The 283,512-nt window shown below is 50.7% G+C and overlaps 8 protein-coding genes across 19 annotated transcripts; 4 read left to right on the forward strand and 4 right to left on the reverse strand.

The window, feature by feature from the left end:
* Positions 1-17,745: 17,745 nt before the first annotated feature.
* Positions 17,746-18,528, reverse strand: LRRC3 (leucine rich repeat containing 3). Its single transcript, XM_073358811.1, has one exon. The coding sequence runs from the start codon at positions 18,526-18,528 to the stop codon at positions 17,746-17,748; it is 783 nt and encodes a 260-aa protein (XP_073214912.1).
* An 11,073-nt stretch (positions 18,529-29,601) lies between these two features.
* TRPM2 (transient receptor potential cation channel subfamily M member 2) lies at positions 29,602-87,311 on the reverse strand. Of its 7 annotated transcripts, none has more exons than XM_073360328.1 (34): positions 87,261-87,311; positions 78,367-78,616; positions 77,384-77,469; positions 74,456-74,624; positions 73,505-73,685; positions 68,092-68,258; positions 66,538-66,718; positions 65,680-65,741; positions 65,053-65,253; positions 64,194-64,296; positions 62,101-62,222; positions 57,675-58,025; positions 56,405-56,542; positions 54,911-55,040; positions 53,819-53,964; positions 52,966-53,078; positions 51,613-51,826; positions 47,169-47,287; positions 46,673-46,805; positions 46,326-46,497; positions 44,525-44,705; positions 43,453-43,634; positions 43,037-43,169; positions 40,155-40,242; positions 39,436-39,523; positions 38,422-38,495; positions 37,690-37,766; positions 37,349-37,450; positions 35,579-35,665; positions 34,736-34,841; positions 33,934-34,035; positions 33,102-33,218; positions 32,829-32,868; positions 29,602-31,376 (listed from the first exon to the last, which is right to left on the reverse strand). In XM_073360328.1, exons 2-34 carry the CDS (start codon positions 78,529-78,531, stop codon positions 31,126-31,128), a joined length of 4,581 nt encoding a protein of 1,526 aa, XP_073216429.1. In that variant the 5' UTR covers positions 78,532-78,616; positions 87,261-87,311; the 3' UTR covers positions 29,602-31,125. The 7 variants fall into 7 exon arrangements, 5 of the variants coding, with proteins under 5 accessions (XP_073216429.1, XP_073216428.1, XP_073216432.1 ...); XM_073360327.1 differs by having other exon boundaries at positions 38,344-38,495; XM_073360329.1 differs by lacking the exon at positions 32,829-32,868 and having other exon boundaries at positions 31,187-31,376; positions 38,344-38,495.
* Positions 87,312-102,051: 14,740 nt separating this feature from the next.
* On the forward strand, positions 102,052-112,721 carry CFAP410 (cilia and flagella associated protein 410). 3 transcript variants are annotated; one of them, XM_073360334.1, is made up of 7 exons: positions 102,052-102,276; positions 104,610-104,628; positions 105,635-105,681; positions 108,775-109,004; positions 109,868-110,039; positions 110,543-110,636; positions 111,485-112,721. In XM_073360334.1, the coding sequence occupies exons 1-7, from the start codon at positions 102,113-102,115 to the stop codon at positions 111,611-111,613; spliced, it is 855 nt and encodes a 284-aa protein (XP_073216435.1). In that variant the 5' UTR covers positions 102,052-102,112; the 3' UTR covers positions 111,614-112,721. The 3 variants fall into 3 exon arrangements, with proteins under 3 accessions (XP_073216435.1, XP_073216436.1, XP_073216437.1); XM_073360335.1 differs by having other exon boundaries at positions 110,609-110,636; XM_073360336.1 differs by lacking the exon at positions 102,052-102,276 and adding an exon at positions 103,250-103,297.
* Positions 112,722-121,313: 8,592 nt separating this feature from the next.
* On the reverse strand, positions 121,314-157,299 carry PFKL (phosphofructokinase, liver type). Its single transcript, XM_073360333.1, has 22 exons — positions 157,138-157,299; positions 148,426-148,499; positions 145,884-145,961; positions 141,576-141,765; positions 140,520-140,685; positions 140,238-140,282; positions 139,646-139,754; positions 138,125-138,220; positions 137,931-138,023; positions 136,916-137,041; positions 136,339-136,403; positions 133,653-133,716; positions 133,163-133,309; positions 132,760-132,830; positions 131,607-131,694; positions 128,499-128,651; positions 126,566-126,730; positions 125,450-125,511; positions 123,896-124,007; positions 123,350-123,449; positions 122,735-122,840; positions 121,314-122,220 (listed from the first exon to the last, which is right to left on the reverse strand). The coding sequence occupies exons 1-22, from the start codon at positions 157,229-157,231 to the stop codon at positions 122,073-122,075; spliced, it is 2,352 nt and encodes a 783-aa protein (XP_073216434.1). The 5' UTR covers positions 157,232-157,299; the 3' UTR covers positions 121,314-122,072.
* Positions 157,300-181,561: 24,262 nt separating this feature from the next.
* Positions 181,562-187,670, forward strand: PROCR (protein C receptor). Its single transcript, XM_073360337.1, has 4 exons — positions 181,562-181,784; positions 182,465-182,704; positions 184,607-184,888; positions 185,175-187,670. The coding sequence occupies exons 1-4, from the start codon at positions 181,730-181,732 to the stop codon at positions 185,285-185,287; spliced, it is 690 nt and encodes a 229-aa protein (XP_073216438.1). The 5' UTR covers positions 181,562-181,729; the 3' UTR covers positions 185,288-187,670.
* An 11,764-nt stretch (positions 187,671-199,434) lies between these two features.
* DNAJB11 (DnaJ heat shock protein family (Hsp40) member B11) lies at positions 199,435-219,234 on the reverse strand. The gene is made up of 10 exons (XM_073360338.1): positions 218,947-219,234; positions 217,854-218,010; positions 212,319-212,416; positions 210,835-210,967; positions 208,964-209,106; positions 208,309-208,391; positions 206,363-206,420; positions 204,679-204,790; positions 204,122-204,281; positions 199,435-199,810 (listed from the first exon to the last, which is right to left on the reverse strand). Exons 1-10 carry the CDS (start codon positions 219,012-219,014, stop codon positions 199,746-199,748), a joined length of 1,077 nt encoding a protein of 358 aa, XP_073216439.1. The 5' UTR covers positions 219,015-219,234; the 3' UTR covers positions 199,435-199,745.
* A 289-nt stretch (positions 219,235-219,523) lies between these two features.
* TBCCD1 (TBCC domain containing 1) lies at positions 219,524-239,671 on the forward strand. Of its 4 annotated transcripts, none has more exons than XM_073360339.1 (8): positions 219,524-219,908; positions 220,577-220,966; positions 223,250-223,405; positions 225,162-225,528; positions 226,758-226,944; positions 227,102-227,599; positions 231,171-231,331; positions 239,122-239,671. In XM_073360339.1, the coding sequence occupies exons 2-7, from the start codon at positions 220,631-220,633 to the stop codon at positions 231,298-231,300; spliced, it is 1,674 nt and encodes a 557-aa protein (XP_073216440.1). In that variant the 5' UTR covers positions 219,524-219,908; positions 220,577-220,630; the 3' UTR covers positions 231,301-231,331; positions 239,122-239,671. The 4 variants fall into 4 exon arrangements, 3 of the variants coding, with proteins under 3 accessions (XP_073216440.1, XP_073216441.1, XP_073216442.1); XM_073360340.1 differs by lacking the exon at positions 219,524-219,908 and adding an exon at positions 219,942-220,027; XR_012160836.1 differs by lacking the exon at positions 219,524-219,908 and having other exon boundaries at positions 239,122-239,364; positions 239,599-239,671.
* An 87-nt stretch (positions 239,672-239,758) lies between these two features.
* On the forward strand, positions 239,759-251,020 carry CRYGS (crystallin gamma S). The gene is made up of 3 exons (XM_073360342.1): positions 239,759-243,217; positions 246,047-246,289; positions 250,661-251,020. Exons 1-3 carry the CDS (start codon positions 243,197-243,199, stop codon positions 250,931-250,933), a joined length of 537 nt encoding a protein of 178 aa, XP_073216443.1. The 5' UTR covers positions 239,759-243,196; the 3' UTR covers positions 250,934-251,020.
* The last annotated feature ends 32,492 nt before the right edge of the window (positions 251,021-283,512 follow it).

Raw genomic sequence — 283,512 nt, forward strand, 5'->3', positions numbered from 1 at the left:
ACCTTCCTCTCCTTCAAGTGCTTCAAAATGGATTCCTTGAGGTCCTGCTCCATGATTTTGCCAGGGACTGAAGTGAGGCTGACAGGTCTGTAGTTCCCCGGGTTCTCTTTCTTACCTTTTTAAAATATGGGCACTATATTTACCTTTTACCAATCGTCTGGGACCTCCCGGACTTAACCAACCAGAGGTCTACCAATCCATAGGCTCAGAGACAGAGCCCCCTTTGAACGCTGAGCATGCACGGAGTTATCGCCATTATTAATCACAGCCCCAGCCTGCCCACCCTGGCTCCCCGCGTGCACCAACCAGCAGCTCTGGGAGGCTGAGCACTGGGAAAGGGGACATGCGGGTGGCAGGGGCATGTGAGGGGAGCATGGGGAGACAATTGGGGTGTGAGCTAGAGGGGAAAGAAGCTGCACTCCAATGAGCCACCCCCGGGCATTGGCACTAGGTGCTCTGAAACAGCCGGCCCGTTTCCTCCAGGGGGGCTGCATGGAACCACTTGGGGATGATTTGGGAAGAAGCCCTGTATGAACATAAGATCAATGTACTCCCCCACATTGGAGAGTGCTTCTGGGGGAGCCCCAGCATGCTCCGGGGGGATTCCCCTAGAGAGATGGGAGCACCAACTACAGAGATTCTGATGAAGGAGTCCTGACGAGGGGACAAATACTGCAGAAAAGATGGGGCAAGATTAAATAAGAAGGGCCCCCCCAGACCGCTAGTGCACGGGCAGAAGGGGCTGTGCTGGCCCCAGGGCCCCTAGTGCATGAGCAGAAGGGGCTGAGCCAGCTCCTGGGTCTCCAGTGCACAGGCAGAAGGCAACAGACAAAGACTGAGGAAAAACCCATTTGTGCTTCACAGCCAAACCCAGCCTTCCCCTTAGCTGCCCGCTTTGGAATCTAAACTGGAGCATGTATTTCACACTGTTGGGGCACAGTGGGGAGGTGAACGTGGCTTTCAGCTCAGAGACCCTGCCCTGGCCTCGCTCACATCACAAGTACAAACACTTCTCCTGGGGCCCCAGCCAGCACCCAGCACCCCCAGACTGCAGGGCTATTTCAGCTGGCTGAGGCTGGGGGGCTCTTGGCAGGGTTACGTCTGGGCAGCCAGCGCAGCAGCTGCCTGCACGTGGCCCGACAGTCTCACAACTCCTCGTCCTGCCTGCAGCACTCGGCCTTTAGCACGCAGCCGATCATGACTGTGGGAAATGGCACTGAGCGAATGAACTTTGACTAGACCAGCTCTCGGCTCCAGACCTCTCCTGTCGCAGCTGCCTGGCCCGCTCCAGAACAGCTGTAATACCCATCCCACCCAGAGTGCGGAGTGTGTAAAACAAGTGATAGGACCACTGCTGCTGGTTGCTCTGCTAGAGCCGGGAAACCATGCCCATCTTCGCTAGGGCCCCACTGCCAAATGTCTACATTGCCTTCACGCGCTGCCACGTGATTCCACGTCCACTAAAACAGGTCCCACCCCAATCCCTTTCCATTTCCCCTTCATACGCCCCCAACCCAGCCAGCGGCTGGTTTCCCCCTCTCCTGCCTAGACCTGGGCTACGCTTAGAAATAAGCCACAGCACTCAGGGCAGTGAAACGTGGTGTGCGGTAGTTACGGTGACCTAGCCGCTGGTGTAGACACAGCTCAGTTGACGGAAGGATTCTTCCATTGACCTAGTTACCGCGTCCCGGAGAGGTGGAGTAACTGCATGGCTGGGGATAGGACAAGTCTAGGGTGCTATAACAGCACAGCTGCAGCACCATAGCTGTGCTGAGAGGCTCTAGTGTAGACATGGCCTTAGACTATAATCCTACCCTGTCCTCTTCCCAGGGGTCGGACAGCCACTGACAGAGCTGGGATATCTCCCCAGTCTGCGCCTTTGAATTCTTCTCTGCCTGGAAACTCCAGTCTCCTAAGGGTTACCACGTGAGGAGAGGGATTGCTCCGGTTCAGTTCCTGAGCTGTGTCCCTCCCTCAACTATGTCCGTATCGCCTGGGAAAGGGAGGAGAGCAGAGATGGCCAGGGTGGAGTCCAGGACATTGGGAGAGGCTGGCTGCCACAGGCTGTGTCACCGAGTGGCTGAGTCAGGCTTTCCTAAGCAGTAATGTCTGGTTTAGAGCAGTGTTTTCCAGCCAGCTGAAGAGGAGAACATTTCGAATGCTCCAGCTGAGAAAGGCCTGTCCTAAAAAACGTGCTGTTCACTGTGCCCATCGCCCGCTGCTCTCCACAGCACACTCCCCATGCGTCCTTCCCCCACCTCCAATTACCATCCGAGAACAACTCGTGCAGCCATTTCAACTGGCGCCAAAGCTCAGTGCCCTGGTTATATTTCATCTTCCCTTCCCAACCCTGATAAATGGGCAGACTGTATTTTACAATCCTGCCACGGGGACGAGACAATTAAATTAGCAGATGCAAATCGAATCCAAGGGAACGGTTTGGGTTCGGCTCACCAGAAAAGCCTGACATTTTTGCCTTGCTCAGACAGTAAAAAAAAGCTCAGACATGTTTTTCCTTAGTTTTCCATTGGTTATTTTCCCACCTCCTGGGTCGTAGCACCGCATGGGGCTATTTCATTGCTACATGTAAACTACGACTGTGATAAATGGCTATGTCTGCAACTAGCAATTTGTCTGACTCCAGGTTTTAGATGTCTATTGCAATTAGACGCTGTGGGTCCTGAAGATGGGTTGCCCAGAATGTGCACTAGCTAAATTGTTATCGAGGCAGGGGTATAACAAGGTGGGAGGTGGGGTAGAGGGCTGAGGTCCCCTCCTTGGCCCCTGACCAGAGCTGGAAATTTGGCCAGCCACTCGGGGCAGCTGGACCAAAATTGAGTGGCATGGCAACCCCCCTCATATCTGATTCCCACACCCCTCTTTGCAGTCCTGGCACCTGTGGCCTTGCCCAGGGCCTGGGGAGAAGAGGGGCAGGGGGCCTCAGGACCCCCCAGCCCCGGGAGCGGTAGGTCCAGCTTTTGGTGCTTCCTGGGGAAGCAGAGGTGCGGAAGGTGCCTGGCTCCCAGAACTGCCTGGCTGCTGTTGGGGGTGGCACTCTTCAGGCAGACCGCCTCCCTTGCACTCAGGTCTGGGCATGGCACAGGTCTGGATGCAGGGTGGAGCTCAGAGCTGGGTGTGGGGCAGCAGGAGGGGAGTGGTTTTGGCTCTGAGGGCAGGGGGAGAGTCCCGGTCAGGGTGCGAGGACAGCAGGGGGTGAGGCAAGGGTCTGGGGGAGAGAGTGGGGCAAGAGCTGGGCCATGGCAGGGGAGGGAGAGTCCTGGGCCCGCTCTGCAGGAGCCTTCTGGTCGCACCCCTGTCCAGAATCTATATGGGATGATGTGGGATAGACTCATAGAATATCAGGGTTGGAAGGGACCTCAGGAGGTCATCTAGTCCAACCTCCTGCTCAAAGCAGGACCCATCCCCAATTTTTGCCCCAGATCCCTAAATGGCCCCCTCAAGGATTGAACTCACAACCCTGGGTTTAGCAGGCCAATGCTCAAACCACTGAGCTATCCTTCCCCAGAACCTCAAGCCCTCCCCTGAACTGCAGCTGTCCCTCATGAATGCCCTCCAGCCCCAGGAGCTGACGGTCGAGCTGTCCCCAGGGTGGCAAATGCAGCGAGATGGACAGGTGGGTGATCTGCCCCAGGGGAGCGGCACAGCTCAGATTAGAGCACAGCCCTCCAGGCTCCATCCTGTGCCCTCAGCACTAGGCCAGACTGCCTCTCCCCAGGGTGGTTTTGGCATGTAGCTGCGACCAGCTGTTCCTGCCATCTCAGTGCCACCTGGGAGGATTTGGCCTAGAGCGTAGCACGCAGGGGGGGCCATGTCCACGTAGACCGAGAGCCAGCACAGTTACGTTGCTAGGGCTGAATGTATAAGAGCGAGAACCCCTCCTGCTGCAGGCAGGCCCAGGGTAAAGAAATGTGGGACCCTGTGTGCTATGAAAATTGGGGGCCCCACAGGGAATGTCTAGGCAGAATGTCATTGGGATGCCTGTGCCAGCCCCCTACCAGCCAGCGTAGACCTTTGGATGATTAGTGGGTATGGTCGAAGTGGAGCAGGGCGGGGTGGGGGAGAGGGCAAGCACCAAGGCACAGCACCACTCAGGTTTGGCCCGGCCACCCCTCTCTCACACTTCTGCATGCCCCTTCAGCCCATATATCCCCACAACTTCCCTCAGCCCCATTTGCCCTGACAGCCCCCCAACACAACCCTGCAGCCCCACTCCTCAGTCCCCCAGCCCCCAACAACCTCTTCCATTGCTCCCACAGCCCCCCACCTGCTCCAACATCCCAATTCTCCCCACAGCCCCCAGAACTCACCCCATCACCCTTCTCACACCTCAACCCCACACTCCACAGCCCCCCAAGGTCCCCCACCCCACCACTCCACCAGCCCTCTTGCACCCTCAACCCCACTCCACAGCTCCCCCAAATCCCCACTCCACAGCCCCCCAACATCCCTCACCCTATCCCTCCACAGCCTCCCAACATCCCCCACTCTCCCCCACCACTCCATCACCCCCTCACACCTCCAACCCCACCACTCCACAGCTCCCCAATGTCCCCCACCCCATTACTCCTCCAACCGCTCATGCTACAGCCCCCCAGTATCCCCCATTCACCCCCCCCACTCCTGGCCACTCACCACCGCCCCTGCCCCGCCTTAGCTCTCTGCTTCTGTCCCAGACTGGGGCTGCTCCTCCCAGTCCTGGCCCCCCAGCAGCTCCACTAGCGCCCACAGCCTGTCCCACACGCCCACGGCTCTGCACCCACAGAGCCCCGCACCACTCATGGGCGTCTGGGTCAAATCGGAGAGAGTGAGGCACTGGGGTAGCAGCACCACTCAGGTTACTGTTTTTCCCCAGCAGTCCGGGGACCTCAGATCGGAGCCCTGAGCACGGGCAGTGAGTGCCCCTTGATTAATCCAGGCCTGGGACCAGGCCAGAAACCAGCCCCGCGCTGCCTGAGTTCAGCAAGACGCTTGTTCACTGCTTAGGTTAGTCCCCAGCTGCCTGTTAAAGTGGTTCTTGTGCCTTCCTCAAACGTAACTGGTGCTGGCCACCAGCACAGATGGGACACTGGTCTAGGGGGCCCTCAGCCTAAGCTGATTTGCAAGTCTTATGTGCCTGGCTCTGGCGTGTTCTGCCCTGTGAGTGTGATGGGACAATGCTATTAAGTCCTAGCCAGTGGCCAGGTGGGCAAACCCTCCTCCATGCTGGTGAGGAGCAGACCGGAGAGCGCTCTGGATTGGGGGGCTGGGTTCCACGTGTGTCAAACCAGACTAGCCAGACACACACACACCCATCCCCTGATGCACTCTGACTGTGGTCCTCCCCAGCAAAGCCCCCGGTGCGCAGGGCCCTAGCCAGGGGTGGGCAAGCAAGGCGCTTACCCTGGGTGCCTGCCAACTTGCAGGGGGCACTCAACTGGTCCACGTTTTTCCTCGGCTCTCTCTGATTGGCTGGCTGTTTGAGCTCTGCTGATGATTGGCTGGCGGAGGTTTTCTTTTTTCCTGTTTTGCTTGGCCGGCGGGGTCATATGGTATGGGTGTATGGAGCTCAGTGCAGTTCAGGGTACCCTCCAATGAGCTGCCACATGTTCCCGCCCAGGCATCAACTGGGCATATTCTGCACCGTGCCCAGCAGGTGGCAATGCAGGTGCAGGGAACATGCTGGGCCCACGTACGATCAAGCTCTCAGAAGACAAGTGGCACCAGCTAGGGTGAGAGACGAGCAGAAATGTCAGGGACTTCAAGTACAAGAGGCCAGAGATGAGCTGTGGGAGCTGCCTGGGCACTGGGGAAAGAGTTGCTTTAAGAGGCAGGCTGCCTACATGGTTCACTCAGCTGGCAGATGGAGGCCTCTGCTAACAGAGCATGTGCAAGGCTGCCTCCAGCCCGCAGCCAAAGGGAGTTATTGGGCTAGCACCTCCCCTGGGGCTGTGAATGGCAAGTGTGAATGGCACAGAATGGTGCCTGGTGCGCTCATTACCATCCTCACTCCTGAGCGGAAACAAGCCAATGACCAGTGGGTGGCCAAGGCTTGGCTGCCAGGACTGAGTGTGGTGAAGTTCCTGGTCCTGTTCTGAGCAGAAACCTGGCGTGTTTGGTACGGACCAGTGAGCAGCCTGGAGCCCCTGGCTGCAGCATGCGTCTCTAAAACAGCTGCTCTACTAATGAGGAGACAGGTTTGGCTGCATCCCAGGTGCCCGCCGCTCTGTGACAGAGCCCGTGTGAGTATCACAGCCCGGCTGCTCGAGGGACGTGCCCCAGTGGCCGCCGGCGCCGACTGCCTCAATGCAAGCTTCTTACACAGACCCTGGGGATGGCTGCTTGGACGAAGGAGACTGAGCAGCTGTGGAGCACCGTGGATATTACAAACCAGTGTAACTATTTCAGTGCCACGCAGAGCGGCTGTGCGTCCAGGAGCCCGTGGTGCTTGTGGACCCCAGCCAGCTAGGCAGGCCAAAGGGGCCCGGACCCGAGGTGTGCAGGGGCGGCGAGTTATATTTCCACGTGGTGCCTTGGCACCAGCAATATTCAGAGCTCAGGGGCCCAGCTCCACCAATATTTGGGGCCGGGTGTCCCCCCGACATCCCCCAGCCCCCTCTTGCTGCCCCCACCCCCACGCCTCCCCGGCCCCAGAGCAGAGCATGCCTGGCTGCCTCTTCCGAGTAGCTCCATGCTGCCTCCCTAGTGCCCCCCATCTCCACTGCCAGGGCAAACTGACTGAGCCTGCCCTTCCACCTCAGAGCCTTCCCTTTCCCGGCAGGACCCGCCAACAGCACAGGGGCCCCCCCCCACCTGCAGTCACCACTCCTGCCCCATGCTGGCTACAGTGAGGGGCAGCAGGAGGGGAGGAGGCGCACGTAGCACCCCCCGGCACCCACCGTGGGAGAGGTGAGGGAGATTCCTGGACCTTAGAGGGGCCCACGGAGCACATGCAGTGACAGCGGCGGGGGTGAGTGGGCTGCTCGGGGGGCAGGAAAGGGGGGCTCCTCCCCCAGAGCTCGCTGCTGCTGGTAGGGAAAGGGCTGGGGGGAGTTCTCCTCTCTGGCCCCTGTCCCGGAGCAGCCTGCCTGCACCCCAAACTCCTTATCCCCAGCCCTGCCCCACCCCAGAGCCCACACCCCCCAGCCAGAGCTTTCACCCCCCCCCACACCCTCTACCCTAGCTCTTAGCTCCTCCAACACCCCAAACTCCTTATCCCCAGTCCCAGCCAGAGCCCCCACCCCTCTGCCCCAGCCCTGAGCCCACACGCCCCAGCCAGAGCTTTCACCCCCCCACACACCCTCTACCCTAGCTCTTAGCCCCTCCAACACCCCAAACACCTTATTCCCAGTCCCAGCCAGAGCCCTCACCCCCCACCCCCCAGCCCTGAGCCCACACCCCCCACCCCCAGCCCTGAGCCCCCTCCACACCACAGCCCCCTCACCTCCAGACCCAGGAGAGGCCGGGAACTCTCAGCGCCTGTCACTCAGCCGTGGGAACGCGGCTGGTTTTAATGTGGGAACAATCTTCAGGCCGAGCGGGGATTCCCGGTTGCCGAAGACGAAAGCCATGCCATAGTGGCGCAGGGTGACCCAGCACTGTCCCGCCACGCCTTCACCCCACCCAGTTCCTGCCAGCCCAACTGGTGCCTAAGCCCTGCCATTATCTCTTCGGCAAGGCTGCCCCAGTCTGCCCGTGGGGCCTGGGGCTACTCACCTGTCCCTTTGGCATCAGTTCCCCAGCCGCACAGTGGGGAGCAACAATCCATCTATCCTTTGGCTCTCTTGTTTAGGTCGATCGGCAGCTGTCTGGAGCAGAGACTGTCCTGCACCTGGTGCAATAGGGCCCTGAGTGCAGATTACGGCCCCAGGAGGCAGGGCGACTGGTCTACTATTTAGCTGAGCGTCCAACTATGCTTCATTCATGTGAGGTGGAAAGTGGTGGAATCTCTTGCTCACAATTTTTGTTAGACGCATCAGCAGCACTTGTTCCATTTTATTAGTCAGGGCTCGTAGCTGCCAGGGCTCACATGCGTGCCCAAAGCGGGAGAGGTGCATGAGTTACGAGCTGCATGGGGGCTCCTCAATTTGGAGGAAATAAGCAAGGCTCTTGGTTTGCCTGACCCTGCAACCCAGAACATGTGGGATCAGCAGGTAGGTCTGGGTACAGCAGTCTGGTGAGCGTCCACCAGTCTGGTGAGCGTCCACCAGTCTGGTGAGCGTCCACCAGTCTGGTGAGCGTCCACCAGGGAGAGCTGATACAGGGTGGTAACAGGCCCCGTGAGCACCCTGTTTCAGAGGCACCCCCCGCCCCCTTGAGCAGCAGTGGGTTGAGATGCTGAGGCCAGAGGTTCAATCCCTGCAGGTGGCCCCCCAGGGCTGTCCTTATGAGTAGTGGCCTGGACAGGGAGTTGAACTGCTGTGGGTCTCCGATGCTCAGGACAAGCTGCCTTGAGTGTATAACATGGCATGAATTTCTGGCCCACTCTAGGGGTGTGGCTGCATAGAGAGGTTTCTGAGTAAACTAACTGACCTTTGGCTCAGGCAGTCTAGGCTTAGACCTGGAGGTCCCACGGTCCTTCCGAACACAGGATGCGTGCCAGGGGGTGTCATTGCACAGTTCTGCCAGTTTCACCCTTCAGTCGGATGCTGTGGTGACATAAGGGTTCCTGGCACCTCTGTAGTGGGTGGGAGCCCAGAGATAGCTGCTCCACCCTTGCTGTCTCAACTGCGGGGCCAGGCTTAGCTCATTGCTCAGAATTGGCAACTCTCCAGTGGAACAGTTCTCAGCACATCCCAGGGAATGACCCTCAAATGGCTCTGACCCCCCTTCACAGTACCCTGATCTGTCTCTCCCAAGCAGAGTCTGAGAGAAGCCTAGGGAAGCCGGCCATCTTTTGTCTCCATCCTGTGCTGTATTTCCTGCAGCTGCTGGGTGATCTGTGAGAGGGCTCTCACTGAACACTGCTCAGCAAAACAGCTTAGTGTCCCCATCACCACGCCCACATAGGACACCATCCCTTCCCCCATGGGGGAACTGGTTCTTCCTTTCCAGGCCTAGGAGTACTCGCACACCCAGAGTCCTCTGCTGGACTGAGGGTTATGTACATACTTGACACACACAGCATGGTCTAGATCCTAGGGCAGAGGTGGGCAAACTACGGCCCACGAGACCGTCCTACCAGGCCCCTGAGCTCCCGGCAGGGGATGCTAGCCCACGGCCCCCTCCCCTGCAGCCAGTGCTCTGGTCCACTGCTCCTGCCGGGCAGTGCAGCGGAGTGGCTGCGAGCTCCTGCTGCTCTGAGCAGCATGGTAAGGGAGCGGGGGGAGGGGTTGGATAAGGGACAGGGGATCCTGGGGGGCAGTCAGGGGACAGGGAGCAGAGGTTCTGGGGGGGGGGTGGTCAGGGGACTGGGAACAGGGGGCAGTTGGATAGGGCATGGGAGTCCCAGGGGACCTGTCAGGGGGCAGGGGTGTGGATAGGGGTCGGGGCAGTCAGGGGACAGGGAGCGGGGGGGGGGGGGGGTTGGATGGGGGTAGGGTCCCATGAGGGGGACATTAGGGACAGGGGGGTCCCAGGAGGGGGTGATCAGGGGACAAGGAGTGGGGGGGCAGTTGGATGGGTCTTAGGGGGATGGGAAGTGGGAGGGGGCAGATAGGGGGTGGGGGCCAGGCTGTTTGCAGAGGCACAGGCTTCCCTATCTGGCCCTCCATATAGTTTCGCAACCCCGATGTGGCCCTTGCGTCAAAAAGTTTGCCCACCCCTGTCCTAGGGCATATGGCACTGACCTGGTAGTCAGGGTACCGGGGAAGTCTACAGCTGCAGCTGCTGATCTGCTGTGTGGACCTTGGGCCAAGCACGTCCTGCCTCTCTGCAGGGACCATCTCTCACTAGGTATCCATGCCACCCTTAGTACAATGGGAACTGGATCTTAGCCAAGGCACGGATGTAATGAAAAGTATAATGAACCTAGGCACTGCTGTAAGGAAAACAACTCCTCCAGCAAGCCTATTTCGCACAACTTCTGAATGAAGCTGGAGTCTTACAAAACTTCCAGCCCCCGGGAAGGTACTGCCGCAGTGATAACCGTCTGTGCGGGGGACCTTTTGGAAATCCATGAAAACACCAGTTCCCTCGCTGTTAGAAATACAAAACATTTCCACCTCACTGGCAGAAACAATGTATCTTCGCCTCTGTTTCGTACGGGGCTGCAGCTCTTGACGCTGTCTTACCGGGACAGAGTTTGCTTACTTCATGCAATTTGTTGGAGAACAAATTACCTTAGCAAAGCCATAGCTGGTGTGTAAAGTGGGTTCAGCGGCAGGAGTTCACTGATTCCTCCATTTAATTTCCTGCTCTTGGTGGAAACAGACAATTTGATCTTCTCTCCATTACTACGCGCCAAGAACAACAGCCCTAAATCGGCCCCAAGTAGACGGAAAGGCAAGATAAGGAAACCAGACAACTGCTGGGTAACGGCCTGTGCTGTGAGATAGGGAAATACGGTTTGACTCGCAGAGAAAACTGTGCCCGATCCAGGATGTATTGGTTATTCCCCGTGGTAAGCTGGGCACTAAAATCTCGGCTGGAGGGATGGACAGAAGACTGCAGAAGCTGCAATGTAATGGAACTATAGTTAATAAACTGATTAATCAACTACATTTGCGTCCTGCTCAGTACTCGTGCTGCTGTTAGTCTAACATATTCCGCTCCTTCTCCCCTGACCTTGCTATCTTGAAAATTCCCTCTAGAGCGCCGTGCCCCCCCCACATAGCCTGGGTTAATGGCCTTCTGAAGGCAGGATCCTGCTAGCCTCTCAACAAGCCTTTGAATCTTGCAGTGAAATGAGAAGGGGGTTTGTGCTGATGAATCCCTCAATGCGTATGAGATGCTCACACACTTCAGAGAGGGGCCATAGCAGGACCTACGCAGCTAGATAGTATAAGAGGTGAGCCAAGATGATCACTGGCCCAAACCAGAAGAAGAAGGAGGGGCTAAAGCATTGCCTAGCAACACCGAGCTGCCAGAGAAATAGTCCGATTGAGGGGTTAGTGGCTTGCTGACATGTGGGGAGAGCGGGGGGGCGGGGTTGGTGGTTGGCCTGCTTTGTGTATTCCCAGCCAGGGGTGCTGCACTGAGCCACGGCTTGCTGGGATCGGGGAGAGGCAAGGGAATGTGTCTGGAGCTATAAAGCAATGCCCAGAACTGGCTGGGCCAGCAGTAGACCTGTCCAGTGCCCTAGCCCCTAGCTCTGGGTGTCTCAAATGTCTCCTCTTGGTGACCCCATATTCAAGGCCCTGACCCCTTTATACCTACTGTACAGTAAGAATAAGGAAAGCAGCTGTGACTGGGTGTTAATAGTCAAACTCCCAGTCTCCTTGTGCAATCAGTCCCAGTCTCACCAGACTTCTTGTCCCAAGCTACTCTTCTCCCTGCCCCTGATCTGGCTTTTGTCCTTTCTGCATTCGAATCAGATGGCTTCCTCCACATTGCCTGGGGGGCGGGGGGTTCACTGAGAGGCTCCCTGCCCTCAGTTCCTATGCCTGGCCCCATCCTGCCGCAGCTGGAAGCAGCAATTACAGGAAAAGGCCTATCGGCCCTGTAGCTGTGGGCTGAAGCATGCTCAGTCACTCTGTGAGGCTGGTGCACACAGTGTGTGGTCAGTACTTGGAAATGCTCTAGCAGTTCCAAGAAAAGATCACCTGATTGCTTTTAATATGGGCAAAACAACACATTTTTTCCCCAAAGCTCCTTCTTGGGAATGGCTGAACTGTTTTGGCTGAAATTTTCCAAATTTCCTTGGCAAGGAAGATTTCAGGCCTCACAGCTGAAGTTTGGAAAAGTTTTTGTAACCCTTCTGCCCGTCAGAGTTGGCAGCAACAAGGGCCGGGTTCAGTATCTAGGGGTTCCATTCCAATAACACAATGCAAAACCGGCTCGAGCCTCCACCCAGTGACCTGGGACAAATATATACCACCCACACTGGGCGCCTCCAAGAGGCAATACTTCCCCTCTCGCAAGAACAGAGTCTGAGTGTAGCAAAAATCCTTTCAATAACAGAGAAAAACAATGTGGCATTATGTTGGGAAAACACCACCAACAGGATTCATAACACAACCCATGAGCAAAAAACCCACCCCAAGCAAATTGGGGTGTGTCCTTTCCCTTTGGTTCTTGAGTCCAGCAACTCCAAATCACCCAAAGTCCCAAAAGTCCCACGACCCAAAAGTCTCCATCCCTGGTCAGGGCAGCCCCAGAGTTTGAAAGTTTATCTGCAGAGTTTTACCTCCCAACCTGGGTGGAGGTGTGTGTGTGTGGGGGGGTTAAGGGGCACCTTACCTGGTCTAAAGCTGATTGCCCCACCTCTCCATGGGGCTGCGCTCTGCCAGCAGCCCCCATGAGCTGCTCCAGACATCTGACAAACTGCTCTGCTCCACCAGCCGCCCTGCTCACCATCCTGCAAACTGCTCTGCCATATATCTTCAGGCTCCCCCACTACTTAACACAACACCCAGTGATTTCACTTAGAAAGTTTAGCTCTTTCGTGATTTCAGCTTGTAGTAGGGGAGCCTCAGTACTGATGCACCATTAGCCCAAAGTGAATTCAGCTCAGCAGCCTATAACTAGACTCCTAATAGAATCAAAATTAGTTTTGATATTCCACAGTGAAGAGATAAGGAAATGCAATTAGCATGTAAGACCCTCACCAGGGGGCCCATACTACCAAGTATTAATGCCTACCCCCAGCCTGGCTCCCTTCACTGGGTTTTGGAACCCATGACCCTTGCCTAGCGAGTGCTGCTTAGTTGATGGTGAGTACCTCCATCCTAACAAAAGGTTGAGTACAGTGTCCTTGATTCACATAATCAGGATAATAACAGTTTATTCCTGCTCCAATAACAGTGAAACTGGGGCTCCTACTGCAGCCAAAGTGACCATTTAGGCAGGGTGGGTGTGCCTATGCAAATGAGATCAGCCCCTGAAGTTCTTTTCCACAACTCACCATGACTCGCCACCAGATGTCAGGGTAGAGCTCACCCTGACTCTGCTTACATCATAAAGAAGTGAAAACAGGGTCTTGTAATGGGAAGTATCAGGCAACCTTAAAAATTGGCAGTGCTGCTTCCACTTCCACAGAACCTTCTTTTTTCATGCTTCAGTACTGGCCTGTCCCATAATCAGTATCCAGCCAGCTGCTCAGCACAAAGCATTTAATAGCCATCTGATTTTTAGCTCCAGATCCAAAGCCCACTGAGGTGAATGGAAAGACGCCAATGAGTTTTGGATCAGCCCCATAAGGAGATCTGAGATTACAAAGTCTTAATCACAGTAGCAAAATAAAGTCTGAACAACATGCTGCTCTGCTCAGCTGCTGATGATTTGGTGCTAGCTTTTTCTGGTAGTGCTATTCACACACAATGGAGGCACGGAAGTGCTCTCAGTGCAACTAAACGCCAGCTGGGGAATGAATGAAGCCTAGGGCGCGAGGCAGCAGTCATTAGCTATGTGTGTTTCTTTACTCATTTAGACAGTAAGCTCACTGAAGCTGGGAGTGTCTCTTCTATGTGTTTGTACAGTGCCTGGCACGATGGGGTCTTGACCCAGGCTGGGGCCACTAGGGTCTCCTACAGTAATAATATTTACAAATAAGTAAGGGGGTCTTAGGTGTGCATACAAACTAGTGAAGTTCTAATGCTTTGCGTGGCTAATCCCCATTATTAAAGGACTTTATTTTACCTTCCATTTTTCTTTGCATTCTTTTCTTTCTAACTTTTTTCTTATTCTCGCTTCCTCTTGCTTTTATTCCTTTCTCTTGCATCACCAGCTCTTCTTTCCTCTCTCTCAACCGGGCGTGTTGGCTGGCAAGGCCAGCTCTATCTTTACGCGCCTTTCCTGGTCACCCTTGTTGAAACAAGAGACTCTCTCACCGCGTGGCTTCATAAAATTTAACAAACACCATCGTCATTTATATTTGAAACCACGGCACCTGAACGCCAGCTGCCTGATGCCGAAAGCTCTCTGTGCATGCTAACCTGGTGCTAAATATTGCTACAAGCAGCCGTTGCCTAGATTACAAATGCACACCATTCTACAGAAAAACTCCTTCATGAGCACTTCGTGGTTCCCTTTCCCAGGGATCATTTCCAGGACGAGCATGTGTCTTAGACTGAAGAAATTGCACTCTTTTGCCTCTGCTGCATTGAGCCAACTACAGCCCAGTGTCTGGAACACTTTAAAAGACACGGCACAGCAAACGTCAGGCTTTTTTGCTTTTACTCTGCTCTTGGCCACTGTGCCCCTGTCCCTTCCAGGTCCCACACGGCCCATCCTCATTCCTACACAGGACGTGACACGACAAGACCCGAGCAGCTTGGCAATTCTGTGTGACTTTATTGAGAAAGGGAAGGTTAGAAAAGCAGCAGCATTTTGGTGCCAACCTGAGGTGCCGTATGCAGAGCAGAGGAGGCACTTGGGTGGGAAAGTGGGAGAACAGCCCCTTTTCCGCCTGGTCCGCTCGCTAACCAAAGCCATCCGCCGCTGTAGTGGAGCATGAACACCGTCAGAACAGCCACCTTTCCCTCAGCAAAGGCAATGGAAGAGGATCAGGGTCACGCCCTATTTCTGCAGCATGCACGCCCATTGTTAGTTCCTTCCATCGTTACTTCACTGGGGACATAACTGAGAAGCTAGTAAAGCTGTAGGCAGGCGTGAGGGCCGGCTACTCCCTTTGTAGCCCAACCATCTCTCATTATCCACAGTGCCCATGGGGAGAGTCCTTCTCTCAGACCTCTTCAGGGACAGTGTCCATGGGAGGGTATGAGCCGGCCTCCTGCACTGGCTCCCCACACACAGCACTGCTGGGGGCAGAAGAAAACTGCACGTGTGGAAAAAGGAACATGCACACCCAGAGTGAAACCAAACAACAACGATACAGGTCCCCTATGGTACTTTACATCCAGAAAGCCTGTACAGACAGTAACTAGCTAACCCCCCACCCCAAGACAGACAGTAACTAGCTAACCCCCTAGACAGATGGACAGAAACTAGCTAACACGCCCAGAAAGACATTAACTAGCTAACCACCACCCCCAGATAGACAGACAGACAGTAACTAGCTAACACTCCCAGACAGACAGAAACTAGCTAACCCACCCAGAGAGACAGAAACTAGCTAACACTCCCAGAAAGACATTAACTAGCTAACCACCACCCCCAGACAGACAGACAAACAGTAACTAGCTATCACTCCCAAACAGACAGACAGAAACTAGCTAACCCACCCAGACAGACAGAAACTAGCTAAACTGCCCAGACAGACAGCTGGTCAGTAACTTGCTATCCCCGCAGACAGACAGACAGTAACTAGCTAACACTCCCAGACAGACAGAAACTAGCTAACCCACCCAGAGAGACAGAAACTAGCTAACACTCCCAGAAAGACACTAACTAGCTAACCACCACCCCCAGACAGACAGACAGACAGTAACTAGCTAACACTCCCAGACAGACAGACAGAAACTAGCTAACCCACCCAGACAGACAGAAACTAGCTTACACTCCCAGACAGACAGAAACTAGCTAACCCCCATCCCCCAGACAGACAGACAGTAACTAGCTAACACTCCCAGATAGACATTAACTAGCTAACTGCCCCCCCAACACACAGACAGACAGAAAGAAACTAGCTAACCCACCCAGACAGAAACTAGCTAACACTCCCAGACAGACAGAAATTAGCTAACCCCCCACCCCCAGACAGACAGACAGTAACTAGCTAACCCACCCCGACAGACAGACAGTAACTAGCTACCCTCCCCCAAGACAGGCAGGCAGTAACTAGCTAAACTGCCCAGACAGAGAGCTGGTCAGTAACTTGCTATCCCAGCAGACAGACAGTCAGTAACTAGCTAACCCGCCCAGCCAGTACCTAGCTAATCGCCCAGCAGTGCTGGCTCATCCCCTCCCATGACCAGTGCCCCAAGAGGGGGCTCTAGGAGAAGGACTCTCACAAGGCTCCTGTCATGGAGCTCCTCCCATTGCCCGTTGGGGCGGGGCTTTCTCCTTTACAGGCCCCGCCCTCAGACTCAGCAGATTCCCAGGGCCTGCCGGTGTTGCTGTGCCGTTGCATGGAGTCTGGCCCCATTCCTGGTAGCATCCCCTGGCTGCAGCGGCCCCGGGGCAGGAGGTGGGGCGCAGTGCTGAGAGCTGCTGCAGGAGGCAGGCAGGGCTCTGCCCCCATCCCCTTAGGAGCCGGAGGAGTCTTGTGGTAGGGAAGGGGCTGCCTCCCCCTGCACACACACACACCCCCCCTGCAGGAGGAGCAGATGCAGGGCTGGGGAAAGGGCCAATGGGGGATCAGCACTGATGTGGGGGCTGAGGTCGTATAGTTAATTATTGCCTGGGGGCGGGGGGTGCAGATGTGGGCTGTGGGGGCAGGACTCAGAATTAATGAGTTAGAATGTTGGGGTTTGGGGAGAAGCTGGAAGTGCTGCCCCACGGAGCAGCAGTGAGAGCCTCTGCAGGGGACAGAGTCCCCGACTCTGTCTGCTGGGGAGAGCTGGCAGCATGGCAACTATCACACACACACGGGGAAGAGCTGGCAGCACTGATTGTCACAATTTTTTTTTTCAAAAATCCAAAACTAGCCCAAACCCATCCTTGCACTCTTTAAACCAAAACCCTCCTGATTTGGGGGCCGATCTCATGATTGGTGGGGTCTGACACATGACTGGGGTGGGCGGTACTGGGGAGGGCCTGGGCAAACAGCTCATTTTTCTCCTCTCATCAGGGAACGTTGCCCAGGACCCAGAAGGGGGCAGGAGAGGGTGAGTCGACCCCATTGAACGGCGACCCAGGTAGGAGGCCCCAGGGCTGAGCGTGAGTCTCTCTGGCATGACAGAAGCTGACGGTGACCCACTAATCTCCCACTTCTGGGGCGTTCTCCCCGGCTGAAGGTACCAACACGCGCTGGTTTGGCTTGTGTGCCCATCTAGCTACCTGGCTGTGGATGCTCCCCGCGCAGGGACCCAGAGCAGGGCCTTCCACACAGAGCTGCCAGCATGCTCGTGTGCAGAGCCCAACCAGTACATAGCATGAGCAGGCAGATCCCTGGCCTGCCCCCGAAGCCGTTCTCGCCCATGTGGGGCGAGGAGGGGCCGGTGCTGTAATGGTGGCTGACCCCTCTATCAGTGCGGAGGGCTCCCCCTAGCAGGGAACTTGGGGTGGGGCCGGGGAAATGCAGCTTGGGGCAGTTATTGGTTTCTTAGGCTCCAGGATCACACGGCTGTGTCAGTTGCAGGCACAGGCCCTGTGTGTTGGTCTCATGCTGATGGTGGTGAGCAGATCCTGACTGCTTAGCGGCACAACTTAGGATCCCCGCACTCCCTCCAGATGCTGGAGACCGTTGATATCTGGCTGCACATTCTGCTGTCCGGAACACCACGCTCTGGAGTGACAGAGGCAGGCAGGACTATGGGGTTCTGCTCTCTAACCTTCTGTAGAGGCCAGGACGTATCCTGTGGTGTCTTAGTTAGCAATGAGTAACCTGCCATGGCAAGGGATGTGACGTAAACAGGGGCACTGCTGTTCCCCTACAAGCTTGTGGCCACAGTTCGGTTAATAACAAAATACGTTTTCATGTTTCTATCAAGTGTCACATAAAACCCTCATAGAAAACCTTGTGCAAGCAGGTCAGAAGCAGATTGCTTCCCCCGAGGCATTTCTTGACACAGTGCTCTGTGCTTGGCATTACAGGACTGTGCTGATGGTCTCTTTAGGGACCTGGGTGCTAGGCAGTGATTTAAGGTACTCCAGGTGCTTCCTAGCATCTTCCTGGTTGTGTCGAACATAATACACCACGTAGGTGATGACCATGGTGAACCAGCCGAACATGGTGATGAACATAGCAACATCCGTGGTCTTTTGATGGATGTTACAGAAATTGACGCCAGAGTCCAGGACCTGGATCAAAGGTTTCCCGACATATTCTTCCCTCACAGAGGTTTGGCAGGTGATCTCGTTCACCGACTCGGGATCTAGCTTCACTTCCCAGAGCACCTCCTGCAAAGCGCACTCGCAGTGCCACGGGTTATTGGACAAGCGGATCTTAGCATTCAATTTGACCAAGGCTTCCTTGGGAATACTCTGAATAAGGTTATTGGAAAGATCCAGCGTCCGCAGCCCATCTGCCACCCCTCTGAAAGCTGCCATGTCTATCTTCTCAATGGCATTTCTGGAGAGATCCAGCTCTTCCAAGTGGTTCAGGTGTTTGAACGCGTTGTTGGGGATCTGGGTGATTTTATTTGCATCGAGCTTCACAAACACAGCATCTTGGGGAATGTCCTTTGGGATTGCGTCCAAATGCTTTGAGCTGCACAGCACAGCCATGGCTCCCGAGTGATCTGTGCACTGGCAGGGCTGGGGGCAGGAGGTCCACACAGGAGGGAAGCACAGGAGGAGGCAGAAGAAGACGCGTGCAGAGGACAGCTGTGCCAGTGAGGATGCCGGGTGTGCCAGGAACATTCTGATCATCGTCTCAACGGGGCACACTTCTGCATGGCTGCTTGGGAAATGTTAGTCTTTGCCAGCTAACCTCTCCAGGTGTGCAAAGGGACTAGCTGGAGGCATTCACATACTCTCTTTTCTTGTCTTTCAAAGTGGGCTCTTTTGTTTCTGACAGCAAAAAGAGGGAGGGGAAATTGACATTATTTTTCTTGACACTATGAAACACTTAGATCTCTCGGTGTCTGATCTACATTAGCAAAGCAAGCGCTGGGTTAATCTGCTAAACCTGTGCCCCATCCCTAACAAGGTCATCTACCATCATCTCAGATAGGCTCCATTCAGATGAAAGTTATTTCTCTGCATTTTTCAGATTTTTAAATGAAAGGGTCAGTTATTGAGGGCCATGGTGTGACACGGATACACCCTGGCACAGGGAAGTAATTCCCAACTCCATGCACAGCTGTGGAGACTTCCCAGCCCTGGGGACCAGGTGCACAGGTGCAAGGGTGTTGCCGTTGAGTAGTGAATGGGATGGGCGGAGCCCCAACACAGAGTTGATATTGCACAAGGTTCTTATAATCTGTTGCTGGGACAGTCTTGCCAACCTCAAGTGTTAAAAAAACACCTGAACCAGACCATCCAAATTTGTAAGATTGGCTTACAAATTATGAGATTGTAACAAATAATCAAAGCAGGGTTGTTTTATTGTCCTCTAGTGTGTAAACCTTTAGAGGTCACTATTTCAAGCTTTTCTTTGCAACCAAGACAATTAGGAAGTTATTTTAAAACAAAAGAACACTGAGATTATGATGGGATAACATGACTCCAGGAGCTGGAGCTTTAAGAAAAAACACTAAATATCACATAGAATGGAGAGAGATGGCAACACTGAAATTAACACACACACACACATGTACATTTACATGCCTGTTCTCCAAACAAATGGTGATTTCATCAGTATGGGAGCTTGGGGGTGGGAGGTACACTAATTTGAAAACAAAATAAAGCCTAATATTAGGAAAGATGAGGACAAACTGGAGAGAGTCCTGAGGAGAGCAACAAAAATGATAAATGGTTTAGAAAACCTGCCCTGTGTGGAAAGACAAAAAAACAGGGCATGGTTAGTCTTGAGAAAAGGAGACTGGTGGGGGGACCTGAGAACCATCTTCAAATCTGTGAAGGGCTGTTACAGAGAGGACGGTGATCATGGGTGTCAGGTATAAGAGGCCAGGGGAGGCTGAGCCTCCCCCAAAAGGGCCAGTGATGCAGGGGGGAGAAATGCGGCAGACGTGGCACGGGTCACCCCTCCAGCGGCGCACCGGCCCGCTGCCACCTTTGGGCACCAGAAGCAAAGCCCCATAGAATTGGGGAGCACCGCCCACGCTCTGCTCCATCTCTTCCCCCGATTCCCGGCTCTCACTCTGCCTCTTACCAACTCCGTTTGGCCTTTTCCCCTGAGGCCCCGCCCCCTTCCTGTCCCTGCTCCTCCTCCTTCCCTGAGGACCCCCCACCCTCTGCTCACCTAAGGCAGAAAAAAGTGATGGGGGCATGGCCCCATAGCCCCCTTGGTGGCCCGCCCTTCAGTGAAAGGGGTGGAGAGGAGCAAGCAGCTGGTGAGGGGAGTCTCGGGGGAAGAATCAGAGGGGAGCAAGGGGCCGGAGGGGGGGTCTCGGGGGAAGAGGCAGAGAGGAGTGAGCAGCGGGCGGGCAGAGCCTCGCAGTAGGGGGCGGTAAGAGCCAGTGCGAGGGCAGGGCCTCGGGGGAGAGAATGGTTTCAGAGTAACAGCCGTGTTAGTCTGTATTCGCAAAAAGAAAAGGAGTCTCCTAGTCTCTAAGGTGCCACAAGTACTCCTTTTCTTTTTGGGGGAGAGAATGACTGGGCACGGGGCCTCGGTGGCAGGGCCACGGTCCAGGTGCAGGTGGGTCCCCCCCAACTTCTAGGGAGCTTCTGGCACATGTGTGTGAGCCGCCCGAAAGAGAAGACTCACGTGCCACCTATGACTGTGATCAATGGTTCTCCGTGTCCATTGAGGGTCGAACAGGAAGTACTGGGTTTAACTGCAGCAAGGGAGGTTTCGGTTAGAGATTAGGAAATGTTGTCTAACTCTCAGGGGAGTTAACTCCGGAACAGGCTTCCAAACAAAGGCTGTGGAATCCCCATCACTGGAGGTTGCTAAGAACAGGTTGGACAAACACCCGCCAGGGCTGGTCTAAGTTTACGTGGTCCTGCCTCAGCGCAGGGGCTTTAAGTGAGTTGGATTAATACAGTAATTAGAAGGGTTACCTGCCCCAGGCTATGGGCACCCCTGCCACAAATGACAAGAACAAACAACAGCTTCCCCCCAGATCTAGCAGAGCTCAACCCCAGCCACTCTCCAGTCTGCCCTGGCCAGCCAGATCTAACCCCACACTTTCTGCAGCAGCCCCCACACATAATGCAGCGTGTGCAGACCTGCGGAGGAGCTTGTTCCAGCACTGTAAGACCCTCATGGAATTCCTCTGTTGAACCCAGATCTGGCCATCCCGGCATGGCAAGAGAGGCAGGGTCTCCACTCAGAAGGTCCCAAAGCATTGAGGTCCCAGTTCAGCCAAGCACTTAAGCATGTGCTTAAATACTCTCCTAAATAGGGATGGATTAAGCACATGCTTGAAGTTAAAGCATTATGCTGAATCAAGGTCTTCCAGCTTTATAGGTCAAAGCCAACTCCTTCAATTCAATCCAGAAGCCATATCTATGAATGGGGTTGCACAGGTGTAAGATCGGTGCAGAATTTAGCCTGATAAATCCATATTAAACTGGCTTTCAAAAGCTGAAGCTAGGCACTGAGCTGAAAGTTTGATTATCCAGAGGGGTCGTGTCCATGCCAGGCGACAGAGAACAATGAGTACGCCCAGCTTCATTTCACTGGGAAGCACAATTTTACTACCAGCCTGTCTGCATCTTCCTCGGCTGCCTGGCAAGGTTTGGCAAGAGGGTTCTTTCGTTACAGCGAATGCCAGTGTGGTACAGCTTCCAATCGGACCCATCTACAATATGCTCAGTCACCTAGGCTGGGCAGGGGTACTTTGTAGCTAATAACTAGCGAAAGGACATATTTCCTAAGAGCCCGCTCTCCTCTCCCTGAATACAATCCTGCTGCTTCCGTAGGGTGGGAGATCACTAGGAACCTGACCTGCTAATGGCACTTCTCGTTTGCTAAATCCGCAATGAAAAGGCACCTTACCTGAGTTGAGGTAAAACCATTTGGCTGCCGTTCAGGTTTTGTCATTCTCCTCCTTCAGCTGCCAAGCATGTAGCCAGTGCTGTCCCTCCAGCCCGGTATGCCTGAGTCTGGGTGAGATCCAGCAGGGCTAGCAGAGTTTAAACCCCGTCCACCACTTGTTGCTGTCTGTTCAGTCCTCATGTCTCCATCTCTGTGGTGCTTTCCTTTGCCTCGGCATACACACAAGCCACACACCATGCAGATGGGCTGTAATTGGACAGCATCTGCCTGTCACTGACATCCTCGCTGCGCATCCTTGGATTTTTTAAAGGGACAGCCTAGTAATAACTCAACCACATAAACAACCTCAATCTCTTCCCCACACGTCCCTGTGTCATGCTGGCAGGTGTGTACATCGCAGTAGGTTCTGGGCATGATTACCAGGCAATAGATGGGAAGAGGTAGAGTCGTAGCTCTCTCACGAGTGCTTTCAAATTCCCTCCAAATTTCTGTCTTCAGTGCAGTGTCTTCTTCTATTGACAGGAGGGTTTTAAACTGCTCCCAAGAGACTGGATCTTACCTGCCACTGGCATTGGCTGTGGCTCCCCTTGTCCCAGGGATGGGCCACCCCTTCCTGCTGGAGTCTCAGTGGCTGGCTGCTTTGGGTTCTGTCCCTGAGGGGTGAGAGGGCGAGTCTGGCACTGAAATGAATCCAGCAGCCTCACAGAAGGGCGTACGGTGTACGGTGAGAGTTGGGGCAGGGTTGGGGTGGGCTGGCCCTGGCTGGCACTCAGGAGATCTGGGGTCTAGTCTCAGCTCCACCGTCACCTGCGGGGGTGAGTCATGGACTCTCTTTGGGTGGAACACCCTTCCCTACCTCTCCTTGTCCCCCACAAAGGGAGAGCTCCCCAAGTGCCATGCTGGCTGGGCGAGGTTAGCTCTCTCCTCCACAGGACATTGGCACTGCTTGCATCTGACCCTGGGCGCCCCCTCTAATGTGCCCTGCAGATTGAGCCCTCAGCTTGCCTAGAGTGCTTCCCTGGGGAAACCTATGCTGTGACTGCTCCTGTCCTGTGGCTGCATACAGGGTGTCTCCCCATTCCCCTGCTCCTGAGCGACCAGTTCCAGGCTCTGTGGGGCAGGGGCTGTCTCTCAGGGGCTCTGATCTTGGGTGGAGCCTCAAGGTGCTTCCCTACTGGATAATCACATTGTTTTCTGGGCCTCCTATCAGCCCTGACCCACTAGCAGCCACTCAGGGAGCAGGGGCCAGGGTGACATCTTTGCCCCAAATAGTCCAGCAGATTGCACGAGGGAAACCATTCTGTCGACAGCAGGGTGATCCATGCTGCCTCTGCCCTGCCTCTTCCTGCCCAGGCTGGCCACGTTGCACCTGTGCCAGCGGAGCAGCCTTCGCCAAGGGAAGCATGGCCCAGGAAGGGTTGTGGTCACACTGGGGCCGGCCCTGGAGCTGTCACCCAGCTACTCAGGAGCCATGGCGAAGCGGATGGGCTCTGCCCTGGTACTGACAGGCTCCCGGCTGGCCATTGCACGGCACTGCCTCATTAACCCAGCACATGCCAAAGCCCTTGTGCTCTCCCTGCTGAGGCCACGCTCACTTGGGGCAAACTCAGCCCCCCCAGCACGAGCCCTGCCAGAAGAGCATGCAGTGGAGGAGGCCAGGTCTCAGGGATGCACAGCCAAATTGTCCCCTGCAAGCAGGGGCCCCGGCCTGCCAGCAGCTCCGTGGCTTTCGCATAGGACCCGTCATGCTCATCAGTTTAAAGCTGCACCATCGACTCCCTCTGAGGGGATGTGGAGAGTCAAACCCATCGGGTTTGCGCTGGTCCCCGTCACAACTGCTCGGAGGCTCCTGGCACTGAAATCTTGGCAAGTGTTTGGGACCAGCGCAGGGACTGGCCAACTGCTGTCCCCATGGCATTGTACGATCTCTCCAGGGCACGTTCGGGGGATTAATAACTGCATTGCTGATGTGCCCAGCGAGCCGTGTGACTGCACCCCCCCCCACAAACCCATGTGCCTTCAAGGACACCCCCAGCCATTCAGCTTCCCTGTGGGGACAGTACAGGCTTAGCATCTGTGATCCTACCTGCCCCAGTCCCAATGCCATGGCCCTGTCTCAGGAGCTTCAGGCTGGCAGGGTGGCTGGGTTATGGGCAGATACAGAGAATACAGTTACTTCACTGGGAGCTGCTGACACTCATGGGAACATTAACAGCTTCGACATAGGAATGCGCTAGCCCTGGGATGGCCAGAGGGCTAATTCCAGTTATTAATTTAGGACTAAACACTCCCCTCAACCTGCAGAACCCCCAAAGATCAAGGGTGGAATGTGGCAGTTACGTAGCAACTAAACATCTAGTTATTATCCCTTAGTTGTTCAGTACCTTCACATCACATTCAGGGGGAGATATGCTCGTAAGGTTTACAGCACTATTTCTGCCTCTGTTCTCTCTCCCTTCCCTGTCTGTTCCTCTCTCTTCCTCCATCTGCTGTTCCTCCCCTCCAGCAACACCCCCTCAGATACAGTGATGAAGTAGTTAATGACAGGGGAAATGTCATCACTGGGCTGTAGGGATCTCACTCCAATTAGATGACTAGCAGGTTGGACAGTTCACAGCTCAGAGCTGTTGTTTTAGGCTCTCTGCAGACTCAGGCAGACAGCACTGCAGTGGTTTATACTCGATCCATGTTCAGATGTTTTTCTTTACAAGTGCCAGTGCTAGAAACGGACTTGTTTGTTTCACACAAAAGCTGAGATTCTTGGGATCCATTCAAATGCCTCAGCTGGGCTGGCTCTGGGACACCTCTGCTATAGGCTCAGACCCACATTTCTGTCTTTTTAGCCTAAGCTGGACATTATTTCCCAGTCAACACCCCACATGCAGGCAGAGGAGTCCAAAGGTCAAGCAGAGGATGGTGGCACCACTTCTAGGGGGAATGCTGTACAGACAGTGTACCTCCCCACATGGCCTGCAGGCCGTCAGCCCAGACACAGAGAAGGAGACGGGCCAGCAGAGGAGCAAGGCCTATGTTTCAGAGCATGAATTCATGCCAGGGAGGCTGGGGGTGAGTTCCCTCTCATTTATAATGATGTAAATCAGGAGTAGCTCCATGGAGAGCCATGGAATTACACCTGTGCAAAACCTGTGTATGTGCAAGCAGAATCAGTCCCCTCTGTACACATGGCAGATAACGGGCCAGATCCTGAACTGGCAGAAATGACCACTGGCTATGCCAATTTCTACCAGCTGAGGATCTAGCCTAAAGCATATTGCATGGGTAAAGCCATCCCTTGAGCTCTCAGTGGCCTGGTGGCTACTAAGGACTAATTTCCCCTCCCGGACACAGGTATTTATCACAAATGTATCAATGGCATGAGAGGACACTTACTGAATTAATTCTCTATGTCCTTGTTAAGTGTGCTGGTATCTCCTCAAATGCCATGAAATCCCAGCCCGATGTGGAAAGGCCCCGCTCCAGGCAGAAGGGAAGAAATAAGATCAAATGGCATTTGTAGGGAAAGCCATTCCAGAAAGGTAGCAAGCTAAATACTAAAAATGGGAAATGCAGCAGTCTGGCAATGCTAATCTTGTCTAAATAAGGACTCAGATCTGCTGCAAACTTGCCCAACCATCTCTGTACTGGAGTAAGCTATGGCCTAGGAATTTGTACACAAATTGTTTGGGTATTGGGGAACTTCTGTTTATGACTAAATTAGGCTTATAGTGGAAAATCAGCTCCTAGCATAACAACTATACAGAGACAATGTGACTGGCCCTAATGCAAGTAATGCCATTAATGCTAGCCTAGTCACTGCCATGCAGACGCGGAAGCGAAGCAAAGCTGTTTATTTTGGAAGCTGCAGCCCTTCATCTCCAATCCCATTAGAATCCAGCACTCTCACATTGTATTTTTATTCGGTGTGGCTGTCTAAATCAATGAATTCCAACATTTTGAGTGGCGAATTACACACAGTAGCTCCATGCACAGAGGGAGTTAAGTTCAGTAGTGACCATTTACTAAAAGGACATCATATGCAATTGATCTTAATTGTTAGATTTATTGAGTTAAGAGAAGCATTAAATAAAACATCATTCTGTCCCCTTATGCAAACGCTGAAGCCTACTTTGGTGCATCATTGCAGGCGAGATGCTGTTGTTCTGCATACACTGCTCAGTATATCGTTGTGGAAGGAATAGTTTGATTGAGCAAAGACTGACTAAATGACAGCAAAAAATCCCATCAAGACCAGCTACGGTCATCAAGGTCTAGCTGCACAAAGGGCCTTAGGCGCTGGGCCACTGATTGTTACAGCACTCATCGGGGATGGGGAGGGCCCTTGTGTCATGTTTCCCCTATGCCAGAGGAGGAGGAGGGTTCTGAACAGCGATCTGTCACCTCACAGGTGCAGGGCTGTGGGGTTCCCTCAGCCTCTCTGGTTAAAGCTGTCCTACGGCGGAGATGTAAGGAAAGAGAGCATGAGAATGACTGTACAGCCTGCTGGTTAGAGCACTTATCCAGGAGCTGGGACTCCCAGGCGCCAGTCCCCCTGCTCCAGTGACACTAATTATTTATCCACAATTCAACAGCTTCAACTGGAGAGACTGAGGGAAGAAGGCCACTGCAGAATAGCCCGGTGGTTAGAGCACTCCACTAGATCCCTGTTCACATCCCTTCTTTTCATTGGGTGGAGGGTGGACACGTATGGTGGTCTCCCAGATGAGTCTCCAAATCACTGGACTAAAACATAGGAGGGAGCTCCTCCTCCCCGTCCTCCTCCCTCAGCTGTTTTGTGTGAGCTCACATGTGGAGCCCGATCCAGTAAGCATGCTCAGGGCGCACCTAACGGATTCAGCCCCACATGCAACTTAGATGCCTAAATCCCTTTGTGAACCGAGGCCAAAGTGCTACACTCCGGACCTCTTCCTGATCCACTGCTAGCTAATGGGCTGAGAGGGCTTGACAGATGTTCTTGCTAAGCAGGTTTATATGCAAACGCTTTCACAGCCTGTTTTGAACTAGTTTTGATCTGGAGATCCTGGTCGGCTAGCCTGGGAGTTACATGTGACTGGCTGGCGAAAGGATGTGACCACATCATTCATTTCTAGCGATGAATTGTGGCAGGGTGGGAAATCAAAGATCAGTGTCCAGCGACTTCATAAGGAATGGGAATCTCGAAGTGGATGTTTGGGGGCTGCACAGGAATCCAAAGGAAGAATAATGGGACTGCAGTCTATCTCCCATGGTGCTACTGCCCTCAAAATGCCTGGTCCATACGTGTGCCTATTTACGACACAGACACTTTAACAGCAGCTATTTCAAATTCAAACCCAAATATGCACCCTCACCCACCTTGTCTCCATAACCTGGCTTTCCCGAGTCAACCCCCCCTTGTCCTCTAGAACCACTCGCCAGCCACGTTTGACTGCTCCGGCACTGCGGGGGGATGTCAACGGCTGGGGGCACAATTTAGGCCCTGACTGCTGGATGCTTTCTGCCCTGGCTGCTGGCATGCTAGCATCTAAGGAAGGCGACTAGAGCTGGTTCAAGGAATAAACTCAGATACAATGCAGTTCCAAGCATGTTCAGGGCCAAATATGAGGATGCTGGGCTTTAACAGGGGTGCCAGGGACCCCAACCTAAGGAACAGAGCAAGAAATAATAGCAGTAGCTGCTCAACCTAGATTGGGGTTAATTCCTTTATAACGTGCTGCCCCATAACCCCACTTGGGAGTCAACATTTTGTGTCAAAACCAGTGAGATGACAACAAGACCGAGTAGCTCGCACAGACAGGTTTCAGAATAGCAGCCGTGTTAGTCTGTATTCGCAAAAAGAAAAGGAGTACTTGTGGCACCTTAGAGACTAACCAATTTATTTGAGCATAAGCTTTCGTGAGCTACAGCTCACTTTATTGGATGCATTCAGTGGAAAATACAGTGAGGAGATTTATAGACACACAGAACATGAAAAAATGGGTGTTTATCATGCACACTGTAAGGAGAGTGATCACTTAAGATGAGCTATTACCAGCAGAGGGGGGAGGGAGAAAACCTTTTGTAGTGATAATCAAGGTGAGCCATTTCCAGCAGTTAACAAGAACATCTGAGGAACAGTGCGGGGGGGAGGGGGGGAATAAACAAGGGGAAATAGTTTTACTTTGTGTAATGTCTCAACCACTCCCAGTCTCTATTCAAGCCTAAGTTAACTATATCCAATTTGCAAATTAATTCCAATTCAGCAGTCTCTCGTTGGAGTCTGTTTTTGAAGTCTTTTTGTTGAAGAATTCCCACTTTTAGGTCAGAAATCGAGTGACCAGAGAGATTGAAGTGTTCTCCGACTGGTTTATGAATGTTATAAATCTTGACATCTGATTTGTAGGCGTTTGTCTCTGTCTGAGGGGCTGGAGCAAATGCGGTTGTATTGTAGAGCTTGGCTGTAGACAATGGATCGTGTGGTGTGGTCTGGGTGAAAGCTGGAGGCATGTAGGTAGGAATAGCGGTCAGTAGGTTTCCGGTATAGGGTGGTGGTTATGTGACCATCACTTATTAGCACCGTAGTGTCCAGGAAGTGGATCTCTTATGTGAACTGGCCCAGGCTGAGGTTGATAGTGGGATGGAAATTGTTGAAATCATGGTGGAATTCCTCAAGGGCTTCTTTTCCATGGGTCCAGATGATGAAGATGTCTATATGCGCTATATTTATGACATCTTCATCATCTAGACCCATGGAAAAGAAGCCCTTGAGGAATTCTACCATGATCTACAAGATCTCTATCAAGCATTCTTAGAACTACAATACCCACCTGCTGAAGTGAAGAAACAGATTGACAGAGCCAGAAGAGTTCCCAGAAGTCACCTACTACAGGACAGGCCCAACAAAGAAAATAACAGAACGCCACTAGCCATCACCTTCAGCCCCCAACTAAAACCTCTCCAACGCATCATCAAGGATCTACAACCTATCCTGAAGGACGACCCATCGCTCTCCCAAATCTTGGGAGACAGGCCAGTCCTTGCCTACAGACAGCCCCCCAACCTGAAGCGAATACTCACCAGCAACCACACACCACACAACAGAACCACTAACCCAGGAACCTAGCCTTGCAACAAAGCCCATTGCCAACTGTGTCCACATATCTATTCAGGGGACACCATCATAGGGCCTAATCACATCAGCCACACTATCAGAGGCTCGTTCACCTGCACATCTACCAATGTGATATATGCCATCATGTGCCAGCAATGTCCCTCTGCCATGTACACTGGTCAAACTGGACAGTCTCCACGTAAAAGAATAAATGGACACAAATCAGATGTCAAGATTTATAACATCCATAAACCAGTCGGAGAACACTTCAACCTCTCTGGTCACTCGATTTCTGACCTAAAAGTGGCAATTCTTCAACAAAAAGACTTCAGAAACAGACTCCAACGAGAGACTGCTGAATTGGAATTAATTTGCAAATTGGATACAATTAACTTAGGCTTGAATAGAGATTGGAAGTGGTTGAGTCATTACACAAAGTAAAACTATTTCCCCTTGTTTATTCCCCCCTCCCCCCCAGTTCCTCAGACGTTCTTGTTAACTGCTGGAAATGGCCCACCTTGATTATCACTACAAAAGGTTTTCTCTCCCCCCCCCCCACCCCACTCTCCTGCTGGTAATAGCTCATCTTAAGTGATCACTCTCCTTACAGTGTGCATGATAAACACCCATTTTTTCATGTTCTGTGTGTCTATAAATCTCCTCACTGTATTTTCCACTGAATGCATCCGATGAAGTGAGCTGTAGCTCACGAAAGCTTATGCTCAAATAAATTGGTTAGTCTCTAAGGTGCCACAAGTCCTCCTTTTCTTTTTACACACAATAGAGACACTTCCAGGCCAAGAGATCCCAAAGCACTTTACAAATAAGTCTGTAGAGGAGCCACAACATTCAGCATCCTCCGGGTCCAAGGTGAGTGATGTGAGTGTGATCAGGTGCAAGGGAGAGGTCTGATATCCAGGACGGTGCCTCTGACAGAGGTAGAGAAGTGACATGAGCTCTGTGAAACCCTGGGCTCCGGAGTGTCTTCCAAGCACGTGCCTTCCAGGATGTCTGAGCTCAGGGCTACGAGTGAGACATAGCAACTGGCTGATGGGGGGGAAGGGAGACACCTGCTTTGTATTCCGTGAAGCAGTACCAGTGCCAGCCTAGACAAAGATCCCTGCTGTTCTCCAAGCCCCAGGAGAGCATGACCATGGCTGACATACACAGGAGCAGCCAAGGTTCAGAGTAGGCATCAAGAAAAAAACAGAGGGTACCTGGAATGAAAGGGAGGGGGCAGTGGGAAGACCCCATATGGACTGGCCTAGGAGGGAGGTGCTGGCCTAAATCCATGCTCAGGTGCCCCTAGGAGTGGGGCGAGTGTGGTGGATGGAGCAATGTCCCTTAGAAAGAGGATGTACGGTAGCCCAGGTGCGTCAGCAGCAGAGTGAGGGCAGGCCGTGGGATCTGCTGCCCGTCCCCATTAGTGTTAGCATACACCATGACAGTAGGGACTGGGGGCCCCAGCAAGGACGAGGCACTCATTGTGCCAGGCGCTGTACATAACACAGGGAGAGACAGCCCCTGCTGTGCAGAGCCTACAATCTCCACAGGTGAGCCAGAGGAGCCATGGTACAGACAGGGAACTGAGGCCTAAAGAAACTCGGGCCCAGAGTTACAAAGGGACTTAGGCGATGTGACGTTGGGCGTTGCGGAGCCTACCAAATCACAGGCTCACACTGGGATCCATAAAGCTGCGTTCAGTGCCTAGGGTCCCTATAAAATGCATGGGGAGAGACTTGCACCTGAGAATGTGCCCACAAAGCCAGCATGCTAGGTGGGACTGCCTAAGCCAGCCAAGGGGAGGTGCTGATACACAAGAGCGGGACTCCTCTGCCCATGGGACTTAGAACTTTTGTGAGTCCCTCCCCAAGTGACGGGCCCAAGCTCCCCCAGGGAGTCTGTGGCAGAGCTAGGAACTGAACGCAGGTGTCCTGGCCCGGTACTAGGTGGAACCACACATCAGAAGCCTTTCACCTCTAGAGATATGGGTGGGAAAACTGGCCCATGAGTTAAGTCTCTTTCCAGGTCCCACATGTGCACATCCCAAACCCACTGCTAACTTAGCCAAAGCGTCAGGCTCCGCCCAGGAGAAAGCCAAGACCACAACAACAGGGGAAGTTGCCAGCTAAATTTGTAGTGCATTGGCAGAGCTGTGTGGGGCAACTCCTGCAAGGACGACAGCCTGGCACAAGCTGCTGCCATCTGTGTCTCACGAGAGTGCTGCATTCACTCGCAAGTAATGATACAAGAGAGTGAGAAGGAGAGTCATGCAGCATGGCATGTTACCCACAGTCCCACTGATCCTGGAGGGTTAAGCCAAGCTACACACCCAAAGCCCCAGTCTAGAGCAACAGGAGACAAGGGGACCAGGCAGGCAGATCTCCATGACACTTCTCCCAGCTTCGGAAAAATCCATCCCAGGTGGCGGCCGTAACATCAGTAATAGGCCCCCAAAAGAGCAGTCACCTTCTGCAGCAGTTCCTTGTGGTTTGTGTACAGTGGAATTCTCTTGTCCACCAGCTGCCACCGGACGCACGCCTCTGGGTCGCTGCCCTGGAGAAACTGGGAGAGGAAATCAAAGACGTTACACGCAGGCTCACATTGCCACAGAATGCATATTTCCAGCTGCACTCGGCACGTGGCTGGCACAGCAAAGCCTGAGACGGGATGGCTCAGGTGTGGACGAGCTGTTTTTCCCAAGCCTTGATTACCCAGGACTAGCATAAGCACGGACCATTGGTGTTTTAACAAGGGAACGCCAACAGTGTTGGATAAAAGCCAGTTCCTGGGGCTATGTCCTCGCCACCAATGAGATGCCGTTCCTTCCCCCAGGACACAGCAATGGCCCGGCTGCCCTCCCTCAATGCTGAACGAAGGCGAGAGTCAGGCAGGTAATAGATTTTGAATGAAGGAAGTCATCTAACTTTCCTGGGATCTGGTCTCATGGTGCCTGCTGCTGCATGTACGGTCCTTACACAACAAACTTAACAGCATGCCCTGCTCCACCACTGCGCTTCTCCCTGGTCTAGGGTTGCCAACTGTCTAATGGCACAAACCCAAACACCCTAGCCCCGCCCCTTTCCCAAGGCCCCACGCCTGCCCCACCCCTTCTCCGAGGCCCCTTTCCCCCGCTCACTCCAGCCCCCCTGCCTCCATCGCTCGCTCTCCCCCACCCTCACTTGCTTTCACCAGGCTGGAGCAGGGGGATGGGGTGCAGGCTCTGGGCTAGGGGGTGGGGCTGAGGGGTTCAGAGTATGGGAGGGGGCTCCAAGCTGAGCCTGGGGCAGGGGGCTGATATGCAGGAGAGGGTTTGGGGTGCGGGCTCTGGGATGGAGTTTGGGTGCGGGAGGGGGCTCAGGGCTGGGGCAGAGGATTGGGGTGCGTCAGGAGGTTCGGGGTGTGGGCTTTGGGAGGGAGTTTGGGTGTGGAAGGGGACTGAGGCAGAGGGTTGTGGTGCGGTAGGGGTTCAGGGTGCAGGCTCCGGCTGGGCAGTGCTTACCTCGGAAGTGGCGGCATGTCTGGCAACGGCTCCTGTGCTCACAGGTGGCCAGGCGGCTCTGCATGCTGTCCCTGCCTGCAAGCACCACCCCTGCAGCTCCTATTGGCTGCAGTTCCCCATTCCTGGCCAATGGGAGCTGCAGAGTTGATGCTTAGGACAGGGGCAGCACGCAGAGACCCCCCCCTTGCTGCGCCTCCTCCTAGGAGCTGCTGCCAGACATGTCGCTGCTTCTGGGAGTGGTGCAGAGCCAGGGCAGGTAGGGAGCCTGCCTTAGTCCCTCTGAGCCACTGGAATTTTTGCAGCCTAAAATCTCCTGGATTGACTTCAGTAGTCTCCAGGAGATTGAGCCTGATTCCAGGAAACTCCCGGCCAAATCGGGAGGGTTAGCAACCCTACCGTGGTCTCTCCTCCCTCCCGCCTATTGTTCTCCTCTTGCAGACCCTTTTACTCCTTCTCCCCCATGCCTGGCTCCATTTCTCCACCACTCCCATTGCTATCCAGGAGCCCTCTCTCACCTGCTCCTTCTCTGCATTGTCCAGGCTGGGTCCCTCCCACCTGCAGGCAGAGAAGCAGGATGGAATGGGACCACAAGACTTGTGGGCACACCACCACCGCGCTGCTGAGATCTGGGCCATTCCCCGAGCTCTGCGGCTTGATCCCACACCCACCCAAGTTGGCATGAGGCTCTTCATTGACTTCAGTGAACGTCTGCTCAGCCCTGTCCTGGGGGCGAGGCCTTTCTGTGCAGAAGCTAGTGCTTTGTGAGACAGAAGGCAAAAGGCATTTACCGAGTTCAGCTGCTTCATCTGCACGTCGTTCTTATCTTCAAAGTGCACGTTGATGGCCACTGTCTCGATCCAGGCATTGTCCATGTTCCTGGGGTCATCGACGTAGCCTTTGTATACCTGAGGGACAGAGGAGGCAGCTGGGAAGGGTTCCCCTTGGGTTTCAGTGTGCTAGCAGAAGGTCAGCTGTGACCTGGCTCAGGAGTGCTGGAACGGGGGGGCCATGCCCCCCCCACTTTTTACCTGCCGTAAGGGCGAGCGAGAAGGGGAGGGCGTGGAGAGGAGTGAGTGGGAGGCGGGCTGTTGGGGGGAAGAGAAGGCATGGGGGTGGGGCCTCAGGGAAGGGGTGGTGCGAGGGTGGGGCCTCTAGGAGTAGGGGTGGTGCAGGGGCGGGGCTTCTGGGAGAAGGGGCAGCAGGGGGACAGGGACAGGGTTTGGGTACTGGTTGCCCCGCCCACTTGTAAGGAACTGTGACAGAGTGTGGGCTGTGGGAAAGTCCTGCTTTCACATACAGCATCCCTCTCATGGGACGGTCCTGCAGCCAGAGGTGTCCCAAGGGAACTCTGGCACATTGCCTGGGAGCTCTGCTTAACCACAGCAAGTCCCATGCAGTGGTTGTTGTGCCCTGCAGGACAATCCTGGCCTGTTCTACCATTCCTCCGTCCTCACTTCCGCAGACCACACCAGGGTCATGTACACAGATCTGCAGCCCAGACTCATTCTGGGGGCCACTCTGTCCTGCATGGAAGGAATTGGCATGTTATCATCATGGGAATGGGTGTCTGATTCTTGTCCTGCTTCCTCAGCATGGTGCCATGCGGCGTGCCCAGCATACCTCTGCACCTTGGTTCAGCAGGTTCTGGAACTGTGGCCAGAACTCCCTCCTCAGGACCCTCTTCAGCTTCAATGGCAGCGATTCCCCTGGCTCCAGTGACCCCTGCACAGAACCAGACCATCACAACAGGGCACTGTCTGAACAGACAGCTGGGACTCCTCCCTGACTACAACAAAGAGAGCAGGCCCAATGCTTGCTACTAAGGAAGCAGGAGTTCCCAAACCATGCACTGCCCCAGATGGGGGGACAAGCATGGAGCATCCCACTGTCTGCTCTGGGCAAGGAGTGAAGGGATGCCCATGGCAGAAACTCCTCAGGTGTGCATGGAAATATGGTTTTGCACATAACTTAATTCACCTCTGGAACTTACTGCCACATGGTGATTCTGAGGCCAGGCTTTGAGCAGACACTCCTGAGTCAGAACTGACTGTTAAACTAGCAAGGAGGAAAATGATACGGACTATTAATCACCTGCTGGGCCAGGGGACAATGAAATGCCACTTGTAGTACTGTATTGCGTTATAAGGTGCATCCTGCACTGGACAGGCTACAGCCAGATGGACAACTGGGCTGTTCTGGCAGAATTATGAGACCTCTGGGCATGGGGGATAAGATGCCCTGAATCCCAGCTGGGGGCAGATTGTATCTCCCTCCTGCAGAGACCCACAGGGCCTATGTTTTATGTTTTGGTAACATGGGTGTAGCTTGTGATGCCAATAACGTCTCTCTGCACTGACTGATCTGCCTACGTTTTCTGAGCCTTTCAAAGCTAGGTCAGGTCGATGGGCTCCTTAGCACTTACCCCTGGCAGAGCCCAGTGATCTGACACAGGAGACTTGACAACTAAGACCTCCAGCATTTTCTTTAGGCTCTTTCTATAAATGGATCCATCCATATTCCTTCTCCAGCTACAAAAGAGAAATGTGTCATGCTGCCCGGGGAGCTGGCTCCTCCCGTCCCTCCCTGTGGCGTGGCAGTGAAGATCAGTTTCAGTGCTCAGGGAGGGCGGTGATGGACTTTGCTGGAGACCCCGAGCTCTCACGAACATCATCAAAGAGATTACACGCTGTTAGCTTTTACATCTGTTAGAAAACAAGCCAGTTTCCCAAGATCCCCCAGCCCTGTTTGCAGGATAACAAGAGGAAAGCATGGCTCCTGAGATAAGAGGTTAAGCGTGGTTGTGGAGCCAGACAGACACCAGGGACATTTGAAGTCTAATCCTTTCTCTGCTCCCAATTCATCACGTGGCCTTGGGCTAGTCATTTACCTACTGGGGGGATCTAATACTTACCTATATGAGTGCAGTGAGCATCAGTTAGCTAATGACTGTAAAGTGCTTTGAAAGAGTTAAGTGGTGTTTACTGTAAGTGCTAAGCAATAACAGAAGATTATCAAAGATCCAATTGCTACACAATAGCACCATGGTCTATGAAATAAGAACAGGCTGTTCTTTATTTAAAACAAAGAACGGGAATCGTTTTAGCAATACATTTCCTTCTGTACGACAGAGGCCTCTGCCCCGTGTGTTACAGATGTAATGTTCCTAGCTCAGCCAGTCGAGGGTGCTGCTCTAGTCAAGGAACTGCCACATGCCAGTAGAACGGTGTCCAGACGTGCAAGCCAAGATCTTACTTGCTGTACTCACCGCGTCACTATGGGATGCAGTGCATGGTTCGGTCCAAAGCAGCGTAGGCTTCCTCGGCCTCGTAACCCCGTCCTGCCCATAGGATTCCTAGCACAGAAAGAGCCAGAGAGGCGTTGGTATCCCTTCGCCAGGATTACTGGCTTGTTCAATCACGCCGTCGCTCATGGAACTCAACAGCCAATGCCATGGGGTGACGCTGTGTTTGTTCAAACAACAAAGGCACTGGAAATGTTTCAGCACAGCACTGGAGGAATACACATTTCCACTCCCATTTTCGCTTTTTAGAGCTTTGGAAAATTCCAATCATCAAAGGATAATTGCTCAACCCAATTTCAGGAAATGAACGTAAACAAACATTCCAGATGTCTTCACCAGGATGGGAGACGTTATGGTGGCTTCTAGTTACGAGTGCACAGTGGGGTTACCCAGAGCAGTGGGGGGTGCATTGGAAGGTGGGAATGCTTCCACCAGGGTAGAAAGGGCCATGTCTCTTGGTTCTTGTTCACCATCCGGGAGCCATCAGCCATTGCCATTTTGCTATGTCATGAGGCTTCTAGGTGACAATTGCATGGAGCTTTGGTTGGTTTAGGATCAAGGGCACTATTTTCCACAGTGCCAGAGGCACCATCAGACACACAGCCTGGTCCCCGTCCATGGAGAGAAGTTTGCAGAGTGAAGTTGGGTAGAAATGTTTGCCCCTGTAGAACTTGCTTTGACACGTTAGGGTTTCTTTCCCTTTCCCCACCCTCCAAGTGAACAGCTTGCCTCTTCCCTTGAAACTGCTGGGCAGATTGGAAAGGAGTGGGGGAGTCAGGCAGGGCAGCTGCAACATTTCAGGCTGTTTCAGGAAACCCAAGACCTGGTGAGTGGAGCTGGGCACCTCCTGAGCTTCCTTGTGTTTTCCAAGCACTGCTCAGGTTCACATAACATGGAGCAGGTAGCAGCCCCTCTTGCTGCTAATCTGAGGGAGATGCGGATGGAGATTAGGGACCTGATTCCGCCTCCCACCTGTGGGTGTATGTCAGGAACAACTCCCCTGGATTTAGGAGTGATCCCAGACAGTGCGAGTGGAGAACTAACCACTCTGATCACAAGTGAGCAACCCACTGCTGCACCAGGCCTCCTTCTGCGTTAAGATCAGACATGGGCGGCAGGTATAATACGCCAGCTCTCCCCAAACCTAGGCCGTGGCCCCGCCCACGCTCCGCTCAGAAGCCCCGCCCTCGCTTCCCCTCCCCCCGAAGCCGGCAGGGCCTCAGCTTGGGCAGCAGTCTGGAGCCAGGGCTCAGCCAGCCGGCGGCTTGGGCCAGCTGGCAGACTGGGCCAGCTGGTGGCCAGGGAAAACTTAGGCTGGCCAGTGGCCAGGGTGGCTCGGGCTGGCTGGCGGCCCAGGGGTTGGGCTGGTGCTCGGGCCAGCCGCAGCCTGGGGGTCTGAGTGGTTCGGCTGGGGCTCCTCTGGCCGTGAGGGGGAGGGGAGCTCAGGGCTCCTGTGGGTGAGGGGGCGGGGCCTTGGGCAGAAGGGGCAGGGCTGGGGGCTAGGCTCCCCAAAGGGGGTGTCCACACACTGCCCATGAGATCTGAGTCACTGCACTGCACTGTGAGACCGCAGGGAGCACATCGGGCTTGTGACTGGCCTGACGTTGGGCTGCCCTCTTCCTTCCCGCCCCTGGGAGACATGGTACCACTGAGCCGGAGCCAAAGCGCCAAGGCAACAGAGCCAGTTTGCTTGGGCAGTGTTTGTGTGAGAAACCCCCCGCCCGGCTCACTCACAGCGGCAGCCTGTTCTGGATGGTATACGTGCCGTGGAAGCTCTGCCGGTTGATCAGTCCATCCATCGCATTGTAGTTTATCTTCGAAAGAGCCTCCAGGGAGCTGGAAGACAGAACAGAGCCCCTGTCCTCTTCAGCATGCACAGTGCTGGCCAGCAGCCACAAACACCGGCGGAGCCAGCCGGCTGGAGAGAGCCAGGGCTGGGCAGAGGGCAGGAGAGCGCTGCTGGCAGATAGCCAGCCAGTGGAGGAGATGGATACACAAAAGCCGGGGGCTGGAAGAGAGGTCGGGGGTTGACAGAATATGAGAGAGAGAGAGAGACTACCTGATCCCACACTCACTCTCTGAGAGGATCGCACGCAGCAATCTCCTTCCTGTCTGCCACGTAGAAGGGAGGGTCATAGATCTGGAACTCCACCTGCAGAGCACACAAACCACTTCACACGCATCCCTCCGGCCCAGAGGCACAGCCCTTCCGCCAGCGGCTCCAGGACGGCATAGCCCCCTCCAGAGAGCTGGTGGACCCCAAGGTGGCCCAGAGGAACTACCCTCCGAGGGATACACTTCCCACTGACCTGCAATGAGTACCCAACTCTCTGCTGGAAACGGGACTCAGGTCAGCACAGGCACAACAAGGGGAGGCCCAGCATCCTCAGTGGGAAGTGCCCAAGGTGCAGCGTTTAATTCCGCAGGTAGGTCCGTACTCCCCTCGGCCTGCTGCACTGAGCTGCTGAGCTCCCTCCCCTCCCCAGGCCACGTGGCTCCAGGTCGAACCATGGCTGGAGGCCCCCACGCTTGACATCTTGGGCCTAGGGTCACTGAGTGAGGCAGCGTCAGAGCCGGGGGGCAGGGGTTCCTGGCTCCTGGCTCAGTGCTCTGCCCACTGGCCCTGCCTGCCTCCATCAACATGCCCCAAGCATCACAGGCTACGGCCCCTCTGCTCCGGGCAGATCTCCCAGCCACAGGCCCTGCTCTCTACAGTGGCGCTCTCCTACCTCCCAGGGCACCTTCTCGTCCGGCACTGGGAAACGGACTGTGGAGGAGCTGGGATAGAGGAGGTTGCGGGCGCTCACATGGTACAGAGCCGTCGTCTCCTTGGGCTTCTCCTCCAAGCCATATTCCTTCAGCTCTGGGGCTTTGCTGGGGACTGGGAGACAAACACAAAAGAGCTGAGACCCCCATGGAGCAGAGGAACGTGACCTCTGAGAAGGGTTAGGGTGAAAGCAATGGAGTTCCTGCTGCCTGCAGCCAGGGTTAGCTGGGTTTCCCCATAAGAACGGCTTTCCTTCACCACTCTCTGGGCCTGACCCAAAGCCCACTGGGATCACTGGACAGTCTCCTGCTGGGTCCAGTAGGCTTCAGGCCCTGTGCCCCTGGCCGCCCCCAAGTGGCGGGCATTGTCTGCACAGGACACTGACTATTGAAGATTTCGGCCTAGAACTTGCTATTTGTTGCATTGCCCCCATAGAAGTGAGTCTGCCTCCCCTCTCTTCCCCAGCACAGTTACACATATGCCCCTGCCACCTTCCCGTCCCACAGCCCTGCTCTCCCTGCATGGACCCCGAGGGCCCGGAGAAGGAATCCAGCATGGGAGAGAGCTGTGGGGCAAGTGGAGGTGGGAAGCTGCTGGGGAAGGGGTGGGAAGGACGATCTCCAATACAGTGGGGCTGGAGGCAGGGAGGGGAATTAGTAGGAGCCTGCTGCGCTGTGTAGCATCCAGCCGCCACGGCACAACCCACACGGGGTATGTGGAAGCTGGCAGCGAGCCTCCCAGCCTGGGCACAATGCCCCCTGCCTGCCATGGGAACAGGCGCAACCCCTCCTCCCTTCCCCCAGCTCAGGGCATCCACGACTCTCTGTGCTCCTTCTGCAGTGGGGCAGGGCCTGCTACCCAGCTCACCTAGGAGCCCCTTGCCCTGTCCTGCTCTCAGGCCTGGCAGCTGCAGTGGCGCCAATCAGGCCTGCGCTGGAGCCAGCGGAGTGACGCTGGTGGGAACCCTGGAGAAGCGAGAGGAGAAATGGGTCCTAGAAGACAAAGGCTGGTCTTTCCTCTCACATGCTGTCAGTCAGAGACTGGCTGGACTTACCCACGGTGGGTGCGTCCTCCTCTGAACCAAATCCATTCCCACGCAGGGCCCGCACGATCCAGGCCAGGGTCTTGGCGGTCTGGGACATCTATCCAGAGCAGAGCAGACCGTCAGGGAAAGCCACCTCCCAGAGCTCCCACCCAGGGCCCAGCTCGGACATGGGCGGGGGAGGTGGGGAGAGAGGGGCGGGTGTGGATGCCCCATTTCCAGGCTCAGGGATGTGGTTGGGTTTCGGTTTAGTTCAATTTTACTGTGATTGTGAGAGCCAGAAGGGGCGTGGCCCCGCTTTGTCAGGACAGTGGTTGGAGCGCCCCTCGCAGGAGACGGTCTCAGGGGGCGTAACCCTCCGTGTAATTCCTCTGACCTTGGGACTGAAATCAGTGCCCAGTTCTGCTGGGCTTCCTCTGCTGAAGGGACTCAAATGGAAGAGGAGCAGAGGCCCAGCGGTGGGATGGGACTATATTGCCCCTCAAATAGCGCAAGTTTTCCCAGAGTAGCTTGGATGAGATGTCTTGGCTGCCTGATCCTGAGTACAACCCACTCCCCAGCCTCTGACCCACTCCCTGGGCCTCCCTCCCCCATGACCTCCCGATCCTGAACATGGCTGGCTGCCCAGGCCCCAGCCCAGTCCCCCCTCCCAATCCCAAATGTCACCCACTCCACGCAAGGCCATCTGTGACAACATCTGTCCTCTCCACGCGCCTCGAGCTCTGTCTCACCTGATCTTCCAGACCAGTCAGCCTCTGCTCCACCAGTCCGGTCCTCTTCACCTGATCCAAATCCAGCAACTCCGCCAACACAGCCACCCTGCGAGCGGGTGAGAGGAGACAGGGGCCTTGGGGAACGAGGCGCTGAGCAGGCGTCCCACGCAGCGACATACAGCCAGCGAGACACTGCTCCGGGGTCAGGGCAGCCTGCGTGCCTTCACACAGCGCTGCCCACAGACCTCCTGCCCCTCACGCAGCCTGCCAGCTCAAAGTGCCGAATTCCCGCCTTTGCATTCCCAGCGCCCCTCACTGTTCATCGTCCCTGGTGGATGCTGGTCAGACCCAGCCCTGAGAGGAGGCAGGATGGAACTGCCCCTGGGCAGCTCTGCGGAGGGTTGTGCCTCAGTGTCCCCCGCTCCCTGGAGCACAGCTGAGTGTGCACGTGGCACATCCCTTGGCAAGGCAGAGAGGCCCGCTCCTCAGCGGCCATGCTGGGGGCTGCTCCTCCCTGCCCATGTGCACAGGCTGGTGCAGAGTGCATGGAGGTGGGCCAGCTCCTTGCCCTCTCTGCGTTGGCAGCAGGGCCAGTCTGGCCCATACTAAGTGAGAGGTTCAGCACACGTGAATGACACACCACTAGCCATGCATAACTGCTGCTCAGGCCCTGCTCGCTCGCTGCTGCATCTGGCTAGAGCTGTAGCCTTTGGTTTGCCCCTGAGTCCCATTTCTGCAGATCACATAGACAGTGGAGGCCACAGTGTCCTGCAAGCTCACCCCGAGGTGCGATGTGGCCTGGGCAAGGGCTGGCACACACCTACCTGCCTTCTACTTGGCTCTGCCCAATGCCACCAGGCAACTTTCGTGTGCACTAAATCTCCTCACAAGCTGCATTGCGTGTCTCACCCACAACCACCATCTCCCCTGCCAGTGGCTCTGCCACAGCAGACAGCAGGCTTAGCATGGCCCTACAGCCATAGGCGCTGACTCTGTGGGCGCTCCAGGGCTGGAACACCCACAGGGAAAAATTGGTGGGTGCTCTGCACCCACCGGCAGCCAAGCTCCCTGCCCCGGCCCCCCACTCCAGCTCACCTCACCTCACCTCTGCCTCCTCCCCGAGCACGCCGCTTCCCCACTTCTCCCAGCTCTTGCTGCCACAAAACAGCTGTTTCGCGACATAATGAGCTCTGGGAGGGAGCGGGGAGAAGCAGGAACGCGGCGCGCTCAGGGGAGGAGGCGGGGAAAAGGCAGGGCCGGGGCGGGGATTTGGGGAATGAGTTCAATAGGGGCAGGGAGGGGGCAAAGTTGGGGCAGGGACTTTTGGGAAGGGGTTGGAATGGGGACGGGGCAGGGGTGGAGTTGGGGAGGGGCCAGGGGCTGGGTGGGGTCAAGCACCCACCGGCACCAGGAGAAGTTGGCGCCTATGCCTATAGCCCTGCAGAGAATGGGCCACATCCTGCTCTCATTGACACCTGTGCCAGCCCAGGACTGTCCAGGAGCCATTATGCCAGAAGTAACTGATAGAGTGAACAGGGCTCTTCATGGAGCCTCCAGGTCCAAGCTGCTCCTTGACACTCCAAACGTACCCTCTGGACATGCAAGGGCTCCAAATCACTCCCACACATATGCCCTATATCTCCGCTGGCTGCGGGATAGGGGCTTCCATTGGCCTCGGCGGGCCCCCTGTCGCTGGGGCCAGAGAACTAACTAACAGTGATTCTTTCCTTGTCTCCAGTGCACTTGAGCCCTAATAATCCGACTGCTCTTCTCCACTGACCTATCCCTCCGCTCCGGACTTCACTTGAGCCCATCGGGTCGACAGAAGGAGTCACTGCAGAGGGATGCTCGCTTTCCCAAACCACTGAGTGCACTGCCCCTGCAGCATCCCCAGCCAGTGCCAGCCAGGGTCCCAGGGAGAGAAGCCAAGTGCATTGCAATGCACCCTCGGCAGGGCTCAATGGCCATTCCAGTGGCTCTTTCCGGGTAGATACACCAAGTGCTTGGCTTACATTGGGCTGAGTTTGCACTATAAGCCCCAAAACCACTAGTCATCGATCCCTTGGTCTAGTGCTTGGAGCACTGCAGAGCCACCCACGCAGCCCCCAAGGGAAGAGAGAAGCATGTCTCACTCTGCAGTGGCCCCCCGACTGAGGAGACAGGTTCTGGAGGGAGCTCCAGCAGCCTGTTAGCGTGCTGGGGGCAATGGGAATGGGAGCGAAACAGCTGGGTTATAAGGAAAGAGGCTGCGAAAGGGAAACAAAGTATTGCTGATCTATCGTCCCAGCAGTGCGATGAGTCCCCGCACAGATTCTGTCACACCTGAGCCGGAAGCACTGGATGGGAATGCCCCAGGGCTATCACAGCTCCATGCGCTGGGGGCAGGGTGTGATGGGTTGGTAATAATGCACGAATACTCTGTGTCAACCTGGTTGTTGGCATGTTACCGTGAAAACTGCTTGAGTTTAGTTTAATGGGGGCTGTCAGGAGAAACAAGCAGAAAAGGATAAGCCACTTCTTCACAAACACTTAAGGGCTGTTAAGGGACAACGCCAGGACGGGGAAGGCCCAGGAACACTGGAGAGCCAAAGAACTATAGTGGGGTCTAAAAAGGGGGCCTCTCTCTCAAGAGAGGGGAGTAGCTGTTTGGGGGCGCCAGACTGAGACAGCCCCTGCTGGGTCGTGTGAAGAAGCCAGGCCTGCCTGGGATGCCGGGGCTTTAAGTAGGAGAGATATGCATGTAGACGTGGTTGTTTTTCTCACCGGCTTCAGGGGGACTAGGAAGGGGGCCCTGGGGATAGCCGCCCAAGGCTCCCCACTCAGAGCTCCCTTCGTGACGGCAGAGAGCACTGACACCCACGGGTCTTTCCTAGGGGAACGTGGGCGAGATGGGCCGGTACCTCTGCACGACGTCTCGGATATTTTGCTCCATGTTCTGCTTCTCCTGGCTCTGCTGGTGCTGCAGGTAGTTCTCCTTCAGGTACGTCTCCCAGGAAAGAAGGGCCACTTCCTCGTTCTTCTCCAGCTTTTCTTCTGCAGGAGAAACCGAAGAGCTGAGCACCAGAGGAGAACCCCCAGGTCCCTCAGACCCAGGCCCTACTCCAGGCCACTCAGACCCCAGTGGTACTATGTCTCCTCCAGATCCCAGTAGGGCCTGGAGAACGTCATCACTTCCCCATGGCCCTTTGAGCCATGGCATTGCAATGCTGCAAACCCCTGTGGCCCGCGATGCACCGTCGCCCTGGCCCAGCCTAGCAGAAGCGAGGCCCCACCGTGTCACGCCCGGCCTGGCCTGGCCTGGGAAGGAGCTCCTTACTGAGCTGTTTGTGCCGCTTCGCTGGCTGCCGGAGCAGGACCCTCTTGATGAAGAGCTGCAGGTGGTTGAAGAGGATGAAGGGCGGGGGAGCAGCAGGCCGGCCATGATATTCCTCAATCAGGTCGTGCCGCTGGAACTTCCAGATCTGGTCGGTGTGCTCCTGCACTTGCTGGAACGTGTAGCTGGGAGGAGGGCCCAGGGGGCGAGGGGTTAGCTACGCTCATACCAGCTAGTGCCAGGCAGGGGCTCTGCAAGCCGGCACTGGGCACCGCCCCAGGCACAGCGCTTTGCCCTTCTCGCTGGCTTCCAGCCTTGATTTTCCTTTCATTCCTGGCCTCCCTTCCTGCTGCTCTGCAGAGCACAGGGGTTGGCCCCAGCACAGAGGGGTGGACGGGCTCCCAAAGGAGGGGCAGGTGGACCCTTGCCTGGGGGCCTGCCAATGTGTCTGCACCACAGCACCCAACCAGTTCACCAGCACCAGGTTCCTCAGGCTTTTGGCTGGTACCTCAGGCTTGCATCTAGAGCAGGTCACCTGACATCTGAGCCAGTGTGCCTGGGAGCTAGCCTGCGTGCTGGCCAGTGCAGCTGGGACCCCACATTCACCTCTCAAGCTGGTCAGGGCACCCACGACCCCCAATCCACACACCCCCAGGCAGGTCAGGTCACCTGGCGCCCCCAATCCACCCCCAGACAGGTCAGGGCACCTGGGAATCCCCAATCCACCTCCCCAGGAACGCCAGTGCAGCTGGGACCGTCCATCCACCCCCCAGGCAGGTCAGGGCACTTGGGGCCCCAATCCACCCCCCTCCACATAGACAAGTGCCTTGAGCCGTGTGTCTGAGCAGTTCCTGGGACCCACCCGGGCTAGCGCCTGCAATGCCTCGCTGCTGAAGCCCCTATATTGCTTGCCCCCGAGCAGTGGTATGCCTGGCATGCTGTCCCCCTCACACCCACTTATTCCAGCACTGAGCAACCCCCACCCATTTACTATAGCATTAATTCACCCTTTCTTCGCCCGATGGCCCCCCAGAGGTGCAGTGAGCAGGGGGTGGCGGTGCTGGGTCGGACTCACTTGAACATGGCGATGAGCAGGTTGAGGAGGAGGATGTTTGTGAAGAGCAGATACAGGCAGAGCAAGATGACTGTCAGCCATTCGGGGAAGACAGGCCGCTTATCCTTATTGCTCTCGGGGCACTTGGGCTTGTAAGGGTCTGTTCCATTCGGGCTGCACTGATCCAGATTGAAGTTCACCCCTGCGAGAGAAGAGACCAGAGTTTCACATTGGCAGGCTCTGTCATTGTCCCAGCTGTGTGTTACATTGCTGCTGTTCTGGGCAGCTCTGCATGGACCCAGCAGCCCATCTTAAACAGACTGGCTTAATAGCAGCCATCTTAATAGCAAACACTAGTTTGTTCCTGCCCGTCCAGGCCAGGGAGTTCCGTAGGGAACTCAAACTCAGTCCCTGCATGGCGCAGCTGCACCCAGCTGCCTCTAGGACGCTGGAGCAAGAGACGCTTGTAACTGACTGGTTGTTTCTTAGCAGCTACTCATGGGTAGGAAAGCGGCTGGAGCTTTTTTCTCTGCTCCGCTCCCAAGGTTGCCAGGTGCAGTCACTCACCAGTGATGAGTTACCCACTAGACTTGGGAGAACAGCGCTGAGCTGACCCGGCAATGAGCGGAATTCAGGCCTCTCTCAGAATGGTGAGTCATTCACACCGATTCCCGATTCCGGAGACTGTCCTTTGCATGTGCATGTACGTTTGGAATCATAGTTCCCATCCTCAGACTGGCTCCCACTGCTTTATTCTAGCTGTCATTTACAGCATGCGATTGGCCACATTGTGTTGTTTCTGCTGCCTGACTGGGTCAGAGTAACTCTTTAAGAGGAGAGACATGACTAATAGCAAACCCGGCACTTCCCCTGCAAATGTGCAACCCCTTCAGGAGTCGCAAATATTTCCATGGAAACCAGTGATGGTCATGTGACTGCATGACTAATGAATGGCACCACCACACCCATGCCAGCAGAGCTGTGGGTGGAGACACTATTTGGGATGCATTTGTGAAGGACGTGGAGAATGCTGGGAGAGAGACAGTCAGGCAAGGGTCCCTGCTGCTGTTGGTCCTGATCCTTAAAGATGCTGAGCACCCTCAATGCTCTGACAGCAACAAGAGCTGAGAGAGCTCAGCATCTCACAGGATCAGGCTCTTAGGGTCACTTTAGTTTTAGTTTCTCCTGTCTCTGGTGACCCCTCATGCCACCCTCTTCGACACAAGCACTGAGCCCAAGTCTCCACTCCATGACATCAGTTTGATGGGTGTAATGATCCACTGGCTTCAGTGGGTCTAGACCAATTGATACCAGCTCGCGATCTGGCCCATTGACTTTGAGGGAGTTGCCTCTGCATCAAGCAGGTGTCCCGGAAGGGATGCGCTGGCCCGTTGTGTTTATTTCTACAAAATTCCTTCCTCAGAGTGGTGTGAAAGTAGGGAAGGGGCTCATGTCCTTCTGTGACGCTGGTCTGAACTAGGGTGTGCATGGTAAAGGACACAGCAAACCAGCTCTGGGCACAGCCCCAGATTCACTCCTCTCTGCCCTTCTCGCTCTCTCTGTCTTTCATGTTTTATTTCAATTTCATTCTTTCACTCTGAGCCTCATTTCCTGCTGTTCTGGATCAAAATCTCAGAGCCGAGCTGCTACTGGACTCCTGCTGGGAAGCCGCGGAGCTGCGTGGAGCCCCTGCGCACTGGCAGGACGAGACTAGCTGTTTCAGCCATACGAGAACAGCACAGGGGTGTCTCTGCACTGTAACAAAGGCTTTGGAAATCTCATGGCCCAGCCAGGAGCCTGCGAGAAACCCTAGGTTCCGTACCATCGATGTAGGAAGGGATCTGCCCAAAAATGGTCAGGTAGGAATGGTAGACGACGCCCCGGAAGATCCAGTCCACACGCTCCTCGTTATGGATCAGGATAGCTTGCTTGGCTACGCCAAAGGACACAACCCAGACAGCCAAGAGGAAGAGGAAGAAGAAGACGTCCTTCATCTGCAAAGTCATGAGACAACGCAGGAGTGAAAAGGTTCCTCTCCACAGATCAGGTGCAGAGAATTACACCCTCTCCCAGAACGAAGGCATGCACAGCTCCGATACCCGGATCACATGTAGGCCCCACTCTGCTCCTACTGACATCATGCCATCTGCAGGGGGGAGTAGCTCTTACCATTCTCTTCACTATGATGATCTTGGGCCCCAGAGTTTTACTGACTGTGAAAATATGCATCAGCCGCAAGCAGAAAATAATAAAAGCCAGAGACAATATGATCCGTCCTGGATATAAAGTGGATGGGATCCATCTGACACAGACAGGGGAAAGGAAGACATATCAGTGCATTGGCTTAACCAATGTTACTGCCTTTTTATAACAGAAAAATTCACAGCCTGCTTTCCTGGGGAACAAATAAGTCTACCCCGAGAGTCCCACTTGAGAGAGAGATACAGCTCAAAACCTATCCGACAGAGTGACACAGCACCTGGGGACAGCGCGGAGCTGGGCAAAATGATCCCTGTTTCCATGAAAAGTTTCATCCCAATTTTGAATGTAGATGTTACATTGAAAAAATTCCAACCACCTCTTTTGCAAATTCCCCTCCCTGGTTTTCCAGCAGCTCCAGCAAAGAAGCAGTTTTATACCGTCCTACAGAATCCCACGTACTCACCGGCAGGTCAGCCCTGTTATAAAGATCAAGATGGCGCAAACATCCAGTTTATTCCAGAAATCACTGAAGTACAAGGAAGCCATTTTCAGTAACCCAAAGCCATCGGGGTCATAGAACAGCTGTTAGGAAAAGAAGTGGTTTCGGTATGTCAATAAACAGAACATAGGCTGCTTCTATGCACTTGAGACAGCAATTGTGGCGCTGGGTCCCCAACAGGAATCTGAGCTGGATTTCAAGGGGGTGGGAGGAAATGGGGGAGTGGGCTTCAATTGATAATGAATTTCCCTGCCATGGTGATTTTGGCACCAGGAGAATACTCAACAATCCCTGAGACTGGGCCCTCTGGTGTTCTTCAGACATCATTCTACCCCGGTGACCAAACTTCATTTAAAGTTACTGAGGTGCTTGGTGTTGGCAGCACTTAGCTGTTTTATGTTCCGGCCTAAACCTCTGAAGAAGGTGGCAGGTTCTGTTCTTAGATGTCCTGTAAAATATTTGCGAGTGCATTTGAGAGGCTGACCTAGAACTCTTCTTTTGTATAATGGAGTGAGGCTGGGAATCTGACTGCGGTTATTTCCAAAGGGACCGGTAGGATCATAGAATCATAGAATATCAGGGTTGGAAGGGACCCCAGAAGGTCATCTAGTCCAACCCCCTGCTCAAAGCAGGACCAATTCCCAGTTAAATCATCCCAGCCAGGGCTTTGTCAAGCCTGACCTTAAAAACCTCTAAGGAAGGAGATTCTACCACCTCCCTAGGTAACGCATTCCAGTGTTTCACCACCCTCTTAGTGAAAAAGTTTTTCCTAATATCCAATCTAAACCTCCCCCACTGCAACTTGAGACCATTACTCCTCGTTCTGTCATCTGCTGCCATTGAGAACAGTCTAGAGCCATCCTCTTTGGAACCCCCTTTCAGGTAGTTGAAAGCAGCTATCAAATCCCCCCTCATTCTTCTCTTCTGCAGGCTAAACAATCCCAGCTCCCTCAGCCTCTCCTCATAACTCATGTGTTCCAGTCCCCTAATCATTTTTGTTGCCCTTCGCTGGACTCTCTCCAATTTATCCACATCCTTCTTGAAGTGTGGGGCCCAAAACTGGACACAGTACTCCAGATGAGGCCTCACCAATGTTGAATAGAGGGGAACGATCACATCCCTCGATCTGCTCGCTATGCCCCTACTTATACATCCCAAAATGCCATTGGCCTTCTTGGCAACAAGGGCACACTGCTGACTCATATCCAGCTTCTCATCCACTGTCACCCCTAGGTCCTTTTCCACAGAACTGCTGCCTAGCCATTCGGTCCCTAGTCTGTAGCTGTGCATTGGGTTCTTCCCTCCTAAGTGCAGGACCCTGCACTTATCCTTATTGAACCTCATCAGATTTCTTTTGGCCCAATCCTCCAATTTGTCTAGGTCCTTCTGTATCCTATCCCTCCCCTCCAGCGTATCTACCACTCCTCCCAGTTTAGTATCATCCGCAAATTTGCTGAGAGTGCAATCCACACCATCCTTGCATACACCCCCATGGCTGATTCATTCTTACTGTTTTCCTTTTGGCCAAACCCTGAGATCATTTCTCAGTGATCTGAGGAACGAAAGGGCAATGAATCTCCAGTATCACATCTTGGAGCACTTTGGAGCTCTGCTAACCCACTTTCTAACATGGCTTGACTGCTTAGCTGTGAGAAGTGGGCCAGATTCTCAGCTGGCTCATAGCTCCACTCAAGTCACATAGACCACCTCTCTAGAAGTCAGGGGCACTTGTGCTATCGACACCAGCTAAAGACCTAGCATTTTCTGTGATTCCATCTCAGTGAGTTATGAATCCTTGCTGGTGACGATGGCTCTTTGTCGTCCCACGGGGTTACAGAACAGATCTTGGGTTCACCTTAGCTCTGGGACAAACACACAAGGACAGCTCTTCCCACAGAAACAATCCCTGTCTTCCCATCTTCTCATCTATGCTACAGTTATGGGACAGTTTCTGCGGGAAGATGCAATATTCCATCCACACATGTGCTGAGAAGATCCCCTCCAGGCTCCTGATCAGGTCTCTTGGAACCACCCCAATATATCCATGCTTGGTTTTACAGGGGACTCAAAGCACAGTGGGACAGGCTGTTGGGAGATACCCCTGGGTCCATAAAGCTGCCAGTTCCTTATTTCAGTACTGAGCCTTAGTGCCTTCATTTAAGAAGGTCTCAGTATCTTGGGCACTTCTCCTCCTTCCCCTGACTCAGCCCAAAAGTATCTACAAGAGCAGTTCAAACAAAACCTTGGGAATGCCACCAACTTTCTCTGTGGGTACTGGGGTCTCCTGAACTATCCCTCCAGTTCAATCAGCCCAGAATATCAGTGACTCTCTCTGTAATCGCTACAAATCGCCAAAGGACCCCTGTTAGTCCCTCACGCTATGTCATGGATTTGGAAGGGTAAATAGGGTCGACAGGTGGAGGCAGACTACGAAACGCCGGAGATACCAAAATTTTCTCCCCCAACTTGGATTAGGCCTATGCCCTCAATGCTTTCTAGTAAGCATGGGAGAAAATATTTGGTGCTAAAGAGCTCTTTAATCTTGGGGAAAAGGCAGAACAAGAACCAATGGCTGGAAGCAGAAGCCAGACTGATTCATATTGGAACTAAGGCCCATGTTTTGAACAGGGAGGGTGAACCCATGCCACCTTCAGCCAGCTTACCTGGGTATGTGATCCCAGCCCGCCAGCACAGGCCTGTGGCCACTGCTAGGGCTGCAGTGCCAACCCTGGAAACTCTCCCCAGCCCCTTGAGGAGGGGCAGCTTTTTCTGGTTTAGGGCTGCTGTTACTCTTATCGGGGGAGGGGGACTAGGGGGCCATGGCCCCATCACTTTACACTGGCCAAAAGGGTGAGGGATGGGGGTGAGGGGGTGGAGAGGTATCGGGGGAAGAGGCAGCGCAGGAGCGGGATCTTGGGGCAAGGTGTGATGTGAGGACGGGGGAGAAGGGGCAGGGCCTCAGGGGGAAGGGGCGGGTGCAGGAGGCAGGGCCACGGTTCGGGTGCTGGTGACCCCGCCACTTTTAGGGAGCTTCTGATGCTCTTGCCTCTCATTATATGGTGCTTTCAGGCCCTTCATCTTTTCCCATCGCAGCTTGCTAGCCCAAGACATCTAAGCACCGGACCGTACTGCTGATATTTCTGCTCTGCCACCTTCTTCAGAGGTTTCAGCCGGGACATAAAACAGCCAAGTGTTGCCAACACCGAGCACCTCTGTAACTTTAAATGAAGATTAGTCGCCAGGGCAGAATGATGTCTGAAGAACACCAGAGGGCCAAGCGGGAACAAACTACCATGGGAAGTGGTGGATTCGCTGTCTCGGATTGACTAAAGCACATCTTCCCGAAAGGCGTGCAGACCCAAGTGACTGAGCTTGACACTGGTGTGGCTGGGTGAAATTCTCTGGTATATGACGTACAGTAGGCCAGACTACAGGGCCAGCCTTAGGGGTGGGCCACCCGGGTGACTGCCCAGGGGCGCCATGGTGCAGAGGGCGCCGTGCGGGAGTGCAGAGATGTGCGCTGCCAGTGTAGTGTCAGAAACTGCTCCTGGCTGGCAGGGGAACACGGCTCAGGGGAGGTGCCCAGATGTCTCCCTGCTTCCTCCCATCAGAGGAACGTGGGGGGGGACAGCAGTGACACACATGCTGCTCGCCCTCCCCATGTTCCAGGGGGCTGCAAGGCGGGGAGCGAGGAGCAACGGCAGGGCTCCCTGCATCCAAGTCACTTTCCCCACCCAGGCTGTGCTGTGAGGCATCAGGAGCTGCTGCTCTCCTGCCCTCCCTTTACACAGCCCAGGTGGGGAACAACCCCTGACGTCACTCCCCACTCACAGCCCCCGAGGGGTGCGTGGAGAAGCAGCGTTCAAGGGGGGAGCGAGCATCAATGCCAGCCGCTCTGTGCATCCAGGTCACTTTCCCCATGTGGGCGCAGGGGTTGGGGCGCAGGGGACTGGGGAGTCTGGAGAGCACGTGGAGGCCAGGGGCAATGGCGGGGGGGCACCCACAGGAGCCAGAGGGGATGGAGGGCACTGCATCCACAGGGGTCAGAGGTGCCAAAATACAAGTTCACCCAGGGTGACAATTTCCCTAAGGCCGGCCCTGCCAGACTAGATGGTCCGAAGGGCCCATCTGGCGTGAACCCTGTGAGCGTGGCATGTGAGAGCGCGCGAGTGAGTGTGTGGCCAACTGACAGGTGTGACAGCACCATTTGGCTGGCATAGGTGATGGGACTGTTGTGGGAGCACACACAGCAGTGAAAAAACAGGAACAGCTGCTGCCTGCTGCCCTTCCGAGAGACCCTTGGGTGGGCAGCCCTCGCTGACTGGGAGAGAGGCCCAGCAGAGCCTGGATTGCAGCATCACCACCATATCCCCTGCCCCCCCACGCCTTTGCTGAGCCCACCCCGTACCTGGCGGGTCTCCTCGCACACCAGGGAAAAGAGCCAAAAATAGATGATGTACTCCCGCCAAGACGGCGTCGCCTGGAAGTCGATCATCAGGATGTAGGCGAAGAGCCAGAGGAAGCTGAAGTAGGAGAGGATGTTCAGGTGGAAGATGACGACGGGGGCCGTGAAGAAGGCGTGGGTGCGTGTCAGGCAGCTCATGGGCTGCAGCCTCTTCTCCCTGCATGGGGGAAGGAAGCAGGAAGGAACAGCTGACTCAGCTGTTAGAGGGGAGCTGGACGCAGCTGAGTAGGACCAACCGGGAGAGGCCTTGCTCTGAGCAGTTATAGTGCAGCTAGGGAACCCTGGGACTCTCCCCAGCCCCTCGGGGACGGGAAGGTTTGCCTGGCCCAGGACTGCTATTACTTTCATTATACTGTGCTTTAAGACCCCTCATATTCTCCCATCGCAGCTTGCTAGGCCAAGCAATGCCATGCCCAGGAAGATGTTGGGGCAGCTGCTGCGAGGAAAGAGCCCAGCTCTGACAGAGTGTCCTGGCTGCCCCCAAGGCTCACCAGTGCCCACAGGCCTGTGCTGGCCGGCTGGGATCACGTTCCCGGGTAAGCTGGCTGAAGCTGACAGCAGGACAGGATTGCTCCTGCTAGCTGGCACAACAGCGCTCGGTGAGCTCCAAGGGCTGGGCCATTTCTCCCACAGAGTAGATCAGCCAGGCTGCCGGGGCACGAGCAGTGCAGTGTGGGATGGCAGCGGGCATGGGTGGTGGGTATCGCAGGCCACAGGAGGCTGAGCCTCCCCAAAAAGCCAGGTGTGGCCCTGCCCTCGCTCCACCCTGAGACCCCCTCCTGCTTCCCGCTCTTCCCCCTGGCCTGGGCTGGGGCTAGGGTGGGCCGGCCTGTGGCCCAGGACTCAAGGCAGCTGGGGCCAGTGCTCGGGCTGCCTGGCACTGGGGCAGCCTGCCTGGCATGCTGGGGCTGTGGGTGCTGAGCCAGCCTGCCCGGAACTCTGGGGCTGGGGGTGCTCAGGCAGCCTTGAGCTGCAGCGGGGGGAGGGGGGGCAGTGGCCATGGTGGGGGGCTCTCGCAGGGGAAGGGTGTGGTGGAGGGCGGGACCGCAGGCAGAAGGGGCAGGGCCAGGGCTAGCCTCCCTGAATGGGCAGTTCACGCGCCACCCATGGCAGTGGAAGAACTATTTACACCAGTGGCCAGCCCGAGGATGCCGCAGTGGCACAGGGGAGAGGCAAAGGAGGGAGGCAAGCACTCTGCAGTCAGGGAATGCGAGTCCTACAGTCCGACTCACAGCAGCACACGGCACCTAGGGCCAGGGCCACGTGCCAGCTCCATCCTGGGAGCCCTGGTGGTACCTGAAGGTGATGAAGCTGGTGTAGATGAGGGGGAAGAACACCATGCACAGGATCACCCTCCAGAGCCCGTTGTCCACGCACAGCTTCCCCCACCAGACTTTGGTCAGAAAGGCCTGGGTGCGGCAGAGGAAGGAAATCAAGCTCATATGGAGCCCAGAGCGCCCCCCTTCACCCCTAGCTCCAGCCTTGCTGATCCCAAACAGAAATGTTGCCATGTCCCGTCCCACCCCTGGCCAGATCCACACCCCTCACATAGAGGGCTCAGTGAACAACCCAGGGCCTGCCCACAGCTGTGCCAGATGGAAGCTGGCAGAGGTTGGTTTGCTGAGTAGTTCACTAGTCTGGATGGTGCACAGGGACCCCGTGTGGCCGAGGATCAGTGAGTGGCCACCAAAGAGCAGAGGAAATGGACTGCGGGCAATGAAACAATGTGGGCAGCCAGTGAGTGCCGGGGCGGGGCATTCAGGGCAATCCGAGAGCGTGTGCGAGCTCCTGTGGGGAAGCACTGGTGTGCAGGGAGCCCATATGCCACAGCACGTCCCCTCTCTCTTCGAGAACAGGTTCATGGGCTCTGCCCTTTCCAGGCAGCATGGCACAGGATCGATGCAGACAATGGGTGCAGGCACTCTCAGAGCAACAGGGTGCCATGGGAACAGGACATCTGGTGGAGCCTGAGCTGCCAGACATGCTCCCCTGGCCAAGCTCAGGCAGCGGGAGACAGTGCTGGGGGAGCCAACACAAAGCCCTGGCAGTGGCGTGCCCTCCTTTGAGCCCCACACCTAGGAAGTAGGATACTGGGCCCTAGCATGGGACAGGGAAGAGGTGGGTGCCTCCTCCCAGCCTGGAAACACACCTGGATGCCTCCGTGGGACACAAAATTCATGTTCTTGGCTTCCAGCGCCAGCTGTAAGCAGGTGGCTTTGCCCCAGGCTTCCGAGACTCGGATAAGGAGCTTCTGGGCTCTCTCCTCGTCCTTGCGGTAACACTCTGTGAACACGCCTAGCAGGGCAGAGAGCAGAGCCACACGTGGGCAATGGGCCAAAGAGAGGCTAGTGCCCAGCGTGGATCGAGCCCTGCGCCGCGGAGGAGACAGGCCGTTCCTGGGGATGGGGCCAGAGGCAGCGCCATTCAGCCCGGCCCCAGAGCTTCCTGTCCTTTTCAGGGCCCTGCGTTGGCCCAAGCTTCAGATGCAGGCTTTGTGCACCTGCTAGGCTGGAGATCCATCTCTGGAGTTAGTCTACTCTGTCATGGCATGTCCAGCTGTGCTCTGACCAGATTCCTGCTGACCTCTGAGCCCAGCACTCTTCACAGGCCCAGCCATTATGTTGCATTGTGGCCTCCGCTCCAGCCTCTCCTACCCAGCACCAGACACATTTCCCAGCCCCCAAGCAACAACTTTCCAAACAAATGGCCCGAGCCCCATATGTGTGTACCAAACACCCTGGTCCAGGTACAGCACCCACCATGTCCCTAAGGCCAGCCAGCCAAGCATGGCTTTGTCTCGCAGACGCCCAGGAAATAACTATCCACCTCTGTGTACCGACGCTCCTAGCCAGGGGGTATCTGGCACCAGTACACGGCACTGGAATAGTCAAGGCCCACCAGATCCCACCTTGCCCTGCCTGGCATCTGGACTGTGGAGCGACATTTGTCGTCGGAAATCACCAGCCATTGTCCCCAGCCAGAGGGAGGGGCGGTGCCTGACGCCAGTCGGAACCAGGGAGGGACCAGGAACGGACTCAGGAAAAAGAGCAGTGGCTCCAGACAGAAGGAGGGGCCGATAGTGCGACGTTGTTGTTGCTGGTGAGTTGTTGGGAGCAGAGATTGACCCTGGGATCTCTGGATCTAGATACATGAGCTGCAGCTGCCTGAGCTAAAGGACCCCCCACTAGCGGGGAACAGATCACCGCATGGAGCAGGCATGGCATATGGTAACAACGCTCACCAATGGCTCGGTGCTCATACTCCTCTGCCAGGGTCAGCATTTCCTCCATGCTGTCCGTGTCGTCCTCCTCCTTGGACAGCTCCTTCAGGATCTTGCTGCAGGCCAGAGCCCCCGCAATGCAGTCCTGGCTCTGAGAAAGCAGGGGACAGATTAGCAAGAACAGGGAACTCCCATCCTGGAAGCCAGTAGAGCCCCATGTGTCTGCTGGAGGGAGAGGAGTGGGCAGTCCCAGGCTGAGCGCCACAGAGAAAGGCCAGCATTACAAAGCAGGGCTGGAAGTGATGGCAAATGGGGCTCCTGGCTAGACAGGTAATTCCAGCCCCTGCCCAGGCTGCAGTGTACCCCCCACACTGGGGCCAGGTGCTGCCATGCCCTAGAGCTGCCCAGGTCTTTGGACCATTGCTGGGGAATGCTGCAGTGGTTTGTCGTTTAAAGGGATGCTCTTTCCTGGCCAGAGCTTCTTCAGCACAGGAAACCCTCCACACACCCCTTGCCCTGTCCGAGAGCATCCCAGAACCTCCTCCCTTCCTGCCCAGGGAACTGGGAGCACCCTGAGCTGGCCCAGGACATGGCACAACCACCCACGCTGCCTGCTGGGAAGGGATCTCTCCCTAAGGCCTACAGCTCGCTGTTCCCGATGGCCTTGGCCAGTTCTACATGCAGCTGCTGCACTAGTAACACAACCCAGGCTGGGAGAGGGGGGCGCTGTCCCCTTCTAGTGGCTGCTCCGGGTACGAGACTTGCCCTTGCTACAGCTCTCAGGTAAGGGCCTCCACTGCTGTGGGTTCTCGAGCTAAGCTATCTTGTGCTTGGCCTAGCTCAAGAGAGCCTGGGCACAGTGCCGAGCAGCAGGCACGGCCGCATGCTGCCATTACTCCCTGCACTGGCGCTGGGCCCACTGGAGAGACATCTGGGCACATATCCTATGGGTCCTAGCACCCCAACTCACTGTGCGGCTCTGTGCTCGCTTTCATGGGGCATCGTGGGACAACCTGGCTGTCCCTCCTGTGGACTGTGGGTGGAAAAGGTCTAGGCCCAGGACATTAATTTCCTGGCCAGACCCAAGCTGATGAGCTGTAACCACCCAGCGCCGGAAGATACGGGTCCCCCTCGTCCTAACGGGGACCGACAGCTACTTGGTTTGATGGAGGCAACGTGATCCTGGCATGCCTCTGCCAAAGCTGCAGATGGTGGTGGGTTCAGAGACAGCCTTTTGCCCTTGCTCTTACAAGAAGGAGGCATGAGCCCAGCTGATTCTGCCCTCCCCTACAGACCCCGGCCCTTCTGCACTAGGTCACAAGCATGGGGTGGTGACGACAGTGTGGGATGAGTAGCAATGGGCCCCAAACTTGCACAGGAGGGAAGCGGTGTTGCTGGAGCTGGGAGTCCAAGGGGTGATGTGGCAGACACAGGTGGTCAGCACTGAAGGACCTGGGTTCAACTCTATTGTTGTTAACAGTGACCTCGGGGAGTTGTTGGGAAGGGACCTCGTACCTGGGCCCAGATGATTTCAGCCAGCTCCTTGCGACTCTGGACAATAGCCCAAATGAGGAGGTCCCTGACCGGGTCCATGGTGAAGGTGACCCGGCCAGCTGAGCGCTTGTAGAGGGAGCGGAGACTCACGCCCTGCACCTGGGGAGGACGGCAGAGTTAGACCAAGACTTTGCAAAGAACTGACGCTCGCTCAGGAGCACCCCACTGGAACAGCAAACCAGAGCCCTGGTAAGGGGGCAGTAAGGCTGCAGGCCATGGAGAAAGGAGAGACCTGGTGACAGGGACCAGTGATCTGGTGTCACTGCAGGGGCAGCTAGCTAACTTGCTCTCTCAGTTTGTGGCAGCTGCTCTGTGCAACTCCCAGCTCACACCGTGAGGCCCTGCACTAATACATGTAGAAGCAGGGGAGCCAGGCATCCGGGGAAACGACGTGAGGAAATCTGCTGGCAAGTTTCCTCCGTAGCTACCAGGGTCTCCCCTCCCCAGCCCGTACTTGTCCTGTAAACACCTGGGGTTTCCCAAGTGCGTGGAGCCAGGAACACCTGACTTAGAGGGTCTCCCCTGCCCTGCCCCTTGTTGGGACGGGGACAGCAGTGCCATGTGGGTGGGACATGCTACTGCTACAGAAGGGTGTGTCATGATTAACCCGCTGTGCAAGGAGGAAAGCCATGGGAATCAGGCCCCAGGAAAGGGCCTGTCAATGATCTGCCTACAACGGCCATGTTTGGCTTTCAGGTGATTCCGGTGGGGACTCAGAGGAACCCACTTGAGCTGAGGAGGGGTTGGACTTTTACAGGAATTTAAACCTGCGTATACCTGGAGAGGAACAACCAAACAAATACAAGGGCTTGTCTAGAGCAGGGCAGTTTACACCAGTGGAGCTACACCAATGTACCTATCCCAGGGCCAGCTCCTGTGGGCCATACATGGCCCCGGGTCCAGGTAGGCATAGTTATACCATGCCAACCTGATAATGGATCGGAGAGCTGTGCCATCACGAGCCCTCCTTTGCACCAGTGTGGCATTAGGGGTCAGCCCTGGTTGGAGGCACATTGATACACTCCCACCAGTGCAGATCTCCCTGAGCCTTCAGTTGGATGTCCCACAGCTGGGGTTTCTCAGATGCTGGCCAGTGCAGGGATTGCTCAGGTGCCCGGTTTGAAACCTGGCCGCAGTTCTGGCCTCGCCAGCTGGTGTCCTCTCCCAGCAGGTATACCCGCCTCAGCTCCCCCTCCCCTCGCTCCCTGCCCCAGCGCAGGGAGACTCGTACGTTGAGCTTGATATGTGGGACGGCGATGGAGAGCCGGTGCCGCTCAGCATGCTTGGGCTTCGGGTACAGCGGCTGCGTGGAGTTGCCCAGCAGCTCCCTCAGCACCTGGGACACGTGGTGCAGTTGGATCTTTGGCACCTTGGAGAAGGCCGAGCGCTCCTTTTCCTCCACCAGCACCTTCTGCAGCTTGCTGTGGAAGAGGCTGGAGGGCGCCATGTTCTCGTAGAGGTAGATCAGGGTGTCCCAGGTGACGAACTCCTTCAGGTGCACGCCCTGCTCCAGGAACAGCTTCACGAAGTCTGGCTTGTTGGCGATCAGGGCGGCGGCCATCACGGGGTGCAGATCTGCAGGCTGGCAGGCCAGAGACAGCGCTGTCATTGAGTGACGCCGCTCTGCCGATTAGTCCCAGGGGAAGGGCAGGGTGCCAAAGCCGGCAGCGGGCATGGGGCACCACAGCAAGCCTGGGCAGGGGTCGCTGGAGCAGAGGAAGCAGCCAGCAGGGGAGGCAGCAAGACAGGGGAGGGCATGGACAGGCCGACACAAGCCATGCACAGCTCACGTCTCCACTGCCCGCAGTAAAGCAAAGTAGTTTTGCCCCCTTGGGCAGAGCTCTGCTCCTCCTCTGCCCTGGGTCACTGGCCACCTGCTCCTCTCCCCTCCTCTCAGAGGAGCCGTGGCTCTGCGGCTGCTCTGCCCCACTCGGACAGCAGCTAGGCAGCGCTCTCATCCCCTTCCCTGCCCAGAATCCAGTGGTGTGGGGCTGACCAGCTCCCTCCGGTCTTCCTCCCCTCCCCCTAGGAGAGGAGTACTTTCTTTCTGCCCGTCTTTCCCGACCTGGGGCCCTGGCAGGATCAGCTGCCTGTGTGACCCAGCCCTGATCCCATCTGTACTGGGTATTACACCTGGCCAGGTATTTCCCCTCCTCGGGACCAGATCCTTTCAGCCTTACTCACGCCAAGTAATACCCCTCCCATGTGCAAACCCACCAAATTCAATGGGACTCCTCAGGTCAGTACGTGCTGTGAGGTAGCGTGCACAGGGGTTGCAGGCTGTGGTGCTTTTGGTAGAGCATGGCATCCTCTAGCTATAGGGGCTCTGTAGTGGCCATCCACCCTGGCAGGACATTAGACCTACAAGTGGCCATGCTTCTGTGGTCAGAAGGTTTGGCACTCTGGAACTCTGCTTTCCTGGCTTTTGGTTCTTCAGTGGCTGAGATGGGAGTCCCTGTAATTCTCTGATGCGTCTTGTCATGCAACTTTGGATGTTTCCATGGAGAAACTCATGCCACCCTCACGTTTTGTTTTCAGGTATGTGTGTGTGTGTCCTCTGTTTAACCACTGCTTGTCTCCAGACCACGTGGAGTGGTACGTACACCTACAGCTGGTCAGGAATTTCTGTTTGATGGGTTTCTCATCAGGAAATGCCAAAGCATCAAAATCAAATTTTTTTGCAGGAACGTATGGGTTTCGACGGAACTTGCGTAAGGGAGGTTCCTCACAGCTAGGATGGAATTTCTGGTTCAACCCAGAAAACCTGGTGAGTAGGGCACTCATCTGGGATGTAGGAGATCCAAATTTAAGTCCCTTCTCTGCCTTATTCAGAGCAGGGACTTGAATCTGGATCTCCAATATCCCATGTCTTAACTATTCTGGGCACTTGGTCGCTCTCTGTCTCATGTTTTTTCATGAAAAATGTCAAAAGGTCTTGGGTTTGTTCCAATGCGGAATGAAAACAGATTTCAAAACCTCAACATTTTTGCAGAACGGAATTCTGAATTCCTGGCCAGCCCTGCTCCCATCTCTTGGGTCCCACCGGGCAGCTGAAGCCTTCCGACAAAATATTTGCCAACACGTCAACTTCTGTAAACTACTTCAAAGTTCCAGTGGAGTCAGATAAATTAAAGGGAAGATGCAATTTTTCCCACCCTTAGCTTCTGTGCAATCAGATTGAAAAACAGGTGCGTGAGAGTGGAGCTGGCTTTGCTTTTCCGGCCCCACTTCTCTCCACATGAATGTTGTGACACTGCTGAGTACGTCAGCGGGAAAATGCACAGCTCAGGGAGCGGAGCCATGCATCCAGCAGGCTTGTGATGCACATAATAACTGAGTGCGCAAAAGGACGGCAGCATCTGCAACAGATTTCTTGGCAGTGGAGTGGTAACTTATTTCTAAAAGACAGCTATTCAGACTCTAGAATACATTCCCTGCCCAGTCAGCATTTAAAGGCCGGTCAAATTTTTGGCCTGAGCAGGTTGCTATTAGATCTATGGATAGGGCCCTTCGTTTTCTTTTTCCTGGGAATTTATCAGTGTTTATTACTACAACAACAAAAACAGGTGAAAATCGGTGGAAAAAACTATTGATACTTTTTCTGGGTAAATACTGGGGTTTATTTTGGTGGGCGGAAGGACGGGGAGAAAAATAATCCATAGATTAATGCTTTGACGAATGGAATTCAATGTGGTTTGCTGCAGAACTAAAACAGAACTCAAAACACAATGCCACCTCTGAGTTTAAGAAAACAATATATCTCTAATTAAGGCTACGGTTTTGTCCCGGAGGTCGTGGAATTCATGGAATCCATGACTTCCACAGACCTCCGTGACTTCAGCCCTGGCGGCTGGGAGCTGCAGGGTACTGCCGCTTCCCACAGCGGCAGGAAGCTGTGAGGTACCCCCACTGCCTGAGGCGGCAGGGCCCCCAAGCTCTCAGCCATGGACAGAGGGGGTACCCTGCAGCTCCCAACTGCCACTGCAGGCAGGGGGGTACCCTGCAGCTCCCAGCCATCGCCATGAGGCAAAGGGACCCCCGCAGCACCCCGTCACCGCCACAGGGCAGGAGGACCCCGGCTGCTCCCTGGCCGCCATGGCAGGGCAGGGGGATTCCCACAGCTCCCTGGGGAGGGGGCAGGAGGACGCTGCAGCTTCCCTCCACCGCTGGTGGCAGGGGGACCCTGGAGCTCTGAGCCCCCACCAGTGGTGGAGGGGCAAGGGGGAGAGCTCCCAGCCACCCCACAGCTGCCCAGACCCTTTCCATTTTATCATGGAAATTTTTAGTAAAAGTCAGAGACAGGTCACGGGCTTCTGTGAATTTTTCTTAGCCTTACCTATAATCCCCAAATAAAACTTTTCATTTGGGTAAACAGTTTACTATTGTAGACTTAGAACTATTAGCCTATAAAGACTTACATTTAATAATTGGGCCAAACCATTTGCAGCGCATACACTCAACTTCATCCTTTTCTCCTGTTTTTGTTTTTTTAAAACGTTCGAATCCTTCCTTGTGTTCCGAAACGTAGTCTGATACAGATTTTCATTTTCTTCCCGTTGTTGTGTATCAGATCTTTAAACCGTTGTCTACTAACAGCTTGACATGTGTTTGTGGTGGGCGTGTGTTTCATCCGTACGTTCAGATGCGCGCACGCGTACTTCAGAGCTTGTGTGCGTGACTGTTTATTGTGTGTATCTTGTAGACCAACACATAGACTTACTTCAATGGGCAGCTTTGCATATACACACAGAATAATGTATTCTTGTAATACATATATCTCATGCAATGTACTGGTATTTTCCTAATAAAACAAGTTATTTTTTATATATTTGAATGATACAAAAGTAGGGTGCAAATTGGAAAAAACAAATAATACTTTTTGTAAAACCCAGGATTTTTTTCTGTAAAAATCGGTTTAAACTGAAAACGAAGGGGCTTATCTATGGAAAAACAGGGCATTACCAAGTACTGAATCCTGGGTTCCCCATCTGTAGTTCAGACTCACATCTACAAGGTTTAAACAGAGTAGCTGCTTCTGACAACATAAGAAGGCCTTAAAGCAGGTAGAAATTGACCCCCTGAGAATGCTCCCTATGCAGGGGGCTCCTTGGCCAGCATACAAGGCCCTGTAGTAGCCCTGCTCTGGAGGTGTGGCTGGCACGTATTGCAGTAGGGCTAGTCTCTGCGCTTCAGAGCAGTCAGGAGATAGGAAAAGCAGAGCGTACATTAGAGCAGGCAGCCCTGCACCAGCATCCTGACCGGCCTTGGCTCCAGAACAGGAGGGAGGCAAAGGTGACATAAAGCCCCCCTTAGATCCCACCCCTCCATCCCTGCACCAGGGCAGAGACCTTGGGGGCTTTTTGCCTTCTGCAGCCTGGGGTATAGGTCACTTGCTGGTTTGAACTAGTGTAAATGTGGGAGTCTCTGTAACTTGAAGCCTTTAAATCAAGATTTAAGGACGTCAGTAACTCAGCCAGAGGTTTCGGGCCTACTATAGGAGTGGGAGGGAGAGATCGTGTGGCCTGCGATGTGCAGGAGGTCACACTAGATGGTCATGATGATCCCTTCTGGCCTTAAAGTCTAGGAGAGTACCTGAAAATCAGACCCTCCGCTCCCCACTTGCTGCTGAAGGACAGGCACGGCCAAGTGCGTCTCACCTTCCATTCATGGTCATCTGTGAAGATTTCACTGCGAGCAATGTCCACCCTGTTCCAGGCCACTGCCAGCTTCAGCTGGTGGTCCCAGTTCTCGTGGCCAAAGTGATCGCGGTTTCGGGAGGCTGCAGCCAAAGGCACATACAACAGAGTGAACTCCAAGGCTGGGCCGGGATGGCCACATCATTCTTACCACCCCCAGAAAAGCAATATCCAGAGCCAGGCCCCTTGATGGAGAACCAGCCAACTGAGCAGAGCAGCCTGCCCATAGCACACCCCAGTGAGCACAATGGGCCAGGGGCAAGGGAGGCCAATGAACCCTGGGAGAAAGACACCAGAAGACATCCCATATTGGCCCTTCCATTACCACAGCTCCTGGGCTCCTGCCCTCTTGGTCTGTTGTGAGCCATTCGCCAAGCCGCTACGTCTCTTTGCCTGCCCCACACATCCTATGGGTGTGGGATTTCTGGATGGGAATCCAGTGCACGTGCAGAGCAGAAACAGCACAGTTGCTTTGTTCTGAGCGGCGGGGACTGGTAGAGCACTATGGCCTGTGACAATGTGCCAGGAGCTCTCTCCTTATCCCTGCCCTGAAGAGCTACCAGCTTAAGAAACAGTAGAGACCAACTGGAAGAGCATTATGGGAACTGGCCTGAGAAGGAGCTGCTTGGATCCCCACAGACACTGGAGCAGGATGTCCCCCTGCCAGTGAAGTAACCAACGATGATGAGCCAAAAGGGAAAGGGCAAGGACATTGGTTGACTCTGCCCTCATGTGGGATACACAGGGGGGACTCTTCTGACCAGCAGAAGAGCATGAAAGAGTGTCGATTGTCTCGTGATAGATCAGTGGTTGTTTTAACAGTGATCCCTCCAAAAGCAGGGTCACACGTTCCCCTGGGTCTGAGTGAGCAAAAGGCAGAGAGCGAGGGCTGGATGATCTGTGCATGGCACTAGATAACTACCAGGCAAATGTCTTCCATTCAGACAGTGCCAAAGCATCTCAAAGCACCTCACAGCCTTCCTCTGGTGAAATGGTGAAACAGCGCCTCATATGGGGCAAGACGCAGCAGCACCCCACAGGGACAGATGCTCTTTGGTCATGCTCAGTGAAAACACTTGGGAAATTAATTGACAACATCCCTGCTCCATCCTGTAGTAGGAAGAGAGCCTGAGACACAATCTCTTGTATTAGAGGCCTGGTATGAGGCCTGGGCTATAGTAGCAGTCAAAACTTTGCTGATATAAAGCAAAAATTAGACTGTGAGCTAGAAGCCGGCCCTGCTCACAGAATTTGGCAAGAACAAGGCTGATATTACAAAAACACACATTCCTAAGAGGTGCTAGGCACAGAGCACTCACTCAGACACATTCCAGAAGGGTGGTACCAGAACATCCCAATATTAAGGATGGTACAAAAACGTTCCCCAAGGAAAACAGGAACACACTGTCCCCTTTTAAAAGATACGGTCAGGATGATAGCACGTAATAGAGATGTTTTTATTGAAGCAACATGTAAAAGGTGATGGGTAATAACTAGCCACATTAGGGGGCAGTACTAACTTGTTTGTATTAGGATATAAAGATGTATTTTAGAGGGAATGTTTTTGTTTAGCCCAGGGAGGAATGGAAAGTCCCGCTGTTCACTGAGCTGGTCCATTGTTACAGGCATACATGTATTAGTGGTCCAGTAGAGTCTGCGGGATACTAGTACTGTGCTTGTTGATAATAAACTTGGCCTGGTGCCTTCGTACCTTAATGGATTTTGTGGTCATTGGGCGGTTGGCTCGAGTTCTGCTGTGCCAGCTTTCTGCGCAGAGCTGGGACTGCACGCAGGGAGAACACACACGCAGCCAACATCTGTCCACACATCCCTTTCCTCTGCATATACCTCACTCTCCCCCACACAGCCCAGAGACACTGCACCAGGGAGTGACAACCGGTGCACTCAGTACCGCGGCCACTAAGGAGCAGCTCAAGCACTGGTGAGCCCATGGCCAGCTCTGGTGTGAACTGGCAGCATCCTGACGCCTGGTGGCAGGCACATGCCCACCAGTCTCCAGAGCAGAGCCAGGTAACACCTTCCCCGCCCCTCACCTTTGAGCAGTGCCTGAAGAATGGCCACGTCCACATCTTGCTGGCCATCTTTGCCCTCCCGGAAGATGGTCAGGAGCTGCCTGCTCCGCACTATGTCTTGGATCTGCAAGGAATGGCAGAGGATCAGATGTCCTGCAGCAGCAGCATCCCTTGCCGTGCCACCCAGCTCACGTGAGGTTAATGCTCTTCCTGAAGATCCTGGCTGGACCACCCAGTTCAGTTAATACCCTGCTCCTGCCTTGCGATCTGTGGCCCCTTATGGCCCATTTGACGTTAAATCCCCATCTGCCCTGGACACCTGTTACCCCTCCCAGCCCATTGGAGGTTAATTCTATGACTTCTGTCCCAGCCACCAAACTGCAGACCGAGTCCCTGTCCTTGGAATGCACAGATAGCCCGCTGCTTGCTAGAAGACTGCAGGTTAAATCGTGGCCCCATTGGAGTTGATGGCAAAACTTCCCCTGGCTGCAGTGGGACCAGGATTTCACCCCGTGTGTTCTTGTCCCCAGAAACGCTCCTGCCCTCTCTAGGCACACTCACCTTTCATCCTCTGGACAATTTGCACAGTGCACATAGTCACTTTGCTCACACAGATGTCCGCTTGCACACACAAATGATGGGGTTTGTAGGTGCATCCAGGGTGAGCGGTGAGTACAGGACACAGGCTCCCTCCCTCCCAACAGTGGGGTGCATAGCTAAGGTCTGGAACACTTCCCCAGCATCACACATGGGGTCCCATTCCTCAGTGGCTTGTGTGGTAACTGCAGATCCCAGGAGGGGTGACGCATTGCCCTCCCCTGTTATCCGAGTGCTCGGGGGGATGTCAGCCAGAGTAGCAGATGGGGTGTGAGCATCTCACCTTTTTGGTCCACTCCACGATCTTGCCCTCAGTGAAGAGCTCATAGGTGTCCCGGAAGAGGATGCTCAGTTCCTTCTGAATCAGGGAGATGGTTATCTCTGGGAGAGGCCGATTGGCCACCTGTGCAATGACATCAGCTACACGCCCGGACCCCTCCACTATCACGCATGGGGTGCCATTGGTGATCGCATTGTAGATTGTCTGCAACACAGAGATGCAGAGCTAGAAGGGCTGACCCAAATCCACTTGAATCAAGGGGAGCCTTCTCGTTAACTCCAGTGAGCTTTGCATCAGGCCCGAGGCACCCACAGCTTACACACAGTCCCCCATTGGTGGTGTCTCTGCATCTGTCACCACTGATGGGCTTCGCCCCGCCCCCCCCCCCCCCCCGCAGTCCTCCTCCACTCAGGCTAAGTGAAGGCTCCCTAACACATGGCTCTCTCAGCTTGTCTCTGCACTGGGGATTTCCAGGGGGAGCCATCCCCACAGTGTTTGCTCCTTTGTTATTTGGAAGTCATTGGGTGCAGTCATGGTTTTAGCTTTTCCAGGCCCAGCAGTTCTGACTTCCTGTCTGACCTGTCTGGGAGGAGGAAGCTGCGTTTGTCCCCTTCTCTCCCGTGTACTTACATTGAGCGTCCCAGGTCCCCCCTCTAGCACTACGCAGACAATTGGGATCTTGATGGCGACTCCTGCAAGGAAGCAGGGACTCAAGTCAGCTCCATTTGGACGCAGACCTCTCACAGATCAGCCGCCCTGCTAAGACAGGCCAGCATGGATCTCCCTCAAATAGCTACAAGTAAAAGACAAGCCACAGGTATTTCCAACCCATGCCAGCTTGCAGAGCTGCTCCCAGAGATCAGCTAGCAGGAGGCACTGGCCAGAAGGGCAGGGATGGTTTGTAGTCACTTCACCAGCAGAAATACTGCCTCGACTTGCGCCACTGACCATGGGTGGCATGTGATCTGCCGGCTGCAGGAGGCTAGAACCCAGCACCGCCCCTTCCTTCCAGCCCAGAGCCCCCCACCGCAACCACCAGCCCCCACCCCAGGCTAGCGCCCCCAGCCCTGGGAGGGTGGATGGCACGGCTCCAGCCTCCCCAGCCCCAGAGAATTGCATAGGGGGATCCGCAGAGCAGGAAGCTGGAGGTGGGGTGGGCCTGGGGGCAGAGCATGGGAGGGGCCATGCCTGGCTGTTTGAGGAGGCACATCCTCCCCCAGCCTATGATATTCACCTCCCATGCCACTGACAAAGCCTGGCAGGAAAGACGTTATCCACTAACAGAGCTCCTTCTCCAAAGCCTCTGCTCCCTGGACTCTCTGACACCACCCGCCAACAGTGAATGCACTGATGCTAACACGTGACCTCCTCCTTGCCAGACGCCAGAGAGATCTAGGGGCTTGCCCATGCCCTGGTGCCAATGTCTGTCGGATCTCACGTCTTTCACTCCCTCCGCTCCGGAGCAGGGCTGACCTGTGCTGCCATTACCTTCTTTCACCTTAGTCTGCTCGGAAATGAACTTCTCCAGTCTGGTCCTCAGGGAGATCTCCACACCGTATCTGCCATGGGTCCCGTCATCCACCAGGATGAAGTGGGAGTGGTTGCTGTCCAGGCAGGAGAGGTTCCCCTGGCTCTCCTCATCCAGCACGTATTCAGCCGGGAAGCCGCCCTGCAAACGGCCAGAGGAAAGAGAGACAGACCAAAAGGGGTATTTCGCTGGGCCCTTCTCGCTTGGAGAGCTCTATTAGCAGAGCAGGAGGGGGTCCCCTGGCTGAACCCCGTAGGAACGGCCCCAGGGAAGCAGACAAGAGCGCAGGGTGGTGGCCAGCAGGTGTGGTGAAAACAGCAGGTGTGTGAGAGGGAGTCTGCACAGGGGGGTGGGAGAGGAGAGACGGGGACAGTCCTGACTTGGATCAATGAATGATGGACAAGATGGCCCAGTGTAGTGACAGAGGCAAAGCCAGAAAGCAGAAGAGGGCGGGATCAGGACTGGGCAGCAATCTTTGACAAATAGCCATCCCGGCCCCTCCCAAGCGGTTTCTCACAGTGACTGTTACTTAATCCTCTCAGCTCAGCAGCTTGTGCAGTGCTCCCTGCACCACCTGCCTGGGGCCCCCTCTTTCCGGGCCCCTCCTGATGCTTTACGGAATCGAGAGGGGAGAATCTTCCGCTCAGAAATACACAAAGGAGGGATTTGAAATTGCTACCAGCTCAGTTAGCTCAGTGATTCGAAGGTGGACACTGCACAGCATAGAGGCCAAGAGTCTGAAACAGGGGTAGGGGTGCCTGGAGTTAGGCTCCCAAGTTCCAAAATAAATGATCTGATTGTCCAAAGCGTCAAGTTCTCAGCAGCTCTCAGTGAAATCAATGGGAGTTGTGGATGCTCAGCCCTTCTGAAAGGCAGACTACTTATTTAGGCACCTAATAACGTCACACTGGCTCATTAGACTCGAATCTGTCTGCCTTAAGTATTCCTGAGGGGCCTATCACTGTAACTACAGACTCAAGCTGGAGTTCTGCAGATATGGCAGGCATTCTCCAGTATATTTCCCTGAAACAAAAGCAAATGTGTCACAGATTTGGTTAACTTCTGAGAGGTTGGGAGTGGGGGGGGGGGGTAGGGAATCTACATTATTTTAGAACCAAAAGTGCCCTAAAATGTGTTTGCAAGGGGGAGGACATATTTTCCTCACCCTTGTCATAATATGGCCCCTTCTGTCTTTCTCGGCTGTCTATTTTTCTCTTATCGCTGCTGAGATTGTGTGAAAATATCTAACATGAAACGGGCAAGGTCAGGAGTTCCATTTGCATGCTTGGTATTTTAAATACATGGTATTAACAAGCAATCATGAATTCCTTCTCCTTTTTCCTTTCTGATGCAAGGTTTTCAAAGAGGTTGGGGGATAAGTGTTGGCCTTTATGTTTCTAATCCGCTGAGAGTGTGTGAGATTCAGGACATGTCTACAAACACAAAGCCCCCCACCCTCACCCCGCAGCAATCAAACACACAGCCCCCATACCCCACAGAGGCTGGACACTCACCATGGGGCAGATGAGGCTGCCTCGGTTGTACACGGTCCCCCAGGTGGCTATGCCGATGGTAACAATTTTGCCCTCTTTGCAGCTGCTGCTCATGCTGAAGTCTCTCACAGCTTCTCCCACCTGCTTCATCACACCGGCGTGGGACCCACCCGTTATGATCCAGGCACCTGGCAGACAGAGCAGGGGTTGGCAAGGTGAATGCGCCACGTACAGTGGCTGATATCCTAGCCTATCAGAGACCTACAGAAGTCCCCCTTCCACCCAGGTTTTGGAGACTCTGAGGCCTGTGGAGTACCCATCCTGCATTCTGCCCCATCAGTACCTTGGGGTGTCAAAGCCCTCCGTGCACTGAGCCCACCCTCTTTGACACACAGGTCTGGGACCTCGCTGGGCTTCATGCCTCCTTGCCCTGCACTTTGTGCAGGCCCTAGGTGAGGAGAATGCCACTATTGCAAGTGGACCGTGCTTTGTGCAGGGGCAGACAGATTGTCTTGTGGGTCAGGACTGGGATGTAGAAGATCTGGATTTGGTTCCCTGCTCTCCCGCAGACTTCCTCTCTGACCTTGTGGACCTGTGTGTTTCTATAAGGTGGGGATAATCATAGAATCATAGAACATCAGGGTTGGAAGGGACCTCAGGAGGTCACCTAGTCCAACCCCCTGCTCAAAGCAGGACCAATCCCCAACTAATAACCCTTCTTCTTCCTCTGTTGGGCTGTTCAGACTGAACTCTTCAGGGCAGGGGACTGTCTCTCACCATGGCCTTAATGGCCAGGTCTTCACTGCCAAAAAGGTGTGTTTTACAGTGGGATAACTATCAGGCATTAACCACCTCTTTGTAAAATCCTAGTGAAGACAAGGCTCTGTAGCTTTTGCTGGAGGTAGGTGAAGTTAACCACAGGTGTGGGGTATAGGGCAGACCTGTCTTAGCTAAAAACTACCTGCGCCTTGTCTACACTAGGATTTTGCAGCGAGAGCGCTAATTTGCACTCATTCTTTTGCTGTAAACACACACCTGTTTTGGCAGTGAAGACACAGTCGAAGATTTAAAAGCATGAGGCTAACGTGATAACAAACACCTTTTAAAGGTCTAGTCTAGGCAAGGCATTCTGCCTTTAGCACATGGTAAAGGTCCCGGTTAAAGCTTAAAAGGCACACACTTGTCTGGAGACCTTTTAAAAAAACCCATCAACATTATTAATGCATATGAAATCTCATCCTTCCAATTTTACAAATAGCCACATATATCACCTCCTGATGCCACCCTATTTAATCTGCAAAGAATCAAAAGGGTTTCAGAATAGTAACAAACCAATACTTGTTTAGAAGGTCTACTCTATAGCCGCAGCACGTGTTCACCAAAAGTTTTTCCAACCTCCAGCCATTTTCCCTCTTCTTCTATTGCTTTTCCTTGGAGAGAAAGTGGCAATTTTCTGCAGTATTTTTATGAAGCCTATTTGTGCCTCAGTTTCCCCTATAATTTGCATGGCTACCCAGATGAGGTGAGAGGAGGACTGTTTGCTCTTAGGGCAGGCTGGGAGACATAGGTATGAATGTTGCCCAGCTGTCTGAGCCTGGATGGGTCACAAAAAAGGACTGACCAAGGCCAACCCCATATCAATGGAGGAGCCAAGAAGACAAAGGCAAAGTCAATTGCTAGGACATTGACAGCAACCCAGAGGGAGATGGATTTCCGCCCACTCTCAGCAGGGAAGCTGAGCACAATCCCCCAGCTTGAGAACAAAGGACTGGGGAGGTGTGTGGTGCAGGATAAGTGATGGCTGCTGGAAGGAGTCAGGGCTCTGACCTGGGAAGCGACCAAGGAGGTCAGACTAAGACCCCAGACAGAGCCTAAACATGGGGGTTCACTACAGCTTGGCTGGGCTCTGGGCTAACCAGCAGGGTCTCTGGGCTAATTTTCATTTCTCTGTGCTAATCTAAGGACTTCCTATACTGTGTCAAGTTAACACAGGAGAGGCTGACGGACCTGGGGTTATTTAGTCTGCAGAAGAGAAGAGTGAGAGGGGATTTGACAGCAGCCTTCAATTACCTGAAGGGGGGTTCCAAAGAGGATGGAGCTCGGCTGTTCTCAGTGGTGGCAAATGACAGAACAAGAAGCAATGGTCTCAAGTTGCAGTGGGGGAGGTCTAGGTTGGATATTAGGAAAAACTATTTCACTAGGAGGGTGGTGAAGCACTGGAATGGGTTACCTAGGGAGGTGGTGGAACCTCCATCCTTAGAGGTTTTTAAGGCCTGGCTTGAAAAAGCCCTGGCTGGGATGATTTAGTTGGTGTTGGTCCTGCTTTGAGCAGGGGATTGGACTAGATGACCACCTGAGGTCTCTTCCAACCCTAATCTTCTATGATTCTATGACTAATAACCCCAACTGTTTTGACAGTGCTGTGGGAGTGTCACTGTGTATGCTGGGGTGCATTAATCTCTGAAGAGGGGACAAGTCTCTACCAAGAGTCTAGCTCAGTTGGACTCTCTGAGCAGATCTCATGGTGTGAAGTAGGAGTGCTGGAGCCCCAGAGGTTCAGTCAAGGAGGCAGTGAGGTAGCATGGCTTACCCTGGAGGAAGAGTGAGACCCTGTGGGGGTCTGGCACATTGAAGGGGCGCCTCCTGGAGACTGTTCCAAAACTGGGGGTGTAACACCAATCCTGTGGGTCCATGACAATCAAACCAGCTGATCAATAGGGAATCATTTGCCCTGCCCCACGTCTGCTTATTCTCCTGTATTTGTCAGCTTTAGAAGGCTTGTTTGTGTTTGGTCAATCTCCTCCCATTGTCTGTCTAGTTATTCAAATGCCTAAGGTGGTGACCATACATTGCATAATCTGCTTGATCCTAACAGCTTTTTTTCCTCTGCAATGATTTCCAGTTCTTAGCCCGGTTTTCATAATGTGTTAGTTACCACGTCAGCTAATTTGCTCTAACATTACATCTTAAATCCTAGTCTAGACAAGGCCTGTGTGTGTGTACAGCACCAAGTAGAACGGAGCCCTGAGGGTGGTTGAGGTCTCTAGAATCTTCCCTAATACAGACAATAATAACTGCACCAGGGGCAAGGCAGTGAGGAATCAGTCCCAGTGCCTAAGAGTCATGTGAGACCTGAAGAGTTCCCAAGGGCCAATGGGTTTGTCTGGATTGTCTTCTTTCTGCTTGTCCAAGATGGGCCCGAAACACCAAGTTTGGATCCTGATCTGAATTTTTTCAAAGTCTGAGGAATTCTGGCATGAGGTCTGGATTCATTCCCATCTAGAGGTGGGTGAAATTTTTTGGCCAAAACTCTGTGTCGCCAAAAAAAGCACATTTGGGTCGACAGAAACATTTTATGAATTCACCAAATTGTTTCCATTGGGAAAAAAAAAACAAAAAAACAAAACTCTGGAAACATCTAATTGTTTTGTAACAACATTTTCCAACCAGAACGTTTCAATTTTTTGATTCAAGACAAAATGTCATTTAGAAATTTCCTGCAGCTTCATTAATTTTTTTTTTTTTTTAGTTCAAAATTGAAACATTTTGTTTTGGGTCAAACTCAACATTGCATCCAACTGAAAACAATTTTGGTTTTTTTTACTACTTTTTGATTCCCTGAAAATTTTGCTTTGGGTCAACCTGAAACTATTTTTAATTTTTTTTCCCTGGAACTGCAAACAACCTGAAAAAATATCACTAGTTCTCCCAGCTCTACTCCCACCTCATTCAAATGTTCAGAATGCGGATTCTTTGCTCCATATTTACTCTGGCTGTTCCTTTCCCAGCAGTAGCTCTTTGAAATAAGAACTGACGAATTGGCTACTTTCTCTGTAGTTCATTGAAATGGCTGTATGGATAGCCTCTGCTGAAGCTTTTATTTGTCACTTCTTGCAGCAGAATCCCAACACAGATCCCGTGGTCTCCTGCACCAGTCGACATTTGGGCTGGCCTTTCCCCACCATGTGGGAGAACACCAGGCTCACAGAGTATGAGCTACCCCAAGCAAGGACCATGCCCAGATCCCAGCACAGTGTTATTTCCCATGAGGACCCCTTGGTAATATCAGTAAGGGCAGAATTTGGCTCAGGATATTTCTGTTCATGATTCAGAGAAGGCTAAGAGGTGATTTGATCAGAGTCTATAAGTACCTAGCAAGAAGACTTCTGATGGCACAGGGGTCTATAAACTAGACTCTAATCTAAACCAAGATCCAATGGCTGAAGCTGAAGCTAGATAAATTCAGACTAGAAACAAAGTGCCCATTTTTAACAGTGAGAGCTTACTGAGCAAGACAGTAGATTCTTCACCCCTTGAAGTCAGTACATCAGGACTGGATGTCTTCGTAAATGATGCACTGTTGCTCAAAGAGGCAGAACGGGCTCCATACAGGAGTCATGCTGGCCTGCATTAGAGGATCGTAATGGCCCCTTCTGGTCTTAGCATTGGACTCTATCACTCACTAGGTGATTCCTGGGATTGCATTAATTTTCTGTCTGAGGCATCTCTGCTGGTGTGCAACTGACACTGTATTCTCAGAGATGCCGAGCCAGGCAGCATGCTAATGAGAGGCTTGCGGTGCCAGCATTACTGAAAGAGGACAGCGAGTGACTGGCGGCTGCTCAGCAATGGAAGCGTTTACGAGGAAAGGCTGGTGCAAGGGTCCTGGTGAGATACGGGGCAATGCTGGGGCTGGAACGCAGGAAGGGGTTAGTGCCCTGTGGAATGTATATGAGAGACCAGTGTGCGGGTGGTGGGTAGGAGAGGCTGGTAGAAGTGAGAAATATTCACAGGGCTGCAGTGAGCTGAGATGACAGTGCAAGAGGTTTCTCGGTCTGAAAGCAACATTTCAGATCTGTGGGCCACACCCAGAGATAGGCACTCTGGGCCCCTGTACCCCACCCCAATCACTATGAGACCATACAGCAGATCCTGCAGGAAAGCTAAAGGCTTTTCCCCTGGAGCACATGGTATAAGCAGAGGGCAGGCAGGTGTGAGTCAGGCGGAGGAAAACGCTGGCCCCAAGGGATCAGGAGTCCAAGGACTCATGGAAGGTCACTTACCAAAGCTGCTCACTGACTCTGCAGAGCTCTGGTAACTGTCTGAACTTGCCTGTCTCCAGAGCCCCTGCAGAGGCTGATCTATCGGACTGCTGTCTGGAGAGCTGTGGGCCAACGTCACTGCCCGTCATTCCAGCACTGATGAACTCGTAGGCCAGGGATGCTGTTCCACAAGGATTTGACACCTTCTATTCTATTCCCATTCTGACACCACCCTCACCACCGTATTAGCTGAGCTCCTTCCCTAGCACATTATCCCCCATTGGGAACCCCCTAGCGCTTTCCCCCAGGGACGCAAACAGGGCTCTCCTCTAGCGCAGCCCCAGGAATGCTCTGCCCGCCCTCAGGGACTATGTACCACCAGCAGGTGTTACCTGTTGTCTGGGCCACCTTGACCAGCCCCCGTCGGAAGATGTTCTTCAGCCTCGGCATCATGTTGAAATTCTTAGCTCCCCCGGTCACAGAGATGAGCAGGTTGGGCAAGTCGAGGCCCCAGTGCTGAGTCATCAGCTGGTAGATGATGCATGGAGGGGTGTCCGCCGAGACGCGCACATACTGAGGGTGGGGGGGGGGGGGTGTGCAAAACACAGGGAAGGGACGGAGTAAAACCCACTGCACCTACCCAGAGAGCAAAGCCAGCCAGGAACTCATCCTAGCCAACACAGCAAGAATCAAACTCCTTTCCTCTAGGCAATCAAGTCCAGGCAGCTCCCTTCTCTCCCCACCTCAGTTCCTCACCTTCCTGTAAAGGACCAGGGCTGCGTGGAGAGGAACATCTCCCTCCACTGCCCCATGCATCACCTCAGGGCCAGTCCAGGCTGGCAGCTGGATCTGTCACTGCACAGCACCCCCGAGGTGACAGATTCCCCCCTCTAAGGAGAGGCTGAGATGACAGAGTGACGGATGCTGCTGCTGTTCTAGTGCCAGGCCCTGGGGAGTGTGAGGTTGACTCAGAGCTGGATGCTGTACCTGTTCCCTCCCACCTCCATGGGATTCAGACCCCAAGGAGTCTAAGGCAGGAGGAGTGGAGGAGGTCGCACACTGAATCTTGGCCCACCAAATGGCTTAAGAGGAGACCTTAGATTTACTTGTCCTGGCCCTGGGCCTCCTTCCCTCTCCCCAGACCTGCTCCGGCGGTTGGCAGGGTGAAGGAGGTGACCCCACCTGCCCCCTCCCTTTCTCTGCTGGGACCAGGGCTGCCTTTGGAGCCTCTCCTCATCTACCATCAAAAGCAGGCAAATAGGCCCATTCTATCAGCTGCAAGTGCCGAGCAGCAGGGTTTCAGTATGGGATCCCTGTCCCCTAGACACTAGGGACTGACCCACCTTTCCCACCTTTGGTCCCAGACCTACAAAGCTGATATCACCAAATGCGTCCGTCGGCATTTCTTGGATGTGCCTCTTGGGGTCCCATTCTTTCCCCAGGAAAACAGATGGCTTTGTAGCCTCTTCCAGGTGCTGTTCCCTGGGGTAACCACACTCACACATGACCCTCCTGCAAGAAAACAGCATCAGCAACTCCCTGAACTCAAAAGGGGAGTCTCTGGCAGTTACAGGCGGATGAGTGGATATTAGGAAAAACTTTTTCACTAGGAGGGTGGTGAAACACTGGAATGCGTTACCTAGGGAGGTGGTGGAATCTCCTTCCTTAGAAGTTTTTAAGGTCAGGCTTGACAAAGCCCTGGCTGGGATGATTTAGTTGGGCATTGGTCCTGCTTTGAGCAGGGGGTTGGACTAGATGACGTCCTGAGGGTCCCTTCCAACCCTGATATTCTATGATTCTATGAGTCTGTTGAGTCTATGAGTATGAGACTGGAAGCAGTGGCAATGGCTTACTTTGAAAATTCCCGACACCAGCCCCTAGGGAGCTTATATCTCCTGCCCAGCTTGCCCATCAGCTATTGGCTATGGAGGAGAAATCACTGTGAGGAAGAGATCACTGTGCATGGTAGAACGCAGCAAAAATCAGCATTTCCATTCTGCAGGACATTCCGATATCTGGACATTGTTTTCACCCCAAATTAAGCCAAAATAAATTTTAAAAATTGTGGAACAAAAAGTTCTGGAAAATATTGATTCAGAAATGGAAAATCATTTTGTTCTGAGTCAGTTCAATGTTAAGTTACACATCCCAGTAGTGCCTTGCATTGTCTCTTGGGAGGTGTAGTTCTGGGTGCTTCATGTCCTAATGCCCCCAATGGCAGGTCTCCATGGCAAGACTACATCTCCTGTGATGCACTATAGTCAGCTCCCATGATGCACCACACAGGTCAGTCTGAAGGGACACCACATGCTGCACCATGGGACATGTAGTCCAGCCCTGGAGCTCAGCCCATGGGGGAGAATCACCTGGAACTACAACTCCCATGAGGCAATGCACCACCAAAGGGAAAAACAATCCAATGGTGAATGGACCCAAAATGAAATAGTTCATGAAATATTTTTCCATTGGAATATTCAAAAATTTAGGCAAAATAGAAAATTTTAACTTTGCAGAAACTGCATTTTCCATCAACAAGTCGTTTTGATTGAAAATTCCCAACCAGCTGTAGGGCAGAGTGCTTTGCACCACTGACCTGTTAAGTGTGGTAGAAGCTCACTAATCTGCACCAGTGTCCAGGAGACCTGATGCACACTGCTCAGTGCTGTGAACTAGTCAGTAGGTGAACAAGCAATCAGGAGCCACATCAAGGCACCTGCATTGCAGAAGGAACCCAGTTCTCTTAGTCTGGCAAGCGTGTTTCCTATTATTATAGATGACAGTACTTCATAACAATGTAACAAGCCAAGACTTGTAGTTAAGCATTGGACCGATTCCCTGTGTGAGCTCAGGCCTCAACTCTGTGGATCTCAGCTCTCCAACTGCTAAAAGAGGATAACGGTTCTTCCGGCATCTGTCTATTGGTTTGTCAGCTCTTTGGGGAAGGGGCTGTCTCCTACTGTGTGCACTGCCTAGCACAATGGACCCTTGATCTCAGTGGGGACTCTAAATGCTGCAATAGTAATACATTACTGTAATATATTTTCCTGAAGTAAATGCAACCTCACTACAGTCATCAGCAACGTGCAGTGACAACACTGGAGATTTTATGAGGATTACCCATGTTTGCAACTTTGCCTGGGAGAGTAGTTCCCCAGATTTTGATCCTGACATTACATTAGAGCTGATCAACAATTTTGTTGGATTTTTGACTAAAATAATGTTTTTGTGAAAGCATCTGCCTTCTGCAAAAAAATTCAGTTTTCTGTTCAAAAACAGAACACACAAAAAACTGAAATGTTTTGGCCAAAACCCCAAATATTTCCATCTGGAAATACTGCTGCAGAGCCTCATGGAAATTGTAGTTCAGTTTCTTTATATCTCCATTCACTTCTATGGGCAGGGCTCCCCAGCTGGACTACCCCTCCCATGATGCACCGTCACCAGGGACTCTCATGCTGCACCACCTTCCCTCTCCAAGAGAGGAGACTGTGATGCATCAGGGGAAATATCCAAGCAGACAGCTCAGCCTATAAATAATAATTCCTATAATGCTTAGCTGTTTATACAGTGCTTGCCATCAGAAGATCTCAAAGCACTTTTCAAAGGGTGGTAACTGTCATAAGTATACATTATTATGTAAGTATACATTGTCAGTATAAAGAAAAGGAGCGAGGGTGGCCACTCATGCATTCCCAGAAAATGTGGTACTTCTGGGAATGGCATGGACCCACCCCCACTGGCATGACCCTGCACTCATAGTAAGTGTAAGGTCACACCACTTGGAGGACACCATTTGGAAGAGCATGCCACTCCACCCCCACCAGTGTGACCTTGCACCCAGCTGAATGGCCTGCCTGATGGGAGCATGTGGCACCAGAACTACAACTCCCATGAGGTATCATGGCTGCATTTGCAAATCAAAATATATCCATTTTCAAATTTCCACCAAAAAAATCCAAATTTTCTGTAGAAAATTTAAACAAAAACTACATTTTTTTGGTTTTGTTTCCATCAAAGTTTTCCACAGGAATAAGAACAACATTTTTCAACCAGCTGTGCTTAGCATTGTGGAATCAGCTGAAGAAACACAACATTTCTTCTCCAGGAAATCTTTTCCTGTATTCTCTTTCTGCGGCTCCCAGACCATTACTGCACTCCTCTCCTCGTAGCAGAAATGGGCTTAACACTGGATGTTGATTCTACTTTCCTGCAATGTGGGTGGAAAGTAAGAAGCAGACGGAAGGGGGAAAACATCCATGCATTTGGCTTACCCAGTATCTGACATTTGGGAACTTTCAACAAAGTACACACACTCCTTCTTCCTGATGTTTTCAGAAATCCACGCGCTGAGATTCTCCTATGGTGGGGGAGAGAATAAGGGGAACAGTAGGCCTACACAGTTTCAGACAAAGACCAGATTACATAGGTTCCTACAACTGATCCACAGAAAAAGGGGCACATCACAGATGCAGTGTGCAAGGGCTCTCAGCCAGTACATAGAGAAACAAAGGTCACAACTGCAAGAAACCCCAGGGGAATTTGACACTTTCAGTTAGACAGCTAGCAGAGTGAGGACTCTGCCAGCACACTGTGTACCAGAGAGATAGACGTGTGCCCAAAGCTGAGGATGACAAGACATGAAGGAGCAGCGAGGGCTGAGTCTAACAGCTTATTCACACTTTGAATTTGTTACAGGTTAACTTGAGTTATTTCATGTTAAATTGGTGGGGGCTTTGTCTGGTCACACAGGAAGAAAGGAGTTGTGGCTCCTTTAAGGAATCCCCCCTCCTTAGGGTTGGAAAGTGGGCAGAGGGAAGGGGGCATCACCTGAGCAGGGGATTGGCCAGAGGGGCTCAGGTGCGCCACTGGCCCCTGCAGACAAGGATTAAGGTATGTGAATGCCCTGCCCGCTCTCACTCCACAAGCATCAGAACAGCTCTGGGACTGAGGGTGATGCTGTTAGTGGGTTTGTTTTCACCTTGTGTGAATGGGATTGTCAGAACGGTTCTCTTCCATGTGTCCACTTCTCCCAGGGCACTTTGTCTGTCTCCCTGGCTATTGGAGAAAAGCATATAATGACCCTAACTACTACCTCCTCCAAATGATACTCTGTCCCTGGACTGAGAGCCCCTTTCAGCCTACTCCCACCAACCCACCCCTGGGCTTGGAGCATCTCCTGGTTATGCCCCTGACTCTTACACATGGTCAGTGTATTTGCTGGCCTCCCCCTAACCTTGGCATTGTCTAAACTTGCCTTTTCATTATTGCCAGTGGCAAAGTGAGCCTTCCTCTTGCTCTTACAGAAGCCACTATTGCTGCGTCTGAGGTTGGGAACCATTTTGAGGTCGCAGATCTTGGGATGCACAACGTAGCTGTCTCCCTCATCAGGGCAGACTCCATTCAGCTCTAGGGGTAGCATTCTGGCTTGCCGGCCACTCCCAGCTACGGGGCAGGTCTCTCGTCACCCTCAACACAGCCTCTCGAATTTGTTACACTGAGAAGTCCTGAAATGCAATGAAACAGAAAATAGTAAACATGCATCAGAAACACAAGGAAACTCTAGCTGGTGCTTGCTGCTAGGAGAACACCCCTCACCATGAATCCTCTCCCTCCAATCCCAACATTCTTTGGGGTTTGTTTCAGATGTGAGCTAGACCAGTTATGCTATGAGCTAGACAGCACAGACTTCTAAATTAATCTGCTGTTTTCCTACAACAGGCCCCGAATGAATGATCACAGAATCGTAGAAATGTAAGGCTGGACAGGACCTCGAGCCGTCATCTAGCCCATCCACCTGCATGGAGGCAGGACCAAGTAAACCTAGACCATCCTTGAGAGGTGTTTGTCCAACCTGTTCTTTAAAACCTCCAATGAGGGGGATTCCACAACCTCTTTCAGCAACTTGGTTCAGTGTTTCACTATTCTTATAATTAGAAAGTTCTTCCTAATATCTAACCTAAATCTCCCTTGCTGCAAATTAAACCAATTAAATGATGAAATAGGGAAGATTTTAACTAAAAAAATAAAACTAAATAGTAACATACACTGCATCTATATTTATGTGTTCATATTAATATGTATGACTAGTTGTAGGCTCATATCTATATCACCGACAGCTGAGTTGTTAATTTTTTGTCTATAACCCATGGCATATGACCCAGAGACACAACCACAGACCATTCTCCAAATCAGCCACTCATTAATAACCATAGACACCGCCATCTTCTGTTACCCTCCATACACAGAGCAGAGATTCAACTCCTCACTCAGCTCAACACATCACGTCTCCCACACACAGCCCAGAAATGATACCTTGCCCACCCGAAGCCATTATTCCACCAAATGGGAAAATACCCAATCTATCCAATCCACCCTCTCTCTATAGATTAGAAATCCCATGTGTCTTCCCTATTCACCCTGCTAGGGTGAGTCAAGGACCTTCTGGCTAAACACCAGCTATCCACCTTCATCCAGGTTGCTCTGTGCATACAGATCAAACCCTCAGCTACCCCCTGCACCACACCCAGCTAGTATGTTACTTGCCCTGTCTTTAGAATGTCAGGCAGCCAGAGTGCATGCTCCCTCCTTTCAAAGGGTGTAGCACCCTCCAAGCTCACCCTCACTCCCAGATCCCCAGGGTGAGGTCTAGGCACACTGCCTGTGGGAGCCCTGCTGGACTGACAGACTCTACCTGTAGCTGTGGTCTAAAGCCACAACTGCGCCCTCAGTGTCATGAGGCTAAATTTCATTTATGTCTGCGGAGCACTTTAAGATCTTCAGCTGGAACGTGCTATAAAAAGGCAATGTGTTATGATTATTATTTATTCATACACCTGCAGAACGATTCAGCCTCCACCACATCACAGTCTGGCTGGGTCATGAGCAAATAAGCCAGTTTTCCAGCAATGGGATAGGATGAAATGTTGTAGTCTTGATGTACAGTTGTTTTCTTGGAAGTGCTAATTTTTTTGTCTCCCCCATTAAGGTCCCTGAGATGCTACGGCTAATTCAGTAGGTTGCACAGTATGAGACCAATGCCCCAGTATGGCACTAGCTGGTGTAACCATGCTGCAAATGCCACATTTCACATAAAAATATTTTTGTAAAAATAAGTTCCTGTCCTCTTTTGCTCATTGCCATCCTCTCTGGCACTTTCCATAGATTTCAGACCAGAAGGGACCACTGTGATCATCTAGTCTGCCCTCCTGTGTAACACAAGCCATAGGACAGCCCTGAATTAACTCCTGTTTGAACTAGAGCGGATCTTCTAGAAAAACAACCAACCATCCAATCTTGATTTTAAAATGGCCAGTGATGGAGCATCTACCACAGCTGTGGGGAAATTGTGCTAATGGTTACTTACTTTCACGGTTACAAATGCACACCTTATTTCTAGCCTGAATTTACCTAGCTTCCAGCCCTTGGAAGCTTGTTACACCTTTGTCTGCTAGACTCAAGAGCTTCCAATTTCTGTTCCTCATGGAGGCACTTGAAAAGTTGCCCCACAACCTTCTCTTGGTTAAGCTAAACATATTGAGTTCCTTAAGTCTATGTAAAGCCCAGTGGGTCTTAAACCTAGCCCTGCAGAGCTGCTAGGCAGCAAACAGCACCATGCTACCACCAAGCAGCAGCTGTAACCAGCTCCAGCTCCACTACCTACAACCAGCTGTGGACACAGCCCCTAGGAAGTCCCGCCTCAAGGGGACAGACAGGCAGCAACCTCATGGCTCCTGATTGGCTCCCTGCCATATATAAACCCCAGGGGTACTCCAGGAAGTCTCCAGGCAACAGTGTGGATCTCCAGTAGCTACTATTACTGGGCTTGATTTGGACCTTACCTCCTGACCTTTGGTATTGACCCTAGCCTGGAACCTGACTATAGACTCCTCTGCTGCTCTCAGCCTCAGGTTTGACCCAGCTCTGACCTTTGGTCCTGACTACCCTGGATAGGATCCTGACAGCCTATCACTATAAGGCAGGTTTTTTAATCCTTTAATCATTCTCGTGGTTCTTCATTGAACCCTCTCCAACTTAACAACATCCTTCTTGAATTGTGGGCACCAGAACTGGACATGTTCTGGTAACAGTTGCACCAGTGCCAAATACAGAAGTAAAATAACTTCTCAACTCCCACTCGGGATTCCCCTGTTCATGAAGGGTTGCTTTAGCCCTTTCGGTCAGAGAGTTGCACTGGGAGCTTGGATTCAGCTGACTATATACCATGACTGCCTAGTCTTTCTCAGACTCACTGCTTCCCAGGATAGTCCCTCATCCTGCATGTTCTCCATTCTTTGGACCTAAATGTATGGCTTTGTATTTGATCGTATTAAAATGCATGTTCGCTTGTGCCTAGGTTGCTCTGTACCAGGGACCTGCCCTCTCTATTTACCACTCCCCCAGTCTTTGAGTAGAAGTAGCTACCTTATTAACCTCAGAGTCCTGATCACACTGCATTCTGCCTATTGTACTTACGCTCCCCATGCATTTTCAAACTGCACCTTGTATCCTAAAGTGGTGCATAGCCTTGCTATGAACAGTTGTACAGGTGCAGTATTCCATCCCAGAGGTAGCTGCAATTCACCCCGGGAGAAGTGTGTCCTCTGTGGTTATGTGTCTGATGATCTCAAAGGAAACAGGCTGGACATCGAGAGGCAAAGACCGCTAATCCTTGATGGTATTCTACCTTGATAGTAGCAACTCCTACGACTAAGCTTGCCCAGCATGGCTAATTATAACCCCAGGTTGAATTGCTTTGCCAGTTGTTCAGGCTGCAATTGTCTATGTTTGCTCTCTGCCTCAGGCTGAATGATCTTTGGGAAGAGTTCAGTCATTTCTGTCACAGCTGGGAATAGAATCCAAGTCTCCATTATCTTACCCCCAGTTCTCAGCTGCTTAGCCCCACACTTCTCAGGCGGAAGAAGGAAGGGAAAGGGAACTACTCTATGTACTTAGCTATGTGCCTGTGAAATGGGGCTACTCCTGCATAGGTTGCCCACAGTTTCTATAGCCCAGATTTTAAAAGGTATTTAGGATCTAGGCACATATGTCTTGCATCCCCCTTTAGTGGCTGGTCTACAGAAGAGCTCACACCCTTCTGCCACTGGTAGCTAATGGAGTTAGCCCTTTGCTCAAATGGTGGAGGGCTGTGCTATGGGGGTGAAGACCATGGACTGATGGCCCTGTTGATGCCTGGTTGGTTATCTCACTGTTGAAATGGATAGATTGTGTATCTTTCTTTTAAAATAACCTGGGAAATTACATACAATAAACTAGATTAACATTCTTTTAATCAGCTTGCAAAGTCAAGCACTGAAAAGTTAGGAAACACCAAAATGAAGACAAACCTATGCAACCTTACTTCAGCTCTCTCATGCATTATGATGCTGTCTTTAATTTAACGATCACACACTGTATCTCCCCCCCGCAACAGAACCACTGCCTCATTCAGTGCACAGGCTGGATGGTGCTCCCTGAATGCATTGGAGTTAAACAGGAAATGAAGCTACTGTTGGTAGAATCCCTAGCTTTTTCACTGCAAAGGTTGGAAAGTGTGTCAGGAATGAGGCAGAAAACTACAGGAGGAACAAGAATGGGCATGTGGTTAAGGCAGCTGACTGCAACCAAGGAGACCTAGGTTCTGGCCTTTGCTCTCCTACATGCAGATGTTGGCTAGATCATCACACCAAATGTTTCCACAGGTGGCCTCCAGTTCTGTACTTCTCATTTTCTGTGAGTCTAACTTGAGATACCTCATTTAAGGGCTGAATATCCACACATGGGACTGAAGTCAATAGGTTGTGTGGGTGCTCGGCCCCTATGAAAAATTTCAAAACCATTGAAATAATTTAGCAACTTACATCCCACTTTCAAAAGTGACTCAGGGGCATGCAGGAGCTGAAATCCCATTGACTTGCAGGGAGACATGGGCTTCTTCGGCCCAGAGCCTCAAAGGCTTTTAGGTACCTAACTCCCATTGCTCCCGTGGATGTCAATGGGAGCTAGGTACCTAAGTGCCTTTGAGCATCTTAGCCCTGTGTGCCTAGCATTCATTGCCGTCCTTTGTCATACGCAGACAACAGGGCTGCGTAGGGCCCCTGAAAATTTGGGGCACCAGTGGGTGTTAGTGTCCACCCTCCCGGCTCTTCCTATCCCTGTTCTGACACTTCCTGCAGACTCCCACAGCTGGCTGCTGCAGCCTGGTGAGTCTTCCTCGGGAGGGGATTGAATAGTTAAAAGTGAAAAAGCTTCTAGCCTGCCAGACCTATTAGCACAACATTGAAACTGTTAGAGCCATTCAAGTGGTAATGATTCCATTTAACAGTCATTTGCCAAGCCCCAGGTATTATACTGTCAGTTTCTGAATTTACTGACAAAAACATTGTGTATCACTGTAATATTTACTCAGAACATGTTAGTCTACAGGACCTTAGTTTAAAATTTGCTTTAAAAATATTTCATTAGTCAGTTGAAGATTATAAAATCACATCTCTAAAAAATCCTTGCATAGATTTTTAGATGTACAATGATCTTTAGCCTTAAATGCTTGGATCTTCAGACATAGTTTTTTAAATAACTCCTTCAAAAGACCACCCTTATCTAAAATACACATTTTAATTACTATAGTAAAAAAAAAAACCTTGCTTCCAAAGTCTTCCTGTCCTTTCTGTCCATCCCTTTCTCCTTTCACACACACAACCCCCTCACCCCCATCCCAAAGAGAGCCCTTAAAGGGAAAACACCCCTTTCCTTCCAGATAGCTGGACAAAGAGTTTCCCTTTCTTTACTTCTGACTATCTGATGAACTAGTTTTAAGAGAACCCTCCAGCAAAATCAGTACCTTAGTAAAATATAAAATCCTTTGTTGTGCCTAAAATCTTTGGAAACATATATTTTTTTTTAAAGTTGGTGAAATGTCATTGTCTGTTATGGAGATAACAAATTTCATTGCCTATTGTTCAACATATTTATTGTTATGGAGATCACACAAAGTAAATTAGTGTTCCCTTTTTCTAAAAGCAATGAACATGTTATGAACACACTAAACCTCTGTGACTGATTAATTTAAAATAATGTCTTTGTTTCACTGAGTTAAATATGTAGTAATCTGGAATGATTGATCAGGAATCATGTCTCCCCCTACCCATCTCTTTTCCAAGATGAAAAGTCTCAGTCTTATTAATCTCTCTTTTCATAGAGGTATGGAATGGCTTCCGTATGAGGAGAGATTGATAAGACTGAGACTTTTCAGCTTGGAAAAGAGACGGCTAAGGGGAGATATCATTTGAAGTCTATAAAATCATGACTGCTGTAGAGAAAGTAGATGAAGTGTTGTTTACTACTTCTCATAACACAAGAACTAGGGGTCACCAAATGAAATTAATAGGCAGCAGGTTTAAAACAAATAAAAGGAAGTATTTCTTCACACTGTGCACAGTCAACCTGTGGAACTCCTTGCCAGAGAATGTTGTGAAGGCCAAGACCATAAGAGGGTTCAAAAAAGAACTAGATAAATTCATGGAGCGTAGGTCCATCAATGGCTATTAGCCTGGGTGGGCAGGGATGGTGTCCCTAGCCTCTGTTTGCCAGAAGCTGGGAATGAGCGACAGGGGATGGATCACTTGATGATTACCTGTTCTGTTCGTTCCCTCTGGGGCACCTGGCACTGGCCACTGTCAGAAGACAGGATACTGGGCTAGATGGACCTTTGGTCTGACCCAGTAGGGTCATTCTTATGTTCTTATTACTTTTATGAAGGCTTAAGAGTACATTTAAAATATAAAATCAGCTTAGAAATGCCAATTAAGAAAATGTAAAACAGAGAAGAGCTGCATCGTGTATTCCATAATATTTAATGACAGGTTTCAGAGTAGCAGCCGTGTTAGTCTGTATTCGCAAAAAGAAAAGGAGTACTTGTGGCACCTTAGCGACTAACCAATTTATTTGAGCATAAGCTTTTGTGATGATGCATCCGATAATATTTAATGTTGTATTCAGCAAGACAGCTGACTTGCCCTTACTACGAAGTTTTTGCAAATAAATGTCTGACAAACTTCAGGGCAGCTCAAAAAACCTGTGACTGACATTTTTTTTTATTCCCAAGCTTAGAGCTTTTAATTAGGTACCTTCTGCATGCCCATTCTGCGGTGAGGGAGCGCATACGGGGGTGTCTGTGGGGAACTGTGACTCTCCACTGCCGTGAGGTGGGCCAGGCGTCTCGCTATCCTTTGCTTCCTCATCCCTTCCCCCTCGCCCCCTTGCTGGGCTGCCGTCGGGCATAGGGGCACCAGTTTAATAATACTGCGTAGGGCCCCATAAATCCTAAGGACGGCCCTGCTAGCATTCTTTAGAAAATGGAACAAAGGCTCCTAAATCATTTAGCTGCATATTATTATCTCCATGTGTCCAAGGGGGCTGCCAAGATCAAAAGCTGGAAAAAATGTACACTACCTTTTGGGGACCTCACTGATTGGTGTCTCAAGCTGGGCCCCCATGGGTAAAATTTTCAAAAACTGCTATCTCACAAGGGAGTCATAAAGACAAAATCACTAATATTTGGGAATGAGGCACTCATGATGAGCAAGTGCCTCATAGTGATAAGCAAGCCCAGAGTCTGATAATTCTGTATTTTAGTGGCTATTTGGGATGGTTTGCAGTAAATAAGGCCTCGGGGGGTTACACACTGAATGATGAGTGGAGAGAGAGAAATACTGAGAAGCTTCCACGTTCCCAGAGTACTAGCCACCCATAGGCAGCGAGTTATATGGGCCTGGGGTGCCCATGCTCCACCAATATTCAAGAACTGGGGCCCGGCTCCACCAATATTTGGGCTTATATTTTCAGAGCTGTCCTGTCCATGGGATGGACCGGGGCAATTGCCCCAGGCCCCATGCTTTGGGAGGTCCTGCGCTTCAGGGGGACATGGGGTCCACGGTGGCCTGGGGGGTTAGCAAGGGGCCTGACTTGGCAGCCGTGAGCGACCCGGCCCCAGCCCCCTCTGCTCCGCTCCACCCCACACCTCCTCTTCCCACTCTGCCCACACTCCACCCCTTCCTCCAAGCCCCCATCCTGCCTCTTCCCGCCCCTGCTCTGCCCCCTCCCTGCCCCCATTCCACCCCAAGCCCCAGTCCCCACCTGCCTCTTTCCAGCTTCCCCATGAGCGTCGCCAGGAGCCAGCGGGGCAGAGCAGAGAGGGCTGGGGCGGCATCACTTGCTGCTGCTGGCACCAGGCCCACTGCTAACCCCTCCAGGCTGCCCTGGATCCCGTGTCCCCCTGAAGCACAGGGCCCTCCAAAGTGCAGGGCTGGGGGGCGGTTGCCCTGGTCTGTCCTATGGATGGGATGGCTCTGCTTGGACCCATTCTGGGCACCACCAAAAATTATACAAACCTGGTGCCCATGTAGCCACCCTCTGCATGGAATGAGGCAGGGACTTTTTTTGGGGGGAAAAACAGTATCTTGGCTAAAGAGGGCCTTGGCCTACACCAAAGAAATCCTCAACATGCACTAGAGATGGCTGAACAAAATCACAGTTATTTAATATTGTATTTTGCTCAATACCTCCATCAAACTGCAGAAGGCAATCCCATCTCACCCTCTCTGGTATCTGCTTATATAGAGACCAGGATAAAACTCAGGCCTGTGGTACACTCTAAACTAGCCAGCAGTGCCTAGCACGCACAGCGCTCGCTGACGGGCGTTCACACAGGGCCCTCCGCTGGGCACTGCATACACAGGAACCCTCTAAGAGAAAGCAGAGGCACAAAGGATTCCACAAGGGGGACACACGCACATCTTCCAAGGTGGACACGCACACAGCCTATCTTACAGGGAGCACATGCACACAGGAGCTCTCACATGTCACATGCATACATGTGCATGGCGTGGTGAGGACCCCAAAGTGGTTTTAAATGGATTAAAGGGTTCTTGCAGCCCTGCCCTACAGCATAGTTGCAGATAGCCTGATTCCTGAGCAATTTTGGACAGCCCTCAGGGGCATTTCTGTCAGATTCTGTCCTTCTGCAGGGCACTGGTTGCTACTGACATTGTCTGGGACAGCCATTCCCAGGCTTTGCAGCTTCCAGGCCCTGACTGAAGTTCCTGAAAATCTGCTAAGACCCGACACAGAAACTGTACATTCCAAACAATGTACCTGCCTGCACCTGCTGTGCAGCCTCCTTCTGCATCTCCTGCTCAGACGTTCGGTGCCAGACATGGGGAATGTCCCTTCGACTCCCCCTCCAGGCAGGTCAGTTGACTAGCTGAGACCCAGGTGATGAGAGAAGAATCAGCTGAGGCATCTCTGAACTGACTGACTGCAGTTAGGAGGAGGAGACGGGGCTGCTGCTGGCAGCCTTCCAGCAAATCAGACTGCAGAAGCAGTCCCTAGACCTGCTAGGGAGCTTTAGGCATAAGGACAATCCAGAGTTTGCTAGACCTTGGTGAGTCACATACCCTTTGTAAACTGCAGAGGAACCCTTTCCATTCCACAGCCTGACAAGGCACTTTCTTTCTCCTGAGTAGCTTCATCTTAACAATGCAAATGATAGTCCAAAATCTGAACCACTCTTCACAACTCTTAATCAGTGGCTGCTTTGTTATGCATGAGGGCCCCATTTGCAAGAATACTTGCTGAAAAGAATAGCATATCCACTGCTTAGATGGAAACTTGGGTCCATTTATTTCCAAGCCTGTCAAGTCCAGAGTAGATAACAAATCTCACTATACTTAGCATTATATGCAGTAAACACTCTAAACCTTAAATTACTGTTCATGGAAATAAAGTCACATTTCACATACATTCTCTCTCCTATTATGCAGTTGAGGTGCAGGAGGGGACTCCAGTCTGGGGGGTGGGGCTGAGGGATTTAGAGTGCGGGAGGGGGCTGCAGGTTGAGGCAGGGGATTGGGGTGCAGGAGAGGGTATGGGCTCTGGGCTGGGGGTGAGGGCTCTGGGGTGCAGCCAGGGATGAGGGGTTTGGAGTGCAGGAGGGGGCTCCAGGCTGGGGGGTGGGGACGAGGGGTTCAGGGTGTGGGAGGGGGCTCTGGGCTGGGATTTGGGGTGAAGAGGGGTGAGGGCTCTGGGCTAGGGTTGTGGGCTCTGGGGTGAGGCTGAGGATGAGGGGTTTGGGGTGTAGGAGGGGGGTCCGGGTTTGGGGGGCCTTAGGGCTGGCGCAGAGGGTTGGGGCTCATGGTTGGGGTGCAGGCTTACCTTGGGCGGCTCCCGGTTGGCAGTGCTGCTGGTCTAAGGCAGGCTCCCTGGCTGGCCTGGCACAGCATTGCGCCCCAGAAGCATCCGGCAGGTCCGGCTCCTAGTCGGGGGGGCAAGGAGGCTCCACACGCTGCTCTCGCCCACGGGCACCGCCCCCCCCAGCTCCCATGGGAGTGCAGAGCCAGTGCGTGGGGCAGGGGCAGCACGCGGAGCCCCGTGACACCCCCCTTGGAGTCCGACCTGCTGGCGACTTCTGGGGTGCAGCGCGGTGCCAGGCCAGGTAGGGACTAGCCCGCCTTAGCCCTGCAGCACCGCCACCTGGACTTTTAGCGGCCCAGTCAGCAGTACTGACCGGAGCCGCCAGGGTCCCTTTTCGACCGGGCTTTTCAGTCGAAAACCGGACACCTGGCAACCCTAGCGAAGGTGGCTGGTGAAAGCTCATGTGTCCCTACAGAACAGAGCTGGGAAGAGAAACATCTCGTTGCAGAGCGACCGTTTACCTTGCTGTTGGGGATAGGCCCTCAGTGGAGGATCAGGCCCTCTGCACCTCTGTACCATGGATGCAATAGCACTTCTCTCCCACGCCAGGGGGAGAGGGAGGGAGCACATTAACACATGGGCAGTGGGTAGATCCTGGGGCTGGGCCAGTCCATGTTCTACAGCAGGGAGCAGGGAGTGGAGCCCCCCAACGCAAAGAGACCCACAGCTTAGAGCCTGCTGTCCCTTCTTCCCCACCCTCCGGGCTTGTCTACACTGGCAAGTTTTGTCACCAAAAACAGCCTTTTGGCAACAAAACAGCAAGAGCGTACACACTACAATGTGACTTTTGTCGCGAAAAACGCCCACTTTTGGCAACAAAAAACTTCCACCCCTATGAGAGACTTTTGTCTTTTCCCCTCCCTTGATTGTGGGCAAAGAGCCAGTATAGACGCTGCTGATTGTTTTGTCGACAGCACTGGCTTCTGCCAGTATCCCACAATGCCTGCCCTGATTGCTCTGCTCGGTGATTCATAGATTCATAGATTCATAGATATGCTGCCCTGCAGGCATGCGCCCCTCCCCTTCCAAAGCTCCCCGGAAGTATCTGTGAACAACTCCGGGAAGTATTGGGGAACAAACAAAGAGCAAATCATTGGAATGCTCCTGTTCTGCCCTGCACTAGGAACACAGCAGTTCCCCAGCAGGGAGAGCTCACAGAGCTACTCATGATGTTGCGCTCGGCAGCTGAGGGGGCTGTGGGAGAACTCGGAGAGAATCCCAAGATGTTGGGGGGGGGGAGGGCTAGCTCAGTGGTTTGAGCTTTGGCCTGATAAACCCAGTGTTGTGAGTTCAATCCTTAAGGGGGCCACTTAGGGGCAAAATTTGGGGATTGGTCCTGCTTTGAGCAGGGGGTTGGACTAGATGACCTCCTGAGGTCCCTTCCAACCCTATATTCTATGATTCTATGTGCAGCAATCAGCTCTTCCTTCCCACAACATTGCACTGTGGGATACATACCCACTGTGCATTGCTCAGCCTGTCGATGATGGTGTCCCCAATGTGGACGTCATCTGTCAACAGAGGGAGCAAGTGTGAACACCCTTTGGCGATTTTTGTTTTGTCGCCTTTTGGGTGTCGACGTAAGTTTTGTCAACAAAACTTGGTAGTGTAGACAAGTCCTCTCATGCATAATGTAGCAGCCCAACCTGTTCTTTTCTCACCACTCCCCTCCCTAAACCCCCCCAGTACTCCCATGCATGATGCTGGCAAACAAGGGGCCAGCTCTTGCCAAAGCTTTAGGCCTCAGCTGAGCACTGAGAAATTCATTGCTGGAAACCGGACCAGCTCACCTCTGCAGTATGGCTAAGATGGGTATTGGACGTATAACAATGGGTTTCGCCTTTACAAAATGCTTCTAAATTGCTGCAAGCATTAATCTCACTTATAATATCTTTATAGTTAAGTTTTTGCTTTGCAACTGTAACAAATGTTTGGTCTGGAACCATGAACCTGTCAGGAGGGATTGTCTGCTCCTCATCAGGACAGTTATCAAAACTAAATGGGCCATTGTGGGACATCACAATACAAAGACTTTGTTAATTGCTCCTTCACACCCAGGAAGAGGCTGTGTGCAAACGGGCTCGACCCATCAGCTTGAATTCTGAAAGACAGATATAAAAATAGTTGACAAGAAAATTGTTCATCTCTTTTGCTGTTCAGACTCTCAGGGCTAGAGCTAGAAAACAGAAAGCAGAGATTTCCACGGTCAAACTAGGTTAGCCCTAAAAGACATTCGGTGCTGCTGACCGATAAGGCTTCATGTCCTGCGAGGGCTACTATGAACACAACTTTGTCCTCCAAACCATCATCGAAACGGCCAGAAGGGCATGGAGGCAGTGCACGGTAGCATGGCTCGACCTGGCTAACACCTTTGGGTCCATGCCCCACCACCACATCTTTGCCATGCTCCAAGAGTTTGGGATGCCAGAGAACTTCCTCTGTGTGATCTGAGAGGTGTACGAGGGATGCAGCACCACCATTCGCTCGGTCGAAGGGGAGACCGCCGAGATCCCAATCCAGAGCGGAGTTAAGCAGGGCTGTCCCCTCAACCCCATCATCTTTAACCTCGCCATGGAGCCGTTGCTGCGAGCGATCAGATGGCTTCAACCTCCACAGTAAGAGGGTGAGCGTCCTGGCTTACGCGGATGACCTGGGCCTGACTGCGGATGACCCAGAGAACCTCCAATGTATGCTAGATGCCACCAGTCGAGCTTCCGATTGGATGGGGCTCCGCTTCAATGCAAAGAAGTGCGCATCTCTCCACATCGAAGGCAGCAAAAGGGACTCGGTGTAGACGACAGGGTTCCAGATCCAGGGCGAGCTCATCATCCCCCTGGCAGAGGGGCAGGCGTACCGGCACCTCGGCACACCGACGGGTTTCCATGTCCGGCAGACACCCGAGGACACCATCCAGGAGATCTTGCAGGATGCCGCCAAGATCAACGCCTCCCTGCTAGCACCGTGGCAGAAGATAAATGCCTTGAACACCTTCCTGATCCCCCGCATCTTGTTCGTTCTAAGGGGTTCCGCCGTGGTGAAGGTACCCCTCAACAAGGCAGACAAGATCATCTGGCAGCTCCTCTGTCACCTTTGTAACCTCAGACATGGATTTCCTTCAGCCTGTCAGCGAGGCTGTAAACATGGGCGCGGGGCAGACACTGTGCTGGTCTTGCTGGCCCGATTTTCTCCCACAAAGCATCCATGCTGGTTTTTTTTTAGATTCATCAGCTGCATCCAACACAGTTAGCACAGAGTTTTGTGGGCAGGAGTTCAGTCATCATTAGCAGGGGACACTGAACTACTCATAAGTGTGTCCAATCCTTCGTAGCAAAGGGGAGTTTGAAGCAGTTGCTCTCCTACCCTGGGGCCCTCTTGGGGAATCCTGCAGAGATCTCTGCCTTCACCCTTCCTATTTCATGGGAATCTATGGCTTTGAGAGCTAGTGCCGAGTCGCAGGCTGCAGGGTCCTCAGCATCGTGACATCCTGCTCATGTCAGACCCAGCCAGTGCTGGGGCAGTAATTAGCCAGGGACGGTACAAAGCTGGGGCATTGGTGCAAGCGAGTGGTTTATGGCCCTCACTCTAGAGGAATGGGGGGACGTGTGGGTTGTGGGAAAGAGTTATTGAGGCAGAGTCATACCTGCATCTGTGACCCCAGAACTCGTTTCCCTTGGCCCATCATAGCCCCCTCGATAGCTACCCTTCCTGGCAGGTTTCAGAGTCTGCCTCCTTTCAGGGGCATTTGGGGCAGAGCAGGGTTAGGGCTTGGGGTGCCAGAGTGTGGTTCAGACGTATCAAATGTACTGCCTCCCTCCCTATCCCACGATACCGCAACCCATGGCAGTGTGCCAGGACAGGGAGCAGCAGGGCAAGGAGATCAGCTTCATCAGCACGGAGGTGGTTCTTAGGCAGTGGATCCCAGCAGTTCCTTAGGACAGCTGCTCCCCTCCTCTGGCGGGAGGTATTGACAGCCTCCACCAGCAATGGATTATTTTGTCCATGGGTGAGGTTTCTCACCCGTCGCCCTAGCATGGACTTGGCCACAAGGCCTTGGCCCAAACCTGGAGGTTCCCTTGGAAGTTAGAACCACCTTTGCCTCTACGCTGGCCCTGGCATCATGGCCCCTCCCCAGCCTGCCCATTCCTCCTCCTGACCAGAGAGAGCAGAGACATAATGCAGAGCAATTCATCTTGGACACCTGCAAACTCCAAAACACAGCTACTCACCACAAGGGAGAAAGCTGAGCCAGTACTGCTAAAGGAGACCAATGGATGGCAAAAAGAAAAGGAGTACTTGTGGCACCTTAGAGACTAACCAATTTATTTGAGCATGAGCTTTCGTGAGCTACAGCTCACTTCATCAGATGCATACCGTGGAAACTGCAGCAGACTTTATATACACACAGAGAATATGAAACAATACCTCCTCCCACCCCACTGTCCTGCTGGTAATAGCTTATCTAAAGTGATCATCAAGTTGGGCCATGGATAGCAGTGGACAACAAAATGGCCATGTGTTGGCAATACAGTATGTACAGCCAATAGTTAAGAGCTGTGTCTGTGGAGAAGCGTCACATCATAGAGCAGGGGAGTAATAGTTCTTCTATGAGGAATCTTTCCACTGAGTCCAATAAACATTGGCTCCGGCTGTAAACGGTTCTGGTGCAATTGCATTGGGAATATTCGGTTCCTTTCTTAGCTCTCATGAAGCATAAGAACTGAGAGTTTATTGTTATCATGGTTCTGTGCATCTCTCTGGCCGATCTGGTGAAGGCCTTACTCACAACTTGACGGCATTTCTCTATCTGGGCGTCCATCTATAATGTGGTAACTTTGGAACACCACATCCAATCAATGCCAAAATTTCAGAGAATGTTCTAGGCATAACTGGGCAGAATCCAACTGATCTGGGGGGAAATCAGAAAAACAAAAGGGGGGGGAAATGGGGCCCCTGCCATCTGATTAGCATAGTCACAGCTACAAACACCTCTGCAATTGTCTATAGATAAACTAATGGCACCAATTGACACCTTCCAGCATAACAATATTCCGAATAGAGTTTCATCCTCCTAGTAGCATTTATTACATTAATACTCTGAATGATTTATCACCCAGGTTGGGGAGCAAAGGGTGAATGCACACAGCCCCTGGCCTAGGCAGGGAGGGAGAATGAAGGACCTCAGTGTGGGCGGGAGAGGAGGGAATGAGGAGACACACAGACTAGGATTGCCAGGTGTCCAGTTTTTGACCAGAAAGTCCAGTCAAACAGGAACCTGTACAGATGTACTGACCGGACACCAAAAGTCTGGTTACTGTTGTGTGTGTGGGGAGGAGAAGATGTGAGTCATCAACCCGCACCAGCCCCTGCTCAGCCGGGACCACCTCCTACCTGCATCTCATGGGCAGGGAGGCTCCATGTCAGTGGCTGCAGTTCCCATCCCAGCCCCAGAGCAGAGGGAGGCCAGCTGGTGGTGGGAGAGAGGTGGAGACAGGGAGCAACAAAGAAGGAGGAGAGGGGAGAGCAGCAAGTGTCAGGGGAGGGGTGGAGAGGACCGAGCTGGGGGCAGGGCCTCAGGGGAAGAGGCTGGGAAGGGGGAGGTTCCAGCACTCGTGCTGCAGTGTCCAGTTTTCAGAAATTAGAAAGTTGGCAACCCTAGATCCCCAGGCAAGAGGAATGTTGGGGGGAGTTGCGGGGCGGGGATACAAGGAGCCCTGGTATATGCAATGGGCTCAGCTACACAAGCTATGAAATGTGAGACCCCTGACTTAATAAAACAATAATATCAATAATAATCATTACCAGAAAGAAACTGGAATTCAAAACCTAGTAAGGCTAATAGCAAGGAGCACAAACTCTGGCAGGTGAAGTGTTAAAGTGAAATAAGGAAGAATAAGAAATAACAATAAGAAAGAATTTAAGAAGCAACTTGCTAAAGATGCAAAAACTAACTGTAAGAATTTTTTAAGTACATCAGAAGCAGGAAGCCTGCCAGACAGACAGTGGGGGCACTAGACAACAAAGGTGCTAAAGGAGCACTTAGGGAAGGGAAGGCCATTGCTGAGAAACTAAATTAATTATTTGCATCAGTCTTCACTGCAGAGGATGTGGGGGAGGTCCCCACATCAAAGCTATTCTCTTCCGGTGACAAATCCCAAGTATTTTCCTACATTGATGTGCCAATAGAGGAGGTTTTAGAACAAATTGATAAATTAAACAGTAATAAGTCACCAGGACCAGATGATATTCACTCAAGAGTTCTGAAGGAATTCAGATATGAAATTGCAAAACTACTACGTGTTGTATGTAAGCTATTACTGAAACTATACTCTGTACCAGATGACTGGAGGATAGCTAATGTAACACCGATTTTTAAAAAGGGCTCTAGATATGATCCTGGCAATTATAGACCAATGACCCTAAATTCAGTACCTGGCAAATCGGTTGAAATTATAGAAAAGAACAGAATGATCAGACACATAGATGAACCTATTGTTGGGGAAGCATCAGCACAGCTTTTATAAAAGGAAGTCATGCCTCACCAGTCTAGTCAATTTCTTTCAGAGGGTCGACAAGCATGTGGACAAGGGTGTTTCAGATGATATAGAGTGGTTGAATTCTCATGGATCAGTAATGGATTAAAAGATAGGAAACAAAGAGTAGGAATAAATGGTTAGTTTTCACAATGGAGAGAGGTAAACAATGGGGTCCTCCAAAAATCTGAACTGGGACCTGTGCTGTTCATTAATGACCTGGAAAAGCAGGTGAATATTGAAGTGACAAAGTCTGCAGATGATACAAAATTATTCAAGATAGTTAAATCCAAAGCTGACCATGAAGAGTTACAAAGAGATCTCACTAAATAATACATACAAAATGATGGGGTTTAAATTAGCTGTTACCACTCAAGGAAGAGATCTTGGAGTCACCATTAATAGTTCTCTGAAAACTTCAGCTCAATGCGCAGCGGCAGTCAAAAAAGCTAACAGAATGTTAGGAACCGTTAGAAAAGTGATAGATAATAAGACAGAAAATATCATAATGCCACTATATAAATCCATGACACGCCCACATCTGGAATACTTCATACGGGTCTAATTGCCCCATCTCAAAAAGGTTCAGAGAAGGGCAACAAACATGATCAAGGGGATGGAATGGCTTCCATACAAGGAGAGACTAAAAAGATTAGGGCTGTTGAGCTTAGAAAAGAGATGATTAAGAGGGATATGCTAAAGATCTGTAAAATCATGAATGGTGTAGAAAAAAAGTGTTATTTACCTTTTCCCACAATACAAGAATCAGGGGTCACCCAATGAAATTAATAGGCAGCAGGTTTAATAAAAACAAAAGGAAATATTTTTCATACAATGCAACGATTAACCTTTGCAACTCGTTGCCAGGGCATGTTGTGATGGCCAAAAGTATAACTGAGTTCAAAAAAGAGTTAGATAAGTTCATGGTGGATATCAATGGCTGTCAGCTAAGATGGTCAAGGGATGAAAACCCATGCTCTAGTGTTCCTGAACTTCGAAATGCCAGAAGCTGGGACTGGATGGCAGGGATGGATCACTCAATAATTGCCCTATTCTGTTCATTCTCTCTGAAGCATTTGCACTGGCCATTGTCAGAAGACAAGATACTGGGCTAGATGGACCACAGGTCTGACCCAGTGTGGCTGTTCTTATTCCTGTGTCAATAAACTAATTCAAAGGAAGCCTGGGGAGAGGTGTGAGGACACATATGAGTTCAGAGTAGAGTGAGAGGAGAGCACTGTGCTATGTTCACAGCACACACACGGAGAAGTTAGATAGAAACATAAATACTCTCGCTGGAAGGTTGCACCATAACACTATTTTGTTACATTGAATTCAGATAACACAAAAGACCCAAAAATAGAAACAAAGGCTGCTCCCTAAAACAGAGGCACAACTCTCCCCAGCTTACCCTAGGCTGGCTGCAAACTGACTCCAGTTTCACAGGTCCCTGCTAAGTCCCCTGCCTACTAGCAGGACGAGGAAATCCCCATTGAATTTAACGAGATAGATCACAATTTTTACACAGCTGTCATTACACCACACTGTGCAGCATGTTTAGTATGGCTTCTGAGGAGCTGGAAGCCAGGGTGGAATCAGGGCCTGCAGGTGATCCTGGGACCTGCTCGGTGAGCTGCAGCTCAACACCCTGATCAACCAGACTCCCTGACTGACTGAGAGGCATCACCTCATGTGCTTTTAAACCCAGCCTCAGCACTAGGTCAGTGGCTGTTCAATGCTTATTTCCCCTAGCTGTGATTGCTCCTGTACCTTCCTTGTTCCTGTCCTGTTCCCTTGCCTGATCCTTGGCCTGACTCCTGGTTCCTGACTCTGGCTTTGACTTCCTCCTGTCCCAGTCACCAGGTGTCATAAATATAAAGGGAAGGGTAACCACCTTTCTGTATATAGTGCTGTAAAATCCCTCATGGCCAGAGGCAAAGTCCTTTTACCTGTAAAGGGTGAAGAAACTCAGGTAACCTGGCTGGCACCTGACCCAAAATGACCAATGAGGGGACAAGATACTTTCAAATCTGGAGGGGGGGAAAGGCTTTTGTCTGTCTGTGTGATACCTTTGCCGGGAACAGATCAAGGATGCAAGCCCTCCAACTCCTGGAAAGTTAGTAAGTAATCTAGCTAGAAAATGTGTTAGGTTTCTTCGTTTTGGCTTGTGAAAGTTGCTGTGCTGGAGGAAATGTGTATTCCTGGTTCTGTGTCTTTTTGTAACTTAAGGTTTTGCCTACAGGGATTCTCTATTTTTTTAATCTGACTGCCCGTAAGATTATCTTCCATTCTGATTTTACAGAGTTGTTCTCTTATCTTTTTTTGTTCTTCTAATAAAGTTCTGTTTTTTTAAGAATCTGATTGGATTTTTTGGGTCTTAAAAATCCAAGGCTGGTTTTTGCTCATCTTGTTTATTCTCAAGCCTCCCCAGGAAAGGGGGAGTAAGGGCTTGGGGGGATATTTTGGGGAAATAGGAACTCCAAGTGGTCCTTTCCCTGTTCTTTGTCTAAATCGCTTGGTGATGGTAGCATACTGTTCCTGGACAAGGCGAAATTTTGTACCTTGGGAAAGTTTTTAACCTAAGCTGGTAAAAATAAGCTTAGGGGGTCTTTCATGCGGGTCCCCACATCTGTACCCTAGAGTTCAGAGTGGGGAGGGAACCTGACTCCAGGCCTGACCGCCCACTCCCTGGTTTGTGACAGTAGGAGTCCAGTATCAGAGGGAGAGCAGACCCTACCCACTTGTAGACTCTGTCATACTTTCCCACAGGATAGAAAGCTTTCCATTCTTTTCTGTGTTTTTCCATTCTTCTCAGTGGCTGAGAGCTACAGGCTAGGATTTAATTTCTTGAAAGATTTCAATATGCTTAGAATGGACTCTGTCCCCCACAGCGCTCCTTCGCATTCTTCCATTTAAAGGCCCTTCCCTGGCAGCACTCTGTTCTGTGTGGTCACTGATGGCATGGGAGTCGTCTCTGACTGAAGTTCTGGTATATTGCATCATGTAAATATTTTATAAGATTAACAGTAACAGAAGAACAGTGCAATTAACAGCCACATGCAAGCTGGGCAGACCTTACAAGGGTGCCCATTAAAACCACAGACCTAATCTAAAGGGAACAACTGAGTCTGAGAGTGCTCAGCCCAAACTCTCCCACCAAAATCTCGCGCGCTCTGACAAGAGGCAACCCAGTCCTAAACTAGCCTACAGGTCTCCTTCACCCTAGGGAAGTGAAGTCCTGATATGTTCCTGAAGAAAAAACTAGCAGAGAATAGGAACAACTAGGAACTTGTCTGCTCATGTTATCAACACACTCCTCAAATGTAGAAAATAGCTACAACAGAAACACCACAGGTTTGAGCCAAACATCACTGATACCCATAGGAGTTTTTCCACTGACTTTAATTAACTTTGGGTCAGACCCTACGTGAACATCAATAAGATTGTTTTGAGAAGTCGTTACAGCTCAGGGACAGGAAAATGTAAGTGTAATTATTTTTAACATACTTTAGAAAAAATGGAAAGTACATTATTCCTAAACACCCAAGTCACGCAAAGCCAAGGTCAAAGTGATCAGTAATCTGCCTCTGTTGGCTATTATGAGAGATACCAGAACCGAAAGGGCGTTATCCAGGGTCCTAACGAAAGAAAGCAACACGAAGAGTTTGGTATCAAGCACAAAGTTGGGAGGAACAGCCCTCAGCTCAGCTCAGAATCTGTAGAGTGCATTTGGAAAACGATCACTTTGGCAAATCTTATTTCTGCCTGAGTCTTATATTAATTATCTTCTTTTATCAGGGCTAGCAGTGAGTGTCTGGTCTAGTCATCTCCTCCAGGCTGAGCTGTAAGGTCATGCGACTGCACTGCTTCAATAAACAGGAATATGCAGATTTCAAAAGTTCTTGCATTTTTTGAAGGGAAAAGTGGAATTGAATTTGCTGGCTTTTCCTGTGCTCCCAAAGAAACCCTCTCCCACCCATCAGAACTCTCTGTACGCTGCTACCAGCAGGACTTTCCTCTGATCAGCTTTCCCTTCCCATTCTGTGCGAAGCTTGCAACACTGCTGCTGCTTGTGCTGTCGTTGTTCTATAGATCAACAGAAAACTTCAGCCTACAGGGCTGTCAAGCCAGCCCCCCCATTCTGTGTGAAGCTTACAGCTTCATGGAGTTACGACAAACTCCCTCAACATGTTTTAGGTAGTAAATTGAGATAATAGAATCATAGAATATCAGGGTTGGAAGGGACCTCAGGAGGTCATCTAGTCCAATCCCCTGCTCAAAGCAGGACCAATCCTCAACTAAATCATCCCAGCCAGGGCTTTGTCAAGCCTGACCTTAAAAACCTGGACAAATAAAAGGGCTCGTAGGTAGAAAGAAGAGGGTTAGAATTAGGGTAGGTGCTATTCATGGCAGCTAGCGAGTGGAGTGTCTTGGCGCTCTCTGCTGGGAGTGGTATTTTAAATTATATTGATCAATGCTTTATAAACAAATACAATATGTACAAATTATTACATTTGCACGGGACACTAAAATAAGAATTGCAGTTAAGATATGAGAAATATAGCTATTTTATAGTTTACACATCATATACTAGGCAAGCAGGGAGAAACAAAGTGAAATCCATTTATTCATGGCTGAATATCAGTGACACCATAACACAATTTTCTGAAGCCTTTGCAAGCCATCGCTAACTTCAAACGCTCAACAGCTAACTTTGCAATGACCTTGCTGCACACCATCCATCATCTCCTTGCCGGTTGTCCTCTACTATGTTGCTTCACCATTCCTTCAATAATAACTTTCTTAAAATTATTTCCAGCTTTATGCCTAATATGACTAAAGTATGTAAGTTTGCATCTTTTGATTTCTGACATCAGGAGCTGCTTCTCTCCAGTAATATTTCCAACATAGGCATTGGTCTTTTCTTCCATCCAGGAAATATGCAAGAGTCTTCACCAGCACCATATTTCAAAAGCTTCAATTTTCTTTTTGCCAGCAGCACTAACTTCTGGTGATTCACATCCATAAATAGCTATGGAAAAAACTAGGCTTTGCATCAGTCACACCTTCACATATTATAAGATGCCACAGTTTCCCCACATTTGTTAAGGAAGGTCACAGCTGAGTGAGCAATCCCTAGTCTTCTGATTTCCTTCAAACAGCCTCCTTGGCTGGAGATATATGATCCCAGATAATTAGATTCATCTACTGCTGCTACAGTTAATTGTGATGTCCACTTGCACCCTGTTAAACGAAGCAGAATAGAAGTTAGCTAAGTGCTTAGATATGATGTGAGGCCCTGCAGTAAACATTGTTTACGCCAGCTGACAGCAGTGAGAATTGCACTGATGTTTGACAATTGCTTTTGCTAAACTCTCATACAGAACTGAGCAGTGACCTTCATTTTTCCAAACTCGAGGCTTCTGGGGAGCACCCCCTACAGTGGGGGGAGGGACATAGTGGGGGTCCTCCATACCCTGAACCAGGCAGCCCCTCCACACTGTACTGGGGGCATCCCATACACCACCACCTTTGCACTGGGCAGCCCCTCCCCGCTGTACTAGGGGCACCCAAACACCCCCATCCCCTGCACTGGGGCCACCCCTTTCCCCTATAATGGGGGCACCCCAACACCTCCATCCCCTGCACCAGGCAATCCCTCCCCCCATAATGGGAGTGTGACATTCTGTACCTCGGGGAAACACCCTGCACCCCCTTGTTCATCTTTATAAAATGGTTCTGTGGTATCCATGCAAAAGTTTGTCATGTTGGATGTCTTCGGAAGGCTCATGGTGCACTGAGCATTGCTGTTATAGTAATGTTATAGGTTGTAATTTCATGTATATAGGTATGAGGCTGAAACTGCCTCCTCATGGCTTAAAACAAGCACAGGCAAAACTCTCCAGAAGCAGAGGGGCAGTTCACATCTCATCAGGGCATGTATGTGTGGGGGGAGGGATAGCTCAGTGGTTTGAGCATTGGCCTGCTAAACCCAGGGTTGTGAGTTCAATCCTTGAGGGGGCCATTTAGGGATCTGGGGCAAAAACTGGGGATTGGTCCTGCTTTGAGCAGGGGGTTGGACGAGATGACCTCCAGAGGTCTCTTCCAACCCTGATATTCTATGATTCTATGAAACCCAGCTCAGCCTCACAGGAACAAAGGCCAAGGTAGCAACAAAGGATCTGTTGGACTCTCAAGTGAGTCACCCCCCTTCCCTTGGTCAGTTTAGGACTACAATGAGGTAATGCTCACATGACTCAGAAAGGGTTAGGGGGCAAAGCAAAGAGGGAAGAAAGAACATGATAAAAGGGAGAGACGTTTTCCATGCTCTCTCTCTTCCACCTGCATCTACAGACACCACCACCAAGCAACTGAAGCGCTGATCTAAGGGGAGAGCCTGGCTGAAGGGCAACCAGCCAGCCTGTGGTGAGAAGCATCTAAATTTGTAAGGGCACTAAAAGTATTAAGATCAGCTTAGAATGCGTTTTGCTTTTATTTCATTTGACCAAATCAGACTTGTGTTTTGACTTAAAATCTATCTTTTGGAGTTAATAAATCTGTCTGTTTATTCTACCTGAAGCAGTGTGTTTGGTTTGAAGTGTGTCAGAGACTCCCCTTGGGATAACAAGCCTAGAACGTATCAATTTCTTTGTTAAATTGACGAACTCATATAAGCTTGCAGCATCCAGAGGGGATCACTGACCATGGCAAGATGGAGGTTCCTAGGGTTGAGTCTGGTACCAGAGATATTGGCTAGTGTCATTCAGTTGCACGATCCAAGCAGCGGCTGGCCAAAAGTGCTCATCCACATACCTGGGAGCAGCTTACATGCCAGAGGCTGTGCGTGAGCAGCCCGGGAGTGGGGGCTCTCACAGCACAGCAGGGTAAGGCTGGCTCCCAGAGTGGAGGACTGGAGAGACCTAGCAGATCACTCATAACACCAGGGGAACTTCACAGGGGGCACCCCAACACCCCCTGCACCGGGCAGCCCCTCCCCGCTATACGAGGGGGCACCCCATACACTGCTACCCCTGCCTCGCAGCAGCCCCCCCTTGGAGGCAGCCGTAGCCCCGCCCCTAGAGATTAGCAGCGTTGGCCCCGCCCCTGGAGACGCTGGTTCTGGCCCGCGTTCCGTATGATCCTCTGCGGCCCCCGTCAGGGGCGGGGCACCACAGGCCGCACGGCGGCCGCTCGTCCTGGAGCCGGAAGCGGGGAGGTGTTGGGATGGCGGCCGCGCCGGGCCCCGCCCCTGGAGACGCGTCCGCCGCGTTGCCCCCGCCCCTGGAGACGCGGCGCGGCCGGGCCGGGGCCATGAAGCTGACGCGCAAGGCGGTGCTGGCCCGCGCCAAGGCCGCCGAGCTGGACAACGTCCGCAAGCTCAACTGCTGGTGAGGGGCCGGGCGGCTCGGCCCCGCTGTGGGGAGCGGGGTAACTCGGGAAGGGGCCCATGGGATGGGGACAATAGACTGAGCGGGGGGTGGGGTACCAGGCTGCGGGAGGGCCCGGGCCCGGGCGCCGTTCGTTGCCCCTCGTGGTGTGTTGGCTGACCCTGAAGCCAGCGGACTCCATTAGCTGGGTGTCTCTGGCTGGTTACTGTGGGGCATTGGAGAGGCCCCGCAGCAACCCCAGCCCCCCACGCGCGCTCTCTGCCGGGGTGCGGGTGATTCGGTGTCCTGACCAAATGGGGTCTCATTCAGAACCCGCGCTTGCCAGTGCTGTCAAACCCCTCCCATGCACCAGCCAGCCTCTCTCCCCAGGGCGACCTTGCACCCAAGAGGCTAACATTTACCCGGCAATGTTTGTAAAACATGTTGAAGATAAACATGTGTAATACAATCGGTATTATGGGAATGATCATGCTTGCTTGGCTGGCTACCAGTAGTTACTGAGCCCAGTTTGGCATTTATTTCCTCATAGGGTACAGACCCAGGAGGATATACACATTTCGTTCGCTCACACTGGCATTCTTATTTATCTTCAATAGAATAGTTCAATAAATGCATCATACTCTTCTGTCACCATAGATTATATATATTCAGTCTTAAGCTTGAGTATGTCATTGCTTGCGAGTAAAAGAATTGTGGTTTAGGAATTTTTGGGGTGAAGTTCAGTGACCTGTGTTATACAGGAGGTCAGAGTAGCGGATCACACTGGTCACTTCTGGCCTTGGAATTAGGAAGATGTGAATTAAAAAAAATTCCATAGCAATGTTAGCCATGTTCCCATGCTGTCTAAAGAGACACACAATGGTCAGTCTAGGGAAACTGTTGCTTACCAGTGCCGGATGAGCAAAAGCTCAAATCAAATATGTGAAATGAAAGGATTTACTGTCACTGAAACTAACTGCTGTTCTGTAATTAGATAATCCTGGGTGCATTGACCGCCTGGTAAGTTAAAACAGAGGATGAGGTGTGTGTTGCTTATTTTTGTTTAAATTCAACCAATGACAGAAAAATTAATCTTTAGCAAAATGTGAGCAGGGCAGTGAAAATTCTCCTCTGGCTCTACTAGACCAATTGCATCCTATTCTGTACTGTGGAGAGAGTGCATGTGTTCTCCTGAAAGTGCAGAATTACATATGAGGGCAGGTCTTATTTGGGACAATCATAGTTTGTCAGACTCTCAAATCTGAGACCCAGATTTTCCTTGGACAAATTGCCTTTGAGGTTTTTTAAATGTATTAAATTCCCAGCATAACAGCACAGTGAGTAATCAAGAAATGCTACCTTTGGCTGACAATGTGGCTGAATCAACATTGCTGAGAGAATTAAACCTTAACTTTAAATTTTCCTGACTTTGGGTATTTAATACAATTTTTAAAGATTAAGAGTTAAACATGGAGTTTTGCATTTAGAATTCTTGGGTTTCTATGTCTGTATTTAGTGTTGCCTTAGCTGGTGCAATTATCCCACACATGAAATGAAACTCATACTCGGTTCAATGCATGCTGCCCAGTTGTTATTGTATGTGGGGGAGGAGGGGAAAAGTGCCTCCTACATTGATCTCCTAACAGTAATTAAACACAGTCCCCACTGAACTCTGGCCAGCTGCTGAGGATAGGACCAAATCATGATGAATGCAGCTTGGTCCTATCCACATCAGCTGATCAAACTGTATTACAAAATGATCTACAGAAAACAGTTTAAACATGGCTGTATGGTCAGAGCAGGCAGGGTTCACACTTGCTGACATGACAGATGGTTCTGAATTGTCTTAGCAGTTGAGAAGGAGTGCATTTACCTTCCAGCCACGTGGTATGCTCATAAGGAGATGGAGTATCTACTGAGTGTGGGAAATCATAGTTTTATTGCTTCCACTTTCCCCTGTAGTCTCAGCTGCATAAAACTGTCATGCCCCATTTGGGCTGTTGCAGAATCTTTAATTAGTGCCTTATGGAAGAAAGCACCATTTGAGCTTACATCCTATGTGGTTGAAGGGCAGTTGGGGTGGCAAAGGTTCCTTAAGGGTCAGAGTTGGGAGGAGGGACAGGACATGCTCTGATACCTGGCAACCCCTGTCGCTCAAAAAAATGAAAAGACACTTCTGAGAATCCAGTTCTTTAAGATAACGTAGATTTTTAAAAACACACTATTGACCTCAGCCATGGCTTTTTCCATACATTGCATCTTTTCACTCGGTGTAAGTCCTCTTTTTAAAATATTTCTAAATTAATTCTCTGCTTTCTTGTCACTATTCAAAGTGGTTTATTTTTCTCTTGCAGGGGCAGCTGCCTCACAGATGTAAGTACTATTCTTGCAATTCTTAAAATCAGCCTTTTCCAGGACCCCTTTCCCAAACAAATATCTAACGTTTCCCTAAAGCCAGGTATGATTAAGACACGTTCCTTGAGATCTAGGCCCCTTTTGTTGGCAGTTAGTCCCAACAGTAGAGCACTGGCCATTGATACAGTGCATAGCAAATTGCTGCCTCACTTGGGAATAGAGGGAGCCAAGTATCCCTTTGGAGTGCTTGGGAGTAAGAAAGCTCGCTAGTCTTACACCTCTCTGCGGCTGTGAGATCTTGGGGACTGATTTAGGGTACATCTACACTGCAGCTGGGAGCATGCTTCCTAGCATGGGTAGACACACATGTGTTAGCTCTGCTTGAGCTAGCTCACTAAAAATAGCAGTGTGGCCACAGTGACTCAAGCTAGCAGCCCGAGTACAAACCCATCCAATGTGCTGGGTTGCCTTTGGGTGGCTAGCCCAGGCCAGCAGAGCCACATTGCTATTTTTAGCATGCTAGCTTGAGCAGAGCTAGTGCGTGTCTGTCTACAGGAGAACCTCCCACCTGACATACTCTGAGAGTACAGATCCTCTTCTTAGTTGGGAAGGTCATGTGTGAGGAGAGCTGAGCCCTTTGTATGTGTATTGGTTGGGGATCTTACAGCACCAAAAGTGTACCAGTACAGTGAGCACTTGTCACATGTTCTGAGCATTTGGAGGAGAGGAACAGAACCAGGTCTTATTTTCCATGCACAATGAGTGTCTGATTATCTGTGTTTCTGGGCATGGTGGAAGAAAATGGAATAGATACTGGCTACACTGTGCTTGGGGACTGAAAAAGGGGAGTGGCTGGGTCCAGGAAACTCCCCCTGTGTACAGTCAGGTTAGACTGACATTGACTTAGCCCCACTAACGTGCTAGTTGATTTGATATTCTAATGGGTTTATCTGAATAAGCACCTGATTATAGACAGATATCTTTAGAAAAAGTACAGTTCTTTATTGCATCTTTCTCTGTCTAGATTTCAATATGCCGTGAACTACCAAACATTGAAGTGATCACATTCAGGTGGGTGTCAAACTAGCAGCCTGAGAGCAGCAGCTGATAGAACAGAGGAAATCCTGTGTCGGGCAGATGACTACAATCTAGCACTATGCTTTTGGTACTTTACTCCTTACTGACCTTGTCACCGTGCCTCTGTCTGCCTGATCTCCAGTACTGAGTCAGGCTGTGTTCCCTTGGGGACAGAGATGCAGAGTGCATTTATTTCCAAGGCTATCTGAGTCTCTCCTGGCATTATGTAAACCTGCATTCTGTATTGGTGGGGAATGGGGGGTGTTCATTTTGGGGGAGAAATAACTCTGAGGTGCAGTGTAAAACTTCATATTCTCTGTGACGGGTTTGGTCACAGAGACCCCCTTGGACTGTCACCTGATGTGCTGAGATTACCTTTGAGCCAGTTTTCCCTGCCAACTTGGGACTTCAGAACCCTACCTTGTTGAGCCCGACACGCTAGCCTTCTGCAACACACACCCAGGTCTGGTCCACGCCCCAAAGCTGGAGACTTTAACCAAAAACTGCTTAGCAAGTCACCTATCTCCAGCACCCAGACACCCAGCTCCCAATGGGTTCTAAACCCCAAATAAATCCGTTTTATTCAGTATAAAGCTTATACAGGGTAAACTCAAATTGTCCGCCCCCTATAACACTGATAGAAAGATATGACCAGCTGTTTGCTCCCCCAGGTATTAATCACTTACTCTGGGTTAATTAATAAACAAAAATGATTTTATTAAGTATAAAAAGTAGGATTTAAGTGGTTTCAAGTAATAACAGACAGAACAAAGTAAGTCACCAAGTAAAACAAAGCAAAAACATGCAAGTCTAAGCCTAATACATTAAGAAACTGATACAAGTAATATCTCACCTTCAGAGATATTCCAATAAGCTTCTTTCACAGGCTAGACTCCTTCCTAGTCTGGGCCCAGTCCTTTTCCCGGTACAGTCCTTGTTATTTCCAGCTCTGGTGGTAACTAGGGGATTTCTCATGACTGGCAGCCACTTTTGTTCTGTTCCACCCCGTTTTATATCTTTGGCCCAAGGCAGGAATCTTTTGTCTCTCTCTGGGTCCCCACCCCTCCTAAATGAAAAAGCACCAGATTTAAGATGGAATCCAGTAGCATGTGACATGGTCACATGTCCTGTGAGACCCTAGCCATCATTCTTCCAGGACTGGCCTGCAAGTCCCCAGGAAGGTTTGCGAGTAAACAGAGCCATTCACAACCAATTGTCCTAGTCCATGGGAGCCATCAAGATTCCAAGCCACCATTAATGGCCCACACTTTGCATAATTACAATAGGACTTCAGAGTAATACTTCATATTTCTAGCTTCAGATACAGGAATGATACATTCATACAAATAGGTTGAACACACTCAGTAGATTATAAGCTTTGTAATGATACCTTACAAGAGACCTTTTGCATAAAGCATATTCCAGTTACGTTATATTCACATTCATAAGGATATTTCCATAAACATATGGAGTGCAACGTCACATTCTCCCTTATACATAAATGCTATTCCATGTTCCTGACTGGGTTCTGTAGGTCTGCTGGCCCCACACAGTGTCATGAAACTTGTATCAGGTTGGAGAATGTTTGTGTTGAAGTTCTTCTGGATTCTTTCTTAGCTTCTTATGGCATCTTGGAATATAGATCTTGCAAACTATACTGAAAAATCTGTGAAGCTTCTAAAATCTTAACCTTAAAGCCATTTGGTTTGTGGAGCATGCAAGACCTGCTCTTGGGTGTCTATGAGGAGCATCTGCAGAAAGAGGATATAACAGCCAATAAATGGTTGTAGTGAGCAAGAGCTGTTTACAGAATTAGCAAAGAGCCAGGAATCTGCTCATCTCTGTAACCCTGAGCCCCTTTCGCTATTTAAAAAAGAAAAACCTCTTGGCATTTTAATTTAAAGTGTGTCATTAACATTAGCTGCTTATTGTTGCTTTCCCCCTCTCCCACTGACATACCTGCCTTCTCCTGCAAAACAGGTCTCTGGCTCCTGCCAAATTAGCCCCTGCCTTTGGGTCTCAGCCATACCTTGGAGCAGTGGTGGGCAACCTGTAGCCCATGGGCCGCACGTGGCCCATCAGGGTAATTCACTGGTGGGCGGCAAGACCGTTTATTTACACTGACCATCCGCAGGCACGGCTGCCCGCAGCTCCCAGTGGCCATGGTTTGCCGTTCCCGGCCAATGGGAGCTGCGGGAAGCGGCGGCGGCCAGCATGTCCCTGTGGCCCATGCTGCTTCCTGCAGCTCCCATTGGCTGGGAACGGCAAACCATGGCCACTGGGAGCTGCGGGTGGCCATGCCTGTAGACAGTCAGTGTAAACACACTGTCTCACAGCCCACCAGTGGATTACCCTGAAGGGCCACACGGTGCCCACTACTGCCTTGGAGTGTCTGCATAGCTCCATAGCCACCCCAGTTAGTGCTTGGGTCCTGAAGCATTCCATGCATTGAAGATGCCTGCTGCCATGGCTCAGGGGAGAAGTTATAAAGAGAAATAAGAGCAGGATGAATATAGATCCTTCTTGGAAACTGCTTTTCTCTTTCCCACTGAGCTGTCCCTTGGCAGCAGGAGCCTGTGGGGCCCATCTGAGCCTCCATGCCCAGGAGTGCTGTCTCAGCAAAAATGTCTTTTCAAGACCAAGAGATGTGAGTGACAGTGCTAAAATTAAAAGAAAAATACTGGATGGAGAGGAGGGGAGGAGTTCCAGAGGCAGTGTGATGAAGTGGAGCATTCAGAAGGGCAAAGCAAGCTGGCTGTGTTTATGTAAACCTGTTTCTGCCAGCTGACTGCTGGATAGTATTTTTAGGGCCCTAAAAGTAGCACAATTGGCCTCTCTCTGGTCAGTGTTTTTTGTTACCAAATGCTATCTCAACCTATTTGTGTTTGGCAGCTGGGCACCCAGAATGCACTGCACCATCTTGGAGGAGGCTTTCAGGCTCCCACTATAGGAACGATACAGAAACTGGGACTGAAGAGCTGCAGTGTTGCAGGGGTCCTGCTTCTGCCTGAAAGTCATATTGAGGGTGGAGCTGGTAATTTTTAGGGCCAGAGACTCATTTCTGATGTCCGTGTAATCTCTGTCCAGTGTGAACAGTATCTCCAGCCTGGAGCCAATGAGTCAGTGCCAGAACCTGAGTGAGCTCTATCTGAGGAAGAACAGCATCCCGAGTCTGAACGAGCTCTTTCATCTGAAAAACCTGCCCCGGCTGAGGGTCCTGTGGTTGTCTGAGAATCCCTGTTGTGGTCCAGACCCCCACCGGTACAGAATGACTGTGCTGCGCAACCTCCCCAACCTTCAGAAGCTTGACAACCAAGGTGGGAATCTGAGAATAGAGTCAGTGGCAGAAAGCTTCAGAAAAACCAGGGTTCTGAACTACCCCGACCCTTAGGGAGTCTTGTTTGGGTTTGTTGGAAATTCAACGTACACACCCTAGAACAGCTGAATACTTTACGTAATAAAACTCTCTCTCTTGGCTCTTGTGTGGGCTAAGACAGCACAACAGTAACCCACTCAGCAGTGCTCTGTGCAGAATGGTGCAGGTAGATCTGCCTATGTTGTCAGCCAGTGTTTTCAAACTGTCCTATCCTTTACCCTCTCCGTACAGCAGTAGTTAACAATACCACACAGGGAATGTATGACCAATATCTTCACAGTCATTATCTCAGATACTGTGCCACCAGTTAGTTTGTTACGGGACTCTCGTTTGTTCTTGCAAAACGCAGATGCTGTAACTGGCTCTGCTCCTACTGTCAAAGAAAGTAGGACATGTCGTTCTGTTTGGTAAAAGGATTTTCTGCTGTCAAAACAAGAGCTTATGTATCCCACAGTATCTGCAGATCCTGCTGCTGGGAAAAAGGAGGAGGGCTCCAAGAGACCTCTGTGAAACCTCTCCTTTAGTATCCCTCTTTATTTGGAGGAGGTAGGGCTGCCAGAGACTTCCCCCTTAGGCTTTGCTGCAGAACAAAGTGGGATATGAGGACCGCTGATAGTTAGGGGGTATCCCTTATGTCCCTGCTCTCGTACAAGCTGACTGTACCTGCTGTCTCGTCTGTAGTTTGTTACACTACTTGTTGCAGTAATATATTCCAAATTAGAACGATGGTCTGTATTCCATGTTGACAGAATTCCCTAGAGCATCAGACTGGGCTCCTAACATGTGTTTGTATGTTTTTGGAAGCTGTGACAGAAGAAGAATTGTCACAGGCCCTGGTAGATGGGGAAGAGATCACTGCACCTCCAGCTAAGCGAAATCTGGAGAACGGCTGTCCAGAGGCCAATGAATCGAGTACCACTGAGTGCACAATGGAGCCAAAGAGTGAACATCTGAATTTCACCCTGGAGGAGACAAAGTGAGGGCTCGGTTATTAATTGTTGGGATTCCTTTGCTAAACTTGTATGTCACATGGGGGGATCCTACCAAAAATACTCCTGACAACCAACCCCAACATACCATGGGCCACAGCCGCAGCTGATCAAATCCACATAGCACCACTGAAGACAATGGAGCTATGCTGATTTTACACCAGCTGAGAACCTGGCCTTGTGCATACAGAGTAGGTCCTTCCATAGGTTGCTTCCTATTTTGCAGTACAACAGCTATGTGTGTGCGTGAAAGGGAAGGGATCTTCGTATTGAATTATGGTTCTTCTCACTTATCCTTTTTAAATGTGCCACCTGTTATCCAAATGTGCGATGTAGACTCAGCTCTGTGGTCCCAGTTAGCATCACTCCTGTAGTTCCAGCACTGAGAATTGGATTCTGTCATTTCAGACAGTGCTGGGAGCAGGCTCCTTCTGGCGTTGGGTGCTCTCATTTTGTGTACTGCCTTTCTCCCCCCCCCACCCCCCCACAGCAAGATTCGAGAGCAACTTGGCATGAAGCCTGTTCCCAGAGATAAATTTTCCTCCTTTTTGCCCAGGGAGACTGATGGCAGCAGGAAGAAGAGGGTGAGTGTATTTAAAGGCTAAAGTTGCTACCTTCTAATGTGTCAGGCAAGTTTAAAGAATAAATCTCTGGATCCAGAAAATGTACAACTTTATACTACCAGATTTGGGTGCACCCAAAGCTGCATAGAACTTTCCAGGTGGGAAGTGGGTGCTGGTTACGTGCCTTTGGGGTAAGTGTCTTGCAGGCTGTTTATTTGTGGCAGAAGCACTGTTGAGCTAAGTGGCTAGTTAGTCCCTGAGATCCATCCTTAGGTGTTGGGGAGCATACAGTGGAGATTAGCCTGTGAATCTATGATACTGTATTGCCTTTAATAAGAAAAGGGGTCAGGATTGATCCCATCAGATAATCATAGGTTAATCTCTACTACCAATTTAATAGCCATCTTTCCTATAGAAAATATGGTCTTGATTCTCCTCTCAGCAGCTGTGGCCAGTGTGTGGCAATGCTACTCTATGGGAGTAAGTTTCACAGAACGTGTATCTGGCCTGGATGGGACTTGGAGTGTGGCTTGGGCCCACCGCCATCACCTCAGTAAATAAAGGAAGGTCAGAATGTGGTCTAGACCAGTCTTGGTCTATTTTGTTTCTCCCCCTGCAGCCAGCTGCGGTACTTGTCCACAGAGCTGCAGGTGTCTATTCCGCAGGCCTTGGATTCGGCACCCATAGGGAGTGGCCTTCTCAGTAGAAGGGCACTGTCTTCCTATAATCAGGCAGAGGAGTAGAGAATCTAGAAGGGTGAAAAACACTATCTAGTAACCTTTGAAAACCAGCCCCTAAATGACCCATCACCTTGCTGGGTCAGAGTCCGTACATCTATAGTAGAAATAACGTCTGTCATGTCTTGACAGAACAACATCCTCAACGCTATCCTGCTGCTCATGAAAGAGCTGGACACAGAGGGCCTGGAAATCATCCACCAAACAGTGGGGAAGAGACTCCAAGCCTTACAGAAGAAGGAGCTTCTGGAAGAGCGGTAGTGCCCATTGCAGAATTCTCCAAAGCAGCCACTTTCTGGGCTCACAGAAATGGAACCAGACTGGCAGCACCAGTTCTGCCCACACGCACTTCAGGCGACAGTAAAATCCTCTCTATAGCCTGCGCACTTTACCTGGGGTGGACTGGGAGCGGGCAGTACTGACCATAGGAAGAAACTAACTCTTGCAACACATGACATCCCCCTTGGCTGTGCATGCCAGGCCTGTGTTGGGAGCTGCCAAGCAAATCTTGCAGCATGCTTTCATCCCACACGACAGGTTCTATTATGCTCATAACTCACATAGCTGAATCCATGCAGTCTAACTCGGTGCTCCCCTAGGACTCACAAGGGAGTCAGAAAACAAAGGTGAGCGGGGGTAAAGCAACCGGTGAAGAAGGGAGGAGAAAGATAACTCTGCTTGTGCTGATGAAATGGAGTGGAGGAGAGACCTGCCCAGCAGCTACAAATACCATTGCTATTAGGTTTGTTCCAAGAGTGGCTTTAATCAGAGTAATGCTTGGGCAAAGCCCTATAGTTCCTTTCCTCTGCCTCTCTGGGAGTGTAGTATCGCAGCAAGCGTTTATGCCATGCTTTCTGTCTCCTCCCACTCTTGAAGGCAACTTCTGCCAATAAAGATGAGGTTTCACAAAAACAGACTTCTGAACAGACGTGCTAAAAAGAATCACTAACTCTTAAATTTTTGGTGCAGTTTTTGAAGCTCAGTGTCAAAGTGTTAGTTTATTTTCAACTCCAACCATTTCTTAGTCAGCAGCTTCTTACCCAGTCAAAGGGGTAACTCCAAATATTATCTTGTTGCAACTGAGCCTAAATTCAAGATTCCGGGTGGTAAATGACTCTCTCCTGTATGCTGAAATTTCTCTGCTTTCCATCACCACTCACTCCTTCAGTCTTCAAAGCAGCTAAGAAAAATTTACAACTAGTGCAGAGAAAGATAGCCCAGGTGGTAGCAATTGAGACAGAAACAAGCTGGGGATGTTTGCTGGGAGATCTGCTTAGATAGGAGGGTGGAATTGTTCTTTACTGACAAGACTGAACTTCTTAAAAGTGTACAGAACTGTTAAATGCTAAATAAAATGCTGTCCCTATTAGATGGAGTCTGTCAAATCATGTCTGGTGCTATTAAGGGTACTTGGAATAGAGGTGATCAAAGTGATTCTGTTAAGCATCACACATACTAACCTCACTCTGCACCTGTGAAGGGGAGAGGATCCAGGCAGCTTCAGCTCTGCCCTATTAACTTGACTATATAAATAGCTAACCCTGTTGTTGCAAATATCGCATGCACCTATTACATCTTTATAGTGCTGAGCTGCTTTGATCCGTTCTCAGGGTTGGAGCAGAGAATCCTGCTTTAAAACCAAGTGCTGCAACTCACTCTAATTGTCTGGCTGGAAAAAAGCTGAGGCTCTTCGTCTCCTCTAACACAGAGCTCAAGGCAGCAGTTGTGTTCTTCTACATTGTGCCAGGGATGCCACCCAATGGAGTGAGGGGCTGACTTAATATAAACATATGTTCTTCCAAGTGCGATGTCAGCCCTGGTGCCACATGGGTACCCACTCTGTGGGATACACAGCGCAGGGCGCTGAATGCTGAATTGATTACAGACTAGCACAACACCTGCAGTGCGGGCTTCACTAATACCACTCTGCTCCTCAGTGCCCCTCTCCACAGCAGGGTTGGGGGTCTACATACTGCATTGTTCCACTGGCCAGACGTTACCACAGGAGATGTAGCACGGATGTCCTTCCCTGTCATTGCCAGGCCTCAGGGGAGGATTCTGATGCCCAGCGTTGGGAGGTCCCTTGCACATGGCCCATTAACCTGGGCTTTGAATAGGAGAATAGCATTTGACTTTGCTAATTTAGGTCCAGATCCTCAAAAGGTATTTAGAGGCCCAATTCCCATTGATTTCAGTGGAGGTTAGGCCCCTAAATGCCTTCAAGGATCTAGGTCTTTAGTCCACACTCCTGCACTCTGTTCTCAGGGTCCATTCCAAAGGCTCCAATCCCTCATTTCCTTTTTTTCTGTGCTTTTTCCTGCAGAGCTGAACAGCATTTCTCAATCTACTTCACAACTGTCCTGTAATCTATGCAACTGAAATTAGTTCTGTTATTTCTCTCCCAGCACTAGGGGAGTCCGAAATAGCTACGGGTCAGAGCTCCTGAGCCATAAAATGACGCTATTGTCTTTTTTGTAATTCTCTAAGTAGCCAAAAAGATTAAATTCTCTTTTCTAATTACTGCTGTTCATAAATATATAATTGCCTGTTCTGTGGAGCCTAGTGTTAATGGTTCTTTTCAAAAAAGAAAGTCCACAGCTCTGCAATAAAAACTTTCCAGCAAGCCAGTGTCACCCACCCCTTTCCAGCTCACTGCTCTGTGCGGCTTACTGCTCAGCTGCTTTGGCAGATGATACTGCTGAATTGGGGCATGTGTGCATGGGATACTGGAAGCCCAGAAGGGCCTTACTGTGCAGAATGCTGTACTTTAATGAAATTGCCCAGTGCTCTGCAGAATTTGACAAAACTCTTACTATGGCATGCACTGTGTTCAAAAGGCAGTGGCATTTTTCCATCTGGTTTAGGAACAATTTTCAAAGAGGAGTCCTTTGTGCCATGGGGTTGAATGGTGTATGGGGATTAATGCACTGACCTTTCTCCTCAGGCCAATCTATTCTACCTGTCTTAGGAATTGGGTGATGAGAGTAAGTGGAATGATGATCTAGCTTTGCTTATCTCCACCTATTTTCCTCCCCAATGAACTCTGACAGCAAATAGCCCTGAGCAGTAATGTACAGGGCAAGTCTGGAGACGGGGTCTATTCCTAGCTCTGCTTGGGCAAATCACTTTGCTTCTCTGTGCCTCTGTTTTTCCCCAGCCCGAGTTTGTCTTGTCAGGTCCCGATAATTTCCATATGAGTTTTAAAAGAGCTAGCCAAGGAGCTTGCTGGATTATTAAGGTTGATTTTAATAACTTTTGGAACACTAAAGAAGTTCTAGAAAACTGGAGGAGAACTAAAGTTGGGCCAATATTTAAAAAATTGTAAACAGGATGACCTGGGTAACTATAGGTCTGTCACTCTGACATAGATCCTGGGCAATATAATGGAGTGGCTGATACAAGAATCAATAAATAAAGAATTAAAGGAGGCTAATATAATGCCAATCAATATGGGTTTATGAAAAATAGATGCTGTCAAACTAACTTTTTGATGAGATTACAAGTTTGGTTGATAAAGGTAATAGTATTGATGTAATGTGCTTAGACTTCTGTAAAGCATTTGACTTGGATGGTAAGACATTTTAATTTAAAAAAATAAGTAATACAGAATCAACATGACACACATTAAGTGGGTTAAAGACTGTCTAACTGCTCGGTCTCAAAATATAACTCTAAATGGGGAATCAGGTGGGTATGTTTCTTGTGAGGTCTCATAGAGCCCTGTTCTTGGCCCTATCCTATGTTAACTTTTTTGTCAATGGCCTGGAAGAAAACAAGCTCATCACTGATAGAGTTTGCAAATGATATAAAGATTGGGGGAGTGAAATGATGACAAGGACAGGTCAATCATATGGAGCAATCTGGATGTCTTAGTACGCTGGGCGCAAGCAAACAATATGCATTTTAATATGGCTAACAGTTAGTGTATATATCTAGGAACAAAGAACGTCAGCGATACTTACAGGATGGGGGACTCTCTTCTGGGAAGCAGCGACTCAGAAAAAGATTTGAGGGTCACAGCAAATAATCAGCCGAACATGGACTCCCCGTGAAACTCTGTGGCCAAACCTTGGATGCATAAATGGGAATAACAAATAGGAGTAAAGAGATTATATTGCCTCTGTATTTGGCACTGGTGAGACTGCTGCTGGAATAGTGTGTCCAGTTCTGGTGCCCACAATTCCATTTAATGCATCCGATGAAGTGGGCTGTAGCCCATGAAAGCTTATGCTCCTATAAATTTGTTAGTCTCTAAGGTGCCACAAGTACTCCTGTTCTTTTTGCGGATTCAGACTAACACAGCTGCTACTCTGAAATTCAAGAAGAGTGTTGATAAACTGGAGAGAGGTTCAGAGAAGAGCCATGAGATTGATTAAAGGAGTAAAAAACATGCCTTCTGGTGATAAATTACATTAGATTGTGATCAAGTCACCCTATAGACTTCTTTTTGTTAGACTCAAGAAGCTCAATCTGTAAGTACCTATACGGGAACAAGTATTTGGTAACAGGCTCTAAATCTAGTAGAGAAAGGTCTAACAGTCCAATTGCTGGAAGTTGAAGCCAGACAAATATAGATGAGAAATAAGATTCACTTTAACGGGGAGAGTAATTAACCACTGGAACAATTTACCAAGGGTCACAGTGGATTCTCCATCACTGGCCATTTTAAAATCAAGATTGGAAGTTTTTCTAAAAGCTCTGCTCAAGTTCAAATGAGTAGGTGATCACAGTGGTCCCTTCTGGCCTTGGAATCTATTAACCTGTGTTGACGCTGACTTGGTTGTCTGTAACAGCCCTGATCACAATGGGGCCTTGATCTCTGGTGGGGTCTCTAGGTGTTACTGTATTATAAAGGATCATAAAGATTTGAGCGCTCCCGGGACAAATGCAGGGATGATATGTAAGAGGGGAGTGACCCAGGAAGTAGATCTAAATGGTTCTGATGTCATTTAGGAGTAAACTATGTCACCTTAGGCCATGTCTACACTGGAAAAACTTATCCTGTTAGAAAAGGTGTGCACAAAATCTTGGTAAGTAATACGAATGACAAGTATGATGTGAAACCCCATTTGACCCTCTGTGACCAATGACTGCAGTATTTAGAACAGGTTACCTAATCCTGGGCAGCCTAAGACGGACAGTTAGTCACATATTTAAACATTATGTATTGCTGTCGCCACTCGGTGCTAAGGTGTGTTTAACATACATAACATGTTCCTGAGGTAGACTGCATTTGTTAAGGCCTAAGAAAAGGGTGTTGCCTGAATGAGAGCTTTTGCTGTGTGGATGGCCAGCAAAGGCCGTATCTTAGAGACGTTTGTGCAGAGAGAATCTGCATGACTTAGCTGTAGCCTGGATGGGAGCACCTAGAGAGAGGCCTAAGCCAAAGATGACACCCATGTTATGGGCCTGAGTGACAGGCAGGTGTTGCTATGATTAGTCAACAATAGCAACGGGGTGCATATGTTAGTAAGTATTAACCCTTAAGGAATTCAAATTTATTGCTGGCTTGGTGAAATCTAATGCTAGAACACACCATCTGAGGTCAACAGTCTTGGTTGTGAGCCATACCAGGCAGCACGGAGCATCACAATGCCAACTTTAGGCACCTTGAAAATCACTGGGATCCACAAAGCCTGAGTTAGGCACTGTACACTGGTGCCATCCCAGGGCATCCCTTCGTGCCCTACACACACCCTGCCTCAGTTTCTCTCTGAGTTCCCAGAAATAACTTACAGCAAAATGTCTTTAAAGTAATATTCCCCCTCTCTTGGGATCTGGTTTTTTTAAACACCACCTGGCTCCCAGAAGAGCCTCTTTGCCCTTTCCCCTTAAATTCAGAGTTTCACAGCCCTCCTTCCAGGGACAATGGCTCTAATTTCTGGGGTCCCACACCTGTAACTCACCCCTCAAAGCCAGAGTTTCACAGCCCTCCTGCTGAGTCTGTGTGCTGGGGGATTTCTTTATCCCAGCAACTATAATCACTAGCTTTGGAGTCTCCTTTTGAGTCAGCCACCTAACCACGTACTTGATCCTCCCCAGGTGGGTCTAATAACCCCAACCCACTGTGTGCACTAGCTGAGAGCAGAGCAGAGCCGAACCAAGCCTTCCACCCCCCCTCCTATCCCTACAAGGCACCAAGTCCTGGCCCTTAAAGGAACAGCGGCCTGGGATGGCCCCGTGCCTTCCTTTTCCCAGGCACGGACTGCTCCCCCGGACCATCTTTCTCTCTCCCAGTGCCTGCTTCAGTTCTTCCCAACCCCTGGAACTGGGCTCTCACCCTCCCTTAAAGGGCCAGGACCCTGCTAGAGACACCCAGGTTCCCTATACAATGCATGGAGAGAGACGGGCACCTATGAATGGGATCCACACAGCCAGTACACTTGGTGGGGAGCTGCCTATGCCAGCCGATGGGAGATACCGCCGACAGTGTAAGAACACCACTAGGGCTAGTGGTTGGGACACCCACCTAGGAGACAGCGGACCCAGCGTCCAGTCCCCTGCTCCAATGGTTATTTATTTATTCTCCTCCTCCTCTGGCTGGATTTGGCAGGCATGCTCTGAGCAACCAAGTGGGGGCTGTGTGGCTCGCAGCCACCACCCAGGATTTGGACACCAAAGTCCCTATGCGGAGCTGGACCAGAACCTCCACTGAGATTTTCTCCAGCCAACTCAGAGCTCCGTCTGTCGCCCCCTATGTGGGGCTCGCCCTCACAGGCTCCTTGGAGCTGTGCTCAGAGCAGCAGGCCTGTCCTAGGTCCCCTTCTTTGTGCTTGTGCAGTGAGAGCTGCAGTAGGAAGGATGCCAGATTGCTGAGCCCTGTAATATTTTTTCCTGTGCACTTTCAGAGAACAGGCTCTTGCTTCTGAGCGTCTGGTCTGGTCCCCATCAGAGCTTCCTGCCTGCCTGAGTGCTCTGTTTATTTGAAATCTTGCCACAGCTGTGGCCAGGACTTTATTTGGTGATCTGATCTATCAGTGAGGAGGAAAGTTGCTGGTTAATGTTTATTTAAGGTGTCCCCACAAGGCCCCCTCGTACTCTCCAGGTTTCTGGCCCAGATCTGTTTTTCCAGCCGTACGATGCATGCATTATCTGATCTCTAGGAAGAAGCGGAGCTGATCATTTCCTAAGAATGTATTTTGACATCCGTGTGTATTTTTGCAAATTGTAAGAGTCAGAATTAAGGTGGGAAAGCAGTGAGCTGGAAGGACAAGGGTGAGTGATGAAGGCGTCATTTGCATTTGGCCTGGAATCCTTCCCAGTCTCCTTAGCACTTCAGGATGTATAACTGTTGTAAAGGTGAAAGCCAGTGTGCGGGTGTTTGCTGAACTCCACTGAAACACACTGTGACGTTATCTGATTAAAATATGACCATATAGATAATTGTTGCAACCACTGTTATATATTTACAAAATCTGGCATGTAAGATGTCTATGAAAAGGTTATGATTTTTCTATCTGTATGCATGTAATCATTTTTGTATTTGAAATTATGAATATTGGCTCCATAACTGGATTTCAAATGTTTGCTCCTGGGGTAACACCCACAAGGTAGTTGGCCAGCACATCTTGGAGGGACTATTCAAACTGAGTGGCCCATCAAAAGACCATTTAACTGACAATGAACCATGGGTGATGCCTATTACACTTAATGGAATTTCCTGCCGTGACTAGGCAAAATGCATGGACATGTGACTTGTCCATGTGATCCAACCACCATCTTGTTACTGTACTTTTCCACAGTAAGGACAATGGGATTCTCTCCACATGGCAGAAGCTACAAAAGGCGCTGGAAACATCTCCATTTTGCCTCTTTCCTACCCAAACCTCTGGACTATGCTAATGGGAGCATTCTAACCAATGGACTGAGGACCTTCCAATGATTTGGAAGCAGCCAGAGCCTTGACTTAAGCCAGCAGTTTATTCCATCACTGCTACAAGCCTGAACCAAGAACTTTGCCATTACTCGATGTAACTGATTCCTTTAACCAATTTTAACTCTCACCTTTTTTTTCTGCTTAAACCTTTAGATTTTAGATACTAAAGGATTGGCATCAGCGTGATTTGTGGGTAAGATCTAAGTTATATATTGACCTGGGTGTGTGGCTGGTCCTTTGGGATCAGGAGAACCTTCTATTTGATGAGAGTGGTTGTAAAAAACTACTCTCCTTTAAATCCAGTGTTTTTGGTGGTGATAAAAGAACTGGAATGCCTAAGGAAACTGCTTTTATGACTTCTTGTTGCCAGTGTGGTGAAACAGAAGTTTACTTTTGTTGCTGGTTTGGTATATCCTATGTGGGATTAGCTAACTGTTTTGCGGTGTATCTGCCCTATTTCTCAGCAGTTTGTCCTGAATTTGGCATCCTCAGTTGTGGCCCACATAGGCATAGTTGCACACACTTGTAACCTTAACACCTTAGAGCTCAAAACTCATCATGGATGGCGCAAGATTATTGACCTCTGAGGTTGCATAGTCCTGGTGCCAAGGCACTGCCCTGGGAGTCAAGATGTGGTCTCTGTTCTCTTCTAGTGACATCCTCTAGGGCCTTGGGAGAGTCACTTCTCTTCTGGACCTCAGTTTCTCCATGTGTGCAATGGAAATAATGATCATTGTGATGCTGGCAGACCAGGTGCCAGCTCGTGCCAAAGCCCCCGGCCAATTCATGTGTGTATTAGTGTAGATTAAAGCAGTTGTTAATTGTATCAGAGTGTATTTGGTGTTTAAGCTTCATGAAAACGAATGGGCTGTTACATGCATTTTCACTTATCCGTATCCTGTTACGATGTAATAAACATTGACATGTGTACCCCAGTAACTAAATAACCCATCAAACGAGCAAGAAGCCTTGTGGAATGCAAATGAAGAACTTCAGCAGGGAAGTGCTAATTCTTGCGCATTTGAATGCAAGTGGTCATTGTGTGCGATGATCAGAGATCAAAGACTCTAAATGCGTTCCTATCTCTCCACCAATCAAAGAAAGAGCCCACGCGGGTGGGGACCTGTCAGCTTGTTTTCTGGGAGAAGAAGCTGTAAGTATGGACTCAAGGAAAGCTCCTGGATTTCTGGGCTGTTTGGACTCTTACAGGGAAGGATAATCCGCGGTATGGGGCCTTGCCTGTTATTCCTGGACAGCTGCACAGAGTGCTCAGGGCAGACGCCTAGCGCTCAGCAAAGGCCCACGGCAGGCTGCAGAGATGCCGTCTACGCGCTGCGTCTGTGGCTGAAGCTTAGTCAAACCGCGGCCTTGCCTGGGATTTCATGCTGCATCGCTGCCCTGCTTCCCAGCGAGCCAGACACCATTCTGAGACCACATTGGTTGGGGTTTCAGCGTCTGGGAGGACAGAGGTGGACAAGAACACCAAAGCACGGGGGGAGTGAACCAGAGGGGCAGAGGGGCCTGTTTTCCAGACTAGCTCACCCCCTCTACGATCTACAGTCCTTCTCTCTCCACTTCAGCGCCACGGGACTCCAACACGACGAGCTGGGAGCCGCGCTCTCCCTTGGTCCAAGCCCCCATGGAGAACAGCCACGCTGGTGCTCGGCCACACAGGCAGGGGCCACTTTCCAGACACAGGTTCGAGTTCAGCGGGTTTTATCGCTAGGAGACACAAGCAGCACCACAGAGAACACTGGGACACAGCACAGCCAGCGAAGGTTTGGTTACAGACGCGTGACTACCCCACAGCGTGCATTGGACATGGTGACTCACGAGGAACATCGGCAAGGGCAGGGAAGGGAGCTTGGCGCCTCGGCCGTGCTAGGAGCCTGCGCAGGAGAGCAACAGGAGCCAAGCACTCGTGCGAAACAGCGTCTCCTGGGCGCTCACTGCGCAGCACACAGCTGGGCTGGGTTTGCGCTCAGCGCCCAGGGAAGACTCCAGCTGCCAGGAAGAAATGCAATTTGGGAAGTGTCCCAACAGAGGAGGCGAGCGGGAACATGCAGGAGCCACACGTCTTCCAGGTCGGGAAGAACAGAAGGAGACTTTATTGGGTGCCTACGCAATGGTGAGAGAAAACCACTGGGAAGTGCCTGTGGGGAGCTGACACTCATCCCTGGTCCCTTCCAGTTCATTGCAGATGACGCTAACACCTTTGAAGAATTCATCAGACACTGAAGACATTAAATAATGGGAACAAAATCTCAGTGTGAGCTAAAGGAGCTGCCCTGTGCGGACTGCATGTGAATGTGCTCCTCCCACAGACACCAGCCTCCTGGGACAACCTCTTCAAACGGAACGAGCCCACTGGGAGAGCCTTACAGGGGCCTGGCTTGGGCCCAGACCCTGAAGGGTCTTTAGACACCTACGTCCCTCTGAAAGCCATGAGAATTAGGCATCTCAATATCTTTGTGGGTCTGTGCACAGAGCTTGCTGAGAATCAGGCCCCTGTAAGGTGGCTCTAGCCAGGCACCCAAACCATTGATCACCGAACCATTGGTAGGCCTGGGACCCTGTAGCCCAGACCCTGCAGGGGAGAGGCAGACCACAGACCCGCTCTGCAGGTCAGGTGGGAGAGAGTAGTGTCAACTAATCTCGGGGGCTGGTTGAAATCCCCAGAAGGCAGGAGATCCTGGGAGTCACTGCTAGCCAGTGCGCCCAGCACGAGCACCTGGTAGCCCCTCTCCTGCCACTGGGGACCGGGGTTCAGCTAATACTGTGTGGGGAGTCAATAGAGACACGGGGGATGGGGTACTACAGCGTCCCTGCAGCTGCGGGGCGGTGCTAGAACCCCTTCTCGATGCTGAGGGTGCGTCGGGTGACGTGCTCCATCTTGCCGGAGATGTACTCAGTCAGGCTGATCTGGTAGTTGGCCAGCATCTTCAGCATCAGGCGCAGATTGAGCCACCACTGTTCCTGCGGCAGCCTGTGCCTGTGGGGGAGAGGGACAGAGATCAGCACCGCACCGAGCCTGCTTGCAGCAGCAAAGGGTCTACCCAGAGACTCGTGCTCCCAGCAGCTGGACGAATCCCCCACATCCAGCGTTTCCAGCCTGCAAGATGCACTTTCCCCGCAGTGGAACAGACAGCTTTTCAAAGGGGAACTGGCTAGGTCTTGGAAACCCCAGTAACCCCAGGCTTTGAAATGCACCAGGAGCCTGGTGGGTGGAAGGCAGGTTTTCTGGGGGAGTCAGACAGGGGAGATCAAACCAGGCTGAAAGGGGAAAGTGAGTTCTGCTCTTAAGCTGTGGCATCTCCCACCAGTTCTGTCCGAGACGCTGGGAGCACTGCTGTCCTGGCCCATGACTGCATCAGGCCAACCCTGGTCCCTGCCGCCAGTGCGTGAGAGGCGCATCGCTGATGGCTTGGCTGGCAGAGGCCCTGGCTCCCGAGCAGGCAAGCACACTGGGAAAAGGGAGCCCCCCTAGCTCCCAGCCCGGTACTCACTCAAAGTCGGTGACTTTCTTGAGCTCCATCACGGGGCTGAAGGCCACCGTCTTCTTCCTGAGCCCGATCACACAGGCTGAGTCTGCTGAGTTGGCGAAGACGCGCCCTGCAGGACCACAGGCGGGGCATTAGCAGCAACATGGACATAGCCATGCAGGTCCCCCGCAGAGTGCTGTTTAACCAGCAATAGACCTCGGCCTCAGCAAGGGGCTGCCGGAATGCAGGGGCCAGCTCGCTGCACCATCAGCAGGGGCTACCTCGTAACAAGCCACTTCAGGCCAGGACTGACTGACCTGTGGGGCCTCTGCTCCCCTTTCACCTCTAGAGGCTATTTCTGCAGGCCACGGCTGGGGCGGGCTGGCAAATTGCACGGACACTTCCCCATGCTGAGCGTGTCCCGCGGATCACCAGGGCTGGTGGGGCCAGAGTTACCAGCCTGGCTCAGCCGCTGGACACTCACCCGGGGTGGGGGAGAAGCCTGCCCAATGGACCCCAGGGGCTCAGTGTCAATGCCTCGGCAGGCACAGTGTTCTGTGAGCCCAGGGCAAGCGCTGCGTCCTCGCCCATGTTCCCTGTGCCAGACAAGGCCTCCCCTCGCCGCAACACTCGACCTACCCTTGCGATAAGCCTGCTGCAGCTTCTCTGACATCCACAGCATGGCCTTCACCCCCAGCTTGGTGCCATAGTTACGGTCAAAGGGGGTCGGAGCTCCGCCCTGTAAACGGAGACGGGTGGCCCCATGGGGCATGGAATGAAGCCAGGAACAAAGGAAGCCTGCTGCACAGCTGCTGGGGGTGGCACCAGGCAGGAAGGGGGGGGTAGGGGCATCTACACATCACTGTGGAACACGGGAAGTGGGTGCCCTGGAAATGGCCACCCGCCTCTGGGCCGTACACAGAGCATACAGCCCAGGCAGCTCCTGCACGGCGTGTGCTGCGCTTTCGGGGGGGGGTGCGGCCTGCAGAGCGACACTCCAACTGGCTAAACATCCGGAGGCCTCCGCACTGCCATGAGCACAGGAAGACAGTGAAAGCAAAGGGGAGGCAGGGTCTAGAGGCGACTAGGCCCCAGCCTCTCCTCCTGAGCTGAACGGGAGCCTGTCTTTGGCCATAGCCACCTGCCAGGAAAGTTCCCAGCCTAGCCGGCGCGGCTGCCGCCTACCTGCTGGAGGTGTCCCAGGACGTTGATCCTGCAGTCGAAGATCCCTCTGCCCTCGGACGAGTACAGGTTGTAGAGGAACTCAGTGGTGTAATGTTCATGGCACTTCTCGTTGCTTGGGAGAAGGCAAAGGAGAGCACGTTAGCGGGGCTGCCTCCCGCGATTCAGAAGGCCATGCTGGGGGGCAGAGGATCCTACCCACGGATCGCTGCACCATGGGCAAAGCAGGGAGCTGGAACAATAATCTATGATCCCAAATCGGGCTGCCTCTGAAACCTTCCGCAGTTACCAAAGCTTGGCAGGTCAGCAGACAGCGCAGGAAACTCCTGCTGCCCTGCGTGCCAAGCCCTGGCTCGGGGCCGAAGCCCTAGGCATTAGGGATGGAAGAGCCCAGTGAGATCTCCCTCCCTCGCCCTACCAGTGCAGGATTGCCCCGGTAGTGTGTTAGCCCGCTCTTTGTGGAGCCTTGCTTCAAACATCTCACGGGATGGGCCTGCCACCTCTGCCTAGCCGAAGAAATCATCCTGCCAGGGAACTTTCCCTCCTGGAGGCTACATCTAATTCATCCCGTTCTTAGACAGCTCCCTGTGCACCACTCTGAGGAACCTCTCCCCGGGCTTCCACCCGCCAGGCACTGCAGCTGGTGAAACAGTCACTGCTCAGCTGTGCTAGATAGTGGCAGCTCCCCGGGGTGGTCTCAGCCAGGCTGGGAGAGACAGTCCCCGCACTGACCACACCGCACGGCACAGCCACGTCTCACTTGCTGACCCCTACCACCCGCAGGTCTCACCCCTGGCTCCTGCAGCCCTGTTTCCTCTCCCCCATCACATGCTTTCTCCCACGCTGGTTCGTCCCAGTATATCCTGCCCACGTTTCTAACCACTGGGGGCTTCACTAGGCTGATTCGGGTTAAAGCTGACCTGCGGGGTTTGGAAATAAAAGCTTCTGAAGGCCGGAGGTCAGAGCTTCTTGTTGGCCCTCAAATCGCTAAAGCTGTCGCAGCCCCCTAAAACCAGCCCGGCGCTTGGGGTGCTGCTCTGTGATGGGGCTGACTCCCAACCCCAAGCTCAGCTCTTCAAACTGGTTCATTTCAACTCTTTGCGGTTCAACCGCAGCCGCATCGAGACCAATGTTCTCCACCCTTGCGTAGCGTGCTGGCTTCCCTTGAGAGCCCCTCCCCGATTCCTGCGTGCGCGTGTAGCCATTCGACGGGCAGCAGCTGGGCTGCCTGGAGGGTCAGGGCTGTGTCCTTCAGCCGGCACACTCATGAGCCCTCTGTGCTCCAAACGTGCATCCCACGGGGTACTCTCCTCAGCAGCAGGAAAAGGGTTAAAACTACTAACCCCTCCCCCCAGCAGGATTTAAGCAGGAACACCCTCCTTCCCAGCTCTGCGTGGGCTCTCCAGCCTGGCGCTCAGGGGGTGCCGAGGGGGCCGGCCGGCCGGTGCCCCGCACAGTCTGGTTGCAGGCTGGAGCGTGGAGGCTGGGTTAGTTTCGCAGCAGTAGTGCAGCCTGCAGAGCTGTGTTGCCACAGAGAAGAGCCCCGGGCTGACTCACCGGAGCACCAGGCCTCTCTGAATGTCAGTCTTCATCTTCTCAGTCAAGTGCTCAACGTTGGCCTACAAGACAGACACGGGGCATGTTAGTACAGCACTCAGCACTGTCCCACCACCCAGCACCTGCCCAGCCAGGGGCTTCCCGCCCCAGAGAAGGCCCTTAGCCCCACTCTCGCCTTCCCTCCGTTCAAACCTCCGGCACAGCGCAACCCCCATCCAGAAACACCCTCATCTGATCGACATCATCTCCTCCTCCTCCCGGCAGAGTCCAAACAACAGCTGCAACGTGCTCTCTGGCAGGGAGAGGAAGCTGATCCAATGGGAGCATCTCCTCTGCCCTGTGCTAATGCAGCCATGAACGAACCTTGGCTGGCCCCTGGGTACCGCCTGGGGGAAGGGAGTTACTAGGGCTCATTCAGCTCCCTCCCCAGGTGAGCCGTACTGCTAGGGCCTCTGGTGAATCATTTCCTCGCCTCCCTGATGGCCCAGGCTCTTGAGACTCTTCACCCTCTGCATCAGAGGGACCCAGGGAGCCTATCCTTGTAGCAAGAGGTGATGCCATCCTCACGATGAGAGGTTACTAGACCAGCCTCTGCCACAGGGTCTTTGTGAATCCAGCACTCAGATTCAGATCTGATGAGGCAATGAAAGGCAGCCATTCGTTTTCCTCTGCTACCTCATTATCCTTGGGCCCAGGGATCCCTATCAGACCCTCCCAACCCCATGTCCAGCACCGTGCCCTTCCTCCCACCTCACATCTACAGCTGATGTCCTCACCGAATTCCCACTGGCAACCCCCATGCTTAGATCTCCTCGGTCCAGTGAGTGAGGCAGATATCACGGCTCTCTCTCTCCCAGGAACCACCCTGCGCTCTCTCTCCTCCCTTTAATTAATGGCACTGCAAAATAATTACATGTACTACGTTGGTCCCACGTACTATGTCTGCCCCGAACACACTAAGGGAACACTGGAGCAAAGTCACCTGCTGCATGTTCTTCCTGTTCCTGTACGTATCGCGTGGCCCCATCTCAGTCTGGCCCACATCATGCCCAAAGGGAAGGACACGCTCTGCATAGAGCTGGGCGCATCTCCGCAGGAGTCAGAGAGCGAGCTCACCTTCAGGTCGTGAATGGTGAAAGGATCCTCATAGACATAGGCAGCGTCTGCTCCCACGGCGATGCCGGTCACTGTCGACAGGTAGCCGCAGTAACCCCCCATGGTCTCCACAATGAAGACGCGGCGCTTGGTGCCAGAGGCAGACTGCTTAATGCGGTCACAGCTCTGTGCCGGGGAGAGAATAGAGGGCTCATTAGCATGGAAATCAGAATTGGAGCAAGTATGGGATCCCCACCCCTTGGTCACGGACAGCTGGCAAGGAGAACCAGCTGTGGGTCAGAGCCATGTCTGCCATTATCCTGAGCAGACAGGCTCTCCTCCTCCAGCCTGGCAGCCAAGGATTGCTTGGCCCTTCACAATCCTTACAGCGCCCCTGAAATGCTCGATCCAACCTGCATGCACGCCCCATCAGAACAGGGCCCTTGACCCCCACTTCCAGGCAGCGCTCTGCCACTGTCCGGCAGATGTCTGCTCAGAGTCAGGGCAGCTCTGGGTCCAAGCCCTGTTCTGGGGAGGGCCCTGCTGTCTGGCAGGCTGTGGGGCATGGTGGGGGCACTCTGCAGGGCCCAGGCTGAACGGGAGGAGGAAGGGGAATTGCCCTTTAGTCCCTCCCCTTACTGCGTGAAACCTGGTGACACAGGCCTGGGCCTGTCTGTGGTGGGATCTTTCTGGCCGACAGGTCCAGCATGGTTTCCAGGGCCAGGCCTCAGCCTGGCTTAGCAAGGTGATGAGCAGAGCATCTAGCCAGCGCAGGGAGGGAGGACAAGGCCCACACAGCAATGGGGGGAGGAAGGGGCTGCTTTGGGGTGCAGGAGGCTGTCAAGGCTGGCCCCAGCAGGAGCCTGGGCTGCAAGGGGTGGGTCTCTGCACTCTGTGTGGGGGGTGAGCGAGTATCTCCCCAGACAGTGTGCAGAGGGGATGGGGGAGCACGGGGCAGTGTGGGTGACCCATGCTGGAAATGCAGGGCGGGGTGGGCAGCCAAAAGGCACCGCCTTCTTCTGCACTTTTCCCTGTTCAACGGGCTGCAGGGTTTTGTGCTGACGGCTCATAGCTGCACTGTGGAATTTGTCAGGGGGTGGGCGAGAGCGCCTAGAGCAAGGGGACTGGACACTGGGACTCACCCTGTAGGAGGATGCCGCACGCACTGGACCACAGAGTCATGCTTGCTCCCTCTCTGGCCCAATGACGTTGGAAGCAGCAGCAGCCTAGCAGCCAACCTCGGGCTCTGCAAATCACAGTGCTGGTCCCGGGGTTATCTAGGTCAGTGGTTATCAGGTCTCTGAGCTGGGGGTTCAGGCTCTGGGGTGGGGCCGGGGATGAAGGGTTTGGGGTGCAGGAAGGGGCTCTGGGTTTGGGAGGGGCTCAGGGCTGGGGTAGCAGATTGGGGCGTGGGCTTACCTCTGGCAGCTCCTGGTCAGTGGCGCGGCTGGGGTGCAGAGGCAGGCTTCCCACCCGTCCTGGCACTGCAGACTACACTGTACCCTGGAAGCGACCAACAGGTCTGGCTCCTAGGCGGAGGCGTGCAAACGGCTCTGCGCGGCTCTCGCCTGCAGGCACCGCGGGGGCAGCGTGTGAAGCCCTGTGGCCCCCCTGTCTACGAGTTGGACCTGCTGCTGGCCACTTCCGGGGTGCAGCACAGTGTCAGAACAGGTAGGGACTACTAGTTTTTATTGGCCAGCCACCAGGGTCCCTGGGTGCTGAGCAAGGCGACCCAGTGCCTTGAATTCCGCGACCCAGCCCGAATGTTGAAAACCACTGATCTAGGTAACCACAAGCGAGGCACTGCGAAGCGCAGCGTCACGGCGCCCAACCCCTTTGCGGATCTGGGCCTGCGATGGGAACGCATCTCCCAGCAGTGGCAAGTCTCCTGCTCACCTTGCAAGGAACTTGCCGCCATGCCTCCCCCCATCCCCTGATTCTGGGCTTGCCTCACCTCCATGGCAGCATTGACGGCCGTGTCGCAGCCAAGGCTGAAGTCGGTCCCGGGCACGTTGTTACTGATGGTGGCCGGGATCACGCACATGACGATGCAGAGCTCCTCGTACTGCCCTCGGGCCTCGACCAGCTGCAGCACCCCCTCGTACGCCTGCAGGGGGCAGCAGCAGTGGAAACGTAACAACTCGGCAGAGACGATAACCCACCCCCACCTTCACAGCTGGGGTCTACCCAAGAGCTGCACCCCCGGGCAAGGCCGGTTTGATGCTCGGTGAATTGAGATGCTCACAAAGGTGCTGGGGGTTAGCAGAGACTCAGATCTCCTATCTACCCCCCAAAGCAGCAATGTGCATACAGCAGCCACAGGAGCTCCCCAGCGTTCCGCAGGGTAAGGCCTTTGGGACATGGATTGTCTCTTTGTTCTCTGTGTACAGCACCTAGCGCAGCGGGGTCATGGGCCATGGCTGGGGATCCTAGGCGCTACCACAATATCAGTACTAAATAATGATAAATAGTGTCGAGCTCAGCCACTGGCTTTCCCTGCTGAGCCGGCCAACTACTCAACCCAGTGCTACCGCCAGCTCTGTAGGCCTTTGGGAAGATCACTCAACATCCCTTCCGTAAAATGCAGCTGCAGTGGCTTGGGGAATCTGTCAGCGTATAGCTGATTTTCTGAACTCTCTGTATAACTATCCCTCAGCGTGTGCTGAATCAGCCATCGGCTAATCGGGTCTGTCACTTTCCACCCAGCCTGGCTGTGACAAGAACAATGAAGAGTCATTAACCTTCCATTCAGGGGGAACCACCCACGAACAAAGGATGGCTGCAGCAGAGGAGACACCAGTTCTCCAGGATGGCTGCAGGAGCTGGGGTTGAAGCAATGGAAAATCCCCAGCAGAAACGAAGGAACAAAGACAAGGACTGTTACAAGTTGCTGTTAAAAAGGAATATACTTGCTGAGCGAAGGGGGACCTCCTGGTGGCTAGAGAGCAACAAGATAAAGGGAGCTGGTTTCAGGAGTCAGAGGAAATGCCATGTTCAGGAAGAGAAGACTGAGCTAGAGGAGAGGGGTCCCAGAGGGGGGACCTGGGACCCCAGAAGGCACGGACCAAAATCCAAGGAATGCTCAGAGTTGGGAGGACTCTGAGGGAGGAAGTGGCGTACAGGGCTTTCTTTGTTTGCCTACATCTGTGTATCTCTTGTGCTTTGTCTATCAGTAAAGTGTGATTGGTTTAGAAATTCCTCTGCGAAGTCTCCAGGGACATGTGACAATTGAAGCAAGCAGTATGAAGGGTTAAACTATAAACCCGAGTGTCCACTGGGGTGGAGCTCTGGGGAGGGTGTCCTTGAGTGACTGGGCTGTCTTGGGGAGCCAGCACTGGTCCTGGGGGCTCAGGACAGCTGGTCCGCAGGGGCCCATTCCTTAGATGTGGCATCAGAGTCTCAGCCTGAGAGACCAGAGCCAGAGAAGGTGGCTGGAGCCTGCCCAGAAGCAGGGGCCAGGACAGGGCCAGGTTAATAACACATACCTGCCTCACATGGAGGTTGTGGGGCTCCATCAGCTGCAGAGCTGAAGAGCATGTCAGTGCTATTCTTATGTATGACTGACAGGAGCAGTGATTGCTGCCATGACTCATACCCAGACTCCAGGCACCGAGCGTAGGGGCAGAGCTTTACCCCAGCTGGTTTAGAAAGGAGGCTCGTGGGCTCCCCGAGGAGGAGAGAAACATCCTGCATGCAGTGGCCTGGAGCAGGAGCTGGTGGAGCCTGCCAAGAGGGGGTGTCTGAAGCCAGGTTACAACAGCGCCCAGCAGACCCCAGGGCCTGTGTCTCGCCTCACATCGGGTGCACTTTGCTAAGTACCCACTACATCCAGCTTGAATGGCTTCAGCCTTTTGTGATCTTCTGACCCCAAGCAGGATAGCTGAAGTCCCTACCTCACAGCGCGGTGCTGGGGTGTACCCAGGCAGCGCCTGCATAGTGTGTCCAGGCCCATAGTGAGCACCCACATTTTGCAGTTTGGGCTACACACAATGTCACAGAAAAACGGGCTTGTGGCTAGAGCACGAGGCTGGCGCTCAGGAGATCCAGGTTCTAGTCCCAGCTCTGCCACAGACTGCCCATGTGACTTGACCAAGGTGCTTCATCCATCTGGGCCTCAGTTCTCCATCTGCAACATGGGGCTGGAACACCCTTTGCCTGGTCTGTTGAGAACTATAAGCTCTTTGAGGTGGGCACTGCCTCCTACCACCAGCATGTCTAGTGCCTAGCAGCGGGACCCTGATCTCAGATGGAATACAAGTACAGTAGAACCTCAAAGACCCAAACACCAGAGTTACAGACTGAGTGGTCAACCAGACACCAGGTGGAACCAGAAGAATGTGATCAGGCAGCAGTGAAACAAACAAAACAAACAAACAAAAGGCAAATACTGTACTGTGCCTGTATTGCACCTTAAAGGTAAGCACATCTGGGCTGCTTGTTCCCACCCTCACCCCATGCATGGGTAGCCATTTACAGCTAGGCGGTGAAGATGCTGAGGTTGGCAGGCACAGCAGTGAGCCCCTGCTGGCAGCCCGAGCTGGCAGAGCAGGAGCAACGCTGGGGTCTGTGCCCCTTTCCTGTAAGCCACTGGCGCTGGTTTCATCCCCTCCCCTTAGTCGGGAGGGGGACAAGCTTGCAAGCTCAGTCTGAGCCCAAGCTGCTGATGCTACAAGGAAGCTGTCGGTGCTGGGGCGGGAGCTGCTGCTCTTGTGGCCAGAGCCTGGCCTGGACTGCGAGCTGCTGGAATCAGAGCCTAAGCGACTGCTGGCACACTGGGCTCTGGAGGATCATCTCAGTTTTAAAGGGCCAAAGCCTGCACTGCACGCTCACTGATACCACTGTGCCCATGGTGCCTCACTCATCATCCTTGTAGCCAGGGGGCTAGACCCAGCTGCCTGTCCCCACCCCCATGTGCGGGGCAGTTGCTTACAGGTAGGAGGTGAAGACATTGTTCAGAGCTCCTTTCCCAAGGGGTCCGTAACTCTGAGGTTCTGCTGTCTTACAAAATAATTCACTAGCCCCCTTGCCCAACAGACTGTCGAAGGGGGCAGCCTCAACCCACCTCAAAGCCTCCAACAACAAGGAGTCCGTGGATGTTGAATTTCCGCACGTTCTCCACGATCTTTTCCATGCAGGTCTTCGGAAGAGTTCTGGAAAGCGAAACAAGGAGGTGGCTGAGTGCAGAACGTACCCTGCACACCACTGTGGTTCTACAGCTGGGGGCTGGGCTGGCCACACCCAAGGAAGAACACACACTAGTGAGAAGGAACCTGCTTCATCAAGGGACTGTCACCTGAAATCTCAGCCCTGACTGGATGGCAAGAGAATTCCCTCCCTGCCACCCAGTCATTAGTGCTTAATGGCTATTAGCCAGGACGGACAGGGATGGCGTCCTAGTCTCTGTTTGCCAGAAGCTGGGAATGGGCGACAGGGGGTGGATCACTTGATGATTACCTGTTCTGTTCATTCCCTCTGGCGCACCTGGCATTGGCCACTGACGGAAGACAGGACACTAGGCTAGATGGACAATTGGTCTGACCCAGTATGGCTGTTCTTATGTTCTGTTCAGGATGAACAGAGCAAGGATAAGGTGAGGAACTTGTCTGGAAATAAGATATGGGCTTGAAGCAGGTACCACTGAGTGACGATCTCTGGGCTGTGTTATATGGGAGGTCACACTAGATGCACCTTGTGCAAAAGCGATGGACAACACAGGCGGCCTGAGCAAGCAGGGTTTATTCTCGTTCCACACAGGTGCCTGCAGCTACCCTATGAATTCACAGCTGGATTAAAGGGACGCACCCTGCAGCAGGATCCCAAGAGGCCAGTTGCTCCCCCCTCCCATTTTGGGGAAGTTTCCTTTTCACACCGAGCCTTCTCTCCCCTCAACAGCAATGGGAGATGTTGACTCCAGTGACCCCTGGAATGACTCCTAGGCTGCCGTGGGGCGACCCCAGGCTTGAGCTGGCAATGGTTCTGCTCTGGGGATATGCAGCATTTTGCAGCAGGCAGATCAGTTCTAGACACAGGTTTTGCTTCAAGGAGATTAACGGACATTTGCTCAGAGTACGTGTGAGGCTAGCCCTGCCTCAGTGGGTCACGGAGTTTCAGAAACTTGCGCTTGGCCCCGGTCTCTCTGCTCCTGCCCTGACACTTCGAGCAGTGCTTGCTGCTGAGCACAGTGAGGATTCACCCAGCCCGCCCGTGGCACTTACCGCTTCGTGCCCAGCATGGACCCGCCGCGTCCCAGCCAGCCTGCTACGTCATGCCAGCCCACCTGGCGGATCTGCAAGGAGCAATGTTTTGGTTCACGCCGACGACAGTCTGGCCTTTTCCTATTTGCTCCTAGCCTGGCTGGGAAGCCTGAGACCCCCTCAGCAAATCCCCCGGCTCTGGCCAGTGAGATGATGGTACGTTTTGGAGGGGGCGCATGCGGATGGAATTTGGCTGCTCAGCCTGCCGATCTCACTGGACGGGGCCAGCTTACCGACGTCTTGGTGACGTGGCAAATATTCACCAGGGGTGTTAATATGAAGCCACCCGAGTAGGTTCCCCAGAGGCACATGCCGATGTCTGCCCCCGGCTGCCCCCACCGCCAGTCAAATTGGAGATGTGTACCTGCCCCTTCGACAAGCCTTCAAAGCCATCATTTGCCACGTAGACCATGTGCCCCTGGGAGATCCCGATGCGCACTGCCGACCTGACAGCTGCGTTCATGCCGGCCGCCGGGGCACCGACATTCAGAATCACCAGGCTGAAGTGAGTCTGCCGGCAGGGAAACAAACAGCCCCAGTCGGTACAGACAGCCACAGCAGGGGGAGCACACGTGTGCCAGGGAACTGTGGCACTTCCTCACCACACACCCGCCAGCCCCAGCCCAGGTGACCCCCAGCCACATCAGCCGAATGGCACCAGAGGCACTCTGCTCCATGATCCTTGGATTTGAGACTCCAGAGATCACTGTGACCACAAATTCTCTGGATCAGCCCTGTCACTGTGGGAGGGCGTGCTGCCACACCTGGGGCACCAGGGATGGTAAGCTTGCAGTGCATGCTAGATTAGACCCAAGAGCCCAAGCACTCTCTGCACCTTCTCCCCCGCAACTTACCTTTTCATGGGCTGTCTTCTGATGTGCCAGGAGCTTGTAAATGTTCCAGTTATTTTCAAAGCTCCTGGAAAGAAAACCACTCTCGATGAGCCAGTCGCCCCGCAGCACAATCACCGCGAACCCCACCCGCAGGATCCACTCCAGAGCTAGCGATCAGCGCCAAGTCGGAGATCACAGATTTAAACAGGGAGGGGGCAGGGCCACGTGCCTAGGAGAACAGCTCCAGGGTGTCAGACTGTAGGAACTGGATGTTCGGAGGGGAGGGAGAGAAGGGGGTAGAGCTATGCCTTTTACTCCAGCTGAGGGTGTAGCTAACGAAGCATGAGCCCCGTATCTCAGCTACTTGTGCATCTGCATTCCCCAAGGTGGGAAAGGCTGGACAGTCAATGGCATTATGCTATTGTACTTCCAGAATTTAAACTAGTGTTTTTTGTTGCTTGTGTATGAACATTGGACTACTTTGAATCTCTCTCTCCCAGATCTCAATTAACGTCTCCCATTTAGAGCAACCCCCTCCCAAATTTCATCTTTTTTTAACAGGTTTCAGAGTAGTTTTGGTACATTTTAGTACTCTCAGAGCCTTGGGAAATGGCAAAACCATTTTCCTTTGGTTAAGGTAGTGTCAAACTCATCAGAATTCCAGGATCCTGCCTTACACACGAGATTTTAAATCCTGGCAGCTGAGTGAGAAGAACTTCACTTTCGGGACGTTCTAACAGAAATGCTGAGCAGCTCCACATGCAGATTTGATCGCATGGGCTGTGCTGCTAATTAACGGCCTGCAAAACTTTGCTCCTGAGCGAAGGTTGCCCAGTGGTGCCTCATGCCCTTCCAGAATGATGAGCTCAGCTATGCAAACCAGGCCATACAGGGTTAAGGAACATAACCCCCCCAGACCCCAGCACAACCTTAACTCTGCCCCCGGGAGCTGGCAATTGCCGCTGAAAATGGCACAGTCAGGCTGCTGCCATGAGAAGCAGCCACGAAGAATGACTAAGAAAATGTGTCATTTTCTGCCTTGTGTTGCACAGATCTGAACTGCAGCATTTCTCTGCATGCCCCCGAGCTGCGGTCGCCGTGCTAGCGGGAGCTGTACTGACCGGAGGAGGGAGCAGTTGGAGCAGGTTGGCAGAGCTATCGCGGTGACGCTGCACGTGTACCGTGAGGATCGGGGCTGCCCTCAGCGCTGGGAGCTGCAGGGTGTGTCAGTGGCAGGGCCCAGGGCTCTGTGTCCTGGGGACGGCTGGCGCGCTGCTGGCAGACGTGGCAGTGGTCTCTGGGCTTAGCAAAGGGGTTGGCGAAGGCAGTGTCTCAGAAGGGCTCCTCATGGTCAGGGCGAAGGGGAGGGAGCAGCAAGTCGGGGAGGTTTGTGTGGAGCAGGCTCAGGCCGGGGTAGGTGACTCCTGTTTGCTGTGCCTGGCCTGAGCCGGAGAGTCGTCTCAGCAAAGCGAGGCTGTCTGTCTGTCTGTCCGTCCCCCGCAGGGCTCGTGGGCTGTGTCCCCTGCGTGTGCAGAGCGCTGCTGCGGGTGCTGGCAGCAGGCTGGGACCTCGCCCACGGAGGGCAAGGGAGGCTGCAGTGCAGGGCTGGCGTCACTCTCGCTGGCTCTTTGCGGAGGCTGAGGGTTAGCCACCCTCTGGAAGGGCCCCGCCCCACCGGGTGGCCCGAGCCGTGCTTTAGCCATGCTGCTGCACAGTGCATTTCCTTGGCTTTTCAAAACAACTTCTCAGCCCCTCCCCATGTCCCTCTGCCCGGCCTCTGGCTCCATGGCAGCCACTGCCCAGCCCCAGCATGCCCTGGCTGCACGTAGCTCCCTCAGTGCCCTGTGCCATCTGCTTGTCGCCCCTCTCTCTGCCCATGCAGCATGGACCAGAGCTCCCTCCCCAGCCTTCCTCTCTGTGGGCAGCAGGCGTTGGCAGGGAACCCGCAGGGTGAGGGGCTGGGCAGAGGACACGGGAACAGCACAGGGACTAGCATGGGGGGGGGGGGTGTATTTTGAAAGGGGGACAGGGATGTGGGGTGGTTGGCGGGAGAGAGATAAAACCTCCCCCAACCTCTCCCACTGCACAGCTCTGATCCCCCCTTTCCACCCTACTTCTCCCTGCACAGCTCCCACCCCCAGCTTCCCTCTGCCTGCTCACTCCCCCAGCACTGCGAGAAGGGCCAGGACCTGCTGGAGGAAGGGAGGGGCGGGAGAATGGAAATGCAGAGTCCCTCCTGCCCCTACCCTGGGCCTCGTGCACACGCATTTCACTTCCTTGGGCATGTCAGTTTAGCTGCCACCCACCTGCAGTTCCAAATTTCACTCTCAGTGACTGCCAGTGTTGCTCTCCCAAAGAGCCAGGGGTGCGGTGCACAAGCTGAGATCAATCCCAAGGAGTGAGATCAGTTTGGGGAGAATCAAAGCCATTGTCTGAGCCCCAGATGTGCACAAAAATCAATAGAAGAACCAGGTGATTTTGTAAATACATGATTTCTTTTTTTTGGGGGGGGGGGGAGGGACTGTAGCTTGGAAACCCCTTGCTCAAATGACCCCATCCCACATCCCCATGAGCCAGAGCAAGTTTCAAAGCAATCTGAGTGAGCATGTGGCTTGTACAGTACTTAGAATAGTCATCTTAAAAAAGAGGAGTGACTCAATCATAGCTATTGCAGAGCTGCTGCTCTGCCATAATCCAAGTGCCTCACCTCCCCCGGAGCTGGATTGCCTCTTCGAACCTCTTCTCATCCATCGCTTTCTGCACTTCCTTTGTCTGAAAAAAAAAAAAAAAAAAGAGAGAGAGAGAGAGAGATGGGGAATTCTCAGTGAGAAAGAAAAACCCACATAATTCCAGGGAAGTCAGCTAAATGTACGACACGGTTGAAAATGAAATTACACTTGGCAGAGTCTCTCTTAGTAACCCCCGAGCCTGGCTTGGGGGCAACCAGGGCAGAACAAGGCCAGAAACGGATTCTCTCTCACACACACACAGACCCAGGCTTTGGACGACAGCAGAAGGGATGTATTGGGACTTTAAATCTCGACACAGGGGATCTGTGTGTGTGAGACTTTGTATTGCTAATGACACATAAAACCCCACCTGCGCACAGCTAGAACAGACCCCCAGATATGCAGATCTCTGAGCCCATCTTCCATTTGTTCTGGGCTCTCGAGTGCTGTTTCTCCCTTGCTAATTGCTGTCACGTACCACAGTACAGTATGAACGAGAGGGAGGCCAACCTGAGCAGTCGAACTTGTCCACCCAGAGCCGCCCCATATACTCACCACCTGGACGCACTCCATCAGGGGCAGGCGGACAGACTGGTTCCCGGAAAGGCTCACCACGCAGGCGGGCGTGTCAGGCGTGGCCTCCAGCAGCGCCATCACAGCCTCCATTCCCATCTTACTGCTCTGCAGAGGACACAGTAACCTTGGTAAGAGGGCTGCTTGTCTAGTGCGGGCCCGCTGCTGCCATGGGTCCCACTGCATGGCTCATGTTCACCTATCAGAGGCAGCCGTGCTAGCGGGGAGCCTCGTACAGACGCGCTACTAGGAATCGGAGCATCGCACGGGCTTGGTTACACAAAACACACCACGTGCTAAGGAGAGGCTGAGCTGGCGGGGCACAAACATACCTGAGAGTTGCCGCGGAAAGATCTGCGGCCACCTGGATCTTCTCCCAGACACCCACATGCCAAAAAAACTCCCAGGGAGCGTGCCCCTCCCCCCCCCCCCCCCACAACAGAGGAGACAGGTGCTGCTGCAACTCCTGTGGGGGTGGTTTTAATTCTGTGCTCGGGCACCAGACAGTACAGCTACGTTTCCCCCCGTTAACTCACTTCCCACACACAGGCATCAGAGCCACGGGCTACTGGACAAAGCTCTGGCACAGCCCCTCCGAGGGGGCAGGGAAGAGATGGGTGGATTCTGTGGCTCAGCGGGTTTGTTTCTCTAATTTAGATTATTAGGACCCCAGACCGTTACTAGGCTATTTAAGATTAGGACAGTTAGCAGTCAATTAGGAGGAGTAAACTCCTGAGGGCTGGTCTCTGTTTTGCACAACAGGGTCAAGCACCAACCAAGGCTGCACTGTGCATGTGACTCCAGGCATTTCCCCAAGCCTGGAAGCAAGTGCCCCTTGCGTCGGGATCTTCTCGGGGGCCCACTTCCTGCTCACCATGCTGGCTACCAGGATGGGATTTCACCCTCCCAAATGCAGGCACTCCAGACCAGTCGCTGCGATCACACACTGGGCCCGCCCGCACACATCTCCCCGCTCAGCCAAACCGATTGTACCTACCAGCACGCGATCGAACGCCGAGGGGGTCCCGCCACGCTGCACGTGGCCAAGAACGGTCACACGCGTGTCAAAGCCAAGGCGCTGGACAACCAGCTGTTCAGCAGAGAAAAGAGTGTGGGTTCGGTTCATTACAGGTCAATGTACCTCCAGAGCCCCCCAGCAAAGGAGCGCACGCCCCAGAGTGCGTCACTTACATCCTTCACGTAGCTGGAGGAGATGGGTTTGCCGTTCCTGTCGATGGCGCCTTCAGCGATGATGATGATGTTGAGCCGGGACCCTCTGCTGCGTGTCTGCCGCAAGAGAAAGAAACAGCCAAACTTAACCGGAGCTGGCCGGAGCAGACAGGAGCTGGCCGGAGCAGACAGACTGGCTGCGCTAGCTGTTCAGGGAGTTCATTGGTGCTTAGCACTGATCATTTGCTCCCTTGCCTGGAGCGGGGAACCGCAGGCTCCTTGGTAAACGGATGGAGGGGATGCACCATGGCTGTGTGCTTCTGTGCTCTCTGCTAACACACAGTGACATCCCTCACTCAAGTCGGGGAGATCTCTTGAAACCTTCTCCAGCCACTGCAGCTCAAGGGCAGAGCAATGTGCCGTCGCACCCCAGGGACGCAGCACAGTGCTGCCCAGTCTGCAGAACCCTAGAAAACAGCCCCCTTCTCCCCACGGAGCTCCATTAACTTCAACAGGGCCCTGCCTCTGTGGGATCGGGCCCTACCTGCCAGTCTTCTCTGGGCCTCCCCTGGGCACGTTTCAGCTGGATTTGTATTCAGCGGCATATTTTGTTTCATTAAAGAGACTGGCTCAACCCTCTTGAACTCCTGTTGGCGCGTACACTACCCTTTGTGAAATGCCTGGTTCAGCCTTCATGAGGGGTCAGCTCCTCAGCTGGGGGGAATCGGTGTCGCCTAGTGAGTGCAGTGGAGCAGTTCCGATTCACAGCAGCTGGGGATCTGGCCCAAGCTGTTCCTAACATGACAGAGGAGGGCACAAGAACGAGGCCAGGCCCAGAGCATGCCCACTTGTGGAAACCCTAAAGGACTCGCCCCATCAACTGGCTTTGTCTGAAGACACTGTTACCTTCACGCTGTCTAACCCACAACAACTACAGAAGCTGGCTTTCCAAGGAAATGAGCCCGTAGTGGAAACTCTAGTGGAAAAGACAAGGGTTGGACACATCCATGTACATATACATTGTTGCATGGGAATCAGTGGGGTCCATGTGGGCAGGCAGGTCTGCTGGCATGGAGCAGAGTGCAGGATTGGGGCCCTAATACGGACGTGCGCCCTATAGAGGGGTGCCCATTATACATTTAACAGAACAAACGAAAGAGATCACAGCTTCGTAAAGTACCAGTGAAGACAAAATATTAAGCATCCGAGTCAGCCTTGCCCACATGCCCCATGTGCATTCTTTCCAAGCACCTGAGCAGCTTTCTGGTTCCACAGTGGTTTTAAATTGAAATTTAGCAGGTGTTTGGCTGACAACATTCGACTGCTGATGTTAAGAATAGACTCCTGCTTTGAAATGGGGGCGTCACTTCATTAAGATCCTCTTTGCCCAAGTGGCCGGACCAAGAGAAGGGCAGATAAAAAGGAGAGAACAGGGAAGAAGAGCAGAACCTTGGAGTGGTATTTCTCTCTGGATTCCCTACCGCACCGAGCTCCCTTCCCCAGCTGACAGAAGAGGATTGCCGCGTCCCAAACGGCACTCACCTCCCCAAGTCTCTCGCACATGAAATCCTCCCAGCCGTCCTCAGGAGGGGACTCCGGGATGAAAAGCCAGTCAGCACCCGAGGCCAAGGCAGACACCAGCGCCAGGTACCTAGGGAGGCAGACTCAGATTAGCAGCCATGACCGTCAGCCTGCCAACAGCAGCACACAATGGAGGGAAGAAATGTGTCACTTGGGATCAAAACAAGTTCAGGGCTCTCATGGCTTGGGAGTAAACAGTGGCATGGTTAGCTTACAATATGCCTTGTGCCGACACACGCTACGGTTACGGTGCTGGTAACTACAGAGGCTGGCAGCAGTCTCCTTTCCACCAGAGCAAACCACTCCCTGGTTCCCATTTGCCCCAGGGTGCATCGCTGATTAGGGTCTTCTCTTGTCTGTTGTGCAGTGCATTCCACACAGCCCAGACCTCCCACTGCCCTCAGCACCACTTCCTCCCCTCCTCCCAAAAACCCACTCTCTTCCCCTCCCGACACTGCCAGCAACCATCCCCACCACACGCCCCCAGTTCTCCCCCTCTCCCAGACAGCCACCCTCGCCTTACCACCTCCCAAAAGCAGGGGCCTGTCCTTACCCACAGTGTCTGCCCATCACCTCCAGCACAAAGGTCCGCTGGTGGCTGCAAAGAGAGAAGGAGGATCAGAATTTGGGGAGTAGTGTCTCTCTACAGCAAGGCGCCTTGGCCAGAGTCATGTTCAGTCATCAGAAGGATCCCCCCGTCCCATCCCCCAAGAATCTGGGTCCAAGGCGAGGGCTGTGCAGTGCCAGGTGCGCCATGTCACTGTTCAGTACGGAGCTCTGGCTCTGGTCCTGCCAGCAGAGAGAGGAGGGCATCTGCAAGGGACTCCCCACTCACCTCTGGGCCGTGGTGGTGATCGCATCGATCACCTCCATGATGCGGTGCAGTGCGGAGTCCGTGCCGATCGTCATGTCGGTACCACAGAAATCATTGTCGATGGAGCCCACCAGGCCGACAATGTTCAAGTTACAGTATTTCTTAGCCACCTCCTTGGTGATCTTACCTGTGGGTAAACACAGAGAGGCTGCAGTGATCAACTCCCGACTTTTCCTGCAGAGCAAGACACTGCTCCAGCTGTGGGGCAGAACGGGCCCTGCTTAAGGGCATGCAAAGCAAGCCGTTACATGTTAGATCTAGGTATCCCCGTTCTGCTTGAACAGTGTGAATGGAAAAGGCCATTGTCCTGAGTCTTCCAAGCCCTTTGCTGTAGACAGCAAGAAGCAGCCATGCAGCTCTCAATTGATGCACCAGAAAAAAAGATATGACAAGCTGCAGTAAGGAGAGTCATTTAAAAAAAGACCAGCCTAGAAATTGGGGTTAATTTCATTGTGATTTCCTCTGTTAGGCCTTTAAATCTGTCAAGCCAACTTCACGATCACACCCCGCTTTCTTCCTGGATCAAACGGAGAGCTGCATTTCCTGATTTACTACTTTTTGGTATACTTTCGAGACTTCAGGCTCACGTTAGTGATTTAGACTTTGCACCTAAGCCCACATGTCCCTTTGAGCAGAGAAAGGCAGAACAAGAACCACAGTTCGAAGCTGATGCCAGGAAAGTTTAACAGTGAGGGCGATTGGCTATTGGAACAGAGGGCCAATGGACATCTCTTAATGTCTTCACATCCAGACTGGAGGCCTGCCTGGGAGATGCTTTAGCCAAACACAAGTTATTGGGCTCCATGCACTGAGTAAAATTTAATGACCTGTGATGTACAGGAGGTCAGATTAACTGATCTGATGGTCCCTTCTGGCCTTAAAATCCATGAATCTGATGACGTCTCATGCTCAAGCTATCCCCACTTTTCAGTGCTTTTCAGTGTGGGGGCCTTCTCCCCACTTTGGCTCTGGGGATTAGCAAGTGCAGGTCAGACTGCAGCCTGTGCTGGCACGTACCGTCTTTGACCAGCTCCTCCAGCAGGCCGCCCCATTCTGTCCGGAAGATGTTGGCCCCCGTCAGGCTGCCGTCCCCTCCAATGACGCACAGGTTGGTGATGCCATGCTGCACCAGGTTGTGGGCAGCCAGGAGGCGCCCCTCTCTCGTGGTGAAGGCTTTGCAGCGGGCGCTGCCGATGATTGTGCCGCCCTACAAACAGCAGAAACAAGGTGAGAGAGGAACAAACAGCCAGAACAGCTGGCGGATGCAAAGGGCCAACTGGGTGAGACCGGTCTTCAGGAGCACAAACTCTTGTGGCAAATCCACCTGGGAATCAGCCATGGGAAGCGTCCTGCCCCTACAGCTAATGGATGGGGAAGGGCGAGCAGGTTACCTGTGGGTAGAGGGGAGGAAAGAGGATGCAGGAACCTTATTCTGGCCCATGTCCCAGTAGGCCAAGATTCAACCGTACCTAGAGCTCTAGAGGAGTCCAACACCTGTGACCGCTGATGTGGTCTCCCAGCTGGCAGCAGGCTCTGGCCAGCTGTCCCCTCTGCTGCCTGCTGTAGCATGCACTAGCCAGGGGAAGATGCTGCTCTGTGTTTCCACCTGTCCTTCCCCAGAACTACCTGCCCTGAGCCAGACTGTGCTGTGACGGCAAGCTGCCACCCCTCCCCCCACCACAGCAGCGTAGCTCGGGCAGGATCCACCCGACGTTTCCGTTTCAAATCTTCCCAGTCTCCTTTGGTCCAAGGGTAGAAAACAGCTGGGGCAGAGTTAACCAGCAACGTACCACCCACCGCCTCCCTGACCGTGCCCCTCGCGTCCATTTGCTGGGATCACAACTCTTCGCCTTCCAACGGAACAATATGGAGTGAGGACGGCTGTTCTCCGGGAGTCGGACTGGCGGGCCTCCCACAAGCTCATCACCAGGGTGTCAGACCCACAGCTTTCCTGACCTCTTTGCAGTCTTTTTATTTGTCTCTGGCACTTCCTTCGGCTCCGATTGCAAATCAAGCCCAAAGAAGTGGTCGCGACCCTCCTGCCCTGAAGGGAGCTAATGTGTCCCCCACCCCTTTGCACCACTAATGGCCTGTCTCGCTGCCAGACGGCTCTCCTTTTGGAAGTGGACTCTCCATAAGGTGCTGGCGAGAACAAACACTCCCTTGGGCACTTGGCGGCCTGGCACCTTGCCCATCCCCGCGAGAGATTGCCCTGTTTCGTTCTAGGTCACAGCTCAGCATGCAAATTGCTTCTGGTTCATTTAGGGGCATGTCCCAGCAAGGAGCCTGCCTGTCTCTGGCTTGCATTTGCACCTGGGGTTCGCTACAGTTTAGCTGATGTACCTTAACTAGCACTGTGAGGCCTAACTGCTGCTTTTATCCCCATGGACCCTGCTGCCTTGCTACATACTCCCAACCCCGAGCATGGGGGAGAATTAGGAGCTGGCCTCTTCTCCCCATCACCCCACATTCACAACTGTATGGACAGCAGCTCCCGGGTCAGCAGCGCACCCTACGCCCATGGCGGTAAAAACACCGGCACATGCAAAACAGAGAAGGATTTGGAGAAGGAAAGCAAAGGAGGGAAGACAAGGGAGGCAGAGACACAAAATGTCACGGATTTCAGGAGCTCGCTACCATGGTTGGCTTTACTGCTTTGGAAAGGCTTGGCGTAAATGCAGAGGGTCGTGCCAGGTCCCTCAGGCAGACGTGGCTGGGACAACAATGTGACATCCCTGCCCCTCTCCTCCGGAGCCAGGCTTCTGAGGTCACTCCCCATGGATGAGCGGGCAGCGCTGCCAAGCGAAGCAAGGCATGGCATGGCATGCTGAGTACCAGCGGCTGTGGAACAGCAGCACACAGACGGGGATGGGGAGGGCATGCAGCACCAGAGCATTACCTGTGAGCAGGGAGACACACTGCTCAAATCGGGGAAGATGCTAGAAGGAGAGGGGGGAAAAACACAAGAGAATGGAATGAAAGGGCTCAAGGAACTGAGGGATGCTCCCATGTGGCCGGCATAGCTGGCTGGTCTCAGTCCTGGCTACATAGCAGTTACAGCTTTCTTGAGTGCCTGGTAGATCTCAGCTGGGAATCAATGGGGCTAGCACCTAATCTGGGTCAGTGACCCACACTGCGGCAGACAATGCCAGTATTTCCAAGGCAGAGCCCTGCCCTGCCCCACTAAAGCCCTTGCCCCTTAAACACAGGCTAAGCCAGTATTTCTGTAAGAGTCAAAGTCCCTGCTCCAGGACCCCCACCTCCCCAAACGTCTGTTACACCAAGTCACAAACAGAACCAGATTATTCCGGGGGGGCTGAACCACACTTTAGCCCGAGCCTCTGACAAAGCAAAGAGCCACGCTGACATACTGTTGGGAAGTATTTTTGTGGCCCCGATTGGTTGTGTGTTTTCACGCTGCGCAGCTGTGTTTAAATGTGGCTGTTTTTGTGGGGTAGGCAGGGCCTAGAAGGGGATCTAGCAAGGAGAAGCATTAGGGCTCGAAGGAGAGAAACCACTGGGAAGGTACATCAAGCTGTTTGGTTTTGGAAGCGTATCTGGGGGGGATTGGCTACTTGCTTGTTTTTGACGTTAGACATTCCAGTCCCTCTCTCCTGTGTTTCTAGCAGGGCTGTGACACCATACCAGCGGCACCTGTTTAAATCGCCTTCAGCTGGATCCCTAGCGGGTATAAATCAGCGCTCCCCACTGACTGCAGGGGAGACTGTCTGGGTGACTTCAATAGAGCCACGCTGATTTGTGCCAGCTAGGGATCTGGCCCTTTGGTTTGTTAAAGCCTATTGAACTCAAATGCCTCAGAAATCTGTGGGAGACAAGAAGGCTTTAGGTGCCTTTGTTAAAGATTCAGCAAGCCCTTGTTCACTGAAGGACTCAGAAAGCCTCAGTCCTCATGTGAGACCTCCAGCAAACCAGGGTAAGCTCAGACGTGACAGCCGAGATACTTCAAGGTAAAACCGCAAGCAAACATACAACTCAAACCCACATCTTTTACACATCAGAAAGAAGCAAGACGGAGACAAGGACCAGAGGGCCCAAACCCAATTTATTTCCCAACAGCTGGTCCCCTTTAAGCTGGGGTCCCATCTATGCTACAAGTACACTGTGAGGGGCAGAGGTTCCCCAGCAGATGTAGATGGGCCCTAACCTTGGGTTGACCATGAATCAGACTCTCACTTCGGCCCAGGTGTATCCGAGCCTGCAGCACAGTTCAGGGACACGGTTAGGTCCCATCTATGCTACAGAGCAAACTGTGGCAGGGACAGTGGTACTGCTGTCAGCTGTCTTTACAGTGCAGGGTCAATGGGCCCTTAAAGGGCCAAGCATATTTTTAACACAGTTGGGGGCTGTCTACCCAGCTGACACCAAACCTGTGTTATCGCACCGATCGACCACAACACAGTGCACCAGACCTTGATTAGTCTGGCTGTGCAGTCAAGACCAAAGCTGACGCAGGACCTTGATGTGAGAAGCACAGACTAAGCCGACTCAGGTGTGAGGGGGAAGGAGATGTCTAAATCATACAATGGAGTCAAATCAAACCAAAGGTGTGTTTCAGTAGGAGGCGAATCACTGTTATCAAGAGGGACAGGGAAAGGAGACCCATTCCCTGCCTCAGGGGGCTTGGGAAAGGGGCATGCACAGACATGGACGGAACACTTTAGCAGGTTTAATGAGGTGTCATCTCTGAGATGGCCCCCTTCCTGCTCTCCAGAGGCAAAGGGCACAGCTAACACTGTTTCTCCGGCCTTGCTATGCTGCCGGATGGCTTACACTGACTTCCCCTCCAGGGGACAGCCTCTTTCCAGAAACACTTTCTCCATGCTGTCTCCTGCTAGCAGAGAATGGAGCACACACAGCGCTGTATAATCAGTCACTCCCTACTCCCAGCGTGCCCTGGGCCTGCAGTTGCAATCATTAGGACAGGAAGAACAGCCTCTATCCCCAGGCTAAACAGTGTGCCCTGGTGTTCAACATGTGCTAGATGGATCCAGCATCTAGACTCCATCGAACTGCACTAGAACCTGGTTTAGTTTTGCCCTACGTGACCAGTCAAACTGAGCTATAAAACCGAGCTCGGCAAACTCAATGTGAGCCCAGTGTAAACAGGACAATGGGGAGCAATGACTAGGATTTTATATGTTATTACTAAATCATTTCAGAAAATCCTCTCCAGCTCTGACCTCCGCAGACCAGAGGAAATCGCAACACTGGGCAGATGCGTCAGAGATGCATGTGAGCTGCACAAGTTAAAAGGGAAGGACCAAGAGGCCTTTATACTCAGAGGGCGATGGCAACATAGCTTACCAGCTGAATGATGTTCGAGACGCTCAGCCAGTTTGCTCGCTTAATGTTCTCTCCTCCTTCCACCAGCCCCTCGTAGCCCTGCAAACAGAAAAGCAAAGAAGCAGACGTGAAAGGGTGCCTTGCTGAAGCAGGGCCTGTCCAGCCAGCCAACGCCCAGCAGCTCCTGCACGGCTCATCCGATTCACTGGTCCATTTTGGCTATGCATCTCTCTGGGCCTGGGTGAGGGATCGGTGAGGCAGACACATCACGGGAGAGTGAGACTGTAAAGCAGCTCCTTGGCAGGACGGCAGGTAACCCTTGTGAGAGTCCCCGCAATGGCAACTGCAGACTGGGGTTAGTGCAGAGCCTGCTAGGCATGTCCAAGGCAGCAGGAAGGTAATGCTGCCCCCAGGTGACTGACAGTTTGGGTTCAGGGCCCCGCGTCGCGTCGGTTACTGGCAATCAGAAATTCCTCCCTCAGCCACAGAGCATCTCCCTGTGTCTGCTAAGGGCCGAAACAGACCAGGAGGGACACAGCTAGCTTCCCCTCTCCTGTTCCTCCTCCCCTTCCCTGCCTTTCTCCCTCAGGAGCGAATGGGGCACGGAAACCCTCACATCTCACTGTGCGTGTCGGATAGGGTTGCCAACTTTGTAATATTTAAAAAACGGACACTGCCCTGCCCCTTCCCCTCCTCTTCCCTGAGGCCCTGTCCCCATTTACTCCTCTTCCCCCCACCCACCGTTGCTCACTGCTGTTTGCCTCTCCCCAGTAGATCTGACCGGATACTGTCAGGTCCCCTTTTCAACCAGACTTTCTGGTCAAAAACCAGGCACCTGGCCACCCTAGTGTGGGGGAAGGGGAGAAGTTAGCTTAGTTCAAATATTTACAATAAAAAACTCAGGGCCAGATCCTCAGCCTGTGTAAAGCCAATGGAGTAAATGGCTCTGCGGTGGGAAGTGCCCCTCATGAGTGCCAGGAGGAGAGCAGGAGCACCAATGTTTTGCTTCACAGAATCCGCCCAAGCCAAAGGCTGCTGAGGGACACTTCGGCTGCTGGGGTGGCTGGAACAGGCATGCAGCAGTGCCCAGTAGCATGCTTGCAAAGAAGGAACAGAACAAAGCTCGGGACCTCCTGAGAGTTCAAGCGGGAATCACACCCCACAACCTCCCATGATAGGCTGCAGGGGTGAATGGCGTCAAAATCTCACTAGCTCTTCAAGCAGTTAGCATTTGTAATCCAGCTCCTTGTGGGGAGGGGAGGAGTGGCTGGGATGGGGGAGGGCTAAAAGAAGGCAAAGGGGAAGTTTTAAATTGTCCTCTTCCCAAAATAGCCTGCTGCTATGTTTCCGCCACTTTTACACTTATTTGCTAGTGGACAAGCTCAACAGCCCAGATTTGACTTTGGGGCTTGAGGAGTTCAAGGAGAAAGAGCAGGGATTATAAAAACGAAGCGTGGTTAGATGTTGGCTGCGTGTGTGTTTATTTAGTGTGTGGTTTCAGCTTTGCGCAGATAGCAAAGATAGCAGACCTTAATTAAACTGCCCACATCGTGGACACTAGTGTGGTTAGATTTCAGCTACATGCATGTTTATTTAGCGTGTGGTTTCCAATGCAAGCCTGGGGCCAGCCCTTGTTGGCAAAATGAGCTAGATCCATACCTTCCATTTGTAATGGCACAGCGAGAAAACCCTCTGTTCCCAGTGACAGATTAGCCACTGGGCCATGGGGGCCTATGCCCAGGGGCCCCGACCCTCTCCGCCTGCCACCCCAGCGCTCCTGCCGGGGAGCAGGGGAAACCCTACCCTCACCCCACTGCCTGGCAGGAGCGCCAGCCGAGGGGTCAGAGGGCCATGCCCAACCCCATTTACCTGGCAGGAGCGCGGGGGGATGACGACACGAATCCCCACTTGCTCTGGCCCATGACCCCACAGAAGCTTAATCCACCTCTGTCCATCCCAACTGGATGCGGCCATACAACCCGGCTGCGCACCCAGCAGCAACTGTGCTAAGAACCTGGCAACTCTCTGCCTTAAACTGAAGTCACCACAAATGAAGCTGAGCAAGCCCATGGGAGTGAAGGGGGAGGGGAGAGGGGACCCTTTAAAAGAAATGTCCATGATTGTAGGGATCACGATACCAAGGAGCTAAGAGAAAGGACTTCTCCTGCTCAACAGCTCTGCCAATGAACCTGTCACAAGCTATAGCTAACCCATCTATCCCAGTTTGGGGTTTCCACTGGGCAGAAGCCCTCAGTCACGTCAACTTGACGTTAACACACTGGAGACTAGGAGTCACAACTCCTGGGTTCCACCTAGGGCAAGTCCCTTCTCCTCTTTCACCCCCGTGTAATCATTTGCAAAGCAGGGGTGCGATCATCCTTCCCTTTCACAGGCAGGCTCTGAGCAGAGGTCACTAGAGGTGAAAGGATGCTGAACTACCAGAGCATAACCAAACCAGTGTATTTCCCCCTCCAAGTTCCATAGGTGGCACTTAGCCATTTACAGGACAAAGCTATACAACCTCTACCCCTTGAGAATGACAGAAAAAAATATTGAATCGAACCTCATAGATCAGGAAAACTTTTGCTCCAACGTATATTCCCATGCGAGTCACAGCACGGACGGCGGCATTCATACCTGGAAAGGGAGTACAAAATAAATCATAGTCAATACTGAGCACTAGGGCATAGGGGCCACAAAACAGGGACCAGTCCTTATAGTCCAGAGTTTCAATATGGTTCACGTTGCTATTAGATCAAAGCAATTTATAATCTCGATAACAATCACAAAGTTGGGGGAGTAAGAGTATAGGTTTATTACTATTTCTCACCATTATGAAGGCAATTCAACAACAGATACATAGACTAGGAGTAGGAAAGCTAGCTACACTTAATACAGGTAAGTAGCTTTCATGTACAAGAAAGTAACACCTTATAAATAACCACTTCCTCATCTACAGCTAAACCAGACCCAATAGAATAAATACGCTCACAGTACCTGAGTCCCTCCAGATTCTTCTTGCACTGTGATTATACAGATTACCAGGCCTTCCCAGTGGCTAGCTTCAACCTTGGGAAGAGTTATAAACCTTGCCCTCAGAACATTCTTTGTCTTTGACAGCAGGTGTTAGCTCTTGTATTCCCCAGCATGTGGCTAAACCTCTTATTTGCCTGGCAGGGTTAAATGGGGAACCCCAGGTGGCTTCTGGGGGGGAAAGAGAAGAAGATACTGAAATGAAGAGGGGAGGACGGAATGTAGAAATGAGAGGGAGAGAATAAACAAGAGGGGATGAGGAAGGAGAGAGAGACATGAGAGCAGGACCAAGGAAATGAGAAAGTAATTGTAGGAATAAGGGGTGTTTTGTTTTGTTTTGTTTGGGGAGGGGGGGCGGTTTGCTTGGTTTTTCTTGTTTTTGTTTTTTAGTTTCTTTCAGCTACTGCTATTAGACTGACAACCATAGCAAAGGTTTCAGAGTAGCAGCCATGTTAGTCTGTATATGCAAAAAGAAAAGGAGTACTTGTGTCACCTTAGAGACTAACAAATTTATTTGAGCATAAGCTTTCATGAGCTTACAGCTCACTTCATCGGATATTTCACCATAAATCCTCTCGCCTAAAGCTTTGCAATTCCTCCCCCTATTTGAAAAGATGTGAGAGTGGGGAGTACACCAGACAGAAACAATCAAACCCATTTGTTCCAACCAAAATTAAAGTGATCACCTGTGAAAGTGCTGGACTAGAAGGACGGTGGATAAAAATTTAAAAAAATCTGACTTTTTTAAATTAAGTTGGATTTTTTTTTAAAAAAAAAACTCTTATTTCTGAAAATATATTATAATTTAAACAAAAGAAATCTGATTTAAATAAAAAAAATAGTTAATCCCTCTGTTTAAGAAATAAGAACATAAGAATGGCCCTACTGGGTCAAACCAAAGGTCCATCTAGCCCAGTATCCTGTCTTCCGACAGTGGCCAGTGCAAGGTGCCCCAGAGGGAATGAACAGAACAGGTAGTCATCAAGTGATCCGTTTAGCTGTAAATGTGAAACATGTTTTGATAAGTATCCAAAACATGTAAGGTCGTTTTAATACAAATAAACTTCACATGCTGTTGTGTGTGTTTAATTAAATTCCAGTTACCATCCTAATGCAGCTTGATGCAAAGCATGCACAAAAAGTTAATTATCTAGTATAATAAATTAGTAAATAAGCAATATCTCATTCACCATTTTCTGACATACTAAAAATGTACAGTTTATAAAAATCTGAAAATATTAAGCTGTATAGTTACTTAAATAAATGTATATAGTTATAGTTTACCTTCCTAGATAGCAAAAAGATGTACCAAATATAGTGTCAAGGTTCTATTTAGTTGTAAATCAACACGATTTAATGGTTATATATCAACCAATGAGTTTGCACCAATTAAAATAGATTTAAACTGAGGCTTCCCACTCAGTGATTTAAATTGCTTTGATTTAAATCAATCCCCGCTGCCTAGAACCAGATACCGTGCAGGCAGGTACTTCACTAGTGGTCTAGTAAATCCAAGGATCTGTATCCGCCTCACTATTTATTCCAGGATCGGACAAGTCCTGATTAGACACAGCCAAAGCGAGTGGTGCTTGTGAAGGAATATCACAAAGGACTAGGATGAGCCCTCCAGAATCATTTGACTTTTGGCCTAAATCAGATGGACTCCAACTGCTTGGAGATGAAAGGCTGTTAACTGACTGTGAGATCTCCTCTCTATGGCTGGTTCCACACTAGCTTACCCCATCTGATCACAAGTGCTGATTAACATTATGTAGCATAGAGCAGGTTCCCCTTAATGCTCTTCCTTCACATCTATCTCCTTTTCCTGTTACTTACCACAGTGCTAGAACCGTTTGGTTCCTCCCTTTCTCTATGGGTGCTCCTTTCAACCCAAGTTTATTTCAGGTCCTTGGAAGATAATGTAGCAAGTCTCAGCTGTTTTCCCACCTGATTGGGCAATTTCAGTTTCAGATCCCAGTGTCTGTCCCTTGGGGTTAGAGTTGTGCCAATGGGGGACAGGATGGCTAGCAGTTCTTTGAACAAACCTCCACGTCCTGATGCTTCCTATGAAAATTCAGGCTGCATTAACTTTGGCTTAGTAGACCACACTGCCAAACAAGCCAGCCTTTCATTTGTGTTCATAATGGGCCGACTCCAGTGACATCGCCAGAGATTAATCTGACCCAATATATTTGTGTGTTAAAATGCATTAAAAACCACTTTTCCTTGTTAAAAAAATTAAGCCAGTCACTCAAAGCAAAAACATAGCTGGCCAGGTGAATCCCTACCCAGATATACAATCAGCCTTTATCAAGGGGCAGGCCTCAAACATGTACCTGGCATATACCAGCCTGGGAGCTTAGGCTACCAGCTGTGGCAAAATACACTGGTGCTAGAAACATTGGTTTTTTAAAGTGACAGCTCAGATTCTGCAGAACCCCGATGCTGCTTGTTGAGGAAGGTTTCCTGTTCACCGCAGGAAATTGAAGGAGAGGATTTCTCAAGTATCTGCCCAGGGGGGAGCCTTCTAACCTTTGTTTAGAGGTGACATGCAAAAGCACTGCTCAAAGTTACAAGCTTGCCCACAAGATGCCACAAGAAAGAAAAATGGAGATGGCGGTTTAAGAAGAGAAGCAGTACTGTATGGTCAAACAACCCCAGAGATTTACCACTGCCTTGCAATCCAGAGAAATGTGAGCTGCACCCCTCCTGGGACTCCTCTGACATGCCAAGTACCATGCCAGCTACCCTGAGCAAAGGCATATGGAAAAAAGGGTTAGAAATGGAACAGTTCGTTCACGCCTTAGTTAGCTGTTCTTTGTGCTTTTACTGACCCTGGCAGCAAAACTAGGACATAAGCAGCTCAGACTATCAGAGAAGACAGTGATGTCACATGAACATTAACATTACAAAAACAACGAGGAGTCCTTGTGGCACCTTAGAGACTAACAAATTTATTTGGGCATAAGCTTTCTCTCAGGTGCCACAAGGACTCCTCATTGTTTTTGCTGATACAGGCTAACACAGCTACCACTCTGAAACCTATTAACACTAAGTAGTATCTGAGGCCAACCGGATTGGAGCCTCATCATCCTAGGCACAAACACAGAAGTGACAGCCCATCCTCCCAAGAGTTCACAATTTAGGTCGGGGTGGGCAAACTACGGCCCGCGGGCCACATCCGGCCCCTTGGGGCTTTGGATCTGGCCCGCAGGATTGCCACCGCCACGGGCTCTGCGCCACTCCTGGAAGCGGCCACACCACGTCCCTGCAGCCCCTGGGGGTAGGGCTGGGGTGAGGGGGCAGAGAGCTCTGCACACTGCTCTTGCCTGTGGGTATCTCCCCCAAAGCTCCCATTGGCCAGGAACAGGGTACCGTGGCCAATGGGAGCTTCGGAGGAAGTACCCACAGGGAGCTCTCTGCGTCCCCCATCCACCCCAGGGGCCGCAGGGACGTGGTGCCAGCCACTTCCTGGAGTGGTATGGCATGGCGCGGGGCCAGGGCAGGCAGGCAGGGAGCCTGCCCTGGCCCCGGTGCGCACCGCTGCCACCCAGGAGCGGCTTTAGGTAAGCAGCACCGGGCCGGAGCCTGAACCCCTACTGCAGCCACACCCCAACTCCCCACCCTGAGCCCCCTGCTGTATCTCGCACCCCTCCTGCACTCCAATTCCCTGCCCTGAGCCCCCGTCGCACCCCTACTCCCTGCCCTGAGCCCCCTGCTGCATCCCGCACCCCTCCTGCACCCCAACCCCATGCCCTGAGCCCCCTGCCGTATCCCGCACCCCTCCTGCACTCCAAACCCCTGCCCTGAGCCCCCTGACGCATCCCGTACCCCTCCTGCACCCAAACTCCCTGCCCTGAGCCCCCTGCCACATCCCACTCCCCTATTCCCTGCCCTGAGCCCCCTGCCGCATCCCACACCCCACCTGCACCCCAACCCCCTGCCCTGAGTCCCCTCATACAGCCCGCACCCCTCCTCTGCCTCAACCCCTTTCCCTGAGCCTCTTCCTGCACACACACCCCCTCCCATCCCCCACACCTTAACTCCCTACCCTGGCCCTGCAAGCAATTTCCCCACCCAGATGTGGCCCTCGGGCCAAAAACTTTGCCCACCCCTGATCTAGGTGAATGAGACAGACAAACTAATGGATTAGGGTGGGGGGAAAGAGGGTAAACAGCATAAGTGCAGTTCTCAACCAATCAGGAGCAGCAATAACAACTTGTCACCTGCCAGTGCCTAGCTGTTCTCAGGTCTTGTTAAAATGGATTTGTGCTGGAAATGGCCCACCTGTTGATCACTTTAGATAAGCTATTACCAGCAGGACAGTGGGGTGGGAGGAGGTATTGTTTCATGATTTCTGTGTGTATATAAAGTCTGCTGCAGTTTCCACGGTAAACATCTGATGAAGTGAGCTGTAGCTCACGAAAGCTCATGCTCAAATAAATTGGTTAGTCTCTAAGGTGCCACAAGTACTCCTTTTCTTTTTGCGAATACAGACTAACACGGCTGTTCCTCTGAAACTCTAGAGCGGTGGTTTTCAACCTCTTTTCATTTGCGGACCCCTAAAAATTTTCAAATGGAGGTGCAGACCCCTTTGGAAATCTTAGACATGGTCTGCAGATCCCGAGAGGTATGTGGACCACAGGTTGAAAACCACCAGCCTAGTTACACTGGGCCAGATCTCGCAAACACTTACACACGTAAGTAGCTTTACTGTGTCTATTAACTTCTCCGAGGCTATTCATGTGAGTTGAGTTACTCTCACCTGCTAGGTTTCAGAGTAGCAGCCGTGTTAGTCTGTATTCGCAAAAAGAAAAGGAGTACTTCTGGCACCTTAGAGACTAACCAATTTATTTCAGCATAAGCTTTCGTGAGCTAGTGTTTGCAGGACTGGATCCACTGTGCGTAATTACAGCTATGTACTATACTTACTGCTCCTTCGAAAATTTACAGAAGACTGATGGAGCCTTTAAACATACAAAATAAGATCATTTCTATAGTTTATCCTTAAATTGACCTAACAGTAAGAAATGCCCCAGTCTACTCCTAGCCTTTGATTCTGAAATCGGAGCAGTGCCTGTCATCATTAACATGCTCTTTGCCCTGCCAGACAAACATCAATGAAGTAGGAGTGAAGTTGCAAGAACAGATTGTGCAAGCACTTGTCTACAGGCTAGAAAGATCTCCTTCAGGGCACAGCCACTCCCAGAATTCCAGCACTCAGCAGAATCTAATGTTGGCTTTCTAGCTAATCCTTGGACTGCAGCATATAAAACAAACTAACGCACATGAGGCTTAAACAAGCTGTCTACAAGTTTATCCTATGTCTGAGAATGAAACTGCACAGAGGAAAAATACAGTAATCCCAGCCATGTGGATCGGCAAGAAAATGCATTGGCAGGATATCAATAAGTGCTGGGCTGATCTCTAGGGCCCCGATTCAGGAAAGCATTTTAGCACGTGCTCATAAACCTAACTTTAAGCATGTGCTTAAGTGCTTCCCTGAATTGATATTTGGGGAAATGGGGTATTTTCTATCAGGCAGGCAGGCTCCTCCTTCCCTGGTTTCATTAGTCCAACACCTTAAAACAAAGCTTAGCGAGGTTAATTTAGGCACCACCAGACCTCTGTTTTCCAACTTATCGCTGCCATTTCCACTAGGGAAGAAGAGGAATATAAAAAGGGGTTGTGATATTAATAATAGTACGGGGTGCATGATCTATACAATAAACATGCTGAGTCATATCCTCAGCTTGTGTAAATCCACGTAACTTCATTGAAATCAAGGGATCTATACTGATTTACACAGGTTAAAGATCTGGCCCATCGTGCTCAACATGTTCATATTGCATGCAAATAAATTTTACTGCCACAGTAGGATTCAGAAATTGAGGCACAAAGAAGCCAAGAAATTAGGAATTAAGGCCAGATTAGGAGATCTAAGCGTACAGAACTTTGCCAAATGACTGCTAATGGGGCAACATGATAACTACAAGTATTTGAAGGATGTAAACAAATAAGGAAAGAGAAATTGTTTGGGGTTTTTTCTCAAGGGCACATAACTAGGAGTATTATGACGATCTATATAGCACTGCTGGTGTGGATGGCAGTTTTAGACAAGTGACAAGACAAAAGCTTTGCCATAAAGTTTAACAATCTAAATTAGACAGATTACTCAACGACAACAGACTATGGAGGGAGGTGTCAACTGAAAACAAGGGGAAAAGATACAAAAGTATTTGTATATAACCCCATGTTTTCAGTTGCTGATAGTTTTCCAAAACTTTCACCTTTTAGGCTCAAGTTTTCCAGAACGGCTCTCTGTCTCAAGTTGAAATTTCTGGAATGCCTGGGCACAGCTGGATCCGCCCCTTTGGAGTGTAAGAATGAAAATATAAATGATACTCTCACCATTATAAAATCGGTTCTAGATCTTTATTTTAAACTGCTTTACTGCTTACAGGGCTGCGGTTGTGAAGATGGAATTGGCACTCTAATATTCCCCTTATTTTAGAAATAGCGTGCGTGGAGCAGCTGCTGTTATTACATAAGGGTGCAGGGGGCAGATGCAGACACTAAAGCTCATTCTTCATTTTGAAAGGTGGGCATTGGACTGCAGAGGTCAGAGCAGACAGTGGCAGGCTGCAGAACCCACCATGCCCTTGCTGCTATGTTAAGCAATGTTTAAATCAAAAGAATCCGTGCCTTAATAAGAACAGCACCCTGTGCTCATATCATTATAGGCTCTTATAAGGGGTATAGTTTAGATGCACTCTTGCCATTTCTTGATGTTTCAGTGCTTATTATTATTAATCATGGTTATTACAGTAGTGCCTAAGGACTAACCAAGACCAGGGTTTCATTGTACTAGGTACTGTACAAACAGAATACTAGATAGTCCCTGTCCCGAAGAGCCGACAATTGAAATACACCAGACAGACACAGGAAAGGTGTAGCTCACACAAGCAGAGTGGACAATGTGATGGCAGCAAGTGGCATATTAGTGCCCTGATTTTTTTTACCCATATGAAAGATGAACTGATTAAAAAAAAGAAATAACCATTTAAGATGCCAAATGCTCCTGAAGATTACATTTTAAAACAAAAAAGATACAATATAGTAAATCCGTTTCTTTACATCCTGACTGTAGCTGAGCAGATTTTTCATTACTCTGAAATCTCTGCTATCAGTGTAAACAACCAGTATTACCATCACCCTAATCACAGATTCAATAACTGTGCCATAAAGTGGTAATACACTGATCTCCTGGTAGGGACTGTTCCCTTTATTTCCAATCCCTAGTCAGTTTCACTGCAGGTCACTCCTGGGCCCCCATCTGGTCTGGCTCACACACTTGGCAACTATGTAAAAGAAGCCGGTAGGGCAGGGTAACCTCACAGCGGCCACTAGACCAACAGGCAGGCCACAGCCAGACAGTAGGCACAGCCGCTGGGGGCAGCGGGGCAACATGCCCCATACATTTCACCCTGCTGGGTTTGTGCCCCTCATGGCAGAGCTGAGGGTCATTGGGGCCTGGCTCTCAGAGGTGCTGAGCGCTCACAGCTCCAGGTGCACAGGCCGTGTGACTGAGCGCAGGGCACCATAGCGACAGGCAAGGCCTGGCACGCGAGAGGCCTGGGTGCTGCACCTGTGGGTGTCAGGGCGAGAGGGGATCCCCACCTGGCTCCCCTGCATCGCCCTGACCTCTATGCCACTGGCCAGGCCCTCTGCCCAGGCAGGGCCCCCGGCCTGTCCCCCTCCACCCTCTAGGGCCCAGGCACTGCCAGGCCACCTGGGCTGAGAAGGGCTCAGGGATCGGCTGGCGATGTCTGGCCACCACGCGCGCTCCGCGATGGACCTCTCAGGGCTGCCCACCCGACCATCGAGGGCTCCGGGGCGATTAGCAGTGGCGCCCGCCCCGCCGCGAGGGTGCTGAGCGGCCGGAACCTCGCCTCTGGGATCTATTGCTCAGGCCGGTCGCCATGACTGGAGGCACGTTCACCAACAGCACACACGTGACTCCGCTTTGGGCACGTGCGACCCGAGACCCTCAGTCCCCCTCGGAGGGGGCGAAGAGCGAGCCCGAGAGGAGCCCGTGCAGGCCCCAGGGACGGGGGGGGGCGGATTGGGGGGCCCGGAGCAGCCCCCGGCGAGGGGAGGAGGCTTGTGGGGGCGGGCTGCAGGCAGCCCCCCTGGCAGGGAAGGAAGGGGGGGCCGGGGTGCGGGCAGTGGGGGGGCTCACCTTGCGCGTCCCCCCCGCTGGTGAGCACCGCCAGGGCCATACCGGCCCCCGCCATCCGCAGCTTCTCCAGGTCCAGCGCCGCCGCCGCCGCCATCCCGCCGGCTCCGCGCCCAGCCGCCGCCAGCGCAGCACCGGCCGCAACCAGCCGAGCGCCGCCTCCCCGCGACCTTCAGCCTCGCTCCGCCCTGCCCGGGCCCCCGCCCCGCTGCTGCGGCCGGGACACCCGGCTACTGCCAGCCCCGCGTGCCTTGACACCCCAGCCCCCGCCCCCATATAGAGCCAGCCCCGATCCCCCCGCCACTGACACCCCCCTGCTGTGACACCCCCGCCCCAGCAACCCCCACCTCCGACTGACACCCATATAGAGACAGCCCCAACCCCCCCGCCACTGACACCCCCTGCTGTGACACCCCCGCCCCCATATAGAGCCAGCCCCGATCCCCCCGCCACTGACACCCCCTGCTGTGACACCCCCGCCCCCATATAGAGCCAGCCCCGATCCCCCCGCCACTGACACCCCCTGCTGTGACACCCCCGCCCCAGCAACCCCCATCTCCTACTGACACCCATATAGAGCCAGCCCCAACCCCCCCGCCACTGACACCCCCCTGCTGTGACACCCCCGCCCCAGCAACCCCCACCTCCGACTGACACCCATATAGAGACAGCCCCAACCCCCCCGCCACTGACACCCCCCTGCTGTGACGCCCCAGCAACCACCACCTCCTATGACACCCCCAACCCCATACACAGACACCCCCACCCCAGCAACCACGACCTGCCACTGACACCCATATAGAGCCAGCCCCGATCCCCCCGCCACTGACACCCCCCTGCTGTGACAGCCTCGCCAGAGCAACCACCACCTCCTACTGACACCCCCAACCCCATATAGAGACAGCCCCGACCCCCCTGCCTCCCACATACCCCCCCGCCTGCCAATGATACCTCCGCCCCCATATAGAGACAGCCCCAACCCCCGCCTCCTCCTGACACCTACCTGCAGTGATGCCCCAGCCTGCCAATGATACCGCCTCCCCCATAAAGAGGCAGTCCCGAACCCCCTGCCACCCTCCTGCAGTGACTCCGCAGCCCTGGCAAACCACTGCTTTCCAATGATACCCAGCCCCCTGCGGATACACCCCAGCAACCTCCTGCTTCCCATTGACACCCCTCTGCAGTGACACCTCTGCCCCAGCAACCCCCACCTGCCAGTAACACCCAGCCCCTGCCCTGTCCAGAGACACCCTGACCCCACCAGCCCTCTGTCTGGCACTGACATCCAGTCCCCCTGCAGAGCCATCCTGGCCCCAGGAATCCCCTGTCCAGAGGTGCCCCAACCCCCCTTCCCCTCCCTGCCAGTTACACCCAGCCCCTTTGCAGAGGCACGTGGACCTCAGCAACCCCCTGCCTAGCAGTGACACCCAGTCCCAGATGCTGTCCCCCTTACAGACCTGGCCCCACTCAGTACCACCCCCAGCACCGCCACCATATCACCTGTGGGTGAGTAATTGAACAGAGCAATCACTGTGTTTGACCTTTCAGCCTTCGCCTCAAAAAACCCACCACCACCTTCACAAGAGGAGCCAGCCCACAGCCTGCTCTGAACCTCCACTACACCCTGCTGGCCCTTCCCTTCCGCAGCCTCTGCCAATCTCTCCCCATGAGCATCTTCCTCCTTGGCATTTGCCCATGCCATTGGCTTCCTCAATCCCGCCTCTCTATTCCCTTGACTACTACAACCGTCCCACCTGCCTCCTCCTCCTCTCTGTACATGTTGTCTGCTCTGCTCCTCTCCAGGACCCCTACAGTTCAGCTCCCCTGAAACAGCCCCCACCAAGGGCAACAGTCACCCTCTCCTGGCCAGGTCTCAAGGCCTCTTCCACTCCATCCACCACCTTCTTCCTGATCACATCCTCCATTCCCCAATAGCCTTACCCAGAGGAGCCTTGTGGTACCCTCAACTGTCACATTGTTACCCCATCCCTCTAGCGAGAGGTAGACTGGCCCATTGAGTTGGGTGTTAGCACCCAAAGACCACCAGCCTTTCAGCCACACAAGCACTCTCATCTGAACTATTCCTTGCAGAATAACAATAGGTGAATCCAAGTCCCATTGAATCATTCCCCTGGGATATCCAGCCCCTGATGCTGGCTACCACAGAAATAGCACATCCTCTGCCCCAAAGGTGGAGTGAACCCCAGTTTACCAGTGTTACCTTAAACCACCATTCCTCACACAGCACTTGTGAGGACTTATAATAAAACAAGTAGGGCTGTCAAGCGATTAAAAAAATTAATCGTAATTAATCGCACTGTTAAACAATAAGATAATATCATTTGGATGTTTTCTACATTTTCAAATATATTGATTTCAATTACAACACAATACAAAGTGTACAGTGCTCACTTTATATTATTTTTATGACCAATATTTGCGCTGTAAAAAAAGATAAATAGTATTTTTCAATTCACCTCATACAAGTACTGTAGTGCAATTTCTTTATCATGAAAGTTGAACTTACAAATGTAGAATTATGTACAAAAAATGACTGCACTCAAAAACAAAACAATGTAAAACTTTATAGGCTATAAGTTCACTCAGTCCTACTTCCTGTTCAGCCAGTCTCTGAGACAAACAAGCTTGTTTACATTTGCAGGAGATAATGCTGCCCACTTCTTGTTTGCAGTGTCACCTGAAAGTGAGAACAGTTGTTCGCATGGCATTGTTGTAGCTGGTGCTGCAAGATATTTATGTGCCAGATGCGCTAAAGATTCATATGTCCCTTCATGCTTCAACCACCATTCCAGAGGACATGCGTCCATGGTAATGATACGTTCTGCTTGATAATGGATCCAAAGCACTGCAGATTGACGCATGTTCGTTTTCATCATCTGAGTCAGATGTCACCAGCAGAAGGTTGATTTTCTTTTTTGGTGGTTCAGGTTCTGTAGTTTCCGCATCAGAGTGTTGTTCTTTTAAGGCTTCTGAAAGCATTCTCCACACCTTGTCCCTTCAGATTTTGGAAGGCACTTCAGATTCTTAACCCTTGGGTGTAGTGATGTAGCTATATACCTCTTAACAAGGCAGACAACACCATCAGGCAGCTAGTGAAGAAGTGGATGTTTCTTCCCCAGAGAGCCAGCAATGAACTGGTGTACATCTCGCACAGACAGGGTGGCACCAATGTCCCTCGTATGGGTGATCTTTGTGAGGTGATCACTCATGCCTTCAGTCTTCTGACGTTCCCGGATGCCATGGTGAGGAACATCACAGAAAGTGGCAGAGTCCTGTGTTACTTTATAGACTAACAGACGTATTAGAGCATAAGCTTTCGTGGGTGAATATCCACTTCGTCAGATGCATGTAGTGGAAATTTCCAAAGGCAGATATAATTATGCAAGCAAGAATCAGGCTAGGGATAACGAGGTTTGTTCAGTCAGGGAGGATGAGGCCCCCTTCTAGCAGTTGAGGTGTGAACACCAAGGGAGGAGAAACTGCTTTTGTAGCTGGCGAGCCATTGACAGTCTTTGTTTAATCCTGAGCTGATGGTGTCAAATTTGCAAATGAACTTAAGCTCGGCAGTTTCTCTTTGAAGTTTGGTCCTGAAGTTTTTTTGCTGCAGGATGGCTACCTTTAAATCTGCTATTGTGTGTCCAGGGAGGTTGAAATGTTCTCCTACAGGTTTTTGTATATTGCCATTCCTAATATCTGATTTGTGTCCATTTATCCTTTTACGTAGGGACTGTCCAGTTTGGCCAATGTACATAGCAGAGGGGCATTGCTGGCACATGGTGGCGTATATTACATAGGTGGACGTGCAGGTGAGTGAACAGGTGATGGTGAGGCTGATCTGGTTAGGTCCTGTGATGATGTCGCTGGTGTAGATATGTGGGAAGAGTTGGCATCGAGGTTTGTTGCATGGATTGGTTCCTGAGTTAGAGTTACTATGGTGCGGTGTGTAGTTGCTGGTGAGAATATGCTTCAGGTTGGCGGGTTGTCTGTGAGCGAGGACTGGCCTGCCTCCCAAGGCCTGTGAAAGTGAGGGATCGTTGTCCAGGATGGGTTGTAGATCACTGATGATGCGCCGGAGAGGTTTTAGCTGAGGACTGTATGTGATGGCCAGTGGAGTTCTGTTGGTTTCTTTCTTGGGCTTGTCTTTCAGCAGGAGGCTTCTGGGTACACATCTGGCTCTGTTGATATGTTTCCTTATTTCCTCATGTGGGTATCGTAGTTTTGAGAATGCTTTGTGAAGATCTTGTAGGTATTGGTCTCTGTCTGAGGGGTTGGAGCAAATGCGGTTGTACCTCAGCGCTTGGCTGTAGACAATGGATCGTGTGGTGTGTCCGGGATGGAAGCTGTAGGTATGAAGGTAGGCACAGCGGTCGGTGGGTTTTCAGTATAGGGTTGTGTTAATGTGACCGTCACTTATTTGCACCGTGGTGTCTAGGAAGTGGACCTCCTGTGTAGATTGGTCCAGGCTGAGGTTGATGGTGGGGTGGAAGCTATTGAAATGGTGGTGGAATTCTTCCAGGATTTCCTTTCCATGGGTCCAGATGATGAAGATGTCATCAGTGTAGTGTAGGTAGAGAAGGGGTGTGAGTGGACGAGAGCTGAGGAAGCGTTGTTCCAGGTCAGCCATAAAAATGTTGGCATATTGTGGGGCCATGCGGGTGCCCATAGCAGTGCCACTGGTCTGGAGGTATATATTGTCACCAAATTTGAAATAATTGTGCTTGAGGATAAAGTCACAGAGCTCAGCAACCAGTTGTGCTGTGGCATCATCAGGGATACTGTTCCTGACAGCTTGTATTCCATCTGTGTGTGGAATGTTTGTGTAGAGAGCCTCTACATCCATGGTGGCTAAGATGGTGTTTTCTGGAAGATCACCAATGCATTGTAGTTTTCTCAGGAAATCAGTGGTGTCACGGAGATAGCTGGTGGCGTAGGGTCTGAGTAGAGAGTCCACATATCCAGACAGTCCTTCAGTGAGAGTGCCAATGCCCGAGATGATGGGGCATCCAGGATTTCTGTGTTTGTGGATCTTGGGTAGTAGATAGAATAACCCCAGTCGGGGCTGTAAGGGTATGTTGATTTGTTCCTGTGTTAGTGTAGGGAGTGTCCTGAGTAGATGGTGCAGTTTCTTAGCGTATTCCTCAGTGGGATCTGAGGAAAGTGGCCTGTAGAATTTGGTATTGGAGAGTTGTCTGGCAGTCTCCTTTTGGTAGTCAGACCTGTTCATGATGACAACAGCACCTCCTTTATCAGCCTCTTTGATTATAATGTCAGGGTTGTTTCTGAAATGGTGGATGGCATTGTGTTCTGCACGACTTAGGTTATGAGGCAAGCAATGTTGTTTTTCCACAATTTCTGCCTGTGCACGTCAGCGGAAGCATCCTATGTATAGGTCTAAGCTGTCATTTCGACCCTCAGGAGGAGTCTATGTGGAGTTCTTCTTGTGCTGTTGGTGGGAGGGTATCTGTGTTTGTTCAGTGTTTGTGTGCTGTTCAGTGTTATCTTGAAAGTATTCTTTGAGTCAGAGACAGCAAAAGTAGGCTTCCAGATCACCTCAGAACTGTATCATGTTTGTGGGATGGCGGGGCAGAAAGAGAGTCCCCGAGATAGGACAGACTCTTCTGCCGGGCTGAGTGTGTAGCTGGATAGAGTGACGATATTGCTGGGTGAGTTACGGGTACCACTGTTGTGGCCCCATAAGAGGTAAGATTTTAGACAACTTACAGTCCTTTTTCCTTTGTAGAGAGGTGAAGTGTGTAATGTGAAAGTGCTATGCAGGATGTCATCAAGAAGCGAATCACAAGGACCCCTCCAACCAAGATGTCACCACCTACCTGAGTGGCTCACTGGAAGGCGAATTTGGAAGAGACGGAGGAGACTTTGCTTCGCTCTGGACTCATGCCCGCAATGCTACTCGATCATTGGAGATGTGTGTAGGCTGGTGCTGGATGTGGTGCGAGGAACGCCAGTAGTTGGGAGTCCTGGTACCATTGGTAAAGGATTCAGAGCATACAGTTGTCACTCTGAGAGTTAGAACCATGCTGGAGAGGACCCTGAAGGATGCCAATATGTGGAAAACCTGAAACGGAAGCCGGACCAGGACAAGGCATTCAAGGTGACGTGCAAGTGGGTTGCCAGCAACCACTTCCTCCCCGGGCGCAGCTTCACCTGATTTGCTGACTGGAGGTTCATCCACAGAGCCAGGCTCAACTGTGTTCTGCTGAACGGAGCCATCCACCATGGAAATCTGGACAAGTGATGCAGGAAGTGCAGCTTTGCTAACGAGACGCTACCCCATGTCCTGTGTTGCTGCAAGCCCCATTCCAGAACCTGGCAGCTGCGACACAATGCCATCCAAGATCACCTAGTCAGAGCCATCCCGTCACCTGTAGGGAAGGTGGCTGTGAACTCTGCCATCCCTGGAACCGACAGCCAACTGCGATCGGACATCGTCATCACCAACGACGACCAGAATAAGATCATGATGGTGGATGTCACAGTGCCCTTTGAGAACAGGACCCCGGCCTTCCACGATGCCCAAGCTCAAAAGGTGGAGAAATACGTCCCTCTGGTCGAAACTTTGAGAGCTAAGGGTTACCAGGTTCAGACACACGTGCTGATCGTTGGAGCTCTGGGCACATGGGACCCCAGTGACAAGTGAGTGTTGAGAGAATGCGGAATCGGTCAGCACTACGCTTGGCTGATGCGGCAATTTATGCTTCGATGCCATCAGGTGGTCCAGGGACATCTACATAGAACACATCACCAGACATCAGTAATACCAGGAGCGATGAGCTGAAGTGCCGATGAGAAGCACAGTTGGGAAGGTAACGGAAATACTTTCCTTGTGAATTGTATTTTCAAAATGGACAACCAACCTAATTCTCAATTACTGAGGGACAATCTTCACTCTGACATATTTGCTTTCCACAACCAACTCTCTGTATAACTTTTCATGAGTGATGTACTCAAATACTTGGATGCTCATATCTCAATTGTATTCTTAAATATATTCACCCAAATTTGGGTTATTGCTGATTAAGCACTATATGTAGCTTATGACTTTTAAAACAAACTTTGTATTTGTGGATAATCTAAGCACTATACCCAGATGTACAGACACTCTTTTCTCAACCTATGTATTATATAATTTTTTAACCTTAGCTTTAATATTTTTATATCTGGCACGCAATGCCGTCTACAAAAGTGCCATGCGAACACCTGTTCTCGCTTTCAGGTGACATTGTAAATAAGAAGCAGGCAGCATTATCTCCCGTAAATACAAACTTGTTTGTCTTAGAGATTGGCTGAACAAGAAGTGGGACTGAGTGGACTTGTAGGTCTAAAGTTTTACATTGTTTTGTTTTTGAATGTAGTTATGTAACAAACAAAATCTACATTCATAAGTTGCGCTTTCATGATAAAGAAATCACACTACAGTACTTGTGCAAGGTGAATTGAAAAATAGTATTTCTTTTGTTTACCATTTTTTCAGTGCAAATATTTGTAATAAAAAAATAATAATATAAAGTGAGCACTGTACACTTTGTATTCTGTGTTGTAATTGAAATCAATATATTTGAAAATGCAGAAAAAATTCAAAAATATTTAATACATTTCAATTGGTATTCTATAGTTTAACAATGCCATTAAAACTGTGATTAATTGTGATTAATTTTTTTAATCGCAATTAATTTTTTTGAGATAATTGCGTGAGTTAACTGCGATTAATCGACAGTCCTAAAAACAAGAGAAGGTTTATTTAAGAGAGAATGGAGATTCAATTAGAGACAAAAGATATTGATGGAACAACTGGTCACAATATAAAACAACATCAAAGATTGAGTACTCAGGCCTACACTTATTAATAGATCCCTTTCCTAGCTAGTACAGTAGGTTCTCTGCCCCCGCCTCCCAGTTCAATCTGTTGCAAAGATGGCTGACTTCTCAGGAACCAGAATCCAAACTTTCATGAAACACCCCTGCGCCACGTGACGGCTCCTCAGTGAACAGATTCACAGGGCTTGGCAGAATTCAATTTTTATTTTTTTCTAAATTTGACACTTTTTATCAATTTTTCATTTAAAGATTTTTTTTTCTCTGTAGTTATTTTGATTTTTACACTGTGGGGTTGGGGTTAGGGCAGTGCTGACAGCAGGGCTGCAGGCCCTGTGCAACCAAGGGGCCCAGGATATGGGGCACAAGGTGTTGGGGAGGCTGTGGCCTTGGCTCTGTGGAGCAGAGACCCCCAGCTAGGGCTGAAAGCAGGAGATCAAGCCCCTTGCCAGGGGAAAGGCCACCCCACTGCTGAACAGTTCCTGTCTGGGGATGCTCCCCCATTCCTAGCTGCTGAGAGGTCCCAGTTGGCTGGCATGTGACAGCAGGGCTGCAGAGGGCTCCCTGCACTGCCATGGGCCGGTGTGCCTGATCCCTGCAGGTGCACTGTCACCCATTGATATTTTTTGCGTTGATTTCAGTGGGTCAGCTGAAACTGCCCTTTACTGACAGATAGTGATTAAAACCAAATCCTGCCAAACCTAGTTGTACTGAAGCAGTCTTTTGTCTTTATCTATAGGGCCACCCCCGTCTGTTGTAATTAGGGTGACCAGATAGAAAGTGTGAAGAATTGGGATGCGGGTAGAGGGTAATAGGCAAATATAAGACAAAGCACCTAATATCGGGACTGTCCCGATAAAATCAGGACATTTGGTCACCCTGTTTGTAATATTCCTTTTTGACCTCCAAGGGTTTTGATTGTTTGCAGTTGTCTTTGATGGTTTTTCATTGATGGTTCTGGGATGGAGCATTGCCAGACAACTGAGCCTGGTATTACAGTGCTGGCTGACCAGGGAGGAGTGGCTACGCCCTCTGCATGAATAGACTGTCACCGAGTAATATTACTGCTTGATGACCCCTTTTAACCTTAAGACCATCGGGGCATAATTTTCAATATAGTTACATTATTCCTTAAAAGACCTTAAATATCACCGATACACACATCACACCAGGATTATGAACATCCATAAGCTGCAAGTGTTCAGTAGAGACCTGAGTTGTTACCCTTGCTGGGCCATTCTCTGTATGTGGTGGATTTGACATAGTGAGTTTTTCAGGTCTGAGACGAACGTTGTTTGCAAAGAACAGGGGATCCATTGTCAAGGGGCCTTTGTGGCACAGAGCTGGCGGATGCTTTTCAGGACCAGGTCAACCCCTCTACCCCACCAGCCTGTGGAGATGTGTTCCTCCTGAATGAGCTCATTGGATCATCAGCCATGCACCTAAGCACAATAGGACTGTCTAGACTCATGGGGATCAGCTTCTAGCAGGCGAGGGGTTGAGAAGGACCCTGCTGTGACACTGGTGTGAGGAGTGGGCAGGGGGCCCCCAGAAGCACCCAAGCCTTGTTGTGGAAGTCCCAGTGAGCTTCCAAAGTCTTACAGGAAGGCCAATAAAACTTTTAAGGTCTGTAGAAGGAGTGAAATTCCCCCACTCCACTGCTAACCCATCACCCTTTCTTCACTGCCATGGCCCATACTCCTTTTCTCCCTGCTGTCCCCCTTCCTCCCTTTTCTGCTGTCCTCCCACTCTGCTGCCACCCTCCATACCCTAAAGATCCATGCTCTTCCTTCCCAGCAGGGGACTTGGGACATGGGTAAAGCAGGAGTGCAGGCACGCCCTGAAACTGACGCATCCCTCTCTCTGATCTGGCAAAGGAGCATTAGCAGAACTCCCTGATGGTGCTGAACACACTTTTCTTAAAGCATCCTAGTTTACCAACAATCCATCTGATGAATGTCAGCGTTTGGGGAAAATTCTCCTCTTCCCATTGACAGGCCCCTGCGAGCGTGTGACAGATTTCTGTTACCAATCTGCCTGAGGCATCAGGTGATCAGGCTGAGGCCACATAGGGGAGGAGATGACGGAACACACCAAGTGTCTAAATTTTAAAGCTTTATTTGATAAAATAACAGCGGAGAGTGCTGGGGGGGGCGCTTCCCCCATCACTCAGAGGAAGGAAGAAAGCATTAGTGCCCCAAGCCCTAACCCACTTTCATACTCACACATGCACTACCCGAGGCTGGCCAGGCCTGAGTGTAACGTAAGAAGAAGAGGAGGAGGGGTGGACGGGAGTTCTGTCCTGTGCGCACAGTTCGTCCACGGTCCGCTGTTGATCTCCGATTTGCCTTGGCTCTCAGAAGGTTTTTTAAGTCCTGGGTTCTTTTGAGGGCGTTTCGTTCAGCAACCTCTGTTCCCCGTGCTCTTTGTACCAGTCCAAACCGGGTCTCTGTGGCCTCCTCAGCTTTCCTAAAACACATCGGCTCCAGGGATGGAAAACTTTGTTTTCCCTCGCTTCTGCTGGCTTTTGCCGTCTTGTTCATTTTTGCAATCTCTGCAGTCCTGCTCAGCTTAGTTCTCCTTTTCTTATGGCTGGCTGGGGTTGGCTAAGATACGAATACAGCTACAGAATATGAATACTTCTCGTCGGGCTTCGTGACCTTGGACTGGGGCCAGTGTCTTATCTTCGGACTGAGCTAGCTGAAGTATTGAGTTAACCTGTTCTCTGCTGTCTTCCTCCCTCCCCCTTTGGCCTCTCACAGCCTGCAAAGGAATCTTCCACTCCACACTCACACCTTTAACCCTTTCCAAAATGCCTTGCGAAGCTTGCAACAGCGTTAGCAATATACGATGCTGATCTGCCTCTCCCAGGGGACCCCCTGAGGGAGGGGCCATTGGGATGTGACAAGGGGTCAGTTTAAATGTGAATTCCGTCTTTGCACTCAGTCAATGATCTGTTTTAAAACAGCTGTTGAGCATTATCCCACTATCTGGAGCATCGCAAGACCCTGAGTGCCACTCTCAGGGGAGATTGTCAGAAAGCAGGGCATGAACCCCAAACTGGTGGTGTGTTCTAGAATTAAATTTCACTAACCCTGTAACAAATGTGAACTCAAGCACTATAACAGCCTTAACATGGAGTCACAGACAGTCCCCTTGGACACTCCAATTTATCTTGCCCTCCAGGCAAGCCTACCTTTGTGATACATGGTCTCTTATGCCAAGAATCAGAACAATATTCAAGTTACTCCCAGTCTGAAAGGGCAAGTTGCTTACCCCAGCAGGTCAATTGCACCCAAGATCTCTTACCAAACTAAACACTTGTAGCCAATCCTATAATAAACTAACTAAAGATTAATTAACTTGGAAAAGAACTGAGTTATTTACAAGGTTAAAGAAGGTGAAGATCCACACACAAATAAGATACAGTCTCAGGTTCTGAAAGATGATAGCAGCTGCTATAATACACATGTTTTATATGTCCTTTAGGGCTAACCCAAGGTAAACAGCTCAGAACTCTTTGCTTATGCTTAGAAACCTTTGTCCCTCAGAGTTCAAGCAGCACAGCAATAAAGTTTATTCTGTTCAGGCATTTTTATTCCTTTCCCCCAGAGTTCAAACTGACAGACAAGCGTCAGAGCCCGTCTCCTCTTCATGTGAATGGGGTGGTCAATCGACAAAGTCTTTGTCCTTTGATGTTGCACAAAAGCTACTCATAAGATCTAAACACTAAACATGTTCTTATCAACTTAACATCTAGTTAACAACGCTAACACACAGGTGAACCAGACTGGTCTCCAGCTATGCATTTGTCAGTGCTCATTGAGGCCTAAGAGCCTTAGCATGAACTGGCCCCTGGTCTGCCAGCGTCACAAGCAAATTCTGACATTAGTATGGTATTCAAAATCTTAATCACTTTCAAAATTAATTTAAGCAACTAATCTTTGTTCTGGGTGTGACGTTGCACTCCATAGGATGTTATGAAAATATGCTAATGCATGTGAATATAAGGTAACTGGAATATGCTTCATGCAAAAGGTCTCTTGTAAGGTATCATTACAAAGCTTATAATCTACTGAGTGTGTTCATCCTATTTGTATGAATGTATCATTCTTGTATCTGAAACTAGGAATATGAAATATAACCCTGAGGTCCTATTGTAGTTATGCAAAGTGTGGGCCATTAATGGTGGTTTAGAATCTTGATGGCTCCCATCAACCAGGACAATTGACTGTAGATGGCTCTGTTTACTTGCAAGCCTTCCTGTGAGTCAGGCTGGGAAGAATGAAGGCTTGGGGTCCCACAGGACATGCGACCATGTCACCTGGTACTGAAATCCAACTTAAACCTGGTGCTTTTCCATTTAGAAGGAAGGGTGGGGACCCAGAGAGACAAAAGGTTCCCACCTTGTGCCAAAGCTATAAAAGGGGTAGAACAGAACAAAGGGGGCTACAGTCATGAGAAATCCCCTAGCTACCACCTGAGCTGGAACAAGGACTGTAGCAGGGGAAAGGATTGGGTCCAGACTAGAAAGGAGTCTAGTCTGTGAAAGAAGCTTATTGGAACATCCCTGAGCATGAGATTTACCTGTATTCAGTTTCTTAAATGTATTAGGCTTAGACCTGCATGGTTTTGTTTTATTTTGCTTGGTAATTTACTTTGTTCTGTCTGTTACTACTTGGAACCACTTAAATCCTACTTTTTATATTTAATTAAATCATTTTTATTAATTAACCCAGAGTAAGCAATTAATTCCTGGGGGGAGCAAACAGCTGTGCATCTCTCTCTATCAGTGTTATAGAGGGCGGACAATTTATGAGTTTACCCTGTATAAGCTTTATACAGAGTAAAATGGATTTATTTGAGATTTGGACCCCATTGGGAACTGGGTATCTGGGTGCTGGAGACAGGAGCACTTCTTAAGCTGTTTTCAGTTAAGCCTGCAGCTTTTGGAGGACGTGGTTCAGACCTGGGTCTGTGTTGTAGCAGGCTAGTGTGTCTGGCTCAACAAGGCAGGGTACTGAAGTCCCAAGCTGCTAGGGAAAATGGGGCTCAGAGGTAGTCTCAGCACATCAGGTGGTAGTCCCAAGGGGATTTCTGTGACCCAACCCATCACACTGGGGCACTAGATTTCTGCTAGGTGAATTGTCCAAGCTAAGGGTCACAGTCATGGGGTTGGCTCACACCTCTGTCCCCTCCTGGTCTCTGTGTTCACCCCTTCAGGTGTCTGGTCCTGTGCCCTTACCTGTCTGAGAGTGGAATTTTGCAATTCTCCCACTCTCAGACTGGGCCCTGAGTATACCATCTCTGGAGGAGGGTTGACTGGTGCATCCTACAGTGGCTGTGTGTGGCATAGCAGCTATTTCTTTTCTAGTGCCCCCTGCTGGTTGCTCCGGCCCCATGTAGGCCCACCTCTTCTCACGACTCAGCCCTGCAGCCAAGTCACATTTTAGTGCCTCCCCCTCCAGGGGAACAGAAAGTCCAACAAACAATAGGTCTTCAGACCTAACTCTGGGCCCTGTGTTTTTTGCACCCTCTTGTGGCAGGGCTTTCAAATATCCATATCCCCTTATATCATGAGGCTTCATCCCACCTTCCCAGTTGCTAGTAGTGGGACCCAGGCCCTCCCACTACACCAGATTCCAGTCCAGGGACTCTAGGACAAGCAGCCAAGGTCTGTTCCATAAGACACTTTGCAGCTGCTTTCCTGGACACCCTCCTACCATTAGCCTTTCTTCAGGCCTCTCCCCAGCTTCTTTCTGGGATTTTTGTGACAAACAACACCTGCCAGGGCTCCGCCCCAGACTAGGTCTGGTTCCTGGCCTTGTGTCAGGGTCGGCCACAGGAATTTGCTCTAATCCTGTCTTGCAGGCTTCCTCCTCCCAATGCAGGAGACTTTCTGCTCCCACTCAGCCTCCACTCCCTGCTACCTCTCTCCCTGCAGCCCCCTTCTTCATCATCAACATCTTCTTCGTGGGTTTGTGGCGCTGTTACTCACTTCCTGAATCTCTGGCCACCATTCACTGGACTCTGTAGTTATGACTTACAGTCTGTCACCCTTCCCAGTATTCTTAAAGAACTGCAGAATAGCTTTTTAAATTGGGGCCCATTTTTACTTGTACAGTAAAACATGCTTTAGTGACCACCTCTGAAGAGAGACCACCTGTCAGGAGTGACTACTTGCAGAGGCCATGGAACTTTTCCCCCTATCATTTGACTGTGATTAAACTCTGAAGAGCAACCGCCTCTCATCTGTGACCATTGACCGTATTTTCTTACTCCCTTCAGAGCCGGGTGCCTGGCCAGCAGCTGCTGCTCTCAGCTCTGCCTTCAGAGGTGGATGCTTGGAAAGCAGCAGCTGCTTGCTGGGTGCCCAGCTCTAAAGACAGCACTGCTGCCAGCAGCAGTGCAGAAGTAAGGGTGTCATGGTATGGTATTTCCACCCTTACTTCGCTACTGCAGCTTGCCACGGTACTGCCTTCAGAACTGGGTGCCCGTCTAGTAGACTCCGCTCTCTGGCTGCCCAGCTCTGAAGTCTGCAAACCTTTGAAGAGAGACCATCTCTTACAAGTGACCACTTTTGCTAACTCTGATGAGTGGTCATTCTTGGCAGGTTTTAATGTATTCTGGACTGGTGCTGCAAAGAAAATTTTATTACTCCAAGGCTTCTGTGTTTTCTCTATAAATATCTCCTTTCACTAGGACAGGCTTTACAATTCCACAAGAGATGATCTATTGTTTCCTGGACCAAACATGTTTTGCATAGCCAATCCTTACCTTTGTTTATTAGCAATAGATTATTATTAAATTGACAATGACCTGTTAAAATTCTGAACAGAGTCACTTCCCTCTTCCTCTCTAGGCCTTGGATCATATCACTATTTTCAACCCTTGGGCGTACTTTACAGAATTTTTTCCCCTCCGTTTCATGTGCCCACATTCTTCCCATATCTTCCTTAGCTCATTTTTGATTAAGTCAATTCCAGTTTGCTTAAGGGGATCTCTAGGTCAACTTGTACTGTATGTTCTTAATGGCATTTTTTGCCTCTTAGTCTGCCAATTTGTTGCCAGCTATCTCTACATGCTCTGGAATCCATGTTATTACTATGGTCACATGCCAGCCAACTGGGCCAATTCGGTTGTTAGCAGTAATATTTCATTACGCGTATCATTTCTGCAGTCAGACTTGCCATTGTATGGTGCCTACCACCCTGATAAGGAATTGGACAGGATGGCCAGGGCAGCTGGCTGCACATCTAAGGCCCAAGTTAGTGCCAGCAATATTCCTGTACGCTCAGTCATAAAGACAGACATAAAGTTAGTTAGTGCCTGAATGTGGGCACTCAGAAAGCTGTTCCCACTCTACCTGTTCCTTCCTCTTTGAAGCCACGAGTATACAGTTGGCAAAAGCATCCCAATTTATCACAGACATATTGGTTTTTTATATTGTGTATATTTATCATTATTCTCCTTTTGTTTATTTGATTTATAATTTCATGTCTCTCTCTGGAGCAGGGTGGCGGGGAGGGGAGGCAAAGAGGGGTTCTAGTGAAAGAGTATTTTCCCACAGCTATAGATTTCGGCTTCTTTTAAGTCTTTCTTTTCATTGAGATTTATTCACTTCTTTACCCTACTTACATGAGGAATGTTGAGTTTTTGTCCTGCCCGGCCTCCGCTTAATTCCCATCAGTTGGTGTATATTAGCTTAGGGTTATCTTCAATATTCCCTAGTACACTGGGCCAAAAGGGGAACTCTAGGAGCTTCATTCTAAGAGCGATAGACATTTCTCTAGATGCTATCTGCAGTACACACATAGCCTTCATAGTGATGAAGGCTATACGCAATGCCTGTGCTTCGATACAGTCTAGTTTTCTCAGGTTTGTTTTCCATGCTGACCTAAGGGCCTAGCAGCCATACTCAGTTATAGGTCGGGTTAACGCTCTGTATAGCATTATCACTCTTTTCTTATCCACTCCCCAGGAGGTTCTAGAGATACTTTTACGCAACTTGATTCTTCCTTTGCACTTATCTATAATATTTTCAGTAAGATTCCCTGCAGGTGCACTTATTATCAAATATCTCATCTAAGAATTTGTCCTTTTTTGCTATACTTATCTGCTGGTCATATATGTATGTATGGTAGATAAATGAATAGATTTTACCTCTTTTGAATCATCTGTGCTGTGAAGAACTTTCCTTTAGTTTTGTCAGTGGAGAACTTGAAGCCCTATCTGTTTCCCTGTTCTGTACTCTGAAATGCATCCTTGTTGCTTTTGATGGAACTTTGAAGGTTTCTGCATTTCATCCATGTGGCACAGTCATCAGCGAATCATGAGATGCCTATTCCTGTATGTGTCTCCTTTGGAAGGTCATTTATCACAATGACAAAAAGGGTGGGGCTAATCACACTCCCCTTGGAGTATGGTCACAGAATAGACTCAAAAGAGGGTGCAAAAGGCTTTCCCCAGCTGGCCTGTATAACTCTTTTGCTTAGGAAATCCCTTCTCCATCTGTACATTCTTCGTATAAAACCCTCATGTTGGAATGATTATTACTTATGCAGGGTTCTACCAGGGCACCAGTTTAACCAGAAATCCCTTTATTAAATCCAAAGGCCAAATGGTGTTTATACAATTACTCTAAACATGCCTAAAAAGCTGAACTAATAAGTAATTTACTACATCCAAACAGGAACAAAGCATTGATAAGCATTTCATCAAGATACTTACAAATGGGCTAAACCCAGAGTGTCCTACCTCTCAGGCAGGGATTAGCAGTGAGCCCTGAAAAGTTTACTTTGTCGATCCTTTATCAAACAACAGGGAAACCAGAACAGAGGGGGCCAGGAGGCCATGGCTCCATCGCTGTTAAAAGTGGGAGGGCTATGCCCTCTCACTTTTTACCAGCTGACAAGGCGAACAATGGGGGGGAAGGGCCAGTTCGGGGAGGCGGGACCATGGTTCTAGCACCGGTGTCTCCCCCACTTTTAGGGCGCTCCCGCCGCTCCTGCCAAACAAGTGATGTCGTTGCCAATTACTGACTTCAGCTAAAAATCAACTTGAGACAGTTCACCCTTATTTCCAGTCCTAACCCAGAGCACATTTACAGCCTCCTCTCCGCCCAAGAAGGCCTTTCCTTCCTGTCTTTTCCAGTTGAGCAACAGCTTTTCTCTAGCCCCTGGGGTCACGCAGGCCCTGATTTTGGAGAGAATGCTGCTGTGTGAGGTGGGAAGGGCCCCGTTGGCACTTTTTAAGACAGAGTCTTTTTGTCTTTTTTAAAATCATCTGCAGCCACCACTATTGGTCAGACACCTTTTTTTTTAGAAACCATCTCTTATTTCATTCGTTCGCCTTTGAACCAGATGTCCTCCCTGCTTCCTTTCTTCTGGCGCATAACTCATTATTTTCTAGGCCTTCCTTCTACTTGCTAGTCGGGGCCCTGCCTTACAACACAGAGATTTCCTTAGTCAAACATAAGCTAGCTCTAAGTCTTTAATTTCCTCTGTCTCCTACACCACGGATGCCACTTTATATAAAAATGCCTCTCTCCAAAACATAGCGCAGGTTTTTTCAAAGTGCAGGAAGGTTACTATCAGGTATTCTTTACTTCTCCAGCTTTCCGTGCTCCTGTCGCTATCTGCACAATGTGGTCAGTCGTGCTCCTATCTCTTCTGAACCCACTTTGCTCCATTAATTTCTCATTACGTGTGTTGCTACCCTCGCAGTCACCAGTTTTTCCATTATTTTACCAAAGCATGCTGGGAGGGCAGTTGGCCTGGATGCCTGAGGTGTGGAGCGCATCTGGAGCAGCTGCATTAGCTTCAGTTCCCTGCCTCAATTCCATGGGAGTTAATTACACACTGCTGCACAGCTAGATGCTCGCAGCAATTTCACTTGGAGCAGTGCAGAGCTTCCGTGACTGAATCCAAAGCCAGGTGAAACTCAGCTAGCGTCAGATCCGAACACCCAGATGAAACTAGCCACAGTTCGTGCAGAGCAGTGTGGGGTCCACAGATCGCTTGGCTGGGTCTGGGAAGGCAGGGCAGTGTCAGTCCTGGGTCTGCAGTTTAGTTTGTGGTTTGTTTGTTACAGACCATGAGGGTCCCATGACATGCTGCAGGTAACAGGCTTCTGGGCCAATGACCAGCTGAGCCCCCTTTAAGCGGGGCAGTACGCCAAACGGCCATGCAGTAGGCAGCTGAGCTGTGCAATCTGTCACCGACAGTCACAACCTTGGGCCCGGAGGCAGGGATGGATGGAGGGCACAGGGCTTGCTTTGGCAGATGCTCCATCCCAGAGTCATTCCTGTTTCTAAAGTGGGGTGAAAGGCCACATCTGCGACTAGCAGCGTCAGCAGCCAGGAGGCCTGACGGAACCTCCATGCAGTAGAAGCAGGCCTGGAAGTTCATTATTTGAGGCTGGGGATTATTATTTTACCTAATCACCAGGCCAAAGATGATTATTAAAGAAGCAGCATGAGACCAACAGAAAGAATTTGCGGCAAAAGGCCCATGGTGCCTCACCACAGGAGACATGCCTTTCAAGGGGCTGCAGCTGCCATTGGGAGAGTGGGGGAGGCAGCTGTATAGATTGTACCATGCTGTGTGTGTGTGTGTGGGAGTTGGGGAGAAACACCCAGGTTCCACCGCTTCAGGGAGCCCCCTTTGGTCAAAGCCCAGTGGGAAGCCAGGGCATAAGCAGTTACTAACAAGGATTCACATGGGCTGGAGTGGGTCCGATGCCCAGGCTGGTGCTGGCTGCCGAGATGGCAGACCCAAGGGGGCAGGTTGCCAGGGAGCAGCAATATACATGCCCTCACAGGCCTGGATTAAAGTCTGAGGCAGGAGCGTTAAGGGCTGATGGGTGGTTTGATGTTGAAAATGATGCTCTGCCATGGCCCAAGAGGGCAGCAGATGGAGATCGCTCCCACAGCACATGCCCAGCATGAAAGGCACTGGACACAATGCCACACAGCTCCCCTTCTTTATGGACTTGCTTCTCAAGCCTTTATCTACAGCAGAGCAATTGCCTGCATCCGATAGCTGGGGGCAGCAGGAGGTCCAGGGGGACTAGCATGGAGTGGCTCAGGACATGCGGCTTTCAACACCACCTCCAGGGGCAAGGGGCAGAGCTGTCTCCAGCTGCATCCCGTCACCATGTGTGATGTTATCTGATTAAAATATGACCATATAGATCATTGTTGCAACCACTGTTATATATTTGCAGCAAATATTGTACAAAGGTTGTCAAGTGAGGTGTCTATGAAAAGGTTGTTTTGCTGGTTATGATTATGCTATCTGTATGCATGTATCATTTTTGTATGTGAAGTTATAAGTATTGGAATCTCCACCAGCTTTTTGCAGTTCACAGTAATTGAGTAACCATAGCTATCCCACACTGGGACTCCGGTCACAGCCAGATATGCCATGTAAGATATATGCAAAAATGTTATAATTTTCCAGATATGATCATCTTGTTTATATGTTTGTATTACCTTTGTATTATGAGTTAGAGATGTATGTATGTCTGTATTTCAAACTTATGCTATGCTTCTGGGTGACACCCCCAGACAGTTTGGCATCAGCACTGCCTAGCCTTCTTGATGGCCCATTAAGGACCATCAGCCATACAACTGACCCATTGAGAGAAGGCAGATACACCTTGTGACTCAGCAAGGCATGCAGGGACATGCCTATGGAGAGAACTCTAAGGCTTCCAAGCCATGTGCTGGGCAGCTTGTGTTTAAAACAAAGGACGCACAGGCTGCATGGCAAGAGACTATAAAAGGCAGCTGCATCTTCTCCATTTTGTCTTCAATCCTGCTTCTTACCTGTGAAAGAACTTTGCTACAAACTGAAGCTCTGAACAAAGGACTGAATGACCTATACAGCTGTGGATGTACTCCAGACACTTGACTTAAGCCAGCAGTTTATACCATCATTGCTACAAGCCTGAACCAAGAACTTTGCCATTACTGGATGTAATTGATTCTTTTAACCAATTTTAACTCTCATCTTTCTTTCTTTCTTTCTTTCTTTCTTTCTTTCTTTCTTTCTTTCTTTCTTTCTTTCTTTCTTTCTTTCTTTCTTTCTTTCTAAATAAACCTTTAGATTTTAGATACTAAAGGATTGGCATCAGCATGATTATTGGGTAAGATCTAAGTTATATATTGACCTGGGTGTGTGGCTGGTCCTTTGGGATCAGAAGAACCTATTATTTGATGAGACGGGTTGTAAAGAACCACTCATCTCTGAATCCAGTGTTTTTGGTGGTGATATAAGAACTGGAATGCCTAAGGAAACTGTCTTTATGTTTTCTTGTTAGCCAGTGTGGTGAAACGAGTTTATTTTTGTGGCTGGTTTGGTATATCTTATAAAAGAATAACCACCAATTTTGAGTTGTGTTTGCCCTATTTCTCAGCAGTTTGTCCTGAATTTGGCATTCTCAGTTATGACCCACTAAGGCATGGTTACACCATGTCTGATGGGGCAAGTCAAGGAGTGCCTTGGCATTGGCTGGGCCTTATCCAACAGCCAAGCATCTGCAATGGGTGGGATGGGGGCTTTGCACCAACCTCGGATGCTGGCCAAGGCACCCTCAGTGAGGCAACCCCCTCATTGTGGCGGATGAAACGGCAGCTGAAGGTGTCCAGCCTGAGAATGGGCATGTTCCAACTCCTGCCTTCAAACAGGAGGCTGGAGAACTGAATGGGAGAGGGGATACATCTGCTTTCATCTACATCTGCTGCAGGGCCACCACTCAGCCCCAGCTGAGAAGGCAGCATGTTCACCCTTTAGTGCAGGGGTGGGCAAATTTTTTGGCCCAAGGGCCACATCTGGGTATGGAAATTGTATGGCGGGCCATGAATGCTCACAAAATTGGGGGTTGGAGTGCAGGGACTGAGGGGTCCAGCTGGGGGTGCAGGCTCGGGGGGGCAGGAATAAGGAGTTCAGGATGTGGGAGGGGGTTCCGGGCTGGGGTAAGGGGTTGGGGTGTGTGTGAGGCGGTGTGGGCTCTGGGGTGTGGGCTGGGGATGAGGGGTTTGGGGTGCAAGAAGGTGCTCTGGACTGGGACCGAGGTGTTTGGAGGCTGGGAGGGGGATCAGGGATGGGGCAGGGGACTGGGGTTCAGGAGGGGTTGAGGGCTCTGGCTGGGGGTGCAGGCTCTGTGCTGGGGCTGGGAATGAGGGGTTTAGGGTGCAGGAGGCTGCTCCAAGCTGGGGCAGGGGATTGGGGCATGGTGTGGGACTCAGGGGTACAGGCTCCGGGTGGCACTTACCTCAAGCAGCTCCCAGAAGCAGGAGCATGTCCCCACTCCGGCTCCTATGCGGAGGCGCCGCCAGGTGACTTTGTGTGCTGCCCCGTCCACAGGCGCCGCTCCTGCAGCTCCCATTGGCCATGGTTCCCGGCCAATGGGAGCTGTGGGGGCGGCATTTGGGGCTGGGGAAGTGTGAGGAGCCTCCTGGCTGCCCCTACGTGTAGGAGCCAGAGTGGGGGCATGCCAGTGCTTCCGGGAGCCACGTGGAAAGCCCCCAACCCCGCTGTCTGGTGGGAGCTCCAGGGCTGGATTAAAAGGTCTGATGGCCTTGCTGTGGCCCGCAGCCCCTAGTTTGCCCACGTCTGCTTTAGTGGCTGGAACAGCCTGGGGTCTCCTGGTTTTTGAATGTTTGGGGTTGGTCATACTGCACCTACATGTCTGTCTGTTAGGGGTTCCCTTTGGTTGCTTTGTTTTGCCAGGATTCCTTCATACAGCTCTTCCTGCTGGGGCTCAGCACTGCTACATGGGGCTGGACCTGGTCTGAAAAAAGTGGAGGCGACTGCCATTTTCTACAGATATGAAAGAGGCAAAGAGTCCTGTGGCACCTTATAGACTAACAGACGAATTGGAGCATAAGCTTATGTGGGTGAATACCCATTTCGTCAGATGCATCCGACGAAGTGGGTATTCACCTACATAAGCTTATGCTCCATCTGTTAGTCTATAAGGTGCCACAGGACTCTTTGCCGTTTTTACAGATCCAGACTAACACGGTGACCCCTCTGATACTTGAGATATGAAAGAGACAGCACAGCTGTTCTGCCCCCACCCCCAGATCCCTGTCAGTTCTATACCCTCATCTGTCCTGCCCCCAGCTGCCTGTCAGTTCTGCACCCACATCTGTTCTGCCCCCCACCCCAGCAGTTTTGCACCCACATCTATTCTGCCCCCAACTCCCTGTCAGTTCTTCACCCACATCTGTGCCCCCCAGCTCCCCATCAATTCTGCACCCACATCTGTCCTACCTCCAGCTCCCTGTCAGTTCTACACCCACATCTGTCCTGCCCCAGTTCCCCATCAGTTCTGCTCCCACATCTGTCCTGCCTCCCAGCTCCATCAGTTCCACACCCACATCCATTCTGCCACCCAGCTCCCCATCAGTTCTGCTCCCATATCTGTCCTGCCCCAAGCTCCCCATCAATTCTGCACCCCCTGGCATCACCTCTACTCCTCCTGCCACTCCTGGCATTCTTCACCCCCCCCACCTTGCAGGCCTGGGGGGTGGGTCTGTGGCAGGGTTTCCTCCCCCTTCCAGGTTGTCGGGGGGGAGTGGGGAAAGCAGCCACTCAGAGGGTTGAAATGTGGCCCCTCAGCCGGCTGGAGTCATTATTTGCAGGGTCTGTGTCCCCTGGGAGCCCAGAGAGTTTGAAGCCCCCTCGCAGAGGTAGTAGAACCTGTCCCAGACTCCCCCGTTCCCCAGCAGTGGAGACAGCTCTATTGCTAATCCCAGACGTTCCCAAAGCATGAGTCAGGCTTCAAAAATCATGAGACTGGCTTCAAAATAATACACGTTGTGTCCTTTCCCTTCGCCTTCTGGCTGCTGTCGAGGGGCACGCAGGTCACATGCTCAGGCTCTTCACCCAACTATGAGGGCGAGAAACTTAGCTTTTGTAACTGAAAGCTGAGGCTGGCTCCCCCTGACCTGCCAGTGCTGGGAGGTCTAGCCCCAGGCAAGGAAGGGGCTGCTGGAGTGGTGGGGCAGGCGGGGGGATCCCCATGGAGGTCACAGCTGAGCGGGAGCCAGGGAGAGCGAGGCCAGAAAACCAGTCATGCTACAGGCCCAGCTGCAATGACACATCTCCGCAGAGCTGTGAGCAGGTGCTGCCAATGGCACAGCAGAGGGCAATGGGCCAGCCAGCAGCAGGGTCACCAGGGAGAGAGGCGAGCCCAGGGCAGAGCCCAGTCCTCACAGATCGCTCCCCTTCTTGAAGCCCACTGGGAGTGACGGGGCCCCTCGGAGAGGAGCAGGCCTGGGCTGTGGAGCAGTAGGGGTTAAAGACCTGTGGCCAGCAGCTGAGAGCGGTTTCCACAGCATCCTGCACTACAGCCTCAGCTCCCCCTGTATTGGGGGGCAGAGTGATCATGTGGGGAAGATCCCAATTGTCCCAGGCCAGGCAGGCCGGGGGAGCCGGTGTCCACGCCCAGGGCTCAGCATAAATGACCCGGCTTGCTGTGCCTCAGTTTGTCTGGTCACCCCCCATGTGTGGCTAACTGTACGTGCCCAGGGCGGGAGTCAGTAGCCCCAGCCCTGCCCCTTGGGAACAGGACCACATCTGTTTGCTCTGCCCCCACAGGAGGGGCTGTGTTGTCCCTTCCGTGCCAGAGGGGCGAGCAGTGTAACGCCCAGCCCAGGCCAGAGAGGAGAGGGGGGCCTGCAGGGAACTGAGCAGCTGTGCTGAGGGCCAGCCATTTCCTGACACAGGCAGGGAGGGGCTGGGCTGCTCCAGGGGGTGACTCCCGAGCCAGCCAGCTCCGTGGTGCGCCGCACAGAGCCAGAGCATGGTCAGGATTCAAGCACGGAGCAGGCTTCTCTGTCCTCTCTGGAGTAGGCCATCCAGGGATCACTGTGCAGTTCATAGCCAGCCTGCGCGTCCACCCCTGTGCCTCACGTCCCCTTGGAGGGTCCATAGCCATTCTACAAAGGAGAAAACTGAGGCACAGAGGTGAGTGACTTGCCCAAAATCACACAAGGAGTCCGTAGCAGTGGTAGGCATAGAACACAGGAGTCCTGCCTGCCAATCCCCCTGCTCTAACCCATTAGTCCACACTCCCCACCACAGCTTGGAGCAGAACCCAGGAGTCCTGCCTCTGTCCATCACTCCAACACTCCTCATGTGAGCCTGGGAGTGGAATCCAGGAGTCCTGACTCCCACCCCACTGTTCAGCCCATCAGAGCTTGGCCTGGCAGCTGGGGTTAACAAACACTCCCCCCTGGGGGGGAAGTGCTGGGTGCGGGTCCTGGTACATCATGTTTGCTGGGGCCCCATTTCACGCATTACATATATTCAGGGGGGTCTCCAGAGCTCAGGGCCCCAGAATACTTCCTCCCCTCCTGCCATCAGCCCTGGGTGTGTGAGCTCCAGGGTCCAGCCCAGCTGCATTGTGGGGACAGCAGAGGGGAGCCAGGCCCTGGGCTGGCAGAGAAGGGGTGTCAGCAGCTGCGGAAATGGAACAGAGCTGCAATAACAGAGCTGGACTAACATTCCCGCCCTCTTCATCCCTGCCAGCCCCAGCTCCCTCCCACGGCCCTGATTGCTCCACAGCACTGCCCCTGCATTTATATCCTCTGCACAGCTCGGCACAGAGGCATGGGGCACGGGGTCCCTGCCATTGCTCTGCCGGGCTCCGGGACCTCCCACCTCCTCCACCAAGGGCACCAGGCTAGAACTGAGCAGTGACTGGGCCCCCCAGCCAGCCCGCGGGAATGCTGCTACTTCTGCTCCTTGTCAGTGCTCTCTGCCACCAGGGAGATGGGGCAGGTAAGAGGGGACCAGCACCCCTAGTCAGGGCCCCATGCGGCTCTGATGGCTTGGCCATGGAGACAACCCCTCGCTCTGATCAGCCTAGCTGAGAGAGAGTCAGATTCCCAACGATGTGGCCGAGGGATGGGATGGGGGGGTCTCAGGCCAGGCTTCCCCTGCAGACACTGTAACAGCCCCCATCCCCCTCCAGCCCCTGTGACAAGAGGAAGTGGCAGGGCATGTCCCAGCTTAAATGCTTTTCCTGCACTCAAAGCACCACAGGAAAGGCTGGTGCCAGCCAGTCTGAAACGGCTCCCGCAATGAGATACCAGCGGTGCTAGCATGACTGAGAGACTGGCAGTGCTGGGCCGGGGAGGGAACAGGATCCCTGAGAGGGGAGGTGGGCAGGGAGGCCCCACAATGAGTGAAGCAAGGCAGGGAAATCCCAGCAGCTGCTGAGCCCTCCTGCAGGAATTCCGTGTGGGCTTCTTTTCCCATGCATGGCTGAGTGTGGGTGAGCCCGAGCAGCTGGCCAGTGCGCCAGCAGGGGAGGCTGGGGCCTTGTTGCAGTGATGGAGGAAGGCCCCCTGGGAGGGAGGGCTTTGTATGGCAGGAAGCCCAAAGTCAGCTGTTGGGGGGGATGTGCGTGGCCCAGCGCCTTCTGGCTCTCTGATTCTCTGGGTGTCTGTTCCTCCCAGCCCTGCACACCTTCACCATGATTCAGCTCACCCACCTCCCAAACAGCAGCGCCATTGAATTTTGGGGGAACGCCACTCTGAACGGGGTACTGACCCACAGCCTGCAGGGCTTCAATGCCAGCCAGCTGCTCCCGCTGGAGCCCCCGCCGCAGTGGCAGGAGAGGGAGAACAGCCTGCAGACTTACTTACACTCCTTCCATGCCTTCGTGCAGGTGATCACCAAGGAGAGGGAGGTGCAGTGTAAGTACCAGAGCGGGAGTGGTGCTGGGGGCCATGGGCCCCTGTGACACCTGGAGCTGGTGATATGGTATGGCCGAGGGGGGTGGGGGGCAGCAAAGTGGACGAAACAGAGTTCGCATCAGCCAGATGGCATGGGGGGGCATGTGTGGAGTTTGTCACCCATAGATGGGTCAGCCAGGCAGGGTGCTGCGCTGTTGTGTCTCCCCCCCGCCCCCCGCACTGTGTGTATCGTGTGGGCAGGGAGACACAGTGGGGGCATGGGTGTTATTCTTTCCCAAGATTCCCAGGTGAACGTTTTTCAAGTAATTGGTTTTGGTTGAAAAATGCATTTTTGTGTCCAAAACCCAGGGCCGGCTCCAGGATTTTTGCCGCCCCAAGCAAAAAAACATTTTGGCCGCCCCCACGTTTTTTCGTGCCCCCTGCCCCCGGCTCCACCCCTTCCCCAAATCCCGGCCTGCCTCCTCCCCCGAGCGTGCTGCATTCCCCCTCCATTGCTTCCTGTGGCTCCCCGCTCCTGCAACAGCTCCCCTCCGCTCCACCTGGTCCCCGAATACGCCGCCGCTCCGCTTCTCCCGCCTCCCTCTCAGGCGAGGGAGAGGCAGCGCGTTCAGGGGAGCAGGCGGAGAGGAGGGGAGCGCGGGAAGTAAATGGGGAGGGGGATAGAGGAACCGCTTCCTGCCCCAGCTCGCCTCCGCTCCATCACCGCTGCCGCACGGCTTCTCCTCCCTCCCTCCCACGCTTGCCGCGCCAAACAGTGGTTTGGTGCGGGGCAAGCCTGGGAGGGAGGATGGGACGGGGGAGGAGCGGTGGTGGCGGGGCGCTCAGGGGAGCAGGCGGAGGCGAGCTGGGGCGGCGGGGGCACATTTCTAGGGGCGGCATGGCCGGCGCCGGAATGCCGCCCCTAGAAATGTGCAGCCCCAAGCACCTGCTTGTTTTGCTGGTGCCTAGAGCCGGCCCTGCCAAAACCTCAAATAATTTCGGCTTGAAATTTTGTGTTTCGTTCAGACTGAAACGTTACATCACCACTTTTCTACTCCCAACACCGTTTTGAGTTTAAATGTGGCCCGTTCAAAAAAAAACAACCCCAAAACAAGGGTGAGAAACACTTGAACTGGCCGGCTCAAAACAAAACATTTAGGGGGAAAATGGGTTTTGAGCCAACTCGATCCCTTTGAAACAACCTTTTCCCCTGCGTTGTTTGATTCCAGGAGCAAATTGGTTTTGGTTCAGATTCAACCGGATTTTTTGTCACATTTTTCAGTTTGGCCCCATTCCCTGCTTGGCCCCAAGAGCTGCCATAGCCTATCAACAGCAGTGACTTAGATCTTGGCCAAAAGGAAACAGCCAGGTGGGCCAGAGTCACGGCTCTGTGAGCAAGCACTGTGTGAGTGTCTCCTGGCTCCAGGCTGCGCCCACCCGGTGAACAAAAAGGCAGCTGCCACCCAGCTTTCCCGGGACTCTGAGCATGCCACGAAAGGGGAACAGAGACACATCAGTTACCTGGCAGCGTGTGGCACCCAGTGGGGTGGGCAGCATGCTGGAGATGGGGAAGCAGAGAAAGAAGGTGTGGGGGATGGCAAGGGAAGGAGGAGGGTAGAGGGATCAGGCCAAGGGAGAGAAAAGGGGTAAAGGAAAGCAAGTGGGGGATAGATCTGGGGAGCGCAAAAGGAGTGGGGGTGGGATCGGGGGAAAGAAGTGAGGGGACAGGGAGATGGGGCTGAGCCCAGGGAGCAGATAGCAGTGGGGAGGGTGCTGCTGAATGCCCCCAATCTGCCTGAGGGTTGCTCTGGCAAAACAAGGAGGCGTTGGGGTGCTCCCCCATGTCCCTTCCTTCTATGTGCCCTCCTGACCCCTGCATCTGGGCCATGCCAGCCTGACCCCTCTGGCTCTGCCCCCTCACAGACCCCCTGCACTTGCGCTGCAAGCTGGGCTGCCAGCTCTCCCCTGATGGCACCTCCCACAGCTTCTACGAGGTGGCACTCAATGGAGACGACTTCCTGAGCTTCCGGGCGGCCAATGCCAGCTGGGCACTATTGGGGCACAAGGAGGGGGACAAGCTGGCCACATTCGCCCATGCCCAGGTGAGCCGGTACCCACAGACCACCTCCGAGCTGCAGTCCTTCCTGGAGACGACGTGTGTGGAGTTCATGAGGCAGCACAGCAAAATGGATGATGCCAGGACCGGTATGTGAAGGGTGGGACTGCTGGGCATGGTTTCCCAGGGGTTCTGCATAGGGAGGGTATTGCAGCCCAGCAATCCCTGCGCCAGCCCATGCCCTCTGCCCAACAGCAGGAATATGAACCCCCTATCACACTGGCAGTGGCTCCCTTCGGGCCCCCAGCCCAGGGGAAGTAGAGGAAACATGGGAATGGAACCTGGATCAGTCCCTCGCACCAGGCCCGGCCCCCACTGTGCGCAGCCCTTGAGAGCGAAGCCCAGCTCTGAGCCCATTCCTCTTGTGTCTTGCAGAAGGACAGCAGAGGCGTTCGCACGCTCCTCTGGTGCTGGGCATCACCTTGGGAGCCTTTGCCCTGGCAGCCTTGGCCGTAGGAGTCTTTCTCTGCACGGGAGGGCGAAGATAGCGGCACCAGAGGAGGCCACCCCCCACCCAGCCCTTGCGGTGCAGCGTGGCGGGGACTCGGCAGCTGTTGCCCCCAGCGAGGGGAAGGGAACGCTGCTCAGTCCCCACCGCTGATCAGCTCTGTGTGTGGATCACCTCCCCTAAAGTACTTGCTCCCCAGCTATGCACCTGGCTGGCACCTGACCAGATATGGGGCAGTACCTGTCCACTGCTCCCACCGCACCCTGTTCTTGTAGCCACCCCCGGCCCCCTGCCAGTAGCCATCCGGCTGCCCTCTCCCATTCCTCGCCTGTCCCTATGCGGAGCCCAGGGTCTCAAGCAGTGACTCAGACACCAAGTAGCCCTCCTGGAGCCACGGCAGGATTGGGCCCTTTGTCCGTCCTTGGGGGGCTTTGCCCAGCCCTGGTTTGGAGTACTCCCAGCAAGGGCCTCGGCTCTGCTGGGGTGGGTGATGTGGTTGGAGACGCGGCCAGGACCTTTGCATGGTCCGGGGTGAGGGCGGTTACATTGACACAGATTTCTGTGAGGGACGGGGCTGCCCATTCTGGGCCAGAAACTGGGAGGGTGGCGTGGCGTGGGGGCGTGTCAGCACCCAGGCTAGCTGACACTGAGCTGCGAAGAAGCACGTCTGACCACGCCAGAGAGGAAGCCAACACACCCCCGGGGACAAACCTGGCATCACCCAGCCAGGAGGGGCAAGCTCAGGCACTAGCGCTGGGCGAGGAGGGGGCAGCTGGACCACCAGCCAGCTCCTCCCCTTTGGTAGCGGTGGAGAGCCATGCCTGACTCATAGGCAAGGCCTCACAGACGCTCCCAGTGCTTCTCCTTTGACTGAGCGAGGGCACTGGTGGTTGTAACCAGTGGCACCGGGCGTGGCCATCTGGGTGCCTGGCACCGTTTACGCTCAGCCGGGTCAGGGATGGTTCAGTCTGTGCTCTATTAGCCTAAATCCGGTGTTGTACATCCAGAGTGGACTGTGTGAACAGCCAACAATTTCTTGGCACTGCCTTGGGGTGGCCCTGAATCAGCTCAGGAGCCACCTGCCTCCTTGCCAACCAGAGAGGGGCTCTGCAGTACAAAGAGAGGATTCAATCGTTTGGAGGAACGAGGTTGAGGCCATGCAGCTCAGTGAACCTGCTGGATGAAGACATGCAGCATCCCACACCCCCAGGGGTCAAAAAACAGTGTTGCCAACCCTTCAGGATTGGCCTGGACTCTCCAGGAGTGAAAAATTAATCTAATTAAAGATTATGTCATGTGAAGAAACATCCAAGAATACCTCCAACCAAAACTGGCAACCCTAAAAAGCATGAGTCAGGCTGCAAAAAAGGCACAGGATTTAAAACTCTAATAAATGCTGGGTTCGTTTGACTTGTCTCGTTTCTCTAAGGGGTGCATGCGGGGTCACGTTTTCAAGTGGGTCCCTGCAACCATGTGATCTTGAAACTTCCGTTTTTCAAATGAAAACTGGGTTCTCCCACAATCTCCGGATTCCAGGAGTGAAGAGGGTGGTTAGGAAAAACACCAGGTCTTGTGAGGCTACCGATAAAACCATAAAACTTGGCAACACAGGGGTTGTATGTTTGTTACACTGCAGTTACTTTAACTGTGATTCTAAAGGAGAGAGGAGTGACTCCTTTGGGAAATGTAAATATGCTGGCCAAGATTTAAAATACAATAGGAGCACCATGTCCCAGTTTGTTCTCAATTCATTGCCATTTGGATAATTCAGTTTCATGGGACTTGTTCATTCTTTCCACCTGCTTGAGGGTGGAAGGGGATGTGTAACGGTAGGGGAACACTGGCCCATGTACCCACTTTGGTACACCTGACCGATGAAAGCTGGTCCATTATCAGAGTCAATAGTGTGTGATAAACACCATTTAGGAAAGATTTCTATTAACACTTTTGCAGCTGCCAGACTACTCTCTTTCCACCCATTTGCTGAAGCTGTCACAATTACAAACATAAATCTATTCTTCCTAGGTGTGGTGGGCAAGGGTCCCACAAAATCCATCTGCAAGCGCTGCAAGGGACCCTTTAAAGCCTGATGCATTAATTCTCCACACCTTTTCCTTCTAGCAGGGTCTTGTTTTGCACAAGTTAAACAACTATCAATATGCACATCCAAATCCTCTTTCATTCCAGGCTACCAGCCCATCTTTTTAAGTTTTTCCAATGCCTCTTTTAATTTCGGGTGTCCCCCCACAACAGAACCATGTATCCACCCCAAAGGGAGGTGTTGCATTTGCTAAGACTGCTAAAACCCATTCATTGTCTGGTTTTGCCATAATTAAGCTTCGTTCTTTTTTCAATGGAATGCCCTGCCACTTTGAATGGCATTCTACAATCCATTGCTGAACCAACACAATTTTTGCCTGAAGGTCCTGTAATAATAGCAACCCTTCCTGGTTGTTTTCATCATTTTTTTGTTCTGGTTTTGCTTGTGCCCAGGTGGTTCCTGTCACGAGCACAGCTTCCAATATTGTACCAGTGATTGCCACTTCATTTACAAGCTTATCTGCCTGTTCATTTCCCCATTGTAATGGACCTTTTGCTTTGTGTGATCTTATTTTAACCAGTCTGAACTTATTCAAATTGGCTGCCAATTCTTCCATTCGGTGCCAAAGGATCTTGTGATTAATTTCAGATGCATCAGTTCCTGTAAAAGTCATAGTTTTCCACCATGGAAGATAAATGGTGGTATCTTTATAAACATAACCCAAATCAGTTCCAATAATTATTTCAGTTTGTTTTTCATTCTCTCCAAAACTTCTACAACTGCTGACACATCTGCAGACTGTGTTCCTCCTGTCTTTAGCTTGTATTGAAAGGATTTGCCTATCTCCTGTCACTGAATCCTGTAATTCACTTTCCTTCTTTATAATATAAGCTACCATCCACAAGCCAGATTGTTTTCCCAATTACCTGTTCAACCGGAGTTGTCATAAAGACAGGGTGTGCTTTAGATTCCTCCTGGGGCTCACAAACATGTTTTTGACCAGTTAGGGTCAGACTCCATACAGATCAGGTTCTTTCAGGGTGAGCAACTGGACATTTTCTGTCCTGAGAGCAAAGACCCATTATATAGCCTTATCCACTCTCAAATGAATAAATTTTCCTGACTTAGGATAAATTTGGACACATTTTCCTGACTTAGTAGTTTTCCCAGAGCATGATGGCTTTTAACAATTACTTTACTTGCTCTGATAATTCCCTGGGCTTTCCGTAGTGTCCAGTAAGCAGCAAGAGCAGTTTGCTCACAGATTCCCAGTTTGCTTTCTGGAACCGTTAGTGCTCTGCTATAGAACGCAACCAGTCTTTGTTGGGGGCAGCCAAAGCAGATGCTTCCATTAACCCCCTTTTCAAGCTTTCCCATGCACTAGTTGCTTCTTCTGTCCAGATCCATTGCAGCCTTTTAAGCACCTCATACAAGGGTCCTGCCTTTTCTGTATATCTCACCATAAATTCTCAGCAAAAGTTAGTGAGCCCCAAAAAAGACTGCAAGGATATAGTATCCACTAGCATCAGAAGGTTACACTTCACTCTGTCCTTATCTACTGATCTTCCCCCCTGTGTGCAGAGTCTAATTTCCAGATACTGCACTTCTCTCTGTTTGATCTGGGATTTAGAAGGGTTACATTTCAAGGTGTGTGCTTGGCAGCAACCCAGTAACTGGTGCACTAACCCTTCATGCTCTTTTTCTGTTTCACTTACTACCAAGATATCATCCACCTACTGAACTATCTTTCCCCTTTGCAACAACCCTCCTTTTCCCCAATATATTCCTCTTAGCAGCATGGAATATAATGGGTGCATCGCAGTATGTCATAGGCAAAACATTTCAGCAATACAGTATTGAGTACCCTGGAACACAATGTTGCACTGGGTGGGTAGCACTGGTGGCAGCAGAGGTGAAAGTAAGCCGGTACGCCCCAGCACTGGCAAGAGCCGGTGCACCGTACTGGGGCAGCCCGGCTTCCCCAGGGGGCAATTCAAAGGGCCTGGGGCTCCCAGCAGTGGCTGGAGCCCCAGGCTCTTTAAATTGCCTCCAGAGCCCCGCTGCTGGAGCCCTGGGGTAGTGGCTGCAGGGCTCCAGGGGCTATTTAAAGGGCTGGGGCAGTAGAAGCAGGGGAGCCCTGGGCCCTTTAAACAGCCCCCAGAGCCCTAGGGTAGGGTGTGGGGCTCCAGGGGCTAGTTAAAGGGCTGGGGCTCCAGCTGCCTCTACTGCTCTGGTCCTTTAAATAGCCGCTGGAGCCCCGCTGCTTCTCCAGGGCTTCGGGGGCTATTTAAACAGCCCATGGCTCCCCTGCTTCTACCTGGGGAAGCGGCGGGGCTCCAGCGGCTATTTAAAGGACCGGAGCTGCAGCTGGAGCCCCTGCTACTCCAGGGGCTATTTAAAGGGCCAGGGCGGTAGAAGAGGGGAGCCCCAGGCCCTTTAAATAGCCCCTGGAGCCCTGGGCTGCTGCTGCTGCTACCCAGGTGGGGGCTTGGGGGGGTGCTTACATTTCAGGGTGGGCTGGGGCTGGCTCTGACCCCCTCAACCCTGCCTCTTCTGCCTTAGGCCCCACCCCTTCCGGGGGCCAGAGCTGGCCCCAGCGTACCAGTAAGTCACCCGACTTACTTTCACCCCCGGGTGGCAGAGATAAATTGCACATGGAAACAGGCTTCCCTGTAGGACAGTGAAAAATCCTGAGCTGAAATCTCTGTCAGAAATGGGTCTTATGTACTGTCCCTGACCCTGGGCAAAACCTGTGTGTCTTGAATGAGCAACCCTCGCCATCCTCCAGGAAGAGGGATAACCTCTGGCGAAATGAGGTTTGCATTGCCTGAGTCCAGTGGAAGGAGGGGCACCAGGATAGATGAAAGAGGGGGACTTAAATTTGTGGGAAGATTAACTCAGATCATGTTGCGAGCCCATTGTCTGATGTGGTATTTTTTTTAATATGGTTTGCCGCTTCCAGTGGAGGGGTTACACAGGAGAATTAGCGAGGTTGACAGGTCTCTGCATAGCTCCACCATTTGTCATTATATTGTGCACTAGACCACAGAGTGTGGCCAGCAACTCTTGCTGGTGGCCACACTGACCCTTTTTCCTAAAATACTTAATTAACTTTAGGAAAACCAAATAAATATGCTCTTATACACATCCACAGCATTGTAATTATTTATGTAGTTTTTTTTTTTTTGCAGACTCAATAATAAAAAATAATGCTCTGAAAAGGTGTATGTTCATTAATATCACTTTTCACAGCACACTTAGCCCTGGTCTACACTAGGAGTTGAGGTCGAATTTAGCAGCGTTAAATCGATTTAACCCCACACGATGAAGCCCTTTTTTTCGACTTAAAGGGCTCTTAAAATCGATTTCCGTACTCCACCCCTGACAAGGGGATTAGCGCTTAAATTGGCCTTGCCGGGTCGAATTTGTGGTACTGTGGATGCAATTAGACGGTATTGGCCGGGAGCTATCCCAGAGTGCTCCATTGTGACTGCTCTGGACAGCACTCTCAACTCAGATGCACTGGCCAGGTAGACAGGGAAAGGCCCGCAAACTTTTGAATTTCAATTTCCTGTTTGCATGGTCACCTGCAGCTTGCTACGCTGGCCAGAGCTCATCAGCAGAGGTGACCATGATGGAGTCCCAGAATCGCAAAAGAGCTCCAGCATGGACTGAACGGGAGGTAGGGGACCTGATCGCTGTATGGGGAGAGGAATCCGTGCTATCAGAACTCGTTCCAGTTTTTGAAACGCCAAAACATTTGTCAAAATCTCCCAGGGCATGAAGGACAGAGGCCATAACAGGGACCCGAAGCAGTGCCACGTGAAACTTAAGGAGCTGAGGCAAGCCTACCAGAAAACCAGAGAGGCAAACGGCCGCTCTGGGTCAGAACCCCAAACATGCCGCTTCTATGATGAGCTGCATGCCATTTTAGGGGGTTCAGCCACCACTACCCCAGCCGTGTTGTTTGACTCCTTCAATGGAGATGGAGGCAACACAGAAGCAGGTTTGGGGGATGAGGAAGATGATGATGATGAAGTTGTAGATAGCTCACAGCAAGCAAGTGGAGAAACTGGTTTTCCCTACAGCCAGGAACTGTTTCTCACCCTGGACCTGGAGCCAGTACCTTCCGAACCCACCCAAGGCTGCCTCCTGGACATGCCAGGCAGAGAAGGGACCTCTGGTGAGTGTACCTTTTAAAATATTATACATGGTTTAAAAGCAAGCATGTTTAATGATTAATTTGCCCTGGCATTTGCGGCTCTCCTGGATGTACTCCCAAAGCCTTTGCAAAAGGTTTCTGGGGAGGGCAGCCTTATTCCGTCCACCATTCAGAGGTGCCTGTTCCTGCTGGGCTGTTTGCCTATGGCTGAACAGAAATGTTCCCCGCTGTTAGCCATGGGGAGGGGTGAGGGGCTAGCTACGTAGTGAGGGGAGGCAAAATGCGACATTGGAATGAAAGCACATGTGCTGTGTATGTAATGTTAACAGCAAGGTTTACCATGAAAGAGTGTAGCCATTGTTTTAGAAAATGTGTCTTTTTAAATACCACTGTCTCTTTTTTTTTTCCCCTCCACCAGCTGCATGTGTTTCAAGGATCACAGGATCTTCTCCTTCCCAGAGGCTAGTGAAGATTAGAAGGCAATAAAACCACACTTGTGATGAAATGTTCTCTGAGCTCAAGGAAAGGCAGCTGGAGCACAGACCACCGCTACAGCCCCTCTGTAACCAACCACCCTCCTCCCCAAGTTCCATAGCCTCCTCACCCAGGCACCCAAGAACGCAGTGGGGGGGGACCTCTGGCCACCCAGCCACTCCACCCCAGAGGATTGCCCAAGCAACAGAAGGCTGGCATTCAATAAGTTTTAAAATTGTAAACTTTTAAAATGCTGTGTGGCCTTGTCCTTCCCTCCTCCACCACCCCTCCTGGTGCTTCTCTCCTCCACCACCCCCACCTGGGCTACCCTGGTAGTTATCCCCCTATTTGTGTGATGAATGAATAAAGAATGCACAAATGTGAAGCAACAATGACTTTATTGCCTCTGCAAGTGGTGATTGAAGGGAGGTGGGGAGGGTGGTTAGTTTACAGGGAAGTAGTGTGAACCAAAGGGCAGGGGGTTTCATCAAGGAGAAACAAACAGAACTTTCATACTGTAGCCTGTCCAGTCATGAAAGTGGTTTTCAAAGCTTCTCTGATGCGCACTGCGCCCTCCTGTGCTCTTCTAACCGCCCTGGTGTCTGGCTGTGCAAAACCAGCAGCCAGGCTATTTGCCTCAACCTCCCACCCCGCCATAAACGTCTCCCCCTTACTCTCACAGATATTGTGGAGCGCACAGCAAGCAGTAACAACAGTGGGAATAGTGGTTTCGCTGAGGTCTAACCAAGCCAGTAAACTGCGCCAGCGCGCTTTTAAACATCCAAATGCACATTCTACCACCAATCTGCACTTGCTCAGCCTGTAGTTGAACAGCTCCTGACTACTGTCCAGGGTGCCTGTGTATGGCTTCATGAGCCATGGCATTAAGGGGTAGGCTGGGTCCCCAAGGATAACTATTGGCATTTCAACATCCCCAACAGTTATTTTCTGGTCTGGGAATAAAGTTCCTTCCTGCAGCTTTTGAAACAGACCAGAGTTCCTGAAGATGCAAGCGTCATGTACCTTTCCCGGCCATCCCACGTTGATGTTGGTGAAACGTCCCTTGTGATCTACCAGTGCTTGCAGCACCATTGGAAAGTACCCCTTGCGGTTTATGTACTCGCCGGCTTGGTGCTCCGGTGCCAAGATAGGGATATGGGTTCCGTCTATGGCCCCACCACAGTTAGGGAATCATAGAATCATAGAATATCAGGGTTGGAAGGGACCCCAGAAGGTCATCTAGTCCAACCCCCTGCTTGAAGCAGGACCAATTCCCAGTTAAATCATCCCAGCCAGGGCTTTGTCAAGCCTGACCTTAAAAACCTCTAAGGAAGGAGATTCTACCACCTCCCTAGGTAACGCATTCCAATGTTTCACCACCCTCTTAGTGAAAAAGTTTTTCCTAATATCCAATCTAAACCTCCCCCACTGCAACTTGAGACCATTACTCCTCGTTCTGTCATCTGCTACCATTGAGAACAGTCTAGAGCCATCCTCTTTGGAACCCCCTTTCAGGTAGTTGAAAGCAGTTATCAAATCCCCCCTCATTCTTCTCTTCTGCAGGCTAAACAATCCCAGCTCCCTCAGCCTCTCCTCATAAGTCATGTGTTCCAGACCCCTAATCATTTTTGTTGCCCTTCGCTGGACTCTCTCCAATTTTTCCACATCCTTCTTGTAGTGTGGGGCCCAAAACTGGACACAGTACTCCAGATGAGGCCTCACCAATGTCGAATAGAGGGGAACGATCACGTCCCTCGATCTGCTCGCTATGCCCCTACTTATACATCCCAAAATGCCATTGGCCTTCTTGGCAACAAGGGCACACTGCTGACTCATATCCAGCTTCTCGTCCACTGTCACCCCTAGGTCCTTTTCCGCAGAACTGCTGCCTAGCCATTCGGTCCCTAGTCTGTAGCTGTGCATTGGGTTCTTCCCTCCTAAGTGCAGGACCCTGCACTTATCCTTATTGAACCTCATCAGATTTCTTTTGGCCCAATCCTCCAATTTGTCTAGGTCCTTCTGTATCCTATCCCTCCCCTCCAGCGTATCTACCGCTCCTCCCAGTTTAGTATCATCCGCAAATTTGCTGAGAGTGCAATCCACACCATCCTCCAGATCATTTATGAAGATATTGAACAAAACCGGCCCCAGGACCGACCCTTGGGGCACTCCACTTGATACCGGCTGCCAACTAGACATGGAGCCATTGATCACTACCCGTTGAGCCCGCCAATCTAGCCAGCTTTCTACCCACCTTATAGTGCATTCATCTAGCCCATACTTCCTTAACTTGCTGACAAGAATACTGTGGGAGACCGTGTCAAAAGCTTTGCTAAAGTCAAGAAACAATACATCCACTGCTTTCCCTTCATCCACAGAACCAGTAATCTCATCATAAAAGGCGATTAGATTAGTCAGGCATGACCTTCCCTTGGTGAATCCATGCTGGCTGTTCCTGATCACTTTCCTCTCATGCAAGTGCTTCAGGATTGATTCTTTGAGGACCTGCTCCATGATTTTTCCAGGGACTGAGGTGAGGCTGACTGGCCTGTAGTTCCCAGGATCCTCCTTCTTCCCTTTTTTAAAGATTTTTTTAAAGAATCCCATTGCAGCAAAGCCATCCACTATGACCTGCACATTTCCCAGGGTCACTACCTTTGACATCAGCAGATCTTTGATTGCGTTGGGTACTTGCATCACAGCAGCCCCCACAGCAGATTTGCCCACTCCAAATTGATTCCTGACTGACCAGTAGCTGTCTGGCATTGCAAGCTTCCACAGGGCTATCGCCACTCGCTTCTCAACTGTGAGGGCTGCTCTCATCTTGGTATTCATGCGTTTCAGGGCAGGGGAAAGCAAGTCACAAAGTTCCATGAAAGTGCCCTTACGCATGTGAAAGTTTTGCAGCCACTGGGAATCGTCCCAGACCTGCAACACTATGCGGTCCCACCAGTCTGTGCTTGTTTCCCGGGCCCAGAATCGGTGTTCCATGGCATGAACCTGTCCCATTAGCACCCTGATGCCCACAATGGCAAGGCCCATGCTTTGAGAGAAGTCTGTGTCCATGTCCTCATCACTCACGTCACCGCGCTGACGTCGCCTCCTCGCCCGGTATCGCTTTGCCAGGTTCTGGTCCTGCATATACTGCTGGATAATGCGTGTGGTGTTTAATGTGCTCCTAATTGCCAAAGTGAGCTGAGCGGGCTCCATGCTTGCCATGGTATGGCATCCGCACAGAAAAAAGGCGCGGAACGATTGTCTGCCCTTGCTCTGATGGAGGGAGGGGCAACTGACGACATGGCTTACAGGGTTGGCTTACAGGGAATTAAAATCAACAAAGGGGGTGGCTTTACATCAAGGAGTATTTCAGGCAGGACTTCACGGAGGGAGAGAGGGAGGGGGGAGCAAATGAGTACAAAACAAATCTAGTCTATTGCTTGTTTTGATCCACTCCATCTATCTTTTAGATCTTTGGCTGGCAGCAGACAGTGCAGAAGGACTGCAAGCCATACACATCTCTTGGCTGCTTGGCACAAGACGGCACAATAGGACTGCTAGCCATCCTCATCTCCTGCTTGCCTGGCAAAAGATGGTACAATAGGACTGCCTGCAGGACTAAAGAGAGTGACCTAGTCGACTCACTCCTAATGTAGTCCCTGCACCCATGTCTGCCCAGGCGCTCCTGGCTGACACAGCCAGGAGCACCTCGGACATGACGATGATGGCTACCAGTTCTATTGTACTGTCTGCTGCTACAAGGCAATGGGTTGCTACTGCTGTGTAGCAATGCAGTACCGCGTCTGCCAGCACCCAGGAGACATACGGTGACAGTGAGCTGAGCGTGCTCCATGCTTGCCGTGGTATGGCGTCTGCACAGGTAACTCAGGAAAAAAGGCGCGAAACGATTGTCTGCCATTGCTTTCACAGAGGGAGGGAGGGAGGGGAGGGCCTGATGACATGTATCCAGAACCACCGGCAACAATGTTTTTTGTCCCATCAGGCATTGGGATCTCAACCCAGAATTCCAATGGGCAGCGGAGACTAAGGGAACTGTGGGATAGCTACCCACAGTGCAACACTCTGGAAGTCGACGCTAGCCTCGGTACTGTGGAAGCACTCTGCCGAGTTAATGCACTTAGAGCATTTTGTGTGGGGACACACACAATCGACTATTTAAAAAGGATTTCTAAAAAACTGACTTCTATAAATTCGACCTAATTTTGTAGCGTAGACATACCCTTAGTAGCTAGCTGGGAGGCTGTGATAAGTGATACTAACAAACATACACATATCACTTATTACAGCTTCCCAGCCAGCTTGTAAGTCTGCTGGAAAAAGTGATACTTGTATGCTTGTTAATATCACTTTTCTCAGCGAGCCCCAGGACAAATTAAGCCCTGAAGAGGGGCGGGGAAGAGAAGGCAGTGGGAGCCCAGGACGATGTGAGGTGGGGTGGAGAACCTGCACGGCCAGAGCTGGTGGTCAGCGCATGCTACTGTGTGGTCAGAGCCAGGGGCTGTGTAGCAGAAGTCAGGTGTTGGGAGCCCGCTGCTGCACAGCCAGCACCAGGGGTCGGCACCCAGGGCTGGCTCCCGTCACATAGCGGCAGGAGCCTGGGACCAGTGGACAGACCAAGGGGCCAGAGGGAGCCTGAAGTCCCACAGCCTGGCTCCCAAAGTCCCGCCGGTGAAGCTTGCCACCCAACCACCCCAGTGCTGAAGCCCAAGCCCCCCACCTCCAAGGTAGATTAGGGCGACCAGATTGCAAGAGTGAAATATCAGGACACATTGGGCGAGCGGCGCCGGGGAGGGGGGGGGATGAGAGGGGCGGGAAGAGACGGACACAGGTGCACAGCCCCGACCAGAGCCAGAGGCACATTGGTCCGCCTGGCCTTGTGCTACCAGCATGCCCCTTCCTGTTGCAGGTGGGCCCATGCTGCACCATACAGCTCCCCTGCCCAGCACCCCCTGGATCCACTATGCCCAGGGCCCCCCTACAACCTTTACATCACAAATGCACAGTGCTGTGCACACCCCCCCCCACCCACCCAGCGCCCCCCTGCCCACAGCCCCACCATAGCTGCCCAGCTCCCCACACAGAACCCCCCCACTCACTAGTTTCCCAATACACACAGATTTCCCCTCCCTCCCTCCCAGTGCCCTTCCCCACAGCCCCACCACAACTAAACAATGCCCCACACAGACCCCCACTGCCCAGTGCCCTGACACACACATCTCCCCCACTTTCCAGCACCCCCCAACAGGCACCCCAAAACACACAAACCTCCCCCACTGCCTAACTCCCTCCACACACCTTCCAGACACTCATCATCAGACCCTGCCCCCTTCCTTGGCTGCACTCACCAGCCCTCCTGGGAGGTCTCTGGCTCCTAGGGTCAGAGCAGCTAGGGGAGACTCCAGACTCTCCACGTGCTGCGCCCGCCTCAACCATGAGCTCTCTGGCTCCCATTGGCTGGGAAAAGCACCGATGGGAGCTGCCGGAGCCACAGAGTGGGGCTTGCAGGCGCTGGCATCATGGAGAGCCCCCCCACCCTAAGAGCCAGAGGGACCTGCCAGGGGGCGAGGTGGGGAGTCCTGGCGGTGCTTACCTGGGGCAGCTCCTGTCCCAGGAAGCATCTGGCTGGCAGGTCCCTCTGGCTCCTAGGGTCGGGTCGGGTGGGGGGGTGCGGAGGGCTCTCTGCCTGCTCCCGGCGCCTGCAAGCCGTGGCCCTGCAGCATGCGGCAATCCTGCCGGCGGGCGGGTGCCAGGAGCTGCCCCAGGAAGTGGTGAGCAGTCCGGTCCGGAGGGTCCCGATATCGGAACAAAGGGTGTCCCGACTGATGAAGGTCGGGACGTGGGACAAGTCCCCTAAAATCGGGACATTCCCAATAAAATCGGGACGTCTGGTCACCCTAAGGTAGATTGAGAGCTCACCTTGCTCCTGCAACATTGTGCTGCACCAGTCTCTAGAGTCACTGCAGGGCAGCGCATCCAGGAGCGATAGGGAGGGAGGAGGAGAGGCAGATACTTTGTCCCTGTTTCCCCCCCATTACCGCTCAGGAAGCTGTCTGTTGTGGCCAAACAAAAAGCCTCTCGTGGCCGCATTTGAGAAATGCTGCACTAGAGAGAGCAAAAACAGAGGCGCCTCTATGATTGGAAGATAGTGAGGAAAAACCTAGTTGCAACAGATCCCAGAGCAGCAGATGGGAGAAACAGCATTTCCCCCTGCCATTGTCTAACACCACAGGGGACTGGGGAGCAGTAGGCCAGGGGAGAGAGGCACTGAGCTGTTCCCAAGCGCTTTATGTTTGTGCTACTCAGGATATATTTAAGAAAACTAAACTTGAATCCTCCCAGCTCTTCTGCCTCGAGTAAAAAGGCCCCAAAGTCTCTCTTACAGGGCTACAGTGCAGAGAGAGGGGTGGAGAGTGCTGGCTTTTCAGGGGAGAGGAAAGCAGCACTGCAGAAGGGAGCATGTACATTCTGCTCTGTGAGGGTCAGCACTAGCCCCCAGCAGAGCAGAGGAAAGGAGGTGGCACTTGCCCACAGGTGGGATTAGCTGGCTGCCATTTCTCACCCTTTACCCGCATGGAATGAAGTGCCACACAGCCAGTTTCTCCATCTGTATGTGCTTCAAGGCTTTTTCAGCTACGGCTTCCCAGCGTGCTGGGACACACAATGGCACACCGCCATGGGCAGCTAAACTAAGTGAGCAGAGCCTACTCTCCCTCACAAAGGACACCAGAAAGGGCCAGAGAAACCTCTCCCAACCCAGCAGCACAGCCCTCCTCTCCAGCTAAGAGGCTGCAGAGCTGTTGCATTTATTATCAATCAAACGTAGCACAGCTTGTAGGTCACACACCTATTTTCATTAGGGCAGAGCCTTCTTCAGACACCAAGTGCCTGCTGCTACAATAGAGCCAGTTCTACTTAGATGCATAGCCAGTCAATTGCCATTAAACTTTGAGCAGTTTTATTACAGTGGTCCCTGTTGCACCTGTTCTCTTGGAGGACTAAGTGCAGGGGATACCAAACTATTCCAACCAAGCCTTTGTGTGCAAGGAGATGGGGGAGTGGGAAGAATTCCTAACAGAGTTCTAGTCTGGGCACAGGAAGAGACGGGTTTTTTTTTTTTTTTTTTTAGAGCTCTATAAAGCAAAGAAAGGGCAAGGTGATTGCTGATATTTTCAAAGACCAGACTAAGTTCTGGCTTGAAACTTTGTGTGAATTTTGCAGGCAAGAGACTATTTTTGGCATTAAGAGAGTCAGAAGAGGACTGAAGAGGCCATCTTCACCACTGCCTCCAGAACTCCATCCAATGCCTCTGTAGCCGCTCCCAAGGCCCTCACTCAGTTCACTTCTAATAGAAACTGACCTCTTTCAGTGGAGTTGTGTGTTCTGAAAGAATACAGACCATTAGGCTCTGTGGGGAGGGACTGAGAGGAAATGTTAGGGGAAGATCAACATGAGAGACAAAGAGAAACGAGGAAAATACATTGAGAGGGTCAAGAAAAGTAACATCAAAATATATTTAAAAACCAGAATTTCCAATTTGCACTGAGTTTAACACCCCCCTGCCCCCATTTTCTTTGCTTAGGGGCTTTGCTCACTGCTCCAATACCGGGAACTCTATAGGCAGCACCAGTTATGCCCTGAAAAAGGAAATATTTTCCTTAAGCCATCTGACAACCTTCACCATTTGCAAAAATCTGCTTGAACCATCGCTCCATTTCCCTCCTTTTTGTTCTACAATGGGCAGAAGACTGCAAATAAATATCACTGATTTCACTTTTCATTTGCAATCAAGTCCAATTTGTTGTGTTAGTACCCCTGCAGTCCATTGTACACCTTCTGCACAGATGCTTGTTTCAACAGCTGTTTGAGACCTGCCATAGAAAAGGAACAGTTACCACACAGCATGAAAAACCCCGACAATATTTACATATCTGACTTGACACAGAAGCCACTTGGGCACCCCAGCTGGCACATCTAAGCAATGGAATACAAACATCTGGCAGTACAACTATCTCACTGGACAGTTAAACAGAAGGGCAGTACAAGTCCATTCTCATAAGGAGAGGTGGCGCTAAGTGGATAATGCTGTTATATTAAAGCCTTCTTACACGTCCTCCCACAACACAGAATAGGCTGAAACACAAAAGGGCTGGGACCCAATGAGACAGTCACCTCTGCTACAAACTAAGCAAGGCAGCAGATGGGGGTGGGGTGGAGACAAAAGAGGCTGGAGGAGATGCTCAAGATTCTCACACACATACTAACACACCACCCCGAGATCCCAGCGGCATGGGAGAAAAGTCGAGCCCAGGATACATTCTCTGGCCTCCTGTGTTGCTAGAACAATCCACTTACCCAGTGAAATGCTAGACTGTTTTCTTTACATATTAATATGGATACCACACTTAGTAAAGTCATGTTTAAGACTATTTCAATGGATTATTTTGAAGTTGTATTCTGATGTCCTGTCTATATCCACCTCTTGTCTGAAAGTGAGGGCTGGGATCTGATTGGCTGGCATGGGGTGTCAGATGCACTGGTTAGCACTCGCAACACAATATCCCACCTATGTGGGTCACTGTATTAAGGGAAAGACAAACAGACCTGCATCTCCTCCACCTAGTGGCCTGTCTTGCAGCCGACATGGGTGGGAGCAGGGGAGATAGGAAAGAGTGTGTACAGCTCTGCTGGTCTGGCGCTCTCTCTCCTGGATCTCAGCTTCCTGACATGAAAGCAGCAGAAATCCTACTTCACTTAGACTTTTAACCCTGTGGAGTGCTGCACGTTGCTTGCTCCCCTCTGAACAGTCCAGCCTGCTCCTTCAGCTGCACAGACGTTAAAGCTCCAAAAGAGTAATAAAGCCAATTCAAAGAGAAGCAATATAAGTATAGAGCTCAGGTGTAAGCATAGGAACCCTCTAGGAAGTAATCTCTGGCCGGCAGGTGGCAGAGAATCTGGTCAAAGGGACACCAGAGAAGCAGAATAAGGAGATAGTTTTCCCATCTTTAGGAGATGCCCTCCGGCAGGATTCTCACTGCTGGAGCAAAAGAAGCTCATGAGACGCCTCAAAAGAAGGTGCACTTAACATTACAAACAGAAGGGCCAGTGGCCAAGAATGAGAAAAGGAAGGAATTTTTCCCCTTGCTAGATAAACAGAAAAGTACAGGACTAAGTATTTCTTGAATATTTAGGCGCACAGCTGCCATTCAGACAGACAGTCAAGTTATGTTGTCGATCCCCTAATGCCTCCAGTAGCCCAGGGGAGACGTGGGTTGATCTTCTGACATCCTCCAGAGTGGTGTTCATCGTCAGTCAGCTGAGAACACATGAAGGCTCAGCCAGTGCAGTTACGCTACAGCTACCTCCACATATCTTGCTCAACCCTGGAGCACTGACACCGGCCCAAGAGACACAACATTGGCAGCGCTGCTCCCTGCAACAAAGTATCCTCGAGAACTCTAGGGAAGTATCCTAGAGTTCCTATGAACAGAGAGATCCAGCCTGCACAGTCACCCACCCTCCCTGAAGGACAGGAGGAGTGCCACTGAGCGCTCTGTGGCAGCCTAGCATAGGACAGTGTCCAGGCAAGATTGCCAAGCACAACTGGTAACCAAAAAGCACCATCACTCCCTCTGCTTCCAGTGCACTAATACAGGAGAGGGAAATCCAGGGCTCTTGATGGAGACCTAATGGCCCCTCCTGCCTTCGTTTCTTTAGTGAAGGCTCCACCTCCTTAGATGGGCTGGAATGCAATGCCACTGCCTTCAAGTGCTATACGTGAGATGGGGGCTGACACTTGGAGGAGCTCTTTGCTTTGGGGGAGATGTGCCATGAATTCTAGATGGGAAACTACCCAATAAGACTTCGTGGCAGGCAGCAGAGTGTGCACTAGTACCAAGTCTCAGTATACAGACTTCATTGACTCAGGATTTATTCTGCAGGGCATTTTGCACTAGCCTTGTGCCAAACCGACAGAATCTCTCTCTCCGGCATGGGTTGAATGGAATTCCCATCCCCATGCTTTTTAAGTGCGGAGTGACATTTGCAAGCATTCTTCATGTCCCTGCGCATTGTGACCCAATCCTAGTCAGGGACATCGCTCTGCTATGCTGGCAGAGCAGCCTTTCTTCCTCCTCTGACATATATGCCAAAGAGAAAGAGGGGCTCTGAAAGCCCAGCACAGATCAGAGCAAGCAACAATGCACTGGAGACAAGGCTCCTGGGGAAAACAGAAAAACACCTGGGAAGAGAGCCAAAGCTGCAGCACCCATCCAAAAAAGTGATGGAGAGCATGAGGCAGAGACCTCACACTTTTAAAATCAGCCACAGAATCAACAGGAGCAGGGAAAGGACTGAAAGGATGCTGGTGCTGCAGCTGTCAGGAGCTCCCTCACTGACTAGTCAAGAAGGAAGCGACTGGAATATTCTCAAGGCAGCATTTCTACACTCTGATGGTGGCACACGACACCACTAAGGGGCTGGCTTCCACTCTACAAACTCTGGGAGATGCAGTTCTGCCATTCTCACACTAGGAGACAGATGCCCAGGAGGGAGACTCCTGGCAGACAGTATCTTCAGAAAAATGCGTGTGGTGGCCCTGAGCAAGCCCAAAGGTAGTCCAGATGCTTCCCTCTAAGCTGCTTTGGAAGTGGAAGAAAAGAGTCTCTCCTGGAGCATCCATACTTAACTGTGCCAGGATCCAATTCCTTCCCCTATTAGTGGCAGAACATGGTTTCCATCATCCCCACTGGAGGGATATGTGGAAGAGGAACTCCTCTCTGCTACTGCCTGGAGTACAGAAGCAACGCCTGCTGCAGGTGCGGGGATGGGGTGCGGGGAGAAGAAGGTTCTTCTAGCAGTATGACAGGTTTCAGAGTAGCAGCCATGTTAGTCTAGGCTTATGCTCAAATACATTTGTTAGTCTCTAAGGTGCCACAAGTACTCCTTTTCTTTCTGATAGCAGTGTTTCAGAAGCTGTGAAGAAGTGGGGGCTAAAGATGATCCTTCTCTGTCCTGCCCCCAACTTTATGAGAGCTACCTGGCCTGCCAATCTTCACCCTCAATTTAGCTCAGACATTCATCCTCTAAAGAGGATTAAGTTGCAGCAAACTAAGTCCACTTTACTCCTGTGTGAGAGCATCAGAGGGGTGGGGGTTAACAGGTTATAATTTATGCATGTCGATTTCATAGCGAAAGCTGATTTTCCTCAGCATTCCTGCATAGACTTGGCCTATGTGCTTAGGGTAAAAAGAGGTGGGGAAAAAGCATTTATTTCCTGATGCAGCACAGCAGCTTCCACCTTAACGTCAGAGCAATACCCAACGCCAAAGAGAAGTGGAGGGAGATGCTGGGAAACTGTGCTGTTAAGTCTGAGATACCATTCTAAAAAGGGTGAAGCCAGTGCAGGGCTAGGTCCAGTTCTAACCCATCTCCAACAAGGGTGCAACCTGTCCCTTGGATGGGAGCTTTGAAGCGGCTCCAGATTTGTCAATGCTATACAGATATCAGACCAGTGGTCCATCTAATCTAATCTGGTAGGCATCCAAGTACAGCAACTGAAACCAGATGCTTCAGAGGAAAGAAGAAATTGCCCACAGTGCACCTAGCCAATTACATTGTGCCGGGGTGGCCAACCTGAGCCTGAGAAGGAGCCAGAATTTACTAATGTACATTGCCAAAGAGCCACAGTAATACTTCAGCAGCCCCCACATCATCAGCTCCCCCTGTCCCAGTGCCTCCCACACGCTGGCAGCCCCACGGATCAGCACCTCCCCCTCCCTTCCCGCACCTCCTGATCAGCTGTTTTGTGGCATGCAGGAGACTCTGGGGATAGGAGGAGGAGCGAGGGCATGGCAGGATCAGGGGAGGGGGGTGGGAAGGGGTAGAAGTGGGGGCAAAGCCAGGGGGTTGAACAGTGAACATCCCCTGGCCCATTGGAAAGTTGGCACCTGTAGCTCCAGCCCCGGAGTTGGTGCCTATACAAGGAGCTGCATATTAACTCTGAAGAGCCGCATGTGGCTCCGGAGTCGCAGGTTGGCCATCCCTGTATTATGCTGTATGCAGGGGTGGGGGGAGAGAATTCCTTCCTGATCCCTACAGGCGGTTATCTTAAATCGCATGACAAAGCTCTATCATTGTTCAGAAAATTCTGAGATGATGTGGTAGGTTTTTAAAGCACAAACCTTCCCGCTGTTCATCTGTCAGCTGCTCTTTGGGGAAATCCACATCAAAAGTAATTATCAGTGAGCCTTTGATGTTGTTGTTATCAAAGTTTGGAAGACCTTCTCCTTTTTTCCACAGTTTGGCCCCAGGTTTTGTGATTTTATCCCGGGCAACATGAACCTACAAAGCAAGGGAAAATTGAGAACAGTGTTAGTATCCGGTTATCCTAAATTTCCTTTATGGCAATATTAGACAGGCATGCTCAATACTGAATATGCCACAAAGCCAGTAATATTCAGTACCAGGACACGTAAGAGCACTGACACAGAGCTTAGGACAACATATGCCAGCACATGCCCTCTAGCCTGGAGGCTAACCAATGACTGTGCCCTCACTTGTAGCTTCTGGAGCAGACTCCAGATAGTCAAAATGGGTCTTTTTAAAATCTCTGGATGAGACAAGATTGTCTAGGGTCAACAGCTGCAACTAGAAGTGGACAAGTCCCTGTGGGGAACAGGGAATTCATTACTGAAATAATTTTGCTTGTAGAGAACATGAAAGAAAACTCTTGCCTCACCTTGTGCCCATCTAAATGGGCAATATCCATTTCAAAGCCTATCAGTGCCTCGACCAGCGAGATAGTGACGTTTGTATACAAATCATCCCCTCTTCTTTCAAAGACAGGGTGCCTGTGAACAGATCATAGGAACTTGAACCGTTGACCTCTCACCTCACCTCTTCTGCAAAAGTCAGGACTAGAGCTGAGCGAAATTGTTTTGGGAAATAGTAAAGTCACAGAAATATGCATTTTTCATGGCACTGAAACAAAAAAATGAGTTCAGGTTGAATTCAACGAACTGTTTTGGCTGAAAAAGAACGGAGAATAAAAATGTCAAAGATGTTGTTTCAATTTGACATTTGAAATGTTTCATTTCAACCTGAACAAAGCTTTTCAATTTTTCATTTTGGCGAGAAAAATTTAGAATTGGTTCAAAAGGAACTGATTTTGTTTTTTTTGTTTTTTTAAATATTTCCATTCAGGCACAGAACTGAAAAGTCAATTATTCAGGACCTCTAGGTTACTTGCTTCCCTCCATTTATGAAAAGGCTTGAAGAGTTCACATAAATCTCAGAAGAATGGAGAAGACATTCATAAGCCTGATTCAGCTTCCTTTTCCTGTGCTAGGGGATGTGCATTACTAAGAATCTTGCCCTGTGAACTGAAAGGAGGGGAGAGGTGTGATAGGCACACTCTAGCCCCCACATCCTCCAAGTGTCCCCCTGCAGTTTCCAGCCCCATATCCATTGGACACTCACAGATTTACCAGGCCTGCTGGTCCCAAAGGAACAGTTCTGTGTTGCACCTTAGAACACAGCTCTGTGTAACATAAAACAGAGAAAGCAAGTGTAACCAAGGCTGGCGGAAGTCACAGTAGGGCTGTAGACAGGCTGCTGGGGTCAGAGCTGCTGACCCAGGGCTGTCCAGCACATAGAAACTCAGGATGCAACCTGCATGCAGGTAGCTGCTTGTGAGCATCCCAGGCTGGAAGCTACAGCGGTAAAGCATTGTAAGGCAGCCATGGTTGCAGGGCAAATGGTGACAAAACTCCTCACTGGTCTGGACTGCACTGCACACCATCACATACAGACCTCACTTCTCACATTTTCCATACATACATCTCACAATGGTTATAATGACCAGTGTGACACAGACTTTCATTAGAGACCTTCCATTACATTCTCTAGTGAACTACTATGTAGATCACAGATGAGAGGATCCCTGTAACCCTTATGCACCCCTGTACCCTTTGACAGCTGGCACAAAGAGGGACCTGGGACACGAGAGCTTTGTCAGGCAGTCCCACATGACTCATCCAGCAGCTTCCTTTTTCCTGTTCTAGCGACGTGTTCCATTTCCTGTTCCATTCACAGGGCAAGAGGTGGAGAGGAGTGTCAAAATACCATGTGATTCATCCAGGAGCTACCATCTAATCTTAGATTTTGGGCCAAACAAAACAAAAATCCTGTGAACAGCTGGCAATAATCTCAAAGTATTCTAACACCCTTAACATATGACACTCTCTGCAGAGTCCTGCCTCCAGCCCTCCATTAAAACCATCAGAGGATTGGCTTTCTCGCCTCACTGATGCTGCTGCTGGGTAACAGGTGCCATTTGAACTGCAAAACTGATACAAAAGACACTGGTAAGTTTTCTGTCTCGTAGCCAGGAGAGAAGTGGGTTAGCTAGGCAGCTTACTTACTTGAGAACTTTTATTCGGAAGCGTAAGTCACCCGGCTCCCCATCTACATGGGGTTCACCTGTGGAAGTAAGTTAGAAATGGTGTGTTACACTAAGTCATCAACTGGGGCTTCACCAGCAATTAGCCAGCTTGTCTGACATCAGAGAGACTCGGCTCACTAGATGGCTTGGTCTTGTATTCTTCTTCTAACCTGAAAAAACCCACACCATTTTTATGAAAGACTCCCTACCTACATGCAGCATTCTTAGATGGAAGACCCCAGACTTTTGGAGTCATGTCTCAATGAACACTGGAGCATGAAATTAGTGCAGAAGAGTCACCTACAGACTGTGTGCGTGACAGATATGGCAGTGTCCTGCCACACCCTTGGGATACTTTATTGAATAAAGTTTAAGTATCTTTGAGACCCATTGTGTTAAATGAATGGTTTATGTATTATTGTGGTTGTCAGTTGCAATTATATGTAACCTCTCTGGATGGAGGGGATGGGGGAAGAGAGCAGACAGATGTGAGACTTTGAAGTTCAAAGGACTATATTAAAAATGTGCCAGATGAATGGATTTGGAGGGACAATTAATATTAAGGGGATTTCCAGGGGAATACCTAGGGAGAGGTTGATGCAAATTCTTCCCCTCTGGCTATGTGAAAACCCAGCCTTCTGAAGCTACGCCCTGAGGAGCAGATCATTGTCTTCCGATTACCTGTTCCCAGAGATGAGATCAAAGGCCTGAACTGTACAAAACCAGCTGAACTGCTCAGCCTGGGTTCTGGTTCTGAATCTGAGAGTTATGAACTTGTAACCACAGAGAAAACCTAGTTGTGGGTATTGAAGGACTAACACCTACCAGAGCCAGACTCCTGGTAAGCTTTTTAGCATCTGGGTAGGTTCTTTTATTTATTTATTTTTTTAATATGTTTTCTCTGTAATACTTTCACCTTAACAATAAATATGCTTGCTAAGAAAGAGCTATGTGGTAACTTATAACCGTGGGGAATAGACTAGTCATAACCTCTGGAGAGAAAGCAAAGCGCAGATGCTGGTCTTTTGGGCAGTCTGGCTTGCTGTTGACATCACAGTGTAGAACGGGAACTGCGCAGCCTTGAAGATCCCTCAGTCAGAACAGAGTGAGATGTGGGCCTCTGCCCTAGAGAGATGACTTTTTAGAAGCTGGAAACCTCTAAATGGGTGCTGTTGAGGGACCAAAGTGAAGGAGCACAGGAGCCACTGCCATGAACTGTGACAACGTGGATTATCCAAAACCTATACAGCTATAGTTGAGATACTGTGTAGCACTGCAGCTCACTTTGATGACTAAAGGCAACCAAGGGTTTATTGGGACATGAAGTCATGATATTAGTTAATTCTGTTAAATGGCTAGAAGAAAAATTTTTGCATAATGGAGACTTGCTGATAAAGCAGGTTCTAGGCAGAAACTGGGTCTGTTTCTGAAGCACGTACCTTTCAGCCCCCTTGGAACGTCAAGGGCGAGCTCAGGCATAGGGTGCAGTGATGTAGGATTTAGCATTCTGCTATGTTTTCCCTTTCGGCTTCCTGCTTTGACTCTGTCAGATCTGAACAAGTGATAATGGCGAAAGACTCCACATGCTTGGGCCAGGGGACTTGCATACACACTTCAAATAGAGCTGAGCATTATGGCAGACATATGTCACAGGTCCTCTTTCTGATAGGAATGCTTTCCCTTCCTGTTTCCAGATGTCTAATATAAAAGCAAGGGGGCTGAACTCTTTGAGCAGAGCGTTACTAAAATTGACTGCAGGGTGCAGTCTCTAGATTGAGAGAATGCATAGGACAAACCAACGGCTTAAAAAGGGGCAAGTTCAAAACAATACCCCACAGCAAGCACTGAGATTCCTGAATGCTGCCCTCATCATAATCATCCTAGTGTTACCAGAGCTGATCTTTATGGTGGCAGCTAGTGCCATACCTTCCCCGATGAAGGGGTACTCCATGTCATCCCTCACGCCTGGCTCTATCTCTACCTCTAGTGTTCGCTCTTCATTCACAAGCCTGGGGAGATAAAGAGAAACAAAATAGAAGAGTGGATGCTGTGCTCAGCAAGAAGACAGGTTTTACTCATTTTATTGGACTAGCACAGGCTACTCCCATAGTGGCCTGCTGCTTCCATCATTTACTACCCACTACGCAGAGTGGCGGGCAAAAGGTGTCTCTTACACGGTCTCCACTGGTCAACCATCATAGACAGCAAAGAGCTAAGCTACTGAAACCATCCCATGATCCCATGTACACTACTACTTCAGCAGTCCCCACCTCCACATATCCCAATAGTACTCCTGTCCAACTTTAGCCTCTTTCACAGCAGTGCAGAATGGCCTCTTTAGATGGGTGTAAAGTCAAGGAGAGTGGAGCTAAAAAATGCAAATTAGAAAAATCATCTACCTAATCCGGTTTCTCATTCCTGCCACAACTGCAAAGTATACGATAAAACCAGCTGCTGTTTCCCAATAAGCCACCCCGCCACATGGATCATACTGGTCACACATGCATGTCCTTCCCCCATCTAGTGGCCAGTTGTGATTAGCTATCCATATCACAGTATAGGGCAGAAACACAACACTCACTTGACATTGGGACACTCATCACAGACAACTTCTTGAGTCATCTGGAAACGCCCAGGGCCTAGCTGGGTGGTCCTCATCTCCTGCCGGCAGTTGCATTTCCGTTTGCCAGGAGCCTGCCTGGCCACTGGCTTGTTCCTAACAACCTGCAAGAAACACATACAGCAGTTTCATATCAAGCAGTCACACTGTATAATGATCTCGAGGCTTTGCAAATAGCTGAGTTCCTTCAAGCAACATTCTAGACAACAAGCCCCATGATATCTGTGCTGTACCCAAAACAATTGCCTTTGATCTTGGAAATGCCTTCCTGAATACAGTCTTCAGTTCACTACCTGAAAACCCACTGTGTCCCTGTTATAGTCATGTTCCTTTTAAGCCTGCTTCCCAATGCTTATCCACCTTTCTAAATAAAAATGGTAACATTAGACTGAAACATCTGATGCCTTCAATGAATTATTTTGGGAAGCTGGCTAAAATTCCATTCATTTTACAGTGACTAGGAAAGTTTTTTCTGTAAAGATATTTTTAGAATTTTTTTTTTTCTTCCACATTCACATCTCTGAACAAGCTTGATTTAAATCCGGCTGAGGCACTTGTCACTGAAGACAACACCTGAAGACTGCAAGCTGTGCAAGTGCAGTACTTGATGATTCTTCTTTTTAACAGTATGCCACAGTGCTAAGCTCCTGGCTTTATTTCAAAACATACCTTTATAACTGTTTTTTACTGGGTTTGAGGTCTAACAGGATTTCTATGTCCAGATGCAAGTACTTCTGATGTGCATGTGTGTCCATTTCCATATTATTTGGATGGGAAAACAAATAATTTTTTACACCGAAGAACCCAAGGAAATGAAACGTGAAAACTGTGTTAATCAATGTTGAGATTCAGGAAATTAAGTTATAGTTCCTAAATCTACCACAATTTGGTCATACTTTATATATTAAGGTATACAGTTCATATACAATATTGTATATTGCTGTTTACACACACTGGGCATATCTACACTGCAGCTGGGAGGTGTGATCACAGCATGTGTAATCTAGGTAGATCAAAGGTAGCTCCAGTAACATTAGCAGTGAAGATAACCATATCCACCCAGGGCATACTTCAATGGCTAGCTTGTTGCAACATGTGATGCAATCACACCTGACTGCAGTGTAGACACACAAACCCCTTAAGTTAATGGTTAATTACCTTGGGAACCGTAATTTTGAGTTGCCTGATTTACATACTTGAACCCTCAACTCTAATGCTCGATTAATATAGCTTTTTTGCATTTAATTCTGTACTGAGGATTGCCAGCATCAGAGACATAACTAGTTAAATGAAAGAAAAGGAGTACCTGTGGCACCTTAGAGACGAACAAATTTAAATGAAATCATCGTATATTTGCTAAACACAGAATGTTAGATGTCTGTTGTGACAGAGATGCTTGGCCATGTAAAAATTAAGTTAGATTAATAGTGTGGCAACTACTTTGTTGAAAGAGGCAGGATTTGATATGAGAGGACCTGACTTCAAGAGACTAAATAAGCTTACATCTCGTTTAATGTTTCATCTCTTTGCTGCAGCTTTCCATTGGGTTTCAAAGTGACCTACCTGGGAACTTCCCTTTCCCCACAGTGCTTTTGGTTCCAAGAACAGTACCAAGTTACTTGGCAGCAACAGGAGGATGCACAAGAAATCCCAGCATTGCCTCTCACCCATGTCTGTGTTGTACCTCACCTCTCCTCAGACACACTGTTAGGAAGTAACCCATTTCCATTTCTTTCTAAGAATGCACTATTCCCACCAACAGTTAAGCCAGCAGTCACCAGCAAGCTCAAGGGTTGAACGGGGAGGCCCCAGAAATAGACTGTTACACTTACTTCCACAAAGTTTCCTGAATACACTTCCTCCAGTGTAACTTCCAGGTCCACAATGATGTCACTTCCTCGTGGAATATTCCTGTCTTGCTGACGAGGACTTCCTCCAAACATGAAACCAAAGTCCCCAAAGAAGCTACAGAGTAATGGACATTCATTAATTCAGGAAGAAGTTTAAGTTCACTCCAGCTATGTGGCTTTACAAACAGGATCTCTGTTAGAACACAGAGACCAAATGCAGCAATAGGCTCCCTTGAAGACTTTTCTCACCACCACATAAGATGCACTGTTAAGCAAATTGACCATTGGCTGATATTCCTTCAAACACAAGTTGCGTGCTTTCAAAAACGAACAGAAATCAGTTATTTCAGAAGAGATTGCCTCCAAGTCATCACAGCTGGGAATAAATTTTTGGCACCACATCTAAGGTACTTATATGGCCCCAATAACCCTAGTATCGGAGTGCTTCACAGTCTAACATATTTATCTCCTGTAAAGCAGGAAGTGCTATAAACCTCATATACAGATGGGGACTGAAGCACTGAGAGGCTAAGTGACTTGCATCCTCACAAAGGAAGCCTGAGGTGAAGTAGGAAATTGAACCCAGGTCTCCGAAATCCTAGGCTAGAGCCCTAACCACTGGGACATCCTTCTATGCAGTACCAAAGTTCAGACAAGGGCAATATTTGAGGGTGGACACTGAGGGGTCTTCAAAAGTGCATTAACTGCCTTTAGGGGAATCCAGCCCTAGCTGGCAGAGTGTTTAGTGGAGGAAGAGACAGAAACCAAGCATGGCCTTTCTTTTTATTCAGTCAAACTAGTCAATAAGGGCTGCTCTCATCCTTCAAGCAGACCACACCAGCAGATACTGGCACCCTAAAGGACAACTATAGCAAAGATATCTCTATTAGAAATGAATAATCCACAGGTTTACCCTGAAGCCAGAGGTGCTGTTGGAAGTGTGAGTGAATGAAGAGGTCAGATTTTGCTGTATTTAAACCAGTAAAAACCAGGAAAAGATGCTGTACAGTTTTCCTTAAAAACAACCAACCCCCCACCCATTATCTGTGCCAGTGTAATTAACTGCCAGAGGATACAAGAAAGATTCTGCATATTTAATACAATTACAAATCTATTATACCTCACTCACACTCGCAAATCTGCCAAGTGAGTAATGCTGATTTGTGGGGGGAGAGAGAACAAACATGGTCTTCATGCTCATTACTCAGTGGAAGAAGGGGTGGCATGTGTGTGAAAGCAGCAGCTAGGATATGAGTGTTGAATACACCTCTCAGATTACCCTCTGTCATTAGCTGTCAGTGCTGATTCATTTATCTTTTGACCAGGGAAAAATGAGAAGATCCAGGCTACTAATAACAAAGCATCTGGTCAGTGCTGGAGTCTGTGAAGTAGTATTGGTGTCCTTATATTATGGACAAAATTAGTCTTCCCTGCCTGCAGAGCAGTTTGCCAGGATGAAAGCTTACTGTGAGAAGATGTCTCCATGGGAACCCTGGTGACCATCCTTCAGTCCCTCCTCGCCATATGTGTCGTACTGCTTTCTCTTCTCCTCGTCTGAGAGCACCTGGAAGGGCAGAGGATGTGGGACACTAAACATTAGTGCGTAAGCGAACTAGGTTATTTAGACAAGGCTTTTGAAATGAACCCTGCCGTTATTCCGAAATGAGGAACAAGACAGATTGTCATGACTCCATAATTACCTTTAAGTCAGAAGTTTTCAGTATAGCAAGAGCTATAAACCTTTATTTTGCATTCATCTAATTGAAACAGCAAAAACCAAGACACAATATAATTCAAAACTATTTCAATTTTTCATGGTGGTTCAATGGAAGACGAATTGGTAGAACAGTAAGAGTCCAAAAATACAGCCCTTTTGGCAGTCTTTCACAGAAGTGTGTGTCACCCTTCTTTGTAAACCACATTGCTGCTGCTCCTCCTGCTCCTTGCTCTAATATCAGTGATACAGAAGGAGCATTTGTCTCGAGATCATTTTATAAACTTTAGACAAAATCTCAAGTCTGAGCACTGATGTGAAGCCACTAAATATGACGATAAATCTGCCACAGCACAAACATTGGCACTCACTTCCGGGACAACATGGGGTGAGGGAGGGGAGGGAAGAGAGCAAGAGAGAACATGAAAGCAGTGACCTCAGCTGCATTAAGGTGGAATAACTTTCCAAATGCATGGAATGTGTGACAATCAGATGTACTGATCCATTGATCCAAAAGCATATGAGGAGGCTGTTAAAAGTTTTGCATCAGAGTGGGAGTTTGATGAATCTGGGATACATACAGCTTTTGGGTATCTGTTGGAGATGGAAGCAAAAGCCTTATGGAGTACTGGAGTGTGTTATTGACAGTGTTATAATCAATATTAAGGTGAAAAGGAAGGCACAAGCATTTCCTTTTAACTTCATATTTCCATGCTTTTCGGGTTTCAAGGGGGTAGCATACATCCTGATGCAACCTTAACTGCCACTAAATATAGCTTTTGTTTGCTAATTTATCTTGGTATTAGAAAAATTACCAGCAGCAATAGCTATAGCTAGGCTCTTAAACAGATATTAAATATTTACTACATCTGTTGGGGCACGTTCATAACTTTCCAAAATAACGAGGCGTCCGGTGGCACCTTAAAGACTAAGATTTATTTGGGCATAAGCTTTCATGGGTAAAAAACCCCAATTCTTCAGATGCATGGAATGAAAATTATAGATCCAGGCATAAATATACTGGCACATGAAGAGAAGGGAGTTACTTTACAAGTGGAGAACCATTGTTGACAAGGCCAATTCAGTCAGGGTGGATGTGGTCCACTCCCAATAATTGATGAAGAGGTGTCAATACCAAAAGAGGGAAAATTGTTTTTGTAGTGAGCCAGCCACTCCCACTCCCTATTCAAGCCCAAATTAACGGTGTTAAGTTTGCAAATCAATTGTAGCTCTGCATTTTCTCTTTGAAGTCTGTTTTTGAAGTTTTTTTTGTTGAAGGATGGCTACTTTTAAATCTGTTATTGAATGTCCAGGGAAATTGAAGCATTCTCCTATTGGCTTTTGTATGTTACCATTCCTGATATCTGATTTGTGTCCATTTATTCTTTTACATAGAGACTGTCCAGTTTGGCCAATGTACATGGCAGAGGGGCATTGCTGGCACTTGATGGCATAAATCACATTAGTTGATAAGCAGGTGAATGAGCCCAATGGTGTGGCTGATGTGGTTGGGTCCTCCAACGGTGTCGCCAGAGTAGATATGGGGACAGAGTAGACAATGGGGTTTGTTACAGGGATTGGTTCCTGGGTTAGTGTTTCTGTGGTGCGTAGTTGCTGGTTTCTGTGGTGCGTATTTGCTTCAGGTTGGGGGGGGGGGGGGATGTCTGTAAGTGAGGACTGGCTTCCCTCCCAAGGTTTGTGAGAGTGATGGATTGTTTTTGTGGATACAGACAAACATGGTTACCCCTCTGATACTTTCCAAAATAGAAACCTTCCATACTGGAGTGTTCCATGCTTGGTCTGCCCAGAGCTGAAGTGCTTTGTAAAGTTGGAATACTACTGGTTAAACGGTTTTAAATTAGGGGGAAGAGGCAAGAACCAGACCTTTCCTCCAATTTTATTTTTTTTAAGACCTCGCTATAGTAAAAATGGCTGATACATGAAACGGCCATACTTTTCAATGAGGGCTACTGCTTTGTGTGATTTTGTTTTAATTAAACAGGAGATTTGCAGATGGTCCTTATTCTACATGTACAGTGAGGGAAGATGGGCCGTGCATACACGCACAGCTAACAAATATACACTGCTTGGTTGAAGGCACTTACAACAAGGTCCGATGTGAGTGAGTTTGTAAATTTTGTATGCCACTCAGACATTCCCACATCACCTTTTGTAAACACACACAAGAAACACTGCATTGATGCAATACGAAGATTGCACAGTCAGGAAGTGCAAGAACTAAAGAGCCCAACAGCAACATTAAATCTGCTGCATTGCACATATCATATTTTCTAATTTTAGTTCTGCAAAATATTTAAGAACACAATGGACATGTAAGAGTCAATATTGGTGATGTTACCTGAATTTTTATGTTTCCTTAATGGGATTTAGTTGTGCCACCATGGTGCCTTAAAGAGATTAAATTTCAAGTTGACCATGTCAACTTAAAAAAGAAATTAATGAGTTTAATGTTTCAAAGACTACACGTGCCCCTGAGTCTCCCTGCTGATTTTTGTGAATTTACAATCATACTTTTCCCATTTTTCTAAAGCTATTATTGTGTCTGAGACGCACAGAAAGATGGAAACCTGATTATACAGGGAAAACAGTAAAATTAACTGTACGAAATGGAGTCAAAAGTGTCAGGACCCACATCCTGCGAAGACTTACACATGCTAGTAGCCCCATTGATTTTAAATGGGACTAGTCATCAATGTAAAGCTAAGCATGTGTGTAATTCTTCAGAGATCTGGAACTTTAAGTTTGAAAGAAAATAGGTAAATATTTTTCACATTGAAGAAGTGATGAATTTCATGATTTTCTGTTTGCAAGAGACACAGAAAAAACCCACTTCCCAGGATAATTTAAGAATTTCCATTCAAAGTGACCAAATAGTTTGCTTTAAAAAGAGGTCAAACTCAGCAAGACCAGTAGAAAACTTCCCCGTATTGTTTAACTGAAAATTAGATCTTCTCCTTTCATGCACTCATGACTATGTACCTGTGCAGCAGTGCTTCTACAGTGAGGAAAGCACCAGATGTGCAATGGCTACAGTTGCGGATCTTAGTCAGTTGCACAGCATTAGGGCCACCATTAAACCACTGCAGAAGCATAAGTGTGATCCGTATCTATTCTCCAGCACAGTATCTACTCCAGAAGTTTTACAGACATACATACACCAAATAAATAGATTCTTACACCTAAATAATGTGCTGGCCCAGGACAGCTGCTCACTCCTCCTCTACCTGAAAATTACTGTCAGTTCCTCCTCAGGGACCTCTCTCTGCTCCCTTGAGGCTTGAATGGAAAGGGATAGAGAAACAGCCCCAACCACAAGAGCACAGGAGGAAGAGGAAGGGCAGCAGCTGGTTAGTCACCTAAGATAGGAGGATCCAGCCTGCAATAATTTGAGGTGTGTCCAATATTAAACATGGGGGGTGGTACGAATATGAGGGTTGCATAAAGTGCATTTGGGATGGCAGGGCTCACCTCTCCTTCTGCCTGGCATTCCACAAAAAGCCCAGGCAGCTAGCACCTCACTAAATTCTTCAGTTGACTGGGTAGGGGCCCCCAACTTCAATTCCTTTTCCTGGGCCACAAACAGCCGAAAAGAGGAATACCTGTGTTGTTGCACCATAAGTGACAGACAATAGTTTTTAAGGATGTTCTCTCACTCCGTGAATTAAATACAGATTGCAAAATGGGTTTAATAGATGTGAAAGCCAGAAGGGAACATTACAATCATCTAGTCTGACCTCCTGCGTACCACAGGCCACAGAATTTCAGCCAGTAATTAAGCCTGAATCAAGCCCATATCTTGTGGCTGAAGTGAAACACATTTTTAGAAGGACATTCAGTCAATGTAAAGGCTTTAAGTGAGAAAGCACCATATTTGTTGATAATTAACCATTGAAACATCTTGCCTTCACTATTAGTTTGATTCTGTGTCTAACCTGAGTTAATGTAATTTTAAATTTCAGCCAGGGGATTTTGTCAATACCTTTGTCTCCCAGATCAGGGAGAGAAGATGTTTCTAACTAGGTACTTATATACACCACAATCAAATAATCTCTTAATTGATTTAAGAAGTATAAAGAGAACATTAACTCACATAGTGAGAACACCCTTAAACCAGCTTAAGATTGAAAACATTAATTGTGCCATAAGCAACAGACGATAAAAGCCAGGTATCACAGAGTTTGATCATTTGTCACATATTCTGACAATTTCCATTACACACTGACAGGTTTGAAGACTTAGAAGCATGCTTCAGCTCCAAACTTAAGGACAACCAGGAATCAAATTTCAAACCTGTATCTTGGTAGCCTAGAGACAAATGCTAGGGATGGAATAGGGCAGAGGAACTACAAATAATTTTAAATGATCTATTTCAGGTACAACTATGAAATCCCAGAATAGCATATCCTGTCTGAAGATTCCAAAAGAATGGATCGAGATGTCCATTTTATTAATCATGCACTAGTTTCCCTTCCTCAGCGAGAGAACTAACTTTACACCAAAGTTTTGGTGCTCTGAAAGAATAAGCTATTGTTTTCTAGAGAAGAAAATTTAGCCACCTCTGTCCTCGTACATCCTGAGCATCCACAGCAATCAAGCTGTCTTTGGTCCCAGAAAGTCAACTACTGCAACATCTCCTGCAAAATGAAACAAGATGTCCAGATCCCTATATGGGAATTTGCAAACTCCATCAAAGGAAACATTCTTTCTCTCCTACAACATGCAAGAGAGGATAACTTAACTCTGAAAATTAGAATCCAAAAGTTGGCCTCTGACCACTGCTAGAAATCTCAGCGACAGCAATCAGGTTAACACACACCAGGCTCTTTATGATTTTTCACTATCACCTCCACTGCAGTTTCTAGTCAATAAACCTGTCTTTTCACTTTTGTTGCAACAATTCGTTACCAATACGGCAATGTAATCATTGCTGACTCCTCCTGATTTGGGGGAGAGAGAGCTCAGTGGTTTGAGTATTGACCTGCTAAACCCAGGGTTGTGAGTTCAATTCTTGAGGGGGCCATTTAGGGATGTGGGCCAAAAATTGGGGATTGGCCTGCTTTGAGCAGGGGGTTGGACTAGATGACCTCCTGAGATCCCTTCCAACCCTGATATTCTATGATTCTATGAATGCCAGCTTCAAGGATGTCACTGGGAAAGAGCACTTGTTCCACTCTCCCGCAAACGATGAGATTGGCAGAGATGCCAACAATACAGGAAAACCATGTTTGTGTTAGTACTGGGAGCAGATACTGATTAACTCACTGACCTCATAGGCAGCACCCAGATCCTGGAACTTTTCTTGTGCTCGTGGATCATCAGGGTTTCGGTCCGGATGAAGCTGCAAAGCCAGTTTCCGATAGGCCTTTTTAATGTCTTTTACTGATGCACTGCGGGATACTCCCAGAATCTTATAGAAATCCCTCCTGAGAAATACAGAGCAAAATAAGCATCTAGTTGTGGCCTCTGCCACATAGAACTATTCCATATGTGCAGCACATCTACCACTCATATAACACCACCACCACCGTAGCATCCAAACAACTCAACCAATAATGAATGCATCCTCCTGGCACACCTGGGAGTTTGAATCAGTGCTATTAGCACCCTTTTACAGAGGAGGAATTGAAGCAGAGACATTCAGTGACTGGCTAAAGACAGAGCGTGTGTGGTGTGTGCGTAGGTGTGCGTGTGTAACGGGATAGTCAGAGGCTGTGTGTGGGGGATGGATGGTGTGCTGGGATTTTCAGGGGCTGTGTGTGGGGGATGGGCAGGAGCCAAGTTTGGAAGATGGGAGGACCAAGATAGTTGGAAGCTGTGTATGAAGAATGGGCAGCGGCCAGGTGAGAGGTCGGGATTGTCAGGGACCGGGGGGGGGGGGGGGGAGAGGGCTGGGCAGGGGCCAGGTGTGGGAGTGGGGGGCTGGGATTGTCAGGGAATGTGTGTAGGGGATGGATGGGGAACCAGGTGTGGGAGCAGGGGGCCAGAATAGTTGGGGGCTGGGGAGGGGCCAGGATAGTCGGGGCGGTGTTAGGGGGCAGGGAGATAGGCAGAGGCCAGGTGTAAGGAATGGGGGCCCGAGATAGTCGGGGGCTGTGGGGGGGAGGAGGGGATGGGTGATGGGTGGAGGTTGGTCGCTGCTTGGGGTGGGCGGGGCGAGAGTGGGAGGAGAAGGAGGGGAATGGTGTGGGCGGAGACCGGGGAGGCCCGCGAAGGGTGGGGGCTAGTCGGTGCCTGAAAGGCCGGAGGCGGGGGCTCGGAGTCGGCCTAAGGGATCGCGCCCCCTTACGAGGAGCGGACCTAGGCCCCCACAGGCCCCGCTCCCCCGGAATCCCCGCCCGCCCGCCCGCGGCCGCACTCACCCGGCGCTGGCCTCCCCGAGGAGGTAGAGCAGCAGCAGGCAGAGAAGGCCGAGGCAGCTGGGGGCCATGACGACGGCGAGGCCTCGCTCCCCGCCGAGGCTGCACGCGGCTGGGACACGGCTCACTTCGTCTGGGGGTAGCGCGGGGGACTTCGGCCGGGTCCCGCAGCGGCGACGACTCAGTCACCGGTAACCATAGATATGAACCAGAACCCGGCGACGAGAGCGGTCCAATCAGACTGCGGCACAGACCGCGACCCTAGTCACACCTTGCCAATCACAGTCGCACACTTCAACAATCGCCCGGCCGTACTGGCCAATAACATCAGTCCACGTCAGCAGTGAGCCTCCTGACCAATCGTGACTATTTGCGTCACCTACCCCAGTGTCCAATCAGAACGCCAGGAAGGACAGTGACATCACTATCAGAAACCAACTAAAAGTGACTGCTCAGAGAGTACTGCTCCGGGTGATAGCCAATCACAGGCTGCCCGTGCCTTCCGGCCAATCACGGAGCGAACAATACTCTCACCTCCACGCTCCTCAAACGCACCAATCAGAACCTCGCTACTATGAAGGCTAGCGCAGGCGCTTAAGTTCCAGCAAAAGACTAGTCTGTGCTGCAGGCTATGTCCTGGGGAGCTTGTGTAAACCGCCCTCTCTTCCTCCCCCCGCAGTGCTCTGGTACTGGGGTCACGCCAATCACTGATAACGGTCATATGTAAATCAGGGGGCGGAGCAGCGCGAGAGGCCAGGCTGGCTGCAGCTCGGTCGGACGTTTATCGTACGGGGCCTCTGAGCCGTTACTTTGCCTGCAGCAGCGGCCAGCCCATGAGGAAGAATAGAAGGCCACGTGCGGCTTAGGGGTCTATGGGATGGAGCCTGTCCTGCCGGTGGTCCGGAAGGGGCCTGGGCGGGGCACGTCTAGCCAATGGCTCGATGGTGTTGGTGGGATCTGCCTAGGTAACGTCTCGCTGGTCTGCCGGCCGCGGCCGCTCAGTGCGCATGCGTGGTTGCTACGTGCGGCTGGGGCGGGAGCGGAGCACCCTGGCCCTGCTTAAGGGCAGGCGCGGCCCGCGCAGGTGAACGCGGGCTCGGGGCGCGGTGGCCGGGGTTGGTGTCGGCCCTGGGGCAGGCGGTCCTGGAGCTCGCCCGGCCAGCTACCGCCCCCAGTGCAGCCCCTCCTGGGGCTCGCAGGCCGGCCGCGCCCAGGCGTCCTGCCGCGGGGTGCAGGGAGCCTTCTCACCCGGGCCGGCTTCCCGGGGGGGCGGGGGACTCGTTCTCGCCTCAGACCCGCCTCTGGGCGCCGGGGGCGGCCTGGCCTTCCTTTGTAGCGCTCATGGCTCCCCCAGCAGGCCGGAGCTCCTGGGTCTGTAGGAGTGGGTTATGAAACACGTGCTATGTCGGGTTGCCCCTTGTAGCAGAGGCTTTCCAAGCATGGTTCCGCTGTTGGTCGTTTGTGGTCTGGTTGGGCTTGTGAGTCCCAAGCCTGGCCCAGGCCCCCTGCACTAGGTGCTGTACAAACCAGGGGCAAAATGCTGGCCCTTGCCCCAAAGAGCTCACTCTGGCCTTGGCGCAAATGAAGCTGAGTGTTTTTGGATCAATGTCTGGTGTTTTGTTTTGTTTGTCAGATCTGCAGGGAAGGCAGTTCAACCCTAGATGTGGAGTTCCCAGAGCTGGTTAAAATGGATCAGTCTATGGTGCACCTCTGGGTGAAAACAGAACCCTTCATAGTGGGGGCTTTGCAGATCCCCCCTCCATCCAAGTTCAGCATGCACTATCTCCGGAAGATGTCCACGTATGTCCGGACGCGGGCCAGTGAGGGCTGTTATCCACGCCTTTTCTGGCCTATGTGGCGGCACATTGCCTGTGGGAAGCTGCAGTTAGCCAAGGATTTGGCCTGGCTCTACTTTGAGATATTTGGCAGTCTAGTGGAACGGACTCCAGAGGAACATCTGGAATGGGCAGAGGTGGTGTCCAGCTGCAAGTCAGAAGAGGAATTAGAGAAGCAGAGGAATAAGGCATGAAATATAATGTTGTAAGCTTTCTCTGGTGAACAGTTTTAGGCATTAGAGCATGGGCTGTGCCAGTCAAGGTTGTATGATTAGGTCCTTTTGCTACTCATGCACAGTCATTTGGGATCACGTCCAGCCTTTTGATCTAAAGTGTTGTACAACCACATTTCCTGCAGCCTTTTTCTCACACTCTTCATGGCAGTGAAGCCCTAATCATTCTGCTAACTGTGCCTGTGAATGCAGATCACGCATTCAAGTTGTTGGTTGTTAGTTGTTTTCTGTTTGACTGGGGTAAATACCAGTAATCAGATTTGCCCTTCAGAGTCACATTGCTACTTTTCCACTTTAAAAGACAAGGTAGCATTACAGGTAGCATTAGGACCTGCTTTGAGCAGGGGCTTGAACTAGATGACCTCCTGAGGGCCCTTCCAACCCTGATATTCTATGATTACAGAACAAATGCTGTTCAGCAAGATTACATATGGTTGGTATAACCAATAGACACTTTTCTAGAGTAAAACATTTGACATAAAAAATAACAGGGTCTTGCTTAAACCCTCAAAAGCAGAGAAATCCCAAGTCTGGTTTGTTCCTAACATCCTATTATTTTTCTACACAACATGGGAAGAGTTGCACAAAGGAGACTTCTGTAAAGGTGACCTGCAGACAATTTAAATTAGACTAGTCCTTTTTTGCTGGTTTATGATGTATAAAATAGATTTGAACATCTACATTTTTTTCTCTGTTTCACTTTATCAGGATTTTCAGCTATTTTTCCCCTGGTTTTGCTGGCTGACTTGTAGGGAAAAGGGGGAAAAAAAGAAAGGTCTCAGAATGTATGTTCCGCCACAAAGGGTGGGACCATTCAGAAAAGTTATCCTTTAACGTGTTAGTTGGTCTTATCAGAAACGAGATTTAAACAGTCTAATTAAAAATCCGCTCCTCTTTTTCTTGCCTCTTGCAATGTCATTTTGCTTATTCTCTAATCATTGTAATACTAGACAGGACCTGAATTTGTAATGGGGCATGGCGGAAAGCAGAAGAAAGCTTTTGTCCTCCTTTGGATACAAAAAGTTTGGGCTGTTTTTTCTTTTTTAAAGAAGGTCCCGTCCCCTCTCTCTCCCCATCCCCCGAGGCACAAGTCCAATATTTTTCCTTTGCATGTCACTGTTAAATAACTCTTTCCACACTTTTTGATAAACTTTAAACACTTTCAGCATTTATTGATTGTGGCCCTGGTGGAAGGGTCTGGATCAAGGCTCGTTCTTGTGGGAGGAACCTGACCTCACTTCCTCTGGTCTGTACTGGAAAAGCCAGTGGTCTTCTGAAATTGAGTTTGTCAGAGAACAGCATTACGTGTGTGGTGCAAAGAGGCATGCTAAGGAGTGCACATATAAAAGATCCATGTGATAGTCCTGAAATCAATTGAGCTTAAACAGCAAGCTCCCTAGTCCATGAGTAGCTGTCCATTCATTATTTGCACTGGCCCTCTGGGTCTTGTGTTCATTCACAAAGTCTATGTGCTATTATCTAGTGGACCTTTGGTAGCACTTGCTGTAGTCAAGATTGCAAAACAGGTTTGTTATAACCATGTTTTTGCACACTGATCTTTGAAATGTACAGCATTTAGGGGGCACGATTTGAACACAGATCAGCCATTTGACCTAGAGGGTGAAAAACTATATCCATTTGAAAACCATTCTAACACTCATTAAAGACTACACTTAATTGTGTGTGTGTGTTTTTTTTTTAATTTGACACTTGATAATGGCCATTTTTCATTGGAGGGCCTAGTGCTTTTGTTTGATGGTGTCCCAAACTATGCATATTGAGCCTAAGGAGAAGTGTTTTTAGGAAATTGTGGGAAAGTGGAAAAAAAGGTTTGAGAATGAGGGTCTTCCCAAGGTTACCAATGGCATGTGCAGTGACAAATATTGTGATGTAGACAGTGAGAGAGGCTGAGCTTTTTGCATTCCTGTAATGTGGTTAAGGAGGGGTGTATAATTAAAAACAAGGAAACGGAAACAGAAACCATGTAGAAACCAAGCAAGCACTTGTCAAGCCCATAAACCTAATTTCTGGGTGTGTCTGTAAACTACAGCTTTCTTGAGGCTTGTTAATAGCTGATAGTAACAGCACATACCTATTTGTGAAGGGGAGCCACAATCAGTTATGATATTGTAGATACCCTGTTGTCTACGTTCTAAAAGAATAGGCTCTTTGGTTGAATTATTGCATGCATTGGTCATGTTCTGGTATGTGTTAATATTGTGTTCCCCTCTCGGCCAGCTGTCAGTAGACTCTCTGCAGTTCCTGCTGTTCTTGTACATTCAGCAGCTAAACAAGGTTTCCTTGCGGACATCTCTGATTGGAGAAGAGTGGCCAAGTCCCACGGACAAATCTCAGTCTGCCAACCTGACTGGAAAATCCACCTGTCAAAATAAGGTATTGTTTGTAACCCTGTCCCCACAGAGGTTACTGTGAGGGAGGGGCTGCAAAACCTTCACCTTAAAGTGGGGTGGGGAGCAGATCTGCTTTGTGGGGGAAGTGAACTCCTACCCAAGACTTATGTATGCACCTAGGGTGCACTTAGCTCAATTGACTAAGTAATGAATTAGATGGTCACTGTAACATGAATTTTGAAAAATCTAACTTGCCCATAAAAACTTGCAGCAGACTGAACTTTCACATCCAGTCTCAATCTGTGATATTTTTTAAAATTTCCCCCCAAAATCTTTGCCCTTTAAATTAGAGGAGTGTAACAAAGCAGAAAATGTTCATTTATTTCAGAGGCTGCTCCTCCATAATTACATGTTCAGGCTTCTAGGGTAACCATTCTTAGAGTAATTTCTGAATAAGTTACACAAAGCTGGGAGTCAGAGAAATAGATTAGTTAACCACCTACATTTGATTATATTTGACTAAGTCTTGTATCTCACATTCAGAAGTATCTGAAGTTAGCCAGGTCTGCTGCACTACCATGTTCGAAAGTGAATTACAAACGGACAGCAGCACAATAGAGACACTGAGCTGACCCCACACCTTGAAAAAAGTCCAGTTGCCAGGGTCAGCAGGATTTTGTCAGGGGTGTGACATCAATACCATGCATGTTGTAGTGTCACATGGAACAAGAACTGTTGAACTGCAACTCAAGAGCATCTGAAACTAAAAATAGGGGTTAGTGGACTTTAAACACAAAGACTTATAATAGACAAGAGGGGGAAGTGCTTATCCAGGGCTTTGTGCTGAATGCTTCTCTTTACACATACTGTTCAGGGCATTCAGCATCATTCTATAGCGGATGATTTTTGTTAACTGCAGTTCAAGTTCAAAACTAGACTGGCCCATCTTGTGAAACTTCATGAGTAGATAATGGATCTGCCATATCTATTTCAGAAGCTTCATTCCCACGCAGGGTGGGGGATTATAGTCCTTGGGGTTATCCTTTTGTGAACCATTGAGGAAATGCACCTACTTGCCGCTAACTTTCTAGGTATCTGGAATGGGCACTCTAGGTGACTGTACCTCTTTGGTGTGGTCCAGTGAGGCCCGTCCAGCATAAGCTGATGTTTGTTAGAGTTTTCATCGTTGGCTGTCTCATATTCTGGTCTTCCCTTGCTATGGAGACCATCTGCACTTGAACTATAATGATCCTTTGAGATGAATATTTAATGAGATTTTTCCTCATAATGGACTATCTAAGGTTTTTCCCACAACTCCTGAGTTAGTACTTGATTGCATCTATTCTGAGCATCCAGGTTCAATAGGAACCATAATTGCCTTCATGGAGGCTTAGACTGTCAGGTATTTGTTACAGTTCATTCCAGCCCTCATTTCCAAGCACCTATGTGCTGAACCTTTTCATGAAGAGTGGAGTGGTAATCCATTTCCTTCTCTCACTCTAACTAATACAGTGACAGGTTGGTCATGGCCACAGCAAGTAGAACTACTGAACCTCTTCCACTCTGAAGGTGGCTAGTGGATCCAATGTCCTTTATTTGCTGGGGGAGTCTGTTGTGGGTGTAAGAGAAGGCCCGCAGAATCAATGGGGTTTGGGGGAAGGAGTGTATTCTGCGTCTACTGCTTTCTCCTTTTAGAGCTGCTGTGGGTGGGATCTGAGCAGGATGCAATGGATAGTGCATTAGGAAGGTGTCTCAGCCTGGTAAGAGCTCCTCTGTTTGTTTTTGTTTTGATTTCTAAGAACTGGAATGATTACACCCACCAAGCGTTTGTGCAGAACCACCTGTTGGATCTGCTGGAACTGCTACTGGACCCGGACCAGCTCACGGCCTCTTCCCATTCCACTCACAGTAGCTTGGTCTCCCCTGAAGCTGTTCGAGCTCTCAGCTTTCTCATTGAGGGGACCGTGAACAAAACCAGGACTGTCCATCCTCTTCATGAGCTTGCTCTCTGGCAGCCCTTGCATGCGAAGAACGGCTACTCGAAGATTTCCAAAGCCTTCTCTTTCCCCAAGCTAGAGGCCTGGCTGAGGGCCTGCCTGACTGGGAGCCCATTTGGGACGTCTGCCTGCCTCAAGTCTGGGAAGAAACTTGCATGGGCGCAGCAAGGTATTTGAAAGCCTTGGCTTTGCTCTTTAGTTTTAGGATCAGACTCCTGATCCACCGGAACAGAGGAGAGTGGAAAGTTGGTTTGTGGGCATTGGTGCTCTTTTGCCTGTCCTCTTCTTTACAGGAGAGAAGGGGGAGTTCACAGCTGAAAGAGCTGTTCATGCAAAATGCCTTATCCTCCTGTTTCCAAACTCTCCTATTTAACACTCATTACTCCTTCTGTGTTCTCTAGCTTGCATGTGTCCCCCTTCCCCACTTCAAGTTGATATCCAGATCCTGTGTGGTGTATATTGGCTGTTGCTAGCAGGCTTTCTTATTCTTAAAGACTCATTTGTTTGGAAGGTGCATTCTCCTGCATAGTGAATGTTAATGCCCAAGAAAGCAAACGATTGATTGCACAGGCTAAACCCAGGGTTAGGTGGAATTGCTGTATCGGCTGCTCCATATAGCTCTGTCAATGTAATTCAGACCTGACTAGTGTTACTACTTTTCTGTTCCTAAGTGGGGATTAACAGATAAATGGGGTGGCTCTCTAGCTGTTCAGGTACTTCCATGGCCTCAGTCACTGTTGTATCTGAGTGCCTCACAAACATTAATGGATTTACTTTTAAACACCCCTCTGAGGTGGGTCAGTATTATTACTCCCATTTGACAGATGGGAATTGAGGCACAGTGTAGATTAAGTGACTTGCCCAAGGTCGCAGAAGGCAGTGTGTGGAAGTATTTGCACTGCAGCTGCGACCGCAGCATATGTTGATGTACCTAAACTATCTATGAACTTCTGTCTGTGGGAGTCAGAATGAAGACTCCTGATCTCATGTAACATGCAATTATAGGTTTTCAGAGGGAGAGAAAACTAGTCTTAATCCATTCCATCAGTAAGAATGGAAGAACATCCTGTGGTAACAAGTGCCCTGAGGGCTGTATACCTACAGGGAGCACACCACTTGGTAAGAATACATTGGAACAGACATGCTCCTATTTCATCAGCACAGTGGTGAAAATTTGCAAACTGCTGTAAATCTCAGTTTGGCAGAAAGAGCCCTGATGTTCAGGAGGAATTTTACAAAGAGAGTTGGGATCTAAATCCCAAGCATCAGGATGACTTTGTTTATTTGATAGGATATTTTCTCGGTGGCTGCCTGGTGAAATGTGATGTCATGGTCCGCCTGCTTAGGAAATATGTTCAGACTTTTTTTGTGCTAATGTGTGTAACTTTTGCCTTGCAGTTGAAGGAACAACCAAGAGAGCAAAGATTGCGTGCAATGCCCATGTGGTCCCTGAGGTTCACCGCATGGTGGTGATGAGCCAAGTCTACAAACAGACGCTGGCCAAGAGCTCGGATACCCTGGTGGGTGCTCATGTGAAGATCCATCGCTGCAATGAGTCCTTCATATATCTGCTCTCTCCTTTACGGTGAGTTTACATTCTCCTGGAATGCAGTGAAACCTCTTCGGGTGGGTTGCATTGGTATTTCCTGGTTCCCATTAGACATGGCAACCCCACTTGAACAGTGTATGGCCGTGTCCTGTTCTTGGGGATCCTGGCTTACTGCGACCTTTCTCTCTTTCAGATCTGTGACCATTGAGAAGTGCAGGAATAGCACTTTTGTCCTGGGCCCTGTGCAGACAGCCATTCACCTCCACAGCTGTGATAATGTCAAAGTCATTGGCATCTGCCACCGTTTGTCTATCTCCTCTACGACAGGCTGCACCTTCAACATTCTCACGCCTACACACCCTCTCATTCTCTTGGGTAACCAAGCAGTAACTTTTGCCCCTTATCACACCCATTACCCAATGCTTGAGGACCACATGGCCCGGATGGGCCTGGCTACAGTGCCTAACTACTGGGACAGTCCAATGCTGGTGTGCAAAGAGAACAGTGATGCCAGTGTCTTCCGACTCTTACCCCCCAATGAGTTTTATACATTTGTCATTCCTTTTGAGATGGAAGGAGATACGACAGAAACGCCTGGGGGGCTGCCACATGCATACCAGAAGGCACTGAGTCAACGAGAGCAGAAGATACAGGTTTGGCAAAAAACTGTGAAAGAGGCAGGGCTAACGAAGTGAGTAATTGGCTTCCTCCAGAAGGGGAGGAATGTGTATTTAATGCTCTGAAACTCAACTTGTCCATACAAGTACAAATCTCTTTGACCTGACATCACTGAACAAAAATGCTCTTGCATGAGGTCTGTTTATCTAGTCCAGTGGTCTCCAACCTTTTTATACCCAAGATGACTTTTTGAATGTGAGGGCAACCCAGGATCTACCCTGCCCATTCCCTGCGTCCCTGCCCCTTTTCCGAAGCCTTGCCCTGCTCACTCCACCCGTTGCTCGCTCTCCCCCACCCTCACTCACTTTCACCAGGCTGGGTGGTTGGGGTTTGAGAGGGGGTGCGGGCTGGAGCCGAGGGGTTTGCAGTGTTGGAGGGGGCTCCAGGCTGAGCCTGGGGCAGGGGGTTGGAGTGCAGGAGGGGATGAGGGGTTCAAGCTATGGGAGGGAGTTTGGGTGCAGGAGGGTCCTCCGGCCTGGGGCAGAGTGTTGAGGGGCAGGAGTGGGTGTGGGGTGCTGGCTCTGGGATGGGGGGTTGGGATGTGGGCTCCCACCAGGCGGCACTCACCTCGGGCAGCTCCCGGTCTGTGGTGCAGTGGGCTAAGGCAGGCTCCCTGCCTGCCACGGTCCCATGCCGCTCCTGGAAGGGGCCAACGCGCCCCTGCGGCCTGGGATGTGGGGGAAGGGAGGGTCACGGGCTCTGCACGCTGCCCCTCTCTGCCGGCACCTCCTCCGCAGATCCCATTGGCTATAGTGCCCCATTACCGGCCATTGGGAGCTGTGGGGGCAGTGCTTGTGGGAGCAGCGTGCGGAGACTCCTGGGTGTGCTGACCTCTTCCGAGAGTGGTGTGGGGCCGGGGCAGGCAGGGGGCCTGCCTCAGTGGCAGCCTCACTACACCACCCGACTTCTAGCCATTGTGATCTACTGGGAGAGTCTCCAGGATCGACTAGTCAATTGCAATTGACTGGGTGGTGACCACTGATCTAGTCTGTGTTTTATTCATGAGTACACTGGGGGTGTGAGGAGCTGGCAGCATTTGGTATCCTGCTTTTGTATTGAAAACTCTAGCCACCTTATTCTGTTTGAAGGAAATCTGGTGTGTGTGTGTGTGTGGGAGTTACAAGCTCATAAAATACAGGAAAAATGTGCAAAGATCTTATGAAATGAAAACACATGTGTACTGTGTGTGTTAACTCCTCAAACACAAAATGAGAAGCTTGTAGTTCTGTAGGTAAAACATATTAACACACTCAAGTCTCCAATCTACTAATTAGGCCTTACTTTGCTTTTGTAGCTTATCTTGCATAGTAATCTACCCTTTTAGCAATTTACTGCTTTTTCAGCACCTAGGCTGTTAAGAAGTTTTAAATAAGTTAAAACATGTTCTTTTGATGCCAGTTGGCTGGATAGGAGTGCAGGACACCAGATATTGACCGTTCTGAATTTAGCTGGTCCTGTCTTCAGGATTTTACTCTTGGTATCATTTTGATGCAAACAAACTGTCTCCCAATGTTGATAAATGCAAAGTAAAGCACATTGGAAAACATAATCTCAACTATACATATAAAATGAGGTCTAAATTAGCTGTTTCCATTCAAGAAAGAGATCTTGGAGTCATTTTGGATAGTTCTCTGAAAACATCCACTCAATGTGCAGCGGCAGTCAAAAACAAACAGAACGTTGGGAATCATTAAGAAAGGGATAGATAATAAGACAAAAATATCATATTGCCTCTATATAAATCTATGGTATACTCACATCTTGAATACTGCATGCAGATGTGGTTGCCCCATCTCGAAAAAGATGTATTGGACTTGGAAAAGGTTCAGAAAAGGACAACAAAAATGATTAAGGGTATAGAACAGCTTCCATATGAGGAGAGATTAATTATGAGACTGGGACTTTTCAGCTTGGGAAAGAGATAACTAAGGGAGGATATGATAGAAGTCTATAAAATCATGACTGGTGTGGAGAAAGTAAATAAGAAAGTGTTATTTACTCCTCATAATGCAAGAACTAGGGGCACCAAATGAAATGAGTAGGCAGCAGGTTTAAAACAAACAAAAGGAAGTATTTCTTCACAGAACATGCAGTCAACCTGTGGAACTCTCTTTGCCAGAGGATGTTGTGAAGGCGAAGACTATAAAAGGGTTTAAAAAAGAACTAGATAAGTTCAGGGAGGATAGGTCCAGCAATGGCTATTAGCCAGGATGGGCAGGGATGTAAAACCATACTGTGAAGTGTCCCTAGCCTCTGTTTGCAAGAAGCTGGGAATGAACAACAAGGGATGGATCACTTGATGATTACCTGTTCTGTTCATTCCCTCTGGGGCACCTGGCATAGGCCACTGTCAGAAGACAGGATACTGGGCTAGATGGACCTTTGGTCTGACCCAGTATGGCTGTTCTTATGTTCTTATTACCTCCTTTACAAACCCACAGTGCGAGTAGAACTCTGGATCTTCAATTTTAAAGGCTAGAAGAGAAGGAAGCAACAATAGCTTGTGTTTCAGCTGGTTTTTGTTTCCCTGATCTGGGCTCAGCCTGTGGCTTCTAGATTTGGAGTCAGTAAGCCAAGTCATGGAGAGAGTCCCTAGCTTCTCTGAATTGTTTAATTTTGGATGGTCTCAGTCCTCAGTTTAGTTAGATGAAGCCAGGGTTCCAGTGAAACTGAGTGGTATCATTGGTCTGTGATTTGTCAAGTCCTTCTTTTGTTTAGTGCATGAAGAGTCCCTTGTCATGAATACTACATTTGATCAAGGTGCTCTTTGGACTCGGTGCAGACTTCAAGACTTGCATAGATTGGAGAATAGCATTGGTATCTGACAGTCTTTGATTCAGAGTTTATATTGCGCTACATTACATCTGTCTATTCTTGAATCCTGACTCCTCCAGTGCCTGTGTGTGTGAGTCTTGTTGAGTAAAGGCAGAACTTCAGACGTGAGTGATTTAATACCATTGACGTTAGGGGTTGGGTAAGTAGCATAGGGGTTAATGTGTCACTCACTTCTCTGGCGATACTATTTACATTTTGCCTGGGTTGCAAATGGCAGACATGTATAGACTTAAGTTTTATGTGATGTAGGTATTTTTAGTAAAAGTCACAGGATGTGGGCAATGAACAGTAAATCACGGAAACCGGAGCTCCGCCACCTGGGGCTGAAATCGCAGAGGTCACACAAAATCACCGAATCCCTAACCTTTGTGACAGACTCATGGCCTTAGGTATAATTTCCTGTTTGTGCTCTGAGAATCCTAGGGCAGAAGTCCTACAGGTCAGAGGTACAGTAACAGCAGTGTGGGGAAGTCTGCGTGGCTTATTTCAACGCCAGCAGTCTCTCTTTCTGAGGTATTCTAACTAATAGTTTTTATTAGGTGAATTCAGTCTTCCCCAGGTGGGCAGTATGGGAAACAAATCCAATGGCTTTGTTAGGCGTGGTAAGTGTAGATCTGTTGCTTATTTTCAGTGAGGATGGAAAAGGCTACTAATTTGAGTACCCAAGGAGAGATGTTTGGAAGTGTGGTGTGAATGCTTACAAGACTGTACTTCACTTGCTACATTGCTGATGTTCTGGTGGGTTTCAGGGATCAGAGGAAGCAGTTCCAGGTGCTGGTGGAGAACAAATTCTATGAATGGCTAATTCACACAGGACATCGTCAGCAGCTGGACAGCCTCGTGCCTCCTGCAGCAGGCTCCAAGCAAGCGGCAGGATAGGATGCTCTCCTTTAACAGAAGGAAAGGAAGGGTGAGTACTGGGACAGTTTCTCTCCTGCTACATGATAGAGAAATTGTCATACTACTTTACATACATTTGTGTGTACATGGTATCCAGATGGGAACAATGAGTGTGAAATTGTCCGTGGGCCTCCTCCCAACAGCCTGAGATCTGGCTTTGGTTTTCAGTTAGGAGCCAAAACCTCCTCTGAGCTTCTATCTGCTCCCTTGTTTACTCCAATTCTTCCTTCCGTCCCCATGGCCCTTCTGGCTGAAGAGCTCTTTATGGATCTCTGATTTCAGTTTCTGACAGAATAATCTTGAAATGAGGTTGAAGTACTTCACTTATGCCTCTGGTCTGTGTATAGTATCTGTCTCTGACAGACCAGCCTGCATGTGTCTGCATAGACAAGATACGTGCTTCAGGTATAGTCTGAGACCAGATCAGTTAGAACAGCCTAATTGTTCTGATGCCCTTACTTGCCCTCATCTCCTGCTGCTCACCAGGTACCTGAGGGCTTGTCTACATGGGGGTTTCATCCACAGTAGCTCAAGTCAGACTGGTGTGAAAATGCCTGTGCACTCACGATGCAATTCCTTAGAGCGCAGTTATACCACAAACTCTGGAATCCTCTTTCAAAGTGTGTTATGTTCGATTGAGTTAGTGCAGTTGGTTGTATGCACGCAGTGCTGCCATGCGCTACTTTGGCAGTTATTCAGCTGGTATCCCACATTGCTGTGTGTGTGTCCATTATTGATCTGTCTGTTTACCTGTGCGCCCTCCACTGCTCTGGGTTGAAGTTGACTGGATGTTCCTTTCCCTGTTTAAAAATTGCCATGGGAACAGAGTTTTCCCATTTGCTCCTGGATTCAGATATATCGGCATTCCTTTACACTCCAGCAGCCTTTACAACATGCCTTGAGCACCCACTTGGAGCCTTGCTGTGCCTCAGATCTCATCGCCACCTGGGGATCAGTGCAGCAAGTTCTTGTGGCCAGCCACCAGATAAAGGATCTCTTTGTGGACATTGCTAAGTAGAGGTCCATGAGGGGCCATAACCAGGATGCTGACCACCAGTGTGGGATAAAGAGCAAACAGCTCAGGAAGACTTATATTAAAGCCAGGGGTGCCAGGAAAAGATCCAGCAGTGGAATTGTATTCTGCCTATTTCTTGAGGAACTGGATGGGCTTTTGATCAATTACATCGTTACCAAGCCCAAGGAGCTGTGGACCCTGATGCTCTCCCTGTAGACTGCAGACAAGTGGCAAAAGTCATCAGAGGAGGAACATGAGGAGGGCAGCGAGGGGCTCTCCCCAGAAAGTCAGGATCTCGTCAGGAATCAGGACCCTAATTCTGGCTATGTGGGTGAGCCAGAAACCAGGTTGAGACTGAGAGGCAGATTACATGCCCTCCATAGGATCTATCTTTACAATGTATTATTGTTATATGACACCACTGTGCTAGCTTCTGATCCAAGTGTCCCATGGCTACAGTCTTTTTTGGCGGGTGGGAGCTGGGAGCCTTTCCAAATCTCCAGTACCTGCCTCCCTTTCTTATCCCACGTTTTCAAAATGGTGTCTACTCCAGCCGAGCAATTGGCTTCTGTTTCAGGTGAAAACTTTTCTTTTTTTTTTTTCTTTTCTTTTCTCCTGTCTGTCCTGTCTGGCAAATACGAGCTCCCCCCTCACCCCCAAAACCCCTGTCCATCTGCTCAAAATAGTGGCTGGCAGCATGGCACAGCTGCAGTCTTTACTCCATCTCTCACTCCCTAGCTCCCCTCCCGCAGCATATTGGAATAATGAAAACACTCAGTTGTACAACTTTGAACCATTTGGGACAATGGCTCTGGGCAAAGGGGTTTGGTTAGTATTCTCAGATGACGTGGGCATTGCATGCCTGTAAAGCACTACTCCTACAGCTCCCTGCTGAGGCATAAACACGCATTTGTACAGGAAAGAGGTCCACCTTACGGACAGCTTTTAATGTCTTTCCACAGGCTTATATAGAGAGAGGATTGGAGCAGTTCATGCTTTGGACAGTCAGTGCAGAACCTGATGTTTTTCTCTACACTTTCAGCATGTCTGCAGGGGTGATAAAGTAGAACCAGAGAAATTGCTTGACTTCCACCCCCACCCCCTATCTGCACTTTATCTGGGATAGATGCACAGTCATTGCCCTGGCATTCCCTCCACTCTGGCCACACTTCTGGGGGACCAGCTTGGTGAAGAACTTCACAGTGATGTCACTAGTGTGCCTTTGCCATTGTGAATAAGGCTGTTCTCTGTCGCCTAGTCACCTGCTTCAGTGTAACATCACTGAGTCAGGCCACGGATTACTATCCCGCTCGTTCCATATGCTCCCCACTAACTCCTTGGACGCCATAGAAACAACTCCAAGACGCAGCCAAATTGCAAAACCAGAGTGGGAACATAATTCCCAATCCCACCCTCAGCTTCCGAGGCACAGCTGCAACTCAAGCCAATCTAGCCCTGCTATGCACACACGGCCTGCTGGCTATGAGGGGCCCACCAAGACCAGAAGAATCTTGGGGGTGGTGGGGTGGGAATGAGAGAGACGTGTTAAAGAGGCTAGCCTAGCCTGTCCAGAATCCCACTAACATCTGCTTGGCTCGGTTTTTTCACTACTCCCTCAGCAATGGCACCTGCAGTGGCCAGACCTTCAAGGTCAGGGCCTTTATCCATGGCTGGTAGGGAAGAAACAGAGAACTTGGGATGAAATATCCAGCTTTCATTGTAGACTCCCCTCCCCACAAATAAAAAGAAACCGGTGAAGAGCTGGTGATTGTATTTGATGTCAGAGAGGGAAGAAGACCAGGAGCTATTGAACAAGAGGGTTGAAGTGGCTGGAAACAGTGTCACCATGGCTAGGGACAGCGTTGCTATGGCAAAAGGCACTGTGGAGGAAGAAAGAGAAATGCGGAGGCAACTCGGGGAGGTTGTACAAGTTCAGAATGCTCTGCTGAAGTGCATGCTGTGAGTGGGCACACAGACAATCCAGTGTCCTCAGCCAGGACCCAGCCATGTTGTTCTTTGAGTGATTGCTCATATTGATTCCAATTAGGTGTGTGCAGTCGTCAGAAAGTTTTTCCCTTAGCAGCACCCATCAGGTTGGCTGTGGAGCCCCTTGGAGCGGCGCCTTCATGGTGCTCAATATATGACCCTGCCGACCTGGCACCTCCTCTGTTCCTTCTTACAGCCAGTGATGGTCTTTGGAAATGTGGCATCTTGCCTGGCAAGTTCTACCACATTTCCCTAACTTTGTTTGTTCTCTATACATATTAGTTAGTTTAATTGTTTGTTAGTATTAGTAGTTAGCAGTTGGGCTGGGGGGTTTATCCTCTGTCCCGACTGCTTTTTCTTGGGAGGGATGCCATGTCCAAGTCCCAGGGGTTCAAGTCCTGCAGCAAGCCCGTGCCAATGGGCGACCCCCGTGACGGTTGTTTAAAGTGTCCGGGGGAGGCTCACCAAGCCAATTGGTGCAGGATTTGTAAGGGGTTTTGCCCCAGAACCAAAAAGCAGCGAGACTTTTGCCTTATGGAGGTGGCACTTAGACCTCAGCCTCTGCCGGTGCGGCAGGACCTGGCGCTGATCTCATATGGTGCGTGGTGACGGCAGCAGTGGTGGAAGTAGCACCACGGGTGGACTCTGGCAGAGACCTGTGGCACCGCTGCTCCCCAGCACCGAAACTGGCAGGACCCAGCATCGCTTCCACTCTCTGGTGCAGAAGCGGCACCGGAAGCAAGGGAGGAGCAGCTCTCCGTCCCAGAGGTCCACCCCTCTGGAGCCGGCCAAGGGGGCACGTCCTCGTTAGGAGCACCCAGTGCCGAAGTCTGCAGAGACAGCACCGTCGACTTTGGCCCCGCAAGGGGGGCCGTTGAGTCTGGTGCCGTTGGACTCTCCGGTCCAGGTCATCGAGGAAGTGGAGCTGGCCATCCACCCCAGACACCTTTGAGGCTGCAAGGGACCTCACTGCCATGACAGCGCCCAGGTCACCCACTCTTTGCTCCAAGCTTCCGATACCACATCGTATGGCACCGTCTCGAGGCAAACCAGTGATGCTCCAGCCGTTGGCACTGCTGATAAAGTCTCGGCGCCACTCTAGGTTGCACCAGCGCTCCCGCTCGCAGCGCCGATCCCCACGTCGATCCCCATCATGCAACAGGTTCCGGTCCCAATGCCGCTTAGCGACCCCGCGCAGCTCCAGGTTGCGGCATCGCTCTAGGTCGCAGCACTGCTCTCCAGCCCTCGACATGAAGAACACGTATTTCCATATAGCAATTCGTCCCGCACATTGGCACTTCCTATTCTTTGTGGTCAACCGCAAACATTACCAATTCGCTGTCCTACCATTAGGCTTCTCAACAGCCTCCCAAATGTTCACCAAGTGCATGCTGGTCGTGGCTGCTTTCCTCCGTTGACAACAGGTGCAGATATACCCCTATCTCGGTGCGGCCCCTGAGCAGCCAGTCGTCAAGGGATAAGTGCAATCCCAAATCTGTTTGGTCAGGTGCATATTTGTTCGACAGGGTCTCCTCCTCAACTTGGGGAAGTCGACCTTGGAATCGACCCAAAGAATAGAATTTATTTGGGCAGTGTTAGACTTGTATCAGACGCAGGCCCTTCTACTGGAGTCCCGATTCTGAGCCATCACAGACATAATTCAAAGCCTCCAACAATTCCCAGCCGCAACAGCAAAGGGTTGCCCGAGTCGCCTCGGCCACGTGGCTGCCTGCACTTACGTGACCCAGTATGCCAGGCTGTGGCTCAGACTTTTGCAGGCAAGGCTTGCTTCGGCCTACTACCTGGGGCGCAACAGCTTGAATTCAGTGGTCACGGTGCCTGGGCAGGTCCTTACACCCCTCCATTGGTGGCTCCACCCTTGGGCAGTGTGTGAAGGAATCCCCTTCCACAACCCTCAACCTTTCTTGTCCCTTGACACGGACACGTTGGCTCTGGGATGGGGGTGCATCTGGGAGACCTCCAGACGCAGGGCCTGTGGTCCCAGGACGAGCTCTCCCTACATAGCAACATCAGGGAGCTGAGGGTGGTGCACCTAACCTGCCAGGCCTTTCAGGCCTGAGTACAAGGCCAGTGCGTAGCAGTTACCACCATGTTTTACATCAACAAGCAAGGGGAAGCCCGTTCCTCTCCCCTATGCCAGGAGGCCTTCCAGCTGTGGGAGTTCTGCATAACCCACTCCATTCACCTGGAAGTGTCCTTTCTCCTAGGAATTCAGAACACGCTGGCGGACTGCCTCAGCAGGTCCTTCTGCACACACGAGTGATCCATCTGGCCGGATGTCATACACCTCATTTTCCAAAGGTGGGGGTTTCCCCAGGTCAACCTGTTTGCCACCCAACGCAACAGGAAATGCCTACTGTTCTGCTTCTTCCAGGGTCACAGCCCAGGCTCCCTCACGGACACATTCTTGCTATCCTGGAGAGGTTGCCTGCTCTATGCCTTTTCCCCCATTCCCTCTCATGCTCAAGGCCCACAGGGAGGGGGCAAAGCTAATTCTGATAGCTCCAGCGTGACCTCGACAACCCTGGTACAGTACTCTACTGGAGCGGTCACTGGGCGCACCGGTCACGTTACCTCTCCTCCCTGACCCAAGCTCAGGGCAGCGAGAGCAATTGCACCTGGGAACGTAGCTCTTTTGAGTCATCCAGTGCCCCTGATAACTTCGAGCCCTGTCACTCAACACCAGACACCCCAAGAACAAGAGGCAACAATGAGGCGTGTACTCACCCCTTTTTGTAGTCTGCCGTCCACTGCACTGTCACTTTAAAGCTTTGTTTCATTGTTTAATTAAAGCTTCATTTCTGCTGGTTTAAAAATCCATTCAGAAAGAGTCAGCGATGCACTTTATACAGGCAGTCCATTCATTTTGACTAAGTCAGAGGTTTTTACAAAAGGGTAAAGGCACAGACAAGATAAAATAAGGATTGCCACATCTACCACCTATCAAAGAAACAGCACAGCTCACAATCCATTCCCTTTGGGATAACAGCTGGATGTATAGCTGCACATTTTCAGGCCTGAAACTCCAGGAGCCATAGCCTGCACTGACTGTTTCCATTTTCCATTGGGCATTTTGCTGGCTGCTCAGACCCCTGAGCAAGTGTCTTCACCTCAGCCTCCCACCCATTGGAAAGCCTCCCACCCTCTCACTTACTATCTCAAATATTGCGCAAAATATAACCTGCAGCATGGGGTTTTTCTTTCTCCAGCTTCTAACCTATTCCACAAACAGTGCCACCTTCCTTGCAGGTGGCCAAGTACACACTCTGCTGTCATTCTGCAGCTACTGAGGTGATAGGGTCATGAACCAGGGCAGCAGCAGCAGAGTGTCCCACGATAACTGGAGCAATTCCCACACCATTAATATCCAGAACGATGCTGGGGGCAAATTCTCCTTTATTCACTCAGATAATTAGAGCTGAGTGTTGAAAGAGCCTAGCATTGTGGGACTTTCCAGACCACCCTATGTTTGTGAACCTGCCACAGTGATCAACCAGCCCTTGGAACACCATAAAGAAATATCCCTCTGGTTATACACTCTGAGCCATGGTGTGGGGGACAAGCAGTTGGCATGTAGATCCCATCAGTTGCCCCAATGCTGTTTGGGAACCCCACACTTGAAAAGCCATCAACTTTCTCCTGAATGCTACAAATTGGCTGGTTATGGACCAGTAGCATTTGGAGGTGGCCAGCTTGCACATGGCATTGGCGACCAGCATGTCTATGGGTTTGGGCACCACATGTTGGTATGCTGCCGCTGCAGCTCTGGGGCTAGCTCAGTGCAGATATCAAAAAAGATAGCCCTCGCCATCCTGAAATTCTCTCATCACTGCTGGTCATCCCAGGTCTAGGGAACGATCCTTTCCTACCAATCCCCACTGGTTTCCCAAGCCCTGAAAAGGTGTTGCACAGTGTTCCTGCTCCAGGAACAGCTCCAGTAGTAGCAGTTGCTCTGTGTCATCCTTGTCTTCGTCCTTGTTCCTCCACCACTGCCCAACCTGCTGCCAAAGGAGCTGCTGCTGGAGCCGCCACATCTGCTCAGTAGTGCAGTGGGTGAAGTCCAAAGACAAAGCCAAGTCACTCAGCTCGAGAGCTGAACTACATTCCAAACAGCCTCTACCTGTATGCAGTTGCCAGCATAGTGGTGTGGAGCATTGCTGGGTCCATGCTGGCTGACAGCAATTTGCAAATGGCACTCGCCTCTCCAGAAAGAGGGGAATGATGGGCTGGAGAGAGCTGAAGCATAGGATGTTTTTGAATTTACTCCAAGTCCTGGAATTCCACTGCCGCCTTCTATGCATCCCACTGCATGCAGTGAGAACATCCCCAGCATGCACACTGCTTAGCGTTGAAGCAAAGGACCGTGGGATACCCTCCGAGAATGCCAAGTGCTTAGTGCACAGGAAGCCCCTGCCATGTGGACACACAGATGCAAACTGAAAGAAGGAACAGCCAGCCCATGTGCACACTATTAGTGCAGCTTGCATATTGTGCATTAATTCTGCAGATTAATCGCTCTGTAGACAAGCCCTTAGCGGCCACTTCCATGATGCTTCAAAGAATTCTTTCCCTTATAATCTCTTGAATTTCTTAGTGGTGATGCACAAGGAGCCAGACACTTGCCCATGGTATGGATACAATCACCACGCATTTGAAATAGTTTGCTAAATGAAACTGATCATGCTCTGGGTTTTTCTCCAGCAAGCTGTTGGCCTGGGGAGGGGAAGTCACTGAATTGTTGGATTGCATGGTTGGAGTGAACTCATGTTTTGTTACAGAGTTGTGAAGATGGATGGTGACAAGCTGACAGTGGTTTCCAGTGAATACTTTGAGGCCATGCTGGTTAGACATTCCCATGGTGTTGCAAATTAATGAGGATATCTGGACCTCTGCATCAGCATGAGCTGGACACTTTTTTTTGCCCTGTTCAAGACATCACTGCATCACCTTGCTCCTTTCCAGGACCTGGGGTACATCAACTGCAGCTGGCTTCAGGAGGAAACCAGATGAAGGATTGCGTGGTAAGGAACGGTGATGCAAAGACAAGCCTGCGGTTTGCTGTGGGCCTCTTAGGCAGGGTGGGTGCCTAGTTAAAATTCTGGGCATGTATGTATCTTGCGAAGGCACTCACCTTGGTGTGACACTGGCCGCAGGGACATGAGGCTGTTGTGTGCACCTGTCTGGGGAAGAGCTTGTTACTCCCTTTCATAAATGATAATCAAATGTTTGATTTATTTTTTTCCCCCTCTCTCCAGTGTGTAAAATGAACTCGAGGTATTTTTCTATGTGGAGATGGCGTTAGCACTTAAAGGATGAAGTTTCATGAAATTGCCTAGGTCTTTTTCTTTGCCTCCTCCTTGCTTCTGTGAAATGTCAATAAATGGAATTTTAAGCCAAGTCAGGCATGTTTCCTACGAAAAGATTTCTCAGTAATGAGGTGGCCAAGGATTGAGGGGGCTCAGCCCCCCAGATCTGAGCAACCCTAGCCCAGCTCAGTGGGTGAAGCTCTGCCTCTGGCAGTTCCAAGCTGGCTTGGCACGGAGCTGCCTGCCTGCCAAGTAGCAGGACAAGCAGGAAAGTCGCTAGAGGCAGCAGCAAGAAGGGTGTGCCAGGTCCCCGCGTGGTGCAGAGTCCCTCCTGAGTGCAGCCATGCCCAGTGCTGGTGTGGTGGCGGCAAGGCCCTCTCAGCTGTTGCCTGGGTGCAGAACTGGCTCTGGAGTTGGTGCCAGGCAGGGCAGGAGTGAGCAAGAAGGAAGGGGCTGCAGAGAAAGGAGCCAGACACAGCCATCCAGCTCCCAAATAACCCCCCACCCAACGTTGTCCTCCTGCCCCAAATAAACTCAAGCCTCACAAAACCTCCTCCTGTTACAGCCCCCCCACTCATCCCCCTCCCATTTAGAAGAGCCTGCCACAGCAAATCTGTGAATCCTGAGAGTCAACAGGCCAGAGTGGAGAGCTAGGCTCAGCCCTGTGCGTGTGAGGGGGGCTCACTCTCCTATTGCTCCCCAGCCCTCCCCTGCACACAGGCTGGGATGGAGAGAGCAACCTGCACACATGCACTGGAGAGCAGCATCCGACTGTTTTGACTCATTTCTTCCCACCACAAAGAATATTTTCACTAGCCACCTACGGTTCTAGCTCCTGTGATGCTCTAATAACATATAAACGTGGTCATATTTCATGTGGGGGGGGAACGTTAATTCCCTTAGCAACAGTGGGTGAGACATCTCAGTCCTGGAGGTCAGTGAGTATAGTATCAGCCATGGCATCCCTGACATGACAGTAGTTTGATCTGAGCAGCGTTTCTTGTCATCAATATTTCAGCTTCCCACAGTTGAAAATCAGCAGGAGTGGGTCTCACCCTCATTTCCTGCTCTCAAGACAACCAGTCTCCAAGTGTATGTCCACATGGGGATAAAAACTAACCCACGGCTGGCCTGAGTCAGCTTGGCATTTGGGCTTAGGCTCCAGCCTGAGCTTGAAGTCTACGCTGCAATTTTTAGCCCCTCAGCGAATGCCCCTCACGTTCGAGTCAGCTGACCCAGGGGCTTGTGGGGTACGTCTGAGTGACCAGGTCACAATTAGTGAGGCAAACGAGGTAAGCTGCTGCGTGATTGATTGCATGCAACATAGTGAGATGTTTATCTGAACCACCCAACTGGCAAATGTGAAACAGAGAAACCAAATGTGTGGAGCACAAGGAAAATAAAAGGATCTGATGTGCTAGCCTCGATGACATCTGGAACTATGCATGCATAAGTCAGCATTTCCAGAAGGCTCCTGGAGCCAGTAAGTGGGAGGGAGAAGGGGGTTGAGGTATGGTCTGAGGAGAGACAGTGGGGCCACATGTTCAGCTGGTGCAAATTGGTATAGCTCCGTTGACTTCAGTGTAGGAGTGATGTCTGATTGACAGCAGCTGATCTAGCCTTCTGGTGTTCAGCCAAAACTCTCCTAGCCATCAGTGGGCATTTGTTTTGCCTGAGTAACAAGTGAAGGTAAGACTTGGACGTGGCTCTTAGAGGTGTGGGACAAACCCAGCTACACCCTCAGGTTACTATCCTATCCAAAGTGGTGATGATGATTCTGTCTTAAACATTTGCAGGATGATGATTAAAATCTAATTTGGCAACAGACTCTCATAGCTTTGTAATGTCACAATTTTGTCCCCCATAGGACAACTTACTCAAGCAAACTCCCTTTCCCCCATCCCTTGCCCTCCCCCCACCCCCTCCCCAAGTGGAAGTCTGTCCTAGGCCCAGGGAAGAAATGGAGGTGTTGGCTCTGATGTGCACCTACTCAGCACTTAAATGGGGGACGTGGGATAGCAAAAGGGAATCCAGTTCTGGGATTAATATACCGAGCCACTGTAGCTCCCTTCAGTGGAAGCTGGGTCCTAGGCTGGATGGTGGAATCTTCATAAACAGCTCTTGGATTAATGGTGGTGAGTGGCCTCATATGCTAGCAGAAAACCAGTGTGTGTAAGCCACAGACCCTGATACTTAAAGGATTAGGCAGGAAGGAGAATGGAATGCCATTGGGCAGATATCTAGTTCAACCTATTGGCCCCAGGGTGCCTCTGGAGTTGGCAGGGTTTAAAGGTGTGCTGGTTTAGACGGCAGCGTGTGGAATCAAAGGGATGAAATGGATCCGTTCTGACAGACTTGAAATAACAGCGGAATGGTTCAGGCGCTGCTTGCCAAATTCATCTGCTGTCTTTGTCTCTCTAAGCCTTTGGAGTGGTGCCAGCAATAGCTGGAGAGGTGTTTATAGTTATAACAGAGTGACTTCTGGGGGCACAGACATCTGCACCCCTGTGTTCCATGCTTTGTGCCCCGCTCTGATTGTGGTAAGTATTTACCTAGCCCAGTGCATCGCGTCAGTGTAAGGGTGTCCCTAAGGAGGATGTACCTGACTCTGACATGTCCTTCCTGTAGGACTGTGGACACCTCACTTAATCCCTCTGTGCTTCACGTTCCTCATCGTAAAATGGGGATAAAAATCCCTCCTTCGGGTATGTCTGTTAATGTTCTTAACAGCAGTTTGAGCCCCTCAAATGGAGGGTGCTATAGAAATAATGCCCTAGGTCTTACCTAGAGATCCCTAGATCTCAAAGCACTCTACACAGGTCAGTATTTCTTTCCCCATTTTATAGATGGAGAAACTGAGGCACAGAGAGACGTGACTGGCCCAAGGTCACCCAGCAGACTACCGGCAGAGCCAGGTATAGAATGAGTCCCAGTCCAATGCTCTATCCACTAGGCCACGCTGCCCCAGTTCAGTGTTATCACTGCTGCACAGACGTTCCTGTTACTTGCTTTCAGATAGTGTCCTCTAAGCAGAGGCCATTCTCTCCAGCTCTCTTCCCACCTTTCAGCTGAGCATGTGTTTATGATCTCCCCACTGCACCTTGCAACAGTTAGAAAATGTCCTCTCACAAGGCTTGGTTCCTTTTTACAGAGGGACGTAGGACCTCGGAACCTTGGATCCTAGTCGGCGGTGGTCTTTTATTGGAATGTTCAAAGCAGAGAGAGCAGCCAAACTGTGTCATCCCCCTAGGCTTCTTGGTTGGACTGTTTTGGTGTTCTGACTCAGCAGACCATTCTGCCCTGATGATGCAATAGCAAAAAAATAAAGCGTACAATGAAGCCTCCCTTTATTCCCTAATCCTGTTTGCTTTTCTAGAAACAATCCCTAGCCCTAGCATCACTGATTTAATTCTTGGATCCCATTTTCATGACAAAGCGAATGTCTGGTACAAAAGGAGCCTTATAAAAAGGGCCTCCCAGATTCTGGCCCTTTGCAGTTGCTTCTGGAATTCCTGCAGTAATTGGGGTGTAGTGTCTAGAACGGAAAATGTCCAAAACAGGAACCAGGGTAAGTTTGTTTGTGTATCCTTCTGAGGGGACAAGATGCAACTTAGGAAGTTGCTCTTGTTTACAAACATGGCAGAAATGTAGCAGGAGCTTAGGGTAATAGAGCAGAATTTAGCACAGTGGTAGAATAGTCTGTTAATTCTCTGAAAGAAGATCAATGAATAAAAAGCAAGTGATTCAAAAATGTATGTGGCTTTTCCACTGGGGACAGGAGCTTTTCAAACCGAAAGCTCGCTCAGAGAGATAAAATGACTATTTAAAATACAGGGCTGTATTTTGAGTGACAAAGATGGTCTTTCCTCCCTTTTTCTTCACACTGGATATTTCTCTTTCTACTACAGTACATCAGGAGAGCGGAGGTGGGAGGCGAATGCTGTGGCTGTTGGGGAGACTTTCAAATGTGCCCCAGTGCCTCATGCTCTCCTCGGTGTCTTACTGGGGAGAGCTGCTGGGCCGTGAAGAGAGTGGCAAGCTTGCGGGAAGATGCCCTGAGTGTCTGCAAAGCATCTGAGTTCCAAAGCTAGCAGCCAGCACCAGTGTATGCTCCATAGTCAGGCTGTCGAGAAGGAAGCACAGCATGGCTGCTGGGATGCTGATGCCTGACTCTGATCACAGGCGGGGGGAGACCAGTTGTGTGAAATGTGTAATACTGCCAAAGAGGGCACTGCCCAGACACTTGAGCTTCTTCAGGGTATGTTTAGAGTGAGCCTCCCAGCCCAGGGTGACAGACTTGGGCTAGCAGGGCTTGTGCCAGCACTCTAAAAATACCTGTGCAGACAGTGCTTTGAAGGAGCCACTAGGGCTCTGAAGCCCACACCCTTCCCTAGCCGAGCTGCGGCTTCAAAGTGCTGTCTGCACCATTATTTCTAGAGCACTAGCGTGAGCCCGGCAAGCCCAAGTCTGATGCTCCAAAATGCTGGGTAGACCTACCCTCAGACTACAGTACTGTACCCAGGGATGTTGAGAGCAGCTTTCCCACTGACTTCACTTTGGACTCCTAGCAGGTTTAAACCAGACAGGGATGTAGCTCACAACCCTATGTTCTGCCTAGGGATCAAAGTGCATGAGACTGAGAGCCTGGGTGCTGGTTCCCAGTTGTGTGCTGCCTCGCTGAGTGACCCTGGGCATACAGCCAAAATCTGAACTTCTTGCTCCCACTGGGGGACACGCTGGAGTGACCCTTCATTGCTCTGTGTGCCCGTATGTAAAACGGGCACAATGACACTGCACAGACGTGCTGTGCAATAATATTCTTGTCATCCGCTCCTGTCTCTGAGTCCCATCGCAGCATGAGAATGGGGCACTGCAGGGAGGCAGAGATCTGCCCCAGTATCAGGTGGGCAAAAGAATTTGCTCATGTAGAACTTACTTCACCTCTGGAACCTAAGCTCTTCTAAGCAGGGGGAAAGGTGCTTTGTCTGACAGCTGGTGGTGTTGGGGCTGAGCCTGCTGGCGGACAGTAACTGACTAAAGATCAAGGACAAAGGTTCACTCACTGCTTTGCTAATGTAACTTAAACTCTGTGGAGCAGGAGACTCTAGTGTCCTCTGAGAGGCAGGATGGCTCAGTGGTTAGGGCACTTGCCTAGGACTCGGGAGACCCGAGTTCAATTCCCTGCTGTGCCACTTCCCTGCTGGTTAGAGCTGAGACATCTCACTTGAACTAATGATCTGTGCCCACCTGCAGTGAAGGAGCTTAGTAGAGGGCTCCTGGGGAGGAGCGTGTTCCTTACACATTCCTATGAGCTCTTTTCACTAAGACTAAACATACTGATGTTTATTGTTAGTCCATTCTTTGCCCTGTGGACATAAACTTCAGGGGTTCTCAGTTCTCTTTGTGATCATGTTTGAAGGGGGATGGGAAACAGCCTGCAAACAGGAGCAGTGAATTGTTCTCTCTGACTACAAAACTTTGATTAGGGAAGTCAAATGTATCTTACAAATTTCACTTCTGAAACTTTGTTTCAGTGGCAAAAAAAAAGATGGCCAGGTTATGGCACTATAGCATAGGATGTGGAAACAGGCTGCTGTGTGTTATACATAGAGACTCTGAGAACTATGAAAGGGAAAATCATGCAGTTAATAGATAAGGCCCGATTATGCAAACATGCACGTGCTTAGCTTTAAAGCACACGAGTAGCCCTTTCACACAGTATTTGGAGGACTGGAGCCTAAATGTCTTTACCTCTGTTGCTAACCATCCCAGAAATAATTAAAATGACAATTGATGTGAACCAAACTAACTTTTTCCCTCTCGATGGTTTGTTTACTTTTTGCATTTCCCTTAGCGTGGCCAATTAAAACAGACTGTTTCATTCTTCAAAATTAGAACAGGACTGTGGCGTTTGGGTTGCAAACAGTGGTGCCAACCCTGCAGTTCTTGTTACAAAAGCTAGCCTTCCCTCGGGCTACTCGCTCTTCTAAGGACTATTGGTGGGCATGAGGCGTCACAGGATTGGGCCCACAGCACGCAATTTAAACCAAAGCAACACTTCCCTCTCCACCCACCCCAATTTTTTTTATTGCAACTTTTTTGAATGTCATTCAAACCATTCTAATAATATTAAGCGTTGTCATTTCTTCCCAGGGCAGTCCCCTTTAACTGCTCATGGTTAATGATGCGCCTTTATGTTAAAGGCAGTAGCTAAGGAGTCAGCCTTGTTCAAATGGTGCAGTTTCAACTAACACATGCTTGCTTCAGTGACAGCACTTGCAGTTCTCACCCCCTCAGCCTGACTCTTCGCTGCTTTTGCCCAAGAGCCATCGACTGAGCCGTCACCATCTGTTTGGGAGAAGGAACCTCCCCTCTCTCTGCTTTGCTTGTGTTTCAGATCACTTTCTACGAAGAAAAGCATTTCCAGGGCCGTCGCTATGAGTGTGACAGTGACTGCCCTGATTTTCACACCTACCTAAGCCGCTGCAACTCCATCCGAGTGGAGGGGGGTGCCTGGGTTGTCTATGAGCGGCCTAACTTTGCAGGGAACATGTTCGTTCTGACCCACGGCGAGTACCCCGAGTACCAGCGCTGGATGGGCCTTAATGACCGCCTCAGCTCATGCAAAGCCATTCACTTAGTAAGTCTGACCTTCCCTTCCTCTCCCCAGTCTCCCCCAAAGCACACGTGTTGCTGCTGCTCCTCCTCCGTAACACACGGGTGGGATATTCCTAGATATAGTTGAGAATGAGGTAACAGAATTCCAACAGGTCACATGGGACAATTTCTGCATCATCAGAAGGTTGCAATCTTAGGGGCAAGTGAACAAACCATAACCCTGGGAAGGCCGGGAGAGTAAGAAAACCTTCCCAGGAAAGCTGCAGTGTTTTCATGTAGTACGTAGCTGAAGTTCTGTTGAAATGCTGCTGCAGCTCAGTCTAATCCATAACAGAGGGAAATGCTCTGAGCTTCCCCATGGCCCTGTGAAGTGGGGCAAAGAAATTTGATGTCAACAGATAAAGAGAAACTCCCCCACTGATTTTCAGTGAGAACAGCAGTTTGCTTTGGGCAGGTTGTAGGTAAGTTTCAGTGGATACCTCTAACAATTGAGGTGTCGGTGTAATTTTGTTTGGAAATAACATTGCTGCAGTTTGCTTCTAGGCAGCTGGGGTTTGGAATTTATACAGGGGAGGTGGTTACTCTGTACCCTGCTTTCTTGAGTTTGCTCCTCTACTCTCCTTGCTCCTTTTCCCTGCAGACGCAGCTTGCAGCAGCTGGTGTGTACACAGGGTGACATTTCCCTAAGCACTTATGTCAGTTAGGGGCACAAGCCCCCTAGGAATTTCCATCCCTGGGATTTGTGCTCCCCACTCAGTTGCTTTAGAGAATCTCCGCTGTACGGCCTGTGCCAGCCTGCGTTTGTCTGAACCTCTGTAGCTTGTTTCCCACTCCGCTCCCTTCTAGAACTGATCTCCTGCTCGTTCAGTTTCAGTGCGACTGGCACTAGAGAGAGGAGTTGGCTGGCAGGCAGTAGCTCAGTCCCCCACCCCCACAGGTGGGGTGTAGGTAAGGGGATGGTTCCCCGAGGAGCATTCTGCTGGTGAGGGCTTGCAGGTGCCTGCCTGTGCACAAATCCCCCACCCCATCTGCCTAGTTAAAGTTGATTGAAAACAAAACCACTTGCCCCCTCTTCCTAGGGATTCAGAGTATGTTTGGAGATACAAGTCAGCATGCTGCCTGCTTTCCCCATTGATTCAGCTGGACACAGGCTCCATCCCTTTCACTCAGTCAAAGTTCCTGCTGTTTCATGACGTGTGTGTGGCCTGCATGGATGGAGCTCGCTGTCTGTAGCAGGGGCTGGGAAGGACAGCGAGGATGTTAAATAAAGCCAATTGCATTTTGATACAAGACTTTTAGTAGAGGGCAGCGTCCCCTACTCGTCGAGGGGAGAGTCCCCGTTGCCCCATGCTGGAGGCAGAAAGGAGCAATGAAGTGGGTGGAAATGGCTCCTAAGAACAGCTCCAGCTCACAGAGGGCTGTTCTTGCTTCTCAGGAACTTCAGCAGAGCATGGGGAGCAGTCCCTCAACTGCCCAAGACTAGAGAGTACAAAAGGGGAATTTTAAGCACAGTCTCACCTCAGGCACCTGCACTAAATGCAGGAACATTGGATCTAAGATTTCTCATTCTACCCTGGTTGCAAATTGCTCCATCCAAGCATTTAAGTAGCTCCTGCTAGCACTCGCAGAGCATAGGGCCTGGCCTTTGGAATACTGGCAGTGCCCCTGCTTCACTGAGGAATCCATGCTTACCCGCTCTTACACAGGAGTGGAAGTGAGCTCTATCCTGCAGCTTGTGCTGACACCAGCTCACCTTGTGGGCAACCTGCTGAGTCAGCAAGGGGCAGAGAATGCTCAATAGTGGTGCGAAAGAAACAGCTGACACAAGGTGGACGGGAAGGCTGGTTCCCTTCCAGAAGTTTAGAGGAAGGGAATGTGGGGTAGCCTGGCACTTAGGCTGGCAGGGTGTGACAGGGTAATTAAGGTGTCTACCCCTGAGTACAGGCACATGGGACCCTAAGTGACGTGCAGGCAGTTTTCCCAGGGCATCCCCGTTCCTCAGTCTATACTGAAAGCTCCCATGGCTATCAAAGGAGAGCACAGAGCTTGGCTGGCTTTTTTGCCCTTCTTTTAAAGGAAGGCTTTGCCACTTATGCTCTGCCTGCTGGCATGAGGAACCCATTGCCATGACTAGCCTGTGAAGAGCAGGGAAGCTTTCATCTGCTGCTGGCATTTATGTTACCCTCTCCACTGGCAGGGAATAAAAGCCAGGAGCATCAAAAGTACAGGCCAAAGCTGATTTTGAAAGGGACGCAGCTCAGCAGTGTTTCACTGATGGTATAGAGCACCCCTTTGCATCATCCTGCATGTTTTGGTTGGAAATGTTTTTAACTGATCAAATGCTGCTTTGTAGCTCTGTAGTTCAGCTGCCCTATGAACTATTAAGTATGGAATAAAGAACATCCCTAAAAACGCAGGTCACGGAGCAGGTGCGGGGGCCATGTCTCAGCGTAATGCTGCAGGCAATCGGTGTGCTTAACAGTGATGCCCTGTAGCAACCAATAACTGTAAACTAAGAGATGATAAACCAGTGTCCAGCCAGCTAGTGTCCAGAGCATTGCCCCTGCCAGAGGAGGGAAATCTAACTCATTAAACACTGCATGCCTCCATCTTCTAGAGGCAGGACTGGGGCATGAGCAGCTGCTCCAGCATTCTCTAGCCAGAGCATACCTTCTTCTAAGGGGCTCTGGAACAGCTGGGTGGGCCCCTGAGGACAGCACCTCCCCTACCACTGGTCTCAAAGAGCTGCCCCTTCCCGCTTGCTTTAACAGTGGTAGAGCCCTGCTGATATTCTATAATTAAACACTGGGTGGAAGTATTTAACTTGTAATTCTGACTGTTAACCCAGTCAGCTGTGCCCTGGTTTAGAGTCTTTGGCCTCCCATGCTGCCTTCACCTATGCCAAGGCCTTGTAGCGGTATGTGACTGCTTTCAACTGTGATCGGTGCTTGAAAGAGCCAGCTGATGGGGGCACTCAGCTAGGGGGGTATTAGATGAGTGTGAGCTATAGGAAACTTCCCCACATGGGCATGGGACTCCAGCGCATCCAAGGCAGCAGTGAAGCGTTCCTTTCCGGTGGGGAGGGCAAGAGGAACAGGCTGCCCTGAGGAGAGGCAATTCATCACCCCTATGGGAAATGGTGGCATTCAGGCTGGTGCTGGTAACAGACCAGGGAGGGAGGGATGAGGTGGGCCAGGCTGCACAGGAAGCTGGAAATTAACACTCTTGTAGCGCTTAAGGCTATTCAGTGCTTGAAATCTCAGCAAATATAATGTCTTGTACACGTGAAATGCGAGTACAGGCTGTCACCATCTCATTGACTCCTTACTGCCCTGGGCCACACAGCAGCTCCAGTTCTGAAACCTGCAGCACCGGAAGGGTTACATCAGTCAACCTCCCCCACAGAGGGAATCAGTTTAAAACACTGAAGTGCAGCTGGTGCCAGCCAAAGTGCATCTCTTATCCATCATCAGCAGTGCCCTGGCTCTGCCCCCTTGAGCCTGGGTCTGCCCTGCCCCGCCCCTCATCCAGTCTCTTCCACCCGAGGATCCTAACGCTGGCATAGCAGGGTGGCAGCATCTGGCACTGTCTGCAGATGGGCCAGTGACTACATGAGGTGTAAAGCAGGGGAGAATCAGACCCTCTGAGCCTGCAGGGCCATGCTTACGTGTTAATGCCTCTGGGCAGTGGAGGAGCTGGTACTGGCACAGCAATAAACTCCAGACGGGTTGGGGGAGCCCAAGGGCACCTTGAGGAGCAATAAACTAACTCAGGTGAACTGGAAAGCCAGTTGATTGTTTTGGTCGGGCCTGTATTTTATACGCCTGGGAGCTACCTCTTCCCCCTCCCCCTATCCTCTCCTAGTCACTATGTTCCCATCAGTGCATTCCCCGAAGTTGGGGGGAGAGGGGGAGAAGGGAGGTTTCTTGCCTCTCAAGCATAATGAGGCCCCTTTAATTGTCCACCTTTGATGCTCATAAACAGCACAGTCCCATGCAAAGCCAGGGTCTCCATGGCCAGCAGCATCGTGCAGCCTCCATCCAAAGCCACTGGGACATGAAGAAGGAGCTTGCACAGGAGCGCAATGAGCAAGGGGGTTGTGGTATAACAGCTGATGCTACTCGGAGTTCTGGGAGGGAAACAGAACCTCCTGCTCTACTGTGTAAATCAATCCCTAGCTACCAGGGATTAGGACAAAACCTTGGGAGGTAGATTACCCTACATCCGCCTGTTGTGGAGTCCTTTACCCTTCTCTGGAGCATCTGGCAATTGCCAGAGGCAGGATGCTGGACTCCTGTCCGATTCAGCCTGGCAGTTTCTATAGCGAGAGGAGAATGAGCTTGAACTGTGCTGCTGTGCCCAGCAACGTGTGACTCTCTATCTCCTGTTTCAGTCCAGTGGAGGCCAGCACCGTATTCAGATCTTTGAGAAGGGGGACTTTGGTGGCCAGATGTACGAATCCACAGAGGACTGCCCTTCGGTCTTGGACGAGTTCCGCATCCGGGAAATCAACGCCTGCAAAGTGCTGGAGGGGGCCTGGGTATTCTATGAGCACCCCAACTTCCGGGGCAGGCAGTACCTCTTGGAGAAGGGGGAGTACCGCAAGCCCGTTGATTGGGGGGCTGTGTCCCCCACTGTCCAGTCCTTCCGCTGCATTGTAGAGTGAGGGGTGGGGCAGCTCCCCGGCGGGGGCTGACACCCCTGCTTTGCCAGGGAAACTGAGTGGAGTCTGTGAATAAAGCTAGTGGCTGAGGCAATGCTCCCTGTCCTGCTTATTTCCAATCAGTGTGGCTCTGGTGGTCAGGCCCTGGTTGGGTGCACCCTGCAGCCACCCCTCACTCCTGCTAGGGGCTAGACCTTTGCTACCATTCTCCCCTCCCTGACCTGTGCCAGCCTCTTCCCTCCTGCACCCCAAATCCCTCATCCTTGGCCCCACCCCAGAGCCTACACCCCCAGACAGAGCCCACACCCCAACCCCCTGCCCCAGCCCAGTGAAAGTGATTGAGGATGGGGGAGAGCAAGCGATGGAGGGAGGGGGGCTGAAGGGTGGGGCCTCAGAGAAGGGGCAGGGCAGGGGCTTTGGGGCAGCGCAAGGGTGTTTGGTTTTGTGCAGTTAGAAAGTTGGCAACCCTACACCCTGTGCCAGCCTCTCCCTTCCCCGTGGCACCAGTGCTCCCCTCCCTGCCCTGTGCCAGCCCCTGCCTGGCTAGTCCTGCTGGGAGCCTTGGCTCCCAGTGCCCCAGGCCTGATTCTCCATGGCCATGCAACTGGGGGTGGCCTTTGGGGGCCTGTGTATTCAGTTCCTGGCCTCAGTCACCTGCCCTGCTTCCAAAGAGGGCCCCTGTCACTCGCTCCAATGGCTGCAGCTACAGTTGGTCCCTCACCTGGAGGCAGGCACATGCAGCCCAAGGATCGGGCTGTGAGTGGCAGGAGCAGCTGGCCACAGGGATATGGAACTGGGGGACTGGCACTAGCTGCGTGAATGAATGGTGACTGGCCACCTACCCAAGGTGATAGCATGTGGGGCCTTGTGCCTGTCGTGCCAGCCTCCTCCAGCGCTGCGCACCCGTCCCACCAGCAGGATTGAGCCCTCATCACAACACCAGCCGTGCTAAAGCAGAGAGCTGCCCACAGGGGACAGACTTGTGGAGGAACTAGGAGGGGGAAGTCGAGACGAACCCGAGAAAGCAAGAGCAAGAGGGGAAGGATCCCAATAAGGGATAGAGAGCTGCCGCCCCATTTTCTGCAGGGGCAGCCAGGGAGTTTTGGTAGCTCAGCCTCTTTGTGACCAAGACACCTTGTGCCTGCGTGGCGGGAGGAAGGGAGACTCAGCTGAGAGACAGGATCCAGGGAGAGCCAGACAGAGGTGGGGTTGGGGAAAGAGGAAGAAAAGGGAGATGAAGGTGAGAGAGCAAACAGGTGAGAGAAACGAACGACGTGGGAAGAGGAAGGAAGGAAGAAATGGGGGGACAGCAGAAAAGGATATAGCTCAGGTGGAAGCAGGGCCCTGCCCATGCAGAGCCTGTGGTGGGAAATTATTCGTATGGCTCATGGTTAACTATTCATGTTCCAACGGTGTAGAGAGGCCCTAAAGGAAATCAGGGCCCCATCCTGCTGGGAGCTGCACGTATGCACACTGAGAGAGTCTCGCCCCCCCAGTAAGCGTACAGCGAAGGCCCTGCCTCTGCCGATTGCCGGAGCGCCTACCTCTGATCTCCAGGGGTGCCCCGGACCAAATGGGCCTGCTCGTGTCATTAAAGCTGACCGCATGCTGTCCATCTCTGGAAGCCTGGGGCCATGTACTTACATTGCAGCCTGTGCGGCTGGAGCCACTCGCATTCGCTTATCAGCATTTTGTCTTTCTACCCTTTGGGGTGGCACAGAAATATTCTTGGCCTAGAGCAGGCATGCAGGTAAGGCCGACCCCGGTGAATACCTCTACGAGGGAAAGAGTGAACTGTTCCTTGGAAGGTAGATAAACCCCCTAACCCACAAGGGACCATTCTCAGATGCAGCAGGTTTTCCCCGCCAGAGGGTCCAGCTGCCCTGGTTCCTGGTCTGGGCCTTTCTCCTGAAGAGGTGTGTTTCCTCACTGTACCACGAGGTGTCAGGCTGGATCTGCTGGGCCCACCGCCACTGATATAATCATTCACATTTCCTGGGCGATGCATCGGCATGCAGAACATGACAAATGTCCATTTTGCGGGGCATTTTCTCCTCACTGGACTCTGGGGAGCCAGCGAGTTTTTTGCATATCAAGCAAGGGGATCGGGGACTTTGGATAATGACATTTGCTGCTTAAAGAGAGCCCCTCCCAGCAATGGCCCTGCAGTCTCGTCCAGGTTGATAGATGAGGTTATTACGTGGCAGTGAGGCAGGTTAAGTGATGCTTGTCAGGCGCTGCAAGGATACAGCCCCCTGTGAGTACATTAGTAATTGGGGGTGGGGCACGTGGGGAAGAGTCCTGCTCCAGAGGAGAGGGGGTCTGCTACAGCACAGAGAGGGAGGCAGGGGGTGGGCCTGCATGCCCTGGTTATTGGCAGGCAGTAGCATCTGATTGCTTTCTGGGCTGCTGTAAGGGAAAGGCCTGGTGGGCAAGTTCAACTGGGGAAGGGGGTCTGTGGCACAGCACCGGTCATGGGCACAATGTGTTTAGAGAGGTGGCTGTGGGGAGAAGCTTCTGCAGCTGGAAAAGCAATCAGCTGCCCAAAGCAGTAACAGCCTCTTCCCCCACCTGGACCGCAAGGGAGCAGAAAAAACCCCTCCTCCCCGTCCTGGAGCAGGAGTGCACAGGGCTTCCTCCGGCTCACATGTCCCGCCCAGCTAGGCCCAAGCTGTGCAATCACTGCCCTTAGTCTTAACCCAGAGTGCTGGACGCAGAGAGGGCCCAGTGGCTGCTGAGCTCTGTGGGCTGATCCTTGCCAGCTGTCTGGACAATTCCTGCTGGTCGCTCCCAGGGAAGCGTGGCACATTGCCCGTCCCTCTGGCACGGTCCTTTGCTGCTTTCCTCCTTTGCACTCAGCTTTTCCAGTGTGTTCCTATTCACTCTCAATTCTCCTCCTCTCTGCATTTCTCTGTCCCCTTCTCCCTGTGTTGTCTCTCCTTCCACACCATCAGCCCTTCAGTCTACTCTTCCCCATCAACCCTCCCTCTTCTCTCCCCTTTCATTCTCTCCCCTGTCCAGTACTCTGCTTTCACCCTCCTCCATCGCTACTGCCTGCCCTCAGGCCTCCAGGGGTCACTGCCATGGCATAGGCAGTGCGCATACTTCCCTTGGGGCCAGCAATCTCTCTCACAGGGCAAGAAACACAGCTAGAGCAGCCCCGGACCCTTGGCTTCTCTGCCCAGCCACTCTCATGGCTCTTTGCAGGTGGTGATGGAGCACTGCCTTGTGCAGAGAGGGGGAGCATTGTGTGGGGCACACCTTCCTCTTCACTAACACCCCAGGACAAGCGGGGCTTGCAGGTCCAGACAGGCAGCGTGGCCCTGCAGTGGAGCACTGTGCTGCCCCCTGTATGCACGCTCACCCTCATGGTACAGGATGCCCTGCCATGCACACAGTGCGATCCCCTTGCCATGCATTCAGCAGGGTCCGGCCTGTACACACGCTGTCTCCTCAACACACACATTACAGTGCAGCTCGCTTCCTGTGCACACAGATGGCACCTTTCAATACCTTTATTGGGGCTCCCCCTCCCAGGGTGTTCCCACAACCTGATGTCCCTCACCCTTGCACAACAGTGACCACTGAGGCAGATTTGAGGATATTTTAGGGATGATTAGATCATCTAGTCTGACCTCCTGCACATCAGAGGCCATTGCATTCCACCCCAAACAACTCTGGGTTGAGCCCAATGATTGAGTTTGACTGTAGCAAGGAGTGTGGCCTTCCTTGGAGATTGACAGGTGGGAACAGCCAGACGCCCCCTGGTGGGTGGAACCTGGAAGGCCTTGTCCACCCTGCTGAAAGCAGAAGGGCAGGACAGGAACCGGAAATACAAAAGGTGGGCCCTGCAGCTCAGTTGAGGTGGAGCTGCTGAGGGAGACAGATGCTTCCAACCTGCTGCTAGAGCAGGAGCCTGCAGAAGACCTCTGCTGTTCTGAGGACTCACCAGAGCTGCCAAACATGCCTGATGCTGAGGAGCTGCTGGGATTGCCCCTGGCAGTGTACCCCAAGGAGATGGAGAATGACCCTGGGACTCAGGTACACCCCCAGGGGAGGGGAGGAAGTAGGTCAGGGATGGCTGACTCTCGTCTGGCTGTATTGCTACCTGAATGCAAGTCAGCATGTTGTGGCTGGATTCCCTGCTGACCCAGTGGTGGAATTCTCTGCCCTGAGCTGGGACCCGGTGGAGTCGGGTGGGCCTGGGTCCCCCTAACCTCTGCCACCCCACCCCTGAGGTGGTAGCTTCCTCACCATAGGCCAGGAGGCACGTGTTAGTCTACCATCTACCAGAGCTAGGATGCCAAACCATTTATGGCTCTGCCCTTCCTAAAGGCCTGGGCCCTGATGGCAGATTAATGCTTGGCCCTGCCAAGAGAGCCTGAGTTCTAGAGACAGCTACTTTCCCCCTTTTACAGATTACTGTTCTGAGTGTATGACCGTGAGGAGGCGTGGCCTCCCTTGGAGATTGACAGGGAGGGATGGTCACACACACCTACTTTGACTAAAGCATTTCAGTGCTCAGGAGACTAAAGTGTGCACCGCAGGCAAAGAGCTTTTGAGTTTGCAAATCAACAGAAATATATATTTTTAAAAGTGGTGTGTCCTCTCTTTTTCCCCCTTTGTCTTAATGAGAGTGTGAGATTACTGAGGGAAGACCTATCTTTTTAGATTTGTCAATCACCTACCATGCTTGGGGGGCATAATTCGAATAGAGCTGGGCAAAAGATTATGGAATCAGAAATCTGTACTGAAATTTTGAAATTGGAAAAAAAAGAAAATACTTGGCAAAGTTTGCACAGATTTCCCCCTCTCCTTTCATATTTCCACCAGTTGTTGAGCTGGTCAAAATTTTGATTTCTCATTTCAAAATTGAAAAGGGGAAAAAATGGCAATCCTCCTCCCTGTTTCAAACAGCAGGCCTAATCCAATGACCATAATAACAGAGCATTATTAGACACATTTTTCATATGAAGCAACTAAAGAAAAGTTCAATGAACTGGCTGAGAGGTAGTGTTGTCTAGTAGGTTAAGCACTGGCTGTCTGACCCACAGACCTGCAGTCAGCTCTCAGATCTGGCTCTTATTTGCTGTAGATTTGTTTGCTTTTTTAGCATCTCTGACCAGTGTTCATAGTGATGGTGCTGAACGCTGTGCAGGGCACATTGATAGGGTTGCCAGTTTTGTTTGGACATATTCCTGGAGGCTTCATCACATGACTTCATCTTAATTCCTGGAGACTCCAGGACAATCCTGGGGGTTGGCAGCCCTACACGTGGGATTGGCACACTTAGGTCTGTGCAAGTGGCTTATTCTTCCTGGGCCTCGGTCACTCTGTGTCTGAAAAGAGGCCAGCCAGCCATTCTCGCCTCCATAGAGCATTGGAGCATGTACAAATGAACAAGTGCAAAGTAGCACGCTTAAGCCCATTTCACAGAAAGAGAACTGGGAACCTGGAGAGCTGAGAGAGATGGCTGGGTGGATTTGAGTGTAACCCTTCTGCCAGGTGCTAAGGCCAGTCACAAGCGCTGGTTTGAAATGTGTAGGGGTCTTTCCTGAAAAATAAATAAAACATCTCACATAGAGCTGTCAATTAATTGCAGTTAACTCACACAATTAACTAAAAATAATAATAATTGTGATTTAAAAATGTAATCGCTGTTAATCACACTTTTAATAGCATTGTTAAAGAATAGAATACCAATTGAAATTTATTAAATATTTTTGGATGTTTTTCTGCATTTAAGTATATTGATTTCAATTACAACACAGTATACAAAGTAGACTGCTCACTTTATATTTATAGATACTAAGATCAGAAGGGACCATTATGATCATCTAGTCCGACCTCCTGCACAATGCAGTCCCCAGAATCTCACCCACCCACTCCTGCGAAAAACCTCCCACCTATGTCTGAGCTATTGAAGTCCTCAAATCATGGTTTAAAGACTTCAAGGAGCAGAGAATTCTCCAGCAAGTGACCCGTGCCCCATGCTACAGAGGAAGGCGAAAAACCTCCAGGGCCTCTTCCAATCTGCCCTGGAGGAAAATTCCTTCCTGACCCCAAATATGGCGATCAGCTAAACCCTGAGCATATGGGCAAGATTCACCAGCCAGATACCTAGGAAAGAATTTTCTGTAGTAACTCAGATCCCACCCCATCTAACATCCCATCACAGGCCATTGGGCCTATTTACCATGAATATTTAAAGATCAATTAATTACCAAAATCATGTTATCCTATCATACCATCTCCTCCATAAACTTATTGAGTTTAATCTTAAAACCAGATAGATCTTTTGCCCCCACTGCTTCCCTTGGAAGGCTATTCCAAAACTTCACTCCTCTGATGGTTAGAAACCTTCATCTAATTTCAAGTCTAAACTTCCCAATGACCAGTTTATATCCATTTGTCCTTGTGTCCACGTTGGTACTGAACTTACATAATTCCTCTCCGGTATTTATCCCTCTGATATATTTATAGAGAGCTATCATATCTCCCCTCAACCTTCTTTTAGTTAGGCTAAACAAGCCAAGCTCCTTGAGTCTCCTTTCATAAGACAAGTTTTCCATTTCTTGGATCATCCCAGTAGCCCTTCTCTATACCTGTTCCAGTTTGAATTCATCCTTTTTAAACATGGGAGACCAGAACTGCACACAGTATTCCAGGTGAGGTCTCACCAGTGCCTTGTATAACAAGTACCAAAACCTCCTTATCTCTACTGGAAATACCTCTCCTGATGCATCCCAAGACCGCATTAGCTTTTTTCACGGCCATATCACATTGGTTGATCATAGGATGACTATGACCGCCAATACTCCAAGGTCCTTCTCCTCCTCCATTACTTCTAATTTATGCATCCCCAGTTTATAACTAAAATTCTTGTTATTAATCCCTAAATGCATAACCTTACACTTCTCACTATTAAATTTCATCCTATTACTATTAGTCCAGTTTACAAGGTCATCCAGATCCTCCTGTAGGATATCCCGGTCCTTCTCTAAATTGGCAACACCTCCCAGCTTTGTATCATCCACAAACTTTGTTAGCACACTCCCACTTTTTGTGTTGAGGTCAGTAATAAAAAGATTAAATAAGATTGGTCCCAAAACTGATCCCTGAGGAACTCCACTGGTAACCTCCCTCCAGCTTGACAGTTCACCTTTCAGTAGGACCTGCTGTAGTCTCCCTGTTAACCAATTCCTTATCCACCTTTCAATTTTCATATTGATCCCCATCTTTTCCAATTTAACTAATAATTCCCCATGTGGCATGGTATCAAACGCCTTACTGAAATCTAGGTAAATTAGATCCACTGTGTTTCCTTTGTCTAAAAAAATCTGTTACTTTCTCAAAGAAGGAGATCAGGTTGGTTTGGCACAATCTACCTTTTGTAAAACCATGTTGTATTTTGTCCCATTTACCATTGACTTCAGGGTCCTTAACTACTTTCTCCTTCAAAATTTTTTCTAAGACCTTGCATACTACAGATGTCAAACTAACAGGCCTTGAGTTACCTGGATCACTTTTTTTCCTTTCTTAAAAATAGGAACTATGTTAGCAATTCTCCAATCATATGGTACAACCCCATAATTTACAGATTCATTAAAAATTCTTGCTAATGGGCTTGCAATTTCGTGTGTCAATTCCTTTAATATTCTTGGATGAAGATTATCTGGGCCCCCCGATTTAGTCCGATTAAACTGTTTGAATTTCGCTTCTACCTCAGATATGGTAATATCTACCTCCATATCCTCATTCCCATTTGTCATGCTACCATTATCCCCAAGATCCTCTTTAGCCTTATTAAAGGCTGAGGCAAAGTATTTGTTTAGATATTGGGCCATGCCTAGATTATCCTTGACCTCCACTCCATCCTCAGTGTTTAGCGATCCCACTTCTTCTTTGTTTTCTTCTTATTTATATGGCTATAGAACCTTTTACTATTGGTTTTAATTCCCTTTGCAAGGTCCAACTCTACTTGACTTTTAGCCTGTCTCACTTTATCCCTACATGTTCTGACCTCAATAAGGTAGCTTTCCTTGCTGATCCCTCCCATCTTCCACTCCCTGTATGCTTTCTGCTTTTTCTTAATCACCTCTCTGAGATGCTTGCTCATCCAGCTTGGTCTACAACTCCTGCCTATGATTTTTTTCCCCTTGCTTGGGATGCAGGCTTCCGATAGCTTCTGCAGCTTTGATTTAAAGTAATCCCAGGACTCCTCTGCCTTTAGATCCATAAGTTCTTCAGTCCAATCCCGTTCCCTAACTAATTTCCTTAATTTTTGAAAGTCAACCCTTTTGAAATCAAAAACCCTAGTTGCAGATTTATTTTTGTTAATCCTTCCGTTCAGTTTGAACTGAATTAGCTCATGATCACTTGAACCAAGATTATCCCCTACAACCATTTCTTCTATGAGGTCCTCACTACTCACCAAAACCAAATCTAAAATGGCATCCCCTCTAGTCAGTTCAGCAACTACTTGATGAAAGAATCCATCAGCTATCGCATCTAGGAAAATCTGAGCCCTATTATTATTACTAGCACTCGTCCTCCAGTCTATATCTGGGAAGTTAAAGTCTCCCATGATCATGCAGTTTCCATTAGTATTTACTTCATTAAAAAGGGCTCTATCCATATCCAAATTAGATCCCAGCGGTCTATAGCACACCCCAAGCACGATCCCAGGGGAGGCTCTAATAGTTTTCTTCTGCAATGTAATTTTTGCCCAGACGGACTCTGTCTTATCCATTCCATCGCTTCTTATTTCTTTACATTCTACCTCATCATTGATATACAATGCTACTCCACCACCTTTGCCTTTATTTCGGTCTTTCCTAAACAGCACATACCCTTCAATACCTGTAGCCCAGTCATGACGACTATTCCTCCAGGTCTCTGTTATCCCTATAATATCTGGTTTCACTTCCTGCACCAGTAGCTTTAGTTCCTCCATTTTGTTACCGAGGCTCCTCGCATTGGTGAGCAAACATCTTAATTTTTGCTGTTTGGCCCCGCTCACATTCTGTACCCTATTAGGCACCGTCATTCTACAGCCAGTATAACCTATAGCCTGGAATCCACACTCCCCTTCCTCCTTATATACATTCTCCTACCCACGTCTGTATCCTTTCTTACTTCGTTTTCTTCCCTCTCAATGCTAAAATCCGGCATGGAGATTACCTGGGCATCTCCCAACCATCTCCCCCAAATTCCTAGTTTAAAACTCTCTTAATCAGTTTTGCTAGCCTCCATCCTAGAAGTCTATTTCCTTCCCTACTCAGATGAAGTCCATCCTGAGAGAACTGTCCTCTGTTCATGAATGCCTCCCAGTGGCCATACATCCCAAAGCCCTCCTTATAGCACCACTGCCTAAGCCATCTGTTGATAGTCATAATCTTGTCACACCTTTATGCCCCTCTCTAGGAAGAGGCAGAATCCCACTAAAGATCACCCGAGCCTCGATTTCCTTAGGCATCTTCCCCAGCCTAGCATAGTCTCCCTTAATGCTTTCCAGCGAGAATCTAGCCGTATCATTTGTTCCCACATGAAGGATAATTAAGGGATTCTTTCCTGCTCCCTTTAGGATCCTTTTCAACCTCAGGTCTACATCCCGTATCTTAGCACCTGGAAGACAGCATACCCTTCTATTCTCTGGATCAGCTCTGGTTATAGGCCTGTCTATTCTTCTCAGTAAAGAGTCCCCAATCACATAGACCTGCCTTTTCCTGGTGACGGTGCTATTCTCCAGTCTATCCCCTGTTCCCTCTGGCTGCAAGTTCTTTCCGTTCCTATTCTCCCTTGTAATCATCTTCAACCCATCCTGTATCCTCCTGGGGCTCATATTTGGTGTAGTCTCTATTGACTCTTCCCCTTTTCCTGTAGGGCTAGCCGCTCTTCTTCCTTGCCCTTCCACCTTCAGTGACTACCTGCTGAGCCCCTTCTTCATTTTCAAACTCTGCAAACCTGTTCTTGAGCTCTATTTCTCCTTCACTAGCCCGTCTTTTCCTTTGCCTGGTTCTTTTATTCACATGCTTCCACTGACCACTTTCCTCACCCAGTCTCCCCTCAGAATTCCTCAGTCCTGCTTCCATCTGCAAGTCTGAGCTTTTCCCTTGATTAGTTTTGATTAAATATTTGCACTGTAAAAATGGCAAACGAAAGAAACAGCATTTTTCAGTTCACCTCATACAAGTACTGTAGTGCAATCTCTTTATCGTGAAAGTGCAACTTACAAATGTAGATTTGTTTTGTTACATAACTGCACTCAAAAACAAAATAGTGTAAAACTTTAAAGCCTACAAGTCCACTCAGTCCTACTTCTTGTTCAACCAATCGCTAAGACAAACAAGTTTGTTTACATTTACAGGAGATAATGCTGCCCGCTTCTTGTTTACAATGGCGCCTGAAAATGAGAGCAGGCATTTGCACGGCACTTTTGTTGCCAGCATTGCAAGGTCTTTACATGCTGAATATGCTAAACATTCGTATGCCCCTTCCTGCTTCGGCCACCATTCCAGAGGACATATTTCCATGCTGATGATGCTAGTTAAATAATGCATTAAGTACATTTGTGACTAATTCCTTGGGGGAGAACTGTATGTCTCCTGCTCTGTTTTACCTGCATTCTGCCATATAGTTTATGTTCTAGCAGTCTCGGATGATGACCCAGCACATGTTTCTTTTAAGAACACTTTCACTGCAGATTTGACAAAATGCAAAGAAGGTACCAATGTGAGATAGCTACAGCACTTGAGCCAAGGTTTAAGAGTCTGAAGTGCTGTCCAAAATCAGAGGGACAAGGTATGGAGCATGCTTTCAGAAGTCTTAGAAGAGCAACACTCTGATGCGGAAACTACCAAACCACCAAAAAAGAAAAATCAACCTTCTGCTTGTGGCATCTGACTGACTCAGAGGATGAGAATGAACATGCATCGGTCCATACTATTTTGGATGGTTATCGAGCAGAACCCGTTATCTGCATGGACGCACGTCCTCTCGAGTGGTGGTTGAAGCATGCAGGGATACGTGAATCTTTAGTGCATCTGGCACAAATATCTTGTGATATTGCAAACAAGAAGCGGGCAGCATTATCTCCTGCAAATTGTAACCAAACTTGTTTGAGCAATTGGGTAAACAAGAAGTAGGACTGAGTGGACTTGTAGGCTGTAAAGTTTAACATTGTTTTATTTTTGAATTCAGTTTTTTTTAATACATAGTTGAACTTACAGATGAAGAATTGTCATGATAAAGAGATTGCACTACAATACGTGTATGAGGTGAATTGAAAAATGCTATTTTTACAGTGCATATACTTAAAATATAAAGTGAGCACTGTACACTTTGTATTCTGTGTTGTAATTGAAATAACTGTATTTGAAATGTAGAAAACATCCAAGACTATTTAGATAAATGGTATTCTATTGTTTAACAGTGTGATTAATCACGATTCATTTTTTTAAAAGTCACTTGACAGCCCTAATCTCATGCTGTCTCACTGGCTTTGGGGAATAAAAATACAACTTTTCTGGTCACCTCTGCCGGCGGTTCCTTCCCCCAACACCTTGCAAGCATCAAAGTCTTTTGGGCACATGGCACACAGGAATATGCTTTATGTTTAGGGAAAAAGGTGAACACTCCAAAGAAATGTGGGGGAAACCCTTTTTATATAGGTATGAAATTGATCAACTTAAATGTCACAATTTAATAAAGCTTGAGAGAGAGATCTTGAAGTTAAAAAAAACTGAAAAAATGGGACAGGGGCTAATAGGTGCCTATATAAGAAAAAGTCCCCAAAACCAGGACTGTCCCTATAAAAACAGGACATCTGGTCACCCTACTCCAGGAGGGGTTTGGTCATTGCCACCGGTTTCAAGTGCTAACCGTCCAGAATGCTCTCTCACCACAAACTCCCCCCTGCCCAATCAAAAGCCCTAACCACTGACCCAGTCAGTCTGCCCAGGTAGGCAAGGGGCATCTCTGGTCTGCCCCGGTCCTGACAGAATGGCTCCTCCAGGGCCTACTCCGAGGTGCAGCCGGCTGGGATTTCAGCAGTCCAAAGCGCTGGAAAGCTGGCTCAGTATCGCAACAGCCAGGTCTGCTCCATCCTGCCAGCCCCACTAGGCCTGTATGATGGCCACTCTCATCAAGTCGAACTTCACCGTAGAGATCTTCATATCATGCATAGTACAGGGTTTTCACCTGGGGGAGCAAGAACCAGCTCCTTGACCCCCAAGTCAAAGGCCTTTTCCTTCACTGAGCCCAAACTTTGTTAGCCAGCCAAAGTCCGTTTCTTGTAAGCTCAGGATGATCACTCCCCTCACCCAGCACACATCCTGCACAACTGCTATACGTTGGGCCAGAGGGAGACTGGGCCCGAGAGAGAGAGCAACTTTCAGGGCACTCAGCTGGGATGGGAGAGAACCGGTATCAACTCCTTGCTCCAATATGAAGTTATCTTTGCAAAGTGGATGAGCACCAACAGGAGAGATTGAGGGTGTCCTTCCCCTCAGTGGAGCCAGTAGGTTGGTGGTCGGGCACTCTCATCACCAGACTGGCACCTCTTCCTGCTCATTCTGGGGATTAACTAGAGGCTGACATCCCCCGTCTGCAGCTTGCACACCATCACTGCATCTCTGCCATCCACCTGCAGCCCCTCTCACAGCCTCAGGAACCATGTAACTGTCCATATCCCCCCTTCCAGGGGAGTTTAGCTCCTAGTCCTGTCATTTTCCCAGTGGTGACTGTAGTCAATTATCCTGCTACTTGCCCAGTGGTGAGTGTAAGAGGATCCAGGCACATCCACTACTCCAGGTCCCAGCCCGGGACTCTGTGGATAGCAGCCTCCTGCTGCACCTAAAATTCATCTGACCATTGCTATGTCTCCCTGGGCCACTTCCCCATGGCTCCAGCACCTTCTTCACCCTTCCTCAGGGCCTGTAACTACCCATTCCCAGCAGCCAGCCAGGAACTCCTCTTGCTCCCCTGGTCTCTACCTGCAGTAGCTCTGTCCAAGCTGCCACAGGTCTCTTAGCCTGCTAGAGACACAGTCCTCACTTCTTGAGCTCCAGGCAGCAACTGACTGAGTCTGGCCCTGCAGTTCTTTTTATACGGGCCTGCTGGGTCCTGACTGGTTGCTCCTCACAGCTCCTCTCCTATTGGCTGCTTTCTGCGCAGTCTCCCTAGGGCTCTATTAACCTCTTCTCTGCCAGTGGGGGGTGGATGCCCCATCACTTGAAGGAGCACCCCCTTCTGGCCAAGATAGGAATCAATGCGGTAGCTGTTGGCAGCCTTCTTGTGCTGGACGATTGCTGCAACTGGAGATGGGGGAGGGGGAAGGGCTTTATACAAATCTAGTGGGATGTCTCGTCTTTTCTCCATGTTTAGGAGCCCTTCCCAGAGGCTGGGAGCAGAGATGTGGATGTTAAATGCCCCTAGATGGAACCCCACGCTCAGGAGAGAGAACGTTCCAAGGGTGTTGCTCTACACGGCAAACAAGTCAGCTTGAGCCACTCCATGGTTCTGCTGATCAGGGCAGAGCAGCCAGGTCTGTGACAATCTGTTCCAACGGGCTAGCAGCAGCCTGTAACAAGCCACCCCTGTAACACCCAAGAGCTGCTCCCTGCCACACACACCAAACGATCTGAGATTCTCGCATGGCTGAGTGAGAATGTGATGAGTCTGATTCCAGTGTGCAAACCATTTGCTTGCCTGATCCATTTGCCCTTACGTTAACATTTTCTTTTATTGGAGCACTTGGTCTGCCCACCACCAAAATGCAATTATCAGAACGCCTTTTTTTCCCCTCCCCTGAATGGCTCTTGCCCTCTGGTGAATTTTGCATTGTGCCCCAAATGTTGGCAACTCATACCAAGAACAATAAAACGTGCTCAGGTTTTTTTTTGTTATTATTTTATTTTAGATTACTTTTTCCACTGGGGGCTCCCTTGTCAAGGCTGCCCACAGAACGGAGTGCATATGTATATGAGCCACAGACTGAGGGAAAGAAAGTGAGCAGGCAATCCAAACCCGGGCTGCTGATGCCTTCGCTTGACAGCTAATTTCCATTTTTCAGTATCAGGGGGTCTGTTCCAATAATTGGCATGCAGATTGTGTCTGACGGGCCTGTTATACAGAAGAAAGGAATCTGCTAGTTAGAATAAGCCAACCCCAGGCTGATGGATGGGGCATAAGGAGGTCATTTCAAAAGAGAATATATATATATGTGTGTGCATACACATATTTCACATTTCATACCCTCCCCCCTCTCCTACTATCTTTATCCTGCAAACTCTAATCTAGCATATTTCATTGAGATGACTCCTTCTCCGTTTCTCTCTCTCTTTCCCTTTTTTCCCTTTAAGGGATATTTTTGACAGCACCCACTCTTGGCTTTAATAATAAGATGGTGGGGCGTTGCAGAAATTTAAAGTGGTGCCATGGTTCATTTAACAGCTTGGGATCATCCAGAACTGGCCCACATGTTAATTACACTTCCGGAATTAATTGGCGTGAGGCATTTCTCTCTTCCATCATCCTTAATCCACTGGGCATGCGAGACGTTCTGATAGCCTGGCAGAAATCATAACACGTCTTTGCTGCCTCTGTTTGGTCTAAATTGTTATTATTCCTGTGTGTTCTTAAATGATAATTCTCACTGGCTTAGGTCATGTATATGTCAGTCACAGGCATCAACTCTTTTCCCCTTGGAATGCCCCCTCCCACCCCGGGCTATCCATATATGCAATGGCCAGATACTAGAACAAACCGAGCCATTTCATGGCGTCTCCATGCAGTGCGTGTGTGTGTGTGTGTGTGCACATTACCACAGCTAAAATTCACACTAGGATGCTGATGATCTCCAGCTACACCATCACATCCATAAAGGGTTAAGTTGATCTCAGGAGTTGCTAGGAAACAACATCTTGTCTTCGGGATCACTGATCAGCCAGTGAAACTTGTTCTGATGGTTTGATCTTGCGTGCCATTAGCTGAGTGATTTGTCACTTAGTATCCCCTTGGAGGGCAGAGAACTTTGAGAAGTGAGAGTAGACTTTGTTTCCATCGCTCAGCTAAATAGGAATTGTTGAGCCCTGGGTTCCAACCTGGGGCTCCAGCATCTACACTGTATTATGTGGGATTGAGTCCAACTACACATATCCCAGACTTCCTACTGCCCTCCCCAAAAGTGGCCACTCTAGCCCTTTGTTTATGGTGCAGTGTGGGAAAGCTTGACTAACCACCAAACTGGACTAACCAGCGGAAAAAGAAAGTCGGCCTGAGGGATTGTGGGATACTTTTAGTGGACTCCCAGAGCATGAATCCAGTGGGGCTGTGTCTACACTGCAAAGCAATAGGGCTTGAACCCTGGGTCCTGGCTTGACCCAGGCTTGGACCCTTGTGGGGTCCTGGGACACTGGGTCCAAGCCCTGGGTTAGAGTGATTTGTGTGTAGATGGAAGGTAGGTTAGGCTTGAACCTGTGTTCAAATTCTGGGCTTACACTGCAGTGTAGGCGTGCCCTGGTCAGTGACTAAATTGGTTATTTTGAAAGCTGCCTAACCTTTGTGAAAGCAAAGGTAGTCAGTCCACTGGACAATTCAGCACACTGTACACCTCCGGTTTCTCAGGAGCACACACCAAAGCACAACCTGAACCTGGCCCTCTGACATTTAGGAGAACAATAACAGACTTGTCAAGTACACGTCTGTCTGCCGGTAATATGCCGTACCCTTGGTGGCGGGGAAGGTTTTCATGGCATGATCAGGATTAATTGCATTACCTATGTATGAGTGACAAAAGTCCTGCAATCAAATCTTGTGAAATAAGTGTCAGTAAAACCATTCCACCCTGCCCCATCATCCTGCCATTCTGTCCAGGCCAGGCATTTTACAGTACATTTGACATGATGGGGATTCTTAAATTGAGACTGGCCCTCTTTCTAAAACTGCTTCATTTACATGGCAGAGAAGAATAATTCCCGTCATTGCAGTCACCTCTGGGTGAAGTTCTCTGCCGTGTGCTATGCAGGAAGTCAGGCTGGATGGTCATAATGGGCCCTTATGATCTTCACATGGGATAGCATACCGGTACTTCTCATTTCTCCATCTGTAAGGTTAGATTACCTTAATACCTAACTGCTCTGTTCTGCAAAAGGACCAACTATAATTACATTGCAGATGGCCTGACATAGCTGTTTTGTACACAAGCTGTTCTATGCCTAATCCTCGGCTTCACGACTTAAGTCAATCTCTCTGGCTATTCGAGATCAGGATGGGACCTAATGTGGGAGGAAGACTGTCCCATTTCTGCCATCGCAGGGTTCCTACACCTTCCTTGGACACATCTGGTCCTGGCCACTCTCAGAGATGAGAGACTGGGTTAGATAAACCTCAGGTCCGGTCCATTATGGCAACTCCTATGGTCCTAAGAACACTGTGATGTCTTTTAATCAAGCAGAGCTACAAACATGTTTTTACCATTAAAAGGGATGCTGGGGGCTCCTGCCTTCCCAGGTCCCGTTTCTAGTCCTGATTGTCAGATCCCAGCCTTGAAACCTGTCACTGCTCCAGGACTGACTATTGCCTGTCCTAAATCTTAGGCCAATGTAATGTGCGTGTGTGTGTGTGAAATTTATACTGCCATAAAGAGCAGATTCCCATCTCCCCCTGGAACACATAGCATTACTTCTAGCTCTGAAAGGTTGGAGACAGCAGCCCTTAGAATTGTGACATTTTCAGAACAGAGAAAAGCTATTTTACATCACTCTCAGACATGGTTATGGCTCCGGCTTAGCCCTGTGCAGTTGGACTCATTGTAACGAAAGGTGCCTGAATATACAGGTGGTGAGATACCAAAAATAGTCATCGTAATGTGTTTAAAAACTCCAAACCCCCTGTGGATTTTTTTGTGGACCACAGGCAGTACATACAGCGTGTAGGGTGTTGGGAGCGTGGAGTAGAAGTGTGATGGATTCTCATTTGGGACAATTAGCATAACTGAGAAGATGGCTAATCCCAGACTCAGGACAAAGTGCTTGTCCCGCACCTCCCCTTCTCGTGGTTATATACAGAAGTGGCATTCATGTGTCAAACTGCAGCACCGTGGGATAAATGAGCATTTGAACTTCTGGCCACCTCATCTGCCCTGCCTGCTAATCTGCCTCCACCGGGACTACGGATCGCCTTCTAAATATCTCAACAGCCACAAAGAGCTGCCGTTTAAACAAAGTAGTCTCACAAAATAGTTCCTTTTTGCTCCCAAATCTGGAATTTCTCTGTAAACCACACATTGATCTCAGTCCCAGCATGGGTGGTATTCAGTCCTGGACCAGGGACAGTTTTGTGGTCGGCAGGAGGTCAAACTAGGCCACTGGAGTAGTTCTAGCCTGTACAATTGTGAATCTCAGTGGTGACCTGCCAGATTTAGAAATGTCAGCTGGGCTGGGGAGAGTCCCAGCTTCCTCATGGGACCCACAGTACGTCCTGCTATTCCCATTTATACTGTGACCTTGTTATGCATGTAAGCACTCTTGGACGTCAGCTGTAGTGGTTTTTATGGCTCCCTCTAAGCCCTGTGCGGTGGGACTCATGGTAAGGAAGACCCCGATCCTACAAGCTACTCCCTGTGTGCAGAACCCTATACCATGCAGAGCCTCACTGACATACAGGAGCCTCCATGTCACCACAGGGTTCTGCCTGTGCAGAGCAGCTTGTGGGATTCGGGGCCAAAAACTCCTGTCATTCTAATGCCAGGTGATCCCAAACCTATTTTTGTTAGAACCTTTGTGAATGGGTTTCCCTGCAACATGTGGGGCCCAGGCAGGAGGAAACGGGCTGATGTATAGAGGTATGATCAGCCCTTGTGATTACCTCTGTCAAACAGCAATAACGAAGCAAAGAAATCCTGTTTCTGAAACTACAATAAATCGTTGCCATTGTGTTCTCCCAGTTCCTAAAATAAACTGGTCTCCACTCACTTCTCTTCCCCCTCCCCTGTCTCACCTTGGATTCAGCACTAAAAAACTGTAAAAGACGTTAATAAGACAGCAGACGCTTTATGCCAGAGGGTATGAGTGATACGGTTGGAAATGAAGAATATTCTTATGAATGTTGTCAATTTGTTACTTCTCATGGCTGGTGGCAGCTCAGCAAGGGGCATGGTTATCTCTGAGCCAGAGCATCATAGCTCTGGGTTTCTGCCTGGACTCTTAGATATTGCTTCATGGCCCCAGTGGGACATTCACAATTTCTTTTTCCTTTAGAACCGTTAAACGGCTATCAGGTCCTAGCTGCCTGCCTGCACGATGGGGCAGCTACCAGATGGCACCGGTCAGTAGCGTAGTGCTCGTGAGAATGATTTGAACACCTGGCCTACACCGTGTGGTACAGGTAAGCACATGGCCAATAGTGCCAGAACATGGGCATGCTCCAGGGGGTGAGTGGCTGGATTGTCTGCTCCCTGGACAGCTCTCTGACCCCTGGAGTTGGTCGCCCTATTAATTAGATTCCTCTGAAATCTCCGGGGAGGGGGAATCTTTCCACAGCTAAGGCTTGTTTAGGCTCCTTGAGACCTCAGCTATTTAGGGCCATTAGGTACAGAACTCTCCCTTTTAGGGGTCTGTCCCCAACCTTCTCCTGGCTGGACAGGACCGCTCAGTTCCTTCATGGCACCAGCAAGGAGAGGCCTTTCTCAACCCGTTTTCCCTTCTCCTTACCCTTTCAGGGTGCATGCTGTTAGCAATAGCATAGTTAGGTTTGCTGTTCTATTGTCTTCCTCCACCGGGCAGTTGCAGATGTCGGGGCCTTGCTGGTTGGTGTCTTGTTGGAGAAGAAATCATTGATGTGGAATCTGGATATTTACTTTGTGCAACTTGTATATTTGTCACTGTACCCACCAGTCCTTGAACAGAGGTGGTCACAAGCAGCATGCAGGTAAGCCCCTGTCACTGACATCTCTACTCACACACTGCCTTGAGAACTGACTCTAAGAAGAAATTAAGGCAGATAGCAAGCTCTCTGGTTGCTTGCCACAGCTCCCCCTAGGATCCCAGAGCCCAGGCTCCACACCGAGCCCAGAAGTCTACACAGCACTGAAACAGCCCTGGAGCCCAAGCCCTGTGAGCCCAAGTCTGTTGGCACAGGCCTGTTGTGGGTTTTTTTTCTCTGCTGTGTAGACATACCCCTAGTTAATGCAGATTTGGATGCAGAGTTAGTGAAGGGACTTGGAAAAGGTTGTGATGTGGTCAGAGCAGCAGGCAAGGAAGGTAAGTTTGCCTTGTGGGGTGCATTTTGGACAGACTGGAAGGTTGTGAGGCAGGTGACTGAAAAGCCAAAGAAAATGTCCTAGAAAGCAGATGCTTGCCAGATGCGAGTCTGCACAGATGTGGAGAGGTCAGGCAGAGAGGTAGATTAGGGAGGCAGTGGCTAAGGATTTGGGATAATAGTGCGCATATTTCCTGGGCTTTGCTAGTGCTGAGAATTTCAGGATTCCATACCCCCGCCCCCCTGCCATCTTCTAGTGTGAAGGGAGCCCCCAGCTCCAGCAGGGCTCCTCAGATCACCATTGGGTGGGTGAGAAAATCCAAGTATTTGTCCCATGGCCTCAGTGCAAGGAGGGTGCCAGGGCCATGCACAAGCTCAAGACCTGGAAGTATTCAAGAAATTAAGAATTAGGGCTAACAGGTGCCTGGAGAATTCGTAATTTTCAGGGTTATACTTTCTTCTATAGCACATTGACAGCACAGTTAAAAAAAAAGCTGTTTCTCATCCCCGTTACTGATGCGACCATTAGGTTTGCTGGTGTCTGATTTTCGACTGGAACGCCTGGTCGAAAAAGGACCCTGGTGGCTCTGGCCAGCACTGCTGATTGGGCCATTAAAAGTCTGGTTGGTGCTGGGCTGTTCACATCTTTCCTGAAATGTGGCACCAGAACTGGACACAGTTGAGACCTAATCAGCACGGAGTAGAGCAGAAGAATTACTTCTCATATCATAGAATCATAGAATATCAGGGTTGGAAGGGACCTCAGGAGGTCATCTAGTCCAACCCCCTGCTCAAAGCAGGACCGATCCCCAATTAAATCATCCCAGCCAGGGCTTTGTCAAGCCTGACCTTAAAAACTTCTAAGGAAGGAGATTCCACCACCTCCCTAGGTAACACATTCCAGTGTTTCACCACCCTCCTAGTGAAAAAGTTTTTCCTAATATCCAACCTAAATCTCCCCCACTGCAACTTGAGACCATTACTCCTTGTTCTGTCATCTGCTACCACTGAGAATAGTCTAGATCCATCCTCTTTGGAACCCTCTTTCAGGTAGTTGAAAGCAGCTATCAAATCCCCCGTCATTCTTCTCTCGCTTACAACACTGGGCTAATACATCCCAGAATGATGTTTGTTTTTTCCCAACAGTTACATTGTTGACTCATATTTAGCTTGTGATCTACTGTGCCCCCCAGATTCCTTTCCGCAGTACTCCTTCCTAGGCAGTCATTTCCCATTTTGTGTGTGTGCAACTGACGGTTGCTTCCTAAATGGAGTACTTTGCATTTGTCCTGATTGAATTTCATCATATTTACTTCAGACCATTTCTCCAGTTTGTCCAGATCATATTGAATTTTAATCCTATCCTCCAAAGCCCATGCAAAAAGTCCCTCTGCTTGTCCTCTGGAAGAGCTCTAGAATAATCAGCCCATACTTTTCAAGTTATCAGCAGAGGGCACTGAAGGCAAACGTATCTTTATTATTCTCCCCTGGCAGATGCACCTGTGTGTGAGCTCTAATTCGCTGCTAGCCCAGATACTGAATAAAGAGCTATCTTGGTATGGCATTGACTCCAAAGCCCATTTTTCTGGGGTATGTTTTCAGGTGTTGGCCTTCTGAAACCTGGAAATGCATGTTGTGAAGTAGGGGCATTGTCTGTAATGGACCCTTTGGTCCCTTTCTTTTATGTGGTGTGCTGTTAAGTGGTGTCACATAACGCGGCATTTGAATGTCCGACTCCCAGTGGAAATGTGCTGGGGTGGGTGAGCAGGTGGGCTTCTTCTTGAAACCCACCTTTCCTTGCATTGGTCCCCAAGACACAGGAGCAAAGACTATCTACTCATGCATACAGGACTGCAAGTGCAGCAAGCAGTTCGCTGACCCAAGCTTCGTGTCCCTGCTCTTGTAGAAACGTGGCACAGTTATGATGAGTGCATGTGGCCAGATCGAGCTGTTTGCATCTGTCTATCTGTCTATCCATCACCAGGCAATCTGAGCATTTAAACAGATTTCAGAGTAGCAGCCGTGTTAGTCTGTATCTGCAAAAAGAAAAGGAGGACTTGTGGCACCTTAGAGACTAACCAATTTATTTGAGCATAAGCTTTCGTGAGCTACAGCTGTAGTAGCTTATGCTCAAATAAATTGGTTAGTCTCTAAGGTGCCACAAGTCCTCCTTTTCTTTGAGCATTTAAAATGTATTAGGATGGACGAACTGGCAGAGTCTCTCTCTCTGCCCCCTGCCTTTGTCAGGGGAAGTTCAGTGCTTTGCTATGAAATCCACCTACACTTCGGTGGGAATGCAAAGCGGCTGATAAAGTTCTTTCTCCAATGTGTAAGAGTCTCCCCCTATTGGTCAACAGGTTAATTGTTCCTGTGTAGCCTCAATTGGTGTGGAAGGTCCTGGCCGCTGTGGGGGGTAGGGAGGGGATGATCTCTCCAGCAGCTTGGGCCAGTCCCATGGAGAATGGGACCTTAACTATGACTCCCTTTTCAGTGGGAGCCAGTGCAGAGGCCTGGGGAACTGTGGCCTATGTTGTTAAGCAGACAGTACCAGAAATGATGCAAAACTTGGCAGCTTTGCGGATTGGATTAAAAGCTGTTTGGATTGAAGACAATGTGGTATTGTCTCCCCCCCCCCACTCGGATTCGCCAATGCTGCACTATTTAACTCCAATGCTTAATAAATACACGGGAGAAAGAAAGTCTTTGGTAAACATTCAGTACTTTCAATGCAGCAGTGACGGGCCTGTCTAGATCTTATCTGAGGCCCCCAACAAGTCTTCCAGCAAAATCTAAGGAGACTAGATTTGATATTCCTGATGTTTTGAAAGTCCAAAGGAGGCGGATAGCATTACTTAACGAAAACCAACCAACCCAAACTAACAACCTTACCCGCAAACCTCCAACCATCAATACTGTCTACACCATACAGGAGCAGTGCTCTCTATAACCTATACGATAATGCGCTGCCTTATCTACATGAGGGCTCTGAGATGCTGGTAGTGGACCTTATGGGAGTGCCAGGCACTTTTGTCCCAGGCCCACACTTGTGCTTTACGCCACAGCTGCCATTTCACTACCCTCTGAGTAACTAGCCCATGGTATGTGGCACCCTTCCCTGAAGCCATGTCTTGGGGACATTTCAAAAGGCCTTCTGGGAGCCCGGGGGGCTTTTGGGAGAAGAGGTCAAAATTCCCATAAAACCCTGGATGGGATGGGCATCATTTCCCAGTCCTTCGCTCAACATGGAGGCCAGGGGGACTGTTCAACTCTTGTTCCCTGTTGGCACGGTTACTGCTGGTGCTTTGGAAAAGCAGATGCATCTGATACTAATGCAGGGGGCAGAGGAGGGTATTTTGGCATAGTCAGTGAGGAGCCAGAGACCGAGAGCAGAGAGGTTTCTTGTTGCAATGGTTGAACGCCTTTGCAGCCCCAGGAGTGCCAGATCCATGCTGTACTTCGGCACCTGGCTCACTAGGTGGAGAACTGCGTTGGGCCCAGACCTGCGATCCCTGGTGGTGGGACCAAATCATTCTCCAGACTGCTGGGTCACCTTGGGCAAGTCACATCTCTTTCTGTGCACGTGTGAACCGAGGCTAATGGTGCTGCCCTCCTTTGCGAAGCATGGTGAGATCCGCTGATGAACCATGCTCGGCGAGAGTTTGGCGTAGATTGTTCAGTCCAGAACCAGGAAAGAGATGCTTCTGTACCTCTGCAGGGACCTCACCCTGCCACTGCAGCACCAAGCCACTCAGCTGGCACAGAGAGTGGCAGTTATTGGGGGGGACTCTGGCTACCCTGGTAACCAGTCAGTTAGGCACCAGTTTGGGGGTGAGGCATTTGGGGGAAGCTGCTGTTGTGAGTTCCCAGCATTACCTTGAGATTTACACCATGTATGTGTTTAGATGTATACAAGAGCTAAAAAGGGCCATATCATTGCTGAGCCAGTGTTTTATGTCTAAGAAGTGACAAAGACCTAGCAAGGAGAGAGAGAGGGAGATGCTTCACATCTCACAATGTGATGGCCTGAAATTGGAATCTCTTTCCTACAGCCAGGGCAGATCCTAAGGAACCCTTGGGGTACTGCAGTTAAAGTTATGGCTCCTTCACAGGACTGAAACATTCACAATGGCTGCCTGGATACCTCTGACAGAGCAAGCCAGAGTATTACGCTAAAAGAGGATTGCCAACTTTCTAATTTCTGAGACCCGGACACTATAGCAGGAGCGCTGGAAGCTCCCCCTGCTCTGCCTCTTCCCCCAAGGCCCTGCCCCTGCTCTGCCTCTTCATAGAATCATAGAAGATTAGGGTTGGAAGAGACCACTAGAAGGTCATCTAGTCCAACCCCCTGCTCAAAGCAGGACCAACATCAACTAAATCATCCCAGCCAGGGCTTTGTCAAACTGGGCCTTAAAAACCTCTAAGGATGGAGATTCCACCACCTCCCTACGTAACCCATTCCAGTGCTTCACCACCCTCCTAGTGAAATAGTTTTTCCTAATATCCAACCTAGACCTCCCCCACTGCAACTTGAGACCATTGCTTCTTGTTCTGTCATCTGCCACCACTGAGAACAGCTTAACTCCATCCTCTTTGGAACCCTCTTTCAGGTAGTTGAAGGCTGCTATCAAATCTCCCCTCACTCTTCTCTTCTGCAGACTAAATAATCCCAGTTCTCTCAGCCTCTCCTCATAAGTCACGTGCCCCAGCCCCCTAATAATTTTTGTTGCCCTCCCCTGGACTCTCTCCAATTAGTCGACATCATTTCTGTAGTGGGGGGACCAAAACTGGACACAATACTCTAGGTGTGGCCTCACCAGTGCTGAATAGAGGGGAATAATCACTTCCCTCAATCTGTTGGCAATGATCCTATTAATGCAGCCCAATCTAACGTTAGCCTTCTTGGCAACAAGGGCACACTGTTGACTCTCATCCAGCTTCTCATTCACTGTAATCCCCAGGTTCGTTTCTGCAGACTGCCATTTAGCTAGTCGGTCCCCAGCCTGTAGCAGTGCATGGGATTCTTCCTTCCTAAATGCAGGACTCTGCAGTTGTCCATGTTGAACCTCATCAGATTTGGCCCAATCCTCCAATTTGTCTTGGTCACTCTGGACCCTATCCCTACCCTCCAGCTTATCTACCTCTTCCCCCCAGCTTAATGTCATCCACAAATTTGCTGAGGGTGTAATCCATCTCATCATCCAGATCATAAATGAAGATGTTGAACAAAGGTGGCCCCAGGACCGACCCCTGGGGCACTCCGCTTGATACCGGCTGCCAACTAGACATCGAGCTATTGATCACTACCTGTTGAGCCCAATGACCTAGCCAGCTTTCTATCCACCTTATAGCATAGGCACCTACTCCGTGGGTCCTCTGGGGCTGGAGTACCCATAGGGAAAAATTAATGGGTGTTCTGCACCCGCCGGCAGTCAAGCTCTCCTCCCCTCCTACCCCATCTCCTTCTCCCCTGAGCGCACAGCATCCCCGCTCCTCCAGCTACCTCCCAGCGTTTCCCACCCAGCCGCCACCAAACAGCTGTTTGGCAGCATTAGCATGCTCCGGGGTGGGGGGGAGGAGCGGGAACATGGCATGCTCAGGGGAGGAGGTGGGGAAGAGGTGGAGCCAGGGCAGGGACTTGGGGAAGGGGTTGTAATATTGGCAGGGAGGGGGTGGAGTTGGGGTGGGAATTTTGGGGAAGGGGTTGGAATGGGGGCAGGGAAGGAGTAGGAAGAGGTGGGGCAGGAGCGGGGCCTCATGGAAGGGGTGGTGTGGGGGCAGGGCCAGGGGCAGATGTGGGGTCGAGCAACCACGAGAAAGAGGGGAAGTTGATGCCTATGCCTTATAGTTCATTCATCCAATCCATACTTCTTTAACTTACTGGCAAGAATACTGTGGGAGATTGTATCAAAAGCTTTGCCTTAGCCCTGAGAAGACGACAAGGCTCCTTTAGAAGTCCAAGAGAAGGGCTGGATTTAAAGGACCCAGAGCTGGGGCTGAAGACCCTGGTGAGGGCAGACAATTTGGTGATCTCTTTGCTACTCTGGCAGGGGTCCATATTGACTGAGTGACCTATCCGGAGGGCTGAGCTACTGAAGACCTGCCTATTCAGGCTGGCAACCTAAAGAAGGTGCCAGGAGCAGGAAAAAGATTGCAATAACACACCCAGCTGCTAGGAGGCACTTAAAGTGTGTGCCACCCTGTCACAATCCACCACAACCTCCAAATCTTTGCCAGAGTCACTGCTTCCCAAGATAGTCCCCCAGCCTGTAAATACTTTTGTTCCTAGATATACACACGTATATTTAGCTGTATTAAAACACATATTTTGCTTGAACTGTTTCGACTCAGAGAAAGACCTAAGACAGGAATAGGGTGTAGAAGTGACTCATGCAAGCAGAGAAAAGCAGGCAAAACCCAACTTTCCCTTCAAGAATGTTGCCGCTTGCCCAGAATTGCTGAGGTAGCTAAATTAGGGGGAGCATTAGGGTGAAGAGGGTTTAAGATTGTGCTTTGGTAAATGTTATGTTTCCTGGAGTACACATGGGAGTTAGATAAAAACATAAATACTCTAGCTAAAAGTTTGCACTGTAATGCTACTTTCATTTCTAGAATTCAGAATGATAACACACAAGAACCCCAAAACAGAGGGAGACAAAGCAGGCTGCTCCCTAAGGCAGAGGCAGCACTCATTCCACCTGACTGTAGGCTGGCTCTCTGAAGACTGCTGGTAGGCCCTTATTACAAGGCTTGCCCATTTTCCTTGGATGTATTCCTGGAGGTTTCATTACATGATGTAATCTTTAATTAATTATTAATCTTTCATTCCTGGAGACTCCAGGACAATCCTGGAGACTTGGCAACCCTAGTTATTGCACAGTTGCCTACAAAGCACTCAGCCTGCAGACAGAACCAGGAAGCGTCCCTGAAGTTTAAAGTGACAACACAGTTTTCAATACACCACAACAAACCTTTCCACCTTCTGTAGCACAAAGTGGGCAGTTCCACAGGTAGTCATTCTTTGCTTGCTGTCCTTTTGTGTGGCAGTGAAAGAAGAGTCTCTCTCCTCTTCTGTTCCATTCATTCTTTCACTACTGTTTTTTAAAGCGAAGCTTGCAAAGGAAGACCCCGCACGAGAGGTTGAAATTGCTCCTAGCAACTGCATTTCACATGTCCTGCTACCTTTTATCACATTTGCCACCACATTCGACTAGGCTTTGTGAGTAGCCCTATGTCACGCTGGCTCAGATCCCACTTAGAATCATAGAATCATAGAATATCAGGGTTGGAAGGGACCCCAGAAGGTCATCTAGTCCAACCCCCTGCTCAAAGCAGGACCAATTCCCAGTTAAATCATCCCAGCCAGGGCTTTGTCAAGCCTGACCTTAAAAACCTCTAAGGAAGGAGATTCTACCACCTCCCTAGGTAACGCATTCCAGTGTTTCACCACCCTCTTAGTGAAAAAGTTTTTCCTAATATCCAATCTAAACCTCCCCCACTGCAACTTGAGACCATTACTCCTCGTTCTGTCATCTGCTACCATTGAGAACAGTCTAGAGCCATCCTCTTTGGAACCCCCTTTCAGGTAGTTGAAAGCAGCTATCAAATCCCCCCTCATTCTTCTCTTCTGCAGGCTAAACAATCCCAGCTCCCTCAGCCTCTCCTCATAACTCATGTGTTCCAGTCCCCTAATCATTTTTGTTGCCCTTCGCTGGACTCTCTCCAATTTATCCACATCCTTCTTGAAGTGTGGGGCCCAAAACTGGACACAGTACTCCAGATGAGGCCTCACCAATGTCGAATAGAGGGGAACGATCACGTCCCTCGATCTGCTCGCTATGCCCCTACTTATACATCCCAAAATGCCATTGGCCTTCTTGGCAACAAGGGCACACTGCTGACTCATATCCAGCTTCTCGTCCACTGTCACCCCTAGGTCCTTTTCTGCAGAACTGCTGCCTAGCCATTCGGTCCCTAGTCTGTAGGGACTTCATAAAGTCTAGCACAGTAGTATGCTCCATTCAGAGATGAGACTCAGTGGGCACCAACTCCTATTTCAATTGCCATTCCTGCCTCTCCTGGTCCTCCTCCTCCTTCAATTGCTGTTCTATCTGCCACTGAATCTGTGGGTCCAGGTTCTTATGGACACCTGGCCCCCTCCAATCAGGACTCAGATGAAGATTTCTGTGTGATCTGTGGATAATCTGCAATTGGTTGGATGAGTCTTGGGCTTTTTTGAGACTAGTAGTTTCTGGGGTTTCCCTGTAGCCCAATGTGAGGCTGTGAGCAATGGCTACGGATCTGAGTCCCCACCCAGGTTCCCTGTAAGCCGTACGGCCACATGGCCGTAAAGCTCCCTATTAAGCCCCATTCAGGGGTTAAGGGCTGCAGCGGGGAGAGATGGAGAGGGGTGAGTTTGATGGGATCTTAATCAAACATAATTCAATACTGATCAGTGTTTGAATTTCAGTCCAGGAATCCAAATAAATTCCTGGCAGGCTCTTACTCTGTCTTTGCATAGAATTCCAAATGACTTAAAATAATCGAAAAGGCCTTTGGCTTTTGAAGATTTCCATGGCACGATCCGTGAATCACCATTTGTCTTTTAAATTCATCTCCTCAGGTCCCCTGCCTGCCTGCTTTTCCATGGCGAGCTCTGGGCCATGGAATGGCTCACCAGCCCAGAAGATGATGGAGATATATTTTTCCAGAGTTAACCTTTACAGGGAGTAAAACTGAGGTGTTATTAGGCAATTACCAAAAGAAGAGGTGATGGAGCAACTTGGGGAAACTATCCTGTAATAAATCAGTTGGGGGTGAACCAGGAAGCAGTGAGGGAAAGTCAGAAGGAAGGACCAGCCAGGCACTTTGGTTTTGTTGCAGCTCTACAGAAGAACCATTTTTTGGCTGCTCGAGTTGCGTCCTGCTGGGCTGTAGTTGTATGTCGTGGTGTTATTCAGCAGGGCTCCACTTGGTGGCACTGCTGCCCTTCTTCTCCCCCGGCAAAGATGCAGCCAGAACAGGTCATATGTTAGGAGAACAGTAAAGCTAACTTATGGGTAATAATTAAATCTGTGCAAACATTAGTTTGAATAATATTGAATCACTTAGATTTAAAACCCTCTTCTTGCCTGGATTGGCAAAGCTTGGGCACGCTGGTGGAGATAGTGCCAGGGTGGGCATGAGGACCAACTGTAGTGTGGGTTTCCAGTGAAGTTTGGCAGGTAGGTGGTCGTGAGATGCTGCATTGACATCTGGCAACTGAATTCCTGTCTCACGTGGCAGATCTCCACAGAGCATTCGGTCGCCTGCGTCACCTTCTCCACTTGCCAGGTTCTTCACAGCTGACTCATGCCTAGCAGCTTCACACTGGGGAGATGCTCTGGTTGCAGCCGCTGGCAGCCAGCCTTTGGACTCGCTGTACCTGGAGACACCCCCAGAGTAGACAAGTAAATCTGACATGAGCTGTGATTAGCACTCATGCAATATGGCTTGGTGTCAAGCAAGGCTAAGTGCTACGGGTACCTATTCCTGTCTACACTACATGGTAGCACCAGTTTAGTCACACCAATGGCAGAGAATCAGTGGCTGAAAGCCCCAGAAAAGACAAGGCCTTAGATATTCCCACAGATCCTTCTCCAAGTCCAAGCAGCAGAGGTGCAAATTAATACAGCTTTTTATGCAATTAAATGTGTGTATATTTTTGTCCCTTTTTTGGTGGGGGGACACCCACTTTATATCATTACAGTCATGTCTGTTGTTTTTTAAGAACACTATTTCCTATGGAATCTATACTAAAATATCCTTTTAATTTTTATTTTTCCATTCTTTCTTTTGGAACATCATTTTACTAACAGAGTTCTTCATTACAGCAATTTGTATGACTCTCCATCAGAAAATGCACAGGGATTGCAGACAGGGTCAGACCTGAGGTCCCTCTAGTGCCGTAGCGTAGCTCAGACAGTGGCTAATACCAGATGCTTCAGAAGGAGATGAAAGAAACCCAGTACTGGATAATGCTAGAATAACCCACCCAGTGGGGAAGGTTTCTCTTAAGTCCAGGCAGTTGTTAGTTGATTTATGCCCTGAAGCATGAAGGTTTACATCCTTTATAAATGTTTTATCCCATCTAATGTAATGGTCAGTGATTTATAAAAATGTCAAATCCAAACTAGCTCTTGGCCACAGTAATGTCATGCGGCAATGAGTTCCTCTGGCTAGCTATGCATTGTGGAAGAACTATTTCCTTTTATCAGTTTCAACAGCATCACCTTCCAGTTTAATTGATTGTCTCCCTTTGGTTTTCTGAGAAAGCGTAAACAGTTATGTTCTCTACACCATTCTTTATTTTGTACATCTCCTGTATAAGCTGAAGGGTCTTAATCTTCCTCTCTCCTTCTGGAAGGGGGTCTTCCCATGCCTTGGATCATTTTATTGGACTTTTTCAGGACCTCTGCTCTTTCTGCTAGACCCATTTGGAGATGGAGGCAACTAGAATTGAAGACAGTATTTCAGGTGAGGGAGTACCATTTATTTCTATAATGTCAGGGCTATTGTCTAGCCTCCTCTCTTTGTTTGTTGCATTACACAGAAGTTTTCATTGAGATGCTCAGATCTCTTTCCTGAGTTGATGCTGTAGTTTTAGAATCCATTAAGTTGTAGAATCCATCCACTGAATATGTGTAAAAGTGGTTGTATCTGGTAAGTATACATAGAGATAGATGAGCCTGACCCCACTGAAGTCAAAGGAGATACATCATAGAATCATAGAATCATAGAATATCAGGGTTGGAAGGGACCCCAGAAGGTCATCTAGTCCAACCCCCTGCTGGAAGCAGGACCAATTCCCAGTTAAATCATCCCAGCCAGGGCTTTGTCAAGCCTGACCTTAAAAACCTCTAAGGAAGGAGATTCTACCACCTCCCTAGGTAACGCATTCCAGTGTTTCACCACCCTCTTAGTGAAAAAGTTTTTCCTAATATCCAACCTAAACCTCCCCATCAACTTACACCGGCTGAGGATGGATCTGACTTTACATATTGAATGGGGGGGGGGGCAGAGTCAGAGAGCTAGTGGGACATTTAAGGACCTACAATGAGTCCATCTGCGTCCTGGGCCTTTGACATCCTGCCTCATGGGTGCAGCAGGTTCTCTAGAGACCAGATCTCTGTGGTGTCTCGACCCTTGCACTCCTCAGCCCTGTTGCCCGCGCTGGCTCCCTTCTTCCACAGTCCCCTGCCCTGTTGCTCTCCTATCAAACACTTGCTACCTCCTTAGAAACGACAACAAAGGGATGGAGAGGAGTGAATGTGGCGCAGAAGGTAAGCACTGAGGGGGACGAGGTGGATGTGACCAGAATGGAGTCCAGAGTGTGGAAGGGCATGTGTGGAGGAGGCTCGGGGGTGGCACATGGGGAGTATGAGGGAGGTGTAGACAGACTGCAGAGGAAGAGCAGGGATGAAGACATGGGAGTACAGGGGACAGGTGCTCCCATTTAATGCCAACTACCATCAGGGAAAGTCCCATCCACCGTCTCCACATCCAGTTCTCAGAGTCAGACTTGAACCCTCACCCTTACCTCCAGCCCTGGGCCCAGTTACAGTAGTCGGCGATCAGCACTTCTGCACTGAAACCACAGAGACCATCTCTGCTGAAGTCCATGGATCTCCAGATTTCCAGCAGCTGGGGATCTGGGTCCAGAGGGCATCCCTGTAAGAGCCACCCCTGTCGACATTACCACGCTGCTCTCTCCCCATCTCTGGGCTCTTGTCCTCTTCTTTACTCTTTCCTACAGCCAGCTCCAGATGCTCCTTTTCTCTGTGCACCTTACCTAGAGACAAACTGCATCTTTCTGTTCTACTGGAAACAGCGATTACTGGCTGCTTCCTGTTGGAGACTTCCTAGGAGTTCTCTCTTGCTCCTCTTTGCTAGCTGTAGCTTAAAAACAACATGTCTCAAAGTCAGTTGGATTTCCAAGAACTGGGAGTTTGGCTGGGTTGCCGTGGAGGCTGGGTGGCGGGTGGGTTGGTGTACACTGGTACTGGCAGGGCATGCTGTGCGGTGACCCTTAGCTTAGGAACATACTTGTGGAGATAAGTAGTGTGTCCAGACCCGCCCGTTGCAAGCAGAAGGAGGGCTGGACACAGTGCAGCTGAGCAGCCGGATGGGGAGTAAATCAAAATACACTAACAAACTGACACACCAATCTGCCCATTTTGCAAAGCACATAGCTAGCAGTGCACCCCCAATGTGTACGCAGAGGCTGGAATGCCCCCTTAGCTGTCCCCACCCAGCCATGCTTACTGCAAATGCCAGGGGCCAGTGTGCAGGATTCCCAGTGCATGCAGCTGGCAGTTAATTTCTGGCTGTCTGTGTGTCTTTCACTGCACCTTTCCTAGCCATGGATTCTCAGAACCCAGCCCCAGCCACCATCCTGCCCCCTCACAGTGTCTTTCAGCAGCCATGGAGTCAGGGCCAAAATCACCTTGCCCAGGGAGAGCATCAGGACAGTGGCAGTAACACTGGGGCCACTGTCCCACCTTGCCGAATCTGCAGGAGTCCCTGCCCTGAGAATGGAGCTGTCGGCTGCCCTCCTGCCTGTGTGCCATCATCCCCCAGGAGAGCACATTGCCACCCCCTTCCCAGGCAGCGCAAATCCTTCCCGGCAGGTAGGAGCAAATCCAGTGATGGCAGGGTGACCACTGGAGAGTGGTGAAGGATAAGCCCTGAGGGGGACGTGGGATGGGGTGCAAGTGAGCAGGAGGGCACGGAGGGAGTACGACAGATGGAGGCAAGGAGGTTGCAGGGGAGGGGAGGACTAGAGGAGCGCATGGAGGGGCATGACCAGGAAAAGGACCATGACCTGCTATAGGCTGTGCAGGCCTTAGAAGAGTTAAGAGGGGCGCACCGACGGGCTGGTCACGAGCTGGATCGTTCTATCCAGAAGCTGGCTTAGGCCTTGTAAGTGCGCCCCGACAGCCTGATGTCTGTGACAGACGCCCCTATGTCTGCTCTTACCCTGAATCTAGCACAGCAGGCTGTCTCCAGCGTCACCCCAGGGATGCTGGGTGAGCGGAGACCCCTCGTGAGTCCCCTTTCTTCTCTTTTGAACTAGAGCAGCTCTCTTAGAAAAACACTTGATCAGGATTTACAAATTGCCAGTGATGGAGAATCTTCCTCCCCCGCCCCTTGTGACCCTAGGTAAATCATTCCAATGGTTAATTACTGTCACCGTTAAAAATGTACACCTTTTCTCCAGTCAGATCTGTCTAACTTCACCTTCCAGCCATTGGATCTTACACCCTTTTCTGCTAGCTTGAAGGGCC

Source organism: Lepidochelys kempii, chromosome 9 (assembly GCF_965140265.1).
Source record: "Lepidochelys kempii isolate rLepKem1 chromosome 9, rLepKem1.hap2, whole genome shotgun sequence".
NCBI classification, from domain to species: domain Eukaryota; kingdom Metazoa; phylum Chordata; order Testudines; family Cheloniidae; genus Lepidochelys; species Lepidochelys kempii.

What these genes read in the sequence shown, in the direction of transcription:
- LRRC3 (XM_073358811.1), bottom strand. Translation starts at nt 18,528, where the DNA reads ATGATCAGAATGTTCCTGGCACACCCGGCATCCTCACTGGCACAGCTG.
- TRPM2 (XM_073360327.1), bottom strand. Translation starts at nt 78,531, where the DNA reads ATGCTACCCCTAGAGCTGAATGGAGTCTGCCCTGATGAGGGAGACAGC. An exon ending in GCGTGCGATCCTCTCAGAGA is followed by an intron (nt 37,451 to 37,689) that starts GTGAGTGTGGGA and finishes TCTGTCTTCCAG; the next exon opens with CTCCCTGGAGGCTCTTTCGA. An exon ending in CTGCATCCCATAGTGACGCG is followed by an intron (nt 34,842 to 35,578) that starts GTGAGTACAGCA and finishes TCTCTTTTGTAG; the next exon opens with CTGGAGAAGGAATATGGATG.
- CFAP410 (XM_073360334.1), top strand. Translation starts at nt 102,113, where the DNA reads ATGGCGGCCGCGCCGGGCCCCGCCCCTGGAGACGCGTCCGCCGCGTTG. An exon ending in ATTGAAGTGATCACATTCAG is followed by an intron (nt 105,682 to 108,774) that starts GTGGGTGTCAAA and finishes ATCTCTGTCCAG; the next exon opens with TGTGAACAGTATCTCCAGCC. An exon ending in TTCACCCTGGAGGAGACAAA is followed by an intron (nt 110,040 to 110,542) that starts GTGAGGGCTCGG and finishes ACCCCCCCACAG; the next exon opens with CAAGATTCGAGAGCAACTTG.
- PFKL (XM_073360333.1), bottom strand. Translation starts at nt 157,231, where the DNA reads ATGGCGGCGGCGGCGGCGCTGGACCTGGAGAAGCTGCGGATGGCGGGG. An exon ending in AAGGCTTGTCGAAGGGGCAG is followed by an intron (nt 132,831 to 133,162) that starts GTACACATCTCC and finishes TGCTCCTTGCAG; the next exon opens with ATCCGCCAGGTGGGCTGGCA. An exon ending in CCGTCAATGCTGCCATGGAG is followed by an intron (nt 126,731 to 128,498) that starts GTGAGGCAAGCC and finishes TCCCCGGCACAG; the next exon opens with AGCTGTGACCGCATTAAGCA.
- PROCR (XM_073360337.1), top strand. Translation starts at nt 181,730, where the DNA reads ATGCTGCTACTTCTGCTCCTTGTCAGTGCTCTCTGCCACCAGGGAGAT. An exon ending in CCACCAGGGAGATGGGGCAG is followed by an intron (nt 181,785 to 182,464) that starts GTAAGAGGGGAC and finishes TGTTCCTCCCAG; the next exon opens with CCCTGCACACCTTCACCATG. An exon ending in AATGGATGATGCCAGGACCG is followed by an intron (nt 184,889 to 185,174) that starts GTATGTGAAGGG and finishes TGTGTCTTGCAG; the next exon opens with AAGGACAGCAGAGGCGTTCG.
- DNAJB11 (XM_073360338.1), bottom strand. Translation starts at nt 219,014, where the DNA reads ATGGCCCCCAGCTGCCTCGGCCTTCTCTGCCTGCTGCTGCTCTACCTC. An exon ending in CTCGGGGAGGCCAGCGCCGG is followed by an intron (nt 218,011 to 218,946) that starts GTGAGTGCGGCC and finishes TGTATTTCTCAG; the next exon opens with GAGGGATTTCTATAAGATTC. An exon ending in ATCTGGGTGCTGCCTATGAG is followed by an intron (nt 212,417 to 217,853) that starts GTCAGTGAGTTA and finishes CTGCCCTTCCAG; the next exon opens with GTGCTCTCAGACGAGGAGAA.
- TBCCD1 (XM_073360339.1), top strand. Translation starts at nt 220,631, where the DNA reads ATGGATCAGTCTATGGTGCACCTCTGGGTGAAAACAGAACCCTTCATA. An exon ending in AATCCACCTGTCAAAATAAG is followed by an intron (nt 223,406 to 225,161) that starts GTATTGTTTGTA and finishes TTGATTTCTAAG; the next exon opens with AACTGGAATGATTACACCCA. An exon ending in ACTTGCATGGGCGCAGCAAG is followed by an intron (nt 225,529 to 226,757) that starts GTATTTGAAAGC and finishes TTTGCCTTGCAG; the next exon opens with TTGAAGGAACAACCAAGAGA.
- CRYGS (XM_073360342.1), top strand. Translation starts at nt 243,197, where the DNA reads ATGTCCAAAACAGGAACCAGG. An exon ending in TGTCCAAAACAGGAACCAGG is followed by an intron (nt 243,218 to 246,046) that starts GTAAGTTTGTTT and finishes CTTGTGTTTCAG; the next exon opens with ATCACTTTCTACGAAGAAAA. An exon ending in CATGCAAAGCCATTCACTTA is followed by an intron (nt 246,290 to 250,660) that starts GTAAGTCTGACC and finishes CTCCTGTTTCAG; the next exon opens with TCCAGTGGAGGCCAGCACCG.